The sequence below is a fragment of the Aotus nancymaae genome, unplaced genomic scaffold (genome assembly GCF_030222135.1).
Source record: "Aotus nancymaae isolate 86718 unplaced genomic scaffold, 86718_ANA_hifiasm-v0.15.2.pri h1tg000030l, whole genome shotgun sequence".
In the NCBI taxonomy this organism is placed as follows: domain Eukaryota; kingdom Metazoa; phylum Chordata; class Mammalia; order Primates; family Aotidae; genus Aotus; species Aotus nancymaae.
This window is the reverse complement of record NW_026988443.1, coordinates 2,547,042-2,831,460: the sequence shown is the minus strand read 5'-3', so window position 1 is coordinate 2,831,460 and position 284,419 is coordinate 2,547,042. Positions and strand designations below refer to the sequence as shown.

Genomic DNA, 284,419 nt, shown 5'->3' with positions numbered 1-284,419 from the left:
CCATTGGTCCATGGGTGGGCCTAAAGGAGGCACCACAAATTCCCACTCCAGTCCACAAAACTGGCAGCCCAGCCCCCAGCCTGCAGGCCCTCCCTGGCCTGAAAGTGGGGCCTCACCAGGGACCTGCCCTTTTCCACCAAAGGAATCTGTCTGCTTCTTTCTGCCATTTATGGTGCCCAGGCTATAGGTGCCAAAGAGGGTCTGCAGGCCAGCACCAAGCTGCCCTCATCCACACCTTGGCTTCCCTTCTATGCTCATTGATGCCCAGAGTCCAGAGGGGGCTGAGGTGGCAAGGGGCTAGCATGTTGGCAGTGCCCTGAGCATTGCACACCTGGCTGGGCTGTGACCAAACCTGGGCTCAGCCCTGACTTTGCTCCAAGATCGGAATGGGCACCAACAGCAGGGAGTAGCCAAGCAGCAGGAGCAGGAACTTCTGAGCCTGTGAGGGCAGGGAGTGGCCTTCTTGCACCCCCAAGAGCGTAGAGATGCCTGAGTCTGCAGTCACAGTTTGGGCAGCTGCAGCTGTGCCAGAGGTGCAGGCTCCTGCCTGCTCTTGGCCCCCGAAGAGCACAGGGAGAGCTGTGTCCACACCCACAACTTGGGCAGCTGCAGCTGCACTTTTGAGGGTGGGACTCCTGCCTGCTCTGTGGAGCAGGAGACCCAGCTCTGTAGCCACAACTTGGGCGGCTGCAGCTGCACCCAGGACAGTGGGACTCCCCCGTCCTCCTGGGCCCTGAGAGTACAAAGATGCCCCAGTCTTCAGGTGTGGCTTGGGTGACTGCAGTGGTACCTGGGGAGCTTCCACCCCGACTCAGATGGTGTGGGGCTCCCTCTTGTTCCTGGCTCCTGCTGACCCCACAGAGCATGCAGTCCGGCTGTACCTGCCTACTGATAGCAGCAGCCACTCCAGTGGCCCACTGCTGCCATGACTAGATTAGAGCTTTCTTATTAGGGTACCACAGACTGGTTACAGATTTGCCATGGTAATGAGTCTTCTTCCTAAAAGTGTTGGTGGGGCCTGGACTAGCCATACCTCCCTGGCCAATAGCCTCTGGCTGCCAGGAGTTTTGTCAAGTTACCTCAATGTGTGTATAGAAATATTATTTCTTGATAATATTTGATCATGATAATATTTGACCATGCTGTCAAAATGATTAAGAACCTCTTTCCTAGAGACATACTAAAAATTCATTGCAGTACCGTTGCATTAAAAAACTGTTACAGTAGAATTTTAATTTATAAATGTAGAAATAAAGAGGGAAATAGAAAATAACCTTTAGGCAAAAACTAATGATAATCACCGTAAACAAGATCCACTGATAAATGCTGAAATTAGTGGATGAAATTATGTGGAGAAACAGGATTTATACATAGTTCCAAAGCATTTCCCTCAAGATATTTATTAACTACCAAGGGAAAGATTATAACATTATGAAGCAGGAGTCACTGTAACTAAGTGATCACGGTTGTTACCACCAGTAAGAAGCTACATTGACATCATAAATCCTGTGCTATGCTGCTTTAAGAAAGTCACAACATTATTTCTATGATATTCTTACCAAAAATGCATAACCTCTATCCAGTCATGGGCAAGTATGAGACCAATTGAAATTGAGGGATGTGACAAAATAACAGAAAAATTATTGAGATTATAAAAAAACGAGGAATAAGTGAAGAAGAAATAAGCTAAGGAGAAATGACAGGGAACTGCAAGGAGGACTAGAAGTGTTTCACTTTGGCTACTAAGGAGGGAGTATTTGAAGTAAATTAAGGTTGTGCAAAGCTTTTTTGTTCCTGAGCAGCTACTGACTGCAGGTAGGGCTCAGTTACACTAAAAAGTATGTGAAATCATAAACACTTTAAGCATTTGACTGAATACAAGACACAGGGGAGAAAACCTTTTAATCAGCACTTAGCTTTTTTGTTCCTGAGCAGCTACTGACTGCAGGTAGGGCTCAGTTACACTAAAAAGTATGTGAAATCATAAACACTTTAAGCATTTGACTGAATACAAGACACAGGGGAGAAAACCTTTTAATCAGCACTTATCTTCATTAAGACAAATTAACTGACAAATATCTTTTTGAAACTCAGCGAGAGAGATCCTGAAATGTTTCTAGTGATAAAGGAACAGTAAATGGAAATCATTTGTATAGTACCCATTATTACTAATTTAACATGTATAACAAAAACTCCCTTTAAACTTAGTATTTGTGTTTGGTCTGAATTGTTTTATTTTAGTGAACATTCAGTGGTCATTTATAAATTCAGTATCTCCTTATCTAATTTCTCAATAATAAATTTCTTGTTAACAAATTATATTACCGTATATATTTTTAAAGCCCAACCCTCAGAATTGAGGAGTTACTGTAACGTTTGGTTAATACTAATTTATTAGACTGATTGTTTTTAGTCACATATGGAGAGAGAGTTAAATAATTGTTTGCTTTTGGAGTTTTGGTTAGCCAACTAAAACTGTAGTTTATACAATACAAGTCCCTCTCAATGCCTAACTTGTCTCTTAGCACACATACTTTAAATTTGAGAAAGTCCATTAAGATTTTGATTTTTCCTACAGTATTACTCTAATTCAATCTCAACTGTTATTGTTGTATTTGTATTTAACACTGTTTTGAAAGTATTTCAGATATTTGTGTTATTGCTTTAATGATACTCTTATCCTGAAAATACCACAGACGACATTTGGATTTGACTGTTCTAGCTCTTTCAAATTAGAAATATTTCTGTACATACTTTTTGCAGAAATGGATATCAAAGGTACATGCTGTCAAAGCGAGGTAACAGACATTGGTATGAAGATGGTACAATGGACTAACAACATGGAGTACATAAACCAGAGTGAGGATTGAAATTAATACACAAAATACCCTGACCTTGGAAATGGTTGTGATCTTTATTTTTATATTCTAGCAATGTTGTACTTCCTCAAGAGCCCAGTTCTTACTAAATCATAGTATTATTTGTGTGGGAACTATAAGAAATTTACATTTCTGAGTTCAGAGAAGTTATATAGGTCCACAGTTTCTTATGTGAAGAAACATTTGGAAACAAGTATGTTTTAGATTTCAAAACTTGCTGGATTAAAAAAAAGTAATACTGTTTTGATACCTTTTATTATATAATAGCCCCAGCATGGCTTAGGGCAGAATCTGCACATTAACATTTTTACAGTAAGACATATACATATTCACACAAAGCAAGAAACATAAGGCAGCTAATCTCATCTCAGTTCTGGGTTTTGCTGACAAATGAGTTAAAAATCAATTGGTTTTCAGAACTTGTGGCATTTAAGAATTGCAAATAAAAGATGGTAGACCTGTGTGTAATTAGAGGTGAGAAAAAAAAAACACATGAAACAAAAATTAAGGTCTGTGGTCTTGGCTCTAAGTACAGTGAGAGGAGAAATTAGAGACTTCGCCAAGAAAAGTTTTTAATAGGGGCTGAAGGAAGATTCATGGAAAAGTGTTTCATCTGGAAATGAGCGAGACTAATAGCCAACCAGTCCAATTAGAACCCAGGTCCCTGTGGGAGGATTGTGTAGTAAATAGAGGCCTGTGGGGACAGGGTGGGAAGACTGTAGAGGGTTTGAATGTCAAATATGACAATTGTAATACTGTTTCGGAATTCAAGAAACCTTTTTGATCAAAGAAGCAATGTAAAAAATAGCAGACTTTGGAGAATGAATGTGGGGCTAAAAGGAAACACGGTGTCGAAAGACAAAATTGCAACAATTCAAAAGCTAATTGACTTTTATTAGTGACTCATGAATTGGTAATGTTTCTTCCAAAGATCTAGCAAAAGGCTCTCCAAACAGTTATGCTCAAGAGGTTGACTTCATAGGCAGAAAAGGGTTGAAGAAAGCAGAAACAGGGAACAAAAAGCTGATGGGTTGTTTCAAAGTTACTTTCCTTACAGGGTTAAAACAGAGAGGACTTCTTTATGCCAACTCAAATAACTGGGCCCCTTCTGATTGGTTGCTGTGAATCTCCTGTTTTTTGTTTTGTTTTGTTTTGTTTTGTTTGAGAAAACTGGCCCCTTTCAACATTTCACTTGACTATGTGGCACCTAGCATAAGTGACTCCATTCTGGTTTGGTCTGGTCTCTTATGCCTACTGCAGGAGCTCAGTCCAAATCAATGTCCTCTTACAAATTTTATTGAACAGTAATGAAAGTTGAGTTCAAGATTTCTAGACTGAGAGCCTGCAAAATGAGTGGTCTAATGGGGAGAAAAAAAAAAAAACCAGAGTTGAAAAGTGCTTCCAGGTGGAAGGGTTTAGAACATGTTGTTTAATGGTAAATTCAAATGGAAATATTTCATAATTGAGTGTAAAAGCTACAGGTTATAGATATTCAGGATTAGAATGGAAAAATCACTGAATTATAAGCAAGCATTGTAAACATACATGGAAAATCTCTCTCTCTTTTTTTGTTTTTTTAAATTGAGACGGGGCCTTGCTCTGTCACCCAGGCTGGAGTGCAGTAGCACAATCACAGCTCACTGTCCTCAGCCTCCCAGCCTCAAGCAATCATCCCATCTCAGCCTATCAAACAGCTGGGACCACAGACATATGCCACCATGCCCAGCTAATTTTTAAATTTTTTTGTATACACAGGGCCTTGCTATGTTGCCTAGGCTGGTCTTGAACTTCTGGGCTCAAGCGAACCACCTGCCTCAGCCTCCCAAAGTGCTAGGATTATAGGCATCCAGCCACAAAGCTTTAAACCTGGAGACCTGGCAAACTATAAAGTATTTTCTGTATGTGTTATAAAATCTAATTAACTTTTAAGACCATGGAATAGGTAATATCATGAAAGTGAGCAGGTTTTTTACACAGGAAGGTTTCCCTTACGGTGTATAGGCAAGGTAGCCCAAGTCAGGTAAACTGAGGGACCCTGACCAATATTCAAAATAAAAACAAGTTTACTGTGGGATGTACTGTCCTGCTTTTGGGTGAAGAGGTCCTAGAATAGGTGCATGTTTTGGAGAAGTCTAGAAATAACACACTCTCTTTTATTTCTATGAGGCCTCAACAGCTGGTTGCTCTTTCCTATGCTGAAATGAGGGAGGTGTTCTCTGCCCTGAGGGCAAATGTCTCTGCTGGGGAGGAGATTGTAGACATCCTGGATTCAGGTGCCCCAGTCATTCATCATTCATGAGATAACCTGGGTAGGCTCATCCCTGGTCAACTTTTTATCACTGTGTTTGTTGACTCTGAGCTTAGAGATTTCTTGGAGGCCCTAGAAAACAAGGAAGCACCATTTTGAGAAGCTGTGGTTTTCTCTGCTTTGATTCTCCACCAGTTCCCTCCCACGTGCTTTCTCTCTTCCTGTAGTTTTTGAAAATTTCTGGTCTACTGACAGAATCTCACCTTGGCTTTCTGTGTTATTGTTTCATTCTTAAAAGTATATACATTGTATTAATTATGTGTGTGTAGGGTGAAGGTGAGACGTGTATTGCCACTTCAGAGGGATTTTGTGTTGAAGGGTAGGCAGATGCATGTATTCAGTTTGCCATATTGAACCTAACATGATGACTACATTTAAAACCCTGTAATCAGAACCTGTAGCCCACAGAAGAAATTGACCTTATTAAAATAAAGGAACTTGTATTAAATAAGAATTCACCATAGTCTTTGCCTTTGTATACTTTTGAAAGTATACATTTTGTCACGTCTGAAATCTTTGCATGGAAGCTCTGACTCCTGGCCCTTTGGTTGTAGCTCACTTCCAACTGTGAGCTTTGAGTTTGTAACAGTATACCTATTGCTATACAAAAGGCAGAAGGAAGATTGGATTTCAGCGCTTACGGTTGACCCAACATGGAACTGGCACTTTACAGAACAGAGATTTAGACTTATTTAACATTTCATGTGGACGTTTTAGATTACACATATTATATCTAGTATAAAAACTATGCTTTATACTTTTCTTAGTGCTCAAGATGTATAATCCTTATAAACAATAATAGATACATTGTTGAAGAATGATAATCGGAGCATTGAGAGGATTTAACTTTTATTTCTATACTGTATAATATTAGGCTCTCACCTTAAGTGAGTTTTATATTAGAAAAAATAAGTATAATAGTATTCATAGTAATGTAATAATCACACAAATTTCAACATGTTAAAAAATGTGTTGGGAGGCAAGTATGTATTTGGATTTCAAATGGTATCTAATTATTCTCTTTAGTATCTAAATGTCTTATTATTGAATATGTCCTTATGTTTCATTTCTTTTATTTTAGGTCTCTTTTATTCAAAACCTTGTATTTTGTGTGGAAAGAGTTTACCGTGTGCCTGACTTTGGTGTCTGGGAAAGAGGAAGCAAATATAATAATGGCAGCACAGAGCTACATTCCAGGTAATTTGCTGATTTCTGAGGGTTTTTTTTTTTTAACTAAATGTATGGAATTTGAATATGAAGAAATACCAAAGCATTAGATTGGAACTGTGATTTGTATGTTAATTTGAGCAATATTTTTCCTATCTATGATGCAGATGAAAGTCACTTAAAATTAACACAAAAGAGCCCACTCTCAGTGCCCATAAACAGATGCAAGAAAGGAGTAGGTGTCTTTCCCAACCTCCCAAGGTATCAGTACGTGCATATCAACCTTCATCATTAATCCACAGCTTGGCCTTTCTGCTCAACCAAGTCATTTTCTTTTTCCTCTTTGAAATTACCTTATTTGAAATGTCAAGTACATTAAAATTTTCAAACACCGGTTGTATATGCACTGAATATAAAATTTCCTACCATGTTATAGAGCTGATTTTTATCCTGACTACAGATTCTTAGAATGTTCATGTACTTAACATTCCATTGTGATCTGTAAAGTCTGTGATCGGCATCTTGAGCTGTGGTTTAGTGCATTAGAATAAGCAACAATAGCTAATAACTGATGTTAGTAGTTTATGACTTTCTTTTACTCCTTAGGGTTAAGGAAATAACTTTAGTGACTGATTGCACCTTTCCTAAATCCTAATTTTTTTTTTAATTGCATTTTAGGTTTTGTGAAAAACATGCAAGGTTGTTGCATAGGTGCATACGTGGCAGTGTGATTTGCTGCCTTCCTCCCCTTCACCTATATGTGGCATTTCTCCCCATGCTATCTCTCCCTAACTCCCCACCCCCTGCTGTCCCCCCCACTACCCCCCAACAGACCCCAGTGTATAGTGCTCCCCTCCCTGTGTCCATGTGTTCCCATTGTTCAATACCCGTCTATGAGTGAGAACATGCGATGTTTGATTTTGTGTTCTTGTGTCAGTTTGCTGAGAATGATGGTTTCCAGGTTTGTCCATGTCCCTACAAAGGACGCGAACTCATCATTTTTGATGGTGCATAATATTCCATGGTGTATATGTACCACATTTTTCCTGTCCAGTCTATCATCGATGGGCATTTGGGTTGGTTCCAGGTCTTTGCTATTGTAAACTGTGCTGCAATGAACATTCGTGTGCATGTGTCCTTATAGTAGAATGATTTATAATCCTTTGGATATATACCCAGTGATAGAATTGCTGGGTCAAATGGAATTTCTATTTCTAGGTCCTTGAGGAATCTAGGGTCAAATGGAATTTCTATTTCTAGGTCCTTTTCTAATTGTTCATTGTTAATATATAGAAATGCAACTAATTTTTATGTGTTAATTTTGTATTAGGCAACTTTGCTCAATTAGTTTATTAGTTCTAACAATTAAAAAAATTTTTTAACAATGTATTCTATTTAACCCTCTATATTCAAAATATTTTAATGTGTAATCAAATAAAAATTATTAGTAATTTTTAATTTTGATTTTAGCAATTAGAATCTTTTCTCTTGTTTTTCTTAATCTAGATAAAGGCGTGTCAATTTTACTGACATTTTTCAAGAATCAACTTTTGGTTTTATTGATTTTCTCCGTTGTTTTTCTATTCTCTATTTTTATTTATATCTGCTCTAATCCTTATTATTTCCTTCCTTTTGCTAGCTTTGGGTTTAGTTTGTTCTTTTTTTTTTTCTAGTTCCTTAAGGTTTAAAATCAGATAGTTGATTTTAGATCTTTCTTTTTAACATTAATATTTATAGCTTTAAATTTCACCCTTAGCCCTGCTTTTGCTACATTTCATAAGTTTTGATAGCTGGTGTTGTCATTTTCTGTTGTATCAAGGTATTTTCTCTTTTTTTGTGTCAAGATATTTTAAAATTTCCCTTTAATTTTCTCTGTAGCTCATTTATTGTTTAAGAGTGTGTTAATTTCCACATATTTATGAATTTTCCAGTTTTCCTTTTGCTATTGATTTGTTTCGTTTCATTGTGATCAGTAAGGATACTTGGAATGACTTAAATCTTTTAAAATGTATTAGGAATTCTTTTTTTTTTTGCCCAACATGTGGTTTATCCTGGACAATGTTCCACGTACACTTGAGAAAAATGTATATTCTGCTGTTGTTGATGGAGTGTTGTGTATATGTCTGTTAGGTCCAATTGGTTTGTAGTGTTGTTCATGTCCTTTATTCCTTATTGATCTGTCAGTTCTTCAATCCGATCCATTATTTATGTGGAATCCATTATATATATACACACACACACACACAAACACACACACATGCTTGTGCATGCACACACGCGCGCAAACACACACACACACACACACATATATATAACACATCAGATGGGGTTATATGCCAATGATGTAAAAGGTTTTAGAGAGGCACATCTTATATGTGAGCATGAAAACCCACTAATCATAATTATGAACTACAACAGCAGAATATACGTTTTAATGGTAAGCTTTGATTCCTTTTGGTATATATTCTATAACTATTTTCTTCATTGTTATCAGGGGGATTACATAAAATATTCTAAATATAAAACGATCTACTTTGAATTGATACCAACTTAATCTTGATTGCATATAAAAACTAATCTTCACAGCTCTGTTCCACATTTTAATGTTATGTATGTTATAAATTATCCCTTTATATATTGTATACCCATAAAATAGATTTATAACTATTTTTATGCATTTGTATCTTCAATACTGTGGCAAATATGAAGTTGCTGATTCTTAGGTGGATTCTTAAATTATTCATTTTAAACTACAAATTTTCTTCTAAGTACCGTTTTAGCTGTAATTCCCCAGATATTAATGTTTTGGTTTCATTTTCATTAAGTTTTAAAGGTTTTTATTTTGTTTTGTTTTGTTTTTTAGAGATGAGGTCTTGGCTATGTTGCCCAGGCTGAAGTGCAGAGGCTATTGACAAGCACAATCATAGTGTACTGCAGCCTCTAACTCCTGACCTCAAGCAATTCTTCCACGTTGGCCTCCCAGGTAACTGGGAATATAGGCACATGCCACTGTGCCAGCTCTCATTTTCACAAAGTTTGAAATATTTACTCATTAATATCGAAATTTCTTTCTTTACTCATGTGTTATTTAGAAATGTATTTAAAAATTTGTAAGTATTTGAGGGTTCCCAGATATTTTATTGTTATTGATTTCTAATTTAATTCCATTGCAGTCAGAGAACTTATTCTGCATAATTTCAGTTCTTTAACATTTATTGGGACTTGTTTTATGACCTATAATATATTCTGTTGTTGAAATGTCCACATGCCCTGAAAGGGAATGCGTATTCCACAATTATTCAGTGGGACAGTCTATAAATGTCAATTATGTTCAGTTGATTGAATGTTTTAAGTGTTTTGTGGTCTCACTGATTTACTGTCTACTTATTCTATCAGTTATTGAGACAAGAGTGTTGAAATATCCAGCTATAATTATGAATTATTTTATTTGGTTTTAAAATTAGTAAAGTTTGCTTTATTTGATATTAACGTACCCATTCCAGCTTTAATAGTGTTTTTTTTGACACAGGGTCTCACTCTGTCACCCAGGCTGAAGTGCAGTAGTGCAAACATGGTTCACTGCACTTCCACCTCCTGGGCATAAGTAATTTTCTCACCTCAGCCTCCTGAGTAGCTGGGACAACAGGCACACACTAGTGTGCCTGGCTAATTTTTAAAAATTTTTTTATAGCGATGAGGTGTCACCATGTTGTTTAGGCTGGCCTCAAACTCCTAGGCTCAAGCGATCCTCCCTGTCTTGGCCTCCCAAAGTGTTGGGATTACAGGTGTGAGCCACCACACCTGACCTCCAGCTTTAGTATCTTTAATGTTTACATCATATCTCTTTTTCTATATTTTTATACTTATTTGTGTTTTTAAATTTAAAATGTGTTTTTTGAATTCAGTATATAGTTGGGTCATGTTTTAAAAAAATCTAATTTAGTATCTACCTTTTAATTAAAATATTTAGATCATTTACATTTGATATCATAAATGAAAAAGTCAAGTTTAAGCCTGCCATCTTGATATTTGTTTTTAATTTTTAAAATTTTTAAAATTTTTTTTTTATCTCTTAAATCTACCTCATTGTCATTTTTTTTTTTTTTTTTTACGTCATCTGCTCTTTACTCTTTATACATCTCCATTTTTTAGCCTCTGGTATGGTTTAGATATTGTCCCCTCTAAATCTCATGTGGAATTTTCATCCCTAGTGTTGGACTTTGGGGCTGGTGGGAGATGTTTTGATCGTGGGGGTGAACACTTCATGCTTTGGTGCTATCTTTGCTATAGTGAGTGAGTTCTTACAAGATATGGTTGCTTAAAAGTGTGTGGCAACTCCCTCCACCCCAACTCTCTCTCGTTCCTGCTCTGGCCATGTAATATGCCTGCTCCTGTTTCACCTTCCACCATGAGTAAAAGCTTCCTGAGGCCTCACCAGAAACTGAGCAGATGCCCAATCCCATGCTTCCTGTACAGCCTAGAGAACAATGAGCCAATGAAATCTCTTTTCTTTATAAATTACCCAGTCTTAGGTGTTTCTTTATAGTAACGCAAGAATAGCTAACACAGCCTTCTTTCAAATTGAGTGTTTTTCGATTCCATTTTATCTGCTAATGTCTTATTAACTAAATATCTTTTAAACAGTTTTCTTATAGTTACTTTAGGGCTTAAAATACACATCAGTAGCCAGACACAGTTGCTCACACCTGTAATCCCAGCTCTTTGAGAGGCTGAGATGAGTGGATTACTTGAGGCCAGGAGTTTGAGACCAGCCTGGCCAAAATAGTGAAACCCTGTCTCTACTAAAAATAAAAAAAATTAGCTGGTCATGGTGGTTTGCACCTGTGGTCCCAGCTACTTGGAGGCTGAGGTAGGAATATTGCTTGAATCCAAGAGGCGAAGGCTACAGTGAGCTGAGATCATGCCACTGTGCTCCAGCCTGGGCAGCAGAGTGAGACATTGTCTCAAAACAAAAAAAAAAAGGAAAAATGAAACATAAGATAAAATATACATCAACATCACAGACTGCCTTCAAATATTATATCATTTACTGAACAATATAAGAGTCTTACAATAATATACTTCAGTCTCTCCTCATAGTTTGTGCACATATTTTATGTCTTTATGTTATGAATTCTCAAATATATTTGTTATAATTTTTGCTTCCATCAATTATCTTTAATAAAACTTAAAAGTGAAAAGAAAGTATTTTATATTTACCGTCTCTCACACTTTTATTCTTTTGTTTATATGCAAGCTTTCATTTCAATAATTTTCCATTGCCTGAAGCACTTTTTAAAAATATTTTTTGTAGTGTAGATATGCTAGTGATGAATTATCTTAGATTTTGCTTTTCTGAAAATGTTTTTATCTGCCTTCATTTTTTTTTAGATGGGATCTTGCTCTGTCACCCAGGCTGGAGTGTAGTGGTGCAATCTCGGCTCACTACAACCTCCACCTCCTGAGTTCAAGTGATTCTCCTGCCTCAGCCTCCCAAGTAGCTGGGATTACAGATGCCTGCCACCCCACCCAGCTAAGTTTTGTATTTTTTAGTAGAGACAGGGTTTCACCATGTTGGCCAGGCTAGTCTTCACTGCCTGATCTCAAGTGATCGGTCTACCTTGGCCTCCCAAAGTACTGGGATTACAGGTGTGGATCACTGTGTTGGGCCTGCTTTCATTTTTGAGATATACTTTTACTGTGTATAGAATCCTAAGATGACAGTTATTTTTTTCTCTTAGCATTTTAAAGATGTTATCTCATTTCTGGATTTCTGATGAAGGTCTGAAATTATTTTTATCTTTGTTTCTCTGTACACAATGAGTCTATTATTTTCCTCTGACTTTCAGGAATTTGATTAAGATGTGTCTTGATGTGCTTTGCTTTATATTTATTTTGTTTGAAGTTTGTTGAATGTTTTGGCTCTTTTTCTGATTTCCACCAAATTTGTAAAAAAAAAGGTGGCATTGTTTCTTTCAGAGTTTTCTTGTGCTTCTTTTCCTCTTTCTTTGGGGCTCCAATTATGTGTACATTAAACTGTTTGATTTTGTTCCATACGATATTAAGACTGTTCATTTTTATATTTTTGTTTTGTGCCTTATTTTGGTTAGTTACTACTGTTACTTCTTCAATTACATATTTTCATCTGCAACATCTGTTGCGTTTTTCATTTCTGATATTTCTATTTAATAACAATAACTTCCACTTTTCTCCTCGTTGTTTGTGCTTTTAACTAGTTAAGCATTTTGAACATACTTACAAAAGCTTTCTTAATGCCTTTGTTTGTTAATTACATAAGTTCTGTCATTTTTAGGTCTGTTTCCATGGATTAATTTTTTCTTGTTTTATTTTTTAAATTAAAAAGTATTATTGGCCGGGCGCGGTGGCTCAAGCCTGTAATCCCAGCACTTTGGGAGGCCGAGGCGGGTGGATCACTAGGTCAAGAGATCGAGACCATCCTGGTCAACATGGTGAAACCCCGTCTCTACTAAAAATACAAAAATTAGCTGGGCATGGTGGCGCGTGCCTGTAATCCCAGCTACTCAGGAGGCTGAGGCAGGAGAATTGCCTGAACCCGGGAGGCAGAGGTTGCGGTGAGCCGAGATCGCGCCATTGCACTCCAGCCTGGGTAACGAGAGCGAAACTCCGTCTCAAAAAAAAAAAAAAAAAAAAAAGTATTATTTATTGATTTTTGAGTTAGTGTCCTGCTGTTTTACCCAGGCTGGAGTGCAGTGGCATGATCTTGGCTTACTGCAGCCTCAGCCTCCTGGGCTCAAGCAATCTTCCCACCTCAGCTTCCCAGGTAGCCAGGACTATAGGCATGTACCATGATGAGACAAGCCTGACAAACCTCAATTTGTAAATTTTGTATCATTAAGTACTACATTTTGCTATGATCTTTTAAAGACTGTTGAACTTTGTTCTGGCAGGAAGTTAAGTGACTTGGAGATTGGTTTAATTATTTTGAGGCTTATTTTAAAATATTTCTTTCAAAGTGTTGGTGCTTCTTTATCTACCTGGCTTTATTCTAGTATTGATTTAGCACTGTTAATAATACCTAATCATTTTTGGTCCTCTATTAAAGACCATGTGAATTCAGTGAGGTCTCTCTACTCTTGCTGGTGAGAACTTGAATAATTCTAGGCCCAGGATGAGCTATGGGCATTACCTGGCTTATGTATCTTTAGTAATTATTCTTTCCTTAGGGTTTGTCCTTTCCTCGTCTCTATGGAGTCTCATCATATGCAGTTTGATATCTGGTCAAAGACTCAGAGGAATCCTCATGCACATGTTTGGAGCTTGTTTTATGATAGCTCCATGATAAAATAACTCATTCCTCCTCCTTCACATTCCACATCACAAATTTTGGCTCCCTTAACCTCATTAAAATCCAACCTGTATCTCCTCGATTCAACAATACCTATAGTGTTTTACTTGGGATTCCCTTCCGTGTGCCACCAGAAATCAACCCTAGACAGAAAGCAGGAGTGATCATGGACTTCACCTCATTTTTCACTTTATTAATTTCCCTTCTCTCAGGAACCACAGTCTTATTTTATTTTATGTTTTACTTTTTGGAGACAGAGCCTTGCTCTGTTGCCCAGGCTGGAGTGCAGTGGTACCATCTTGGCTTACTACAACCTCTGCCCCCCTGGGCTCAAGCGATTCTCATGCCTCATCTGCTTGAGTAGCTGGGACTACAGGCATGCGCCAAGGCTAGTCTCAAACTCCTGGGCTCAAGTGATCTGCTCTTCTCAACTTCCCAAAGTAATCCCAAAGATTACAGTCCTGAGCCACCGCACCCAGCCAGTACAGTCTTTTGTTGTGAATTGTCTAATCTCTGAAAACAGATTTTTCGGATATTTTGTACAGTTTCCTAATTGTTTATGGTGGGAAAGTAAGTCTAGACATTGTTATTCCCTCATCGCTGGAAGTGCATATGGGGCTGGTACTATTTTTCTACTATTCTCCCTCAGGTTAAGTCCTGTATTACTCCCTTTCTGATTAGACAGCCACCGCCTTTAACTCACCAATGCATCTGCCTAGTGGGTCTATGTTTATTATTTTCTTGTTTCTCCCTTGTTTCATGTTTCATCCTGCTACTCCCATGCTTAAAAACATTCACTAGCTCCTGGAATGAGCATATGTTGTTTTTCCTGCTCTTCTGTTTTTTCCTTAGGGAACCATTCTTTCCCCATTCCATTCCAATGGAAATGTCAGTTTCTATCCTTTGCCCCAAGACTACCCATTCTATGCTAGCTAGTCAATCTTGGTACCTCCTTTCACAGCTATAGCGATCATTCCAGGAATAGATAGTGTCACTCATAGTCTTCAATAGCACTAATATACAGATACAGACAGATGCATGCTCTCTGGCTTGGCATGTTAAGCTGAGAGAATGTGAATCTGGGTCAATTAAAGGTCATTTCCCTCTGCCTGATGGAGAAAGATTGACTGCTGTGGGAGAGAATGAAATCAACCCATTGAGTAAAGAAGGGCAAATGGATAGAGATAGAAGAATAAAAAATAAGAATAAAAATATTGGGAAATCCCTAGATCCACCTGTGCACAGAGCTAACAAATCCTTACCTTTCCCTGTTCTTTGAACCAATTAATTCCCATTTTGCATAGTCTAGTTTGAGCTGAGATTTTCTTATTTATATTTGAAAGAATTGGTTTAAGACAGTCTCCTCTGTTTTTGTAATAAAGTGTAGCTCCAGGGAAGCTACTCACCGACCCCAGAAGCCTTCCCTGCTTTTGGCACTTTGTGCTGACATTCCTATCAGGCGTGCCATGCTACACTTATCACAATGTGAGTCAGCACATGTCTTGGTACTGTGGAAAGAACTCAAGCTCAGAGCCAGAAATACCTGGGTGAAAGACTTTCTGCTGCCTATTAGCTGTGTGAGCTGACAGGTTACTGCACATACTCTATTTCCTTCCCAATAAAGAGGGGAGGAATAGGGGAGGAAGTAGGGCAGCCGACAGTACCAGTGAGAATTAGGTTTAATCACATAGAAGTAGAAACCTAAGAACTCTTTGATAACATCGAAGTTTGTTTCTTCATCCTGTAAATTAAACTGGAGGTAACTGATCCAGGCTTCACGAAGCCATCAGGCAAGCCACTCCTTCTAACTTTTTCCTTCACCATCCTAACATGTGACTTCCATTATCAAAGTCCTTCCCTCTTTGCTGAAGTCATCTGGGCCTATGATGCAGAAGGGATGTGTTTCACCTCAGTTAGCAGAATCTGCTTAAACAAGAAATTGAATGCTTTCTGAATTTTCAATAAATGGGAAGAGATGCAATAAAAGACAATGTGATAGCAGCAACCGTGATGATAGCATTAGGAGAAATACCTAATGTAGATGATGGGGCGATGGATGCAGCAAACCACCACCGTGGCATGTGTATACCTGTGTAACAAACGTGCACGAACTGCACATGTGCCCCAGAACTTAAAGTATAATAAATGAATAAATAAAATAAATTAAAAAATGAAAATTCTCCCACAATCTTTGGGAAATTTTTGGCATGGAACTTAAGGGGACTTCGGCTGACAGAAGGAATGCTTTTACAATATGTGGATGAAATCCTTGTTGCAAGACCTTCAGAGCTTTCCTTGAAAATGCTGCAAAGCACCGATTTTCCTAGTGGAAACAGGCCAGATATGCCAAAAGACAGTAAAATATGTAGGGTCTGAACTGAGCAAGAGGCACAGAAACCTTCCCCCAGGCCACCTAGAGGCAATCGCCTGGATAGCTGTCCCCATCTCCTGTAAACAACTGCAACGGTTTCTAGGAATGGTGGGATTCTGTTGAATTAGGATTCTGAATTTTGGACTTATGGTAAAACCCCTTTATGAGGCTCTAAAAGGAAAAAAATCGGAGCCCCTGATCTGGACTTCAGCATGCCAAAATTCTTTTAATAAAGTCAAAGAGGCCAGGTGCGGTGGCTCATGCCTGTAATCCCAGCACTTTGGGAGGCCAAGGCTGTTGGATCACCTGAGATCAGGAGTTCGAGACCAGCCTGGCCAACATGGCAAAACCCTGTCTCTACTAAAAAATACAAAAATTATCTAGGCATGGTGGTGGACGCCTATAATCCCAGCTCTTGGGAGGCTGAGGCTGGAGAAATGAGGAAGCAGAGTTTACAGTGATCTGAGATTGCACCACTGCACTCCAGCCTGGGTGACAAGAACGAAACTCCATCTCAAAATAAGTAACAAAATAAATAAAGCCAAAGAAAAGTTAAAGACTGCCTCTGTGCTGGGCCTTCCAGATTTATGAAAGCCCTTTGATTTATTTTTGCACAAAAAACAAGGCATGGGCTTGAGAGTCCTAACTCAAAACTTGGGAACGGACTGAAAACTGACTGCCTATTTCTCTAAACAGTTTTACCGGGTGGCCAGGGGTTGGTCCCCCTGCCTCCGAGCAGTGGCTGCAACTTGCAACCTTTTCCAGGAGGCTGCAAAGCTAACTCTAGGTCAGCTCATCACTGTCCACACACTACATCACATCTTCCCTCTCTTAGAGCAAAAAGGTGGGTATTGGCTCACCTCTGAGAAGTTGGGAAAACACCAAGTCATCCATCCACCTTGACAATGCAGAGGTGAAGTCAAAGGCGTTCTTGGTTCTTAACCCTGTTACCTTAATATCTCCAGAGAAGGAGCCAGACCCCATACACAATTGTCTTCCAGCTATTGAGCTGATCTTTCCCAGGCAAGCAGACCTGGCAGATCAGCCCCTGCTGCTCTCCAAACTAGGACTGTTCACAAATGGAAGCAGCTTCATGGACCATGGGCATCATCATGCTGGATTTGAGGTCATACCTTACAAGGAATTAAGGAAGCCAAAGCCTTATTGCTAGGCACTTCAGCTCAGTAGGCCGAGGTGCCCTTATGCATTTGCCCTCCAATTGTGTAAAAAAGAGTATGAATATTTATATAGACTCTGAATATGTTTTCTTGGTGTCACACGACCATGGAGCCATGTAGAGAGAGGTCTTTTGACTAGCAAAAATAAAGAAATCAAATATGTTTCACATATTTTGGCCTTATTAGAATCTTTACAAGGCCGGGCATGGTGGCTCACGCCTATAATCCCAGCACTTTGGGAGGCCGAGGCGGGTGGATCGCCTGAGGTCAGGAGTTCAAGACCAGCCTGGCCAACATGGTGAATCCTTGTCTCTACTAAAAAATACAAAAATTAGCCAGGCGTGGTGGCACGTGTCTGTAGTCCCAGCTACTCAGGAGGCTGAGGCAGGAAAATTGCTTGAACCCAGGAGGCAGAGGTTGCAGTTAGCTGAGATCGCACCACTGCACTCTAGCCTAGGTGACAGAGAAAGATTCCATCTCAAATTTTATAAAAAGAATCTGTAAATCCCCCTTCCAATAGTGGCTATCATCCATTGTCCCAGCCATTCAAAAAGGAGACTCCCGAATAGTCAAAGGAAATCAACCTGCCAACCTGCCAGCCAAGAAAGCCACAGAAATATTGGACTTGGAGGCTTTCTTAACCCCACTAATACCTCGTGTCGATCTGACCAAGTTCCAACCTTGCCAAAGGGGATTTAAAGTGAGCCAAGGAATGGGGATTCACATCCCCAGCCCTGGCCCATCCAGCTGGAAATGTAATCCGGAATACATCATATTGGCTCCCAGTGCCCTCCTTAAAGATATAGTGAGCCAGTTCCATCCAAGCATCTATTACGGAAGAGATGCAACCCTTTAGTGCCTGCACGAGTACTTGATTGGCCGAGACATGCAACGGGTCATCCAAAATGTGATCCGTCAGTGCATGCTTCGTGCACTAAAACTGGACCCTGCCCCTGTTCAAGGGTACAACGTCAAGGGGACTCTTCATGCAGGAACTGGCAAGTTAATTTCACCATAATGCCACGGGCACCTGGAGGCTACCGGGCATCTTTTTGTACAAAAACCATCTTTTTGGATTTTTGTAGACACATTTACAGGATGGGTAGAGGCACACCCTATCCAAACAGAAAGGGCAGCCCAAGTGACCCACACCTTACTAAAGAGATAATTCCCCGGTATGAACTCCCTTTGATGACTCACAGTAACAATGCTGTGGTGTTCGTCTCTCACGTAGTGTCTTCAAGTGTCTCAAGTCCTAGACACTGAATGGAAACTTCATGCAGCACAGCCACAGCCCACTGGAAAGACTAAAACACTGAATCAAACTATTTAAAGAACAACTAGACCAGGTGTGGTGGCTCACGCTTGTAATACCAGAACTTTGGGAGGCCAAGGCGGGCAGATTATTTGAGGCTAGGAGTTTGAGACCAGCCTGGACAACATGGCAAAACCCCATCTCTACTAAAAATACAAAAAAAGTAACTAGGCGTGGAGGTGTGTCCACCTCCCGGGTTGAAGCAATTCTCTGGCCTCAGCCTCCTGAGAGGCTAGGATTACAGGAACCTACCACCACACCCAGCTACTTTTAGTAGAGATGGATTTCACCATGTTGGCCAGGCTGATCTCAAACTCCTGACCTCAGGTGACCCAGCCACCTTGACCTCTCAAAGTGCTGGGATTACAGGCATGAGCCACCTTGCCCAGCCATAATTCCTTCTAAGGCAGCCTTTGATCCCTAGCCCACCAAAGAAAACCTACAGTCAACAGCATCTCAAAACTTAAAAGCCTTTTTATTACTTATCTATTAATCCTAATGGATTTGATTATTCCGTTTGAAAAGTATGTTATCAGAATAAATAAATTGTTATGTGTCTATATATTTGGAAAACCAGCTGGTATCCAGAGTCAGACCAACAGTCTCAGCAACTCGTAGATTCTGTAGCCATAGTATTGAGAAATTTCCATATCTTTTTCCCTTTAGATGAAGAACTGCAGTTTCCCCAAAGGGGTGTTTTTGGCAGCATTCTCACGCTCTTGCTGAGCCTTCCTCTTCATGGCCTCATGCTCTGGCCTCTGCTCTTTTGTGATGGGCGTTGACACTACTGGCCCAGAGATGTCAGGTGCCCTCCATGGCCTGGGTGGTAAGCTGAAGTCTTGGATTAGAAATTGATTTTGAGGCTTGGCCAGTGACTGGAGATTGGTCACAGCAGTGGAAACAGGCTCCCGCTGGAAAGAAGAGCAAGATGATGTTTTGTAGGGTACTGGCCTAGAAGCAGCAGACTGAGAGGCAGTAGGAGGCTGGTTAGGATTGGCTGAACCGCGTTGGGTTGCATTGGTCGAAATGGGCTGAGCTGGTCTGGCAGGACCTGTCACAGATGTCTTGGTAGGAGCCGGTTGGGACAGACTGACTGCAGTCGACTGAGCTGACTTAGTAGAACCAGGTGGAGCAGGGCAAGCCACAGCAGGCCTACGTGAGGCCGGAGGGTGTGGCCGCCGAGAAACACGTCGAACTTGAGGTTTGTCCAGGGTCAGAAAGGGCAACGGTATCAACTTGACCTTCCCAGGTGGTGGCAACTCATACTGGGATGGAGATGGACACTCTTTTTCAGCACTATCATCCAGTTTCTGGGCCTTGACTTGAGTTTTCTCCGGGCCTTTCCCCTCACGTCGGGTATCCAGCCATGGTTTGAGAGCTGAGAATGGCCGAGGGTTCTGGGTGTTGCTTGAGCTTCCCAGAGTCCGGGAGGAAGAGAATCCAGTTTTCTTGTTGGTCTTTTTCCCCACGGCATGGAAAACTTGCGTGGACTCTACCACGTGCACGTCCAGGGAGCTTCGTGGCTTTTTGAAGGTGTCTCGGCTAAGCTCATATTGATCTTTCTTGCGCTTCATATTGGGAATGGCTTGCTTCTCTTCTACCTTGACTTTGGTCCCTGACTCCTCACTGTGTTCAGATCTTTTGGAGCTGTTCTCTCTGCTCCTTTTGGTCTTCTCCTGCCCGTGCCTCTTAGTTGTGCTGCTCCTGCTGGATGCGTGAGGTTTGTTGTGAGGTCTGTGACGTTTGTTGCTAGAATGCTTGCTCTTGTTCACAGAAGCGCCGTCACTGGTGGTAGCACCACGAACAGTCACTTCTCCCTGTAATAGGCTCTCTGTGTCCTTTGGCTGGATTTTGTCCTTGGGAGCACCCTGGATAGGCTCGGCAGCTTTATGCTTGTTCTTCCTGACTTGATGAGAGTGACCCTTTCTGACGCTTGACTTTTCCTGCACCTGATTTACCTTGATGGCATTGGGATCTTTGGCTTTCTTTGCAGAGGGTTGGTCAAGCTCTTGTAAGGAACTGAAGCTGGAGGGGAGGGGAGTATCCTCCACCAATGTAGTGATGTCTGCAGGATCACTGCTAGACTCCATCCCATTTTCGAGTATCCCTTGGCCCTCAAGACTCAGGCTGTTCTTTCTCAGATTGGTGTTTTCGGAACCAGGCTGCTCCTCTTGGCCAAGGGGATCAATGCAGGACAGAAGCTGGTGGCTATCAGGGATTTCTAAAGGAAGCAGTGGAGGCTCTTGATTTTCTCTTGGGAACTGGTAGGCATCTAGAGGCTTTGAAAGCTTGGTTTTAATCTCATCCAAATTCTTATTCTCGGTTTTGTCCTGGCTTGGAGCCGGAGACAGTGTCAAGAGATTAGTTGGACTCTGGACTGGAGCTGTCGTTGAAATGTCGCCAAGGTCAGGTGTTGCATTACTCTCAAGTATCTGGGTATTTCTGCTACCGCAGGACTTGGAGAATTCTGAAGTTCGTGCCAGACAAAATGTCTGGCTTGGAGATTGCAATCCCAGGGAAGTATCCATCCCCAGGGAAGTTTTCATCACTACAAAGGAATCAAGGAAGAAGTCAATCCCTGGTAAGTGAGATGCTCCCCCTACACACCAATGCAGCAATTGGATAGCTTTGTAACATGGGCAAGGCATTTCTACTAGCTCTTCTTCATGACCATGGACAAGACCCTGCATTAGGGGATAGACAGTGACTGTTCTCTTACTGGTTATCATTTGATGTGATTGTTTCTTGGCTTTCTTTGGATTTCATAGGGTTGTTGTAAGCCAAATAAAAAGCGAAAGTGATTTTTAAATAGATGTTTTATAAAGCCTCATATTCTCATATAGGGTCCTTTCCATTCTCTCCTCTCTGCTGAGGGAATAAGAACACCCTTTACACCATATACTAGGGGAGAGAGTGGAGCCCTTCCTCATGAAATATATAAGCAAGCCCAGATTCTGAGTCTGTTTGTTTTGGAGAGGACCTGTAAGCACAAGGTCTTAAATCCTATTGTAAGTTAAGGAAAATCAAAATGTCCCTGCGAAAATAAGAGTTCTGAAGTGCCTTCCAGAGACACTAAAGTAATAGATTAGGGAAGGAAGTTACAGAGTGCTGGTGCAGGGGAACTGATCAGCCAGGCCACTAAAAAGTGTGGCATCTCTTGGGACTCTCTTCTGTGTGGCATAGATGGCCATTGTAGTGTTCAACTTTCCCACTGAAAAGGTGTTCTTAGATAGACTCTGAAAATGGAGAGCAATGCCCAAGAATAGTGGTTGAAGTCTCAGGACTTAAATTCTGCCTATCCATGGACTTACCGCTCAGCTATCGATTTGATCCTCCCTTTCAATACTGTGTTTATTCCTCTCCTTTCTTGCTGTTTGTACTCACCTTCATTGTAGGGATTATAGGCAGACACCACTGCACCTGGCTAGCTTTCTGTATTTTTAATGGAGACCGGGTTTCACCGTGTTTGCCAGGCTTGTCTCTAACTCTTGACGTCAAGTGTTCTGCCCGCCTCGGCCTCCCACAATACTAGGATTGCCACATGAGCCACTGTGCTCGGCCTGGAAGCATCATTCCTAAAACACATTTCTAAAATATTGATATTAAATGCTGCCAAGTGTCATCTCTGTTCAAAAACGCAAAAGAAATAAAACAACTGAATGTGACTTCTGATAAGCTGCTTTTTCTAGGGATACTTTATTCTAGCCTGTTTCCTTCCTAGTTTCTTGATCTAAGCATTTGCTAAAACCAACTTCATCTTGCCCTATTCAGAGTAGATTTTGCTCTGTTGTCTTTCTGCTTTTCTTCTAAAATTTAAAGTGTAGTTTTTGCTCTTTAAATCATTGTGTCATTCTCCAGGGCATATCCCAAGGGTAAGTGTAGGGGACCCGGTCTTTCTTCTTTCATTTAAAATGCCAAATTCCTTACCCTAGGATATCTTGCCTCCTTATAACCCAGTAGTCTTCATTTTCTCTTTCCATCTAGTTCAGATAGGAATCTCCAAAACGTGAATATTACTTTTGTTTGTTTGAGACAGGGTCTCACCTTGTCACCCAGGCTGAAGTCCAGTGGTGCGTACATGGCTCACTGCAGCCTCAACCTCCTGGGCTTAAACAGTCTACTGATCCTCCCACCTCAGCCTCCTGAGTAGCTGGCATGCCCGCACACCTGGCTGATTTTTTAAAAAGTTTGTAGAAATGAGGTCTTGTCTTGTCGCCCAGACTGGTCTGGAACTCCTAGGCTCAAGTGTTTCTCCCATCTCGGCCTCCCAAAGCACTGAGATTACAGGCGGGAGCAACAGTGCCCAGCTGAATATTAAAACATCACTACACATCACTAAATATCAAAGAGTGAAGTTGAAATATTAGTTAGGGAGATGTCCTCCCAAAGGGCTGAGATTACAGGTGTGAGCCACCATGGCTGGCTGAGTATTTAAAACATCACTAAATTTAAAATAGTGAAGTTGAAATATTAGTGGAGGGAGAGTATAACACATGAAGCACCTCAGAATATGTTGCTAGTTTTCTATGCCACTTAGGTTTTCTCTCTGTTTCTGTTGAAAGAAACACGCTCAAAAAGTGTCTGCTTTCATTTTCTCTACGTGTGCCCTTTAAGACTCAGCATTAGAAAAGAAAGGGGCCGGCCGGGCGCGGTGGCTCAAGCCTGTAATCCCAGCACTTTGGGAGGCCGAGGCGGGTGGATCACTAGGTCAAGAGATCGAGACCATCCTGGTCAACAGAGTGAAACCCCGTCTCTACTAATACAAAAAATTAGCTGGGCTTGGTGGCGCGTGCCTGTAATCCCAGCTACTCAGGAGGCTGAGGCAGGAGAATTGCCTGAACCCGGGAGTCGGAGGTTGCGGTGAGCCGAGATCGCGCCATTGCACTCCAGCCTGGGTAACGAGCGAAACTCCATCTCAAAAAAAAAAAAAAAAAGAGAAAAGAAAGGGGCCAGAAGGAATAATCAATCTATTATCCTAATGTAACAGATGAGGAAACAGATTTTGTGAGAGAAGAAAAGAGTCCTCTAAAGTCACACAGCTTGTAAATGTCAAAGGCAAAACTGAAATGAGGTCTCTAGATTTCTAGTGCAGGGAAGGAATGAGTGAGGGAAGGAATAACCATTTCTAGTGAGGGAAGGAATAACCTTCCCTGTTATTCCAAGCTGTTTGGGACTATACGGTAAAGAAATCTAAAGTTAGGGGGAAAGAAGTCAAATGAAAAACTGTCAAGAAAGTTTCTCTCTTTACCTGACATGGTCAGAGAAGAAGAAACATCAACTGTAGATACAAGGGATGAAGAGACGATCCTAGTGGATGTCTGCGTGACTGAAGCCAAGGAGTTTGTGTGTCCAGTATGAAGGCTACCGGTCACACTGCTCACTGGCCACTTGTGATCATACATATCTACCCCAAGATTCTACCAGGTGGCAGTAGGCTTGGTGACAGAATGATGTCACAAAGCAGGCAGTTGAAAGGTGTGCAATAGCCAATAGGGAGGCCAGGTTCCCAAGAAGATGGGATTGGCTGGCAGAGGTGGTAGGAAAGCTGAAACAGTAGTAAGGGGTTGAGTTCCAGGGAGGTGAAATCCTGCAAGATCATCTCAGTGTTTCTTACACATGTTCACTAATATCATTGACTAATATTTATATTTTATGTGTTATATTTCATATTATGTAATCGTCCTATACATTTATAGTTGTATACTACACACACCATATCCTTGTACAGAAAGGAAAGGAACATCTGAGCAATTACAGTTGTTCTAAAAGCATTTCAGTGAATCTGATTAATGAATTACTGCTGCTTTTAAGAGCCAAAGGAAGAGATTAAAGGGCCCTCTTTTGTACCTTGGGTGAAGAACAAAGTTCATTGACTGCTCCTTGTAGGAAATGATGTGGTCCAAAGCTCCTCTCTTTTAATTTCTTCTCCTTGAATCCTACCTTCCTTCAAATTACCGTATTTTTCAACTCCAAAGTTTCTATTTTTAAATTTTTATTATTTATTTTTGTTTATATTCTTTATTTGTCAAGACATCATTCTCATACTTTCTTGTAATTCTTTAGACATAATTTCTTTTAGTTTTTTTAATTTTAGTAAAATACGTATAACAGAAAAAGTGCTATTTTTTACCCCTTTTATGCGTACAGTTCAGTAATGTTAAGCACATTCACATTGTTGTACAGGCAATCTGCAGAACCTTTTCATTTTGTTAAAGTGAAGCTGTATACTTATTACACAGCAGTTCCTCATTTCTTTCTCCCTTCCTCAGTCCCTGGCAGTTACCATTCTCTTTTCTGTTTCTATGAGTGACTACTCTATATACCTCATCTATGTGGATCATACAGTATTTATTTTTTTATAATGGACTGACTTCACATAGTGTTCTCAAAGTCAATCCTTGCTGTGGCATTACATGGATTATAAATATTTTAAAGCATATTTATAGTAGCCAATTTGATATTAATAATATTCATATTTGTAATATAAATATAAAAATTTATATTATGAATATTTTAAAAGCATATTTCTAATAGCCGATTTGAAATCTCTGTCTAATAAATCCAACATGTCTTCCTTAGGGATGGTTTCCATTGACTTGTCTTTTTCTTTTTTGACACAGCATCTTGCTCTGTTACCCAGGCTGGAGTGCAGTGGCGCACTCATGGCTCATGGCAGCCTCGACCTTACCCAGGGTCAAGTGATCCACCCACTTCAGCCTCCCGAGTAGCTGGGACTACAGGCACATACCACCAAGCCTGCCTAATTTGTTTGCAGAGGCAGAGTTTTGCCTCGTTGCCCAGGCTGGACTCAGACTCCTGAGCTCAAGCAATTTGCTTGCCTTGGCCTCCTAGAGTGCTGGGCTTATAGGCATGAGCCATTGAACCCAGCTGCTGTCTCTTTCTTTTACTGTGTTTACACCATACTTTTGTATGTCTCATATTTTTTTTGTTGAAACTGAATATTTAGGATATTATATTTATATTAAATATAATCCAATATATAATTGAATAGTATACCCTTAAGGGGTTTTTGTACTGTTGTTGTTGCTATTTGTTTAGTGACTTTCTGGTTTCATCCCGTAAAGTCTGTGTTATTTGTTAATGTGTGGCCACTGAAGTTGCTCAGTTTGTTTAGCGGTCAGCTAGTGACCAGAGATTTCCTTAAGTACTTGGACAGTAGCTCTCCCACTCTTTGCCCAAGGGGTTCTTATGTAAGTATTGAAGTGGGCCTTTCACACTTGGGCAGATGGTTTGCAGTTGTACGTTAGCCTTCACTTCCTGCTATTGCAGAGCCTGTGTCTGCTAAACATGAGCTTCTGGGCCTTCTTGGGTCTGTCCTGGACATACTTAGAACCTGCACATTCACATGAAATTTTGGATTCCCAGGTGTATGTGAAGGCTTTTCAAAGCCCCTGTGAATATCTCATTTCCCAGTTTTTCCATTTAAGTTTTTGGTCAGCCTCTCGTTAGTCCCAACTAGTATCATTGCCTAGGCAGCTGCAGTGCTAAACAATTGCCACTGGTTGTTTCTGGCAGATGTCCTAAGGATAAAACTGTTCTCACAGAGTGTTCTCTGAGTTAAGTTAATTAAGGATACGGAGGTCTTCCAAGGAATTGCCAGACAGGGACAGTCCTCTGGGGATGGGCTTTTGAAGGATAGTAATCCTTTTCTACCCCCTACAAGGTTGCTAGGCTACCGGTTTTCACAGCTACTGGCTTATGAGGCTGTTGGTTTTCAAGCTACCATGAACTTGAGAGAAAGGGATGAGTGTAAAGCACGTTAAAATATCACAAAGCTTGTTCCGTTTACTGTGATTCAGCTGTTTTTCTCGACTAAGCACTCCTGAAATTGTTAGAAGTTAATATGTAGCATTCCGAAAAAGTTGATTTTGACAATTTTTGCTAGTGCTCTCATTGCTTCTCTGGAGGAGCATGTTTTCAGTTTCTTACTTTATCATTCTATAATAGACGTGCTTCCTCCCATATTTAGTTTTGATTCTGTGACTGAATGATTTCACTGCATGCTTCTGATCCTTGTATTTTGGTTTATCACTTGTTCAGTTGGAATATATCTTCAGGTTACTTGATTTGAAGATTTGTGTATGAGTTGTATTTTGAATTCCTTTTATATTTGAGAAGGCTTCTTAGTTGTCTGCGCCAGTAGCCTCAATATGTTTTGTTCATATGTGTCATCAGTAAAAAATTTTGAAAATATATTCCCATATATATTTAAATATAACATATAGTAATATATATGTAAATAAAATTAGAATGTATTAGGCTCCTAATACATTCCTAACAAAGTATCACAGACTGGGTAGCTTTAAAGACAAAACAGAAATTTATTTTCTCATGGTTTTGGAGGCTAGAAGTCCAAGATCAAGGTGTCTATAGATCTGGTTTCTCCTAAGGCCTTTCTCCTTGGCTTACAGACAACGGACTTGTGGCTGTGTCCTCGCGAGATGATCTGTGTGCATGCATTCCTGGCGGCAGGGGGAATCTCTTTCTTCCTCTTGTAAGGGTACCAGTTGTATTAGATTAGGGGCCCACTCTTAACTTCATTTAACCTTAATTACCTTATTAAACACCCTGTCTCCAAATGCAGTCTTCACCCTGACTGCATTTGAGACAGAGTTGGGGAGTTAGGGATTCTGTCAATTTTGAGGGGGCACAATTTAGTCCATAACAAAGGTATATACAATAGATACATAATATATATGTACCAGTGTGCTAATATCATGTACTTTATGTAAAACACAATCGATTTTAAAAGATAATTATATTTTCGGTGAAAGCACTGTGTTCTAATTAGATAATTGTTTTTACTTCATAATATGTCAATCGCAACTTATTATAGAAACAAAAGTGTCAACTTCGTTATTTTCCTGTGGTTCATACCTTTGCCTATACCCTTTTCAATGATATTTTGCAGGAATCTTTTTAAGCCACTCCTCCCATTTGTAATGTTAGGCACTGTGAGCCCAGAAAATTGGAGACAGGTCTTAGTTAAATTAAAAAGTTTATTTTGCCAAGTTGAGGGTGCGCACCAATGACACAGCCTCAGGAGGTCCTGATTACATGTGCCCAAGGTGGTCAGAGCACAGTTTGATTTTATATATTTTAGGGAAACCTGAGACATCCATCACCATATGTAAGGCGAACATTGGTTTGGTTTGGAAAGGTGGGACAACTGGCTGGAGAGGGCTTCCAGGTCACAGGTAGATAAGAGACAAAGGGTTGCATTCCTTTGAGTTTCTGATTAGCCTCTCCAAAGGAGGCAATCAGATAATGCATTTGCCACAGTGAGCAAAGGGGTGAGTTTGAATAGAATGGGAGACAGGTTTGCCCTAAGTAGTTCCCAGCTTGACTTTTTCCTTTAGTCTAGTGATTTTGGGGACCCAAGATGTTTTCCTTTGGCAGCACACATGGACTGCAATGTGCTGTAATTACAGTTAAGGCAGATAAGTGAGGGCACCACAGGCGGCCTTTGACATTATGGAACTTGTACTCTTCTCTCAGAATATCTCACATAAATGATATGCATACCAAGTGAAGACATCAATTCCATTTTACATATTAAATATTTACAAGCTAATTTTTTCTGGTATTTGTAAATCAAAAAGATAAATACAAATACTAATATTTTCTACTTCCACTTTGGTGGGGTCATTTTCCACTTTTATAACCATTGGTCTAAATAGATAAACAAATGTCTTCACAAATGGGGTAGTAGGTTCACAACTGTTCATTTTGTTATTATGCATCATATCTTATATATGTTACATATGTTAGATGTATTCAAGATTGTAAAATATTTTAAACTAGTGATAATTTTGCTTGAAAATTCTATAGGTGTTATTCTAACGACATCGTCATTTCTGTTGCACAGGAGGAGGAATCTAAAGCTTTTCAATCCATAGTGTCAGGGCCTTCTAGAATATTTTTATTCCTTTAATTATTCCCTATTGTAATTTACTGAGACCTCTTCTTTGGTTATATCAACTAGCTATGAATTGCATCTCTTAATTTCTCCCGTATTTATCCCCTACGTGGCTCTAAAGCCCTTTTTCTTTTGTGTCCCGAACACTTTTCTCAAGTTTGTCTTTATCACTGGTTTAATTTCTGTAGTTGAGGATATAGAGGAAAAGCAAACTCAGTTTCTTCTGCTGCACTCTTATAACACAGAACACTTCTGACCAAATGCGTGGGGTTTTTCTCCACACGCCAAGCAAACAGTTCTTCAGTAGCAGACAACAGCTGGGTGTCCTCTAATTCAATTCTGACACTGTCTACATGGAGGCAGCGTCAGATCCTACAGGTTGAGCACTCAGTCCCACAAGACTGCCTCCCACTTCAGATGCCAGTCGTGAGTTGGCTTCCAGAACGTGTGACCAACCAGTTATAAATTGGAGTTCCCACAAGCCCCTTCTCAGGTTTGCTTATTGCGAGAGCAGCTCTCAGAGCTCAGGGAAACAGTATTTTAAAGAATACAAACAAACAGCACAGGAGCTTCCATCCCAGTGGAGTTGGGGTCCACCAGCCTCCTTGCACCTGGATGTGCTCATATTCACCTTCCTGGAAGCCTCCTGACCTTAGTCCTTTCAGGTTTTTAATGGAGGCCTCATCACATAGGCATGATTGATTAAATCACTGGCCATTGATGATCAACTCAACTCTTAGCCCCTCTCCCCTCCCCAGGGGTTGGGGTGAGGGACTGACAAGTCCTCAGCCCTCTAATAATGCCTTGGTCTTCCCTGTGTCCAGCCCCCATCCTGAAACTACAGAGGGAGTGCCGGCCACCAGACAGTCACTAGCGTATAAAACGATACTTAACCACTTTGTTGATTCCAAGGATTTTAGGAGTTGCCTGCTAGGAAATAAACAGATGAAAGTTAAATGTATATTTCACAGTATCATAATAGTATTAATTGTGTGTGGCTTTCAGAGCTGATTTTAGTTATGTTATTTTATCTTTGTTTTCTGGTGTGGAAAATTTCAACCACAGCAAAAGCAGAGAAGATAGTATAGTGAAGTATAATGAATCCTATGGAGTCATCACCCAGCTTTAATGTCTTCTTTCATCTATTTCTTCCCATTCTCCCACACCCAGCCTCTGATTATTTTGAAGCAGATTCCAGACATCATCATCTTTTCATTAATATTTCAGTGTCTGTCTACAAAAAATAGACACTTTTTAAAAAGCATCATCATACTATATCATACCTAAAGAGGACAGTTACCTAGTCATATATAGTGAACTCTGTTGTAGTCTATTCCTGGATTGCCTCCAGACATCTGTAGTTCTTCTCTTCAGAAATTATTTATTTATTTTTGAGACAGAGTCTTGCTCTGTCACCCAGGCTGGAGTGCAGTGGCCCAGTCTTGGCTCACTGCAACCTCTGCCTCCCGGGTTCAAGTGATTTTCCTGCCTGAGCCTCCCGAGTAGCTGGGACTACAGGTGCACGCCACTACGCCTGGCTAATTTTTGTATTTTTGATAGAGATGGGGTTTCACCATATTGGCCAGGCTGGTATCAAACTTCTGACCTTGTGATTCACCCACCTTGGCCTCCCAAAGTGCTGGGATTACAAGTGTGACAGAAATTATTATTGAAGAACGATTCTCAGTGTACATTCCTCCCACTGTTCATCCCACCGTGACTTCACATTCCTAGGAATGTGTCGTATCACAGCTATTTCCATTTCCAGTCATACCTCATAGGTAGGAATTATAGTCCTAGGATTGATACAGAAAATCTTTTAGTTGGGGAGAGTAAAGGAGAAACAGCCTGAATTATTTTTGAAAGAAGCTCTGGATGTGGGCAGTAGAATCCCTGCTCTGAAGGTAGGATAAGAAGCAGAGGTTTGATAGCTACAAAGCTCTTAATTGTAATTTTCATCCTTCCATGGACTCAGCAGTTTGCCTTGGAGCTTCGTCTGAGTAGTGATTACCAGAAATTATTTTCTGCAAGAATATTGATCAGTATTTCCGATGCTGTTTAAATTCTGAATGTCTTTTTATGCTTTGGTAAACCAGAAAGTATCTGAGACAGGTCTCAATCAATTTAGAAGTTTAGTTTGCCAGGGTTCTCCACAGATGATTTTGAGGGCTTCAGTATTTCACGGGGAATGGGCAGATATTGGGGAAAGAGGTAGAAATTTTAAATGGTCTGGGTAGATAAAAGACAAAAGGTATGGGTAAATAAGAAACGGTTGCATTCTTTTGAGTCTTTGATCAGCCATTCACATGTGAGAGGGGGACAGAGGAATAGTCACGGATTCATCTAGCTTAGTGAATCTGTATTTCTGTGTAAGATAAAATAAACATAGTGCACAGGAAGCCATCAGATATGCATTTGTGTCTTGTGAGCAGAGGGATGAGTTTGAGTTCTGTCCTTTGTCCAGTACATGTAAAGATAAAGCTATTAATTTACATTGCTGGGGTAAAATTCAACAGAACTGTTACAGGGTAAAGATCTTGGGGCCCACAAGGAATTTCTAAGTGGGGGAATTGTGAGGGAGGTATGTAGCTTTTTTTGTCTTTGTAGCTATCTTATTTGGGAACAAAATGGGAGGCAGGTTTCCGAGACACAGTTCCCAGCTTGTCTTTTCCCTTTGGCTTAGTGAGTTGGGGGCCCTGAGATTTACTTTCATTTCACATTTTACTAAGGAAAAGAGAAAGGCAGGCAAATTGGGCACAAATTTAGCCTAAATCTGCCTCCTTACATAATAATATCTTACGTTTGGCCTAAAGGTTTCCTCTTACAAAGTAAACTGCCGCCTAACTAGATGTGTAAATAGAGTATTCTTACACTAGTCACAGATTTTCATCAAGTCACAGGAAGTCAGCTGTTCAAACTGTGCTTAAATAAAGCAAACACCAAGCTGTAACCAGTCCCACTGTTTCTGTACATCACTCTCTCTTTTCTGTATGTCACTTTCCTTTTTCTGTCCCTAAATATTATCAGACCATGTGCCAGGGTATCTCTGAACCTATTCTGGTTCTGGGAGCTGCCCAATTTGAGACTCGTTCTTTGCTCAATTAAACTGTTAAATTTAATTTATCTAGAGTTTTTATTTTAATAGACATCACTGATTTTCTCTCCTTATACTCTAGGTATTTTGTAATACAGGTTTTAAAACCTCCTTTGTAATTCAGAAATGTTTCTTTATTAATTTTCCTACTTTTTAAAAGCTCCAATGTCTTAAAATTTTAAGAAAAAAATTACTTGTTCAGCTCTGACAGCCATTTCTAAAACACATCCAACATATATGAACTACCTTTGATTAGACCCATTTAGGATAGACTTTTTTCCTTAGCTAGTGTTAAAAAATTATTCATGACACTTGTTAAAGGTAGCAAGGATTACTTTACTGGGAAACTAGGTATAAGAAACACTGCAATGGGCTTTTGCAGTGGTAGGGAGAATGAGTGGGGAGTCAGTAGAGGGAACATTTTTAAGAGGAAACATTGGGGTTATGAGGGAATCTCACTAGAAGGACACAACAAAACTCTTGCTGAAGAGAGGCCGGGGTGAAAAGATACTGGGTTGGGAGTGAGAACAGATTCAAAGGGTGTGGGACATTTTCACTAACCTGACTAAGCAGGATTCGTGCTCAAATTGGGTTCTACAAAGACAGAGGAAAGGCTCACGGCCTAGTTGAGCAGAAGACTCGAAAGAGCCTGACTCAAGTTTGGGTCAAAAGGGGAGCGTCTTTGTCATTAGATAATAGTTTTAACTAAGATTACCACATTTTCCATGTATAGAGAGTTTGTTTGTTTGAGATGGTATTTTGCTCTGTCACGCAAGCTGGAGTGCGGTGGCGTGATCTCAGCTCACTGCAACCTCCACCTCCAAGATTCAAGCAATTCTCATGCCCCAGCCTCCCGAGTAGCTGGAACTACAGGTGTGTGCCACCACACCTGGCTAATTTTTATTTATTTTTTGGTAGAGATGAAGTTTCACCATGTTGGCTAGGCTGGTCTCAAATGCCTCACCTCAAGTGATCTGCCCACCTCAGCCTCCCAAAGTGATGGGATTACAGGCGTGAGCCACCACATCTGACCTGTAAACAGTTTTCAGATAATTTTTAGACAATAAGACCACTGTTAACCAATTTGATACTGAACATAATTAGTTTTCTTTAATTACTTGAAAGTACTTGTTTTTTAGTGACATTAAACATTGTTAAGTCTGGTGAAAATGTGAAATTAGAGCTTTCTGGGAATTGTATTCTGGGAGTTTCCAGTAACAATTAATGTTTAACAAAATTCAAAATTTTGTATGAGGCCTAGAATTAAGACTAACTTGGGGTTGGGTATGGTAATCTGAGCACTTTCAGAAGCCAAGGTGGGTGGATTGCTTGAGATGGGGAGTTTGAGACCAGCCTGACCAACATGGTGAAACCCCATCTCTACTAAAAATACAAAAATTAGCCAGGCGTGGTGGTGCGCACCTGTAATCCCAGCTACTCAGGAGGCAAAGATTGCAGTGAGCTGAGATCATGCCACTTGCACTCCAACTTGTGTGACAAAATGATACTTTCTCAAAAAAAAAAACTAGGGCTAGTTTTGAAAATAAATAAAACTTCAGAAAGAATCAGAAGGTAGGAAAAACTGCTTATGTAGTTAAATTGTGATTGGTGACTATATTAGTCATTTTATTGCCTTTTTGAATATGTATGGCAACCCTGTTTATATTAATTGGGCCTAAGTGAAAGTGTTAATATGTTTAAGGTTTGGAACATGTAGAAGCTATTGGTGCCTTACTAAAGTCCTACACAGGCCCCTTAGCAATAAGTGCCTGTGACTCGAAGCTCTTTAACGTATAGTTGCACATTTTAAGACTCCAAGTTGACTGGTAAATTATCTGATGTATCTAATTCAAATATTTCTAAGAGCTGTTGTTGGGTGCAGTGGCTCATGCTTGTAATCCCAGCACTTTGGGAGGCCAAGGCAGGTGGATCGCTTGAGGCCAGGAGTTCAAGACCACCCTTGCCAGCATGATGAAACCCCATCTCTACTAAAAATACAAAAGTGAGCCGGGCATGGTGGTGCACACCTGTAGTCCCAGCTACTCGAGGCTGAGGCAGGAGAATCACTGGAACCCAGGAGGCAGAGGCTGCAGTGACGGCATTCTAGTGAGACTCTGTTCTTTTTTTTTTTTTTTTTTTTTTAAAAGAGCTATTGATGTTTTGCTTATTATAAGTGGCAGTGTTTTTGCATTAAGCCATTTTTAAATAGTGATGCTTTTTTTTTTTTTGCTCTATCAGAATATAGTACCATAGTAATTTTTATTGTAATTTAACTCATAGTAAAGTTTACTCTTATTTGGAATTCTCCTTTTGGTTAAATAATTTATACCAGACTTTCTGAAACTGTTTGAGAAGGATTATATGGGTTATTATTTTACTGGTTATCTGAGAATTTCAAAAGACTTTACACATTTACTTTATATTCCCATAGCAGTTTAGATAGGGTGTGTTCCCAAGATGGAAACTGGTTCTGCAGGACTGGAGACTTAGGATGGCCACACAGTGAATCATTAATAAACAGATTTTCGAATAAAGCTTGAAAGTAATTTCTTGATAATCAACACAATGCAAGAGAAAAAAAAGTAATTTCTGTTGCTTTGTGCTATTACATTTTCAGAAATGTTGACGCTGAACATATTTTTTAAAATTATGTAGAATGTAGAGAATACCAAGTATAATGCTTAGATGTTAGTGTTATCTGTTTTTTAAACTAACTATTCTGAGCAGAAATATCAACCTTGCCAGTACATCATGTGTGTTTTCACTTATATGCAGCCTTCTGTTGGAACTACTAAATTTTTAAAAATGTTTTTTGTTCTCCCCTAGGTGTTGGATCCTGAACAAAACCATAACTTCACCGATCATTATCTAAATGTGGCCTTTGACCTTTCTCAAGTTCTTTTTATAGCTACCGCCAACACCACTGCCACCATTCCAGCTGCCTTGTTGGACAGAATGGAGATCATTCAGGTTCCAGGTACTTGAATCTTCAGTGAAATCATTATTTGATATATCTTGCCTTTCTGACCATAACCCTTTAAAATTAGTCATGCTGTGGAGCGTTGACTAAGGAAGTTCCTTTGCCAACATACAATCTGCAGAAGTTCTGAGGAATGTATATAAATCAGCTTTTGTGTAGCTTCAGAATCTGGAAGAGCAAAATAACGAACGTTGACAACAACAATTTCACAATTAATTTAGCATTAAAGAATGATAATTTTATGACAAATAAGACATTCTTCTTTAAAGTAATGTCTAAAATTACAGGCCGGGTGTGGTGGCTCACGCTTGTAATCCCCGAGGCGGGCAGATCACTTGAGGTCAGGAGTTCGAGACCAGCCTGGCCAACGTGGGGAAACCCATCTCTACTAAAAATACAAAAATTAGCCAGTCATGGTGGTGTGCACCTGTAGTCCCAGCTACTCAGGAGGCTGAGGCAGGAGAATCCCTTTTACCTGGGAGGCAGAGGTTGCAGTGAGCTGAGATCACATCACTGCTCTCCAGCCTGGGTGACGGAGCAAGACTCAAAAAAAAAAAAGAATAACTGAACTTTCTCATAAAATCTGGCTTCACTTTTATATTAAAATACATAACTTTTAAATTCCTCTTGAATCTATCAAATAGTTACATTTTTTTAATGTCTTCTTCAGTTACTGGAATGTGTGAAATGTATTCCTTCAGTTACTAAAACTAGATTTTAAACTACAGCATTTTCACTTTATTTTAATTGTGCAGAATTGTTTTCCCTGGAAGAGATCAAATATCAGTGGGGGTTTTTTTTAATGTAGAGTAAAATCTAAATGTCTTTATTTATTTATTTATTTATTTAGAGACAGAGTCTAGCTCTGTTGCCCAGGCTGGAGTACCGTGGTACGATCTTGGCTGACTGCAACTTTTGCCTCCCAGGTTCAAGGGATTCTCGTGTGTCAGCCTCCCAAGTAGCTGAGATTACAGGCGCCTGTGACCACACCCAGATAATTTTCGTACTTTTAGTAGAAACAAGATTTCACCATGTTGGCCAGACTGGTCTTGAACTCATGGCCTCAAGTGATCTGCCTGCCTTGGCCTCCAAAAGTGCTAGGATTATAGACGTGCGCCATGGTGTCCAGCCTAAATACCTTTTCTTATTTCCACATGTCCAGCCTAAATGTCTTTTTTAATTTTTTTGAGATGGAGTCTCACTCTGTCACCCAGGCTGGAGTGCAGTAGCACAGTCTTGGCTCACTGCAACCTCTGTGCCTTCTGAGTTCAGCTGATTCTCGTGCCTTAGCCTCCTGAGTAGCTGGGACTCACTTGGTGCACACCATCACACCTGGCTAATTTTTGCATTTTTAGTGGAGACGGGGTTTCGCCATGTTGGCCAGGCTGGTCTCAAACTCCTGACCTTAGGTGATTCATCTGCTTTGCCCTCCCAAAGTGCTAGGATTACAGGCATGAGCCACCACACCCAGCCCTAAATCTCTTTAAGATTCTAAATGTAATCTAAATGAATTTTTCATGTTAATCTCAAATACATTTTTACAGCTAAGTGAATTATAGTTGGATTTCTTAATTATCTGCTAGCATTTCAGGTTCCTATATTTAGTTTTGAAATATGGTAGAGTAAAAAGTTAATTGTGAATACTTAAAGTCTAAAGTAAATAGGTAATGAGACTAAATTCCCTGGAAACTCCAAGTTATCGCAGAAAATCCATTAGATATACTAAAGTAAAGTGAAAGAATCAGGACAGCTGCTGCAGAGGAGAACATATAATGCCACCTTCTTCCGCTGGTAGATTTAGCTGTCCAGTCTTCTAGCTTTCCTGGTGTTTACTACCCTCCTCTTTCCATTCAAAAGGTGCCTTATCAATTCATATTTTTTATTTTTGCTTGTTAAATGGAAAGGGACATTAGATGGAATTTTGTCTTATAGGATTTAAAGACAAAGAAAATCTATACTTATTCAGGCTATTATATAAGAACATAAAGTCTTTTCAGTATACTATATATATATAAATACATATATATACACGTATACAAATACATATGCACACACGTATATATACCATCATGTGGAGGGAAAAACCTTTTATAGGGACATCTTAGGTTTTCTCTTTTTGCTACAATTTATTTTATAGTCATAGTTCTGGAAACAGTATCTTTAGAACCCATCCCTTGGAACTCAATGCTTATTTAATTGAGGGGCGTGTGTGTGTGTGTGTGTGTGTGTGTGTGTGTGTGTGTGTTTCAAGTATAGATCAAATTATGCTAAAAAGATGCATTTATTTTTCTATTTGAAATCTCAGAGGGTTTGAGGACAAAGAGATAATTGTCTCTTAAGGTTTGAGGTTTTTTCCTCTTCTTTGGGAGATGTATCATTTAATCAGAAGACTTTCAAACACTGTGCCTAGTAAATACTTGTTTTGTTTGTGAAAAAGTTGGAAATGTTAAAAATTATTGATTTAGATTAAATTTCTTTTTCTTCCTTTTTTTTTTTTTTTTTTTTGAGACTGAGGCTCTGTTGCCCTGACAGAGGCTGGAGTGCAGTGGCATGATCTCAGCTCAGTGCAACCTCCACCTCCCCACTGAAGCTATTCTTGTGCCTCAGCCTCCAGAGTAACTAGGACTATAGGTGTGCACAACCACATCCAGCTAATTTTTTGTATTTTTAGTAGAGACAGGGTTTTGCCATGTTGCCCAGACTGGTCTCAAATTCCTAAGCTCAAGTGATCCACCCGCCTCAGCCTCCCAAAGTGCTAGGATTACAGGCGTGAGCCAACGTGCCTGGCCAAATAAATTTATTTATTATTATTATAGTCTCATTTGAAATAATACTTAAATTTGTTCTAAACTGAGATCTATTTAATCTACATTTGAGTCATTCAAAAAGCATAGCATTGGCCAGGCTCAGTTGCTCATGCCTGTAATCTCAGCACTTTTGGGAGTCTGAGGCTGGTGGATCACTTGAGGCCAGGAGTTTGAGACCAGCCTGGCCAACATGGCAAAACCCTGTCTTACTGAAAGTACAAAAATCAGCCAGGCATGGTTGTGTATGCCTGTCATCCCAGCTACTTGGGAGGCTGAGGCAGGAGAATCGCTTGAACCCACCAGGTGTAAGTTGCAGTGAGCTGAGATTTCGCCACTGCACTCCAGCCTGGGTGACAGAGCAAGACTGTCTCAAAAAAAAAACCATGGCATGATGGGAGCCATGTGAATAATTACGAAACAAGATCTCTTCTTTTCGAGGGTGTACATAGGAGGAGAAGAAAAAGATTGCCCATAGGCACTTGATCCCAAAGCAGCTGGAACAACATGGGCTGACTCCTCAACAGATTCAGATCCCTCAGGTCACCACTCTTGACATCATCACCAAGTTAGTTAGCCATCCTGAGGCTTCATTAACTCCAGGCACATTTTGGGTATTTAGTGAGTTACCAAACCTAGGACAGAGAGTATCAATATTTGAGTTTTTCATCTTTTGAGGTATTTCACTATCTCCTGAAAAGGAGATTATATTACTGGCATCCCATAGCATCTATTTCTCTTCAACAACTTCCAGCAGGCATCATATAACTATTGATTTACACCGTTCTCTATACTAGGCAGAAGTTTACAGAGAAACCATTTGGAATAGGTACAGCTAAAGCTGTAACAATTTATAGGAATTTTATGCTTTGCCACAATAGCAGTATAAGGGGTTAATTTGATAATTTAAAAACCAAAATACATGGCAAATATAGAGATACTTTTTATGCCCAGGATCTTGGATGTTGTTGAATTATCTTAAGAGGTGATATGCTACTTTCAGATATCTGATATAAGTTACTCTGTTTTCTTTTCTTCTCTTTGTCTGAGAGATTTTTAAAGTCCTTGGAATTTTGATCTTCAGAACTAACAGTGGAACAATAGAGAAGGTACCTTCCCAAGTTTAGTACCAAATGCTTAAGCCTATAGCAAGCAGTGAGTAACTTATCTGAATAGAGCATTGCTTAGTCTAATTTATAGATTCCCTGTTTGAATGGAAAATATACTCAGTTGAGAATTTATATCCACCACAGCCTCTTACAGTTTTCCTGGCTCGATATTACAGATCCATTGCATCATCCAGCAAGTGGTGTCAGGCTGCCAGGCTCTCCTCATGCGGTCCTTTTCTAGTACCTACTGTTTTTAAGAGATGTGAAGTATCCCTCTATTTTGAACTTTACTTAGAGTTTGGCCATACTGCCTTTTGATCTATGCCTTCTCATGGATCTACTTGGATTTATATACAAAACAGTAAGACTACGTCTTACCTGAGGGTTCCTTTTCTTAGTTTGTTTTGTGATTTGCTGTGTGGATAATACCAGGAGAAATAAATTAGGTGATTTATATGCCTGAGTCTTCCAACAATGTCATTATTCCAGATAACACCCATGATGCCTTTGGGTAACATTCAATAAGTCATTTAACCTTTTTGATAGCTGCCCCGTCTGTAAAATATGAGGGATGGAGAAAAATCCAGAGCTTATCTGAATAATAATGATTCTGAAGAGGGATCATTATTTGCATTTCCCAATTGTTGCCTGGAGAGCTATTTCTTTTTTATATATACTTGTTAACTTAGAATATCAGATCTTAAAAGCTATGGACATGAGGAAATCTCTGAGCAGTTTTGTTAGTTTTGATATTGTTTTTAAAAACAACACAAATATCTACTACTCCATTTACCAAACTTAGGATATAGAGTATCAGTATTTGAGTTTTTCATCTTTTGAGATATGTCACACTCATAGACCCTAATGTTCTAGTCTTTCTTATCTCCAACTATAACTCACCTACTTGAATACTTCCAGTCCCAGTATCCGTAATGCTAGATAATAACTACATCTTTGTGAGTAATTCTAATTGTTATAAAGATATTCTTTTTTTTTTTTTTAAGACAGGTTTTCACACTGTTGCTCAGGCTGGAGTGCAGTGGCATGATCTTGGCTTACTGAAACCTCCGCCTCCCAGGCTCAAGCAGTCTTCCCACCTCAGCCCCTGAGTAGCTGGGACCACAGGCACGAGCTGGGCGTGGTGGCGTGCGTCTGTAATCCCAGCTACTCAGGAGGCTGAGGCACGAGAATCGCTTGAACCAGGGAGGTGGAATTTGCAGTGAGCCAAGATCGTGTCACTGCACTCCAACCTGCTCTGTCTCCAATGGTGACAGAGCAAGACTCCATCTCAAAAAAAAAAGTTTAATTTTTTTAGTAGAGATGGGGTCTCACCATTTGGCCAGGCTGGTCTGGAACTCCTGAGCTCAAGTGATAATTGTTACAAAGCTATCTTTCTGTTCACTTTCTATAATTTTCTTCTTTTCTGCCTTTATAGGAACACCTGGAATCTAAGTGTAATTCCTTCTTGTACAGCCCTTCTGACATTAAAATAAAATATTGTTAGTTCTTCACACTAAATGTTGTCTTCTTCAAGCTAACCATTCCTATCCTCTGTACCATTCCTGATGATGTAGTTTCAAGAATTCTTACCTTCCTGATTAGTCTTCTTCTGAAAGAATCCTGTATGTCAATGTGCCTTTTAAAGTTAAACACTCAGAATTGAACACAGTGTTTCAGATAGAGTCTAAACAGTTCCTGGTATAGGAAGACCATGCTTTTCTTATTCTGACTATGTTGTTTTATGACTCTATCTCTAGATTCTTAGCTTTTTGAAGATGATTCTCTTCCCTTTTTCATTGAATTTCACTAAGCTTGGCACATCCCATTTTGTATTTATACAGTTGAATTTTTTAAAGCTGAAATGTAGAAGTTTTTGAGATGCCTCCCTGTTTTCTTCCTATTGAAATTATATGTAGTTGCATAATATAAACTTTATATCTTTCTATACCTTTGACTGAAATGAGTTTTAGAGTGTTTAGCTTAGAGTTTTTTATCTGTCTTTTTCTCAGAACTTTTAGAATCTGCTTTCCTAAAGTCTACAGTGTATGTCTGACTTAATCAAATGTATGGCTCAGTCAGATCCAATTCTTCAGATGAAACTGCATTCTCCACCTGATCCTGTCTGTCCAGATCCATTCAAAGCTGAGTGGCCAAAAATGGTTATACTATATAATGGCCTGTGGAATGACTTAATGGAGTTTGATTCGAATGTGCATGTTTTTAAAGCATCTCTGCTTAACCACACGTAGAGTCTTTTTCACAGAGTCACAGTGCTTTCATCAGTTAGCCACCTTCTTCCTTCAGAAATCTTCACAATGAAAATACACTGAAGAAAGGTGATTGGCAAAGTGCCTAGTGAAAACCAGATTTCTGTCTTCGAGTTCTTTTTGTCTTAGTTTCGCAAAGAGCACAATTTCTCTTATTCTTTCAGCAATATTTCAAGTACAATAAATTGATCTAGAATTTCCTAAATTGACAAATTTTGTTTAAGAAGACTCTTCAACAAATTACCAAGGAGTAAATGGTTGTTCATATGCTGCCAAATTTACTTTGGTAATGTAAATTGAACTTAGAACTAGGGTTCATTTTTAAGCATAGGGTTATAATTCAAGATAATCTGTATAAAGGAAATAGTAGCTGAAAATCCATCTAAGTATTGAAGAAATAACAATAATGAGGAGTTTTAACTGTGGAGAAGTTAGTACTCAAGAAAGGGTAATGAACATTTAAATATATGCTGTTTCTTTAGCAAAAATGTTAATAACATTACTTCTGTCTATTTTTTTTAGGTGGTGTATGGCCAAAAATAAAATATATTTCTTTGATGACAGGTATACCAGAGAGGCAGGGGTTCGTTCTCTGGACAGAAAACTTGGGGCCATTTGCCGAGCTGTGGCCGTGAAGGTGGCAGAAGGACAGTCTAAGGAGGCCAAGTTGGAACGTTCTGATGTGGCTGAGAGAGAAGGTTGGTGACCTTGTTCTGGCGTTCTCAAGCTTAGTGGCTAGGAGTGAGTGACAGAAGAAGGTTGGATATGGAGGGGAAGGCATTGGGTAGTCCTTGGAGCAGTGGCACACATTACTCCACTGTTAAATGCATCTAGTAAGTAATACTTTAATATTTCAATATATTTCATCAAGAGGATTATCTTTTACAAATAGCACATAGTTTTAACTGGAATAATAATAAGAATGCTTTGAGGATACAGTAAGTATATTAGGTTTCTCTAGAGGGACAAAACTAATAGGATAGATGTGTATATGAAGAGGAGTTTAAGAAGTATTGACTCACACGATCATATGGTGAAGTCCCACAATAGGCCACCTGCGGGCTGAGGAGCAAGGAAGCCAGTCCGAGTCCCAAAACCTCAAAAATAGGGAAGCCGACAGTGTAACCTTCAGTCTGTGGCTAAAGCCCCAAGGGCCTCTGGAAAGCCACTGGTGTATGTTCAAGAGTCCAAAAGTTGAAGAACTTGGAGTGTAATATTCGAGGGCAAAAAGCATCTAGCACGGGAGAAAGCTGAAGGCCAGAAGACTCAAGTCTCATCCTTCCACCTTCTTTAGTCTGTTTTACTCAGTCATGCTGGAAGCTGAGTAGATGGTACCCACCCATATTGAGGGTAGGTCTTCCTCTCCCAGTCCACTGACTCAATTGTTAAACTCCTTTGACAGTATCCTCACAGTCACACACCAGAACAATACTTTGCATCCTTCAATCCAATCAGGTTGACACTCAATATTCACCATCACAGTAACTTTCTCTAGATGTATAATGATGGTGTACATTATGTATGGGTTCTGGTATTATTTCTTTCTGACCCAGACAGTTAAGTTTTTAAACAATTTATAACACAAAAAAGTTTTTACAACATTAGAAAATCCATGCTGTTCAAGTACTGCAAGGGGAGATCTTTGTACTCTGGAATAGCACGATGTGTAATAATTTTTTCACACATTTTCTTTTATAGGTAAACAATTAAATAATTTAAATTATTTCTTCTTAAAAAATTATTGTGGACGTGGTGACATAAGGAGGGTTCTATTACTGGAATTAATCAAATGTGGACATTCCTTTCGTGTACCCACTTAAAATGTTTTAACTGGCTGGGCACAGTGGCTCACACCTTTAATCCCAGCACTTTGGGAGATTGAGGCGGGCAGGTGACGAGGTCAGGGGTTTGAGGCCAGCCTAGCCAACATGGTGAAACCCCGTCTCTACTAAAAATATAAAAAATTAGCTGGGCATGGTGTCGCGTGCCTGTAATCGCAGCTACACAGGAGGCTGAGGCAGGAGAATCGCTTGAACCCAGCAGGCGGAGGTTGCAGTGAGCTGAGATCGCGCCATTGCACTCCAGCCTGGGTAACAAGAGCGAAACTCCATCGCAAAACAAACAAACAAACAAACAAACAAACAAACAAAAAACATTATCCAGGTGTGGTGGTGGACACTTTTAGTCCCAGCTACTCCGGAGGCTGAGGCAGGAGAATCACTTGAGCCCAAAAGTCAGAGGTTGCAGTGAGCAAAGATTATGCCACTGCATTCCAGCCTGGGCGACAGAGCAAAACTCTATCTCAAAAAAATAAGTAAGTACATAAATTCTAGTCAGCCATCTTGGCAAAAAAGAGAGCGAGAGAGAAAAAAATCAGTACATAAAATAAAATGTTTTAATTTCTTGCCCCAAAACTATATGGGGTCTCAGTTCATCTACCATGCTGTTACATAGTTTGCCAAAACTTGCTTTAACAAACAGGAGTAGTAGGAAATTGACAATTTCTTTCATAGTAAAAGAGATGTATTAGATTTTTCTACCATTTCCATAGCTCTTTCCAGAAAGGATTTGGATGACTATGATTAAAGAACTGTAATTTATGGTGGGCCCAGTTGAACAGACGCACCCAAACATCTTTCCTGTTTTTCCTTCAGTTGCTGAACACTGTGCATTTTACAGCAGTAGCATCAGAGTCAGCTTTCACAGAATCCTCGTGTGGCCAGTACAGTGCTTCACCCCTGCTCCCCCGTACCTGGAACCTCACTGGTTCATTTTCTCCAGAGAGCGAAGCTCGTATCTTCTGTTGGGTTGGAGAGGGGCAGTGTTTTTATTACGTGGAGGAGGAGTAGCGGTAGTGAGTTCTAATTGTTTTTTTATCCAGACATTAAAACTTTTGCTTTATTTTTACTTTTATTATTTTTATTTTATTTTATCTTTTGAGATGGAGTCTTGTTCTGTCATCCTGGCTGGGATACAATGGCGCAATCTCGGCTCACTGCAACCTCCACTTCCCAGGTTCAAGCAATTCTCGTGCCTCAGCCTCCCCAGTAGCTGGGACTGTAGACATACGCCACCACGCCCGGTTAATGTTTATATTTTTAGTAGAGACAGGGTTTCACCTTGTTGACCTCAGGTGATCCACTCTCCTCAGCCTCCCAAAGTGCTGGGATTACAGGTGTAAACCAATGCACCTGGCTTTATTTTTATTTTTACTCTGCCTTAGGAGAATCCGGAAAACTTTTGCCTTTTGTCCCACTCTTCACCCGTGCTTTCGGGGCTACCTTGAATTCCTTAGCTTTTGTAGACTTTTATGGCTTAACATCAACTGATTGTTCTCTACCTCTAGCCCCACAGACGTTGAGGTTTCTGCTTTCTCTGGCCTGTTAAGTGTTTGTTACTTTTTGTCCATATACTTTTTGTTTTCCAAAATTTTGTCAGCATCTCTTATCAGCTGTTGTCTTCTTTCTCATTGTTTTTGTTCTTGTGGGTTTATATATATTTTACTTCTTGTCATTTTAATACAATTTGTCATTTAATACAGGAATTATAGAGATAAACATATGTTCAGACTACCATTTATAGAAATTTGAATTTTAAAAAAATGTTCTAGGTGAGGGAGTACCTATCAAGGGTGGAAATCACTGGTGTAGATGACAATGACAGTCAAGAACTGAGGTCTATAAAAGTTAAGACCTAGATCTAGATGCTCCTGAATTTCCCTTTTATTCTTACACTTCCTTTGTGCTGTGGTCTCAAGCAGCTGAGCCTATGTCTTTTTGTCCTTGTCTGTGATATAACAGAAGGTAGAGGATGAAGTGAGTTTATTAGATAAAACATTTTGAAAATTGCCTTTAAGATTTAGACGATGTATTTTAGAACTTAGAATAATACACTCAGAGGAATTCAGTGTCAAGCGAAACTTTTGCATAATTATACATTGCTTAATGTTTATACATATATCCATTAGAATATTTCTAACAATATCTTTGATTATACTAGCTATTTTTAAATAGCCCACAAATACTCAAGGAATTGTTCAGTTTATGAACTGTTTGAGAACTATGGTTTTTCATGGAATATTTATTTGTGTGGTTTTTTAAATATGTAATCACAGAACATCTTCTAAATGATAATATAATTAAGCAGATTTGCTTAGTTAAGATATTAGCAAGAGCATTCCAGATGAATAATTAGAATAAATGCTTGTCTCTTGGAGATGACTCTGGGTGTAGTCTTTACTAGAGGCACAGGTATGGACTCTAGTTGGCTCTTACCTCACGAGATACCCTTAAGTAAGCAACAACCATTCTCTAGACCTTAGTAGAATAATTATTAGGTGTCCTGAATTGGTGTTTATGACCTCAACCAAACCAAAAAATAATTTCTACAAAAGAGTCTGTGTTAAGTTTTCATAGCGCAAAGTTCAAATGGAGCTTAGTAATGAAAAGTTTCTCATTAAGAAATAAATTTAAAATTAGAGTATAAAACAAAACAGTTGTTTTAGAAATTTCAAGTAATACAGTGTGGGAGTTATTTTTAATGTTAAAAATAAAGCTTTCCTAATTCAAGCACGAGAGACAGAATAATAATAATAATAATAAGGTTGAACTTGGAGTTACTGCCAAGAAGAAAAGTAAGTTTGGGCCACAAGCTTCAAAAGAGGCAGAAACCTCCAGTGTATCGAACTTTCTGCAATAGGCCCAGAAATACTGGTCTGTGAACAGTTGTCTTTGTATTTGTGGAGTCTTAACTGGCAGTTAAAGAGACTAAATAATAGCCGGGAGTTGAAAAAGCAGGTGAGATTTAGAGTTGATCAACCTGTGTTAGATGAGGAACATTTATGGTTTCAGTCACTTACCTATAAAGTATGAGAATTGTTTCCTTAAAAGAATGCTCCCTCTGTTTTTCTGCATGTTATTAGTATTTTCTGAATTGCCCTTTTCCTTTCTAGGGTATTTGTTAGGTTGAGGAATTAGTTTTATTCTGCTTTTTGCCTACCTTTTGCCAAGAAAGACACAAATGTTCCATGTATTTAATTTTTCATACTTGGGTGTTTCTAAACAGGCTAAATGTTCATGTGTTTAAGTAGCCATGTATCATATATGTTCAATTTATATCTAGCAAGATTTTTTCTTGAAAATTATCTTAAGCAAAGAAGGATTCATATTATAATCAGTCCTTATAAAGTTTCTCATAATACATAGCATTCTCAATTACTTTATTCTTAAAGAATATAGTATTTATTAGAGGAAGTTACATCAAACAGAAATAACCTTGGTACATATTAGTTTCTGATTATTCTCATAGAAGTCACCTGAAAAATTGGTTTAAAAGAAGAGAAAATTAATACAAATTTAAGAGTTATTCATGAAACATGTAGATGTTGTTATTTCATTTTGTTGTGCTGTAAAGGAGTACTTGAAGCTGGGTAATTTATAAAAAAAGAGGTTTTTGGCTCAGAGTTCTGCAGGCTGTATGAGAGGCACAGTGCCAGCACCTGCTTCTGGTGAGGGCTTAAGAAGTTTACAATCATGATGGAAGACAAAGGGGAGAGCAGGCATGTCACATGGCGAGAGAGGGATCAAGAGAGAAAGGAAAAAGAGCCAGGCACCTTTTAACAACCAGCTGTCACATGAACTCATTACCTTGGGGAAGGCACCAAACCATTTATCAGGGATCTGCCCCTGTGACCCATAACACTTCCCTCTAACATTGGGATACAAAGCTATATTAATCAAAAAAGCATGGTACTGGTATAAAAATAGACACATAGATCAATAGGACAGAATGCAGAAACTGGAAATAAAAATCTACAGCCAACCGATCTTTGACAAAGTAGACCAAAATGTACACTGGGAAAGGAAAACCGATTCAATAAATAGTGCTGAGAAAATTGAATAGCCATATGCAGAAAGAATGAAACTGAACCACTCTCTCTTATTTTATAAAAACCAACTCAAGAGACCAGGTGGGGTCGCTCACACGTGTAATCCCAGCACTTTGGGAGGCCGAGGTGGGCAGATCACTTGAGGTCAGGAGTTTGAGACCAGCCTGGCCAATATGGTGAAACCCCTTCTCTACTAAAAATATGGAAATTATCTGGATGTGGTGGCGCATGCCTGTAATAGGAAAATCACTTGAACCCAGGAGGTGGAAGTTGCAGTGAGCTGCGATCACCCTATGGCACTCCAGCCTGGGCATTGCACTGAGACTCTGTCTCAAAAAAAAAAAAAAATCAACTCAAGAGAGATTGAAGATTTAAATGTAAAATCTAAAACTAAAACACACTAGAAGAAAATCTAGAAAAATATTCTTCTGAACATTGCCCTAGACAAAGAATTCGTGACTAAGACCTCAAAAACAAATGCAACAAAACCAAAAGTAGACAAATAAGACTTAATTAAACTAAAAAACTTTTGAACAGCAAAAGAAATAATCAACAGAGTAAACAGACAACTTGCAGAATGAGCAAAAATGTTTGCAGATTACATATCCAGGAGACCAGTATCCAGAATCTACAAGGAACTGAAACAATTCAACAACAACAGCAAAATACAAAAAATAACCCCATTAAAAAGTAGACAAAGTACATGAAAGACATTTTTCAAAAGAAGACATACAAATGGTCAGGAAGCATATGAGAAAAATGCTCAACATCACTAATCATCAGAGAAATGAAAAATCCACAACGAGATATCATATTACACCAGTCAAAACGGCTTTTTTTAGAAAGTCAGAAAAATAACAGATGTTGGTGAGGATTTGCAGAAAAGAGGGTGCTTATATAGTTTTGGGAGAAGTGTAAAGTAGTACTACCTCTAAAGAAAACAGTATGGAGTGTGTGCCTGTAAACATAGAGTGTGAAATAGTTAATAGACGTAAGCATGAGCTACCATGCCCAGCCTCAAAAAATTTAATTTCCCTCTTCTTTTTTTTGCCCCCTGAGATGGAGCCTTGCTTGGTCACTTGGGCTGGAATGCAGTGGCATGATCTTGGTCCACTGCAACCTCTGCCTCCCGGGTTTAAGCGATTCTCCTGCCTCAGCCTCCGAGTAACTGGGATTACAGTCCACCACTGCACCTGGCTAAATTTTGTATTTTTAGTAGAGATGGGGTTTTACCATGTTGGCCAGGCTGGTATCACACTCCTGACCTCAGGTGATCCGTTCACCTTGGCCTCGCAAAGTGCTGGGATTACAGGAGTGAGCTACTGCGCCTGGCCTAATTTCCCTCTCAATTTTGTCATTGACCCAAAAGTTGTCCAGGAGCATGTTTAATTTACATGTATTTGTATATTTTTGAGAGTTCCTCTTCAAATTGATTTTTAGTTTTATTCTGTTGTGTGAAGATACTTGATATGATTTTGATATTTTTTTTAATTTATTGAGACTTGTTTTATGGCCTAATGTTTGGTCTGTCTTGGAGAATGTCCCATGTGCTAATGAGAAGAATGTATCTTTTGTGGTTGTTGGGTAGAATGTTCTGTAAATGTCTGTTAGGTCCATTTTGTTTTAGGTTCGGTGTTTCATTGTTGACTTTCTGTCTTTCTCCGTGATCTATTAGTGCTCTCAGTGGGGTGTTGAAGTCCCACGTTATTATTGTATTGCTATCTGTCTCTTTTCTTAGGTCTAGTAGCGTTTGTTTTATTAATCCAGTGCTCCAGTTTTGGGTGCCTGTATATTATATACCTAGGATTGTTATATCTTCTTGTTCAGTTGATAGCTGTGTCATTATATACTGACCTTTTTTAAAAAAAACTATTGTTGATTTAAAGTCTGTTTTATCTAATATAAGTATAGCTACTCCTGCTTGCTTTTGTTTACTTTTACATGGAAAATTCCACCCCTCACCACTTTACCTTCAGTCTATGTGTCTTTAACAGTAAGGCAGATTTCTTGTAAGCGGCATATCATTGTTGTTGTTGTTTGGTCCATTGCACCAATTTATATCTTTGAAGTGATGCCTTCAAGCTTCATACTGATGCATGAGGTTTGTTGCAGTCATAATGTTAATTGCTATCTAATTGCTTTGTAGATTCTTTATTTATTGAGCAAGAGTCTTGCTCTGACACCCAGGCTGGAGTGCAGCAGCACAATCTTGGCCCACTTCAACCTCCACCTCTCAAGTTCAAGCGATTCCCATGCCTCAGGCTCCCGAGTAGCTGGGATTACAGGTACATCCCACCACACCTAGCTAATTTTTGTATATTTAGTAGGACAGGATTTTGCCATGTTGGCCAGGCTGGTCTCGAACTCCTGACCTCAGGTGATCTGCCTGCCTCGGCCTTCCAAAGTGCTGGCATTAGAAGTATGAGCTACAACTGGCCAGCTTTGTAGATTCTTTGTTTTTTGTTCCCACTTTGTGATTTTCTGGAGTTCTGTCATGTTGCACTTTGATTAATTTCTTTTCCTTTTTTGTATAATTGTTTTATAAAACTTGTGAGTTTCATGTGTTTTTATGAAAGAATATCAACCTTTTGTTCCCATATTTAGAACTTCCTTAAGCATTTCTCATAGGACCACTCTAGTGGTGATGAATTCATCCCTCATTTGGTGATGAATTCCCAAAAATCGTCTGGGAAACACTATTTTTCCTTCATTTGTGAAGCTTACACTAGCAGGATACAAAATTAGAGTTTGACCATTTTCTTTAAGCACTTTGAAAATAGAATCTCAGTCTCTTCTGGCTTCTAAAGTTTCTGCTGAGAATTCCACTGTTAGTTTGATGTCGTTTCTTTCCTGTGTAAGTGACTAGACACTTTTATTGTATTTAGGGATTTTTCCTTCACATTGACCTTAGACAGCCTGATGACTAGATGCTATGGTGAGATTCTTCTTGCAATGAATTTGGCTGGAGTTTGTTGAGCCTTTTGTGTCTGGATGTCTAGATCACTTGCTAGACTAGGGAAGGTTTCCTGAATTATTTTCTCAAATAGGTTTTCTGAATTTTTTGCTTTTTTTCTCCCCTGGGAATACCTATGATTCGTAGTTTCCAAGGTCTTACGTAATGTCTTTCTTCTCAAAAGCTCTTCTCCTTTTTTAAAATTCTTTTTACTTTTTGTCTGACTGGATTAATTCAAAAGACCTAACTTAAAATTCTGAGGTACTTTCTTCTGCCTGGTCTAGTCTGTTGTTGTTTTCAAATGAATTTTATAATTCCTTCAATGAACTTTTTTTTCCAGAAATTCTGTTTGGTTTTCTTTTTAAAATGTCTGTCTCTTTGGTAAATATCTCATTTATATCCTGAATTGACTTTCTGACTTATTTGTATTAGTGTTCAGATTTTTCTTGTATCTGGTTGAACTTCTTTTCTTTTCTTTTCTTTTCTTCTTGAGACAAGAGTTTCCCTACTGTTACCCAGGCTGGAGTGCAATGGTGCAATCGCGGCTTACCGCAGCCTGACCTCCTAGGTTCAAGCAACTCTCCTACCTCAGCCTCCCAAGTAGCTGGGACTACAGGCGCGCACCACCATGCCCAGCTAATTTTTGTATTTTTAGTAGAGACAGGGTTTCACCATGTTGACCAGAATGGTCTCGACCTCTTGACCTCGTGATCTACCCATCTCGGCCTCCCAAAGTGCTGGGATTATAGGCATGAGCCAACCGCGCCCAGCTGAACTTTTTTCTTTTACTTTTAATTTCATTTTATCTTATTTTGAAACAGGGTCTTGCTCTGTTGCCTTGTCTGGAGTGCAGTGATGCAATCATAGCTTACTGTAAGCTCAAGCAGTCCCCCTGCCTGACTGTCCTACGTAGTTACAAATTCAGGCACATACCACCACACCTAGCTTATTTTTTTATTTTTTATAGAGGTGGAGGGTCTTACTATGTTGCCCAGGCTAGTCTTGAACTCCTGGCCTTAAGTGATCCTCTTCCTTCCTATCTTGGCTTCCTAAAGTATTGGGATTACTAGCACATGCCACTGTGCCCTACCCCGACAGCTTTTTTTTTTTTTTTTTTTTTTTTTTTGAGACAGAGTTTTACCTTGTCACCCAGGCTGGAGTGCAATGGCATGATCTCGGCTCACCGCAACCTCCGCCTCCTGGGTTCAGGCAATTCTGCTGCCTCAGCCTCCTGAGTAGCTGGCATTACAGGCATGTGCCACCATGCCCAGCTAGTTTTTTGTATTTTTAGTAGAGACGGGGATTCACCATGTTGACCTCATGATCCACCCACTTCGGCCTCCCAAAGTGCTGGGATTACAGGCGTGAGCCACCACACCCAGCCCTGAATTCTTTACCTGGCATTTTGAAGATTTTTTTTTAGTTAGGATCCATTGCCAGAGAATTGCTGTGTTTCTTTGGGGGTGTCATAGCACTTTTTTTTTTTTTTTTTTTTTTTTTTTTTTTCTTATTTCCAGTATTGCTGTGCTGATTCACTTGCATCTGGGATAACAGTTGCTTCTTCTTCTTTTTTAAGTTTACTTTTGTTGGGGCAGGACTTTTTTTTTCCCCTTAAGAATGTATCTATTTTAGGCCGGGCGCGGTGGCTCAAGCCTGTAATCCCAGCACTTTGGGAGGCTGAGGCGGGTGGATCACGAGGTCAAGAGATCGAGACCATCCTGGTCAACATGGTGAAACCCCGTCTCTACTAATACAAAAAATTAGCTGGGCACGGTGGCGCGTGCCTGTAATCCCAGCTACTCAGGAGGCTGAGGCAGGAGAATTGCCTGAACCCAGGAGGTGGAGATTGCGGTGAGCCGAGATCGCGCCATTGCGCTCCAGCCTGGGTATCAAGAGCGAAACTCCGTCTCAAAAAAAAAAAAAAAAAAAAAAAAAAGAATGTATCTATTTTAACAGCAACTGGAAAAAAAAAATGTATCTATGATGTGTGTTCAGTAGGGTCATTTGGCTTTGCTTCAAGGTGCATTCAGTGACATGGACATTGTATGTTAGCCTTGGTTATAAATACTCTTAGTATGGTGGCTTTCTCAAATGCCAGTGATAGTAGTAATGTCCTGGGTGGGTGAGTGGGCTCAAGGCTTCCTGCCTAGCTGGGGTGGGTGATGGTGGCAGCAGAGGTCATGTAAATCTTGTTTCCTTCCAAGGCACTATGCAGTTGTATCAATAGATATTGTGATGGGTGGTGCAGGTTGATTTCTCCGCTAGGAGGTGCCACTTGCAGATGAGCGTCAGCTTCAGTAGTGGCAGTAGGGTGATTGACCTTTGTAATTCAAGAATTATTCAGGTATCTCAGGTGCCAAGGTGGGCCGTGAAGCTCTCAGGGGTCCTGGTCTTGTGCTCTGCTTCCAGGGTAGGTTGCGGAGTAAAACCAGGTGGGCTGCACCAGCCAACCTCATGTTTGAGCCCCCTGAATGGGTACTTTGAGCCTGGGATAAAATTTCCAGTGGCTGCCTCAAACATTGTTTCAAGAATTACTTTATCTTAGATAATCTTGGTATCTGGTCTTCCAGCTTTGTTGTTCTTTAGAATTGGGTTGGCTCTTGTAGGTCCTTCAAATATCCATGTAGAATTTAAAGTCAGTTTGTCATTTTCTACCAATAAGTAGGTAAATAAATAAAACTCCTGGGGCATTTTTATTATGATCGCATTGAATCTCTAAATAAAGTTGGGGAGAACTGGCAATTTGATATTATTAGGTCTTCTCGTTCATGACTAGCTTCATTTATTTAAGTCTTCTTAAAAACATTTTTTTTTCCAGCTTTTATTTTAAGTTCCAGGGTACATGTGCAGGATGTGCAGGTTTGTTACATAGGTAAACGTGCCATGGTGGTTTTCTACACAGATCAACGCATCACCCAGGTATTAAGCCCAGGATCCATTAGCTATTCTTCCTGATGCCCTCCCTCCCCTCACTCCCACCCCCAACAGGCCCCAGTGTGTATTATAATTTGCCCCCACGTGTCCATGTGTTGTCATCGTTCAGGTCCCACTTATAAGTGAGAACATGCAGTGTTTGGTTTTCTGATCCTGCGTTAGTTTGCTGAGGATAACGGCTTCTAGTTCCATCTGTGCCCCTGCAGAAGACATGATCTTGTTCCTTTTTATGGCTGCATAGTATTCCATAGTGTACATGTACTACATTTTCTTTATCCAGCCTATCATTGATGGGCATTTGGGTTGATTTCATGTCTTTGCTATTGTGACTAGTGCTGCAATGAATATATATATAAATCATTCTTTTCCTTTGGATATATGCCCAGTAAGGGGTTGCTGGATCAAATGGTATTTCTTCTTCTAGATCTTTGAGGAATCACCACACTGTCTTCCACAATGGTTGAACTAATTAAACTCCCACCAACAGTGTAAAAGCATTCCTTTTTCTCCACAACCTCACGAGCATCTGTTGTTTCTTGACTTTTTAATAATAATTGTCATTCTGACTGGCATGAGATGGTATCACATTGTGGTTTCGATTTGCATTTCTCTAATGATCAGTGATGTTGAGCTCTTTGTCATACGTTTGTTGGTGACATAATGTCTTCTTTTGAGAAGTGCCTGTTCATGTCCCTTGCCCACTTTTCAATGGGGTTGTTTTTTCTTGTAAAAAAAATTCCTTGTAGCCTCTAGATATTAGACCTTTATCAGATGGATAGATTGCAAAATGTTTTCATTCTGATGATAGTTTATTTTGCTGTGCAGAAGCTCTTTAGTTTAATTAGATTCCATTTATCAAGATTTGCTTTTATTTCTATTGTTTTTGTCATTTTCTTCGTGAAATCTTTGCCCATGCCTATGTCCTGAATGGTATTGCCTAGATTTTCTTCTAGAGTTTTTATAGTTTTGGGTTTTACATTTAAGTCTTTAATTCATCTGGAGTTATTAAATAATTTTTGTATAAAATGTAAGGAAGGGGTCCAGTTTCTGTTTTCTGCATATGGCTAGCCAGTTCTGCCAGCACTATTTATTAAATAGAGAATCCTTTCCTCATTGGTTACTGGTACAAAAACAGACACATAGACCAATGGAACAGAATGCAGAACTCAGAAATAAGACCACACATCTACAAGCATCTGATCTTCTTAAGTTTTTTAAGAGCTTTGACCGTTTTCAGTGGCACACTTTTACATACCTTTTCTTTAGATATGTTCCTAGGTATTTGATCTTTGTATGTATATTATTGTAAATGATGTTCTTAGAATTTTGTTTCTAATTTTTTGTTGTTAGTATATGACAATACAATATTGACCTCCTGTTCAACAAACCTGCCACATTCACTTATTAATTATAATTGTTTATGGAATCTTTTGGATTTTCTGCATCCACTGTCTGTAATCACAGATGCAGATGTCAGTTTTTACTTCTTCCTTTCCAATCGTTATACCTTTTATTTCATTTCTTCCCTAATATGCTGTCTAGGACCTCCTGGAAAATGCTGAATAGAAATAATGATAATAGACAAAGTAAGCAGGATAAAAGCCTGTGAAGAGATTACCAACTGACACAGTCTTTGTTTCGTAGCTTTAGGTCACCCATCATCTCCTAATATAAAATTGCAATTCAGTAGGATTCTCAGAAACTGTAAGGTCTGTTCTCGCCGAGTGTAAGATGAAGAAACTGAGGCCAGCACAAAAATAATCCAGTGCGAAGGAATTTATTCAGGCTCCCGGGTGAGGTTCTGCGGTCCGACAGGAGGGGCCAGAGAAGTCACGCGGACTCCTCTTAGACGTGGGGTTTTATAGGGAGTGAAGGAGTTTGATTGGTTGTGCCCAAGGTGAGTGGGGCAAAATGGCGGGGAGTGGGGCCCAGATGGAACAAAATGCCAGGGAGTGGGGCCCAGATAGGACAAAATGGTAGGCAGGGAGTGGGGCCCAGATAGGACAAAATGGTAGGCAGGAAGTGGGGCCCAGATAGGACAAAATGGCGGGGAGTGGGGCCTGGATTGGACAAAATGCTATCAGGTAGGTCCTGGTGGGGCTTTTTTTCCCCGGGCTTCCGGTGGGGGTGTGTCCGAGCTCCTGGCAAGGGAAGGAGGTGTGTGAGAGCTCCCAGCGAGGGGAGGCGGTGTGTCCGAGCTCCCTGTGAGGGAGGGAGTTGTGTGCGCAAGCTCCCGCGAGGGAAGGGGGTGCGTCTGAGCTCCCCGCGAGGGAGGGGGAAGCGTCCGAGCTCCCCGTGAGGGAGGGGGGTGTGTCCGAGCTCCCCGCGAGGGAGGGGGTTGTGTCTGAGCTCTCCGCGAGGGAGGGGGAAGCGTCTGAGCTCCCGGCGAGGGAAGGGGGGGTGTACGCGAGCTCCTGGCGACGCAACCAGCCTCACATTCCGACCTTTTGATGATAGATAGAGGGCGCCGCTCTTTCTGACTACTTCCTGCTGAATAGGGGCGGAGTAAGGGGGACTGGTCAGTTGGCTTGTGCCTCGGCTGAGAATCGGATGAAGGGATGAAGCAGCATTTGGGTGACAGCCACTCGTCCAATTTCTCACACACGAGCTTGTAGGAACCTGGGCCAGTGACGTGATTTGTCACTGGAGGGAGGCCAGAGAGGCGGCTGACGCTTCAATGGCCACACAGAGCTTGTCTTCCAGTTGGGCGGCTATAGTCACACTGTACCCTAGGGCACCGCTCCCGAGTCCAGCTGCTGCTAGAGAGGATGCTAGAGAGAGACCAACAACTATTGGGAGGAAGACAGACTGCTCGTTTGTTTCGGGGAGCAGAGGGAAGCGTAAGGAGAGATAGGAGCTCATCTTGATCGTATACCTCCAACCCTGAGACTAGAGTAATGGGCACACAGGGGGAGGGGAGAGAGGCACTTATAACCTTGGTTAGGGTCCCATTACACCAAAAGTATTCTCTTGGAGGTGAAAATGTGAGGTCTGGGGTAGAGAGAGGAAGATTAGACAGGCAGGCCCTCCCGAGGTGTAACAAATGTATCTATTTGTTCAGGACAGGAATGGGCTGGAGAGGGGGAATGGGATGGAAGAGGAAACAAAGTAGCCGAGTTGAGTAGAGAAGTGGGATGAAGGCTGACTGAAGGATTTTTAAAGAGAAAGTAAGACTCAGAGTGTAGAGGAATGGCAAAGAAGGACTGAGACCTGGGAAGGTATGCTAGGCCCTGAGTAGGAAGGTAATACAAAGTAGGTAGCCCCCATGTTCACTAAGAAGGAAATGGACTTACCTGCTACCTGCAGCGTTACCCTGGGCTTGGCAAGGGTGATGGGGGTCCTCGAGTCCGGGCTGCATCGGTCATTCAGAAAGCCAAGAGATTCAGGTGAAGGGACTGCCTCCTGCAGACTGGCCTGCTCCCCACATAGAGGTGCGGGGAGTGGGCCTGTGGTCCGGGACAGGCAATCAACCTTCCAGTGTCCAGTCTGCTTGCAGTTTAGGCAAGCTCCAGGAGGTGGACTAGGACAGGGGCACTCCCGGGCCCAATGTTCTTCTCGACCACATCTGAAACAGGCCCTGGACCGGGCCCTTGGAGCCTTTTGGAAGGGTTTTGATGGACCTCCCCCACCGGATGTTCAGTGGGCTGCCAGCCTCGGGGCTGCTACAAGAGCTCGGGCTGCTGTAAAAACCCGGTCCCGCTCATTTGGGGTGAGGGTGGATAGATTGGAGAGGGAGAAGGGAACGTGCACTCGGACAATGCTCTTTACTCCGTCCGCCTCGCAGAGGGGGCAAAGGAGGGAGTTTTCATCATTAGGAGCACAGCCCGAGCAGGTGTGTGCACTAACAGGAGAGGCCGGGTTGGAATTAGGAGGTGGAGGAGCTGAAGGGGGTTGAGGTCTATCATAAGGTGGAGGATTATTGGGTTGGGCCAGTGGAGAGGAGAGTTCCTCAGACGCATCGGGGTCAGAAAAGGAAGAGAAGGAGGGTGGAGGGGCTAAGGGTGAAGAGGAGGTTTCTTTGGCTGGGAGCACCTGGGCGGTGGTGCAAGAGGAACAGAGGGTGGGTGGGGAATGAAGATACCAGAAAGCCTGCACGGTTACAATGATTATCATCATTGACTTTGCAAGCCCTAAGCATGCTTTATGCTAGTTATTTTAAGTGCAGCTCCTTCCTCAACCAAAACAGGAAGCTGTCCCTGCAAGAGAATCCAGTGTTTTTGATCCTTTCAGCTTTTTTTAAACTATTCTTCTCCAAATCTGAAGCATATCCATTCTCTTGTCTACTGACATGAGTGCATTTATGTTAACAGAAAATACTAAATTTAATGGTTTTAGAAAGTGACCTCTAAGGCTGGACACGGTGGCTAATGCTTGTAATCCAGCACTTTGGGAGGCCAAGGCAGGCAGATCACTTGAGGCCAGGAGTTTGAGACCAGCCTGAGCAGCATAGTGAAACCCCATCTCTATTAAACATAGAAAAAGTTAGCTTGACATGGTGGTGGGCACCTGTAATCCCAGCTACTTGGGAGGGTGAGGCAGGAGAATCGCTTGAATCGAAGAGGTGGAGGTTTCAGTGAGCCAAGATCGAGCCACTGCTCTCTAGCCTGGATGACAGAGCAAGACTCTCTCTCTCAAAAAACAAAAGTAACCACTGTGCTTTGTGTAACTTTTTGCTAAATTCCTGTTTTTGTCTTCTTGGAACAGTCTTCTACTTGTTACAGGATCTGTCTATCTTTTGGATTTTATATTAGTTTTCTACTGCTTTGTAAACAAATTACCCTGAAATTTTGCTGATTAAAACATGTAACAAGCATTATAATCTCACAGTTTCTGTGGGTCAGGAATCTAGGAGCAGCTTAACTGAGTAGTTCTGACTTGAGACCTTTCATGAAGATTACAGTCAAACTGCCAGCCAGCTGAAGGCTCAACTCCTGAGGAATCTGTTCCCAGGCTCACTGACATGGCTGTTAGCTGACCTCAATTTCTTGCTGACTTGGCCAGAGCCTTCAGTTTCTTACCACATGTATCTCTCCATAGGCCGAGGCCGTGGCAGCTGGCTTCTCCCACAGAGAATGATGTGTGAGAAAAGCAGGAGAGTAAGAACCAGACAAAACTGCAGTCTTTTATAATCATCACTATTGCCATATTCTGTTGGTCACACAGCCCAACCCTGATACGATATGGGAGGGCACTGACTCCATGGGGGTAGGATATCTGGGTGCCATCTTGAAGTCTAGCTGGCACAGATTATTTTTTGTGTGTGTGTGCCTATAAGAATTTTTCTGAGCCAGCATTGAAGTTTATGCTGTAGAATATCCATCAAACTTGAGCTGATTTCTTATTAAAATACCCAGTTTGCACAGATAGAGTTTAGAAGTTTGGATTCAGTTTTGCATTTTCAGTATTTAAAGTCTTGCTTCATCCTGTTCATTCTTATCTTTCCTTTGATTGTATTAGTACCTTGGGACAAATAAAAATTTGTCATTTCCCAGGAACTAAGGTTACTGTTGAGGAAGATGGGTTTCAGAGACAAGAGTTTGGTCCTCAGGGCACTGGCTCATTGGTACTAAGCTTCAGTGGTTTGTAGTGTTGTTAGGGCTAATTAGATTTTCAGATAAACCAAGATTATTTTTTCAAAAATAAGTCTAGAGAGTAAGACTTTCTGTGCCAAATCCTTTGTATTTGGTAGAGATACTAGGCAGTATGCTATGTCCAAACTTCTAAAATCAGGTGGTGGTCTAATGTTGAGGTGAAAATATCATGTTGGTATATATTGCCAATATCATGAAGCTATGCTAAATATTATTTTGTAAGTCTGACATTTATACTGATTTACTGATTTATCCCTCATCAATATTGGCCTGGTTTCAAAGAGATTTGTTTGCCTGTACAGACTGGGAGGAAGTGTCAATTAAGTCAAAAAACTAATTATAATAGGGACCAAACATTTGTTATTTAAATTCTATTTGGAGACAGGAAAATAAAATATGACATAATTATAAAGTCATAATTCTGTTAAATGAATCATATATGAAAATGCAGTGACCTTTGAATGTGAATATATATATATATATATATATATATATATATATATATAAACAGTCTGACTCTGTCACTGGGGCTGGAGTGCAGTAGCCTGATTTCAACTTGCTGCAACCTCCACCTCACAGGCTTAAGCTTTCCTCCCACCTCAGTCCCTTGAGTAGCTGGGACTGCAGGTTTTGCCATTTTGCCCAGGCTGGTCTCAAATTCCTGAGCTCAAGCAGTCCACTTGCCTCAGCTTCCTGAAATGCTGGAATTACAGGCTTGAGCCACCACACTTGGCCTGCAATGTCCTTTGGTTGTCATTGTTATACATTATCAAAACAAGCTTAACTTCAAACTATACTATAAAGCTACAGTAATCAAAACAGGTACCAAAACAGAGATGTAGACCAATGGAACAGAACAGAGGCCTCGAAAGTAATGCCACACACCTATAACCATCTGATCTTTGACAAACCTGACAAAAACAAGCAATGGGGAAAGGATTCCCTGTTGAATAAATGGTATTGGGAAAACTGGCTAACCATGTGCAGAAAGCTGAAACTGGACCCATTCCTTACACCTTATACAAATTTAACTACAGATGGCTTAAAGATTTAAAAATAAGACCTAATACCATAAAAACCCTAGAAGAAAACATAGGCAGTACCATTCAGGACATAGACATAGGCAAAGACTTCATGACTAAAACACCAAAGCAATGGCAACAAAAGCCAAAATAGACAAATGGGATCTACTTAAACTTAAGAGCTTCTACACAGCAAAAGAAACAATTATCTTAGTGAACTGGCAACCAATAGAATGGGAAAAATTTTTGCAAGCTACCCATCTGACAAAGGGCTAATATCCAGAATCTACAAAAACTAAAACAAATTTACAAGAGAAAAAAAAAACACCAAATAACCCCATCAAAAAGTGGGTGAAGGATATAAACAGGCACTTTGCAAAAGAAGACATTTATGTGGGCAACAAACATATGAAAAAATGCTCATCATCACTGGTCATTAAAGAAATGCAGCTGGGCGCAGTGGCTCATGCCTGTAATCCCATCACTTTGGGAGGCTGAGGCGGGCAGATCACCTGAGGTCAGAAGTTTGAGACCAGCCTGACCAATATGGTGAAACCCTGTCTTTAAAAATAAAGAAAGAAAGAAAAATAAATAAAAAATAAAAAAAAGAAATGCAAATCAAAACCACATTGAGATACCATCTCACACTAGTTAGAATAGCGATCACTAAAAAATCCAAAGACAACAGATGCTGGAGAGGATGTGGAGAAATAGGAACACTTAGGTTGGAGTGTAAATTAGTGCAACCATTGTGGAAGACATTGTGGTGATTCCTCAAGGATCTAGAAATAGAAACACCGGTTGACCTAGCAATCCCCTTATTGGGTATGTACCCAAAGGATTATAAATTGTTCTATTATAAAGACACATGCACACGTATGTTCATTGAGGCACTGTTTACAATAGCACAGACTTGGAACCAACCCAGATGCCCATCAAGGATAGACTGGGTAAAGAAAATGTTGCACATATACACCATGGAATACTGTGCAGCCATAAAAACGGATGAGTTCATGTCCTTTGCAGTGACATGGATGAATCTGGAAACCATCATTCTCAGCAGACTGACACAAGAACAGGAAACCAAATACCTCATGTTCTTACTCATAAGTGGGTGTTGAACAATGAGAATACATGGACACAGAGAGGGAAACATCACACATTGGGGTATGTTGGGGGGTGGGGGGCTAGGAGAGCAATAGCAGGGTGTGGCGGGATTGGGGAGGGTTAACATTAGGAGAAATACCTAATGTAGGTGACAGGGGGTTGGAGGCAGCAAACCACCATGGCAGATGTATACCTATGTAACAATCCTGCAAGATCTGCACATGTACCCCAGAACTCAAAGTATAATTTTTTTAAAAAAGAGCCTAAGTTATAAGAGTATTAAAGCAATACTTAGGGTTTAAAAAAAAACCATTACAAATGGTCTCTGCATTTTAACTACTCATCTAAATAATTGTCCAGAAATACTTTTGGAATCTCTAATACAGGAAATGAGGTTTATAATACATAAAACCCACTGAAAACAGGGGTGCAAACTCCCTTGTCTGGTACTAAGGATAGGATTCTATGTTTTGGTCACTTGTTTATACCAGTTTATGCAATCAGTGAGTCAGCTAGCGTTTACTGAATACAGTCATGTGCGTTACTTAATGATGGGGATATGTTCTGAAATGCACCCCTGGGAAATTTTGTTATTGTGGAAACATGGTAGAGTGTACTCACACAAACCTAGTTGGTATAGCTTTCTACGTACCTAGGCTATATGGTATATAGGCTGTTACTCCTAGGCTGTAAACTTATACAGCATGTTACTGTACTGAATATTGTAGGCAGTTGTAACACAGTGGTAAATATTTGTGTATCTAAACAACAAATAAACAATAAAACAAACAAAATAAAACAAATAGCAAATAAAATAAAAGCTGGTACTTATCTATAAGGTACTTTCCATGAATGGAGCTTGCAGGACTGGAAGTAGCTCTTGGGTGAGTCAGTGAGTGAATGGTAATGAATGTGAAGGCCTAGGACATTATTTTATACTACTGTAGACTTATTAAACATGGTACACTTAGCCTATCCTATATATATATTTTAATTTTTTTCTTTTTTTGAGACAGGCTGTGTTACTCAGTCTGGTCTTGAACTCCTGGACTCAAGTGATCCTTCTGTCTCAGCCTCCTGAATAGCTGGGATTACAGGTGTGTGCCATCACACCCAGCTTTTCAAAACTTTTCAAATCTTGTATAATAACACTCAGCTTAAAACACAAATACACTGTATAGCTATACAAAAAAATATTTTTAACCTAGTTTAGCCTAGTGCTCCATTATTGAAGCTAAGCTTATGGGAGTTATTTATATCTTACTGCTCAAGGTCATCTTCAAGGTCTGATTTTACACAAAATTCCTAAGTTCTGCCATAAATGGATTAATATTTTTGTTGTATATAAGCATTTTTTTTTTAATTTTTTACTTTTTAAACTTCTTTGTTAAAAACAAAGACACAAACACACATTGGCACAGTCCTGCACTGGGTCAGGATCTTCAGTATCACTGCCTTCCACCTCCACTTCTTGGCCCACTGGAAGGTCTTCAGGGGCAGTAACATGCATGGAAAACAGTGACTTCTTCTGCCTACTGAAGGACCTGCCTGAGGCTGTTTTACAGTTCACTTCTTTTTAACAGAAGGGAGTACACTCTGAAATGATGATAAAAAGCAGAGTATAGTCCACACATGATAGTGTGTGCCTGTAGTCCCAGCTACTTGGGAGGCTGAGGCAGGAGGATTGCTTGAACCCACCAGTTTAAAACCAGCCTTGGCAACATAGTGAGACCCCACCTCTAAAAACATATATAAAAATAAAAATTTTAAAAAATACAGTAAATACATAAACCAGTAACATAGTCACTCACTATTACCATGAGGTATTATGTACTATACATAATTGTACATGCTGTGCGTTTATACAGCTGGCAGCACAGTAGGTTTATGTACACCAGGATCACCACAAACATTTGGGTAATGCACTGCATTGCCCTAAGGGGGCTATGACATCACTAGGCAATAGGAATCTTTGAGCTCCATTGTCTTCTGGGACTTTTATCACGTATGTGCTCTTTGACCAAAACGCTATTATGCAGTGCATGACTATACCTACTATATGCCAAGTTCTAAATTGGATTCTGGGAAGCTGACTAAAGAGAACTCTTAACAATGTGTAGTCTGTTGGAGGAGGTAGATAGAGAAACAATTTTTTAAGAGAAATAAATGCTGATTTTTAACCTCTGTGGAGGCACTGAATTGATCAGTGAAAGCTCTGTTTTATTTATTAAAGATATGATAGCTTATAAAAATTACTTGTAGTAAATGGACACGAAAAGGTCATTTGCTTACATCTCTAAATTTATTTTAATAGAAAAATAGTTGGAAAAAATTTTTGCAGATATTCTTTGTTTGTTTTTCATGAATAGATAATTGCCACTAAAACTGAAAAATGGCCAGGTGCATTGGCTCACGCCTGTAATCCGAGCACTTTGGGAGGCCGAGGCGGGTGGATTACTTGAGCTCAGGAGTTCAAGATTAGCCTGGCCAACATGACAAAACCCCATCTCTACGAAAAATACAAAAAAATTAGCTGGGTGTAGTGGCTCACATGCCTGTTGTCCCAGCTACTCAGGAGGCTGAGGCATGAGACTTACATGAACCCGGGAGGTAGAGGTTGCAGTGAGCTGAGATCATACCGCCGCACTCTAGCCTGGGTGACAGAGTGAGACTCTGTCTAAAAAAAAAAACAACTTGAAAAATAACTCACAGTCATAACTTCCATCTGTATCTCAGTGGTTATGATGTAGAGATGTTCCGTAGGTAAACTGGAAAGAAAATGTATTTTTTTAATGGTTGTTTTGCCACCCCCAAAATCAGAAAATACCAACAGAAAGAAAATAAAGAATTTATTGCTGGCATGAAAGTTCTTCTGGACCTACAGATTTCTCCATTACAGCTAGTTCCTTTTCAAAAATAAAGATTGAAAATACACAGACCCAAATGCCTTGGCAGACCTGGTCAGTAACTTGAATCTCAGTTGCTTTTAGCACATTTCCTCTGGCTGGGAAGATGTGTTTTTGGAAAAGATTCACCTCAAATGACAGCACAAATTATACAGTTGGAAATACTCAGGTTTTTCTGATTTTTTTAAAAGAGACTTTGTTTTCTCTTTTCTGCCTTCCATGAGAAGGTCCTTAGATGCATTATATCCTTGTCAGTTTAGCCTTGTGACAGATACTTCTGCTATTTTGTGCAATAAGAAAGCCACTCGAAATCTCAGCATTTCATGTCACTTTTTAAAGTAAGCTCTGTTAAAACAAGCAACTTGGTTGTTTGTATAAATGCAACCATATGTGTCTTTCTCTCCATGCTTAAACAAGGTCTGAAATCATGTGTGCCAGAGTTGACATGTAAACATCTCTTCCTCAAACGTGACCTCTCTGCCAGCTAGTTGTTTATATCCCCAGTGACACACTTCTTGCCCCTGACACGAGTCCAACCATCTCCACATTCCATTTTGCTCCTACTCCACAATTCAGGAAGCCAGTGTGATGGAATTCAACTTACAAGAAAAAATTTTAATCATTCAGAAATAATTGTTACATAATTCATTTTCGCTGATTAAAAATATTTGTTTACTTGACAAAATTAGCATTAAAAACAGTAATTATTTGGCAAATTAAAGTAATAAGTATTTTGATGATTTGTCATTTTTCACAGATGTTGATAAAATTTAAGAATTACATAGCCAAAATTTGGTCTAATTCAACAAACCACAGTTGACTATTTTGATAAGGCCCTCTGATGAATGGTATGGGAAAAGTGGAGTTCATCCAGTCTGACTTTCATTTTCTATAAGGAAACTGGGGCTCCATTTGTTCTTTTTTTAATTGCTACATAATAATTATACATATTTATGGGGTATAGTGTGATATTTCAGTACATACATACTTTTGTGTAAAAATCAAATTGTGTAAAAATCAAATTCTGTTTAGCTTGTCACCTCATACACTGATCATTTCTTTGTGGTAAGTATATTTAAAATTCTCTATTCTAGCTATTTTGAAATATACAATATTGTTAACCCTAGTCACTGTGCAACAGAACAGTGGTGCCCAACCTTTTTGGCACCAGGAGCCAATTTCATGGGAGACAGTTTTTCCATGGGCCTGTGTGGGGGATGGTTTCAGGATAAAACTGTTCCACCTTGGATCATCAGCATTAGATTCTCATAGGAACACCCAGCCTACATCCCTCACATGCACAGTTCACAGTTCACAATAGGGTTTGCGCTCCTATGAGAATCTCTTGCTGCTGCTGATCTGACAGGAGGTGGAGCTCAGGCAGTAATGCTCACTCACCCGCTGCTCACGTCCTGCTATGGGCCCAGTTCCTAACAGGCCATCACAGCCTAGTGGTTGGGGACTCCTGCCGTAGAATACCAAAACTTATTGCTCCTATTTATCTGCAGTTTTCTATCCATTGACCCATCTCTCCCTATCCACCCTTCATGTCTCCCCTTGCCAGCTTCTTGTAACCGTTATTCTACTCTGCTTTTGTAAGATCAACTTCTTTAGATTCCACATATAAATGAGATCATGCAGTGTTTGTCCTTTGGTGCCTGGCTAATTTCACTTAATGTAATATCCTCCAGGTTCAACCACGTTGCCACGTGTGACAGGGTTTCATTGTTTTTGTGGCTGAATAATATTCCATTGTGTGTGTGTGTGTGTATATATATATATATATGTCACATTACCTTTATCCGTTTATCTATTGATGGACACTTAGGTTGATTCCATATATTCGCTATTGTGAATAGTGCTGCAATAAACATGGAAATGCAGATATCCCTTTGGCATATCATTTCCCTTGGATAAATGCCTATTTGTGGGATTGCTGGATCATATGATAGTTCTACTTTTAAATTTTGAGAAACCTCCATACTGTTTTCAATCATGGCTGTACTAACTTACGTTCCAGCCACTAGCGTGTAAGAGCTCTCCTTTCGCCACATCCACACCAACTACAGGTGGCTTTTCTAGACTGGACTTTAGGTAGGAACAAAAAGTCTCTCTGACTGAGAGTCAGGAGTTCTAATACTGTCTGTGAACGCTGTGGACTTAGGCAATTTGTTTAGGCTTGTTTAAACTGGGTCTCAATTTCCTTAGATATAAAATGGAGGGTTAGACCGGATCTTTGAGCTTCTATCCAGCGTTTAGAGTTCTATTTATTGTGGTTCTATCCTGATTCTTACTGAATTCTGCTAAGCACAGAATGCAGCCTGTACATTCTCAACAAGCTGTTTCCCAAAGTCATGCTGTTAGTATGACAGAAACAGTAGTAGTCCTTTCTTAGAGAATGTTTCTGGACTCCATTTTATTGCTGGCTGCAATTAACAAGCTCTTGTATGTCCCATCCTTCCCTCCTCCATCCCTACCCCACAGGCATTTAAAAACCTGCTGTCTGCGAAAATGAATACTTCTTTGATAATCTAGAAGAAGGGGTTCCTGTTACCACAAAATTTAGCTTTTGAACTTACGGGACTGGGCTTGAAAACATAGTACTATATATGCTTCAGATGAAGCAGGGTCTAGAGAACAAGGAGTGATCACTAAAATTCTGTCTGGAATAAAGGTGATGATAGATATCCCAGGGCCCTCTATGGTTAGATAGCGTCCATTTCCACCGCATTCTGAGGATTTGTGGGTGTTGTGCTTTTTATGTTTCTGGCCTCCCTCCTACTTGCCATTGATTGGATCACCCGCCAAGAGATACCAAGAGCTACCATTTTGCTTCAAGATGTCTTCAAACAGCGAGGAACTTTTTAACAGAGAGCTACTCAACTTTCCTGAGTTATTACAACTCCTTTATCCGTCCTCCTTACTTCCCTTTTCAATATTCCCTTTCCTCCCTCTTCCCACAGCGATTCTTCGGTTTGTTGGGTCTGTTTTCATTGAAATCATGCTCCCGTGGCAGAGGGAAGAGATGAGTGGAGAAGAACAGTTGACTATGTCCGAGTGACAGCTGCTTAGGAAAAGCCTGGTCCTTCTCCAGACGAGTCTGTCCCTATAGGACTTCCCTCCATAATAGCTATGCTGCCATCAGCTCTAGCGTATGGCTTAGTCCCCTTTGGGGTTACGCCACATTTCACTCTCACTTTTCCCATAGCCATCACCACCGTCTACACCGTGAGTGCATTCGTGGTTCTGCCCCCATGCTATGTGCATCTCTGCTGCTTCAGTGCTGGGAAACTCCATGCTTATGCCCCAACTATCTTGACGATGTCCCAGATCAGACATAGATAATACTTATTAAAGGTATTAATAGGCCGATAAGACATATTAAAGAAGAACTGGGAGATACCTCTGAGTAGACTAAATCAACTCAAAAACACTGGCCCCTTCCATTTTCAGACCGATTTTATTTCTTTTAAGTAGAGAAGTAGTTGAAGTGGGATGAAGTAGAGCTACCTTATTCTACTCATTTTATATTTCCATGTCCTTTCGTTCAAACTCTATTTAATAGCACTTTATTACTTTTTTTCTTTTTGAGATGGAATCTGACACTGCCACCCAAGCTGGAGTGCATTGGTGTGATCGCAGCTTATTGCAACTTCTACCTCCCAGCTTCAAGTGATTCTCCTGCCTCAGTGTCTCAAGTAGCTGGGATTACAGGCACCCACCAACATGTCCAGCTAATTTTTCTGTTTTCAGTAGAGGTGGGGTTTCACCATGTTGGCCAGGCTGGTCTCGAACTCCTGACCTCAGGTGGTCTGCCTGCCATAGCCTCCCAAAGTGCTGGGATTACAGGCATAAGCCACCACACCGGGCTGTACTTTATTACTTTCAAGAATATGCTTCAAAATAATTTGTAAAGATTTTAATAGGTAGCATTTATATGAAATAGAATAGTAATATGTAATATAGCATAGAGCAGAGTCTTGAGTCTTGATATCTTTTTTTTCTTATATATATTTAACTTATGTGATTTCCAACAGTTGTGTAATTGTGGTCAGAGCCTTGTCTGTGGGATGCTGGGTAGAATTAGATTGTAGAGAGCACTTTGTCTTCTTGTAATAGATGGGTTTGGGGTGAGAATATGTGAAGTCATAGAAATCTGTATAGGAAAAGTTACTCCAAAAAGGGAGCCATCAGGATCTGGGAGAATTTGCTAAAGGAAAACTAAAAAAAAAAAAAGTTCTGGCACGATGGCTTACACCTGTAACTCCAGCACTTAGAGAGGCCAAGGCAGGAGGATTCCCTGAGCCCAGGAGTTCAAGACCAACCTGGCCAGCATGGTGAAAACTCATCTCTACTAAAAATAAAAAAATTGGCCAGGTGTGGTGGTACACACCTGTAATCCCAGCTACTTGGAAGGCTGAGGCATGAGAATCTCATGAACCCAAGAGGCAGAGGCTGCAGTGAGCTGAGATCACGCCACTAGGCTCCAGTCTGGGCAACAACACCAGACTCTCAAAAACAAAAAAAGTGGGAGGAGGGGAGCAGGAGCCAATATATAACTTAGTATCTCTCATCTGTATATACTAAGGCTTTTTTGATGATTATTAAATTCTCTCAGCAACTCTCTGAGGGTACTGTAATTCTGGTTTTGCTGATTAGAAAACCAGATAAAAAGAGGTAAAATCACTTTGTTCACATAGGTGGGAATTCAGAGTCAGGACTGGAGACAATGATTTGCTATTTAATATCTCATGTGATGTTAATCTCATAACTCAGGGCATAACTCTTTTACTGTTTTGGACTATGTCATTTCATATATGATAAAGTCACTGTAGTTCCCCCTCACCTGCAGCTTCACTTTCTGCAGTTTTAGTTACCTGTGATCAACCATCATCCAAAAATATTAAATGGAAATTTATAGAAATAATTCATAAGTTTTAAATTGTGCACTATTCCGGGCAGTGTGAGGAAATGTCAAGCCATCCCGCTCTGTGTGGCCTGGGATGGGAAGCCTCCCTGTGTCCAGCATTTCCACGGTATATGACTCTCACCCCCTTAGCCACTCAGCAGCCATCTCGTTTACCAGATCAACTGTCTTGGTATCAGGGTGTTTGTGTTCAAGTAACCCTAACTTTACTTAATAATGGACCCAAAGCCAAAAGCGGTAATGCTGGCATTCTGGGTCTGTTTTATTAGTATTGTTGTAAATCTCTTCCTTTGCTTAATTTATAAAGTGAACATCATAAGTACGTATCTATAGGGAAAAATAGTATAATAAAAAAATTGAACATCATAAGTACATATCTAACAGTTCTGAACTATCCTGCATTTCAGGCATCCACCACGGGTCTAGAAATGTATCCCCTGTGGAGAAGGGGAGACTACTGCATATGTAAAAATCATGCTGCATGAAATGTTATATCCTCTTGCCCCAGTGTAACCTTGTTTTGGAAGAATTTTCTCACATTACTTGAAAACACTTAGGAAACCATTTTTAGTGACTATAGTATTTTACCAGATAGATGTGTCATGGTTTACTTAACCATGCTCCTAATGTTGGGTGCTTACATTGTATTAAGTTTTGCTCTTATGTGTAGTGCTGCGATGGGTAACTCTGCACAAATTTTTGCCTATACTTTTGTGTATTTCCCTAAGGGTAGATTGCTGCAAAAAAAAGAAAAAAAATCACTGAGTTTGAGACTGTAAATATTTGGAAAGCTTTCAGTCTGTTTCCATGTTGCTTTCCTGAAAGATTGAACGAGTTTATACTTCTGTAAGCAACAGTGTTTGAGAAGATATCTTTACTTTCTTTAACACTGACCTTTGTCATTTCTTAAACTTTACTAGTTATTTTGGTAACCAGCTTGTTTTTATAATTTGAATTTCTTTGCTTCTCAGCGAAGTCATAGTTTCTTTCGTATGAGTATTAAGCATTTGTTAAGAACCACTGTTTTAGTCCAAAAGAAAGGTATATAAGAAGAAAACTGCACAATTTCATAGGAAGGACTTGGGGTCAGGGACCCTGATACATTGGAAGGTTGAACTTTGTGTTGTCGGTTTTTTCCCCTTGCCTTCAAAAGTCCATATTGCTTGAATGTTGCAATCTTGGGCAAGGTTAGCAATTAATCCTAGGGACTCTGCCACTGCCTTCCTGGTGCTGGGAGAGAACATGGTACAAGGGCTGAGTGCTTGAATGCTTGCACATAGGACCCAGAAGGTGCAGATATAACCGGGGGTTTGTTCCTTGAGTGGTGTCTTTGTGAGATGATATTTTACTTGTTGTCTGTTTGTTTTAATGAGGAATCAAAGTGGGTATTCTAGGAAGATCCAGTGTTTCCCTACTCTCACTTTGCATTACACACAATCCAGGGGGTAAGTCGGAATCCAGTGCTATCTTGACTCTCCCATTTGGCTGGCACCATTTTTTTGACAGGAGCCTTAGTTTTCTGGCATATATTCTAATGATGGAACATTTTGAAGTGCAGATTATTTTTCAGTTTATTGATTTTTTTAATAACACAACTGCTGTACCTAAATTGCCATCTATCATATTATAAGGTCTAGTTACATTAGAAATAGCTCTCCTAGCCCCACTCCCCCAGTGCTCAAAACACTGAACCCAGTACTACACTTGGAAAAGGATTGGATGTCCTAAAGCATTGGTTACCTAATTGTGGATTGACTTTCACCCACTGAGCTTTACTTCCTCCTGTGATCGTGAAATACAGGCCGGCAACGGTAATTAGATCTCAGAAAAGCTTGTCACAAAGCACCACAGACTGGAGAAACTTGTAAGCTCCTTTTGCACTGGCTGAAGTTTTCGAGTACCGCTGCCTGGCATCTGTATAGTAACCTGAGACAGGTAGTGCTTTTCTTCTGTGCATTAATTTTAATTAAGCAATGACACCTGCTTTTTCCACTCTGAGATCTGCATGTAGCTAAACTGATAGGTTGAGTGCTTTCCCACCTTTGATCATTGATACTACTTAGAATACACTAGAAAAAGAGCAGCAAGCAGAAAATTGCCCATTTCCACAAGCTGCTGACTAACCCGGAATTGCTAGATTTTGTGAAGCAAATGAATGCTGTGAAAGAAGTCAGAAAGTGCATTGGAACCAAATCATTTTCTGAGTACAAAAAAAAAAAGTCAGAAAGATCAGGGAAGACATCCTAAGACATGGTCAGGCTGAACCTTTTTAAGACCAAGTGATGTCACAGAGGTACAATTATGAGAATATATGTAACTCAAGACTTACATATATGATACAATACCGCATTGTTCTTTGCAGTCTACAAAGGATTTTCTTTTTAATTCTTACAACTATTCTGCAGAGAGAGGTAGTGAGAGGTTTAACGCTTTGCTCAACATAATTTGCTGTTACATAGCCATCCATTGGCAGAAAATCTGAACTGTTGTGTTTTCTCTCCTGTGTCATTGATGATTTCAGTCCCGAAGAGGAGCCCATGAGAGCCCAGCGGGAGAATAGAGTGGGAGATTCCCTCACCCAGAAGTTCGCAGAAGTATCACTGAGTGACACTCAGGATGTCTCTAGTTATCGTTAGCATTTAAAGTTAGGTTCATCCCTATGAGGTCAGAGAAAATATAAAAGTAAAATAAGGGTCTACTAGTATTAAACATATTCAGTAATCACTTTTGAAAGGAAAAGAGTTAGTGGAAAAAGTGGAAGAACCATAGCAAAACTAAAATAAATATATATAGATATATTGCCAGGCACAGTGGCTCATGCCTGTAATCCCAGCACTTTGGGAGGCTGAGGCAGCCGGACCACTTGAGGTCAGGAGTTCAAGACCAGCCTGGCCAACATGGTGAAACCCCTTCTCTACTAGAAATAGAAACATTAGGCCAGGCACGGTGGTTCAAGCCTGTAATCCCAATACTTTGGGAGACTGAAGTGGGCAGATCACCTGAGGTCAGGCGTTCGAGACCAGCCTGGCCAACATGGTGAAATCCCATCTCTACTAAAAATACAAAAATTAGCCTGGCACAGTGGCACATGCCTGTAGTCCCAGCTACTCAGGAGGCTGAGGCAGGAGAATCACTTGAACCCAGGCGGCGGAGGTTGCAGTGAGCCAAGATTGTGCCACTGCACTCCAGCCTGGGTGACAGAGCGAGACTCCATCTTAAAAAAAAAAATACAAACATTAGCCAGGCGTAGTGTCGTGTGCCTGTAATCCCAGCTACTCGGGAGGCTGAAGCAGGAGAATCACTCGAACCCAGGAGGCAGAGGTTGCAGTGAGCAGAGATTGCACCACTGCACTGCAGCCTGGACAACAGAGGAAGACTCTGTCTCATAAAATATAGATAGATAGACAGACATTGTTAGATAACTGCGTAATTATTGTATGCATGTGTTGATAAACAAAGCAATCACTTTCAGAAGGAATAGTATGTTTAAAAAGATAATGAAAGATTTTAAAACATTTATGAGACAAGAAGCTAGAATAATTATGGCAAATTAAAAGAAAAAGCTAGGAATGAGATCGAATAGAGCCACGTATTTCCTGCATTTTTAAAACTTGTACTCGCTATTTTAGGTTTCTAGCCACAAATTATGTAATGTTTCTTTACTTGAACTGGCATTACAAAGACTGATACAGAAGGTGGTTCGATAAGTCAATTGGGTCCTGCTCCTTGTATGTCTAGGCCCAACCAAAATGAGTCAATATTTGGACAAGATATCAGCCATCCAGGTCTTATAGGCAGGTAAAGGAGATGGTCCATTATTACAGGGATTTCAAACCAAGCTTTATATTCTCTTATCCTGGCAGTGCCAGTTATATTTATTTATTGGAAAATGATAACCTTAGAGTTAAGCTATATGCTTACAAGAGGCACTGCTTATATGGGTTTTGTCACGTCCAGGTTTACGTTGTCCAGTAGAAAACAGGACACCTTACTGGGTGCAGCAACTCATGCCTGTAATTCCAGCACTTTGGGAGGCCAAGTGGGGAGGATCACTTGAGCCTAGGAGGTTGAGGCTTCAGTGAGCTATGTTCATACCACTGCGTTAGACCCTGTCTGGAAAAAAAAAAAAAAAAAGAGAGAGGGAGAGAGAAAGACAGAAAGGAAGGAAAGACAGAGACAGAGAAAAAGAAAGAAAATGAGAGAAAGAGAAAGACAGGAAGAGGGATAGAGGTAGGGAGGGAGGAAGAGAAAACAGGATACCTGATTAGACTCCACTGAAGAGGAAATTGAAAAGTTTGTCAGCCAGGCACACTGGCTCATGCCTGCAATCCCAGCACTTTGGGAGGCCCAGGTGGCGGATCACGAGGTCCGGAGTTCAAGACCAGCCTGGCCAACATGGTAAAAAAAACCCTGTCTCTACTAAAAATACAAAAATTAACCAGGCATGGTGGTGCGCGCCTGTAGTTCCAGCTACTCAGGAGGCTAAGGCAGAAGAATCGCTTGAACCCGGAGGGCAGAGGTTGCAGTGAGGTGAGATCAGGCCAGTGCACTCCAGCCTGGGCCACAGAGTGAGATTCTGTCTAAAAAATAAAAAAAAAAAGAAAAGTTTGTCACAAGCCCTGAGTTAGGCAGATCTAACAGAGAATTGTTAGATCAGAGAATGCAAAGTAACCTACTACATTTAACTCTTCAGTCTTTGGCCTCTATAGGCCAATAAGTCAAATAGTGCTGGGAATTGTTCTTGACTTAAGAATATAATGGTCAAAAAGGACAGGCAAAGTTGTTTCCCCTCTGAACTTACACTTTAATGGGGGAGATAGACAATAAGCAAGTAAAAGTAATTGAACAAGGCAATTGCAAATACCACCCTCAGTGAGCTCTTGAAAGACAAATTCTTTCACCTACATTCCACAGATACGTAGACGAATGTTTATGCCTTGATAAATGCATAAAGGTGACTGACTTTTGAGGTCCACTGGGCATTTGTTTGATATTTATTGCTAGTGAATTTTCAAACCTCCAGATCTCTTAGAACTTCTAAATACGCTTTTTTTTTCTTTTAGTTTGCAGAGAACACATCTTAGAAGATGAAAAACCTGAATCTATCAGTGACACTGCTGACTTGGCCCTACCTCCTGAAATGCCGATTTTGATTGATTTCCAAGCTCTGAAAGACATCCTTGGACCCCCGATGTATGAAATGGAGGTGATCAGTTTTTTTTTTATTTTTGCTCCAGTAAATGAAAGGAACACTTAATTGAGGCCCCAGTGCCATGGGGCCTGGGCAGGAGGCTGCCCTTTGGGGAAGGAAAAGCCTTATTTGACCTTTTTGGGGTACAGGTTGTTGGTGTGGTTGTACTTGCGGCAGTTGACAGCACGGGGGCGCAGGCGAGCACAGCACTTGCAGCCGATCATCTTGTCGAAGTTGTATTTCTGGGCCAGCTGGCGGAGGGAAGGCTCCATGATGCCACCTCGCAGGCATAGCATCAGGTGCAGGGTGGACTGTTTCTGAATGTTGCAGTCTAAGAGAGTGTGGCCATCCTCCAGCTGCTTGCTGTCAAATATCAGACACTGCTGGTCAGGTAGGATGCCTTACTTGTCTCGGATATTGGCTTTGACATTTTCAGTGACGTCACTGGGCTCGACCTCAAGGGCAGTGGTCTTGCCTGTGAGGGTCTTCACAAAGATCCACATCTCTGCATCTGCGGCTTGGCCATTCTCGCTGCATTCTCATTTTTTTGTTGGTACCCACTGGTTTACTCAGGTGGTTGCTTAACAGAGTAATAGAATTGGGTGTTTCCAGAGGCTGAATTTTGCCTTAAGATGGAAATTTTTTTTCTGTATGGTATTCCGTTTTAGTGCTCAATGTGATAATATGACTGTTGCTGGGAGCCAGAGATCCCAGCCATATCCTCTTTTAGAACCCCAGTCTCATTTTATTCTCCACCATTCAGTTCCATTTTAAGAACAATGCCTCTGACTCTTCTCCTTAGAAAAATTCCATATTCCTATGTGGACTTTAATGAGGGATTTCTTTGAGCTATCAAGGGCTTGAGGGAAGAGGTGGGGAATCAACCTGATACAGGTCTAAAAACATGAGCATAGCTTAGCTTCAGACTGTGCTGGTGCAGACCCAGATGACATCTTTCAGGAACCTGTTGTTCCATTGTTAATAGTTCCTTTAGGGTTAAGCCCACATGCAGGTCTAGCCCTATTTTCATCTTTGTCTCCTAACTATACCTCATAGCAGAAGGCCTGGGCACCAAGACTGAGTTGAGGCAGCTGATAGAAATGGGTGGCATTATGAAATAATTTATAGGGCGCTTAGATGAGCTTTCATAGGTTGGTTACTATAAAAATGTTTGTATTATACTACTGCATTTAGCTTTATCATCACTTCCTTATCAGAATATTTTCAGAAAATAAATCTGATAAATTATGCAGAAGATAATCTCTTTATCTAACATTTGAAATCATTACCAGCAGATACAGTTTTCCTCAAGTTCTTACAACCCAGGAGTCGAGAAATAGCCCCCAAGCCCATCTTGTTTATCCATTTAAACTCTAAGCTGGTCATTAAAGCTAATGAGCCTCTCTACAGAGCTCTCAGTTACAAGAATAGAACTTGTTTACTCTTGACAGTAAATCTGGACTTGAACAATAGAATCAGAAGCATTGTTTTGATTATTTGAATTCTTAAGATATCATGGATTTGAATTTTGAAGTGTTGAAAGAACTTGAGCAGAACATTGTTGGTTGAGAAAGTGAACAAAACCTGGTTTCTTTTTCTGGGAGAATCCAGTGACTGTGAGTGAAGACGCAAATCCGTTTGACTCCTGCATGGCCGATGGCTTTTTTCTTTAGACTTTCCAGAAACGTACATTCCAACAGTTATTTGAGGATTTAAACTAGAGCAACAAATAAAGACGAAAGCTTAATGCATGTCTTTGTTGTATATACCCCTCTCTCCAAGCCATTTCTGCTGATGTTAAGTTTGGAAGCATCGCTGACATTCCTGGAACATTTGCAAAGAAAGAGTGAAGAGAACAGAAAGGAGAAATTTTGTCAACACTGCTTACCAGCTCTCTTTGTTAGTATAGGAGAGCCTTATTTTCCTTGTAGCATGTGAGCTTTATATAAGAACACTTTTACCAACATGAGTCTGCAGAAAGACTCCAGTGGCCATTTTGTCTTTTATAAATAGCATCTTTGAATGGAAGATGTGGTGTCTGAGTGTTGGGAACATTTTGTTCTTTTTTTTTAATACTTGAAAGTGAGAACTGACCCTGTAGCCTGGAATTTGTCTCTACCTATAGTGGTCTGATGACCACCAGCCCCAAATTACTTCACTACACAGCCTACCTCTGCTTTTGCAGCTATAAAATTAAGATTTATGCAACATTTCTTTCTTGTCCATGAGGGCCATCACTGTGTTGGGAGTCTTCCCTTTTACATACAGGGGAAAATTTTTCAGAGATTAAATGAATAGTACAAATTCACATAAGGTGCAGTTGGTAGAGCTGAGATTCAGACTCAGATCAGCTTATTCTAAGTCCACTACCCTTTCTACTGTTCTACAGTAACCTGTCAGGCCAAGATAATCCCTGCCCTTGGCTGCTAAAAGAGAATGGCAGTTGTTGAGTATTGGAGTTTTTTAAAAAGGCATCTGCTCTACATCAGATGCTCATTTATATTCTTACCAACTCTCGTGCTCTGTTTTGGAATGGGAGAGGCTGGTCTCAACTTCCTGACCACTCCCATTTTTTTTATCTGTTAGGTATCAGGCACTGTGCAAGGCCCTCCACAAGTGATCATTTAATCCTCACTCATGGTTGTCTTTCCAATAACAGTTGAGAGAGAAGACACAACTTATGCCAGAAATGAGATTTGATTCTAGACCTGACCTACTCCAAACCTAGTGCTCTGTTTATTAGTGTAGAAAAACAGCACAGGCAACCCGAGCAGGGCCTCTGTCCTTTGCAGAAAGCTCGTAAGTGGCCAGTCTTACTTCTTTACTTCTTTGTGCTTTCCTAGGCAAAGAATCTGAAGAGAGAGGTTAAACTGGGAATATGGGAATACATGTCGAGATGTTCCCAAAATGTTATAAGATACCTTTCGTTTGTTTGTTTTTTACTTTTTATTTTTTGAGATGGGGTCTCACTCTGTCACCTAGGTTGGAATGCAGTGGCATGATCATAGCTTACTGCAACCTCCACCTACTGGGCTCAAGCTGTTCTCCCACCTCAGCCTCCTGAGTAGCTGGGACCACAGGCATATGCTACCATACCTAGCTAATTTTTCTGTATTTTTTGTAGAGTTAGGGTTTCACCATGTTGCCCCAGGCTGGTTTCAAACTCCTGAGCTCAAGTCATCCACCTGCCTCAGCCTCCCCCAGAGTGCTAGAATTACAGGCGTGAGCCACCACACCCAGCCGATACCTTTTTTTGTCTAAATGTCTGTATTTTCCCTCAAGGTAAAAGTCTAGTGTCTGTGGCTTCTTCCAGAAAGAGTTTCACGTATTTAATAAATACCTATTAAGGACCTAACATGTGCTACCGGCAACATAGTAGTAAACAGGCAAGGTATGACGTCTGCCTTCATAGATCCCACTTTAATGCAGGAAACAATAGACAGGTAAACAGATAATCACAAATGGAAGTTAATGCTATAGAGAAAACAAACAGGGTGGTACTGAGGTAGACAGTAACTACTCTAGCTGTGTCTGAGGTCTGCTTTAGAGGTAGAAGTAGACATGCTGATGGGTAACATTTAGGGAATGAAGGAAACAGTTATCAAAAGGGACTTACAGGTAGTTCTAGCCAGAGTCACAGGGTATGTGTGTAGTAGTGCCGTTTACTGAGATAGGGAAGGCTAGGGGAGGGAAATGGGGAGGGAGTGTTGCAAAGAAAACTGAGAGCTCTTTGAACACCTTACGGTTGAAATATCTAGGCTTGGCACAGTGGCTCATGCCTGTAATCCCAACACTTTGGGAGGCTGAGGCAGGTGGACTGCTTGAGTCCAGTTCAAGACCAGCCTGGGTGACACAGCAAAATCCCTTCTCTACAAAAAATACAAAAATTAGCTGGGCATGGTGGCTCATGCCTGTAATCACAACTACATGGGAGGCTGAGGTGGGAGGATCACTTGAGCCTGGGAGATGGAGGTTGCAGTGAACTGAGATCACGCCACCATACTTCAGCCTGCAGTCAGCCAAGATCACACCACCGCACTCCAGCCTGGGAGACAGAACAAGACCGTGTCTCAAAAAAAGAAAAAAGTTGGCCGGGCGCGGTGGCTCACGCCTGTAATCCCAGCACTTTGGGAGGCCGAGGCGGGTGGATCACGAGGTCAAGAGATCGAGACCATCCTGGCCAACATGGTGAAACCCCATCTCTACTAAAAATACAAAAAATTAGCTGGGCACGGTGGCGCGTGCCTGTAATCCCAGCTACTCGGGAGGCTGAGGCAGGAGAATTGCCTGAATCCAGGAGGCGGAGGTTGCAGTGAGCCGAGATCACGCCATTGCACTCTAGCCTGGGTAACAAGAGCGAAACTCCGTCTCAAAAAAATAAATAAATAAATAAATAAATAAATAAATAAATAAAAAAGAAAAAAGTTTGAAATATCTGCAATGCATAGGAGTAGAGACATTTAGACATTCAGATCTATTGCCCAAGGAGAGACCCAAGATGGAAACATAGACGATAGAGTTGTCAGAAAATAGAGGATATTTAGAGCCCCCAAAATTGAGGCTTTGATATCACCTAAGAAAAAAGGATACATAATAGAGAGCAGGTAGTCTAAAAGCAAGCCCTGAAGAACAACATTATTTAGGGATCATATAAGGAGAAGAGGAGCTGACAAAGAAGCCAGAAAAAACGAAAAGGGACTGGGAAGGAACAAGCCATCAGGGAAGAGGAAAACAAGGATGCCGTGCTGCCATAGAGACAGAGGAGAATATTTCAAGAAAGAGGGGACATCAAAATGTGTTTACTATTTGAGAGATAAAAGAAGATAAAGGTCAGAAATAATGTGTATTGGATTAGATGGCATGAAGGTTGTTGGTGACCTTGAAAGAGATTTCACAAGGAAGGAGTGGTAGATATTGGAGTATGTTGGAGTGGATGGTAGATATTGGAGTATGCTGAAGAGAGAATGGGGGGCAAGGAAGTAGAATTAGTGTGTAGGCAGCTCTTTACAAGTTTGTGAACAATTGCAGAGAAATGAGGCAGCTAGAAGAGAATATGGCTGTCAAAGGGAGAATGTTTTCAAAGTAGTCGCTGCTGCTAAGAGTAATCCAGTAGAGAGTACAGGACTGATATTGAAGGACAGAGCAGTGGTACAATAGAAACGAAGTCTCCAGGAAAGTGAGGGGGGTGGGATCCAAAGCACGAGGGAGGAAATGCCTTGTGATGAGAGAAGGGATACTTTTTTCAGGGTATTATGAAGAAAGGGACAAGAATATTGAGTTATTTATAAGGAAAATATTATAATGATGGGGCAAAGGTTTGTGAACTCCACAAGAGAGGGGTGAAACTGGGGCAGAGCTGCTGTGTGATGGGAACGTGCTAGAGTTCATGGCTTGAGAACAGGCAAGTAGAAGGATGAGAAATGATGGTCAGGGGTTTCAGAGGTAGTATGATTTCTGTTGGTGATAAGTACCCGGAAGAGGGTGGCTGAGTTCAGGAGGCATTTAAAGAACTGAGAAGCCAGATTCTACATGAGCATCATGTCTTCACTGAGGACACCCAGGGTGATAGCAGGGGCTGGGGCAGAGAGGAAGAGCAGAGTCTAGAGTCTTCCTGAATGTTGGAGACAATGAGAACAGAGTCAGGATGGCAAAGCCAGCCAAATTTTGTACATATTTAATAACCTTGTACCACCACTTACTTTTACTTTCATCCAAGATAAATCTACAACAATTATTATGTCAAAAAATGTTACTGACCTAGCAAACTGGCAATTGGGAAGAAAGGCAGGAAGGCACACTTTTATTAATGAATAAGATCTCTTTAGAATTCTCTAAACAGGTTGAAAAATGGTGTATTAGTTCATTCTCGCATTCCTGTAAGGAATACCTGAGACCATGCACGGTGGCTCACGCCTGTAATCCCAGCACTTTGAGAGGCCAAGGTGGATGGATTGCTTGAACCCAGGAGTTCAAGACCAGCCTGGGCAGCAAAGCGAGACCTGGTCTCTACAGAAAATCACACAGGAGGCTGAGGTGAGAGGATCACCTGAGCCCAGAAGGTTGATGCTGCAGTGAGCTATGATCACACCATTGTACTCCAGCCCGGGTGACTGAGTGAAAACTCTGTCTCAAAAAAAAAAAAAAAAAAAAAAATGAACTACCTGAGACTGGCTAATTTATAAAGAAAAGAGGTTTAATTAGCTCACAGTTCTGCAGGCTCTGCAGGAAGCATAGCTCCAGCATCAGCTTCTGTGGATGCCTCAGGAAACTTACAGGCATGGCAGAAAGTGAAGGGGTAGCAGGCATATCACGTGGCCAGAGCAGGAGCAAGAGTGCCGGAGGGGAGGTGCCACACACTTTTCAACAAGCGCCTCCCACTAGAACTCACTATTGCGAGGACAGTACCAAGGGGATGGTGCTAAACCATTCATGAGAAATTTGCCCCCATGATCCAGCACCCCCCACCAGGCCCCACCTCCAACACTGGAGATTATAGTTCAACATAAGATTTGGTGGGTACAGAGATCCAAACCATATCAGATGGGTTCCAGGAACTTAGTCTAGATTTCATTTAGGAACAGTATCACAGAGATACTGAGAGAGTATCAAAACATACAAAGTTTCAAAACACATAAAGTTTCCTACAGAAACAAGATTAAGTGCATGTTGTAAAAATAGAATAAAGATTACTACAATACAAAAAGGTGGGAGGAGCAGGAGTGGGTGCCGGTGTCCCCAGGAAGCCTAGGTGTGGCTCACACTGCTTGTGCTATCACGGTGAGACTCAGAACTGCCCCAGATCCGAGGAGGGGCCACGCGAGTAGGTGGGCTTGAGCACCTGCTCAGTCCCTGGCTGTGCCCTTTTACTCTCTCACTGGGAGACAGAGTCCCAAGTGTTCTGCTTCAGGGGCCTGCATGGAAAGAGTAGGTCACTACAGGAAATCAGGCTGTTTGTAGGGAAAGGAATGGACATTAGGCACCCACAAAGGGACAGATGACCAGTGTACCTGGTTGGGACGGGATTCTGTCATTTGATTACTCTTGACTCTTTCATGTTTTCAGGTAGTCCCCCACCTCATGCAAAAGCCTCAGTGTTAGCTTCTGACCGTGGAGTGTGAAAAGCCTTTGTCTAAAGGTTATTTCCCTGAGAAAATAATAAAAGGAAGAAGAGGATAGACATGAAAACATTTTAAAGCCTCCTGAATAGAATGCATCCAGAGGCAAATTCCAGGAGATTCTATCATCATACTTGCCTTTCGAGCAAACAAAATCAGTTGCTAGAACTGAGAAAGAGTATAAACACCAACTAAATGCCTCCAACAATCATGGTAGTAAATTACTTCTCTGTCCCTCCGTATAAACCTGCTGTGCCACCTGTTGAAGGCAGTACTGATGCGTATTCAGTCTGGTCCAAGGCCCTGGCAGGAATCCATTGTGCCAAGAAAAGGCCCTACTAGAAGGATCAGAGAGCAGCTGGTTCTCAGCAATGCAAGTGTCAGGCCAGGCTGGGGCTGCTTAATGCTGCTTAGGAGATGACAGTGGTGGACCCCAGCACCTCTCCAAGGGATGTAGAATCCTCTCTTTCCTTGTTTGAATGCTACTGAAACAAATCTACAACTAGAAAAATATTGGTGAATTCAAGGCTTGGGATCTCAGTACTAAGACTTTAAAAGAGCTTGCCAGATGGATGGCTTCTGTGGTGACAGCCAAGGCAGGAGCATTCAGAGTGCTCTGTGAGCTATAAAAGAAACCAGTCGATGGTGAGAACAGCTCTACAGAGCAATCTGCACACCACGGCAATTTGATAGCTCAGGTTCTGTGTCTCTCGTAGCACAGAAAAAGGAAATTTTACCTTTAATATCCACTGAATCATGTCTTTGTGGATTTCTAGGTAGGGAGCATTTTGTAGTGTTTCCAGCATAGCTAGTATGCTAGGAGAGTTTTTTGGTGCTTCACCAGGTTCTATGGAGGAAGTGGAAAACGTGTCTAACTATGTTCTCTTTGGGCTCTGAGGATCCTCTACAGTAAGAATCTGATCTAGTCACAAACCCCATTTCTTTTTCTTTTTCTTTTTTTAAAAAGGGAAGAAAGAGAGAATGAAAAGAAAAGAATGAAGGAGAGGAAGAAAAAGGAAGAGAAAGAGGGAGAGAGAACGGGAGTATTGCTTTATTGCCCAGGCTAGAATGCAGTCTAGAAATGGGTATTGAAAACCTCTTTTATGCTAATAATCGTGCTTAACAATGGAGACAAGAAGGAATAAGGGAAGAAAATAACAAACAAGCAGCCAACCAATATTTCATTTAAACCTATGAAATGCTATGCAATTACTGAGGGGTGATTTACTTCCAATTATGTAGTCACTTTTGGAATAGGTGTGATGTGGTATTGATAAGAATGTATGTTTTGTGTATTTGATCTATAAACGTTTATTAAGTTTACTTGTTCCGGGTCTGAGTTCAAGTCCTGGATATCCTCGTTAATTTTCTGTCTCGTTGATCTGTCTAATATTGACAATGTGATGTTACAGTCTCCTACTATTATTGTGTGGGAGTCTAAGTCTCTTTATAAGTCATTAAGGACTTGTCTTATATATCTGGGTGCTCCTGTATTGGGTGCGTATATATTTAGGATCGTTAGCTCTTCTTATTGCGTTGATCCTTTTACCATTATCCCTGTTTATTTATTTATTAATTTTTGCTCTTCGTTTGGTTGGTAAATCTTCCTCCATCCCTTTGTTTTGAGTCTTTGTATCATTGCATGTGAGATGGGTCTGGATGCAGCATACCGATGGGTTTTGGCTTTTTATCCAGTTTGAATAATAATATATATGAGTTTAGTATTGCCATTTGATGCTAGCTGGCTGTTTTGCCCATTAGTTGATGTAAATTCTTCATGACGTTGATGCTCTTTACTTTTTGATATATTTTTGGAAAGGCTGATACTGGTTGTTCCTTTATATGCGTAGTGCTTCTTTCAGAAGCTCTTGTAAAGCAGGCCTGGTGGTGGTGAAATCTCTAAGTACTTGCTTGTTGGCAAAAGATTTTATTTTTCCTTCACTTGTAAAGCTCAGTTTGGCTGGATGTGAAATTCTGGGTTGAAAGTTCTTTTCTTTAAGGATGTTGAATATTGGCCCCTACTCTTTTCTAGCTTGTAGGGTTTCTGCTGACAGATCTGCTGTTAAGTCTGATAGGCTTCCCTTTGTGGGTAACCTGACCTTTCTCTCTGGCTGCCCTTAGTATGTCCTCCTTCATTTCAACCCTAATGAATCTGAAAATCATATGCTTTCGGGTTGGTCTTCTTGAGGAATATCTCTGTGGTGTTCTCTGTATTACCTGGAGTTGAATATTGTCCTGCCTTACTAGATTAGGAAAGTTTTCCTGAATAGTATCCTGAAGAGTATTTTCCAACTTGGATTCATTCTCTTCATCACATTCAGGTACACCTATCAAACGTAGATTAGGTCTTTTCACATAGTCCCATATTTCTTGGAGACTTTGCTCATTCCTTTTTATCCTTTTTTCTCTAATCTTGTCTTCTCATTTTATTTCATTAAGTTGGTCTTCGACCTCTCATATCCTTTCTTCTGCTTGATCAATTTGACTGTTAAAACTTGTGCATACTTCGTGAAGTTCTCGTATTTTGTCAGCTCCATTCATTCACTTATATTCCTCTCTAAACTGTCTATTCTCGTTAGCATTTCATCAAACCTTTTTTCAAAGTTCTTAGTTTCTTTGCATTGGGTTACAACAAGATCTTTTAATTCACAGAAGTTTCTTACCATCCACCTTTTGAAGCATATTTCTGTTAATGGAACGCACTCATTCTCCATCAGGCCTTGTTCTGTTGCTGATGAGGAACTGTGATCCCCTGTAGAGAGGGAGGAGTTCTGATTTTGAGTATCCTCTGCCTTTTTAGGCTGGTTTCTACCCTTCATTATCAATTTATCCATCTGTCGTCTTTGTAATTACCGACTTTTTAATTAGGTCTCTGAGTGGACATCCAACTTGTTGATTCCTAGCGCCGAAATCTGAGCAATCCACTGCGCCGGCCAAAACAGTGGTGTTAAGATTGATGGTGCTTTTCTGCCCGGGAATCTCCGGTCTGGCTCGCTTCTTGAGTCCATTCTTCAATCAGCTGAATAGGCGACTGCCTTCCCAGAGCTCCAAACGCCGGCCAAAAGGGGACCCAGTCCCGCTTACTCTGCACTGAGAAACGCCACGCTTAGGCGCCGGCAAAACCGCCGCGCCGGCAGCAAGAGTCGCACTGGTGACCCGTGGGGCTCCTCCGCTGGGAATCTCCTGGTCTGTGAGCAACAAAAGTTCGGAGCAACAAAAATTCGTCTGAAAGTGTGGCGTCCTCTCGTTCTCTGCTCTTTCACTGGCAGCTACAATCCCGAGCTGCTAGTAATCAGCCATCTTGGATCTCTCTCCTAAGTGATTTTAAGTTAAAAGCAATTAAGACATTTAAAACCTCTGTACATTTTGTAGGCATAGTATTAGTTCAATTTAAACTCTTCAGTCTGGAACAATCCTTTTACAGCAGAAACATTGTATTTGCTTTACAAGAAAACCCTTTTTGGCTAGGTGTGGTGGCTCACACCTGTAATCCCAGCACTTTAGGAGGCTGAGGCAGGGGGATCACCTGAGGTCAGGAGTTCAAGACCAGCCTGGCCAACATGGTGAAATCCCCTCTCTACTAAAAATACAACAATTAGCTGGGTGTGGTGGCGGGCACCTGTAATCCCAGCTACTCAGACGCTAAGGCAGGAGAATTGCTGGAACCCAGGAGGCGGAGGCTGCAGGGCACAGATATCGCACTGCTGCACTCCAGCCTCCGCGACAGAGCGAGACTCTGTCTCAAAATAAACAAACAAACAAACATCAGTTAGAATCAAAAGTTAAAAACCCTTCAAGAATATACAATTCAAATGAGGTCATCCTTCCAAACATGCTGTGTAAGTCAGGCGAAGGCTTGAGTGCGCCTCTCTTCGCATATATACGACGCGCAAGTCTTACCAGGAGGCTCCGCGAGAGGGCAGCGCGAAGCGACGGCGTTTGGACCCGAGGGCTGACCGTAGCGCGGAGCCGGAAGCAGAGGCTCGTAGGCGGCTCTGAGGTTTGGAGGCAGCGGGGTAGGTCGGAGGCAGCAGGGTAGGTCGTAGACAGCTGTCTGTCCGGCTCCTTTTGACAGCCCCTGTGCGAAAGGCTGCCACTATGTCTTCAGTGAGCCCCGTCCAGATCCCCAGCCGCCTCCCGCTGCTGCTGACCCACGAGGGCGTCCTGCTGCCCGGTTCCACCATGCGTACCAGCGTGGACTCGGCCCGCAACCTGGAGGTGGTGCGGAGCCAGTTGCTGAAGGGCATGTCGCTGCAGAGCACCATCCTGGGCGTCATCCCCACCACGCCTGACCCCGCCAGCGACGCACAGGACCTGCCGCCGCTGCACAGGTAGGCCAGGCAGCCCCCGCGGCGGCGGCCGCAGAAGCGGGCGGCGCGGCCTCCTGCGGGCACCCGGGCCCAGTCCGCGGCCGGCCTTGAGCGCGAGGTTCGGTTTGGGGCGGACTTCGCCGCTCGGTTACGCTCTTTCGTATGTTATCAGTTACTTCAATCCAACCTTTATAGTAGCAAACACAACCAATACAAACAGGTTGGTTGTATACAGGAATTCAGTTAAACCAGTGGGAGAAGAGTTACAGGACTGCCAGACAGCCCCCTGGCTGTGGGCGGCAGCGGTGTGTTTTACTACAGGAATGGAGAGTGGCCGGTGCTCCTACAAATCACTAATGAGAGTTGGTTTAGTGCTTCTGTTCTCTTAAACTGTGTCTGTTTTTTTCTTTTTTTTAAATCTTAAAAACACACAACTTCATTTTAAAGTGAAAAACCAAGATCCTGTTTTTTTCTTTCTCTTTTAAGGATTCTAATATGCATCTCAAACAATCTTGCTGATTAATGTAGTTCATTTGGTTGTTTCAGCCATAGTGTAGTGTTAATACTGATAAGAATTTTTTTTTAAAACTTGGCAATTTAAGCCCTGGCTTTCACTGCCTGTTTTTGGCTTGTGTGTTTCTAAGAGAGATCCTCTTAATATATTTTAGATGCTGTGAGCCTGGAGGAGCGGTTCAAGATGACTATACCACTGCTTGTCAGACAAATTGAAGGACTGAAATTATTACTTCAGAAAACCAGAAAAGCCAAGCAAGATGATGATAAGAGGGTGAATATTTATTTGAATCCATTTCAGGCTTGAAAAAAAAATAAGGAGAATTAAAAAAGGAACAAAAAAAAAGTTTATTGTCACCTAACTAGAGTTACTGATAACATTTAGGTGTTTCCTTCTCATCCTTTTCCTTCTCTGGAGTTTTTTATAAAGCATTTTTCTCATTTTGTTTTGGTTATCATCCCAAAGGATAAGTTACTGAGCCATTTCCCTTTTTGTGTTGTTTTCAACGTTTTGCATATTGTAAACACAAATAACTATGATGGGTGTCTTTGAATATAACAGTGTTTTACTGCATGTAGTATTAAGAAAGTAATGCAAAATTGTTTCCTAAAAGGACTATATGTCGTGCCAAAATTTGGCTGTTTTCAGCTTATAAAAATTTCCATTTTCCTTTAGTCATATCTTGATCTTTTCTTGTTTTCTAAGCTTAAGCCCTCTAGCCTCTAGTGGCTTGATAAATATTCACTTTCCTTTCATTTTAACTTCAGTTGATTTTTTAAAAAGTATTTAATTGGCTGGGCATGGTGGCTCATGCCTGTAATCTTAGCACTTTGGGAAGTTGAGGCGGGTGGATCATGAGGTTAGGAGATCAAGACAATCCTGGCTAACACGGTGAAACCCCGTCTCTACTAAATTACAAAAAATTAGCCAGGTATGGTGGTGCATACCTGTAGTCCCAGCTACTCGGGAGGCTGAGGCAGGGGAATCGCTTGAACCCGGGAGGCCGAGATCAGGTCACAGCACTCCAGCATAGTGACGGAGTGAGGCTCCGTCTGAAAACAAAAAAAGTAATTATTTAACCCATATGTTATTTATTTTGAAGACAGCAATTGTATTTTTACCTCAAATAGCTTTTGTTTGACTCCACACCACTATTAAATAATCTTTCCCATCCCCATTATCATCCATTACATTTATATGTATGATGGGATCTGTTTGACGTCTGCCTTGATCTGCTGATTTTACTATTTTTATATCTGGACAGAGTTAAGATTGGGAAGATATATTTAATGTGGACAGGATGTAAAAATGGCAGTTCTCTGAAGGCTGTTGGAGATGCAGAACTCTGACTTAATTGAAGTGCTGAGAATTATGTTAGCAATTTGATGTTCATCAGCACAGAAGTGTTTTGTCATCAAATAGAATACATTGTAGAGAAAGCAGAGCAGAAGGCAAGAACTCCTCCCTGGTGAGACTAGAGAAGGGGCAGTACAGTAGGCTGAGGAGAGAGATAGGAGTAGTGGTCATCATGCTGGCGTTTAGTACTCCAGGACACCATGCTGTTTAAAACATACAGAAAGCTGGATTCTTTCTGGCTTGAGATCAGATCAGGGACTCAATTACTCATTTTGTGCAGAAAGACAAATCCAGTGGGAGTTGCAGAAAACTGCAACTTACTCTGAATAAAGGTTGCCATCACTTAAAATGAAAGTTGTTCACAAGTGCTCCAGAAAATGATCAAACAAAAGACAGTTATTTAAAAAGTAAGAATCAGAGGATAGTATTTGGAGTTAGCCTAAAGCTGTCTCCTTTTCATTCCCCTTAGAGTTGAAAAGCACCGTTTTAGCAGTCGAGGGAAAAATGCATAAAAAAGTGCTTTTGTCTTAACAGTGAAATTACTGATATGCTTATAAAAATCTCACTTTAGAAAATATATAATATATTCAGTTTTTTATTCTTTATAATTTTTTGTCTGCTAATGACTTAGAAGAAAAGCATATATTAATAGTTATGTTTTTATAAAATTAAATTGTTATTTACTGCTTTATGTTTTGAACATTTTTATGTTTGAATGTATTAAATAGATAAATTTTCCAGGTTAAAAAATAAGTTCTGGGCTTAGTGTGGTGGCTCAGTGAGGTCTGTAATCCCAGCACTTTGGGAGGCCAAGGAAGGAGAATCACTTGAGGCCAGGTGTTCAAGACCAGGCTGGGCAACATAGTGAGACCTCATCTGTACAAAAAAATTAAAAAAATTAGCCAGCATGCTGATATATGTCTGTAGTCCCAGCTACTTGGGAAGCTGAGGTGGATGGATCCTTTGAGCCAGGGGGGTTGAGGCTGAAGTGAGCAGTGTTTGTGCCGTTGCACTTCAGCCCGGGTGACAACGCTTGACCCTGTCTCAAAAAGTAAAATGTTCTGGAGGCTTTTAAATTAAATGCTAGTATATTATTTTGGTCCAGTAATGGTTGCTTATTCATGAATCTCAAGGAGCACATAAGGTAGTTTTAACATATGATAGAGAGATCATAGAGGAGAGCACAAAGGTCATTTAACTTTGCACAGAATATGTTTTTTCGATTTGAAAGAACAATTTTGTCAGGATGGGAACAGATGCCAAGGGCTCACTGAAGTAATGGATGAGGTAGTGGATGTGGTGGTTATAGCCACTTGTTAGAGAAGCAGAACCTCACAAGAAGGGAAGTAAATACTGCGGTAGTTAACTGGAAGGAACTAGAGGTAAGAAAAAATATTTTAAAAGCAGGAAAGCTTTGAAGACAAAATAGAGCCAGTGCTGGAAATGTTGAACATGCTAGGAAGAAATTTTGTAATGTAGGAGAGAGAATGGAATGTTTTTCATTCACCAGGTGATAAGAAGTAATAATATATCAAGAAAATAGTGGCTGCAATAGTAGCTCAAAGAAAGATAGTTCCTAGATGTTTTCATTATTTCTAGTATCCAGTTCCTTGAAATTTGTTTTCTGATACAAATATTATTATAAGCATATACCAAAGAATCATGTCTACCTTATGTTGGTCTACTTTTGCAATTCTGCTGCCTGTATATATACAACTGCCTTTTGATTATTATTCTGAACTTCGCTTCCTAAGCATATAGACTGTAGTCATAAAAGTGTTTATTCAGCACCAATCATAGTTTTCTATGTACCTGGGTACTTCATTTCCAATTTATTTTGACATATGGTTTACTCTTCTGCCTTCTACGTTAGGTTATAGCAATACGCCCTATTAGGAGAATTACACATATCCCAGGTACTTTAGAAGATGAAGATGAAGATGAAGATAATGATGACATTGTCACAGTAGAGAAAAAAAACGAACATCTAGTATGCCAGAGCAGGCCCATAAAGTCTGTGTCAAAGAGATAAAGAGGTAAATTATAAAAGACATTTGTTCATTATTGTTTTCATTTTGCTTATTAATGTTGAAAATTGTTGCTCATGGAAACTTGATTCTGCACTTTGGATCACAAAATGAAAGCCGAATCATTTGTTTTATATTCTCTGATGTTTCTCCTTTGTCTTATGCTTAGCATATTTATAGACAGCCCTACTCATTTGATGTTGTCGTTGCCAACTCTCATCTTTCATGGCTTTCCTGATTCTCAGCTTATATCTTTGATCTGTGGAGTACTTTCCCCTTTCTTTATCCTTCAACCAGAATCTAATTTTTAAAACATTCTTAGTACTCCTGATTAACACCACTTTCATTACTCTTTTCTCAAATACTGAGAATACATGATACAAGTCTTCCACTTGCAGTGTGCTGTCAAGCTATATCACTCTTGGAGCTGCCTTTTTGTTGTCTGAAAGAGTGGACCATGCTTCTTTTCTTACACGTAATGTTTGTTCAGTTAGCATTGTAGTCTTCATATGTGACTTTTTTTCTCAAGATTATAATCTACAGAAAAGATTTTCTCTTTGTACAAGACAAAGTACAGGGAAACCTTGATAACAGAATAGGATATATAGGTTGATTACATTTTCTGGATATCCCCAGCATTAAACTGAAAGCCGTTTTTCCTTAGCATACTTTTAGCTTCAGAACTTTTATTGCATTTTCTTTTATTAGTGAATTGTAGTGAGCCTGCTTGAATGCTTAGTGACTTAACATTTGACTTTCTGAGGCTCACAGTTAAAAACATTGGTAATTGTAGTTGATGGGTATTTTATATTGCCTCTGACATTAGTTAATATGTGTAGAACATTTATTATGTGCAGAACACTTTGCTAAGCACTGCATATATTATGGAAGTAGCATTTGTTATTAAATATATGTTAGCTTGCTTTTATGAGCAGACCTCATTCATCTCTGATACAAAAAAATAAAATTATCGTATTACGCATAGTTAGGCACTTATATCTTACTGCGATAAGTAAACCAGTAGATATGTGTCACTTGACTCTCCTTGTGAGCTTAAAAGGGACCCACTAGTGAGGCCGTATTTCCAGGCTGGAATTAGATACACTGTTTTCTCCTGCAGTTTGCAGGTGTCTGTCTTATTTTGTTTTGTAAGTACATTAAGTACTTAGAAAATAGGAGAATGCATTGTAGAGAAAGCAGAGCAGGAGGGAAGAACTCCTCCCTGGTGGGACTAGAGAAGAGGCATTAGAGTAGGCCAGTAAGAGATATAGGAGTAGTGATCATTACATTACAAAACAAAATGAACATTTCATTAACTGGATACTTTAAAACTTTTTCAGATTTAAGTAAACATGAATGATATATCTAACCAAGAAAGAGAGATATGTTTGATTTTTCTGTTACAGAATATTTCTGTGTTCTTGAACATGTTTGCTATGTATTTCTTTCTTCGCAGACTCAAAAAAAATGCCTCAGTCAATGCCAGAATATGCTCTGACTAGAAATTATTTGGAACTTATGGTAGAACTTCCTTGGAACAAAAGTACAACTGGTAAGCCACAAAATAACACCATTTTTGCAGTGAAATTGTCACTCAGGAAGCACTGATTGTCTTACTGTTAAATTATTTTCATTTCTAATTTTTTGAAACCATTTTATTGAAGTGTGATTGGCATACAAAAAGCTGTATGTATTTAATGAATACATCCATCTCAGTGAGTTTCAGAATCAGTATGCACCCACGAAACCATCACTATCTTCATAGCCATAAACATATCCATCACCTCCATAGTTTCCTCCTACCTCTTTTGTGATGATGATGATGATGATGATGATTGGCTTTTTTCTTTTGGTGCTGATAAGAACATTGAATATAAGGTCTAATGTTAAATTAGACTGTAGCAAATTTTAAATACACATTAGAGTATTGTTAGCGATAGGTGCTTTGCTTTATAGTAGATCTCTTGAACTTATTTATCTGGCATAAATGAAACTTTGTTCCCTTAAACCATCACCTCCCATTTCCTTCTCCTCTCATTCCCTGGCAACTACTAATCTACTCTGTATTTCTATGAGTTTGACTATTTTAGATTCCACATGTATGAAATAGGTGAAATCATACAGTACTTGTCTTTCTGTGTCTGGCTTATGTCAGTTAGCATAATACCCTGTAGGTCCATCCATGTTACCACAGATGGCAAGATTTCCTGCTATTTTAAGGCTGCATAATATTCCATTGTATGTCTATAGCATATTTTCTTAATTCACTTCTGTGTCAATAGACTTTTCAGTTTTTTCTGTATCTTGGCTATTGTAAGTAATATTGCAGTGAATATGAAAGTGCAGATATCTCTTTGAGATCCTGCTTTCAGTTCCTTTGGCTATTTACCCAGAGGTGGAATTGCTGAATCATATGGAAGTTCTATTTTAACTTGTTTAGTAACTTTGATACTTTTTTAGTAACTTTTTTAGTAACTTTTCGTAATGGTCGTACCAATTTACATTCTGAACAACAGTGTGCAAAGGTGCCCTTTTCTCCCATATCCTCACCTTCACTGGTGATTTTTTTTTTTTTAGTAATGGCCATCCTAACAGGCATAAAGTGCTTTCTCATTGTGGTTTTGATTTGCATTTCCCTGATGATTAGTCATGATAAGCACCTATTTGATTTTTTGCTATTAAGTTGCATGAGTTCCTTATATATTTTGGATATTAACCCTTTATGAGAGATACAGTTTGCAGATGTTTTCTCCCATTACATAGGTTGACTTCTCATTTTGCTGATTTTTTTTCTGTTTAAAAGCTTTTTAGTTTGATATAATCTCACTTGTTTATTTTTTGCTTGTGTTGCCTTAATTTTGGTGTCATATCGAAAAATATCATGCCCAGACCAATGAGGAACTTTTAAAATATACTTTCTTCTAGGAGTTTTAAGGTTTCAGGTCTTCCATTAAAGTATTTAATCCATTTCAAATTAATGTTTGTGCAGTGGTGTAATAGAAGGGTTCAAGTGCGTTCTTCCGCATGTGGGTATCCAGTTTTCCCAACACCATTTTTTTGAAGAGACTGCCCTTTACCTATTGTATATTCTTGGTGCCCTTGTTGAAAATTGGTCGACTTTCTAGGTAACCTTACAGGGTTTATTTCTGGGCTCTTTATTCTGTTCCATTGGTCCATGTGTCTGTTTTTGTGCCAGAATCATAGTCTCTGATGAGTGTAGCTTTGTAATATGACTTGAATTCAGAAAGTCTGATGCCTCCAGCTTTGTTCTTGCTCAAGATTGATTTGGCTGTTCAGGGTCTTTTGTAATTTCTTATTCATTTTAGGATTTTTTATCTATTTTTGTGAAAAATACCATTAGAATTTTAATAGGGGTTGCATGGAACTTGTAGATTGCTTTGAGTGGTATAGACATTTTAACAATATTCTTGTAGTCTATGAAAATGTAGTATCTTTCCATTTATATGTGTCTGACTTCTTTTCTCAGTGTTTTATAATATTTAGTGTATAGACCTTTCACCTCTTTGGTTAAATTTGTACCTAAGTATATCATTCTTTCTGAGACTATTGTAAATGAGATTGTTTCCTTAATTTCTCTTTAGTTATTTAGTTATTTATTTTGAGATGGAGTTTCACGCTTGTCACCTAGGCTGGAGTGCAGTGGCATGATCTCAGCACACTGCAACCTCCACCTCCCAGGTTCAAGCAGTTCTCCTGCCTTAGCCTCCCAAGTAGTCTTGATTACAGGCACCCACCATGATGCCTGGCTAAGTTTTTGTATTTTTCGTAGAGACATGGTTTCACCATGTTGGCCAGGCTGGTCTTGAACTCCTGACTTTAAGTGATCCACCTGCCTCGGCCTCCCAAAGTGCTGGGATTACAGGCGTGAGCCACCACGCCCAGCCCTTAATTTCTCTTTAGAGAAAGATTTTTTTTGTGGGATTTTGTTTGAACCTTAATGAAGTGTAATTGACATACAGTAAACTTCACAAATGTAATATGTGCATTTTGATGAGTTTTGACTTACGTATACATCACCTAAGATGATAATGAGCATAACCATCACCTCCAAAAGTTACCTCATGCTCTTTGATAATCCCTTCCTTCTTCCCCACCTATTTCCTCCTTGCTTCCCAACCACCAAGCAACCACTAAAGATTAATCTGTATTTTCTAAAATTTCCTATAAATGGAATCATAGAGAATGAGCTCTTTGTTCTGGCTTCTTTAATTCAGCATGATTGTTTTGAGGTTCATCCATGTTGCTATATATAACAGTAATTTGTTTCTTTTTATTGCTGGAGTTGTATTCTGTTGTATGGCTATACCATCATTTGTTTATCAGTTCACCTATTGATGGACATTTGGGTTGTTTCCAGTTTTTTGGCTATTAAAAATAAAGTTGGCTGGGCACAGTGGCTCACGCCTGCAATCCTAGCACTTTGAGAGGCCAAGGTGGGTAGATCATTTGAGCCCAGGAGTTTGAGACCAGCATGGGTAACACAGGGACACCCTGACTCTATTTAAAATAAATAAAATAAAATAATAAATCAGATAAACTAAAATATTTAATACAAGAAAATATCAAAAAGTCAAGCTGTGAACTGCGGTAGTAAATGTATTTTTTAATTTATTTAATGTTGGCATGTCATGACAAAATACTGCTTTCTAGTTGAAATATTTCTTGGTAGTCTGAGATGCCATGTGTGTCAGCATTAGAGATGTATAGCAGCAATGTATCCATGATGAAAATAATTCCATTATTTAGCATTTGAACAAAGAACTGGAGATGAGTAAATGATGGTATAAAAGGAGTCATGTTAAGCCCCTAAACCATTACCGTATAGGATTATGTCTAGATAATTGTGAGAGTGGCTATAAAACCATGAAAATGCCGTTAATACATTTTTATAATTTTTTGAGACGGAGTCTTGCTCTGTCGCCCAGACTGGAGTGTAGTGGTGTGATCTTGCGTCACTGCAGCCTCCACCTCCTGGGTTCAAGCAGTTCTCCTGCCTCAGCCTCCCAAGTAGCTGGGATTACGGATGCTTGTGACCACATCTGACTAATTTTGGTATTTTTACTAGAGACAGGGATTCACCACGTTGACCTGGCTGGTCTTGAACTCTTGGCCTCATATGATCTGCCTGCCTTGGCCTCCAGAAGTGCTGGGATTACAGACCTAAGCCAGTGTTTCCAGCCTAACTGTCTTTGTTTGTTTGTTTGTTTGTTTGTTTTTTGAGACAGCGTCTCGCCCTTTTACCCAGGCTGGAGTGCAGTGTGTGATCTTGGCTCACTGCAACCTCTGCCTCCTGGGTTCAAGCGATTCTCCTGCCTCAGTCTCCTGAGTAACTTGGGATTACGGGTGCCTGGCACCATGCCCAGCTAATTTTTATATTTTTAGTAGAGATGGGGTTTCACCATGTTGGCCAGGCTGGTCTTTTAACTCCTGACCTCAAGTGATCCTCCCATGTTGGCCTCCCAAAGTGCTGGGATTATAGGTGTGAGCCACTGAGCCTGGCCCCCCATTCGTAATTTTTGAAAGAGAAGTTTACCTACCAAGTAGAGGTCTCAGCTAGTAATCAAAAGCAGAAAGTAAAGCAGAGAGGAAAGAGTTGTAGGAAATAGTTTGCAGATTTTCCCATCTTAAATAAGAGGAGTCAGTAGATACCATTTCAGTTTTCAAATTATAAATAGAGGAATTTATATTGAAATTTAAAAATGTTTTACATGTCACCACGTGTTATTCAAGACAGGAAGAATGCTTTCTGAATCACTAAAAAGAATAATTAGAAAAATATATCCTGTATAGAAAAGATAGAACGTAATTTATATAACATGGAAGTTGTTTCCTTAAAAGATCGCAAGAGCTTTTAAAATTGTCTTTACTTGGCCTATTTCTTGAAAGAAATTTCTTCACAGTTTTCAGTGTTTTCTAAATTACCTTGACTTTTATTCTTACCTTACCGAATGTGTTAATCATGAATGGATAATGCATTATAACAAGTACCTTTTTACGTACAAGGTGATGTTTTGATGGAAACTTTCTCTTCTTGAACACGATGATATTGATAACCTAACATTGAGCCATCTTTGCATAACTAAATTTAAAATCCCACTGAGACTTAGTAGATTATTCTTTATAGATTTGATTTACTAGCATTTTAATATTTACAACTATAGGAATTAGTGTGAGGTTTTCTTTTATGTTTACTGTGGTAGGTTTTAGTGTCAGGGCTAGCATTGTGAAATAATTGAGAAACTTTCTCTCACTTATTCCTGTATTCGTTGGTTGGGTTCTGGGGCCAGGAAATGGGGAAGAAATTTTAGTTCTTCCCTTTCTATGTCACTCACCTAGAACTCTGACTAAAATCAGTAGTACTACAATTAAATTATATAGTTGACTGCTTAGCTAGGTTTTTGGGGGAACTAGCTTGGGAACCAAATTACCATCTCAGGCTATTTCTGTTGAGAGATCTGCTGTGAGTCTGATGGGCTTCCCTTTGTGGGTAACCCGACCTTTTTCTCTGGCTGCCCTTAGCATTTTGTCCTTCATTTCAACCCTGGTGAATCTGACAATTATGTGCCTTGGGGTTGCTCTTCTTGAGGAATATCTTTGTGGTGTTCTCTGTATTTCCTGGACTTGGATATTGGCCTGCCTTGCTAGGTTGGGGAAGTTTTCCTGGATAATATCCTGAAGAGTATTTTCCAGCTTGGATTCATTCTCTTTGTCACATTCAGGTACACCTATCAAACGTAAATTAGGTCTTTTCACATAGTCCCGTATTTCCTGGAGACTTTGCTCATTCCTTTTTATCCTTTTTTCTCCAATCTTGTCTTCTCGTTTCATTTCACTGAGCTGGTCTTCGACTTCTGATATCCTTTCTTCTGCTCGATCAATTCGACTGTTTAAACTTGTGCATACTTTGCAAAGTTCTCGTGTTGTGTTTTTCAGCTCCATCAATTCACTTATATTTCTCTCTAAATTGTCCATTCTCGTTAACATTTCGTCAAACCTTTTTTTAAGGTTCTTAGATTCTTTGCATTGGGTTAGAACAAGTTCTTTTAATTCACAGAAGTTTCTTATCACCCACCTTTTGAAACCTGCTTCTGTTATTGGAACACACTCATTCTCCATTAAGCCTCCTTCTGTTACTGATGAGGAATTGCGATCCCCTGTAGAGGGAGAGGCATTCTTTTTTTGAGTATTCTCTGCATTTTTAGGCTGCTTTCTTCCCTTCATTATATATTTATCCCTCTGTCATCTTTGTAATTACCAACTTTCTAACTAGGTCTCTGAGCAGACGTCACTTGTTGATTCCCAGCGCTGAAATCTGAGCAATCCACTGCGCCGGCCAAAACAGCGGTGTTAAGATTGATGGTGCTTTTCTGCCCGGGAATCTCCGGACTCTGCACCAAGAACTGCCGCGCTAAGGCGCCAGCAAAACCGCCGCGCCAGCCACAAGAGTCGACCTGGCGACCCGTGGGGCTCGTCCGCTGGGAATGTCTTGGTCCGTGAGCAACAAATATTCGTCTGAAAGTGTGGCGTCCTCTCGTTCTCTGAGCTCTCACTGGGAGCTACAAGCCCGAGCTGCTAGTGATCAGCCATCTTAGATCTCTCTCCCGTCCAAAATAACGCTTGGGAAACATTAAAATTAAGCTAAATTGTAAAAAAATAAAAGCAGAAAATAAAATAAAACCTAGTACTAAATGAAAGAAGCCAGATACCAAATGTCACATATTGTATGGTTCCATTTATATGGAATGTCCAGAAAAGATAAATCCAGAGATTGGTGGTTGCCTGGGAGGAGGGAATGAGGAGTAACTGCTAATGGGTAAATGGGTTTTTTTTTTTTTTTTTTTTTTTTTGCAGGAGATGATGAAAATGTAATGGCTCAGATAGTTGCAACGATTGTACAACCTTGTCACATACTAAATGCCCCTCAATTGTACAATTTTGTTTTTTTTTTTGAGACGGAGTTTCGCTCTTGTTACCCAGGCTGGAGTGTGATGGTGCGATCTCGGCTCAATGCAACCTCCACCTCCTGGGTTCAGGCAATTCTCCTGCCTCAGCCTCCTGAGTAGCTGGGATTACAGGGAGGCGCCACCATGCCCAGCTCATTTTTTTTTTGTATTTTTAGTAGAGACGGGGTTTCATCATGTTGACCAGGATGGTCTCGATCTCTTGAGCTCAAGTGGTTCGCCCGCCTCAGCCTCCCAAACAGCTGGGATTACAGATCACTCCCGGCTGAATTGTATGATTTTGAACAGTGAATTTTATGTTATGTAAATTATATATGAGAAACTAATTTTTAAAAAGTAAATTACTGATTTCCTCATGGAGACCATCCACTGCCCTCATCTTCCCTTCCCCCACCGTTCCTATCCCGCCCTCCCCCTACCGCCCTCAACCCTTTCTGCCTATCGCTGTGCCTCCAGGCGGGGTCCCCTCCCGCGAAGCAGCACCTCTGCACAGTTGGGCGCCTGCGTCTTGCGGCTTTTGGAGGGCGACTCAGGGCACAGGCGCGCCCACCTCTCATCCTGTGAAAATGGACGCTCCAAGCCGTTTTTTCTCCGGTACTTCAGTTAATGGTGATGGCCGAGAAGGTTGCACGTGCTGGAACGGATGGAGGAGGACCTGGCGGGCCTCTTAATTTATAAATCCCTCGAGAAGCTTGAGTTCATCTGCCTCTAACCTCCAGATGCCTTGATCTCAAAGCCAGGTTGACTGCCTGCGGGTGCTTGAAAACGCTGGGGACTTCTGAGACCCACAGGCCTTACCCCTTTGCATGCAGTGTGACCCAAGCCCATTGCTGAACCTCACTAGGAAGGTGGCACAGTGTTACTGGTCTTGTGTGTTGTTGTGAAGGTGAACTGAAGTAGTGCATCTCACTGACCTGTGCATGGGTGTTGAGTCAATGGTGATCTGTACTCCAGGGTCTTTTCTGGGTCAGCCTCAAGCTCCTGCAGTTCGCTTGGTTAGGCCCCAGGTTATCAGCTACACCTAGAACTGTGAGCCCTTGCCGTTCCCCTGGTGGTAGATTCCCCCGTTTTGTACTGACGTTTCCCACCTGTGGTCATGTATGTATAAGGTAACCCAAACCTGTTGGAGATGAGTCCTGAATCTTATTTTCTAAAACACCTATCTGATAGGCCATGAGACATAAGGCCATCATCCATGGGAGATTTTGTACATTTCTTTTGGTCCACCCAGCCTTATCTTCTGCCATCTTCAACTTGTATCCAAATTTTATTCTTTTAGTCCTAACCTCAGATTCTGCATCTTATTTCTGCCATTTCCCCCATTTCTGATTGTTTGTATAAGCCCATGAAATCTCTCCCCTTTTGACCTTCTTAGTCTAGGACCATGTTCCTTCCTCTTTCCTCAATTCTGCTGATATTCTCTCATTCAAATTTTAGTTCCTGCATTTTTTTTTTTTTTTTCAGCTGGAGTTTTGCTGCATTGTTCAGGCTGGAGGACAGTGGTGGGATCTCAGCTTACTGCACCTCCACCTCCCGGGTTGAAGCAATTCTCTGGCCTCAGCCTCCTGAGAAGCTAGGATTACAGGAACCCACCACCACACGCAGCTACTTTTAGTAGAGATGGATTTCACCATGTTGGCCAGGCCGGTCTCGAACTCCTGACCTCAGATGATCCACCCACCTTGGCCTCTCAAAGTGCTGGGATTACAGGCATGAGCCACCTTGCCCAGCCATAATTCCTTCTAAGGCAGCCTTTGATCCCTACCCCACCAAAGAAAACCCACAGTCAACAGCATCTCAAAACTTGCGAGCCTCTTTATTACTTATCTGTTAATCCTAATGGATTTGTTTATTCAGTTTGAAAAGTGTGTTATCGGAATCAATAAATTGTTATGTATCTATATATTTGGAAAACCAGCTGGTATCCAGAGTCAAGCCAACAGTCTCAGCACCTCTTAGATTCTGTAGCCATAGTATTGAGAAATTTACATATCTTTTTCCCTTTAGATGAAGAACCGCGGTTTCCCCAAAGAGGTGTATTTGGCAGCATTCTCACGCTCTTGCTGAGCTTCCTCTTCATGGCCTTACGCTCTGGCCTCTGCTGTTTTGTGATGGGCGTTGACACTGCTGGCCCAGAGATGTCGGGTGTACTCCGTGGCCTGGGTTGTAAATTGAAGTCTTGGATTAGAAATTGATTTTGAGGCTTGGCCAGTGACTGGAGATTGGTCGTAGTAGAGGAAACAGGCTCCCGCTGGAAAGAAGAGCAAGATGATATTTTGTAGGGTGCTGGCCTAGAAGCAGCAGACTGAGAGGCAGTAGGAGGCTGGTTAGGATTGGCTAAACCGCGTTGGGTTGCATTGGTCGAAATGGGCTGAGCTGGTCTGGCAGGACCTGTCACAGATGTGTTGGTAGGAGCCGGTTGGGACAGACTGACTGCAGTCGACTGAGCTGACTTAGTAGAACCGGGTGGAGCAGGGCAAGCCACAGCAGGCCTACGTGAGGCCGGAGGGTGTGGCCGCCGAGAAACACGTCGAACTTGAGGTTTGTCCAGGGTCAGAAAGGGCAACGGTATCAACTTGACCTTCCCAGGTGGTGGCAACTCATACTGGGATGGAGATGGACACTCTTTTTCAGCACTATCATCCAGTTTCTGGGCCTTGACTTGAGTTTTCTCCGGACCTTTCCCCTCACGTCGGGTATCCAGCCATGGTTTGAGAGCTGAGAATGGCCGAGGGTTCTGGGTGTTGCTTGAGCTTCCCAGAGTCCAGGAGGAAGAGAATCCAGTTTTCTTGTTGGTCTTTTTCCCCACGGCATGGAAAACTTGCGTGGACTCTACCACGTGCACGTCCAGGGAGCTTCGTGGCTTTTTGAAGGTGTCTCGGCTAAGCTCAGGTTGATCTTTCTTGCGCTTCATATTGGGAATGGCTTGCTTCTCTTCTACCTTGACTTTGGTCCCTGACTCCTCACTGTGTTCAGATTTTTTGGAGCTGTTCTCTCTGCTCCTTTTGGTCTTCTCCTGCCCATGCCTCTTAGTTGTGCTGCTCCTGCTGGATGCGTGAGGTTTGTTGTGAGGTTTGTGACGTTTGTTGCTAGAATGCTTCCTCTTGTTCACAGAAGCGCCGTCACTGGCGGTAGCACCACGAACAGTCACTTCTCCCTGTAATAGGCTCTCTGTGTCCTTTGGCTGGATTTTGGCCTTGGGAGCACCCTGGATAGGCTCGGCAGCTTTATGCTTGTTCTTCCTGACTTGATGAGAGTGACCCTTTCTGATGCTTGACTTTTCCTGCACCTGATTTACCTCGATGGCACTGGGATCTTTGGCTTTCTTTGCAGAGGGTTGGTCAAGATCTTGTAAGGAACTGAAGCTGGAGGGGAGGTGAGTATCCTCCACCAATGTAGTGATGTCTGCAGGATCACTGCTAGACTCCATCCCATTTTCAAGTATCCCTTGGCCCTCAAGACTCAGGCTGTTCTTTCTCATATTGGTGTTTTCGGAACCAGTCTGCTCCTCTTGGCCAAGAGCATGAATGCAGGACAGAAGCTGGTGACTATCAGGGATTTCTAAAGGAAGCAGTGGAGGCTCTTGATTTTCTGTTGGGAACTGGTAGGCATCTAGAGGCTTTGAAAGCTTGGTTTTAATCTCATCCAAATTCTTATTCTCGGTTTTATCCTGGCTTGGAGCTGGAGACAGTGTCAAGAGATTAGTTGGACTCTGGACTGGAGCTGTCATTGACATGTCCCCAAGGTCAGGTGATGGATTACTCTCAAGTATCTGGGTATTTCTGCTACTGCAGGACTTGGAGAATTCTGAAGTTCTTGCCAGACAAAATGTCTGGCTTGGAGATTGCAATCCCAGGGAAGTATCCATCCCCAGGGAAGTTTTCATCACTACAAAGGAATCAAGGAAGAAGTCAATCCCTGGTAAGTGAGATGCTCCCCCTACACACCGATGCAGCAATTGGATAGCTTTGTAACATGGGCAAGGCATTTCTACTAGCTCTTCTTTATGAACATGGACAAGACCCTGCATTAGGGGATAGACAGTGACTGTTCTCTTACTGGTTATCATTTGATGTGATTGTTTCTTGGCTTTCTTTGGATTTCATAGGGTTGTTGTAAGCCAAATAAAAAGCGAAAGTGATTTTTAAATAGGAGATGTTTTATAAAGCCTCATATTCTCATACAGGGTCCTTTCCATTCTCTCCACTCTCCTGAGGGAATAAGAACACCCTTTACACCATATACTAGGGGAGAGAGTGGAGCCCTTCCTTGTGCAATATATAAGGAAGCCCAGATTCTGAGCCTGTTTGTTTTGGAGAGGATCTGTAAGCACAAGGTCTTAAATCTTATTGTAAGTTAAGGAAAATCAAAATGTCACTGTGAAAATAAGAGTTCTGAAGTGCTTTCCAGAGACACTAAAGTAATAGATTAGGGAAGGAAGTTACAGAGTGCTGGTGCAGGGGAACTGATCAGCCAGGCCACTAAAAAGTGTGGTATCTCTTGGGACTCTCTTCTACGTGGCATAGATGGCCATTGTAGTGTTCAACTTTCCCACTGAAAAGGTGTTCTTAGATAGACTCTGAAAATGGAGAGCAATGCCCAAGAATAGTGGTTGAAGTCTCAGGACTTAAATTCTGCCTATCCATGGACTTACCACTCAGCTATCGATTTGACCCTCCCTTTCAATACTGTGTTTATTCGTCTCCTTTCTTGCTGTTTGTACTCACCTTGATTGTAGGGATTATAGGCAGACACCACTGCACCTGGCTAACTTTTTGTATTTTTAATAGAGACCGAGTTTCACCATGTTTGCCAGGCTTGTCTCTAACTCTTGACGTCAAGTTTTCTGCCCGCCTCGGCCTCCCACAATACTAGGATTGCCATATGAGCCACTGTGCTCGGCCTGGAAGCATCATTCCTAAAACACATTTCTAAAATGTCGATATTAAATGCTGCCAAGTGTCATCTCTGTTCAAAAAGGCAAAAGAAAAAAAACAACTGAATGTGACTTCTGATAAGCTGCTTTTTCTAGGGATACTTTATTCTAGCCTGTTTCCTTCCTAGTTTCTTGATCTAAGCATTTGCTAAAACCAACTTCATTTTGCCCTATTCAGAGTAGATTTTGCTCTGTTGTCTTTCTGCTTTTCTTCTAAAATTTAAAGTGTAGTTTTTGCTCTTTAAATCATTGTGTCATTCTCCAGGGCATATCCCAAGGGTAAGTGTAGGGGACCCGGTCTTATTTCATTTAAAATGCCAAATTCCTTACCCTAGAATATCTGCCTCCTTATAACCCAGTAGTCTTCATTTTCTCTTTCCGTCTAGTTCAGATAGGAATCTCCGAAACGTGAATATTACTTTTGTTTGTTTGAGACAGGGTCTCACCTTGTCACCCAGGCTGAAGTCCAGTGGTGCGAACATGGCTCACTGCAGTCTCAACCTCCTGGGCTTAAACAGTTCACTGATCCTCCCACCTCAGCCTCCTGAGTAGCTGGCATGCCCACACACCTGGCTGATTTTTAAAAAAGTTTGTAGAAATGAGGTCTTGTCATGTCACCCAGACTGGTCTGGAACTCCTAGGCTCAAGTGTTTCTCCCATCTCGGCCTCCCAAAGCACTGAGATTACAGGCGGGAGCAACCGTGCCCAGCTGAATATTAAAAACATCACTACACATCACTAAATATCAAAGAGTGAAGTTGAAATATTAGTTAGGGAGATGTCCTCCCAAAGGGCTGAGATTACAGGTGTGAGCCACCATGGCTGGCTGAGTATTTAAAACATCACTAAATTTAAAATAGTGAAGTTGAAATATTAGTGGAGGTAGACTGTTACACATGAAACACCTCAGAATATGTTGCTGGTTTTCTGCGCCACTTAGGTTTTCCCTCTGTTTCTGTTGAAAGAAACACGCTCAAAAAGTGTCTGCTTTCATTTTCTCTACGTGTGCCCTTTAAGACTCAGCATTAGAAAAGAAAGGGGCCAGAAGGAATAACCAATCTATTATCCTAATGTAACAGATGAGGAAACAGATTTTGTGAGAGAAGAAAAGAGTCCTCTAAAGTCACACAGCTAGTAAATGTCAAAGGCAAAAGTGAAATGAGGTCTCTAGATTTCTAGTGCAGGGAAGGAATGAGTGAGGGAAGGAATAACCATTTCTAGTGAGGGAAGGAATAACCTTCCCTGTTATTCCAAGCTGTTTGGGACTATACGGGTAAAGAAATCAAAAGTTAGGAGGAAAGAAGTCAAATGAAAAAGTGTCAAGAAAGTTTCTCTCTTTACCTGACATGGTCAGAGAAGAAGAAACATCAACTATAGATACAAGGGATGAATAGACGATCCTAGCGGATGTCTGCGTGACTGAAGCCAAGGAGTGCGTGTGTTCAGTATAAAGGCTACTGGTCACACTGCTCACCGGCCACTTGTGATGATACATATCTACCCCAAGATTCTACCAGGTGGCAGTAGGCTTGGTGAGAGAATGATGTCACAAAGCAGGCAGTTGAAAGGTGTGCAATAGCCAATAGGGAGGCCAGGTTCCTAAGAAGATGGGATTGGCTGGCAGAGGTGGTAGGAAAGCTGAAACAGTACTAAGGGGCTGAGTTCCAGGGAGGTGAAATCCTGCAAGATCATCTCAGTGTTTCTTATACATGTTCACTAATATCATTGACTAATATTTATATTTTATATGTCATATTTCATATTATGTAATACTCCTATACATTTATAGTTGTATAGTACACACACAACATCCTTGTACAGAAAGGAAAGGGACATCTGAGCAATTACAGATGTTCTAAAAGCATTTCAGTGAATCTGATTAATGAATTACTGCTGCTTTTAAGAGCCAAAGGAAGAGATTAAAGAGCCCTCTTTTGTACCTTCGCTGAAGAACAAAGTTTGTTGACTGCCCCTTGTAGGAAATGATGTGGTCCAAAGCTCCTCTCTTTTAATTTCTTCTCCTTGAATCTTACCTTCCTTGGGCTGGACCAGGCTGGGCCAGGTTGGACTTGGATCTCTCTTCTGCTCTTTTTTTTCCCCCTTCATTTTAGGCATTATTTCTGTGCCAAGCCTTGATCTTGCATTTTTACACCCATGGATATGACTTCCTTTGAACTTTCAGAGCAGGAGTCTTCTTTTCAGTGTCCTGACACTTGGAAAAGGGACTCTGCTCATGAGAAGCAAAGACCAGAGAGGTAGAAGACAAGGCTGACTGCAGACCTTCCCTCTTCTAGCTTTAGGTCACAATTCTTTTGCCCATCGTTTGCTACCTCTGGCTCCTTGGGCCACACAGACATCCTGCCATCCTGCTCTTTTATACGTGAGAGGCATTCACGGTACTTTTTTTCTTCTCACTTAAGAGGATCCAGTGTGGCCGTTACTTATAGCCTCCTCTCCCTTGTAAACAGCCACTATGGAATCTTGGGCCTTTAGAATTCCCTGTCGGCCATGCTTGGGTGCAAAGGCCAGACAAAATGAAGAGTTGAATTTAGTGGAGAATAGGAAAGAGGCCAGGTGAGGGTACAGGAACAAAGAGATTTGTGTGGACTTTTTGGTTTCTGTGAGAAACAATTACACACCCTTATTTTGTATTAACAGAACAGACAATTCAATATTTTTTATGTAGTTAGATAGTCCAGAAACTTCCACGACTTTTGTACACTGAAGAAAATAATCATAACATATCTTTTCCATTTCGTTTTATGTCATATTGCCTCATTTATATCATTCATTAGTATGTTTATAGAATGTAGATTGCTTTTATTTTATTATTTTTATTTTATTTATTTTTTTTTTTTTGAGACAGCGTTTCATGCTTGTCGCCCGGGTGGAGTGCAGTGGCATCATCTTGGCTAACTGGAAGCTCCACCTCCTGGGTTCAAGTGATTCTCTTGCCTCAACCTCTTGAGTAGGTGGGAGTATAGGTGCAGGCCACCATGCCTGACTAATTTTTATATTTTGACTAAAGGCAGGGCATCGCCACGTTGGCCAGACTGGTCTCAAACTCCTAACCTCATGTGATCTGGCCCCCTCAGCTTCCCAAAGTGCTGGGATTATAGGTGTTGGCCACTGTACCCAGCCCGTAGATTGCTTTTCAATGCCCTGGTTTTACTACATGCTTTTTCCTTGTCATTTTTAAAGAATACAACATTGGAAGACAAACTGCACGTTTTTCTTGTACTGGTTGTTTATTTTGAAACATCATGAACTATCTTGCCCTCATAGCTTTTGTGGAGGAAATCAAAGTGGGGTGTGTGAAAAAGGCACTGTGGTGAGTTGTGCTTGTGCTCCAGCAAGGAAAGCGATGGCTGCAGTCAGCCCAAGTTGACGTGGATTGCCCTGGTTTTTATTTTCCTAGTTAGTGCTTCTCTCACTAATTTCTCTTATAACTGTGATAAAATGAGTTAGGTCTAGGTTGCTGGTGATTTCTGTGTGGAATTAACTGGTTTAGGGGAGGAAATCTATAAATATAATTACTTTTCTTGGTAGTAAGCGTTTAGAGATACCTGAATTGATCTTTTTTTTTTTTTATTCCCCTTGAGATGGAGTCTCACTCTATCGCCCAGGCTAGAGGGCAGTGGTGCAATCTTGGCTCACTGCAATCTCGGCCTCCAGGGTTCAAGCAATTCTCCTGCCTCAGACTCCGGAGTAGCTAGGATTACAAGTGAATGCAACCAGCTAATATTTGTACTTTTAGTAGAGGTGGGGTTTCACCATGCTTGCCAGGCTGGTCTGGAACTCCTGGCCTCAGGTGATCCGCCCACCTTGCCTCTCAAAGTGCTGGGATTACAGGCGTGAGCCAACATGTCTGGTCCTGAATAGATCTACTGAGGGACTTTTCTAGTGTGAGTGAGAAGGTACAGAGTGCCAAGAGCCCACAAGAGGATAAACTCAAGATGGGACCTCTGAAAATAAGTATTGCATTTATAGACCTATTTTCTCATCTCTTCCAATAATGCTTCTAGTATTATGAGATAGGAATTTTTTCCATGATCGTATGTGGGTGGGTGATGCTTATCTGAGAAGAAATTCAGAAAGGGCTGGCAGCATAGAGATAGGCTTAAACTATACAAGGTTTTGAAGTTTTATTTTCTCCTTGCAGCTTAGTTTCGTAGCTCAGATAGCCTGCTTCCATGCTTGTATGTAATGTGAGACTAGTACACACTAAGTATCTGCAAGCCAGACTAGTGTCTGTTTTCTCTCTGTTCCAGTGGAAGTCAAGGGAATCCATAGCTACTACAGATTATACTGGTGGTATAAGGTGGGAGGAGTATAGTAAGATTATTTCTGATAGCAATAAAATGTTTACTTATTAAAATATTCAGTTCTAACATTCAATTCTAGTTAGGCAAATGCCTATTATAGGTTGACCTTTCTTAGTCCCCAGCCTCTATAATGATACTCTGTCCGTAGTTCCAGCCACTTAACAATCGCCTTCAGTCTTAATATCATCTTAACCTCTAAACTAAATCTTAAATGTAGGATGACGATCCTAAAAAGCTTGAGCACAATGCTCTGGAACTTAGCATTAAGTCCTACCATGACCTAAAGCCTCAGTTTTTATAGTTAGGGCTTTGTCTTGTTTCAGAGACCTAGTCCCTGCATTTTGCACCCATCAGGATGACTGGTACTTGGTGTAAGGTAACCAGTCCTTCTACCCGTTAGGCCTTTCCTACTCTCTGCATAGTCTCTTTCTGGTCTTATTGAAGACTGGCATCCCTCAAACTACAATATGGTATCCAGGGCCCTAGCAGATACTGGTAGACTTGTCAGCATCAACTGCTTAGCTGTTTGGTGCTCTAATTATGCCTTGCTCCTGTGATTTCCATCCCAGAGTACTATACACTTGTGAAGGCATTCTTCTACCTCATGTTGGACTCAGTCCTATCTAAAGACCTACTCTTTGTCAGTTCCCATTCTTTGTAAAAACCCTATTGTGCCTAGGTCTGGGTTTTGTTGTGTCAATTGTAACTGAGTTTGTTCTCACCCCAGTGTTGTGTCTTTTAGCAAACTGAAAGTGAAGGAGGTCGGAAACCACATCCCTGAAAGGTAACATGTCTTGGGCCCTCGGCAAGGCCTTTCCAGCTCGTGGCTTCTGGGTGTGGGCTTCATCTTTTGTGGTCCCTGCGTCTCACTTTTGCTGTCACAGGCTTGTCTTGTCTGCCCCTTGCTTTGAGGCTTTGACCCTCTTCGTCACCGCTGTAGCTGAAAGGGGCAATGTGTGTGATGTCCTTTGATTTCTCCTTAGTTCTGGCCAGTGCTCTTAGGTAAAATATGGAAGGTTTGCTTTAAGGCGGGACTGTTACTTTTGGGGACACTCCTTAATTCCCAAAATAGAACCTCCTCAATTCCTTGTTACTTGACACGGGAAGTGTAATGATTTGAGTTAGGAACCCAGCAGTAGTAGCGCCTGTGATCTCACATGGAAAGTTGGTTTGTATTGTTTTCCGAAATCACAAAGAGCATATGTTGTTAGGTCCTAACAGGCCTCATTGGAGAGATGTTCCTTTATACGTACAAATGATTAAGTTTGAGACTTTGCACGTATGTGCAGTGAACTGCACTCAAAAGGTCCAGCACCTTAATTACACAGAACAGATGTTCCAAAACATCTGCTGAATTAGTCATTGCCATCAAGTAGAAGCGTTCCATAAATGCAAGCACTATCCAACATTAGATATTTATTGGAATCATCATGGTTTTTATCATTGTTCACCAGTTTACTGGTTCTGTGGCCTTAGGTAACTTGTTCATCCTCTCTGAAGCTGTAGAATAATAATAGAACCAACCTCATAGGATTGTCGTCTCATAGGATTCCGTGAGTTTGTACATATAAAGCATGTAGGCATTGGGTAGTGGTTAACACTTGTAAGCTGTACAACTGGTGTTAGTTTCCGTTAGGCCTTGAGATCCACTGTCCTCCTGCACTTGATGGACAGCTAAAGGATCTCCCTGTTTGTCTCAGGAAAATCAGCGTAAACACCCCTAACTTACTGTTAGCCATACATGGCTCCAAGTACATTACTTACATTGGCTTGGCCAGTCCTCTAACATCCCTCTTGTGTGGCAGGTTCTGTTATTGTCCCCATTGTCACAAAGGAGGAAACGGAGGTAAGGAAAGGTAACTTGTACAAGGTCATGTGATTGCTAGGTGCTGGAGCCTGAATTGGGACACAGTGTCTAGCTGCAGAGTCCAGGTCTTCAACCCTGGCACTCACCTGCCTCACTACGGAGCCATGCACTAAGGCCTAGCTTGGTTCCTTTCTGTATATTCTGAGCACCTGCTGTATGCAAAGCCCAGTTTCCTCAAACATTTTCATAGAAGCATAAAACAAAACGGTCCATTTGAGAGTGTAGATGGAAGTAGTTTCTGAGATAAGGATTTACAGGTAGTTGCTTAAATATATTTTAATTAAACTAAATTTATTTATTTATTTTTGAGTTTCCCTTTTGTTGCCCAGGCTGGAATGCAATAGCGGGATCTCAGCTCACTGCAACCTCTGCCTCCTGGATTCAAGTGATTCTCTTGCCTCAGCCTCCCAAGTAGCTGGGACTACAGGTGTGTGCCACCTCACTTGGCTAACTTTTGTATTTTTAGTAGAGACAGGGTTTTACTGTGTTGGCCCGGCTGGTCTCAAAACTCCTGACCTCAGGTGATCTGCCTGCCTTGGCCTCCCAAAGTGCTGGGATTACAGGCATGAGCCACAGCCCCCAGCCAACATTTTATTTTTACAATTTTTTTTTAAGACAGGGTTTCACCACATTGGTCAGGCTGGTCTCGATCTCCTGACCTCGGGTAATCCCCCTGCCTCGGCCTCCTAAAGTGCTGGAATTACAGGCATGAGCCACCACACCAAGCCTTGTAACTTTATTTAATTCTCACTGGTATAGCATTCCAATATCTGAATATACCAGAATGTTTTTCTCCAGGATCAACAGTTGTTTCTTATTTTTCAGTTTTACAAAAAAATACTTCAGTATACATCTTTCTACATGTATCTTTGTACACATGTTTGAGAGTTTTTTCAGGTGGAGTTTTAGGAGTCAGATCATTGGTTCATAATTGTTCAAAAATCTTCCATGCTACTGGATCAGTCAAATTTTTCTCCAAAGTAGTTGTACCAATGTACAATCCTCCTGATAGTTAATGAGAGTTCCTTTTACCTTGGATCATCATCAACACTTGGAGTGGTACAACTTTTAAATGTCTGCTAATCTATTGGTATAAAATAATATGTTATTGTGATTTAAATTTACATTTTCCTGGTGAATAATAAAATTGGACATCTTTCCATGTGCTTACTGAACCCTTTCTTTCTTCTGACTGTCCAGTACTTAGAATTCTGTGACCAGATCATTTTGTTGGAAAATGGGAAAATCTGTGAAAATGGAACTCACAGTGAGTTAATACAGAAAAAGGGGCAATACGCCCAACTTATCCAGAAGATGCTCAAGGAAGCCGCATGGGTGAGTCCCGCCCCGCCACCCTCACTCCCCACGGTGGACGTGCCTGCACTCAGGGCCTGTGCTCTCTCCCCAGAACATGTTGCAGGACACAGCAAAGATAGCAGAGAAGCCACAGGTGGAAAGTCAGGCTCTGGCCACCTCCCAGGAAGAGTCTGTCAATGGAAATGCTGGTAATGGTGCAGTGGGAGACAGGGCGGGAATGTCTGCATACCTGCCTGGGTCCTCCCGAGGTCCCAGTGTTTCGTCTTCCACCCCAGACTGGGCCATGTCCTTCAGTGTCTGAGGCCCTAAGCATTCACATACACAGGTTCTGGATCCAAGTAGTTGAGGGCCATGCGGTGTAGACTGGTGGGCGCAGCCTGCCGAGTAGCTGGGATTACAGGCACGTGTCACCATGTCTGGCCAATTTTTGTGTTTTTAGTGGAGACAGGGTTTCACATGTTGGCCAGGTTGCTTTCGAATTCATGATCTCAAGTAATCCACCCGTCTTGGCCTCCCAAAGTGCTGGGATTATAGGCGTGAGCCACCACTCCTGGCTCAGGAAGAAAACCTGCTCCAAAAATTTCCATCCTGGTGTAATTTCCCTTAGGATTAAAATTCCAGCAAAAGAGCACTCTTGCAAATATTGGGGTGTTGTTATTAGAAGGGAGAATACTAGGCAGCAACAGCAGACGGTCACTGTTGTTCTGGTTGTTGCTATGATTATCATCAGAAACATCTATGGGCATCTCCAGGTACTGGTTTTCAGGCCAAGCTCAAGGCCAAGAGTCTACCTGGGCTGGTGTGAGGGCTGTTTTCTGAGGCATTGTCTCAGAACCATATGGTTGCAGGGCATCTTAGCAACCCTCTCAGCTTTCCATCTTTTTAGATGAGGAAGCAGAGAGGCTAAGTGATTTGCCTGAGATTGCCCCGTGTCATGGTGACGGTTCTGGGACTCAGGTTTTCTGGTCCCAGGTGGTTTTCTTCATTCTTCCCTGCATTTCTCTCAGCCCATCACACACGTGAGACCCCACAGTCCTTCCAGAGTTTATGGAATGGCTAGGAATGGATCCCTTTCCAGGCTCTGGAGCCCAGGTCAAAGGTCTCTTTCAGCAGAGTCTTCCATGAAAAACCTTAGATATAGATGGGGTCCTGAAGCTGGAAGGTGAAGAAGCTGGCACAGGATCGAAGCCTGGGACAGAAGGAAGGAGATCATGTGATTGGCAGGTGTAATTTTCTCTTCTTCTACCCTGACCCAGTGCTGGAGCATCAGCTCACAAAGGAGGAGGAGATGAAAGAAGGCTCCTTGAGTTGGAGGGTCTACCACCATTACATCCAGGCAGCTGGAGGTACGGTCCCCATGCCAGCCCAGGGCTCTCTCTTGGAGTAGCCCTAACCTCCAAACTGGGTCAGATTGGAGCATGTGAGGTCATGTGAAGTAGACAGGTCTGGAGGAGCCATGGCGTTTATTGGCCTAACTTGCATAAGCCAAACTCTACTGTTACAGCAACTCTACCACCAAAGTTAAGGTTGGAAGTTATATTTTCATGTACATACTTTATTTCTGTGTTTTTCTATTTTTTCTAAAAGAATAGAATAGAGATGGGGTCTTGCTATGTTGACCAGGCTGGTCTTGAACTTGTATCCTCAAGCAGTCCTCCCATCTCGGCTTCCCAAATGCTGGGATTACGGGCATGAGCCACCACAGCCTGCCTCATTATTTTAGTGTTTTTCAAACTCTAGGCTCTGCTTCCCTAATGTGTTTTACAATCAGCTGAGTTTATCATGAGCAGCACTGAAAGACATGAGATAGAATTGGATAGAAAATAGCAGCCACATTGCATAAGGTCACAGTGATGAGACTGTTATTTTGGTGTGACTTAAAATTTCTTAATGTTTATTTCTTAAGGCGGGCAGAAGGCAATTAGAAGTTCAAAGCTACTGCCTTATTACGTGGTAGTCAGTATATGGTGCTGTACTTATCAAGTAATATAAGAGATTTTTGAGAGTAATTTTGACTCCATGAAACTCATTACTCGTTGTTGACATTGGAAGCTGACCCTTGTGTAAGATGTGTCTCCTGTCTGCATGCCTGGGGGAGGAAGAGGTAGGCTGCGTACACAGGACACCATCCCCATCCCATCCACCGTGGGTATCCTGTAAGGAATAACCCAGGTCCCGCCCAGAGCAGGGAACAACAAATGCTTCTGAAATGCATGAATGGATCTGTGTTTTTACAAAGAGCCGACTATGTTCCAGGCACTGTGCCAAGCTCTGGAGGGGAGAGGGTATAAAGTCATCTAAGAACCAACCCTGGAATCTAGCTGGAGAATTAAGACATTACTTCCATCAGATGGTGAGAGAGATCTCTGTGGCCAGGGAATCTCAAATCTTATCAAAGAAGACATAGCCCTTGAAGACGGGGTAGAATTTGGGGAAAGACTGTGGGCCGGGACATGTGAGTACGAATAGGTGAGAGGAGTGCTAGAGCAGGAGGCAGTGCTGGGAGATGGAGTGCACCCTGCCTTATCCCACCCTTGACTGCTGCGAAGCCCAGCTCTGCCACTCACCAACCCTGCGACTTTGGGCAACTAGTTCCCCTCTCAGATTCACTTTCCTCATTGTTTTAGCCTATTTATGCTGCTGTAACAAAATATATTAGACTGGGTAGTTTATAAAGAACAGAAATTTATTTCTCACTGTTCCAGAGGCTGCAAAGTCCAAGATCAAGGTGCCTGTCAATTCAGTGTCTGGTAAGGGCTCGGTGTCTACTTCCAAGATGGCGCCTTGAACACTGCGTCCTCCAACCCTAGAGGGGATAACTGTTGGATCCTCACATGGTGGAAGGGACCCAAAACCAGGGAGGCAGCTCTCCGAAGCCTCTTTAAGGGCATTAATCCCACTCATGAGGGCTCATCCTCATGGTCATCACCTCCTAGAGGCCTCACTTTCTAAAACCATTGTCTTGGAAATTTGGTTTCAACATATGAATTTTGGAGGGATACATACATTCGAACACTAGCACTGGTGAAAATTGGGACAGGAATTACTAATTCAGAAATAATGCATATATTTAATACTATTCCTGGCATTTAGAACATAATAGTACATAGTACATAGCACATAAAAGGTAGCTGTTATTATTATTTATAAAACTCAACCTGCAGGACCTGCATAAGGTGAACTAACTTCTCTAGATTACTGCCCTGTGCCAGGCACGGGCTGAGTGCTTGACACATATTATCTCATGTCATCTTCGGTGTGGCTCTGTAGCTGGTAAGGTTATCACTGTTTCATAAAGAAGTGGCACGTTGCTGACATTTGGTGCCTTGTCCAAGGTCACACAGTTTGGAAGTGGTGGAACCAGGAGTTGAACCCAAGACTCTCTGATTTTGCAGCCCAGCTCTTCCCATTCCTCCAAGGTGTCCATGGTAAATGGGGCTCAGGGGTTTCCAAACATTCAGTGATGGTCAAGCAGCTGAGTCAGCAGTTGCCTTGCACCTGTTTGTGGCAACTGTACATCACCACTGTCTCCCTTCCAGGTTACATGGTCTCTTTCATAGTTTTCTTCTTGTTGGTGATGATCGTCTTCCTCATTACCTTCAGCTTCTGGTGGCTGAGCTATTGGTTGGAGCAGGGCTCAGGGGTGAGTGCCATGAGGTGGGTGGGCTGTGTTTCTGTGGGCTTGAGTGACGTCGGGTGACTTCTTGCTCCCTGGGTACTACAAGAGCCAGAGCATGGCTTGGGACCCACGTGGTAAGCCAAGAACTGAGTCAACAGACAGTGTTCTAGAGAGAACCGTGGGGAACCAGGACTTCAGGATTCCCCTGGCACAGGCCTCCTGGCTTTGTAGAATGGGTGGTCACCTGTGCAGTCTTACTAGAAAACCAAGAGATTTATATCCCCAGACAATGCCCCAAGAATCTTTCCATTCCACTGTAGTAATTGTCTCCTTTAGCTCCAGGCTGGCCTCCACGCTACAGTTTATTTAAAAGATACTTCTGGTCTTATGAGCTGGGAGCCACCACAGGCCACACTCGATGTCAGGTTATTTCACTAATCTGCCCACCCACATTCAGAGGCAGGTACCACTGTCTCCATTTTCCCAAGGGGATCCTGTGTCTAGAGAGGATGAAGAACCTGCCCTAGGACAGGACGGGGCCAGGACTTGAACTTGGTGCTCTGAATCAAAGCCATGCTTTGCCCACAAAGCTCCACGTGGTTAACTTCTGGGGTGTGTACCAGGAGATCTGGGTCAGGAAAGCAGAAGCCACTCAAAGTATTTAGAGCTTCCGAGGATTTAATCTAGGGATTCAGAGGCTCACACAACCATTGGAGGGGAAGTGGCCGTCGGTGATCTCAGCTGAACTGAAGTGGGTAATTCTCAGGACGCCTTCCAGCCTCTGGAAAAACTCCACACCCCACTCTCCTGCCCAGAGTTGCCACTGAGCATGTTGGCTTCTCCTTTTCTGCCTTTCTGTTTCCCTGTGGGTGTCTCTCCTTGGCAGAATCGAACCTGAAACCATGCTGGCAGGGGTTCCGGGAAATCTAGTTCCCAAGCTTCCCACTACATCACAGCAGAGCAGGTGGAAGGCCTGGCTGCTGCAGGGTCCACGGGGCAGACTCGGAGGGCCTAACGCAGGGCAGGGCTACGGGAACAGAGGGCAGAGTGGCCAAGGGGCTGAGAAAGGAGGTTTGGGCAAACAGCTTCACCTTCTACCAGCCACAGGGTCTCACGTGGCCCCAGGGAGAAGGCTTTTCCTGCCACTGAATATCCCCCTGGAGACCTGCACTCTGACCCCCTGTTCTTTCTTGAAGACCAACAGCAGCCGAGAGAGCAATGGAACCACGGCAGACCCGGGCGACCTGTTGGACAATCCTCAGCTGTCCTTCTACCAGCTGATATACGGGCTCAGCACCCTGCTTCTCATCTGCGTGGGGGTCTGCTCCTCAGGGATTTTCACCAAGGTCACGAGGAAGGCATCCAGCACCCTGCACAACAAGCTCTTCAACAAGGTATGGGCCTGGCGCTGGGCGAGGCCAAAGGCAGAGCTCCGAACTTTCCCAGCTTCATTTTTTCAATGTTTTTTTATTTTTTGGAGCTCTGTAGCCCAGGCTGGAGTGCAGTGGCTCAGTTTCCACTCACAGCAACCTTTGCCTCCCAGGCTTAAACGATCCTCCTCCCTCAGCCTCCCAAGTTGCTGGGAATACAGGCACATGCCACTAGGCCTAATTTTTGTATTTTTTGTAGAGACTGGGTTTCACCATGTTGCGCGAGCTGGTCTCAGACTCCTGGGTTCAAGTGATCCATCCATCTTGGCCCCCCAAAGTGCTGGGATTAGATGCATGAGCCACCGCACCCAGCTGATTTTTTTTTAATTAGTAGACTTTAGTTTAATTATTTATTTATCTGTAGAGATGGGGGTCTTGCTATGTTGCCCAGGCTGGTCTCAAACTCCTAGACTAAAGCAGTCCTCCTACCTTGGCCTCCTAAGTAGCTGGGATTATAGGTGTGAGCCACTGTGCCCAGCCAGCTTTATTTTTTGAGGACTTTTGGTTTACAGAAAAACTGAGATTAAAGAAAGTACAGAGAGTTCTCATATACCTGTCTATCACCCAGGCTGGAGTACAGCGGTGTGATGACAGCTTACTGCAGCCTTGACCTCCTGGGCTGAAGTAGTCCTCCCACCTTAGCCTCCCAAGTAGCTAGGACCACAGGCGCACACCACTGTGCCTGGTTAATTTTTATATTTTTTGTAGAGATGGGTCTTGCCATATTGCCCAGGCTGGTCTTGAACTCCTGGGCTCAAACCATCTGCCAGTCTCAGCTTCCTAGAGTGCTGGGATTACAGTTGTGAACCACTGCACCTGGCCCACGCATTTCTGCTCTTCTTAACATCTTGCATTAATGTGGGACGTTTGTTACAATTGATGAGTCAGTATTGATACATTATTATTATTAATTATTATTGAATGTCTATGGTTTACATTATGATGTATTCCTTGTGCTGTGCATTCTATGGGTTTTGATAAATGTATAATGACATGTATCCATGGTACAGAATAGTTCCCCTGCCCTAAGAAAAAACCCTGTGCCCCACTCTTCATCCCTTCCTCCCTCCCCTCAAACTCCTGGGAACCACTGATCTTTTTTACTCCCTTCATAGCTCTGCCTTTTCCAAGATGTTGTAGTTGTAGCTGAGTGAAGCGGGTCGCTAGGTGGGGAGGGAGTGAGGAAGGTGCAGCGGAGCTTTCCCACTGCTGGAAGTGTGATTCTATAGAGCTTAGTGTCCCTTGCTGGCGGGTCGGGAACACATCAATGCTGGCCTCCACTGGGTGAGCACGATCACATATAGAGTTGCTTGTGATTGCCCCGAGTTCTCTTTGAAGTGGATATTACCCTCATTTTACATATGAGGAAACTGTAATCTCACATGTGTTAAAGTTGAAATATGTGTTTGGTTTGAATACTGAATTGTCAGCTGGGCATGGTGGCTTATGCCCGGAATTCCAGCATTTTGGGAAACCTGAGGTGAGTGGATCGCTTGAGCTCAGGAGTTCAGGACCAGCCTGGGCAATGTGGCAAAATCTCTTTTCAACTAAAAAAACAAAAATTAGCCAGACATGAGGGCTTGCGCCTGTAGTCCCAGCTACGTGGGGGACTGAGTTGGGAGGATTGCTTGAGCCATGGCGGCGGAGGTTGCAGTGATCCAAGATCGTACCACTGCACTCCAACCTGGGAGACAGTGAGACCCTATCTCATAAAAAAAAGAAAAAGAAGACCAAATTGTCTGTGGTATCACACTACTTCTTGGAAATGTCATTTTTCTTTCTCACTTATTAAGTGTTACTACATGCCAGGTTCTGTAGTGGGCATGGGGCTTACCTTAGGGAATTCACAGTGCAGGCAGAGTTTGGGCCATCAGGGTGTATAGTCTAATGGGGAAGGCAAACAAGAAAACAGGCCATTGTCATAGATATGTGAAGTTTATCACGGGCTGGGGCACACAGGGCCATGAGAACCTAAGAGGCACCTTGTCTTAGCTTGAAGGCAATTGAAGGAAGTGGGGAGCGTTCAGAAAGACTTCGCTTCTTGAAGGAGGAATCAGATTTAGCCAGCTCAAGACCAGGAGGCTGAAGGTGAACAAAAGCAGAGCGCTTCTGGGAGACGAATGGAGTTGTGGAAGACTGGATCTCAGAGGTGGCAGTTGGTGTTCTGATTCGGAGACTCAGGAGGTGAGGAGTCGCCCATGGTTCCTTGTAGACCGAATGCAAATTGTGTTGCCATTAAGTGTTTTAACTTTGGGAGGTGAGACAAAGCTTTTCTCCACCTCTCAGATAAAGCTTGGCAGAACCGGAAAGCAGGAGGGGAAATTGTACCTGAGCCCTGATGCTTTCCCACCTGGCCTCTGGGGGTGGTCCTCAGCCCTCCAGGTGGTCTCTGAGTTTCTTCTGACAGCACCCTCCAAGATTCTAGAAATATCCAGTGCCCGTGCCTCCAAATGATGTTTTGTATTGCAATTTTGAGAAAAGTTTAAGTCTCTTTCCATGAGAACGTGTTTTGTATTTAAAATATTTTCCTTTTTCCAGTCCTTTCGTAGCTTTTTAAACTTTAAATTTGTCTTTGTAGTTTTAAAGAATCACAAGTAAAGGTCAAATCTGAAAAAAATTCACTCATCTCCAAGCACAACAGAAAACAACGAAGCAAAACAAACAAAGAAGGACAGCCCCAGATCATTTTGATACTTAGAAGACAATCAGAAACCCTTTTCCCTTTGTCACCACCATTGGTCCCTCATCCAGAGTGATGCCGGGCTTCCCCAAAGGCAGCTTCCTCACCCACAGTGGAGCTGAGGGCTGCTCCTGTGTCTCCTCCATGTCCCCTGTGCCCTGCACCCACAAGGCGTGCCAGAGTCCTTGAGGGGTGACCCTTTTGCCTTGAGTGATTCCTCTGATTGATCGTGACAGTTTTGATTGCTTTAGCTTGAATATTTAACAAAACATTCTCGATATAAAATTAAAGGCATTTTAGAGGCAGAAAAAGCAAGGAGGCTCTAAACCTACCCCTCCAACCCTCACTTCCCCACCCGCTAGAAAGCACACATGCATGTGAACTACACTTCCTCAGCAGTATCCAGGCATTTGTGGTGAGAGCAGCTACAGGGAACACTTCCTCGCTCCAATAATTACATTTAGTAGTAGTCAAAATGTGTTTCCCTCCTCTTTCTGTGAGTTTGGCTTTAATAGATACCATTGGCTTCTATTCATTTCTACTTCTTGCATTATAGCTTGAGAAGTACATGGGAAAGGTGGGTGGCCATTCGGTCAGTGCCGTGAACCTTTTTTTGCCTTCTGTGAAGAGTCACTGTGCAGGCTTGGGGAAGCCTCAGAAGGCCTGATTGGATCTTGGTTTTGATCTTAACCACTTGGGTAACCTTGAGTAAGTCACAAGGCCACTTCCTCTTCTATGATCTTCAGTTTTCTCATCTGCAAAACAAGGACACCAAACTAAATGCTTTTTTGCTAGAGCCCTTGTGGTTTGAAATGTTGTTTGATCTCCACAGGGCCTCATGTCCGCTGGCTGTTAGAGATCAGCTTGGAGGCACCACCTTCAAGAAGGGGGCAGTTATAGCTAAGTTTGACCCAAGGGTCCAGATCGTGTGCAGTCACAGTGGGATTGCTGCTCGTAATCTCTGGCAGTTCTGAGAAAAATGGTCCCATCTATAGACAATAATAAGAGCTGGTATTGGTAGAATGCATACTGGGGGTGAAGCAGGGCAGCCAAACCCTAGACTGGGGCTTAGTCCATGAGGGTTCTTGGCTTTTCCCAGGGAAGAATTCAAGGGCAAGCCAGTGGTAGGGTAGAAGAAAACAGCTGTACTGAAGTGTCAGTGTTGGTGTTCTGGCAGTGTTGCCAGTGTTGCAGCTCTGTGACTCCCTGCAGAGCACGGCTATCCCGTAGGCAGTGTGCCTAGAGCAGCAGCTCAGGGCAGCTTTGCAGTCATATTTATACCCTTTTTTTTTTTTTATTTTTATTTTGGCAGAGTCCCGCTCTGTCACCTAGGCTGGAGTGCAGTGGCACAATCTGGGCTCACTGCAACCTCCACCTCCTGGGTTCAAGCTGTTCTCCTGCCTCAGCCTCCCAAGTAGCTGGGATTATAGGCACGTGCTAATTACAGTGCCCAGCTAATTGTTTTTGTATTTTTGGTAGAGATGGAGTTTCATCAGGTCAGCCAAGATGGTCTCCATCTCCTGACCTTGTGATCCGCCCGCCTCGGCCTCCCGAAGTGCGGGGATTACAGGCGTGAGCCACTGTGCCTGGTCTATTTATACCCACTTTTAATTACATGTAGATTAAGGGACAGTTTATACAGAAGTTTGTAGGAAAAGGGTGGTAATTTCCAAGTCATCATTGATGACCCAGAAAGGGGTGGTAAGTCTTGGGTGTTGCCATGGCAACGATAAACTGACATGACATACTGGTGGCGTACCATATGGAAAATGACTTCCACCCCATCCCTGTTTTAGCTAGTCCTCAATTTGGTCTGGTGTTCAAGCCCCTACCTCAGGGGCAGGCACCACTCTGAGCACTTTCAATGTATTCTCTGTCTCTCTCTCTAATAGCATTACAGGATATAATTCATATACCATACATTCACCATTTTAAATTATATACCTCAGTGTTTAACATATTTGAAGAGTTGTGCAGTCCTCATCACACTGTATGAGGCATCGTTTCCATCCCCATTTCACTAACGAGGAGCTTGAGACTCAGAGGAGCTCAGTACCTGCCTGAGGTCAGACAGCAGTAGGTGGAGGAGTCAGGTAGCAGTGGAGCCCAGCAGATGGACTGCAGAGCCCATCCATGCTTTTAAACCATTGCTCTACACTGCCTGCCCTGGAGACCCCTGGGATTGCATCCTGTGGGTTTTCAGAGTCAAGGGTAACAGACATCTTCATTCAATCTCAAGGAGGGCCTGCAGCTCCTCTCATGGTCCACGTTGATTTTGTCCCTGCAGGTTTTCCACTGCCCTATGAGTTTCTTTGACACCACCCCAACAGGCTGGCTCTTGAACTGCTTCGCAGGGATGAGCTGGACCAGCTCTTGCCCATCATGGCAGAGGAGTTCCTGCTCCTGTTCTTGATAGTGACCACCCTCCTGTTGATTGTCAGTACGTTGTCTCCGTATATCCTGTTGATGGGAGCCATAATCATCGTTACTTGCCTCATTTATTATATGTGAGTAGATTCTTTTTGCTTGTGACTTGGGGAGTGAGGCTGGGACCAACCCAGACTAGATGGTCCCAGAGATGGACAGCCCAGGTCCCTCACCTCCACTGTCCATGCAGGATGTTCAAGAAGGCCATCGGTGTGTTCAAGAGACTGGAGAACTACAGCCGGTCCCCTTTATTCTGCCACATCCTCACTTCTGTGCAAGGCCTGAGCTCCATCCATGTCTATGGAAAAACTGAAGACTTCATCAGCCAGTGAGTCCTTCTGCTGCCATTTGAGAATGCTGGAACCGCAGAGGTGGTGGGGAGTGGGGAGGGAATAGAACATGTGAAAATGGCATCATCTTCAAAAGCATCCGAGAACACATTGTTCTACGTACTTATTTTTCTGAGCCTCCAGAGCCTGCTGAGCCATTATATCATTTATAAGAATGCAAAATGTAAATGATAGGAAAAATGTTTGTAAACTTTAAAGACCTTGGATATATTGTCTACATAGGTACATATATGTAAACATACGTTCAATGATAAGGTATACTATCACGCAAACACATCTTGCATTATGTTATTTCTTTAACTTCCAAAGAAGTAACTAACTAACAAAATGATGAGGAACGATAGCTTTCTAAATAATAGAACTTCGTTCACTACTCACGCCATAGATTTGCCTCCTAAATGTTTGTTGAAACAAACAAGCAAACAAGTCCTAAGGTTGTTGTTGAGGTTTCATGGTGTAGTATGAATTTATCTGTTTTTAGACATCAATCAGATATGGTCTTCACCTACAAGAAGTTGAGAATCTGGTGGGAAAGGGAGAAACAGGCACATGTTTTTGCAATTATACGTGATTGAAGAAGATGGATGGCATAACAGAGGGTCCTATAAACTGCCTGAGAGTCCAGAGGGGAAGGAGGTGGCCTGGGGGGATCAGAGAAGGGTTTCGAGAGGAGGTGGCGTCTGATCTGGCCTTGAAGCCCGTGTAAGACTTGGGTACACATTTGGGAGATGGTATGTGCTCAGTTAGCTGGGATATTGGATGAACTGTGGCACCTACTCCCTCAGTGGCATTACAGACCACTCGAGGTCTGTGCAGACTCTAGGACTGAGGCGATCTTGGAGCGGTGCATTCGTTCAGCCCACACTGAGAACCCTGCCTCAAGGTATATACCAAGACAAGGGGACAGAGAGAGACTGGAGGGATTGGAGCTGTCGTTGGGGAAGGTCTCAGAGAAAAGGACTGTGGGCATATATCTAAATGAAGTGTGGGTTGAGCTATGGAAATATGTGAGTAGGAACTCTCCAAGCAGAGGGGACAGTAAATGCAAAGACCATGAGATGGGGGGCGTAGGTTTGAAGGTTAGCAAGGTGGCTTGAAGAAGGGCCACAGAGTGACTAGGGTCTGTCATGTTAAATCTGGGAAGGCCTCAAGGTGGGGGTGACTCAATCAGTATAGAAAGGTAAGGTGGACAGAATTTGGAATGTCTTATGCAAAGGTTCAAAGGGTATAGACAGAGTGAATCAGAAGGGCCACAGTGCTGGCGCGATAGCCCACTCAGATGCTAAGAGGGTTTTAGTTGACATGGAAATGAACATTTAATTTCAATAATCGAAGGTTTATTTCAATGTACTTCAGAAAAAATGCAACTAACACATCAAACCCGCTATTTATGTAATTTAAGGTTGTGATTAAAGTTTCTTTTAACGTACATTCTCAAAGTAAGTAAAATAAGAATTTTAATCAAATAACAGTATAGGTTGGGATTGATACGGAAAACTGTGATGTGGTATGTGAAATGTGGAAATTGGTAAGTCTCTATTGGTTGGAAGTGGCAGAGAAACTAATTCAAACTAGCTTAAAATATGACTTATATATGGCAAAATAGTAACAATTAGGTAGTGGGTATACAGATGTTAATGGGATCACTTTTTAATTTCTTGGTACTTTAAAAAAGTTTCATTAGAGGGTATACAGATGTGCATTAAATCAAGCTTTTAATCTCTTGGTACTTACAACAATTTTCCTAACAAAAGGCTGGGGAGGAGGACTTGGCTTCAAGTGAGGCTTAATCTAGAGACTCAGCTAATGTTCCCCTAGTGTCTTGGTTTCACAGCTCTGACTTCCACGGTGTTATTTTACCTTCAAGCTCTCAGAGACCCTCTGGCGACTCCAGGCTCCCCTCTTAGTAGAAGAAGTAGAAGAATGGTAGTTTCAGATCTCCCATCATCTTGCTGAAAGGGACCACTCACCGCACTCACTCACACGTCCTGGCATTTATTCACTCTCTGTAGTCAATTTAGGGTAACTCACCCATCCCTGAATGAGTCACAAAGGTTGGACAAAGAGCGTGTGCTAAGGATGGGCTTTACCAGCAGAGCCTACTCCTCAGTCTGGGTTGGGAGTCAGGGCAACTCCACGCAAATTCATGGTTGAGAAAGGGGTAGGAAGGAGCTTCCCAGAGAAAAATCAGGGCCTGCTGCTGGGTGTAGGGAACTGGATGCTGCAGGAAACAGCCGGCATCTACCCTAGGGAGACCCTGGGTCAGACGAACACGTGGTTCTCAGTCTGTGCTTTCCTTCTCAGGTTTAAGAGGCTGACCGATAATCAGAATCTAACCACCTGCTGTTGTTTCTGTCTTCCACGCGATGGCTGGCGTTGAGGCTGGAGATCATGACCAACCTTGTGACCTTGGCTGTCGCCTTGTTCACGGCTTTTGGCGTTTCCTCCAGCCCCTACCCCTTTAAAGCCATGGCTATCAGCCTCGTGCTGCAGGTGAGGGGGTGACTCTGTGTGGGGCCTCTCTGGGCTTTGCTCTTCCTTTACCTGGGGCGCCTGGGCAGACTCAGGGGGTCCTCAGGTATTCGATGACACCTTACGTTCTGGCCTCGATCAGGATAGCAATGTTTAGGTACAAAGAGAGCAACCAGGAAACCAAGAGGCCAGGGTTCTTGTTCCAGCTCTGCTAACATGCATCTGTTTGGACAACTCCTTCCTCTGTCTGGGTCTCAGTTTCCCCATCTGCATGGTATGAGCACTGGACTCTGTCGCCTGTGGGCTCCCCTTCACTCCCAGTGTCTTTTGATTCTATTAAATACCTTTGAATACAGACTTCCCAATTCAGAGCTGACCACGAGGAGACAGCAAAGTAGCCAATTGCAGAAGGCGAGCATACACATGCACTCCAGCACATAGATGCACTTCTACACATGTGTGCACTCCAGCACACACATGCACTCCTGTACATGCACACGCATGCCTGTATGGGCAGAGCCTTCTGCAGACACATGGGCCATTCAGACAGCTATGCGATCCTCACCCTCAGATGCCTGGGAGCTTCCACTGAGCTGGTGCTATGCCAGGCACTGGCTGTGCTGTCTTCCAGGCATTCAGTGCTCACCACACGGTATGAGATGAGCAAAGTGGTTAAGAACATGTGGTTTGGAATATCTAGGTTCAAACAGGCTTTGCCCATTATTAGCTGTGTGGCTTTGGGTAAATTGGTTAACCTCTCTGTGCCTGGGATTCCTCATCTGTAAAAGGGAGATAATAAAAGCTTCAAAATTATAGACTTGTGAGACTTATGTGTAAATGTGAGACTTAATGCTTGTAAAAAGCTAGAATAGTGCCTGGCCTGGAATAAATGCTCAATAACTATTAGCTACTATCGTTCCTGTCTTACAAATAGAAAACTTAGGGTTTAGAGAGTTGAAGTAAGTTGGCCATGTTCATGTTCCCACAGCCAATAAGAGACAGGTGTGTGCACGGGCTCACATTCTCTCTCTGTCTGACACACACACATGCACCGGTGCAGCGTGACCCTCAAACCTCCTGCAGTCTGAGGGAGAGGCGCCACCCCAGTGTCTTAGGGAATTCGGAATCACTGAGGCCCAGAAATCCCTCTTGCTGCTGCAGCAGGACACGGACCAGGGGGCAACGCTCAAGGTGAAGGTTGCCCAGTGCTGGTGCTGCCCTAAGCACAGTCCTTGTAGGGCGCGAGGCAGAGGCTCGTCTCTCCCAGGGTGCACCGTTCACAGCAGGCACTTGCTCCACAGGAGACTCTAATGGGAATCTGTGCCTGGGGCACTGACTGCTTCAAAATGGCCCTTGAGGGTCATTCTTTCTTTTCAAGGGCTGCTGTCCTATTTGAGCATCTTATATTCGTCCTGGTAATAACTTCCCAGTTCCCAGTCCCTCAGCACTTTCCAAGCCACCTTCCACACTCTCACCAGAGTAATGTTTAATTATAGTTTTCATCATGTCACTGCCTTGTTCAGAAGCCTTCAGAAGCTCTGTCTCCTGTCTACCACACCTCAGCTGTGGGATCCTGACCTCGATGGGCTCTCTCTGCTTCAGTCAAGCCAGAACCTCACTGACTTCTGCATGCACTTTTGAGAAAATTACATTTGAGCGTTGGGAGGCAGGAATCACACATCACATTGCTTTGCAGCCCTAAGAGGCTTCTCAGTAAATGCCAGAGATACATCTGGCTGCAAGCCAACGAACCAACTCAAAATGACCTCAACCATCTGGAAACTTATTCTCTCACGTAACCAGAAGGCTGGGGTAGGGCTATGCTTAGTTGGCTTATTTAGTGGCCTAGCACAAACCCTTGATCGTTCTGTCTTTCTGTGCTGGCATCCACAGCCTGGCTGTGTCTGGAAATCTATCTGTACTGATGGTCACAAAGGGACTGCTGCAGCCCCAAGCGACACATCCTCACACAACAGCAGTCGAAGGTTGGAGAGGAGATAATTTTTTCCCTGTGTTCCTTTTTAAGAGCTAAGAGAAGTTTTGAAGAGTGTACCCATCTGATGCCTCCTCATCCTGCAATGGCCAGAATGGCATCATGGGCCCACACCTAACCCAATCTCTAGCAAGAGGAGTAGCATTATTGTGATTGGTTTGGATCAACCTAATCATTTCCCTGAAGCATAAGGCCACCAGACACCTGAACATGATGCTGGCAAGGCAGCCTGCAGGGTGTGATCCACTGGGGGCTGGGAGGAAAAGCAGTCTTCCAACCCACCCTGGCCTCCTTTCCAGACTAAGCACCGTTTCATCATGGCGCCCACCTTCTCTGACTTACAGAGGGCTTCCCCTCCTTCCACACCCTTTGTTTCAGCCATAGACAAAGGGCTTCTGGGTGCCTGGATGTATTCTGCTAATGTGCTGCTTTCAGGGCTTGCTTATATAGGCTGTTCCGTTTGGAACACACTTCTCTACCCATGTTTAGCCTGCTACATCTTTCTTCACCTGAAAAATGTCACTCCAGTGCTGATTTTTCCTGGAATCCTTCCCTGTGCCCTCATCTAGGGCCCCTCCTGTGCATCCCAGTGGCATTCTAGGCTTCTCCGTCGTGGAATGCGCCCCTTTGCACTTTATTCTCTGTTGCCTTGTCTGGCTTCCCATCTATCTGGGAGCTCCTCAAGGGCAGGCCTGTGTCTGCTGCCCTTTGGGACATGGAGCCTGGTCCAGCACCTGGCACAGAGCCATCTACCAGAGTTTGTCGAGTGAATGTTTGATGAATGTGTTACCCAGCACCCCCGCATGTCCTGTTTGCCTGTTTCTTGGACCATCATAATGGAGGATATAGACTGGGGCTCCAACCCCTGCTCTGCCTCCAGCTTCTAGATGATTCTGTGGATGTCATTTCTTCTTTTGGAGCCTCAGTTTCCTTATCTTTGGTGCCTCCAATTTCCAAGAGTCCCTAACTCCTTTAGCCTGGGTTTCCCCGAAGGCATGACCTGAGACAGGAACTCGGGTGCAGGCGACTTCTTTGGGAGGTGCTCCCTGGAACCAGAATTGAGGGAGCAGGCCAGTAAGACAGGGGAGGAGGAAATCATCAGGGGAGTGTGACACTGGGGTCCCTGTTCTATGTCACTAGGGCTCAACTGTCTTGGGATCTCCTGATCAGCGTATGCGGTATTCCCAGGACCATGCTCTCAAAGGCTGAGAGATGGGAGCATTTATCTCTGCCAGCTCTTGTTCCCCATCAGTCAAAGCTCATTCTCAGTAGCCTTATGTCTCCTGGGTTTCTGGGATGCCCTCGTGCAGGGCTGGGTGGCTGCCGTGATGTTGGCAGAGGTCTTCAGCAGAAAGACACACAGAGGGGGAACAGCGTCTGGGGAGGTTCTCCCCCAGAACTGCCCATCACAGCGGCAGCTAAACTCAGAAGTGGGCTAAGAGGGCACCAGGGCCTCTGCTCCATTCTTTGTAGGAAAGTTATCTTGGTTTCAGGGGTCACTCGGGGCAATGGTAATCAGTGGTTTTCAGCAGCATTGAGAGCCTGAGCACACCCCAGCAGCCTCTTGAGCCCCAGACACTTCTCCTTCCTTCCAGATGGCATCCAACTTCCAGGCCACTTCCCGGATTGCCTCGGAGACAGAGGCACACTTCATGGCAGCAGAGAGGAATGCTACGGTACATGAAGGTGGTGGACTTCAGGGCTGGGTCTGGCATGGGGAGGTCTGCAAGTTGGGGCATGACTTCTGTGATGTCTGCAAGCCCCACCAGCCCCAGAGCCCTGAGACTGTCCCAGGAAGCTCCAGGCTCCTGGCCCTTCCTCCCTGTCTTCCCTGGACTTTTGTTGACCATTTCGCTGAAGCTCTTCCACAGCTGTCTGCTCACTTTGTCCAAATCCCTCACGGCATTCCTGGGGTGAAAAGGAGATAATCTGTTCCTCTTAGAAATGAGAGGTTTGCCCAGTACAATAATAATGACAATAATCATTGTTCCTATTATTGCTTCTGTTTATGTTGTGGTGGTTAAGAGTGCAGTTTCTGTAGCCAGATTTCCTGGGTTCAAGCTAAGCTTTGTCATTTGAGTCATCGGAATAACTGGGAAACTTATTCAAACTCTCTTTTCCCCATCTCTGCAATGAGAAAGATGATAGTATCACTTCATCGGATCATCACAAAGTTGAAATGATACAACACATAAAGCACTTAGCACACCGCGCAGCCCACAGTGAGGCTGCATCGTGTTCTTTATTATTGGGATTGAGTCCTTTCTGCGGGATAGGCATGGTGCTAAGCCCTTTGTCTAGACTATCTCATGGGATCATGGAACAATTTTATTAGGTTGATTGAATGAGTATCCACATTTTTCATATGAGGAAACCAAGGTTGGGCCAGGCAGAGCATTTGCTTAAGATCACACAGGCTGGGGCTGGCAGCGCCGTCTGCAAAGCAGGTCTCCTGCGTCGTTACAGGAGTGGAATTCATGCTTTGTAATGCCCTGATTTCCTGCCCAGGGATGCTGCCATGACATGGCACCAGCCTGGAGAGCTGTGGCTTGCAGCCGGTGGGGTAGACCCAACTTCTTCTCCCGTGTTTTTTCCAACACACCCAGCTGTATTCCATGCAGAGTGGGCTCGGTGTTAGGCAGATCTGGGTTGAGTTCCAGCCTGAAACTGTGTGGTCTTCAGTAAGTTGTTAAACTTATCTTGAATAAGTTGTTGATCTTAAGCAAGTTGTTGGAGCCTCTATCTTCTCACCTGGGAAATACCTCTAAAAAGGCCTGTCTCATAGGATGAGGATAGAGATTAAGTCTGCACAAGGGCTCTGAGCTATGAAACCCCCCCTAAGGGGCAAGTCTCTGCTGCCTTTACTGTCATTATCTTAGATTCTGCTTCTTTAGAGTCACACGGAAAATCAGGAAGAGTGCTCTATGTTAATAACAAGGGAATTAGCTATGCAGCTTTCTCACTCTTCTGGGGAGAATTTTATGTGTTTTAGGGGATGGGAGTGGGGAATGTTTCTCTGATTACACAGCAGGGGGGCTCGACCTTGGCCCAGGGCAGGCTGGGGTAGGTCACACCCCCTACAGTGGGAAGCTGGCAGGTCCGCAGGGGATGGGCCAAGATGGATGACTATTGATTTCTTTTTCTTTCTTCAAAAACAAGATGTGTGTCTCGGAGGCTCCTTTCCACATGGAAGGCACAAGTTGTCCTCCGGGGTGGCCACAGCAAGGGGAAATCACATTCCAGGATTATCATATGAAATACAGAGACAACACACCCATCGTGCTTAATGGCATCAACCTGACCATCCACAGCGGTGAAGTGGTGGGCATCGTAGGAAGGACGGGCTCTGGTGAGCTGAGCTTCCCAGGGGAGCATCCCCGACACCCCCTTTGCCCTTTGGGCACTAGACCTATTTGGGAGCATGTGTTTGCTCAGCAAAACCCAAGGTTCCTGTGGTCACGAGATTCCAATGGAGGAGAGAGATGTTAAATAGACCAGCAAATAAAGATGTGGATATGACAGCTGCAGGCTGCAGTGGCTGCCAGGAAGGAAATAAACGGGGTGGTATTACGCAGAGTAACGGGACTAATGCTACGGGGCTGTGGATGCCTGGGCTCTGGTGTTTAAGTTGAGGCATGAGGGGTCTGGGCAGGAGCACTTTTGGAGGGGCAGTGCAGGGCCCTGCCAGGGTCAAGAGCAGGAAAAAAGTCAAATCCGACTCCCCTTTCCTCCCTCTCCATCCGTTTCCTGCACCACTCTCATCAGCCTCTGTCTCGTCCTTCCTCTCCCACTTTCCTTTCTCCTCCTCAGTTTCTCTCCCTGTCTTCCTCTCCTGTCACTTTTGGGAGATCTGGCCCAAGTCCCCCTCCCTCTGCCTCTTTGCACTGTTCAGAAGATACTGTTCAGACTTGGTTCTTGTCACCTATCCCCCACCCCTGGGCACCCCAGAGCTGCCTCCTCCAGCAGCCCCCTGGATGATGAGAGCCTTCCTGGTCTCCGTCTCCTCGGCACTCCTGCACTGTTCACACCGTTGCAGCATGAAGAGCTTCCGGATATGTCCTTTTGTGTGTTGTTCCCTTGCTATTTTCCACCTGCCTGCTGATTGGTGGAAACCCTGAGAGGGCTGGGATCTGGCAGAGAGAAGCTGTTAGTAGATTCTGACCCTACTGACGATATTCATTCAGTAGGTATTTACTGAGCACCTACTATGTGCCTGGGAAGCTAAAGGTAACAGGACACAGAGCTTCTACCCTCATAGAACTTAACTTTGAGAACAGGGTTGAAACCTCCAATGCTTTGGGACCTGGCAAGTGACATAGCTGAGTACCATGGGTCTCGGTATGATGTACGGGGAGTGGGGAGGGCGGGTGGTGACCGCAGAATGCCTCTGTTTCAACCAAGTGCTACGCTGAGTTCTAGCTGAGCTGGGGGGATGATATGGGTCCAGTGTTGCCGGTTCTACTGAGTTTCAAGAGAAACATGCAATTTGAATTGTTATATCTAGAATTTTTTTAATTGCTGGCAAGGAATTTAAAAATAACCTTAATGTTGGGTGTATGAAACAAAACACGTCTGTGGGCTGGCTTTGATCCAGAGGTCCCACGTGTGTCCTCTGGCATAGGCTGTATGAAGCTGCTCATGGCTCTGGGTACCACCCGGAGCAGAGACGCCAGCCCTGTTCTACCCTCTCAGGGCCCACAGTGATGAAGAATGGGCCATGGAGGGCAGCGGGCCAGGTGCGATCTCCACGTGTGACCTGTGCCTCCACTAGTGCAGATGCAGGAAACTGAGGCCCTGCTTGGTTCTCGCCCCGCAGGGAAGTCCTCCTTGGGAGTGGCTCTTTTCCACCTCGTGGAGCCCATGGCAGGCCGAATTCTCATTGATGGCGTGGACATTTGCAGCATTGGCCTGGAGGACTTGCGGTCCAAGCTCTCCGTGATCCCTCAAGAACCGGTGCTGTTCTCAGGAACCATCAGGTGAGTGCTGGGCCAGCAGCCAGCTTGTGGAAGTGGGGGTCACAAGACCGGGATTCCAGCACCGGGCTGCCTACAGTGAGCTGGTGACCAATGCCCTGATTTCCAGGCCTCCTTGGCCTGCTGGGCCTCTCATGCCTACCTGGCTTACCTCACTGAAGTACTGTTGAGGATTAAATGAGGCCCTAATATACACAAGAGCACTTTGTAAACCATAATGTTCTACACAAAAACAAGACTTATTTTTATATTTTCAAAACTTGATGGCCATGGTGGTGCACACCTGTATTCCCAGCTATTTGGGAGGCTGAGGCAGGAAGATCACTTGAGCCCAGGAGCTCGGCAGTAGTACACTATGATTGTGTCTGTGAATAGCCACTGCACTCCAACCTGGGCAGCACAGCAAGACCCTGACTCTATTCAAAAAACAAACAGAAAACAGAAACAAACCCCTGATGGGATTGGTCAAATTTCACTACACCATTAAGCATTTTCACTCAGGCTAGTGTCATATTTCTTGTCCAGATATGATTTATTCTCCTCTCAGTGCACTGGGCAAAGCCCCTGGGGGTGTTTTTAGGAAGTGCGTCTTCAATGGTACACATTCTGGACAGGGGTGAAGTGAGGAAGAGTCCAGGCAGCCCAGTGAGTGAAGCAGACAGAACCAGATCTTCCAGCCTCTTCACTACACTTCCTGTGTCATCAGTAGTCAACTCAGGGACGAAGCTTTATCCAGATTAGGCTTCTGCTGACAGTGCCCTTTATCTGGAAGGGAACATAAAGGCGTGGGGACTGAGGAAGACGGATGCATAAAAAGCAGGCTAGGTCCCCCATGTTGTGTGATATTGAAGGAGAATTCTTAGAGTCAGGAGGGTCTTAACTGAGCCCCAGAGCTTCATTCATTTCATGAATTCCTTCATTCATCCTTCCGCCCATTTAACTTGCCTTTTCTGAGCCTCTGCCTGTTCTGGACACTCGGCTAGGGACTGGAGCCAGTTTAATGAATGTACATTTCCCCTGTTCCCCCACCAGGAGCTCACAGTGTGGGTGGGGAAGGTGGTTTTGTAGAGGGGTAAGACCCAATAAGTCACAGTATGAAGAGGTAATTGCTAGATCAGAGATAATGAACAAAGTGCTAAAGGAGCTATCAGTGAGATGAGTCACTGCCTGAGTGAATCCAGAAAGGCTTCCCAGAGGAAGGGACATTTGATCAGGGTCTTGAAAGCTAAGTAGGAGCTTCCCTTGCAGAAATAGGAGAGAAAACTCTTTCCAAGGAGAGGGAACAATATGTGTGCAAACACAGGGTTTCAAAGTGACTGGGTTGTGAGGTGGGCATGGTAGTTCATACCTGTAATCCCAGCACTTTGGGAGGCCAAGGCAGGCGGATCACTTGAGGCCAGGAGTTTGAGAACAGCCTGGCCAACAGGACAAAATCCCGTCTGTACTAACAATACAAAAATTAGCCGAGCTTTGTGGCTCATGCCTATAGTCCCAGCTACTAGGGCTGCTGAGGCATGAGAATCGTTTGAGCCCGGGAGGCCGAGTTTGCAGTGAGCCGAGATTGCACCACTGTACTCCGGAATGGGCGACTGCAGGAAACGCTGTCTCAAAACAAACAAACAAGCAAGCAAACAAACAAAAAAAGGTTATGTTAGGGGAATGATAAGACATTTAGTGCTAGATTTCTATGTTACAGTAGAATGTGGCCAAATCTACTGTGTGTTGGTATAACTAGTAGAAATATGAACTTAATGTTTATTGATCACTTACGTGTGCCAACCAAATGCTTTAACACACTGTGTAATTTAACTGTCCCAGCAAACCTGTGAGGCTCTCTCATTCCCATTTTACAGATGAAGTCACAGAACATAGAGAGAAAGAGGACTTGTTGAAGGACACACAAAGAAATGGTGAAGATGACCTATAACCCTAGGTGGGCTAAACCCATAACTTGCGATATTCCCCCCACCTCTTCCTACAGGAAGAAATGTGGACTTGAAATCCTACCTTAAGGCTCTATACCTTTAAGCCTCCGACTACGTCTGAGTGTCTTTGATTCTAGCCTGGCTCTCATTCTGGCTCATGGTTTGACCTTGAACAAGCCATTTAAAACTGATAAGAAAGGGGTATACCCACTCATGGAGGAGAACACGTCAGATAGCACATCCGTGAATGTGCTCTGGAGATGCCAAGTGTCGTGCAAATAAGACCTGCCTCTTCCTTAGTACACTTTAGCCCTACACACAGGATGTGTGTGGCTGACGCAACTGGGGAAGGGTAAAGCAGAGGTTGACAGCTTTCACTCAGGGCTGCATGCTGCAAAGCAGAGAAGTGTCTATAGTGCTGCCTGTTCCAAATGCAGGTGTAAAGCTTACTGGGTGTAAAGTCCAGATAGATCCCCTCTCTTATATCAGTTACCTGGGTGTTAGAATTCTTCTCACTGCAAGAAACAGAAAAGCCAGCCCCCGACAATGAGCTACCACTTCACACCTCCTAGAATGGCAGTAACAATAAGAAAAAGAAAAGTATTGACAAGGATCTGGAAAAATTGAAGCTCGCATGCATTGCCAGTGGGGACGTAAAATTGTGCATGGAAAGCAATTTGACATTTCTTCAAAAAGGTAAACAGAAATTAGCTGGGCATGGTGGTCTGTGCCTGTGATTCCAGCCACTCAGGAGACAGGTGGGAGGCTTGCTTGAACCCAAGTGGTCAAGGCTGTAGTGAGCTGTGTTTGTACCACTGTACTCGGGCCTGGGCAACAGAGTGAGACCCTGTCTCAAAAAAAAAAAAAAAAAACCTAGAATTACCATGTAATCCAGGAATTTCACTTCTAGTTATATATCCCAAAGGTTGAAAGCAGAGACTTCAACCGATACGTGTCCATGAGTGTTTAGAGCGGCCCTACTCACAGTAACCAATAGGCGGAAACAAGCCATATGTCCATAAACAGATGAATGGAAAAACAAAATGTGGTATATACATACAATGGAATATTATGCAGCTCTAAAAAGGAGGGAAACGATACATGCTACAACATGGATGGACGCTAAGTGAAAGAAGCCAGACAGAAGGACAAGTCCTGCAATTCCACTTAGATGAGGTGCTGGATTAGGCAAATCCACGTAGATGGAAAGTAGAATAGAAGTTACCAGGGGCTGGTGGGGAGGGGAAAGAAGAGACCGTTTAATGGATATAGAGTTTTTGTTGGGGATAATGAAAACGTTTTGTTTTGTTTTGTTTTGAGATGGAGTCTCACTTTGTCACCCAGGCTGGAGTGCAGTGGCACCATCTTGGCTCACTGCAACCTCTGCTTCCTGGGTTTAAGTGATTCTCCTGTCTCAGCCTCCTATCACCATACCTAGCTAATTTTTGTAGTTTTAGTAGAGACGGGTTTTCACTATGTTGGCCAGGCTGATCTCAAACTCCTGACCTCACGTGTTCCACCCACCTCTGCCTCCCAAAGTGCTGGAATTACAGGCATGAGCCACCGTGCCTGGCAGGATGATGAGAAATGTTTGGATATAAATGATGGTAATGTGACATCACTAATATACTTAATGCTGCTGAATCGTACACTTTTAAGTGATTAAAATGATAAATATTATGTACATTCTATCACAAAATAAAAACCCAAATGGCTTAAGCAAAAGTAGCCTTTAATGACTCATGCATGATATTGGGGAGGCCAAGGCTGAATTCCAGGGCCTGGTTTTCCCCTAGCATTGCCTTGCTTTATTTTTAACTCCACATGAGGGCCCTGGGGGGCTCCATGTATCCCACTCCTGTGGCAGGATGGTTGCAATCTCTCTATAAGTCTCTTCTCCCATAGTAGCAGATACACTCTGATTGGTTATTTTCCCACCCTGAGCTAAGCACTGTGGCCAGGGATCCCTGTATGTCGATTGACTTATCCTTGATTCCTTCACTCCATCTGGAGTGGATGGTGGAGCCCGCCCTGGAACACATGGGCAGGGGGACTGGAGAGGAGGTGCCCCCTAAACAAACCGTGAGGCTGCTGACTGCAGAAGGAACAAGTGCTGGGGAGGTGCAGGAAATCGCCACTCACAATGGTTCCAAGCATTTCTCTAAACCCCATAATCCAGTTCTAACATTCTTGGTCATTCCTGGGCATATAAATGAGTGTTCAAAGGCGAGGTGAGGTCGTCAAACACTTGTCTTTCTCTCATATGGCAGATTCAACCTCGATCCCTTTGACTGTCACACCGACCAGCAGATCTGGGATGCCTTGGAGAGGACGTTCCTGATCAACACTGTAAGTAGCTCCAAGGCCCGAGTCTTGGTCTCAGTCTGCATCGCCCATGGGGGGCTGCTCCTTTGGGGCTCCCCTCACGTGGTGTTCCAGCTGCTGTTGCTTCGGGTCATGGAGGCATCATCTCATGGAGATGAGATGACTTGGCATTCCTAAGTCAAGGCTGATGGCACTCAGACACCAACCGTGTGCCAGACACTGTTCTGGGCTCAGGGGCACAGCAAAGGCAAGGCAGATGAGGTCCTTGTCCTCCTGGTACTTACCTTCAATGGGAGGCAAAGGCAACAGGTAAGTGCAGGAGACACTTTCAATTACTGGTGAGGGCTGTATAGGTAGCAGTGAGACCCATAGAAACGTCGGTGTGGGAGCAGCTCCTTTCAATTGGGTGGCCAGGCAAGGTCTCTTTAAACAGGTGACAGCTGAGCTGAGACCAAGTACTGAGGGGCAGCCGGTGACAGATCTTTTGAGAGGACATTCCGGGCACAGGAGCTAGCGTATGCAAAGGCCCAGAGATGAGAGTGAGCCAGGCACAGTTAAGGAGCAAGAAGACAGAAGCTGGAGCGTAGAGAGAGGAGGGCCCCTCGAGTGTAGCCAGAACAGTGGGACACTGACGAGGTCAGGTTGGGTCTCCTCCATGGTGGCTTCCAGGTTACGTTGTCTCTTCTTCCCATATCACAGATCTCAAAGTTCCCCAAAAAGCTGCATACGGATGTGGTGGAAAACGGTGGAAACTTCTCTGTGGGGCAGAGGCAGCTGCTCTGCATCCCTCGGGCTCTGCTTCGCAACTCCAAGGTGAGGCCGCCACTACTGCATGGCCAGGGGAAGCCACAGACGAGGGAAGCCACACGGCTCCTCCCACCACTTACAGAGGGACACTGGGCTCTGGGCTGTATGTTTTGTCAACAACAACAAAATCCAAAGGGCCTACTCATTTCACTGAGTGCCGTTTCACACGCGTTTGTGGTGTGGGTGAGGCATGGTAGGTGAGATTCACAGCCTGGGCTGCCTGATAGCCGGATTCCTCACACCTGAGCTGAAATGGTGGTCAACTCAACCAGATGATGATTCTCTTTTCCCAGAAAAAGACAACACATTAGACACTTGTTGATTTTTTAACTGCCTGCTGCACACTCTTTTAAAAGCTTAGATGCAGGAAATCCCTTTTATCTTTATTGGTATTGGGAATTGGATGACAGATGGGGATCCAGGGCAAAATTGCATATGTTAAAGTATATATTACTTTAAGTTCTGGGATACATGTGCAGAATGTGCAGGTTTGTTACACAGGTATACATGTGCCATGGTGGTTTGCTGCACCTGTCAACCCATCATCTAAGTTTCAAGACCCACATGCATTAGATATTTGTCCTAACGCTCTCTCTCCCTCCCCTAGCCTCCCACTGCCCGACAGGCCCCATTGTGTGATGTTCCCCTCCCTGTGTCCATGTGTTCTCATTGTTCAACTCCCACTTGTGAGTGAGAACATGCAGCATTTGGTTTTCTGTTCCTGTGTTAGTTTGCTGAGAATGATGGCTTCCAGCTTCTTCCATGTCCCTGAGAAGGACACAAACTCATTCTTTTTTATGGCTGCAAAATTGCATATTTAAAAAAGTTTGGTGGAACAGTGTTTCTAGAAGTTTTCTAGATATTTTGTCCATAATTTCAGGTGTTTGAGTACGTGGAATAGCCTGGGGCAAAACTTCTCCTATGTAGGTGAGGCAAGACACACGTGCACACACATACTTATGCATGCATGCATACACCCCTCCTCCGTACTCTCACATGTACACACACACACACACATACACACACCCATCATGGGTAATGAATGATAAATCCAAGAACTATTGGTGCCAACTGTCAGAACTGTGGGAAAAGAGCTCAGTGGGACCCAAAGCATGGGGAAAGTTTCAGAGGAGTTAGGACTTTCCCCCTCTTCTTAGGAGATATGAACAACAGAATTGGTAACGTGCATGGACTGCTTTCTTCACTTCACACTTCCTTATTTCAATTACGTAGCCATTTGGTGCTGCAATGCCTTCCTCTGTATTGCTTCCCAAATTTGAGTCACTACTTTATGATTTTTGTCATCTGTGGGTACCACCTACCCTGTGATTTACTAATGATGCTCCCTTTTCAAAAACAACCTCATCCCGAGCAGCACCATTTGTGAAATCACACTTTCGGTGCAAGGTACAGTTTCCACATGCGTATTGTTAATGAAATAAATACAAAAATGTTAAACTAAATAGAGTGTTTATCCACATGCTGGAGAAACTGTCTCCTGTGCCTCCCAGGTGTGTGCCTGCCCCCTGCTTGGAGAACACTGCTCTACTTAAGGTCAGTGTGAAAGTTGTTCATGAAACAAGAAGTTGCCACCGGGCCATTTTCATTTCCGAGAACTTAATTCTCTGGCCACTAAAATGGAGTCAGCTCCTGGCTGAGACCTATCGTTTTTTAAATAACCTAATAGATACCGAGCAATCAGAGTGGGCTTTGCTCTGTACACAATTCTCCCATTTTCCAGCTAAGGAAATGGAGACCTGGAGAGGAAGGGCCCTGTAAATTATCGGTAGAACCAGGGCTAGACCCAGGTCTCTGGGGCCCAAAGTGGATGCCTTCACCCGTTTTGTATTCATCAGATCATCCTCATCGATGAAGCCACAGCTTCCATTGACATGGAGACTGACACCCTGATCCAGCGCACAATCCGCGAAGCCTTCCAGGGCTGCACTGTGCTAGTCATTGCCCACCGTGTCACCACCATGCTGAACTGTGACCGCATCCTGGTCATGGGGAATGGGAAGGTGAGGGCTGCGTCCCTGGGCTGGTGGGAGGATGGGTGCTCAGGCTGCCACCCCGGATGCCTTTGAGTCCTCCAAGCACACAGGCTCAGCTGTATCCCGATCCTCCTCTCGCCTTTCTCCACCCTCCAGGTGGTGTAGTTTGATCGGCCGGAGGTCCTGCAGAACAAGCCTGGGTCGTTTTTTGCAGCCCTCCTTGCCACAGCCACTGCTCACTGAGATCAGGAGACATGGAGACTTCATGGAGGCTGGTGGCTGAGCTCAGAGTTTCACCTACGTGCCGCTTTGAGGCCTGTAGTCTGTGACCTTGTCATCTGGAGACGAGAACGTCCCCTGAAGCAGGCTGAATGTGGGGGGTTGGTGGATGAAAACTCTGGAACAGACTACTCGATGGGGGTCAAAACGTTAGAACCCCAGCACCGTTGAGACACGGGATCCAGTGATCACGTGGGTCTTCTTTTAACTTATATGTTGAATAATTTTATAATAAGGTAAAAGCTTATAGTTTGCTGTTCTGTGTTAGAAGTGTTTCAAATGCTGTATTGACTTTGTAAAAAAATAAAACCAAGGGAAAAATCACTCTTCTTTCTATCTATCTATCTATCTTTCTCTTTCTTTTATTTTCCGTTTTTTTTTTTTTTTTTTTTTTTTTTTTTTAAGAGACAGGGTCTTGCTGTGTTGCCCAGGCTGGAGTGCAATGGTGCGATCTTGGCTCACTGCTCCACCTCCCAGCTTCAAGCAATTCTCCTGCCTCAGGGTCCTGAGTAGCTGGGATTACAGGCATGTACCACCAAGCCCAGCTAATTTTTCTATATTTAGTAGAGATGGAGTTTCACCATATTGGCCAGGCTGGTCTCAAACTCCTGACTTCAGGTGATCCACCCACCTCGACCTCCTAAAGTGCTAGGGTTACAGGCATGAGCCACCGCTCCTGGCCATCTTCATTCTACTTTCTGTGTTAGTTAGTACTTGTTCCGTTGCAAGGAACAGAGACTCCCTCAAACTGACTTCTGCAAATAAAACAGTTTTTTGTTCTTGTAACAGAAAGGTACAGAAGAAGTCTGGGGCTAGGTGCCAGAATGAAAGGATGCCTGTCTTCTTGCCTCAGTGATTCCATGGTGAAATCTCACTGGGCCAGCGTAGGTCGTGTGCTAGGCTGTTGGCATACTGTGATTTGCCAGGCCTGAGCCACATGCCCATACTTGGGCCTGGGGATGGGATCTGCTGCCCTGAATTACGTGGACTGAGAATAGAAGAGGTGGTTTTGCCAAAGTAAAATTGAGATGCTTTTACTACCTGAAGGAAGAATGGATGTGGATGCTGGCCAGGCCCCCAGACAGCAGCTGTCTACTATGATTGTTTACTGAGGAGCAGCATAACTTAGAACATAGGCCAACTGAAAATAATTTGTTTTCTCTCTTTCTTGTTCTCACTCCCCCACCCTTCACATGTGGTTGTAGATATATAAATGGAAAAGGCAGTCATTGTCAACTTACTTCTGGGGAGACCTGGGTGTTGGGGGAAATATGTTTGAAAGTATTTTCCTTTTTATTCCAGATTAGGAAGTCTGATTTTCCAGAAATCCCATAAGAAATCAATTTAGTAAACGCGTGTTTCTCTTGCTTGCATTCTGTGGGTGCTGGGTATGAAATGTTGTCCCTGCCCTAAGGGAATTTGGAATCTCATGAGGGTCAGTAAACAGTAAAACTAAACAAGTAAACAGGCGGTTCCAGAATGCGGTGGCCTGAGGCTAGAGGCAGGAACAGGGTGCAGAGGGAGAGGCAGCCTCCGGGGGCTTCCTGGAGGCAGCGTGGGCACAGTTTGCTGAGACCTGAGCACTGAGCAAACATTTACTCTGTCGAAGGGGACTGGGGCAAGAAAGAATGTTCGAGGCAGAGAGAACAGCAAACAAATCCCTGCGGGAATGAACTACCACAGGGGCTGATGCAATCCCTGGACCCAACAGAGGGAAATCTTCTGCTTCCTAGAAGCAGCAAGTGGCACCTGCTGCTTCTAGGGCGTTTCTCTTTCTTTGAAGATCCTTTCCTCTGTTATTCCTTTCCCCACTGGTCCTGGCTTTTTTTCCTTTTTGGGCCCTGAAGCGTCCCTGGGAACCCCATGCACTACCAACCTGTCACAGCTCAGCAGCGTCACAGGGCTGCTCATTTGCAATGGAGGGTGACTCTCCTTCCCCTGCCTGCCCCTTCCCAGAGTTGCTGTGGGACACTGCCCGCCTCACAGGTGAGGGAGCGCTCCACACACTGGGATGTCCCCGTCACACTCCACGCAAGGTCCCTCCCCAGGCCAGATGCAGGTGCCACCTTTTCCTTGAGTGGCCCACAGATGGTAGCCTCATCCCAAAAATGCAGGGTAGGTCCCACCGGGCTTCAGAGCTGGCGGGATCCACGGAGAGAATTTGCCAGAAAAGTGTTGAATCCTGGAGTCAGAGGACAGGAAATAGAGCCCATTTCCACTCAGTGTGCAGGGCTCCATCTCATCTGCACCCGTCCCCACCTCCAGCAGCAAAAAATGAGAACCATTGGCTCTGAACAGCAATAAAGCAGAATTTTTTGAAAAATACCATTAGTTTTTTAAACAATGTTAAATATATATTTTTTGAGACAGAGTTTCTCTCTTGTTGCCTAGGCTGGAGTGCAGTGGAACGATCTTGGCTCATTACAACCTCCACCTCCCCAGTTCAAGTGATTCTCCTGCCTCAACCTCCTGAGTAGCTGGGATTACAGGTGCCGCCACCACACCAGGCTAATTTTTGAATTTTTAGTAGAGATGGGGTTTCACCATGTTGGCCAGGCTGGTCTCGAACTCCTGGCCTCAGGTGGTCTGTCTGCCTCAGCCTCCCAAAGTGCTGGGATTACAGGTGTGAGCCACCACGCCCAGCCAGAACCTCACTTTGATATAGAGACCCCGCAGAACCTCAAAGCTGGGAAAATTCCATTTCCCATCGAGCGCCAATTTCCCCTTGCCACAGAGCACCACGGCAGGTATTCGGGCACACAGACTCCCGATTTACGCATGTATAGTTATTTACAAGGGATGTGCTGGGTGGACATATGTTGGAGCTCCGACAACGGTAACCCGATATATGGCACCTTGGCAGGCTGAGTACTTTGAACTGATGGAGTTTGGATGACCTAAGCAGCCTCAGAAGCAAGTTCTCCCTGACCTCCTCCTGCCTTCCTGCACCCCTTGTGCCCCTCTTTCTCCCCTGAGGTGAGTCATAGAAAACAGAAGTCTCCCTCCCCAAGGTGGGTCATAGAAACGCTTCCCCCAAAGCCACCTATGAAACCTATAAATATCACTCAAACCTTCCCCTAACCTTCTGTGCAGGAGCTGGCCGTAAAGAAATTCTCTGACCAATCTTGTCTGAGACTAGGTCCTAAGACCCTCATTCCAGAGGGGTCGTGCCCATACCTAGAAGGAAGGAATGCTGCACAGAGAGGCCAAGGAGAATCTGGACAGACAGGCCCTGTTGGGCCCCCACCACCACCTCGGTCCATTCCCAGTTCATCAGACCTTTCTGTCCAATTGCATTTCTGCACTGCTGTCCACTCTTACTGAGTTTAAGCATAAAAATGGGCAGTTGTCCCTGAGCCTTTTGGTGTTCATTTCTGAAGACTCACACGTCATGTTAAACTTCGATGAAATAAAATTGTTATGCTTTCGTTTTGTTAGTCTGTCTTTTGTTACAGGAGTGTCAGCCGTGACCCTTATGACTGGCGAGGAAAAGTCTCGCACTTTTTCTTCCTACACATGTATATCACTGTATACAATTTGTATACACCATTTTGTACACAATATAGATTTTTTTAAAAGACTGGTCTCACTCTTATCAATCAGGCCTGAATGCAGTGGCATGATCACAGCTCACTACAGGCTTGACTTCCTAGACTCAGGTAATACTCCCACCTCAGCCTCCCAAGTAGCTAGGACCACAGACACATGCTACTGAGCCCGACTAATTTTGCATTTTCAGTAGCGATGGGGGTTGCCATGTTGCCTAGGCTTGTCTCCAATGCCTGGGCCCAAGTGATCCACTTGCCTCGGCCTCCCAGTGTTGGGATTATAGGCCTGAGCCACTGTACCCAGCCAAAATGGAATTTTTAAAGGAAGAGGAAAACTATGGAAAGGATTTCTAATTTTTGCTTTCTGTATTCCAATGAATTCTCTTGCCTCATCCCCAGGCATGTGTATACCCAGGCTGGGCCTCAGTTCCCTGACCGTGGGTGAGTCCACGCTCTGCCTGGAACAGGAGCTTGTCTGGCCTTTTCTAAGGACTTCCTTGGATACAGACCAGTCCCTCTCCATCATTTTCCACTCTGTTTCCCACTAGGTCAGCCAATACTGTCTGTCTGGGTGGAAATCCGTCTCTGCCCGGCCTTTCATGGAGACAGAGGAAAACTGATCAGCATTCTTCCCCCATGAACTTGTAGCACTCGACTCTGTTTGGAAGATTGCGGAAGCGAGTCTTTGCTGTGTTTGTGAGACCCCCGGGGTTTTTGGGAAGATTAAGTGATAAAGAGGATAAAGAATTTTGTGATACACAAGGGGCTCCAGAAATGTCAAGTTGTATTATTAGCAGTGAGTTGCATTCATGAAGGGAGGAATGGAGGAAAATTAAATGGGACACTTTGGACACGCGTAAGGAAACTGCTGTCGGTCTAGCTCATTCCTCAGGCCGAGGAGCCTTCCTGGGAGGACCCGTTTTCCTACACAGCTGCTCACAGCCCCTCTCCATTTCCACTTCCCTTCAGGTGGGAAGGGAACTCAGGTCCGGCCAAGGCGGTGAATTTCCATCTCCAGGAAGCGGCGGAGCAGGAAAGCAGCCAGCAGGGGGCGGCATTGCGCAGGACAGGAGCAGACAGAGGCCAATTGCTCTTAAAATCCACGTGCGTGAGGCGGGGAGGGTCCTGTAAGGTGTCTAACGCTTAAAACGGAATCACATTTGTTTATTTCTGCATTTAGAGAGTTTGCTCCCTCCCAGCCGGCTCGCTGAGCGCTGTGGAACCTTTTGGCTCGGCTCACCTGAGATCAGGCACGTGTTCTGTGCGAGGCGCAGAAGGGACCCCAAGAATCAAACCTGCGCTCGGGGTGTGCAGGGCTCCAAGTGTGACTCACGGGGAACTTCGCTATGCAAGGGCCAGCTGCTAGTGCTGGTCTCAGACCCCGTTTCATTCAATTCAAGACAAAGTGAGCTCAACTTGCCCTTTCCTTTTCCGTTAAATGAAAGGGGGATGAAAGAATGAGATTTTCTGTTTAGAAGATTGGGTTCCCCTCTCTCCCCTCTCCTGATCCCAAAGTTGCTTCCCCATTGCAGGAACACAGCTGGGAAATTCGATGCATTCTCCCAGGCAGGAGCCTGGAGTGAGACTCAGGAGACCTAGGTGCTGGTCTCAGTCATGGACTGGCTTCTGTTCCTTGGGCTTCTCATCTGTAGAATGGAGGTCGGAGCGAGGATTTTCTCCTTCTCTTCTACAAGGATGTGCTGTGACAGCCAGGGAAAGGCTGGCCATGCGAGTTGTGCTCCGACTGTCACCGAAGAGCCAGACCAGGCCACAGTTCATCCTGGGAGGGGGCAGAGCCCTTTAATGTGGGCACAGGGCATGTTCTCTCGCGAGAGTTCCCTCTCAGTTGTGGTGGGAGCAGCAGTTGAATGAGGCAGTTGGAGAGGAAGACTCCAGGCGAGTGGGACAAGAGAAGCTGAACCTGAGGTCTTCGGGGAGAAGGAGGCCAAGGTGTCGTGGCCAGCAGGTGCCAGGCTCTGAACCCCATGACTGCTGACCTTCCTCCCCTCCTTCTCATCCTCAGCCCAGGTAAAGCTTCACTTCAGCCCAGAAAAAGCTTCTCCCTGTAGCAATTACTGGCCACCATTTAGTCCCAAGGGCTCTTGTCTCTCATCCTTAGGACAGACTGTGGAGGTGACACCACTGAAAGGGGCTGCCTGAGCAGGAGGCAGCAGGGACGAGGCTTCCAGAGGATAGAGAGCCCCTCTTCCATTTTTGGGATTATAAAAGATTTTCTGTTATCGTAAAAGATAAAGCAGAAATGCCAAGACACGATCTCAAAATCTATGATATACAAAAGCCTACATTGAATAAATTAAGTCGTTTCCCACACGTGTGCAAACACATATACAGGGTACATTCACAATTTATGCCATTTATACCCCCTAGAAAGACCTGGAATTCGTGAAGCATTACTGTGGTTCTCATATGAGGTTTTCATCTTTCTTTAATATATCTATATTTTTTGCTTTTAAATATGAGTTTCCTGGGAGTGTAGATTCGAGTCGCCCTGAACCCAGGTTCCCCATCCTTCTTTGATCATGTCAGAATGTGTCTGTAACTGGATGGATGGCCTCGTTTGGAGATGCCATCACAGGCCACTGTTTTAGGCCCTCTAGGGATGAGGGGACTTGAGCAAAAGCACCCCCACTTCCCTTCCTGCACCCCCAGCTTGGTGCTGTCCCCATGCACATGCTTCCCTCTGCCACCTCTCTGCCTCCCCCTCCCTCCTGAGCCCAGTCCCTCATCACTCACAGGGCCTTCTGGTCTGGCTGCTGCAGATGCCAGGTACCTGGGGGCAGACAGGAGAGGTGCGGTGCAGGCAGGGCCTGGGAGAGCTCCCCAGTATCTCCTCTGTGCTGGATGCTGGCCAGGCCCTGGAGGAAGGGGCTGTGGGAGCTGGGGAGACCATCGGCTATTGATAACTTTGGTGGCTTTCAATTAAGAATGGATTTATTAAGAAAGAAGTAGGGCCATAGTCTCTTACCTGGGACAAATTTTATGACTAAATAAATGTGTGCCCGCTTTTGGTTGATGGAGGGATTCCCATGATGAGCACCAAGGAAGACTGAGAGTCCGATTTTCAAACACAAAGTTGTTAATTCTCTGGGCTAGATGGGGGCAGAAATGGAGTATAACAGAGCAAAGTGGGCAGGTGTGGAAAATGTTTCTTCTGGAGATGACTTCCTGACATCTTTTGTTCTCTCTCCTGTGGCAGAGACAAGGATAGAGAAAAGGCCTCAGGAAACACCATAAGGAAACAGCAACGCAATAATAAACGTTACGTGACCCTGAATCCCAGAATCAGAGACGGTAAGGAGTGGTGGGGATTGTGGCCAACTGAAGCATGTGTGCCCTGCCCAGGGGCGACCGCCACTGCTAAAAGTGAGCATATTATAATCACAGTAGCATACAGAGCTCCTGACTTTTTGATAAAAGCCAGAAGCCAGTGTTATTTTTTTAAATGTAGTAGCTCCTCATTTTTAAATGTTTTCCACAAGTCGGAAAAAAAATGTTTAAACTCTGCAGGCTGTATAAGATGGACCTGCAAGTTGTGCGTGGTCCACGGGTTGTGTCCTGTGCTCTGAACAGAGCCCTTCCTGCTTCTGCCTGTCCAGTCTGTTGAGGTTAGGTTAGGAACCCCCTGCCTGCTAGCAGAGGGGTGCACCAGCAACGTTTTGGCATCTGCCAACACTCAGATGCTCTGTGTGGAAAATACAGTGCCAAGAACAGAGCCCCGATGGCTGCGGGGACCCTGGCCCGGTCGGCATCGCCTCCTCCCAGTTCTCATCAGCTGTGCACCCCTCAGACCCCGTCCCATTAGCGCCAGCAAGCAGATTTCTCACCCCAGGCAGCTCCTCACTCCTGGCAGAGGATGGCATGACAGACGGGGATAGAGACGTTAGCCAAAGCAGGCTTCCCGATTAAAAAAAAATCTCATTTTCCCCCCAGGGCTGCCAAATTTAGCAAAGTGCCATTCCAGCTGCAGTGCTTCCAAGCCGCCTCAGATCATCGTAACTTCACATTCCCCGGGGAACACTCAAGGAAATGACCTTCTCGCACCTATTTCCTATGCAGTCTGATCACTCAAACTTGGCCAGGGAGGCCTGGCCTCCAGTGTTTGGCATCTGAGACTCAGGACCCCTTAAGATAAGCTGATGACATCTTGCTCCCAGGATCCCTCACCATGAGAAAAGGGAGCCACAAATAGGAGTTAGAGGTAAGGGTTCTCCACTGACAGTGAGCTCCACCCTCTCAAAGGGGATGGGAAAGATCAGCAACTGGGTGGCCGGGAGTGAGTTGTAGCAAATGACAACGACCTTCCAACATCAGAGAGCACATGAAGAGGACATCAGCAGAGGCTGCGTGGCTCCTGAGAGCAGACAGGTGTTGCGGCAAAATTGCATTTAGTTCCACAGAAGGAAAAGAAATCATCCCCTCGAGGGCTATTTGTTTAGAAAATGCTTACCTTTTTATTTTGTAACGATTTCAAGCTTACAGAAAAGTAACAAGAATAATGCTAAGAGATCCCAACTACCCTTCCCTGAGATTTGCAGTGACATTTTTGCCACATTTACTTTGACATTAACATCAAAATCAGGAAATTTATCTCTGATAAAATATTACTGCAGAATCTGTAGTCCGTATTTAAATGTCTCCAATGTTTCAGTACCGTTCCTTTAAAAATTTCATTTACTTATTTTTGTTTTTTTAGAGCAGAAGTGAAAATTTATCAAAAATTTTAGAGCAGGAATGAAAGAAAATAAAGTACACTTGGAAGAGGGTCAGGCAGGTAACTTGAAAGGTCGAGTGCACGGTTTGACCTTTGACTTGGGCCAACAATGTTCTTTACAGCAAATTTATTTTCTCCCAGCCCAGCATCCAGTCCAGGCTTGTGCGTTGCCTCTAGCTGTCACGTTTCTTCTGTGTCCTTTAATCTGGGATGTTTCCTCACCTTTCTGTCTTTTGTGCTGTTGATGTATTTGAAGCACTTTTTCTGTAGAAAGCTCCTTTGGGTTGGTCTGGTATTTTCTCAAGACTAGATGCAGGGTATGCATTTCCTGCAGGAATGCTGCATGCCGGCCGTCTTGAGAAGTGACTGGGGTCTGTCACCAAAGAGTGTTGAGGCACGATCTGGAGGGCCAGAGAAAAGCTCTCCGTGAGAGGCTGGTTTGCCATGTCTTGGATTCTGTGATTCTCCCCCAAATAATTTCAGTTGGGTTTCAGAGCTTGCTGTGAGCTCTTCCTTCTTCATCAGGTAATCTGCTTTCCTACCTCTGCTTTGCTCAGGTTACCAAGGGCAGGGCAGTGGCCCAGCGGCCACTGGGAGGCCACGGGTGGTTGATCAGGGACCGCAGCTTGACTGTCCGCTGTGCCCAGCAGTTGCAGAATGGATGGACATGCGGTAGGAAGACCGTGCCCACAGGCTATGCTCGGGTCCAGGCTTCTCTGCTTCTCTTCCTGCATCCGATCCAGACCGGGGCTGGGTTGTGTTCACGCAGGGAGCCAAGGACCCAAGCAAGAATGAGAGGCCAATTTTTAAACTTCTCAGCCCCAGCATCTCTGCAGTGGACAGCCTCCTTCTGTCTCCTGAAGCAAATGCAGAGAAGCCAGCAGGGGGCTTTTCTGAGTGGAGGGTAGAGAAAACTCTGAAGGGCTTTTTGGTAAACACACTGATGGAAGTCTTGTGGAAAAGGATCCAGGAAAGTTTTGAATCTGAAGCCCTTCACAGTCATGCCCAGTTTTGTCTCGACTCTTAGCCAAGACCAGTGCATAGAGCATCACTCTGCAGGCACCACACACAAAGCCAGACTCAGCCAAAAACCTCTGTTTGGGCTTTCCCTGAAACCTTCTAGCCTCACCTCTCCGAAAAGTCCTCCCTACCCCCTTCCTCCTCCCAGACCGTACTGACATCTACCCTCTCAGAACTTCTGTAGCACGGGCCTGCGTTACTCAGTGACACTGAGCACAGACAGCCTATTTTCAGACTTTATATTCTTAAAATTATGACCAGATATTACAGCAACGTGGGAATATCCCCAAGTAACTTCCAGATCTTGTTTTCCCACCCCTAGAGGTAACCATCATCTTGAATTTGCTGGAGAGTGTCCCCATTCATTTTGTAAAAATAAGCTTTATTTTTTAAGGATGGTTTCCGTTTACAAAAAAATTGCAAAGATAGCACAGAGTTCTCCAGTACCCCACATCCAGCTACCCTTGCTATTAACATCTCATGTCAGTATGGTATATGTGTTATAATTAATGCACAATATTGATACATTGTTAACTAATATATATGCTTTATTAGATTTCCTTCATTTTATCTAACATCCTTCTTCTGTTCCAGAATCTCATTCGAGATGCTCCTTCACAGGTAGCTGTCAGGTCTCGTTAGGCACCTCTTGGCTGTGTCACTGTCTCAGGCGCTCCCAGTCTTTGATGACCTTGACAGTTTTGAGGAGTATCCGCCAGGTTTTTTGTAGACTGTCCCTCAAGTGGGATTCGTCTGATGTTTTTGTCATGATTAGACCGGGGTTATGGGGTTTTGGGAGGAGGATCTCAGAGGTAAAGTGCCCTTCTTGTCACATCCGATGAAGGGTACAAGTTATCAACGGGACTTATCACTGCTGATATTGACCTTGATTACCTGGCTGAGGCGATGTGTGCCAGGCTTCTCTACTGTAAAGTTGCTGGTTTTTTTTCCTTTTCCATATGGTACTGTACTCTTGGAAGCATCGTATTCTAGTTGATTAAGTTGTTTCTCACAGGGCTGTGGCTTGACAACTCTGATACTGCTATACATGTACACTTAATTGAACAGTTATGTAAACACATGGTGGATGGTGAGAGCCAGGCTTCTCACTTTTAAAGTTGAAGCTTACAGATAAGCCAGGGGAAGAGGCTGGAATTATGATAATTATGGTAATGGATTCAAGTTGGAGAGCCAGCGTGAACTCACTGTTAGCTTAAAATAGATACAGACGGTTACATATAGAACTATTTATAGATATGTGTTTGTGCCCTAGTTAATATGCATACATATATTTCCTTGCTTTGTCAGCTGAGAGGGCCTAGACGCAACAACACCCCAATAACAGATTTACCTAATGCCCAGATCTTGGTTCTAATACGATTCTCTAATAGAAGGAATTTCAAGTACTTGGAGAAATGAAATTTTACTACCAATACAGTCATTAGTAAATAAAATATATTATCTATTACAAGTACATGAATTGTGTATTGTATATTTTGTAAGTGTGTGAGCTTACAAATGGTATCAGAGCGTATGTATTTTTCTGCAGTTTTTTCTTGCTCTCAATTTATCATATGAGATATACACATAGTTTGATATGTAGACTTAGTTTATTCATTTTTACTATTTAATAGTAATATGCCATACTCATACTATACAGTTTGTTCATCTATTTGCCTATTCATGGATGTTTAAGATATTGTAAACAGAGCCACTGTAAGTATTCCTGCAGAGGGGTCACAGAATTTTGTATGAGATTCCATCCTCTGTGGATCGTTTCCTTGTGTTTTCCTAGATTGAACTTCAGTGTTGACACCAGTATGAGAGGAGAGAGGCTAGCAGAGGCAGGGGGAAATTTGGAGGAGAATGGAAGACAGCCTGCAAAGTTAGTGGCCACTCTGTATCTGACCTCTTGAACACACAGGATTTCTCCAGGGCTTATATATAATTAAGAAGGATAATTGCTGCCTATGTTAGGAAGACAATCTTCAACTGTGGGGATCGCTCCAGCGTTGAGACCACTCGGTGTCCCCGCCATAATGGAGCTTGAGCCCGGACATGTTTCTCACCCCCTGGAGGCAGTCGAGACCAGTGAAAGAGAGATTTAATAGAAGTTTGAGTTTGCAGAAGCCTATTTCTGGTCCACTGACCTAAAAGGCTGGGTGAAGGCTGTGTGGTTTTACTAGGCATTGTTTCTTGAAGTACCTGCTCTGGGCTAGTTTTATGACTTTGTTTACCCTCTATTGATGGGTCCCATGCTTGTTCCTGTGACTGCTATTTGCAAAGTTAATGGGTCTATCGCCTCTCTGATGACTTGCATAGATCATTAACATTTTAACTATAGGTTTCCTCACCCTGATAATGAGACCCACCTCCGTGACTTGATTGTACCTATTATGTGACTTGATTGTACCCATTGTGTGTTTTCCGCTGCCTAAGCTTGTAGCCGGATGGCTCTCTCTTCCCTTTATTAAGATAATGGCATCTGTTCTGATAATTGAGATGGGACTAAGAATGCTTATGTAAATGAGGTGGGGCAAAGAATGTTCCTGTAAAATGAGGTAGAAAAAGATATATATACTAATTCTGTGTACAATAAAGTCGCTGGTTTTAGGGCCAGCCCTCCAGACTCCAGCTGTCCTGTCTTTTCTTTTCTTCCGCGCACTCTCTCTTCCAGGTATTGGGACCCTCTTGCAGGTCGAGAGACCCCGGCAGACGTGCCGCTCTCACCGGCCCCCGACATTCAACTTGACCAGATAACGTCAAATTGCTTTACGAATTAGTTGTACAATTCATATTCCCACCAGGAGGGCTTAAGAGCTGCAGTGCTCCATACATATGCCAAGACTTGTCATTTTTAGACTTTTAAATAATGCCTATTTGAAGAATGAGGAATGGCTATTACTGTGATTGTTAGTTTTCATTCATATTTTTCTGATGCTCAGAGATTTGGCATATTTTGGTGTTTATTTGGATCATTTGTCAGTTGCCTTTTGCTGGTTTCTCTAATTGTTCTTCTGTTATTAATATATTGAGAATTCTTAATAAATTCTGCATACTAGTTCTTTACAGCTAAGTGGGTCATGTCTGTACCAGTGTGTTGTTTCCCTTACAAATTATGTCTTCTGATTAAGGGACATCTAGAATTTCAATGTACTAGAATTTATCAAGATTTTGGTTTAAGACTTGTTTTTTTTAATTTGCTTTAAGAAATTCTTTCCTATCATAAGATCATAAATATATATCTCTGTATGTACTTTCTACTGTTAACATGGTATTCCTTTTCACCCTGTTACTTTCAGCTTATTTGTGTCTTTGTATTTGAAATACACATCTGGTACCCAGCATATCATTGGATCTTGTTTTTATATTCAGTCTGACAATCTTTGTTTTTTAATTGAAATCTTTGGTTCATTTATATTTAATGTAATTATTGATATGGTGGGTTTAAGTCTATCGACTTGCTGTTAGTATTTGTCTTCTATTTATTCCTTTTGTTTTTTATTCTTCAGCTCCTTTTTGCCTATCTTTTTTGGGAGGAGGGGGTTAATCTACTATTAATGTTTTATTTTATTTCCTTGGCTGACTTCTTAGCTTTAACCCTTTTAAAAAAGTTTTCTAGGGCTAACACAATGTTATAATTTATACTTCATTATATTTATATCATCCCATACTTTATTTGAAAATAATTATATTTTGCTGTGTGTTACTCTGTGCTTATTTTTTACTTTCTGGAGGGGAGGATCTGCATCTTAGATGTCTCCCATACTTATTATTATTCATTAATTCAACAAATACGTATTAAACATCTACTATGTATCAGGGACTGTGATAGGTATTGGAAATACAGCTGTGAACAAGACAAACATGAAGCCCACAGTTTATTTGGGGAAATGAGAAAGTATGCGGGAAAGTTTTCCTAGAAAAGGAAATGTGAGCAGAAATTGGTCAAGTGAAGAAAGGGATACTAGATGGTTCCAGGTTGTGGCAGCAGTGAATACAAGGACTAAAAAGCAGGAGGAATAAACAGCTTGTCCAGGGAGTAGTAAGATATTCCACATGGGATATCTTACAGGACCTTGTTCAAGAACTTGGAGGCAGATAGTTATTTGAGAGGTGATTATTTATAAACAGATAGCTTATTTGAGAAGTGCCCGTGTGGCCTCAGTGTGACTGCTATGAGCAGAGGGGCCTGATTCTACTAGGCAACATAGCAAATTCCTGAAAACTTAACATTTTGGCTCTCACCAGCTGGCCCCAGCACATCACTGCTCAAAGGGCTAATGAACATAATGAACACAATTCATAGTTTCTGAGTGCGGCTGTGATTGTTACTGTAGATACAAGTTCAAGCCAGAGAGAGCTGGGGCAATGACCCCAATGCTGGGAACACTGAGTGTCTTGTTTGTCTGCAGGTTGGCACCCAACCCGGTAGATAATGTGGGGCTGCTCTCCTTCACCACATTTTCCTGGTTCATGCCGGTGGTGAAGAAAACCTACTGGCAAAAGCTGATTGTGGACACTCTGCCCCTATTGTCAACATATGACTCATCTGACCACAATGTCCAAAGGTACCAGGATTTGCTTGGGTCACTGTATTAGTACAGTTTCATACTGCGATGAAGAAATACCCGAGACTGGAAAATTTATAAAGAAAAAGAGGTTTAATGGATTCACAGTTCCATGTGACTGGGGAGGCCTCATAATCATGGTGGAAGGTAAAGGAGGAGTAAAGGCACGTCTTCCATGGTGGAAGCAAGAGCGCATGTGCAGGGGAACTGCCCTTTATGAAACCATCAGATCTCATGAAGCTTACTACCACGAGAGCAGCACAGGAAAACCTGCCCCCATGATTCAATTACCTCCCATGGGGTCCCTCCCATGACAGGGGGGATTATGGGAGCTATAATTCAAGATGAGATTTGGGTGGGGAGATGGCCAAACCCTATCAGTAACCTCAGCAGAGAAGCCCACCCTAGGGAAGCATCCTGTAAACTCTTGTGTGCTCCCTAGTCGTGTGCTCCACAATTTCCCCAATGTAAAATATGACACCCATGGGTGCTGGTAACTCTTCTCTGAGACTCAGGCTGGACTGCATGAACTTCTTGGCTCGGGTTATGGGGAGGTGGGAATTAGCTGGCATTAGTGAGGAGAGGGGACTCATTGGAGGCCTATGGCCTGAGGCTCAGGACCCTTCTGGCTGGGCTGCAGCTGGTTTGCAGGGGTAATGCATCAGGACAGAGGGGCTGAAATCTCACTTTACTCTGTGCCGGTCAGACTCCACCTGACCAGCATGCAGCTTTAGACATCAGGTGTTGTTTTATTTTAAAAAATCATTATTGGACTTTTATATTACAAAATATATTTAGGTTGATCCTAATCAAACTGCCAATATTTGACAATTTTAACTTTTAAAAATGTAAGTGTTATTTGTCCAACCTAATTCACATTCATTATAAAAATGTGGAAGCAGCGGAAGTTTAAGTAGAAGCATCTCTCCCACGCTGCTGCTCTACTCCCTGGAGGTCAGCACTGTGAAAATGTCAGCGTGGCTCCGTCCAGAATTTTCTTCTCTGGTTAAACACACTCTGGGCTACCATCGTCTTCTTCAGATCAATACCTCTTCTTACTCCCCACTCACAGGTCGTGTTTTATTTTAATGTAAACAAAAATGAAGCATACTACATAACTGTCGATCACATTTCTCTTTTCAGTTAAGAGTTTATAAAGACTTTTCTGTGTTAGGACAAAGACATCAAGTTCATTTTTTCCAGCAGCTGCATTGAACTCTGTGGTTCTGATTACCCATAAAATAGAAAGAATGGAGATGTCCTGGGAGCGTTAGTCATGGCCTCCTAATTGCTTCTAGAATTGTGCTTCTCCTCATCTGTGCCCCGAAGAAATCTCAGCTAGTGGTAAACTCTAAAATCTACCGCCTGAAGAAAGTTGCCAGGGAGCACTGAGGGAAAGGGTCTGGAGTAGCGTCTGTGGCATGCCGGCTCTCCTCCATCTTCTCTGGCTGGTATTCTCCATCTGTTTTTTTTTTTTTTGAGATGGAGTTTCGCTCTTGTTACCCAGGCTGGAGTGCAATGGCGTGATCTCGGCTCACCGCAACCTCTGCCTCCTGGGTTCAGGCAATTCTCCTGCCTCAGCCTCCTGAGTAGCTGGGATTACAGGCACGCGCCACCATGCCCAGGTAATTTTTTGTATTTTTAGTAGAGACGGGGTTTCACCAGATTGACCAGGATGGTCTCGATCTCTTGACCTCGTGATCCACCCGCCTTGGCCTCCCAAAATGCTGGGATTACAGGCGTGAGCCACCGCGCCTGGCTCTCCATCTGTTCTTAATGTTTCCTCCCATCTACCCAGTATCCACTATCCTTGTCTCTCCCATGTTGCGTTATGCTCCTAGCTGACCCCCTCCACTTCAAAGGCTTAAAGACCAAACACACGCTGACTCCCCCAGTAACATGTCCATGTCGGTCTTCAGGCCACGCCCCCCTTCCAGACTCTGAAACTGCATGCCCAGCATCCGATGGGACAACTGCACCTAGATGCCTCATGAGCATCTCCTGTCTAAAGCTGGCCCTATTCTTGATCCAGGGCCCCAACCTGACACTACTCCTCTGCTCTTCTGCTTTTTCTCATCTCCGTCTCTGTAAACTCCATTCACACAGTTGGCCAAGCCAGAAAACTGAGGTCCATTCTCGAACCTCCTTCACCTTTCCTGCCTTATCTCATTCATCAGTAAGCCCTGTTGTCACTCTCTGTCCACTTTTCTTTAATTCCACTGCCACCTCTCACCTGGAGGCTGACAGTCTCCTGCTGTGGTCTCACGCCATCATCCATCACTTTCATAGCAGCCAATTGATCTTTTAGATGTGCGAAATGATCTTGTCACATCGGTTTAAAACGCTGTAATGGCTTCCTTTGCCCTTGGAATGAAGGAAGGCCTTTGAGGTTTTCCCTAGGTCTCGTGAAGTCCCCCAGGGTCCCAAGAGTTTCTGCCTTGCTTTCCACTGTCCCGACAGCCCCTCCCCTTTGCGCACCGCACTCCTGTCTCTCTGGCTTTCTTCCAGATCTTTGAAATGAACAATGTCCTCTCTGTGCTGAGAAGATTTTTCTCTTGACCTCTCTGTTGCTTCTGTCTTCTTATAAGAGCTTATACTGTGGCAGAGATGGGTGATAGGCAGAGGAAAAGAAGGGCTGGCAAGGACCCAGATGCCACACTCATACCAGCTTGTGTCTGGGCATTGCCCTCTGCCCTTCCCAAGTCCCACCTGTTCAGGAAAAGCAGAAAGCAGAGCCAGTGCTGGAAGGCACCACTGCCAGGGAGGAGGGCTGTTCTGAGCACCCTTGCAAGACCGTGCCCAACAGAGCAGCTTCAAACAGCACATGGAGGTGCCAATCCCTTTTATGCTTCCTGTTTTTTCGTCACAGATTTCGAGTCCTTTGGGATGAAAGGATAGGTACTGAGAAGGCCTCTCTGGCCATAGGGTCTGGAAATTCCAGAGGACTCGCTTGTTGATGAACATCATGGCCAACATCACGTGCATCATCACGGAAACCATAGGGCCAGCGAGCAGGGCGGCCCTTCTTCTGCTTTGCCTGCTAGGTCCCCAGCCTGGCACAGAATGTCATTAGTTACTTTCTCTACGAGCTGGTGGGTTTAGTGCTTTGTCATTATCTTTGTGCTCCTTGGGGGTGAATTTTCATAAAGCTAATCCTTGTCAAGCACAGCAGCAGCCACCGAAATTAATTAAAAAGTTTGCCTCCTGAAGTCAGCTTGCTGCCATGATCTGAGGCCTCCTATGCCAGCCTCAGCCCTCGGTGGCCCTCTCCTCTCCCCGTCGCACTATTTCACAGCCAGTTTTCATTCACAAAATCCTCCAGCTGACTGAGAGAACATCTGGGAAAGTCTGGGTTGTCAGTGGCCTGTGTATAGCCCTTCTTGCCACCAAGTTTACCAAAGGCTCCGTTCGGCTTTTGTCTAGGCCATCAACTACCGCACGGCCGTCTGGTTGGAGGTGGTGCTCTCCACCTTGGTTTTCGAAAACCTGGTGTCCCTCAAGACATTGACACACATCTCTGTTGGTGAGGTAACCTGGCCTAGAAAAGGAGTCCTGAGTGGTTTGAGCGCATGTGAGATCTGGGTCCTGGATAGAGCACCTGCCTTCCCTTTGTTTGACTATGACCTGTCCATCGTGTCCCATCTCCTGGCTAAGTGAGGTGTTGGAGACACAAAACACCAGAGGAGTTCAGAGAGAGGAGGGCTCCGTTCAGGCTGGAGAATTTGGAGAGGCTTCCTAGTTCCAGCTGGAACAGGGCTCAGTGGGACTTCATCCAATTGCTTCGATGGTCACTGGGAACAGTGGAGCAGTCCTGAGCACACTATAGGCATTTAACAAAATGGACAGACTGATGGCTCCAATAATTCCAACTGTTAGCATAGGGGGTGCCAAAGCCACAGTGAAGACTGTGCCTGTTGGACTTCAGAGTTGACGTTTTCTTAAGTTCTTAATCCTTGGCAGTAAAATTCTTACCACTTATCAAACACACACACACACACACACACACACACACACACACACTCTCTCTCTCTCTCTCTCTCTCTCTCTCTCTCTAATCAAGGGAACCCCAGGTGGTGTGGGGTAAGATAAAAGACTTGCTTCCTTCTTACAGTTGCTCTTTTAGCAAGCTCAAAGCATTTAATTATGATTAGATTCAGTCGCATATAGCAAACCCAAAATAAAGTGGATTAAACAAAAGCAATTAATTTCACTCTATGTAAAAGGAATCTAGAAGGGAACAAATGCAGGGTTGGCCAGGAGATTCCAGATCTTTCTGCCTTTCTTCATCACTGTCTTTGTACATGGCTCTCATAATGGTTCAAAAGGACATGCTACAGACCCAGCCATCCCAGCCATGCTTCAGACAGGTGGTAGGAGGAAGAACAGAAGGGGTGCCTTTCAGGTGGAATTGGCTGCCTTTAAGAATTCATCACTGTAGTAGGACTGGCAAGAGACAAACCTCTCGAACACCGGACTGAGAAAGGAAGTGGCTTTTTATTTGGCCGGGAGCTGCTGGAGGCTAATGCCTTGACCACCGAGCTCCCGGAGAAGCAGCTTCTTTCCCTTCTTAGGGGCTGACACCTCTAAAGCGGGAGCAGGGGTGAAACTCCATTATGCTACTAGATGTTAACATTGCGATTTAAGTCTTTCTGCATTGAGATTCTCAGCCTTAAAAGACTGGCCTCTCCAAAATCGTACCAGAACCCATAAAACTCATCATATTGGTCTCCAGTGACCCCTTCCTGCCTTAGAGCCTAGAACCCCTCGGCCAGTCCGAAAGTCTTCAGTTGAAGAAATGTTTGACTGACTCTTCCAAACCTGAACCCATGTACTTTTCTTTCCAGGTGCTCAATATACTGTCAAGCAATCGCTATTCCTCATTTGAAGCTGCCTTGTTTTGTCTCTTGTCAGCCACCATCCTGATGCTAATGGCCTTTTGTGCAGTATGCCTTTTTCATTCCGGGGCCCACAGCTCTCACTGCAATATCCATGTATGTCCTATGCATAGTTATTCAGGTAACGACAGGCTTTTATGCTGCTAACTGCTTTATATTTGCATTTCACACACTTTCACTGAATTGGGTAAAAGGCTGCGTTTCTGGCGCATGGACCTGAAGCTTGTGCCCCATTTTGTACTCACAGATTTACTTCCTCTGGCACAGAGAAGTTTTGTTTTTGTTTTTGTTTAGTGACAGAGTCTTGCTCTGTCACCCAGGCTGGAGTGCAGTAGTGCAATCATAGCTCACTGCAACCTCAGTGTCCTGGGGCCAAGCAATCTTCCTGCCTCAGTCCTCCCAACTAGCTGAGACTACGGATGCATGCCACTGTACCTGGCTAATTTAAAAAATATATTGTAGAGATGGGGTCTGTCTGACTATGTTGCCCAGGCTGGTCTTGAACTCCTGGGCTCAACCTATCCTCCTGCCTCAGCCGCCTGAGTAGCTGGGATTACAGGTACAAAACACCGCACCTGGCCACAGTAAAGTTTTTTAAAAAACTTGAATTTGAATGCTCCGGGAAGTGGAATGCTTCTTCAATTTGTCAAAGCCTGCAGCACTCCCTTGAGTCCTGGCAATTCATGCCTTTATATCACCTGCCTGACCCCCCTCAGACAGCGTCAGCAGCCACAACTCAAGGGAGGGAAAGATTTGGCTGAGAATCTCAAGCCAACTTCCTTTAGAACTTTTCCTGGCACTTACACTCCTATCTCTGGATTTTTAGGCCAGCTGCAACTCAGCAGTTCTCTCTCTGAAAACAGTGTTTGTACCTTGATTTCAGATGTTTATGGCCAAGCTCAATTCAGCTTTCCAAAGGTCAGCAATTTTGGTGACACAAGCGAGTTCAGACAATGAATGAGTTTCTGACCAGCATCAAGCTCATCAAAATGTATACCTGAGAGAAATCTTTTACCAACACTATACTATCCAAGGTAGGACAGGAGTAGCTGCTTAAAAAACCACTTATCTTGTAGAATATGCTCTTCTAAGGGGTTCTTAAGGTTCCCAGGGCCAGGTGTTCCAGAAGGAGGCTGAGGGGACCCTCTGAGCTGCTCTGCAGGTCAAAGGATTTTTTGAAGGATTATGGAGATTTAATAACAGAGCCAGGCATCTGTTCTGGTGAACCCAAGGGTGAGTGACATATGGTTTCTCTTTCCTGGGACATGTGGATCCTGGTCCTGGCGAGTTACCGTTAATAAAAATAATCCACTAAAACAGCAAGCAGGTAAAAAACTGTCTCCAGCTATTTCTTTGACTTAGAAGACTTGTATACACACATGCTCACACACACCCAGGGTTACACAGACCTCTTTACCTGCAGCAACATCCTTGTGTTTGAATGGTCCACTGACTCAACATTTCTTGGGCAGATACGAGAAGATGCATATGTAGTTTTGTTTTTTAAAGCTGATATAGAACCTATTTTGATCAAATATAAATGCAAATTTAATTGCAGGGACATTAACATAATTGCTGACATAGACTCAGGTGGGTCACCAGTTAATGATCTGAACCACTGTCACAGTTGACTCTCTGGATGTACAATTACACTTCTGCACCAGCATGGAATTGGGCCAAAGCTGTGTATCTGCGCTCTAGGGAGTGGTTGTAGAGAACCTGCTTCTGAGCTGGCCAAAGGAAGTGCCCCAGGTTAGGACCCTAGCAGCACTAGAAGACCCAGAAACACATCCTCACATTCCTAAGTTCACTTCAGTGCAATTTAATTTGATTTGATTAAAGTTGATTCCATTTGATTTAATTCAACTTAACTCAATTTAACTCGTCAATTGAGTTCAATAACTATATATCAAGTTCCTACTGTGTGCAAGGCCATGGGAGCTACACAGATGAAATGGAAAAGGGTTTCTGCTTTTACGAATAAGGGAGGATGAGATAACTTAGCTCAAAAATAGCCACGAGTTTGTTGGCTCTACCTTCAGAGTATATCCGGAAGCCATCTGCTTCTCTCCATTCCACTCCCACCCAGTCCAAGCCAATATCCTCTCCCTCCTGGACTACGGCAAGGCCTCTAGGCACTCCTCCTGCCTTCCCCCTCTCTCCTGAAATCCACTGTGCACTCAGCAGTCACAGTGACCTTTAAAAAATGTCAATCAGATCCTCTTCCTCCTCTGCTGGAAAATAGTGGCTTCTTATCACACTTAGATTCTTCAAAGGTAGGTCTTTGGAAGGGAATCCAAATTCTTCCATATGACCTATTAGGTCCAACACGATCTGGCCCCCGGTGCCCTCTCTGACATCATCACATTTACCCTAAGCTTCAGTAACTCAGCTCTAGCGGTGTGTTTTTAGTCTGTTCCTAGAGCCACACGCCACGCTCATTCAGGCCTCGGGATCCCTGCACTCGCTGTTCCCCTTGCCTGGAGTGCACTCCTGCTGGATGTCTGTGGTGGCTTTGTCTCAACTTTAGGTCTCTTCTCAACATCCAGAGAGGACTTCTGGACCTCAGTACCAAGCAGATCCATGCCCTACCTCTCAATCACTTCACCCTGCTCATGTCTTTCAGATCACCCAACGCAATTTGCAGTTATTTAATTGTTTATTCATTTCTTTATTGTCTGTCTCCCCCACCGGAAGAGGGCCAGACCCTTTTCACTCCTCTATTCTCCAGCCACAGGCATATAGTAGACATCAGGTTCAAATATCTTGAGTGAGTGAACACATGAATTCATGTTATTCTATGGGGGAAGGTGGGAAAGTGCCACAAGAGAAACAGAGACGCTCCGCAGGGGAGCACACTAGGTTGGGGGAGATTGGGAAAAGCTTCCTGGCAGAGGTGGCTTTCAGGTAGGCCAAAGGGACAGGAAGGGTCGGGATGCACAGAGAACTGGGGAAACCCCCTCAGGGAGGAGCAGAGGCCTGGAGGTGGAGATAAGAGGGTGCTCTTAGGGACAAGGGGGTGCTGGATGTTCTTTTGGGGAAGGGCACCTGGATAGCAGAGCTTGGATCCCAGGAGAAGTGGGCTCCAATTCTGTCCCGATCACTGAAAAGGCAAGTTACTAAACCTGCAAGGACAGTTTGCTCTCCTGTCAAAAAGGCATAAAGTAACAGCCTCTCTCTCATCACACAGTGGTGAGGACGATCTAATGAGAAAGCACCTGTGAAGTGTTGAGCAGAGCACCTGGCATTTAGTGATCACTCCGTTAGAACATCTATGGCTATCCTGTGCAGATGTGAAAGGGCTTTTGCAGAGGAGGCTGGAATTGGGGTTGAGGACAAGAAACAGCAGGTGAAGGAGGCTCGAATGTAATTTGTGAGCATTGCAGAGAGGTGGGCATATTCTGGACTTAGGAAAGGGAGCATGCTCTTGAGATTTTGTGGCTATTCTTGGGACTCCAGGCAGGTGCCTTCAGGCCAGCATATGTGTTTTCTTTCTCCCCTACATATAGTTTTTAAAAATGTTATTTCAATTAGTTCCCAATATTTAAAATTAGGGAGATGTCTCACAAAAATATGGACCTCATGGGAGGATTGCTTGAACCCAAATATTCAAGACCAGCTTGGGTAACATAGGGCGATCCCACCTCTGCAAAAACATTTTTTAAAAATTATCTGGGTGTGGTGGTGTGTGCCTGTGGTCTTAGGTACTCAGGATGCTGAGGTGGGAGGATTGTTTGAGCCCGGGAGTTCGAGGCTGCAGTGAGCTATGTTATATTATTGCACTCTGGCCTGGGGGATGAAGCAATACCCTGTCTCAAAAATCAATACATAAATAAAACTCTGGACCTCAGACTTTGAAATGGTTGATGGTCTGGTTGTTACTGGACCAAACTGGGGTCTGCTCATCTGGCACAGTAAGGCCAAATATCCACAGAGGTTTTGTCGCAGGAGAAAGGAGGGCATTTATTTGCCGCGTGCCAATCAAGGAGAATCAGGCAGCTCATGCTTCAGACCTAGCCTCCCCGGTGACTTGCAAGCAAGAGTTTTTAAAGGCAGGGGTACATTTCAGAAAAGCAAAGTTAGAGGCAAAAGTGTAACTCAGTATGTGGAGGTTATATGTTGGTTTGGCCTAAAAGGGTGGGATATCCTGAAGCAGGCAGCCTATAAATCAGGGTTAGATTTAAAGATTTTCCGCTTTGCACCTGGTTAAGGAAGGGAAGCTTTGTCTAAAGATTTGGAGTTAGCAGAAAAGAGTGTTGGATCCGGCCTGTGGGCGTGATCTCGTTCAGGTTCCTCAGGAAGAAATTTAGAACCAAAACTGCAGTGAGAGCTCTGTCCTCAGCTCCCCCTTGTCTGAAGTCTGTGTGCCAGCGAATCCATTGGCTGGGGGTCCGGGTTTCTGAAATACAACTCAGGGACATATGTTGAGACATAATCTTTAGTTTCTATAAGGGAACCAAACATTCTTGTGACTCTAAGTTGGCTGTTGTTTCAGGCTATTACCTTCTTGCTTATCAAGTTGCTCATTTACTTCTCAGGGTTAGCTGAGTGCCTGGAATTTCCCTTGAAGGAACTCAAGATTTTCCTTTGTTTCCGTGCTTGCAATTGGTGGGGAGCAGGCTCCTAGGAGAGGTCCCTGATGTATTTCATGGTAGCGCCAGCCTCCCCTGCCCTGAGAAGGGGCTGCCCCTTTGATTCTCCTCTCCATTCTGCTGTGCTCCAGAGCCCCGCTCTGGTCTTCCCTCCCCTCTGGCCCCACGCCTGTCATTGATGGTACTTGCCTGGCCCCTGTAGGCATCTAAGTTTATGACTCCTGACACAGAGTGTCAGGACTGGAAGGGGCGTTGGACACCATCCAGTTACAGCAGGTGACAGGTACCGAGTTCCGAGTACCTGCTGGGTTTGTGCCCAGGGCTTTCTGTGGTTCCTCTCATCCTCTCATTTAAACTTCACAACAGGACTCGTGAGCACTCGTTTGAAAGAGGACGGGGTAGCGCTAATACATTTCATAATGCTAGTATTTGACAGGCAAAATGAGACCACCTTGGACCGTTTTCTATTTTGCAGATATAAAAAGAAGGGAAAGAAAAATTACTGGAAAAAGCTGGATTTGTTCAAAGCGGAAACTGTGCCCTGGCTCCCTTCATGTCCTCCATAGCCATCGTGCTGACATTCTCCTGCCACATCCTCCAGAGATGCAAGCTCATCGCACCCGTGGTAAGAGCTGGCTCAGGATCAGGCCTCTTTTGCACCCTGACCCCTGCAAGTCCCAGGTGTGAAGCCCCTCCCTACCTTCTCTCAGTACAGGTGTTAGGAACATCCAATCATGGCAGGCCACAGGATGTGACTTCAACTCCAAGCTTTTTTTTTTTCTGAGACAGGGTCTCATTCTGTCACCCAGGCTGGAGTGCAATGGTGCAGTGTCAACTCACTGCAACCTCTGCCTCTCGGTTCAAGTAGTTCTCCTGCCTCAGCCTCCCAAGTGGCTGGGATTACAGGTGCACGCCACGACACCTGGCTAATTTTTTGTATCTTTAGTAGAGACAGGGGTTTCACCATGTTGGCCAGGCTTGTCTCGAACTCCCAACCTCAGATGATCCTCCTGCCTCAGCCTCCCGAAGTGCTGGGAGTACAGGCATGAACCACTGCACCCAGCCACCTCCAGCTTTTAAAAACAAGTCTGTGGGTTGACAAGGGGCCCAGGAGAGCCTGGCAGCAATTCTTCCCATGTCCATGGCTGGGCAGGGTTCATAGTTAATGTTGGAATGCAATTTTAAGTGTGGGAAAAAAAAAAAAAAAGAAATAGAAACCAAACAAGCAGTTGGCTGCTTTATTTATTTACACTACAAGAAGGAGAGTTTAGAAAATTTTCTCAGAGGGAGGAGGTGTAGGTATTAGGAGAGGCGGTGCTGTTGGGCTCAGAGTCTGGGTTTAGGAACCCGGTCTGCCTTGTTTAAATCCAGACTCTGCTCTTTACTAGCTACGACTTATAGCAAATCATTAAGCCTCTCTGGCCTCAGTTTTGTTATCTGTAAATGGGACGATGATAATCAGCGCTATTGTGAGGACTGAATCAGTTATTTCATATAACGCACGTAGAACCGTCTTAGGCTCTTAGGTGCTATACAAGTGTTAGCTGTCCTTATTAGCCTGATTCTCATCTGGGCCAGGCAAACGAGGATTGAAAGCCTTAGAGGGAAAATTGGGATGAATGTGAGATGTTCAAGTTCTTTACAAAGAGCTTCAACATCTAAAGATAAAGAAATGCTGAGCTAGAGGGAAAATGATTCCTGGCTTAAATAAAGAAAAAAAAACACAGCTAAGTATTAAACCAGGTAGTTGGAGAAAAGTCAACAAAGGCAAGAAAACAAATGAGAGAGAGAGAGAGAAGGAAATAAGCCAGTATGGGTAAGTTTGTAGAGGAAGAATTGCACCTAAAATCAGGGACCTCACCGGGGGAGGAAGGAGGTGAAGTTTGCAAAGCCAGAATGGTCTTGCTGAGCCATCCTTTATGGGGCCCGTGACTGCCCTGTGTTTAATCCCATGACTGCCCTGTGTTTCTTGGTGAGTTGCTTTTATTTTCTCTGGTTCTTCAGCAGGCAATCTCTCACGCACAGTTTACTCTCACTTGCCCTAGGGCCTTCAGCCCAGCTGTGAGCCCAAAGCCAGATTGAATGGTAAGGATTCACCAAGGCTCTATGCAACACTGCCCTATTATTGTGGCTTTCTCTGATCCCAGACCAAAAAAAAAACAAAACAAAACCTATTTTCTTTTTTCTCCAGCAACATATCAAGCAAATGAATTTGAAACCAAATTGAGCACGTGTAGTTCACATTTTCTAACATGATGTTTTAGGTGAATCTAGGCCAAAAGCAAATTTCCTGAATGCAAAGCTCTGGGTCCTTTGGAGGCAGAATTGATGGCAGTCACTTCCTCTGCTAGGTCATGTCGGGAGTAGGTCAGCCCCAGGGTACTCAGTCACATCAGGCAGCCCATGTGCTTTGTCAGCCAGGCCTGGGCTTCCTGAGTTTCCTTTGAGGATGTATTTAGGACCAGATGTGATGGAAGCGTCCTTCATCATCCTCTTAATGAAGGGACTAGGATTAGTTGAAGCTGGGGCCCCGTCCATGGGGCCCACTTAACAGCAGGCAGGATCACTTAGGATTTGATGAAGAAAGTTGTATTACTAATTTCTTAAATGGGTGGCTAGGGAGAGGCTGCTAATTACAAGTTGGACAGACGAGAAGATGAAACTGGAGAGCACCAACTGAAGGGAGAAGACTTGTTTTCATTGAGCTATAGAATATTAACCACTCACTAGGCAGGGTGCAGCAAGGAAGGCCCCAGTGAACAGAGGTGAATTTTTGGGGGGTGGTTTGGGGGAAACTGCAGTTGACCAAAGGCTCTCAAATCTGGCCTTGTGTAATGCATGGGGAGGCAGAGCATGGAGGCCAGGCCCTGGGAGCAGGAGAGCCGGGGTCACCCTCCAGCTTCCCCCAGGGGCAAGCAGGTCCCTCCGGGAACTTTCACCTCCATTCCTGAGACTATGGTGTGGTGTGTAGCATGGACATGGATGCTTAGCTCCAAAGGGTCAGATGCCTCCAAAGAACTGAGAGCAGGGGGTGCCTTAGGACAATCTGCATGGGCTTCAAGTGAATAGTCTAGGTTCGAATGAGGATGCAGTGTGGATGGAGATTGCCGAGTATATTCAGTTAGTGGCCTGCCTCAGACCTTTTCCCTTCTGAATCAATAGAGACAAGGGGATATGCTTGCCGCCATTTTGGTGAAAATCCAAAAGCAAAATAGATTAAGATGCTGCTGCTCCCAACCAGCCAACTCATGGTTTCTGAACCATGAAATGAAAGCCTTGTTCCTCTGTGCATTCTGACAATGCCACCATTTCTAATCTCAGCAAGTTTAATCCCCATGTGCATAATGATTTAGAGCCAAGGTGACTTCTCCTTCTAAACCCTCATACTTCTCTTCTGTTCTTCAGGCATTTAGTGTGATTGCCATGTTTAATATATTAAAGTTTGCCATTGAAATTTTGCCCTCCTCAGTAAAAGCAATGGCTGAAGCCAATGTCTCTCTAAGGAGAATGAAGGTAACTAACCCTGGGTGAGTAAGGAAGAGAGATCTCATTTTAGGGTGGGAAAATGCTCAGATATGTAGAGGCTGTACCAACATACTGGAGAGCTGGGTCACTAGTTGAGTTGACGCTGGGAGACGGGCATCCATTCAAAGTTAGATAAATAAACGTGTATGAAGGATAGAGCAGGCAGAGTTTTACGGGTTGTCTGACTTTGTAGGAATGATGAGATAGAGTCTCTGTACCTGAAGAAGATGTTCCTGACTCTCTATTCCCTAAACAATCTATATATCCTAAGTGTTCCACAAGTGAATTTGGGTTTGTACTGAGTCATCCCCACTTTACCTAGTTTGTCGTTTGATGGGCATGGTGATGGAAGTGATGAAGAGGATGGTGGGGCCCCCAATTTATACACTTATTTAGTTTCTTCATTCATTTATTCACTCATCAAAGATGTACTTTGTGCCTCCTATATACAAGACATGGAAAATGCAAATATAAGGAAGAGAGAGCCTTTATCCTGAAGAGCCTACGTTCCAGTGTGGGACCGGGCACTCCAAGGATTTCTATACATGATAAGGATATAAGTGACATTCAAGAAGGGCAAATAAAGTGTTTTGAAAGTTCAGCTGAGGAGAGGAAAGGGAATAAGGGCATTTGAGTCAACACAAAACTTGTTCAAGCATCTATGAATTGATTGAATGATCTTATTCACCCAAGCCAGAAATCCGCAAGTCAGTGTAAGCATCCTTGGTTCATGCACTCCTCTTTTCCCTTACCATACACATCCAACCAGTCAAGAACCCTGTTAAGTCAACTCCTGATTATGATATTCTCTCCATTGTAAGGGGGCGCCATTGTAAGGTTGGATTGGAAGGTGCGCTGTTGAGTTATCACTTTTTGAACAAAACATAAGAATCAACACCATCCCATTAATTGCATGTATTATGATATCAGAAAAAAATAAAGGTGCTTCTTAAACTAGATGAAGGATGGCATTTCTTGACTTCTCAACCTTCACTCTGTCCCTCCTGCCATTGCCTTCAATCGAGGCCTCCATTACCTCTCATCTGATTAGTGCAGTGATTTATGAACGAACCCTTCTTTTTCTAACATGCTACTCAAGTCCGTATAGTACTCAACCCTAAGAGAGCTGTTAAAATATTGGTCTGATTACCAATACTCATTCTCACCTGCTCAAAATCCTTGAACCCTTGTCTCCTCCAGGTTCTCCATCCATGGGTTCTCAGTTTTGTGTCCACCTGTCTTCCTATCCCCTTAATCCTGAATTGCTTGTTTCATGACGCCACCCCAGCAAACCATGCCTTTGCATGCTCCTTGCTTTTGCCCATGCTGGGCCCTCAGGTAGAACACTCTCACCTTCTTTCCCTTCTCTCATCTCTGCCTGTACAACACCTGTACAGACTCAGCTCAAGCACCAACTGCATGGACCTCGAGGATGAGAAGCCAGTGTCCCTTCTCTGCAGTCACAGTCCTCATCACATTTTACAGAAATGATCTGTGCATGTTCTCATCTCCCTCCAGACTATAATCTCTTCAAAGACAGGAACTGTGCCATATTTACATTTGCACTTCTGCTGTTCAGCCCAAAGTCTGGCACATGGTCAGGGCTTAGCAAATGCTTTGTTGAACTGGGCTGGGTGGGCTAGGAAGAGGACACAGCAGAGATTGAACACATGACCTTGGTTTCATAAGCATTTAGTGCTAAGCAGTGAAGTCCACTGCCCCAAGACTGGCAAGACTGACTGTCTTGAGCACGAGGGCGAAATGTAGCTGGGATCAGCATTCTCCAATGTGGGTGACCCACATAGGCCTTGTGGTTAAAAGGCAACTGTCCCAGATAGCATGAGCTAGTGGACTATTTCTACTGCAGCTTCTCCTGGGGGAATAATTTCAGAACCTCTTTCCTGGATGTGCTGGGTTAGAATGGTCAAAATTATGACTTGGGGTTAGTAGAAGATATATTGGGATGATTCTTGCAAATGCATGACATCTGCTCAGTTAATTTTATCTCGTTAATCTTAGAAAATTCTCATAGATAAAAGCCCTCCATCTTACATCACCCAACCAGAAGACCGAGATATTGTGTTGCTTGTAGCAAATGCCACCTTGACATGGGAACATGAAGCCAGCAGGAAAAGTGACCCAAAGAAAGTGCAGAACCTGAAAAGACATTTATTAAGAAACAGCGGTCGGAGGCATTCAGTGAGTGGACTCCATCAGCCAAAGGAGCCACTGGCCCAGAGGAGCAAAGTGGCATCCCCAAATTGGTTCTGCACACGTAAGCTTTGTGGTGAGAAGGTGGCTGTGTTGCACAGGTGTGGCCTCCAGCCCTCCTCCTTGCATTGCATAGCTGTGGCCTTCTCCAGGTCTGATTCAGTTCAGTTGGAGCTGGAGGTGGTGATGGGATCTCTAACCAGAGTCCCTGTATTATTCCCCACATTTTAAAACTATGTATATGAACGTCGGAGGCCCCCTCTCCAAGCGTGGAGAAGATGGTGGTTATATTCATTCTGATTTGCAGGGCTTCCCTTGGAGTCAGTTGCAATTTTGAATGAACAGTCCACTCCAGGTGACTAGGCTTGAGCTGACTAGCTTTCATAACTCTTTTTATATTTGTTCTTTTTTCATGAGTGTGAGACAGGGTCTTACTCTGTTTCCCAGGCTGGAGTGCAGTAATGCAGTCAAAGCTCACTGCAGCCTCAAACTCCTGGGCTCAAGCGACCTCCTACCTCAGCCTCCCAAGTAGCTGGGACTACAAGTATGCATCACCACACCCACATAATTTTATTTAATTTACCGGGGGAAAGTGAGATAATTTTTAAGTTAAATTTTATTTTATTTTTTTGTAGAGATTTCAGAACCTCTTTCTTGCTGATTCCCAGGCTGGGCTTGAACTCCTGGCCTCAAGTGATTCTCCTGTCTTGGCCTCCTGGGTCAAGCACTGGGATTATGGGCATGAACCACTGCTCCTGGCCTAGATAGGTTCTTAATTTCACATTGGAATATTATGATAGATAATGATGACTGAAAATTTTGAACACTACTATTTACCAGGTACATAATAAACTCACGTTACCACCCAATAACCAGGCATCACAACTGCCCCCACTTGATGATTGAGAAGCCTGAGGCACAAGAGTGTTAAATAGCTTGTCCAAGGTCACTAGCTAGCAGTGGCAGAGGAGGGTTTCACACCCAGGGCACCTGGTTTCAGAGTCTGGGCTCTTAACCACAGGGAAATACTCCTCTGGTAAAAAGCAAACTGGAGATCAACAAGCAATCCGGCCAAGATCTAAAGGTCTAAGCCAGCCAAGCCAGCCAGTGTCTGTTGGCTGTTCCCTCCCTCAAGATTGAGGGAGGGAGATTTTAGGGAACACTGTGGATTTAGGGAATGTTTGGCCTCCTCCTGCATCTCCTGCGTGCATCTGCTTCTTGCTCTGGGAACTCAGCAGTGCGCTCCCAGGGTAGCAGTGTTGATTTAGCTGCAGAGGGCCCAACATTAATCTTGTGCCTAGTATTTTAATCTCTCACCTTGTTGACTCACTCTTTCCCCGTGCGAGCATTGTAGAAGGAAAGGTTCTCATTTATTATGCAATGTCAAGCTCAATAACCAGTGTGAGAATGGTACTCTTGTAGCTGACGAGGCTGACTGCCACGTATTCATTGGAAACAATTATTGGTTGGCTGAGTACAATTGAGCTCAGATTTCAGTTAAGTCCCACTGAATGCTGCCTACTTTGCCTTCTTGTCACTCTCCCCGCAGAACGCCAGACTTCCCTCACCCTGCCTTCCCATTTGCCTCCGAGAGGCCTCCATGAACCCCCCCGGTGCCCTAAGGACACTGCCGTCTAGCCACAAAATGGTTTTACTGACGTGCTTTTCAGTATGTCGGTGACTCCAGAATTCGTGCCTCAAGGATGCAGTCAATGCTTTGTGGAATAAATTGAAGTCACAGTGGGGCAATACAGTGTGGCGCTGATGAAGTGTATTGCCTCTGGAACCTGGGGAATCCTAGTTCCAGGCCCAGCCACTTACTAGCTGCTTGACTTCAGACATCTTGCTGAAGCGCCCTGAGCCTGTTTCTTTACCTGTGCCATGCATTTCATAGAAGTACCCATTTCACAAGGTGGTTGTGAGAACTCAGACACCACATAAAAATGCTAAGCCCACAGTTAGTGTCAACTGATGTTAGGTACGATTGTTGCCTTTTTCTTTAATAATTATTTCCAGCCGAAGTGCTGCCCTCAAATGTTCGACATTCAGCACATCCAAATTTTTCCAAGTTTAGCTCCTGAATTCCGTTAGACTGGATCCTCCATGGGGTCAGGGTTTTTTGTTCACAGTTATGTCCTTATCTCCAAGCCCAACGCCTGGCTCGGAGGTTGCTGGCAATGTTTGTCGGGTGAAGCGTCAGAGGATACAGGCCTCATGGATTTTCTGCTAAAGACAAGGATGAATCTAGAAGGCTTCTTCCTTGCCCCCAAGAAGTAGACAGGACTCAAAGGGCAACCAAGTACCTAGTGAGACTAGATCACATCTGTGGTCTCTTTGTCCCCAAGTCTCCATAATGCCCCAGTTTCTTGAAGCCCTTTTAGGGGAATTAAATAGAATCAACTTCATTTACATGCATATGGGCTCCACAAAGGCAGGGAGGCATCTGCGTGGATCACTACTTTATCCCAAGCTTCCTGGGATTCAGCAAAGACCTTGTCTAAGGAATTATTGATGACGGGCAGCAACTCTCATGTGTTGCGAGTGGCAGAGAGGGGATGGCCCTTTCTGGTCTAGCTTGGGGTGGGGAAAAAAGCCATATTTGGCCCCATGTTGGGCATCTTTGCCCTAACGGATTACAGGGAGCAGGCCTACATGAGAATGTTCTTAGATGCTCCAACTGCAGTACTGCAATATCTGCTTGAACACAAGAGTGGTCCTGCTCCCACCTCAGTCTCCACGCGGGCTGTTCGCCTGCAGTGATTCTCCCCAGATATCCCCATGGCACCCTTCCTCACCTCCTTCAGGTCTTACCCAAATGTCACCTGTGGCAGATGCTGCTCCTGCCCATGTGCCCTGGACCTCTAAGTGTTTCCTGGCCATCTTCCAACTGCCTCATCTGCATCTGTGCCCGAGGGCTATGCATACCTCCATAAAGATCTTCACAGACTAGAGAGCAGGCCTCAATGACTGCCGGGCCCTCAGTACCCCAACTCTTTCTGCCATTGGGCGGGACAAAGCCACACTCAGTTCCCCAGAGCTTCCTCCAGTTTCCCTGCAGGGGTGAGTTCCATTTGCCTCCCGGGTAGGATATTCTGTTAGGGAGCTAACCCAATAGGCTGCCCTTTTTGGGCCACCTTCCCTTTCCTGTATCACTTTTCCTCTTCCCTCCTGGAATTTCCCGCACCTTCCAAATGTGCGTGTGACTTTCATTCAAATCCTTGATTCAAGGTCTGTTTCTGGGACAGCTCAAGCTAAGACATCCACCTTTCCAGTATGGCTTTCCTGGCACCCCCGAACCCCCAGTCCACTCCTTGTCTCTTCTCTGCTTTCGTGTTCTCCATTGTGAGCATAGATGTGCCTGCCCTTCATTTCACTTACTTGTCTTGCTTCCTGTCCCTCCCCCCGTGACTACAAGGTAAGCTCCATGAGGGCAGACTCAGGCCTTTGCCTGTTGTGTTCATTGCTGTTCTTGCTGGTGGTTGGAACAGTGCCTGGCACATAGCAAGCTCTAATAATGATTTGTTGGTTGAATTAATAAATCCGCAGCTTAGAATGTTAGAATAGTGTAACTTCTCAGTAATTCCAGATTGCGTTGTTACGGTGGAGGATTCCACACAAAAATTTTTTTTTTGAACAGCTTCTAGATCTCCACACTTCAAAAGCTACCCTAGACGCCCTGGGTTGTACAGCCTTTCGTGCCCCATTAGATTTGCTTTCCTGGAGTCTGGACACAGAATAGTCTTCATCTTCAGGGCCTGTGTCTCCCAGACCAGCACAAGGCTGCTTCACATCAGTGATCTTACATGACTTCTAGAAGCCCTCTGGGTGCTTGGCTATGCCACACAAGGGAAAGCACTTAATTAAGACTTAACATTCCTGCATCCTCCCAGGCTGTGTGTATGTGGGCAGGGGTGGGGTGGCTGCAGCTGCCATGCCCCAGAGCCTGCAGTGACCGCTTGGTCTCCACCTGGCCTGACCAGCACAGTTTGGTCTAAGAAGTGGGAGAGAATGACCGTGTCCCATCTGTTTCTCCGGCAAGGGAAGATCTTGGGAATATGTGGGAATGTGGGAAGTGGAAAGAGCCCTCTCCTTGCAGCTGTCCTAGGACAGGTAAGCTGTGTGGTAAGTGCTGCGAAGATAGGACATTAACATGACAATGAAATGGCTCCCTTCCGGCCAGGCGTGGTGCCATCAGAACAGTGGACCCAGCGGATGGGCTAGGCTGCCCTGGACACTGTGGGTGTGGTTCACGTTCATTTCTGGGAGGTTAATGCACTCAGCAGCTCCAGGGCCCTCGGCCAGATGAGGCTGAGTTTTTCACACAGTCTTGAATTTGCCCTCTGAGGAAGTGTGTTGAATGGTGATTGCCTCCTTGCCTAAAGCTCTATCATGGTCAAAGGAAAGATGGGTCCTTAAACCCATGGTTTTCTCCATGACTTGGGCTGCCCTGATTTAGAAATGCCAGCAAGGCAGCTTGGTGAGGAAGGACTTTGGCATCTGGAACTCACGGTGACTATAGATATATTTTATGTGTGAACTAAAGCAGCTTGTGCCCCCAGCTTCTGCAAACCTTGGGGTAAAAGAGAGAGGAGACTTGGGTCCTTGCACCTTCTGTACTCCTTCTAGTTGGGTGACCCCAGGGAAAATGGCCAAGCCATTTGTGGTTTTCGCAAACCTCTATGTCACCATGGTTTTTAAGTCACATCCCACATGAATGAGTTTTGTGGGGAAAAAATGCTAAGTCCTCTTTCTCTCCCTCTGCTGTTGCTAAAGGGAAGTTTGAGCAGCTGGGATTGCCTCTTTTCAGGAAGAGGTCGGGGTACTTCTGAAGAAGTGGGGATAACAGAATACGGTGGTGGGGGGATGTGTCTTACAAGTTTTAATACGAGTGACTTCTTCTGGCCTCAGTTGACTCATCTATAGAAAGAATGACAACTCCTTCCCTTCATGGAGGCAGAGGTGGGGGTTGAATCGGGTGAGTTCTTGAGGTTCCTCCACATTCTGAGAGTGTGTGCCTCCGTGATGAGTCAGTGGGAGCCACAGAGGTGACTCAGCTCAATTCTCCACTTAATGATGTGAATACTCTTGATAGCATCCTACTGCATAAGGGATGGTCCAACTTCTGCTCAGATAGCTCCAGTGATGGGAAACTCATCATGTCACAGCCAGGTCCCTCTTTGGAGAGTTTTGATGTATATTGGAGTGAAATTTGCCTCCTTTTAACTTCTGTCCTTGGGAAATTTTGAGATAACATTGAATCTAACTCCCATGCAACAGTGGTAGGATCAGGCCCCTCACTGCGGCCACTGGGGAAGCAGGGGGGCACTCTGGACTGCCTGGGTTCCCCAGCCATTTCTGCCACATGCTCACTGTTTAGCTTTGGGCAGGTAACTTAACCTCTCTGAGCCTCAAACAACCTCTTGGTTTCCTTGTCTGTAAAATGGGGCTAAGGAGAGTGGATTGAATGAGATTATGTAAGAAACAGTTGGCTATAGGAAACTTTTCAAGGCCAGTCATGGTGATAAACTTTGAGCATACACTTAATTCAGTGCACGGAATATACCCTACACATTAAAAATACTACGATGACTATTGTTATCATGATGGCCTTTTCTCCAAATTGAATTCTCTGTCCCTTGTGCAATTCCTGAGGTGAAATGGCGTCACATCCTTTGGCTGCCTTGGCGACTCTCCTTCTCTGCCCCTGGACCCACTGCCACTGCCCCGTGAGTGTCAGTCCTGAGCACGGTGGCCTGCCCCACGTGTCCCCTCTGTTGATAGCTTTGAACGTTGCATCCCCACGAATGTCTACCGTTGTCTATTGGATGCCCACCATGAGGAGTCATCTTAAATGAATGTATGTACTCAGGGTCGCAAACTGGAGCCCATGCACAGTTTTAAGTGGATTGCTGAATGTTTTAAAGTCCAGAGATTTCATATGCAACTGGATCTTTGACTCCTCTTGACAAATTAGCAACTCCTGCCCCATCAGGCCTGCATCCTTGCATGCCACCAATGATGCAACTGAGTCAAGGCGGCTTCCTGAAGATGGGGCTAGCACCAAGAGCCGTGCAGGCTGTGCCCTGCTCCCGGGAGCTAGCTGAGCAGGTTGGATCCAGCCAATGCACCTGGAGGAAGGGGAGCCTCTTGTGAAGAGTCTGCTCATAGGACATCCTGTTGTAGTTGGGCCCAGGTGCCATGTGCGCTGGGAGCAGCCCTGCAGTCCAAGCTCTCCGGTTTGCAGCAGGGCTCACCACTGCCTCTTTTTAAGCATTCCCTGCTTGGCCCTGTGCAGGTGTTTGACTCTGAGAGTCTCCATCTGCATGGTTGGGCTTTCTGGTGCATGGACAGGACGTTCTGTTGATGCTTTTGCATCTTTGTAAGTGATGCTCATGAAATCAGTGGGTGGCCAGGTGCAATGAGCACTCGGGAAAAGTCCTCAAGGCTTGGCTCCTGAAGCTTCTCTGGTCCTGTTGCTTCATATGCACCTGCGCAAAGGGGTGCTGGCAGTCAATGGAACTTTGGCCTATGTTCCATAGCAGGCGTGGATCTTTCATGGAAATGTGAGAAAAAAACACTATTTGGAGAAAAGTTTGATTGCAAAAGGTAATATTAACTTTTAAAGCAAGAGACACATTTGCGTTTGGTACACACTCTCCTACAGATGCCGATGCCGTTGGTAATGACTGCTAAGTGGGTTCTGAGTTTAATGAGTTCTGATTAAACATTCATCAGATCCACAAAGACGCTGACTGTCTTCTTCCTGAGCCAAGCATTCAGGACAGGCAACTTCTGCAGACCTGCGACTGCACACTGGGAACAGGACAGAATTGGCACTTCATTCCCAGGGCAGAGGAGCATATGTTCCGAGGTTCTCTGCAACAGGACATATGTGGCCTGACTAGAGAAACAGGAATCCAGCCATTTTGCTTTAGGCTGAGTACCCAAAACTGCTTGAAATCATGAGCAAGTATGTAATGAATCAGCCCTGACATTATTAATCGACATCAGAGCTCTCGGGATATATTATCACCGTTAGTGTCCTCAGAATGATCTAATCAAATAAAAGCAAAGCTCAACTTATAATTACTCGATATTTTAAACGTTATTTTATTTTTAAATGGACATAATTTCATCTGTCTCTGGGGTGCACTTTTATGTTTCGATATATGATGCTGGGGGAGAGGGGAGTGTGGGGAAAAAAGAGATGTTGACCAGAGTACAAAGTTTCAATTAGACAGGAGGAATAGGCGCTAGTGATCTATTGTACACAATGGTGACAGTAATACATTTTAATGCATTATATATCTCAAAAGTACTAAATGAGTATATTGTAAATGTTTTCAACACGAAAATTGCAGGTATTATTTGTAATAACCGCAGTACGTAATGTACAGAGAGCAATTTGGGAAGAAATATGTTCTCTAAGAACATTTAACAACTGATTAATTCCATAATCACCTTGGACATTTCTAGACCGATTCTCTCCCTAATTCTGAAATGTGTGATTTTTCCAAGTTTTAATTTTAACTTAGATTCAGGGGGTGCAGGTTTGTTACGGGGACACATTGTGTGACGCTGAGGCTTGGGTTTCTACTGCTCCTGCTCACCGTCTAGTGGACATAGTACCCAAGGGGAAGTGTTCATCCCTGCACCCTCTCGCCCTCCCTCCTTTTGGAATCCCCAGTGCCTATCGTTGCCGTCTTTATGTCTATGCATACCTGAGATTTAGCTCCCACTATAAATGAGAACAAGTGAGATTTGGTTTCCTGTCTCTGTGTGGATTTACTTAGGATAATGAAGTCCAGCTGCATCCATGCTGCTACATGATCTCGTTCTTTTTTATGGCTGCATAGTATTCCATGGTGTAAGTATATCACGTTTTCTTTATCCAATTCACCATTGATTGGACCATCATCTTTAAGCTCTGGAAAGGGAAAGGAATGGCTTCCTATGGTTCTTTGCTTAGTTTGGTGTATTGCTATGTACATACCCTCATTTAAGTCCCATAACTACCCATTTAGGGAGATCCTGGCATTATATCCCCATTTTATAGATAAAGAAAAAGGCCCAGAGAGGCGAATTGACCCTCCCAAGGTATTAAGTGCTATTAAATGTCGAATTGAGTCTTGGACTTAGACTTTGAGCTCCAGATCAACATCAGTTGCCTGGAGCTGAAGCTGCCTGACAGCTGGGTCACTCAGAAACCTTCCCAGGCATCACAGTGCTGAATTAAGAGAATTGGAGTTGGTGTTAGGAATCTGGCTGTAAGCTCTCCAGCAGTAGTTTGGCCTTTCCCATCTTACCCACCAACTCTGTCCCTGCTGGCTGGCATGGCCAGCGTGTATGTTCCCAGGAAGAGGCCTGTCAGTTACCCTTTCTTCCCTGGCCATGTCATCCTGTGGCCAGGAGGCTCAGGTGTGGCAGGGAGGTGATCAGTGCAGGAGTCAGTGATCAGTGCAGCCAAATTACTCTGCTCAGCATCTCTTGGCCTGTGCCACCCACCTGGAATGCCTTCTTTTTCTGTGGAAGTGGACTGGACAGAGGGTTGCCCTATTCATCAAAATGACGTTCAGAGGGCAAATATGTGCCAAATGCCTGCAGCATGCAGGAAAACATGGGGACAGAGATGGCTCGGGTGCATGTTTGCCCTTAAGATACCCAAGCCTGGAAGGAGCTATAAGAAATGAACAGAAATGACAGTGTACCAGGGAGGGATGTGCCAGGTGGCAGGAGACTGTGCTCGGATTGTTCCAAGGTGGCAGAGATCACAAGAGGATGGTGGATCAGGGAAGAGAGGGTGGCACTTGAATTGGGCTTTGAAGGATGGCTCTAGCATCCTTCATATGTGGCATGGTTAGCAGAGATTCTGCTCCTGGGGCAGAAACTGTGGCTCTCAGGGCCATAGGAAGCAGGAGGGTGGGAGGAAATTGAAGGTGGGAGGGGCTGAGGGGAGGAAGATGTGCTGAACAGTCTGAGTCTCATAGTCGCAGATTGGCAAATGTAGTAATAGTAATAGCCCCTACTGTCCCCTGTCCACAGAGAAATGATAGTTGCAGATTGGCAAATGTAATAATAGTAATAATAGCCCCCCCGTCCATAGACTGGGGAATGGAGCCTCAACTTCCCCAGGGAGCAGAGGCAGCGGAATAGCGTGGCCCACGCCGTCTACTCTGACCATCAGCTCTACCTACTGGACGACCCCTTGTAGGCTGTGGATGCCCATTTGGGGAAGCCTGTCTTTGAGGAGCACATTAAGAAGATGGTCGGGGGAAGACAATCGTCCTGGTGACCCACCAGCTGCAGGTGATGGGACATACAGGATCCAGGAGGTCACGGGATGGGTGTGGCTGGTGTCTGATGCTCACAGAGCCTCCTTTTCTGCCTAAATCTGCCTGCCTTCAGCTGGGAATGTGGGGAGAGAGCCAGGGATGCAAGAGACACTCATGCTTCCCCAGCCTTCCTGGCTCCCAGGAGCCCCGCCTGCTCCACTCTGTGTATGACCTCAGTGGGGCCAAGACCTCTCCTGAACCAGAGGGTAGAGTCTCTAGAAGAAATTAAGTCCTGCCTGTGGGTGGACTGGGGCACACTTCCCCCAATTCTGGGCACTTGGTAAGATGGGGAGCCAGGGAAGACAATGAAGGCCCCACCCTTCCTCCAGCAATTCTGGGCAGGCCTGAGGCCAGGGGCATCTTGTCTGGGGGTTTCAGGTAGACCCCTTGGATGAGGGGCCCAGATGCCCGAGGCATCACATCCCAGGGGAAAGGGGCTGGAAGTCAGGACTTTGGGACTAAGGCTGAGGCTTTGGAGAAGATCTCTCTGCTCAGGGCCACTCTCTCAGGCTGAGGAGCATGAATCTTACTGAAGAAAGTGACTGGGCTTGACCTGAGTGAATTTGAGAATTTGGCAGGGTGGGAACAGTCCTCATCACATTGGTCCTACATAAGGGGTCCTGAATGCCTGGTAGGAATCCAAGAACATCCTCCTCCCAGGGCAGGTTTCCCTGCTTCCAGACCATCTCCCTCTCCCCTCTTTGTAGGGAGTCCCCAGAGATGTGCGGGGGAAGGGGTGCAGTGCACGTGTGTGTACATGTGTGTTCATGTGTGCATGTGGGTGCCTCCTTGCCCGATGAGCGAGTCCTCAGGACTGACTTATATTGAGAGGCCTACTGGGGCAGGAGAGCAAGAGTCCCGTCTTCTTTATTCTCCTGCTACCTGCAGAGAATATGTTACATAAGGGCCTGGTCTGGAGGCAGGAGGCTGGTCTCATTGCCTTGCAAGGGTAAGTCAAGCAGGGGTGGAGAAGGAGGGGCAACAGCAGCAAATAAGGTTGCCATAGCTACAGGATGCTGCAGCCAGCATCTTAGGACCATCCAGTAGTGGCCAGGAGGACCAGCTTGAAGACCTCATAAAACCAGGCTTTCCCATTGCTGTGATGCTGCCCCTAGCTTGAGCCCAACCTTTGCCCAGGGCTACAGTTCTGGCTCTGGAATAAGCTCCAGGCATCCGAATTTTGCACATGAAGATTGTCTGGATTTCCTCTGAGTGGGCCTGAGCACCTCCAGAAAGCATCACACTGGACTGGTGTGGACAAGACCTCCTGGTTCTTCTTCTGGCCTAGTTCTCCTTCTGAGGAGTTAGGATGGAGGACGAGGTTGGATTTCTTCAAGACCCCTTGAAGTGACTAAAAATGGGCTCTGGCCCAGCCCAGACGCTAAACATGGCAGCCCCTGCTCTGCACCGGGAATGTCCCTGGAGATACCCTGCAGCGGGAAGGGCTGTCCTTTGAGGGCTGTGGGGACCTAGAGGGGGATGCCTTGTCCCTACAGATGTGGGTCACAGCTGTCCCTCCAGGAGTCCTCATGAGGGGTCATAACCTCCATCCTGGTCCAGTCTTTGAAACTGACTGACCAGTAGTATGACCTCAGGCAGAAGCCATCGTCACACCAGGCCCACCTCCTCAGAGTCCACCTTCCCCCGTCATTTTATCTCACTTTTTGCATGTTGGAAGAGGCAGGCAGCCACTAGGTGGCACCGGATCTTGGTCCCACTGTCCCTTGTCAGGGAGGATGGGACTCAGAGCCCCAGACCTGGGCCCCGGGGCTTTTCTAGAGCCCATCCCCTCTGCTCTTACTCCCAGGCCCATAGGCAATCTGGGTGCTTCTGAGTGGTTGGGGTGGAGGATCGCTTTTCTAAGGAAACAAGTGAAAAGAGCCTGGGAGCGGCCACTGAAATCCAACCCAAGGGCAGATTCAGTGACGGTTTGCAGAACAGAGCTGCTCAAATCTGCCTTATACCTCTGGAGTGCACTGGGGGCTTGCTGGCCAGAGGGGACCTCCCTGGGGGCTCCTGGAGCTGGAGTGTGTGCTGTGGCACAGGCAGAAAAGGCTGTCAGACTGGAACAGGCTTATGGTGCCTCAGTTTCCCCATCTGAAAAATGAGCTGATAAGACAGGGAGCTGGGCAGTCAGTGGGAGGGAGGAATGAGGACTGGAGCTGTCCAAGCTGTTAGGACTGTTATCATTCCGCCTTTGGGTACCCTCCCCACTCACTGAATCAAGTGTACGATGACCAAACATAGCTATTTCAAGCTTATAATCAAGACCAGCAGAGGTCGATTTGACCTTGGATGAACGTGCAGTATTGGGGAAGACCTCTGGCCTGTACTGCAAAGGCTTCTTTAGGTCAAACCATTTTCAATCTCAGCATCTTGCCTACCTCTAGGAGGGGGCTTCCTTGATCCTGTGGTGAGGGCTCTGTGTCTCATTCCAAAATGAAAGGAAACCCCTCTTAGCAGAACTCTTTGATCTCAAGAATGATATGGAAATGAAGGGAATTCAAATTAAAAAAAAAAAAAACAGAAGTGCTTTGGGCAAAATGTGGGATGCCAGCATTAAACGTAGCTGTGTTTTTATCTCATCGATAAAGCTGTTGTAAACATCTCAGGCCAGGGAATGCGGTCAGTTGTCTGGGGAGGGCACCGTGGTCTGCTTCTCTGGGCTAAACGGGGATGATGAGGGAGCCTTGTTATGCTAGAACAGGGGAAGACCTTCCTGAAGATCATATTTCCCCTCCCTACTAAGTCCTGGCTGCAGTGACTGTCAATTTTATTTTCCAATCTTCATGATCAGTTTTCTATTAACTTTTTTTTTTTTTGAGATGGAGTCTTGCTCCGTCTCCCAGGCTGGAGTGCAGTGGCACCTTCTCAGCTCACTGCAACCTCTGCCTCTTGGGTTCAAGTGGTTCTCCTGCCTCAGCCTCCTGAGTAACTGGATTATAGGTGCGTGCCACCACACCCGGCTAAGTTTTGTATTTTTAGTAGAGATGGGGTTTCACCATGGTGACCAGGCAGGTCGCGAACGTCTGACCTCAGGTGATCCACCTTCCTCGGCCTCCCAAAGTGCTGGGATGACAAGCATGAGTCACTGCACCCAGCCATGGTCAGATTTCTTAGGAAGGCAGCTCATTTAAGGAGCAGTGGCAAAGGAAGATGCAGTGTGCTTCGCTGTGACAGCCAAAGGCTGGTTGGCTTTTTTCGTACTCATGAGACCTGTGGGTACTCGATGAGTGGTTCTCTGTTAGGGGCCAGTCTGCCCCCAGGAGGCACTTGGCAGTGTCTGGAGACATCATTGCTTGTCGCACCTCCGGGAGGGGGTGCTACCCGCATCTGGTGGGTAGAGGTCAGGAAGGTTGGTAAATGTCCTACAGTGCACGGGACAGCCTCCACAAACAGAGAATTATCTGGCCCCTAACATCAACGGTGCTAACTAAGGTTAGAGAAGTGTGGCATGGGCTCTCCTTCTCTTACCCAGGCAGAAGTTGATTCTCGATCACTTACCTCTGCAGTTCTTAGAGTCCTGCGATGAAGTTACTTTGTTAGAAGATAGAGATATTTGTGAAATGGGAAGCGACAAGGAGTTAATGGAGGAGAGAGGGCTTTATGCAGAACTGATTCACAACCTGTGAGGATTGCAGTTCAAGGTAATTCACACCTGGGCAGGTGTGGGAGGGACTGGGGAGGAATCCCTTGGGATTTCCTGCCTCGGAGAGGTCCTGTCGCTTAGCTTTCAGAAGGAATTTCATTTTGTCTCCAGGATCCTGAACACCTTTATAATGCAGCAACGGTGGAAGCCTTCAAGGAGAATCCTGGCGAGAGAGAGGAAGATGCTGGTATGATCGGTTAGAATCCCATCCCTCTTATTGTCCTTGGCTTGAATGGACACTGAGTGGTCTTTTTTTTTTTTTCACCCTAGTTTTGGCTCTATGAAACGAGAAATATGAAGGAAAAGAATCTGAAACAGGCTCAGAATTTGTAGACAGAAAAGATATTTACCACTCATTCCCTCAGTCACATACACTTAAGGATGTATTGGGCATCTCCTGTTTGGGATACATACGGTGTAGACACTGTGCGTGTCATTTTGGGCAGCTAGAATTGGATGGTCTAGGGTAATGTGTGCCTTGGGGTTCCGCTGCCTACGTCCACATTTTGGCTTCCCCACTTACTAGTTTTGTGAGCTTGAGTGAGACTCTTGGCCACTCTGAACCTTAGCTTCCTAACCCATAAAATGAGGAAATAGTACCAACCACGGTGTCTTGTAAAGATTAAATGAGAATATATACATAACGTGCTTAACACGGTGCCTGACACACAGTGATACTCAATAGTTATGAGCTTGAGAGATCGAGGTAATGCACAGGGATTACTTAGAGGCAAAGGCAGACCCGAGAGCTGTTTCCCACTCTTTATGGGGAGCATTGAGAACAGATTATGAAGCCGCGAAGGGATCGAGGTGGGACAAGGTTATTCATTCTTTCAACAGATGAAGGCTAAGCATTGACTGTGTGCCTGGAACTAAGCTGGGCTAGGGAGAGCAGGAAGAGAGACCCATGTTCTCAGGATCTTGTGGTCTGGTGGGGGCTCAGGCAGATGGGTAACTATGGAGAACCAGTAAGAGTAATGGGGAATTTAGGTGAGAGAATCACGTCAGGGAGGGCTTCACAGCGGAACGGCCTTTGGACTGGTCCTTCAAGGATGTATAGGAGTTTGCTGGGGACACTGCGGTGAGAAGGTGGGAAAGGGTGGAGGGCTTGAAGTTGAGGGCAGGAAGAGATTCCAGGGAGGTGGAGGTGGGGAGGTGAGATGTGGAAGATGAGCCTGGTGGGGGCCAGCTGGTCAGGCCACCTCTTCTCCTCCTTAGATACCCTGCCTTCATTCACTCCACATCCCCACAGCACCCACTCTGTCCCCTGACCTGTGCTGGACACAGAGAGGATGGGGGTCAATAGTCCTCAAAGTACACACGGCAAAGTGGCCAAGTTAGAGTTCTGTTCCTCAATAACACATACTAAAAAAAAAAAAAAAAAAAAAAAAAAAGCTTAGCACATTTTGTTACATTTAAGATGCCATCCATTTTTTAATGCCACCACCATTTTACCTACCACTTGGAAAGAAAAAATAATCTCTCCTAATTAAATGACATGACATACTAGAAAATGGAAGGCACATCCAGATTCCAGAGCTGATACAATGTGGGGGAAAGAAGTGAGCCTTCGAATCAATGAGATCTGGCATCCTCATGGTGCTTGTGACGAATGTATTCACATTTGGAAAGACAACAAATTTTTACAGTTCCAGAGGCTTCCAGGGCTCAAGTACCCAGATATCTCTTCTGTGCATTTTGGAGAAACCCCCAGGCTGCCTGGGATTTGGGGTTCGGTGGAAAGAGTAATCCCTGCTCCTCACTTCCTCATCACTCACCCTTCTCTGGAGAGGAAAGTGTAATTGTGAAATTCCACGCTGGAGAGAGACCTGGTCCTCAACGATAAACAACTGGGCTATCAAAGGCTGTGAAAGCTGGAGGAGGGGAGGTATTCGCGAACCGGTTAAAGACAACACTGCCCACCTGCCTGGCGTCGCAGCGTCTTCTAGGGCACAGCCGAGGCAAACAGAGCATCAGCAGCACACTGCCCTGGCCTGCGGGCTGCAAGGGGACATGACCAGCTCCTTTTGTGCTCCTGGATGCCGTTCATTAAGATCTGCCCACATGCTGAGGCATCTCCCTCATTTTGCAGTTTCAGAGGGAGACACAATGAGCTGATGTCAGGCTGAACATTTTCAAAGGAGCTCCAGGTTCCCAGGCAGCAAGTATAATGGTGGCTCTATTCAGCGAGGTGCCTTTGAGGTGTGAAAACGTTTCCTGGTGGGCCAGGGTGCACAGAGTCCGTATGCGGGGTGCCCCCTCTTCTAACTCTATTTATCTCTGTTTATAAAAGCCAAGTGCGGTATATGATTCTGCTTTGGAGCTGATATTTTCATGTTTCTCTGTGGAGAAGCAGAAGAGACCCACATTCACTACTGGCTGCTGGGAGCTGCTTTAGCCAGCATCTCTTTCCTCCAAAATTGTGTTTCCATGAGAACTTGACAGTCACTTTCCCTTCCCCTTGGGGAATGGAAAGGACCTGGGACAGACATTGGGGGAATCAGGTATCCATGCAGCAGCCGACCTAGGGGGATATGCTGGTTTTCTTCTGCATGGCATGGGCTCTGAGAACACTGGACCTGCCTTTTTCTTGCTTACTCTGTAGCAGATGACACGGGTGCCCTTACCTCTTCAGCACGCCAAGCCCTCTCCCAAATCCCACCTCTGCATTCCTTTGCCTGGGGGCTCTTTCTAGGAGATACCAGCTGCATGTCAAGCTGGAAGTGCTGGGGAATTAACACCCCTACCCAGGGAGCGGCCCTCACCCCATGGCCAATAGGAATCGGTATAGAAAGATCCCAGATCCCTCTCATCACGTGGAAAAGCCCTGAGTGTGGTCTACTCTGCTTCTGAGATTTCTCCACATGGGACGAAGCCCCACAGTGGTCACTGGCTTGGTGACATGCCTTTTATTGTTACCTTCCCTTTTTTACTCCCTTTGGCTCCCAAATAAACCACATGTATTCATAGGCTCTTCTTGGGTGCTGCTTCTAGGGGAAATATACCAAGACAACCCTTGCATCCCCAGGGCTGAGCAGGTGCTTAATAAATATTTCTCAAGAGACCAGAAGCTTACTTCACAGGGCGGTACTGAGGACCAAGTAGCAGAAAATGAGCAAAAGTGTGTTGGAAATTTGAGAGCGTGGGACAAGTGGAAGGACACGTCACAGTCCTTTTAGTGGTGCTGTGGAGTCCGAGAGGGGCTGTGCCTGCCTCGCTGGGCCCCCGCCTCGGCAGCGAGTGCCATGGCACTTGTGTTCGTCTCCACAGTTCCTGTGCGCCAGCTCATCCAGACTGAATCCCCCTAGGAAGGAACTGTGTCACCTGGAAAATATATCACAAATACATTAAGGCTTCTGGAGGTTCGATATAAAACAACGGCTATCTTGATTTAATTTGCATTTTAAAAATCCTGTCTTAAACTGTTGGGTTCACATTTTATGATTTCTTTAACAATTACCCTCTTTACGCTAGGGCCATCTATCAATGCTTTTATTTTTTCCCCTCCTAAAAACTAACGTCTGATAACACAGCCTTTTAAATGGAATCATTCTTTACCTCCATTAAAGGTGCCAGACTCTTTCATTGGAGTGGAGTGAGCAGCAGCATGCACCATACCCTTTGCACTCCAGTCGCTCCATACGTCAGTGGCCAGTCCATTGCCAGCCTTCCATACTAGGTGCTCATCTCAGTGTGCAAAGCATGCCTGTAGCTTCATTCCCTGTCTCTCTCCAGCGAGACTGGGTTTTCTTTTTCCTTTTTTTTTTTTGGGATGAAGTCTTGCTCTGTCGCCCAGGCTGGAGTGCAATGGTGTGATCTCGGCTCACTGCAACCTTCGCCTCCCAGGTTCAAGTGATTCTCCTGCCTCAGCCTCCTGAGTAGCTGGGATTACAGGCACCCGCCACCATGCCTGACTAATTTTTGTATTTTTAGTAGAGACAAGGTTTCACCAGGTTGGCCAGGCTGATCTCGAACTCTTGACCTCAGGTGATCCGCCTGCCTTGGCTTCCCAAAATGCTGGGATTACAGACGGGAGCTACCGTGCCCAGCCTTCCTTGGTTTCTTTTTAAAGACTAGTGAGTTACTTCTATTAAAGTGCACGTTGGTGGTTTTTCCAGTACATTCACTGTTTGGACCCATTTTCCAACCAGGTAGAACAGCTGTCCCCATGGTTCAGTGCCTCAACACCCAGATGTGCCACACCAGCCTAACAGGTGGTTTCCAGGTGTGGGGGTCCTCTTCCTGCAGGCTTTGAATTTCCCATCAGGGCTGGGTCCTGAGGAAGGTCAGCCTCTGCCACGCGCTCACATCTGCATCCTCTTGGGCCTCTCCCCTCCTCTTGCAGGGTACCTCCCTTCTCTCGTCACTGTGTTCCTCTTCCTCATGATCAGCAGCTCTGCGTTCAGTAACTTGTGACAAGGGCTCACAGGTGAGTTTCCCTTTGGCATTGGAAGATGCCAAGTCTGTGTCTTGGAGTAAAACACTGCTCCCAGAGCATCTGACTGCCTCCACCACCATGCCGTGAGCCCACATGCACCCCTCTGCCCTTTTCAACAAGTGGAGGTCAGATGCTTGTACCACAGGACTCAAATCCCTGGAATCCTCTTGATTTTGCAAGACAGGGAGGGTGTCTATACTTTTAGGTATCAGTTTTGGATTTTAAAGGGCTGCCTAAAGAAGATGTGTGCCCCAGCATGTCTGGAATCAGGGACATACAAGATTGGTTCACTTTCACAGCCTCTGAAGTTTCCTCCGGAAAGCTTAACACAGATTTGTGTCCTCCTAAAGAGAAACCGGCATCTTGTTACAGACACTGCCTGGTGCCAGAAGGTCCCACGTGGCTCTTCTCCCCAAAGTCCTCTCTGCATGAACAGGATGGGCAAGCATTAGATTGAGGCCCAGCAATTGCCATGTAGCCATGGGGGTCCCTTCTCTTCAGAGCCCTTCCTGGGAAGAACTGATGTGTTTGCTCTCTCTCAAGCTTTCTGGAGCTCTCCCAGCTTTTGGTCAATGGTCTCAAAGCTTTCCTGGAGCCCTGGGGAATGCTGTGGGGGTGCCGGCCCATCCTCCATGATTACATTTGGTACAGCTCCATTGCTATGACAACCAAAAAGAGGTGGCACTGGGGGAGATGGGGGCAGGGGAGAGGCTGCTGGGCACAGCTTTCTGAAGCTGGTCCCAGGGGGAGAGGCCAATGGGTGGCCTGCTCTGTGCAGAAATAGAGATCTATCTCTGGAATAGACATTCTCCCAGATCCTACCTCACCCACCAAGAGCCCTGTCCTTGGAGATGCCGAGTTTTAGGGTCAAGATGCAGCCTCCTCCCAGGCTTGGTGCTACCCCAGGAGTCCCACTGCTGTTGGCTGATTAAGCACACTGCCATGGTGGCTGAACCGTGTGTTTGGCCCTGGTGCCCCGGCACAATCAAAGGCACAGGAATGCCTCCTCTTCAAGCTGGGCTTTCTGTCCCTCAGCTCCCCAGAGATACTTTTGCTTTTAAGGATGTTTATCCATCAGCCACCTCTGGATTACATTTCCATTATGACTGTAATCGGCAAAATGGCATTTAGAAGAAAGATGCTTGTTTGCTCCCCAAGGGCAGTCTTGACTTTTAGCACACAGAGCAGAGAAAAATGAAACTGCCAATTTCTCAGGTCGAGGAGATGCCCTGTCCTCAGAAATGCTGGCAAAATTGTGTGTTCTCACTGGGCAGGATGAGGCCACAGATGCTTTGAATCCTCTGAGAGCCACTTGTATTCACTGGGTATCCTCCTCCCCAGCAAAGGTCCCAGGGCAGTGTACCCTCTAAGTTACCCCTTGGGAGAAAGAAAGGGAAGGAACTGTGGAGCTGGCCTGTCATACACAGAAGCACCCCGAGTCTTCCCAAAGGCCTGGTTGCTGCTGCTACACAGCTCAGTACGCTGAAGGTCCGTTCCTTTGTCCGCTCTGCGCTGCCTGAGGGTTACTCCTCCAGCCTCATGGGATTATGATTCCCTGTTTGCCTCTCTGATCTTCCCCGCCCAGCATTGCTCCTGGTCTCTGGAGGTGCAGTGAGCTTCGGGGATGTCTGCCCGGTGCCCACCTGGTTTCTGTGCTTTGTTTTTCCCACGGACTGTGCTGAGCTCACAAGACAGGTGCTCCTTGGGGTCATGAGTGCCAACAGGAGGAACACACAAAGCTCAGAGACCCCGGAAGGGAACAGACTCAATTGTACTCACCTGACTCATTCGAAACAGTCATGTGCTTCTTTTTAGTTTCTTCTCTCTGGAAAGATTCTCTGGAAAATTCCTGTTCTCCTGACAGTTTATTAATTCTTGGTGCTTCTCTTGCTTTTCTCCAAAGGTGACCTGTGGGCCCCAGGACAACAGGACCATGTGTGAGGTTGGCACAGTGCTGGTGGGCATCGGGCGGCATGTGTACCAGTGGGTGTACGCTGCAAGCATGGTGTCCGTGCTGGTGTTTGGTGACACCAAAGGCTTTACCTTCACCAAGGTCACACTGATGGCATTCTTCTCACTGTATGACATGTTGTTTGATAAGGTATGGCACAAGCATTGTAAGTGCACCCTGTTACTTAGTCAACAAGGTTTACGGAGCACCTGCTGTGCACCAGGCACGGTGCTGGGGTCTGGGGACAGCCACAGCTCTCATAGATCTTGCAGTCTAGACTGGGAAGGGTGTCCCAAATAGCGAATTACCAACTGAAGGTAGGTTCCAGGAAGCTGTGGGGCTGGATCAGCAGCCCTGAGCCTGGGCTGGGAGTGGAGGCGGGGAGGCCATGATGCGGCAGAGATGTGCAGGCCAAGAAAGCAACTCCTGCTCCAAAGAGCGCTGAGTGTGACACGGGCCCCAAGAGATCCTTCCAGCCCCCTCCGCATTTCACTACCATGGGCTCAGAGGGCCATGGCTAGAGCATATGGGTGGGCCCACTCTTTGGAGGTAAAGAGACAAAGTGGAACTTGGCTTTTTATTGCATGGGGCACAAAATTCCTTCCTCTGACAAAGGCATCAGCCTCTCCCGTCTCAGGCTGCATCCCGGATTTGGAGGGGAGGACTGACCTATAGGGGTTCTCTCGGGATCTTTGCACAGAGACTGACTCTCCCCCACATTCACGCTTATTCATGGTGGCTGCAAGAATGGGGTGCATCCTCCCTTTCCCAAGGTCACCTGACACACTGTGTTGTGCCCTGGAAAAAAGGTCGGGCCCTGTGCTCACAATTCCAGCAACAGCAAAGTGGCAGGGTTTGCTAAGCATGCACCTGGACTTCAGCTGGCTCTCTGTGGTTCTCCACAGATCTTAAAGAGCCCAGTGAGCTTCTTTGACATGACTCCTACTGGCAGGGTAATGAACCGTTTTTCCAAGGATACGGACGAGCTGGATGTGAGGCTGCCGTTTCATGCAGAGGACTTTCTACAGCAGTTTTCTATGGTGGTGTTTATTCTCATAATGTTGGCTGCTGTGTTACCTAATTTCCTTATAGTTGTGGTGATTTCATTGCTAGAGGCTTCTTCATTCTCTTACAGTAGGCCTATGTGCTATTTAGAGGAGAAAACAACACACACACGCACTCTATGCTCAGTGACTGGGTATCAGGCGATATTGATATTAAGCATTGAGTGCTTGCTATCTTCACTGATGGTCTATGTTGGAAACAGGTTTATAGCTTTGGGAAAATCCACACTGAGACAATGAATTACTCAGCAAGGCTAATTTTACTTCCTTCAGGAAGGGTGCAACCCGCTGGCAGTCTTGCCCCGAGAGCACACCTGAACAAGGGAGACAGGGACATTTATAACTTTCATAACCTGATGCAATCATCCTACTGCTGTGTTCAGTTTCCATTGGTCAGAACGGGATCTCACATTCTATGCTTGACCCGATTGGCTAAGAAGAACAAAGAAAAAGAGGAAGTAACTTGAGGAATGCTTAGAGCAGCGATACCATTTTCAAATAAGGAAGGGGAATAAGCTTTGACCTAAGACTTGCCTGGGCTTGTCTAGGCATGTCAGGGCAAATATCTAGGTTAAAGTGTAAGAACTAAGAACACAGGATGCACTTATTTCTTTATTATGACTAACAGCCACCTTAAGTTTATTAGCAAAAGCCTTTTATTTTTTTTTTTGAGATGGAGTCTCACTCTGTCGCCCAGGCTGGAATGCAATGGAAACCTTGGCTCACTGCAACCTCTATCAACCAGGTTCAAGCAATTCTCCTGCCTCAGCCTCCCAAGCTGCTGGGACTACAGGCACCCGCCACCATGCCCTGCTAATTTTTGTATTTTTAGTTGAGACAGGGGTTCACCATATTGGCCAGGTTGGTCTTGAACTCCCGACCTTGTGATCTACCTGCCTTGGCCTCCCAAAGTGCTGGGATTACAGGCATGAGCTACTGCACCTGGCCAGCAAAAGCTTTAAGTAAATTAACCTTTGAAGAAACTATTATTTATTTGTAATGAACTAAGAGGGAAGTCTGAAGAGGAACCTTTTATTTATTCTCATTTTCTATGATTCCTCCCTTTTTCTATTTATAATTCATCTTCAAACTTATTTGACATGTCTTGACTCAGTTGTTCTGTTTGTTCTTCTAAAAGAGGTAATCTATCTGAACAGGGTGGAGGAGGGGTTGGGATATTTTAGTAAGAGTTGTGTCTGCTACCCTCTGCGTGAGTCCTTGGATGCATGGTATGACACAAGACACAACATCTAACGAGAATAAGTATATTTATTGCTAGAGAGGTAAGAATTGAAGTTATGGTTTCTTTCCATTGACCAAACAACCTTTGAGACAATTTGAAATAGGGTTATTGATGCCAGAATTTTTAGCTAGCTCATTTGATAAAGCAGTAGGTCCTTGGAGGGCTTTTGTTGTGCTCCCATTGGGAGCAGTGTCGTTTGGAATGAAGGTACAACACTAGGTTTTAATAATAACACAAACACCACCTTTCTCCACTAATATTATATTTAGGGCTATTCTATTTTCTTAGGCCACTTGGCTAGTGGATCCTAATTGTTCAGCTATTCCTTTGACAGTGTCTTTAGTATAGTTAACAAATCGCTGTCGGTTGTAATAAATGTAGTTTATCTAATCTACTTTTTTTATTGATTGTTACCTACCAAAACAACATTGACTTAAATCTTGCAGCTCTCTGATCTTGGGCTTTAAATTCATTTGGAATTCCTCTTGGACTTCAATTGCATCTAAGTACACATGAGAATCAAAAGACCTATAAGGAACTTCTCCTATTTGCTGATGCTGTAATTTCTCTTTCTCTGGTTGATGAAATGCCAGGGTAAAAGGGATAGCCAGTTGGACTAGAGTGCAAATGTTGCTCCAATTATTTGGCAGAGTATCCAGTAAAGGTCCTCCACAATACCACCATACATCCATTCAGGGATGAGTAAGGGCGGACTGATGAGCCAGCTCTCAGAAGTGCCTGATTTCACTGCATTCTGTTAAGTTTCCAAGGAACAATAAGTTCTCCTCCTGTCATGAGAGACATGGGGCGAACTTCATCTTGTGAAATGGAGGCCGTATGGCTCTCGGGGGCTGAACCACAGGGTGTTGAACCTCAGGAAATAGCAGTGGAAGAACTTGGCACAATTCGTTATTCCAGGCATTGGAATCCTGAGAAAGAGCTACTATGCATTCCATGTCTGCTTGATTTGGGGACCATCCAGGTGGAAAGGGGACAACCTGGGCCTCTGGCCTACCGTGCACACAAGCATAACAGTTGCATTTATTTAAGGTGTGAACGGAGTATTTAATCCATTCTATCCAGGCATTTGCATCCTTATATCCTGTTTCAATAGCTATGGTTTGCCTTAGGTCCTCTACTTCCACCATTGAGACTCTGGTTTTGTCATTGTGTCTAGGAGGAGTGATTGATAAAGAGGTTGAAGGAGCAATAAAGTGCATTTCAAAAATTTCTTTAGGATTCTTTCTTGAAATGTCATCTCCTATACCATAAATATGACTTAATGAAGAAGAAGAGTTTTCAGATGTTGCAATAACAATAGTAGCTGTATAGGATTACAATGGTTATATTGACAGCTAGAAGCAGTAATTCCTTTGACGAAGTGGATATGTAGTTTTAAGGACGGACAAAGACCTGTGGAAGCAGTCTGTCTTAACCCTTTATTGTTCCATATGACATTAGGCTAAGCAGAACATAGATATTCTGTTTTTGAGGGTCAAGAGTCTGATTCATACCAATCACAAATACAGCTACTATTCCTTGGATTACTAGTATCCTTAGAGGAACGCATTATATCTTCTTAATATGAGGAAGTCTAAGAGGGACAGAGACATCATTCCGAAGCAGCAAGCGTCCTTGGTTATGCAAATCTCCACGAGGCATAACTAAACAGACATCAAAGCAACAACGTGAGGTGAGCCAGAGCTAATCACATTAATTATAAGATGGGGAGGTTAAAGGAGGAAAAGAAAAAGAAAGGAAAGATAGACAGACTAAGCTTTTCTTAGCTTTAACTTGGTATGGTCTGACCCCGGAACAATAGCCCATGATTCTAATGGTGATGGCACTTTCTTGACTTGGTTGTGATCTGTCTATCTCTTTTCTGTTGTATGAACGGCAGTCTTGGTGGCTAGCAGCACGAGGTAGGGTGGTCTCCAGGCTGGTACTGGTGTACTGGAAATTCTTGGAGTGGTGCCTGTGCTAAGAGACTTTCTATAATCTTTGTTAAAGAGCAGGTTAGTGATTTAAGAAAAACCTGTTGTGCTTTTATTTTAATGTCCAGTTTACAGAAAATCTGGATAATATCTCTTTAACTTTAGCTGATATGTTTACACACCGAATTTCCTTTATAATTAAGATTTTAAAACGTGCTTAAACTTTCAAAACAAAAATTATAGAACATTTCTTGCATAAATTCCTTTTTATAACATATTTCACAACTATCGCAGACAATCTTACAATCTTAACTTTCTAACTTTGTTTTATAACTTTCCTTATTAAAGGTGTATTCTTTTTTGAGACAGAGTTTCCCTCTTGTTACCCAGGCTGGAGTGTGATGGTGTGATCTCGGCTCACTGCAACATCCACCTCCCAGGTTCAAGCGATTCTCCTGCCTCAGCTTCCCCAGTAGCTGGGATTACAGTCATGAACCACCTCCACACCCAGCTAATTTTTGTATTTTTAGTAGAGATGGGGTTTCACCATGTTGGCTAGGCTGGTCTCGAATTCCTGACCTCAGGTAATCCACCTGCCTTGGCTTCCCAAAGTGCTGGATTATAGGCATGAGCCACCATGCCTGGTGTAAGCCACATTCTTATATTTAGAACTTTCTTAATATTTCTTTCTCTTCTTCCTAATTTCTCTCCTTTGTGTCTCCTTCTCTCTTTGCCTCCTTGTCTCTCTCTCTGCCTTTCTCTCTTTCTCTCTGACTCCTCTTTGACTTTGTCTCTCTCTCTCTCTCTTACTCTCTCTCTCTCTGTTTCTCTCTCTCTTGCTTTCCAAGTCTACTGTTTCTTCCCTTGAAAAGAGAATATTTAGAATGGACATTAACTCTGTCTAAGTATATAACTGGGGACCTAAAAATTGATCGATCTGTTCTGCTACCCAATCTGGATCATCTAATAATGGCTTAAGTTCTCTCTCTAGACTCCGGACCTTAGAAGCAGTTAGGGGAGCATTCACAAAACCAACCACGCCTCCTCCTTGAGGCATCTTCTTTGGAGGAAAAGAAAAAAGCTTTGAAACTGCAGCTGATTCCTTGGAAGAAGAGGGAAAGGGAAAACTCTGAATATCTCTTTGGCATTGCTCTATTTCCTGCCAGAGCCCTTTCTTCAAGGAAGAACACGCAGGCTGGCAATGATCAGGCCTTTGACATGCTAGCTCCCAAGAACCTGGTTCTATGGGGGAGTAGGGAATTCCAGGTTGGGTTCTGAGGCAGCAACCTGCTCAGGGAAGAGAAGGCAGTGCCACGGGGATGGTGGGAGCAGGAGTTGGAGCTGGAAATGAGGGAAGATGATCTAAAGGGTCCCAGTTACACGTGGACTGCTCATGGGTAAAAGCTCCACCCTTTTTAGGTGAGACTGCTTCTGACTTTATTCTACTCTCTGATTGTTTTCTTCTTCCTCTTAATGAGTAGAGGAGAACTGGCCCCTGCCACCAACAGAGAGCATAGTCAATTTTTTTTTTTCTTTCTCTCTCTCTCTCTTTTTTTCTTAAGAGTTGACAGACCTAATCCCCATCCAACCCAAATTTTGGTCAGACAACTGTGGGCTTGAGGATCAGTCCTTTAGTTCAAATAAAACAGCAATACTTTATCATTTGTCATGGAAGACTCAACCCCCACAAGCTGGGAATCTCTTGCCTATTCTGTTTTTACGGAAGACTCACCCCCCCAAGCTTGGGATCTCTTGCCTGTTCTGTTTATGGAAGACTCACCCCCCAAGCTGGGAATCTCTCGCCGTCACTGCCCTGGGAAGTTGACCTGTTTCCCCGCTTCCCCCTTCTGAGGGTCCCTTACACCCTTCTCATGCATGCCATCCTCCTTGGCCACTCCCCAGCAGTAGGACTTGTTGCCATTCATGTAACTGGGGTGCGGGGGAGTGGAGCAGGGGAGTGGGGGCGTCCCAAAGATGCTCCCAGTTTCCCAATCTGAGGTCCTTGGCCTCTCTTACCCCAAAGAATGGGAAAAGGGGCCCCGGAGGTGCTTAGAATAAACATCATGGACCCGAAGAGTTTTGCAGAGAGCGATTTATTAGGCAGAGAGAGAGAGAAAGAGAGCTCTCACACTGTTGTGGGAGGGGAATCTGGAAAGGATATCCATGTAGGTAAGGAGCAGCAGAGTTTTAACCCTGGAGTTATTCCCTCCCCATTCATGTTCTTGTCCAATGAGAGGAGTTCTTTCAAACTTCTTCTGGAGTGATTGATCTTTGACTCTGATACTGGATTGGCTGCTTGGTCCACAACAGAGCCCCCTCCTCCCAGAGCTTTCAGCAGGCTTTTTGGACAAAGAAGTCCACCTGAATTTCTCTACCCAGCCCAAACGCAGGAAACCTAGACAAAGAACTTTACATTCCTGGATGGAGGGGTGGAGCCAGGAAACTCCTGCCTTTGAAACCCTGCCCCTTTTGGACCCGGAAAGAATCCCTCATTCACAAACAACACCACATTCACACACACACACACTCTACCCTCGAGAAGTTAACCATCAAGGAAGTACTTCATCGTCCCCTTGCAACGTTTCCTACCTTGGCTTGTGCATGAGGTTGCCCGGCCAAGGCCTCTGGTCGCCATGGTTTGGAATCTATTTCGTCTGTATTGCTGCATTGCTAAGAATCCAGGTTTATTTCTTGCACTGGGTAAGTCCTGGCTCTCTCCCCTGGGGCCACTGCAAATAGGTCAGAGGAGTGCCTCCCCACAAGAGAGTACCAAGGACTGCCCCAGAGGGGAAACAGAATCATGGACGAGCCCCCAAGTTTGTTGGAAATGGGTTTATAACATCGGGAAAAATCCACACCGAGACAATGGATTACTCAGCAAGGCTGAGTAATTGATTTTTTTGTACTTAGTAAATGCCAGATGCTATGCTAAGTGCTTTGCATACATCTGGCATTTTAGCTTCAGTGCAACCCTGAGAGGTGGAAATTATTGGGAAATTAAAGCACTTGTCCCAGGCCAAGAAACTGGTAACCATGATTGCCACCTCTCTGCTGATATGTTCCTAACCATGAGGCTCTACTGTTGTTAAGAGTTTATTTTTGGATGCTTCAGTTCTGTTCAAGTCTGCTGATGGTGTCTGTGGACAGTGGCGAATGCAGATGCGGAGATGCGCTGGGGCAGGAGAACTGGCCTCTGTGCAGGGACAGGGCAGGTATGACCCTGGGAGCTGACACTGTGCCCTAGGGAGCTGGGAGAGCTGGACTCTTGCTGCTATCTCTCACTGTCCCTGTGGTGGCCCCGAGGAAGTGAAATTGCTACCACCAGCAGAAGGTCTGCAGGTTCTTGGCACCTATGAGCAAAGAATTGGACAAAACTCACAAACAAAACAAGGAAAGAAGGAAGCAACAAAAGCAGAGATTGGTTAAAAATGAAAATACGCTCTACAAAGTGGGAGCAGGCCTGAGCATAGGGGCTTAACAGCTCAGTTACAGAATTTTCTGGGACTTCAATACCTTGTAGCGGTTTCCCATTGGCTACTTTGTGTACGCCCTATGCAAATGAAGTAGTGGCCCATGATCAGTCGGATTGGTGGCAAAAAATGACCAATCAGAGGCTGAAGTGAAGTCACAAAGTTACTACTATACAAATGAAGACTTGGCCTGCCACCAGCTTGTTTGGTTGTGGGAGGGGACCAGTCAGAGGTACTTTCAGTTTCTCATCTGTCACCCAGAAAAAGGCAAGAGCAGGTTTGCAAAGGGAGTAGCTTCTGATCCTTTTGTTACTTAGGCAGGAAAAGTTAGGGGTTTCATTTTGATTTAGTTCCAGGAAGTCAGTGTGAATTGACCTTAGGTTCCCTGCCTCCAGACCCTATTCTTCTGCCTCAAAATGAAATCGTCTGAGTCACCAAACTCAAGGGTTTACTGTGGTGACCAAATACAAATAATTTCTGAGAGTCATTTACAGGATAAAAGCAAGTCCTGGATGTCATTCTTACAATGGATTCTTTGGGCTCTTGTTCCTTTCTGTCATTCCTGTGTTTGATTGTTGTTCCTGTCTGTCCTCCTGTTTATGCAGTTGATTTATTTAGTAAAAGCTCTTTCTCAGCTCTATACCCACCCTTCTAGCTATAAAGACAAGACAGATCAGACCTCATCCTGCCTGAATTATCCAAGTGTTTCCAGCCAACCCACTTTTGCTCTGCACTAATGAGGCTTCCCTCCTTGCTGCCCTGGGTTCATTTTAGCTGAGAGTCTGGAGGTTTGATTGTCTTCTCTCTTGGGGGCCAGCCAGCTGCTATGCATACCCGAGGTCCCTGGTCTCCTGCTCACCAGGGCTCCTGGAGCTTCCACGTGAAGAGGAGCTATGTCCCATGGGGGTTTGGTTTTAAAGTCAGCTATGATGATGTTCATTCAAAATTACCTTTGAAAATGCCTTTAGAAGGCCACATGTTGGCAATTGGCACACTGGGTTTTCTTCCAGAGTTAGAACAGATCACTTTTTCTCTGGCTGGGCACCAAAAAGTGGTTGGCTGATATTTAGGGGCTGTGCTGTATGAGAGAAATTTTGGTCTTTGAAGAGTAGAATCATGCCTTGTACAGTGAGACTTTCCTGGTACAAGAAACACTTAGCATTATGGCAAAATGAAGGCGCAGCTGACTCATGGTTCTCACGCCCCAGCCACTCCCACACCTGGGATGGGCACTGCTGCAGAATGGCAGTCCCACTCCTCATCCCCAGTTAGACGGCACCACTTCTGACTTAAGCACTGTGCTGAGTCCCTAGTTGGCGCTGTATGTGCGAGGGCAAGCCTGATGAGACCTCACTCTGCGGCCCACTTGGCCCCTCTCAATTTTCTTCCAGCATTTTCCACCTCAAGAAGGTGGAGAAAGTCAGCTGGTCACCCTGGTTCTCCCACGTCTCCTCCTCCGTGGAGGGCCTGGGCATCATTCACGCCTATGGCAAGAAGGAGAACTATATCACCAAGTGAGTCCCATGCGTGGCCCTGCCCCAGGCCCCCACGCTTCATGCCTGACTCCTATGGGGAGGGCACAGAAGGAGGGAAGTCTGGGCAGCTGGGGACTGACTGAAGACAAAGAGCTGGAAGAATCAGGAGTCCTTGAAGACACTTGGCCTCATGGCCTCTCTTCCAGCACTGGGGCCCCAGCAGATGTGAATGAGAGGAGCTTGTTCAATGACAACCTCATTTGTTCTATTTTTTACTCTAAGAGTAAAAATGATTTTACTCTTAGAGTAAAAATTTATTCGATTCAGGAAGATAGGGCAAAGCAGGAAAAAGGAGAAAAAAATCACTTACAGCACCCTCCAACCCAAATCTATTAATTTTTTCATTATATTTCCTTCCAGTTTTTTCTATTCATGGAGTCTTCTTTTTCTTCTTAACTATTTATAATCATTTCTCACATTTATTTAAACGTTTAAAATAGCTTGTTTTATGTTATTACTGTTCCTTATCGTTTCTAAAGGCCACCTTTCATTTCACTTAGCATTTTCTTCTTTTTAAAATATGCAGACTATGTTAGTAAATCTCTCTGGCACCTTCCAGCTTCAAACTTCTAAAATACGACATAAGATGTATAAATCAGGCTGGGCACAGTCTCATGCCTGTAATCCCAGCACTTTGGGAGGCCAAGGTGGGTGGATCATGTGAGTTCAGGAGTCGGAGACCAGCCTGGCCAACGTGGTGAAACCCTGTCTCTACTAAAAATACAAAAATTAGTTGGGCATGGTGGTGGACACCTGTAATGCCAGCTACTCAGGAGGCTGAGGCAAGAGAATCTCTTGAACCCAGGAAGTGGAGGTTATAGTGAGCTGAGACTGTGCCCCTGCACTCCAACCTGGGTGACAGAGTGAAACTTCATCTCCGAAAAATATATATACGCACATACATATACACATATATATACATTTATGTGTATATATATATACACCCACACATATACATATATATATTAATTACAGTAGGCTCACTGTGGTAACAATAACTCCAAATCTTACGGAGTTCATACCATAAATTTTTATTTTTCCCCATGTCACAATTTAGTGAGGGTCCATGGAGCAAGGGTAGGGGATTCTACTCCACACTCAGGCAGAGTCTATTTCCATCTAGGGCTCTTCCATCCTAAGGGCCCTGGGGTATTCTCTCAGATCCTCTGTGTTGAGACTAGGGGAAAGGTCAGGAAGGAGGACCCATGGGGAATTTTATGTCCAAACCTAGAAAAGCATCCCAAGATTTCTGCACATTCATTGGCCAGATTGGAGTCGCATGGGCTCCCCTAACTGCAAGGGAGGCTGGGAAATATAGTCCGGCTGTGTCCACAGGAGGAAGAGAAAATGGAGTTTGATGAATCCATAGCAGCCTTTTCCACATAGATTTTCTATCTTTTCCTTCCTTAAAAAGCTAACACACCCTTCAGAGAGAAAGAATTAGATGCAGTTCTAAAGGGTGCATATAATGTGTTCTAAGTTTGGAATTGCATTAAATTTATTTATGTATTTTATGGTTTTTTATTTTTTGTGAGTTTCACTCTATCACCAGGCTGGAGTGCAATGGCGTGATTTCGACTCACTGCAACTTCCATCTCCTGGGTTCAAGTGATTCTCTTGCCTTAGCCTCCTGAGTAGCTGGGGCTACATATCCAGCTGATTTTTTATTTGTAGTAGAGACAGGGTTTCACCATGTTGGCCAGGTTCTCTCAAACTCCTGATCTCAAGTGATCCACCCACCTTGGCCTCCCAAAGTGCTGTGATTACAGGCATGAGCCACTGCACCTGGCCCGGAATTGCATTAAATTTAGAATTGCATCTAATTCCTTCTCACACATTCCCTCCATTTCAACACCCAGGATCTCAGAGTGGACTTGACATCACACTTTGTCTTTAGTTCAGTCAGCACCTAATCCTGACCCTAGTTTGACCTGAACATCGTTTGTCAAGAGTCCTGCCTCACACATAGACCCTTCCGATGTCCTGGCCATGAGTAAAATCCATGGAGCCATTAGTCTATTCACCCACGACAAACACAGATGCAAGCCTTGTCTTCCCACAGCTTCTCCTCCAAGATTTCTGAGAGGATCCTCTAGGGAGCCAAGAATGATTGATGGAGGTTCCCTTCTTTTACTATTTTCTTTCCACAGGGCTTGGGTTTCTGACATGTATTGCTTTTGCCACCAGACAAAAACGCTGCAGCTTAAAAAATGTAAAAAGGTTAGAAGGCAAATTCCAGTTTTATTCCAATAGTGATTTTGTTTCTGTGCAATCTAATCAACCACACAGATAAGACCACAGGTGACTTCCAGGTCACAGAGGCCATCAGTTGAATTTGTATGCTGTATAGCAATCAGGTAGAAACAGCACTGTGTTTGGAAGAATATTTTGACTAAGCTCTGGGGAAAATAAGTTAGAGTTGAAACACAGAGGAGGAGAGGGTGGCAGAGTCCAGGGAGGCTGATCAGAGGGGCTTTCAGGCAGAATTTTGGTAGGACTTACAGGACAGCATGGAGCAGCAGTGCCTGAGGACATTCTTGACGATGCCAGGGGAGGAATTGTACCTCCTTAGGGCTTTAAGCATGAGAAGGTTTTCATTTTTCCCCCAATAGTTTCTATCAGCTGTTCTCATGAAGCCCTTCCCTACTAGATCAGGGAAGCCATAGTGGCAATTGAATTTGATGTCTCTTTTGGTTAATGGTCAGCTCAGTGCAGTGAAAATTTCAATCTTGAATGCATTCAAGACACGGATCTCTTTCCCCCAGAGGCTTGGTGTGGCAAGGCTATGCTCTGTGTGTGTGTGTGTGTGTCAGGGGTGGGGCAGGCTTGCACTTGAGAAGCACCTGCTCTGTGCTTTTAAACACCCTCTTCCTTTTCTCCAGGCCTTGCTCTCTGATGGCCATGCAGGGGAACTGCGGAGGGGACAGCAGGAAGAACATGTCCTCACATGACTTGTTGGCACCACTGGGCCATCCTCCTCTTTCTGCTGCGCTTTCCTGCTGCTGTAGTGCACTGTGCAGGTTTGGGACGGCAGCTTGGAGGCCCCAGCAGGGCCAGATCCCCAGCAGTTCTGCTGGCATTGCTGCATTGGTAAGAGTGTCTGGTCTTCCTCTGAGTTCTGTCTGGCAGCCCTCACACCGCACTCCTCTGATGTGGAGGCCCTTTTGCTTCATGCCAGGGACCATCAAATTATGACTACAGCCTCCAATGTCATCTTCCCTCTGCTCTCTCAGCCCTAGGAACTATGGAGCTGATGGGATCTGCCTTCCATACGTCACGACTATGCCAGGTACAATTTCTCCCCTGGCATCATCGTGAACATCCTCAGGCACTGCTGCTCCATGCTGTCCTGAAAGTCCTCCCAAAATTCTGCCTGAAAGCCCCTCTGATCAGCCTCCGTGGACTCTGCTGCCCTCTCCTTCTCTCTGTTTCAACTCTAACTTATTTTCCCCAGAGCTTAGTCAAAATATTCTTCCAAATACAGCTCTGTTTCTATCACGTAGCTATACAGCATACAAATTCAACCGCCATTCATACATACATGGGGAATGAGGAACTCCAGGGGTGCATCTTGCCCTTGTCCCCTGGATGTGTCATCTCTCTGTCACTCTTCTCTTGCTCCTTCACCTGTCTCCAAGCCCTTTGGCTCCATGGATGTGCAGCAGGGATGCAAGGTGTTAGCTTCCTCCCCTTGAAGTGACTCCCAGCTTTATAAGCAACTGTCTTCAATCTTCTTTCTCTGATTCAGGGAGGGAAATCTGTCATGAACCCTCCCTTCCCTCCTCTATGGTCACAAACATTGACTTGCTTAAAGGTGACCTCCTTCACAACCCACCTCACCCTTTCTATAGATCGAGGGGGCCAATTGTCAATTCCACAAGGCCTTTGAAGTGTGGCTGACTCCACGACACGGATCCTCTGGAGTTAGAATGTGAAGCACTCAGCACCTTTTCTTCTCAGCTGTGGGTTCTAGCTACCAGTTCTGGGAAAGATAGAAAGAGTCACTTAGCGCCCTACTCTATTGCCACATGAGATTTCCCAAAAGATGTGCAAATCAAAGATGTCTAACATGGCAGATTTTACGAGCATGAATATATGTTCATTTTTGTAAGAGTCTGCTATGTGAGAGTACATTCCCCTAGATTAGAAAGTCCCTGGCCTTATTTCTCCAGTCACCCTAATCCTAAGTCTACAGAAACACAACCTGATCTGCTTTTTCTGATTTTCTTGACTTTAGGTTTGAGAGGCTAGATCACGAGAACTTCTGTCACCTCTTCTACTTTAACTGTGCTCACCGGTGGTTCGTGCTGAGAATGGATGTCCTCATGAACATCCTCACCTTCACTGTGGTGTTGATTGTGACCCTAAATTTCTCCTCCCTCACTGCTTCATCCAAAGGCCTGTTATTGTTATACCTCATCCAGGTAACCTGGTGCAAGGTTGGGCTTAGTCTGGAGGCTCCAGCCTAGAATGTATTAGTGAGGGCGCTTTTGGTTGGACAGAACAAAAACCCCAACTTGAATGAGTTCAGACGAGAAAGGGAGCTTAGTGGCTCACATCATTAAAATGTAGGATGGTTGTGTGGACTTCAGGCATGGTGGGATCATGGCTCTGGACTTTGCCCACGCCTTGTGATGACTTTCCTCTCAGGTGACTGGCAGCTTCTGGGGTCTACAGCAGAGAGAAAGCAGAAGGAAAGCATTTCCTGCTCTAGCCACAGAGGCAGAAGCCTGGAGTTTTCCTCTTATTGGATAAATGTAGGCATCCCAGAGCTAATTAGTGGTTTGGTGGGATACAGATCATTGGTTAGGCAAAGAATGGAGTTACACCCGTTTCCAACTTTAAGTCACATAGCTGCTCCACTGGGAGGGAGTGAAATGAACGCTGCAGAGATCGTCATAATGTCGATGACAAATAATTACTGACTTCTCTTCTTGGTTGCTTTTTTTCTTGAATGACAATAACAGGTGAACATATGGCATTGATTATGATTGGCTTCAGGCCCTGTCTTTTAACTAAATTAATCCATTTCCTCCCCACAACAACCCTCTAGTACTGCCATAATCCCCATTTTGCAGATGAAGAAACTGAACCCCAGAAAGACTTGGCCCAACCATACTGCTGTGATGTGTGAGGGCCAGGATTTGAACACAGGCTACCTGGACCTCATGTTTGTCTGAATCTTGTTATCTCTGGAAACTTATTTAATATAGTCATTATTCTTAGTGCTCTGAAATTCTGGGATAATGCATCTGAATGTGGATCTTTATTCCTATGTTCTGTTTGATGCTGAGGGTTCTTTTAGATTAAAGTCAAATTTCTTATCAGCTTGGAAAATTTTCTTCTTTTTCTCCTTCATTTTGACAATGTCCTCCTATTCTTTGTTTTTCCTTACTGTATTCATGTCAGGTGAAAATGGAATGTCTTGTACCAATTCTCTATGTTTCTTTTTCTTTTCTCTCAAAGTTTCCATGTTCTTGCCCTTTTATCTTTATTGTGGGAATTTTTGTTGCCTTTGCCATTCAGCCATTCTTTCGAATTTTAAATTTGGCAATCATACATTCATATATTTAATTTCCATAAGCTCTTTTTCTCTGAGTGTTTAAAAGAATCACTTTTTACATGGATGCAATGTATTTTTGAATCTCTCTGAGGATATTAATATTAATTAGTGTATTAGTCTGTTTTTACACTAATGGTAAAGACACTCGAGACTGGGTGATTTATAAAAAAAAAAAGAGGTTTAATGGACTCACAGTTCCACGTGGGTGGGGAGGCCTCACAATTATGGTGGAAGGTGAAAGTCACACCTTACATGGTGGCCGACAAGAGAGCCTGAGGGCCAAGAGAAAGGGCAAACCCCTTATAAAACCATCAGCTCTCGTGAGACTTCTTCACCACCATGAGAACAGTATGGGGGAAACCGCCCCTGTGATTCAGTTGTCTCCCATCCCACCAGGTCCCTCCCATAACATGTGGGAATTATGGGAGCTACAATTCACGATGAGATTGGGGTGGGGACACAGCCAAGCCATATCAATTAGAGTCTTTTTTTCCCCTCCTAAACTCTCCTTCCTTCTTTGACTTGCATCTGTTTCTTCCAGAGGCAGGTTTTTTTTGTTTCTCTCATTCTTGCTTTTTCATGCCATTGGTTTTGTTCATCTGCCTCCTGACCCACTTGTATTTAACCCTGGGCAACTGGGTTGGGTTTTCAGAGTTTCCTCTGCCTTTGTTTCCCCTTGCTAGGTGTCTTCTGATGGGAAATTTTATAACTACAGGTTTAGGTGGGTGGTGGAGCTTTTCCATAGGCTGGCTTCACATCAAGAAAGCAGCCAGCGACCTGACCTTTAGGTACCCAAAGACTTAAAGGAGTTCTTATGCCCCATTTATCCCCAGACAGTTAATCAATTTCTTTAGAGAAAATCATGTGTATGTGTGTGTGTGTGTGTGTACACGTGTGCTCCCATACCTAGGGATAAAGTGTCCAACTACCTCTGGTTAGGAGAAAGAAGAGGGGAAGGGGAGTGAGTGAACCAGACAGGAGTGGTTGTCCATACACAGCCTATCAACCAGCCTCTTTGTGGGCCACCTTCTCACACCTGGAGCCTCTGTGCGTTCTGCTCTTTAAGCTCTAGCATGCTCTGCTTCCATTTTGTCAAAAGGCTTCATCCTCTTTCCATCTTGCAGAAATTTGTAGCTCATTCACCTCTATCTCTTCTCAATCTCCTTGGTGTTAAAGGTCTATTCTTTATGGAAAATTTCTCTGATATCATGTAAATGGTATTTTGGCAAGAAGGAGAAACAAAAATGTGTTCTCAGCACTCTCTCTTAAGTGGGGAAAAATGAATTTTCCTTGGGTAACCAGTTTCCTGTATTGATAGATGTTTTCATTTGTTTTTGCCTAGTAAAATATCAAACAGATGATGTTGAACAGTTTCCCTTAATTGGTCCAAGTAAAACAGCTTTCCCCAACTAAGGTCATGCTTTTGGGTGATATTGCCAGCTTTCCATGAAATTGTTTTCAAACATTCCTGTAAGGTCGTGCACAGCATTGAGATCTATGGAACACTTGTTCTCCAGCTGGCTCTGTGGCTTCATGAGCATTAGCCCCCTTTGGCGAACATGGAATCAAAATGACAGTCTCAGTTCCACTTGAGACTAGAGAAGCCTCCCTAGATCGATGAGAAATTGGCATGAAATCCCACAGAGCAGAAAGCAAATGCAAAGTGACATCATATCGTATCACGAAGGAGAATAAGCACTTCCTGGTGCCAGCACTGCGCCACTGTGGGCATTATAAACCTGGGAGGGCTGCCATGGCCTTGGGGGCTGATACTCTTGCATTTAGTGTAAGATGTATATGCCCTTCTCAAGGGCAGGGTTCATTCATTCACTAGCCAGATATCCACTGAGCACCCACCAAGAGCGAGGAACTGTGCTAGTGGCTGTGGATTCAGCGGTCAACAGTCCGGACAAGTCCTGCCCTCATTCTAATGGGCAGCTGGAATAAATGAGGGGCAAGTAGATAGATGAGAAGCTCAAAAGGTGTTTAAGTGTTAGGAAGATGACTAGTGGGGGAATATGGCTATCGGAAGGGGAAGCAACATTTCATGCAACAGCCAGCAGAGGCCTCTGCTGGGAGGTGGCTTCCAAGCTGAGACCTGAAGGATAAAGAATCGGCCAAGGAAGACTGGAAGAAAGAGGGCCTCAGGGAAGGGCTCAGTGGTAGGCAAGATCCTGGCGTGTTTGAAGTTCTGAGAAGCCCACATGGCTTGAACAAGGTGGCATGAGGTGCCAGCAGAGTAGAATACGTATAGCTTTGTAAGACGGGGGCAAGGGTATTGCCTGCATTCCAAGACTGGGTTTCTCAACCCTGGCCCTGCGGGCTTTGGGGCTGTTCTGTGCATGGTAGGATGTTCAGCAGTCTCCTTGGCTCTGCCCATGAGATGCTGGTATCACGCTTCTCCCGCCGGGTTGCGACAACCCAAACTGTCTGTAGACACTGCCAAATGTCCTCTGTGGGGCATAAGCATCCAGCCATTGCTCTAAATAAGTGGGAAACTGCTGAACTGTGTTAGGCAAGGAGGCCTTCTGAGGAACTCTCAGAGGGTCTGCACACACACCGCTGTCCATGTCACCCACCTGCTTGCGCCCCCACCTCTTTGAGGCTAAGTCCACTTGCTTCTGACTGGAGCATTCTTATCCCGAGTTTGCCTGGTGGACTTCTTATCATAAATGCCTCAGCTCACAGCCCCGGCTCCTCTTTCACATCATCCTGCTTTCGGGACATTCTTGTCTCTCCCGCGGTGGCTTTGTGCACCATCCCTCCCAGTCCACTATAATGGAAGCTGTGTGAGTGCAGGATTCTTGTCTATAACCTTCAATCCTGGAAACCGGCGCCCTGACCAGTACCTGGCTCAGGGCTACTGCTCAATCAATGAAGTTCCCTAATGAATGAGATGGCCCTGCCTCTAGCCCACTTGGTGACAGATGCTGTGGCTGTCCCACCCTTCCAGGGCAGACCAGTCCTAGCCCAGGGCAGGCTGGAGGTTCCAGGTGTTTTCACACCAGGAGCAGGGGCAGCAATGACTGAGGGAGTCAGTGGTTATGTGGCCTGGCTTCCTTGCCCAGGCATAGGACCATTCTGAGGTGTGCTCCATCCAGTGTCCCAGAGCTCCCAGGCTGGCCGGACTCTCAGTTGCCTACAGTGGTAACGTCTCTTGAACGCACCTGGTATGGGATGCCTCTCTTCCCCTGCTCACTCCTCCAACCCCTCCTGGTATGATCTGGGTTCACCGCCTGTGTTCATTTGCAAAGGCTGCTGTGACAAATTACAAGCTTGCAGGCTTCAAATAAGAGAAAGGCATTCTCTCTCTCTCTCTTTTTTAAATATATATTTTATTGCACTTTTGGTTCTGGGGTACATGTGAAGAACATGCAGGATTGTTGCATAGGTACATACATGGCAATGTGGCTTGCTGCTTCCATACCCATCACCTACATCTGGCATTTCTCCCCAGATTATCCCTCCCCAACTCCCTACACCCCACTGTCCCTCCCCTAGTACCCCCCAACTGACCCCAGTGTGTGATGCTCCCCTCCCTGTGTCCATGTGTTCTCATTGTTCAACACCCGCCTATGAGTGAGAACATGTGGTGTTTGATTTTCTGTTCTTGTGTCAGTTTGCTGAGAATGATGGTTTCCAGGTTCATCCATGTCCCTACAAAGGACATGAACTCATCATTTTTTATGGCTGCATAGTATTCCATGGTGTATATGTGCCACTTTTTCCCTGTCCAGTCTATCATCGATGGGCATTTAGGTTGGTTCCAGGTCTTTGCTATTGTAAACAGTGCAGCAATGAACATAAGTGTGCATGTGTCTTTATAGTAGAACCATTTCTAATCCTTCGGATATATACCCAGTAATGGGATTGCTGGGTCAAATGGAATTTCTATTTCTAGGTCCTTGAGAATCACCACACTGTCTTCCTCAATGGTTGAACTAATTTACACTCCCACCAACAGTGTAAAATTGTTCCTATTTTTCCACATCCTCTCCAGCATCTGTTGTCTCCAGATTTCTTAATGATCATCATTCTAACTGGCGTGAGATGGTATCTCAATGTAGTTTTGATTTGCATTTCCCTAATGACCAGTGATCATGAGCATTTTTTCATACGTTGTCCTCATATATGTCTTCTTTTGTAAAGTGTCTCTTCATATCCTTCACCCATTTTTGAATGAGTTTGTTTTTTTCTTGTAAATCTGTTTTAGTTCTTTGTAGATTCTGGGTATTAGCCCTTTGTCGGATGGGTAGATTGCAAAATTCTTTTCCCATTCTATTGGTTGCTTGTTCACTCTAATGATTATCTCTTTTGCTGTACAGAAGCTCTGGAGTTTAATTAGGTCCCATTTGTCTATTTTGGCTTTTGTTGCCAATGCTTTTGGTGTTTTAATCGTGAAGTCCTTGCCTACGCCTATGTCCTGAATTGTTTTGCCTAGATTTTCTTCTAGGTTTTTTATGGTTTTAGGTCTTACGTTTAAGTTTTTAATCTATCTGAAGTTAATTTTAGTGTAAGGTGTCAGGAAGGGGTCCAGTTTCTGCTTTCTGCACATGGATAGCCAGTTATCCCAACACCATTTATTAAACAGGGAAGCCTTTCCCTATTGCTTGTTTTTGTGAGGTTTGTCAATGATCAGATGGTTGTATATGTGTGGTGTTGCCTCTGAGGCCTCTGTTCTATTCCATTGGTCTATATCTCTGTTTTGATACCAGTACCATGCTGTTTTGATTGCTGTAGCCCCGTAGCATAGTTTGAAGTCAGGTAGCATGATGCCTCCAGCTTTGTTGTTTTTGCTTAGAATTGTCTTGGCTATGCAGGCTCTCTTTTTGTTCCATATGAAATTTAAGGTGGTTTTTTCCAGTTCTGTGAAGAGGGTCATAGGTAGCTTGATGGGGATAGCAGTGAATCTATAAATTACTTTGGGTAGTATGGCCATTTTCACAATATTGATTCTTCTGTAAGCATGGAATGTTTTTCCATCTGTTTGTGTCCTCTCTTATTTCCTTGAGCAGTGGTTTGTAGTTCTCCTTGAAGAGGTCCTTTATGTCCTTTGTTAGTTGTATTCCTAGGTATTTTATTCTCTTTGTAGCAATTGTGAATGGCAGTTCGTTCTTGATTTGGCTCTCTTTAAGTCTATATATTGGTATATAGAATGCTTGTAATTTTTGCACATTGATTTTGTGTCCTGAGACTTTGCTGAAGTTGCTTATCAGTTTCCGGAGATTTTGGTCTGAGATTATAGGGTCTTCTAAATATGCAATCATGTTGTCTGCAAATAGAGACAATTTGACTTCCTCCTTTTCTAATTGAATATCTTTTATTTTTTTATTTTTTCTTGCCTGATTGCTCTGGCTAGAACTTCCAATACTATATTGAATAGGAGTGGTGAGAGAGGGCATCCTTGTCTAGTGCCAGATTTCAAAGGGAATGCTTCCACTTTTTGCCCTTTCAGTATGATATTGGCTGTGGGTTTGTTGTAAATAGCTTTTATTATTTTGAGATACGTTCCATCAATGCCTAGTTTATTGAGAGTTTTTAGAGTAAATGGCTGTTGAATTTTGTCAGAGGCCTTCTCTGCATCTATTGAGATAATCATGTGGTTTTTGTCTTTGCTTCTGTTTATGTGCTGAATTACATTTATAGACTTGTGTATGTTGAACTAGCTTTGCATCCCCGGGATGAAGCCTACTTGATCATGCTGGATAAGATTTTGATGTGCTGTTGCAATTGGTTTGCCAGTATTTTATTGAAGATTTTTGCATTTATGTTCATCATGGATATTGGCCTGTAGTTTTCTTGTTGAGTCTCTGCCGGGTTTTGGTATCAGGATGATGTTGGTCTCATAAAATGATTTGGGGAGTGTTCCCTCTTTTTGGATTGTTTGGAATAGTTTCAGAAGGAGTGGTACCAGCTCCTCTTTGTATGTCTGGTAGAATTTGGCTGTGAACCCATCTGGACCTGGGCTTTTTTTGGTTGTAGGCTATTAATTGCTGCCTTAACTTCAGCCCTTGTTATTGGTCTATTCAGAGTTTCGACTTCTTCCTGGTTTAGGCTTGGGAGGATGCAAGTGTCCAGGAATTTATCCATTTCTTCCAGGTTTACTTGTTTATTTGTGTAGAGTTGTTTGTAGTAATCTCTCATGGTAGTTTGTGTTTCTGTGGAATCTGTGGTGATATCCCCTTTATTGTTTTTATTGCATCTATTTGATTCTTCTCTCTCTCTCTTTTTTTTTTTAATCTGGCTAGTGGTCTATTTTGTTGATCTTTTCAAAAAAACAGCTCCTGGATTTATTAATTTTTTGAAGGTTTTTTTGTGTCTCTATCTCCTTCAGTTCTGCTCTGATCTTAATTATTTCCTGTGTTCTGCTAGCTTTTGAGTTTTTTTGATCTTGCTCTTCTAGCTCTTTCAATTTTGATGTTAGGATGTCAATTTTAGATCTTTCCTTGCTTCTCATATGGGCATTTATTACTATAAATTTCCTTCTAGACACTGCTTTAAATGTGTCCCAGAGATCCTGGTACGTTGTATCTTCTTTCTCATTGGTTTCAAAGAACATCTTTATTTCTGCCTTCATTTCATTGTTCATCCGGTCAACATTCAAGAGCCAGCAGTTCAGTTTCCATGAAGCTGTGCGGTTCTGAGTTAGTTTCTTAATCCTGAGTTCTAATTTGATTGCACTGTGGTCTGAGAGACTGTTTGTTATGATTTCCGTTCTTTTGCATTTGTTGAGGAGTGATTTACTTCCAATTATGTGGTCAATTTTAAAGTAGGTGTGATGTGGTGCTGAGAAGAATGTATATTCTGTGTACTTGGGGTGGAGAGTTCTGTAAATGTCTATTAGGTTTGCTTGGTCCAGATCTGAGTTCATGTCCTGGACATCCTTGTTAATTTTCTGTCTCATTGATCTGTGTAATATTGACAGTGGAATGTTAAAGTCTCCCACTATTATTGTGTGGCAGCCTAAGTCTCTCTGTAAGTCATTAAGAACTTGCTTTATGTATCTGGGTGCTCCTGTATTGTGTGTGTATATAGGATTGTTAGCTCTTCTTGTTGCATTGATCCCTTTACCATTATGTAATGCCTTTCTTTGTCTCTTTTGATCTTTGTTGGTTTAAAGTCTATTTTATCAAAGACTAGGATTGCAACTCCTGCTTTTTTTTTGCTCTCCATTTGTTTGGTAAATCTTCCTCCATCTCTTTATTTTGAGCCTATGTGTGTCCTTGCATGTGAGATGGTTTCCTGGATACAGCATGGGTTTTGACGTTTTATCCAATTTGCCAGTCTGTGTCTTTTGTTTGGGGCATTTAGCCCATTTACATTTAAGGTTAATATTTTTATGTGTGAATTTGACTCTGACATTTTGATGCTAGCTGGTTGTTTTACCCATTCGTTGATGCAGTTTCTTCATTGTGTTGATGCTCTTTACCATTTGGTACATTTTTGGAGTGGCTGGTATTGGTTGTTCCTTTCTATGTTTAGTGCTTCTTTCAGGAGCTCTTGTAAGGCAAGCCTGGTGGTGATGAAATCTCTGAGCAATTGCTTGTTCATAAAGGATTTTATTTCTCCTTTGTTTATGAAGCTTAGTTTGGCTGGATATGAAATTCTAGGTTGAAAGTCTTTTCTTTAAGGATGTTGAATATCGGCCCCCACTCTCTTCTGGCTTGTAGGGTTTCTGCTGAGAAATCAGCTGTGAGTCTGATGGGCTTCCCTTTGTGGGTAACTCGACCTTTCTCTCTGACTGCCTTTAGCATTTTCTCCTTCATTTCAATGCTGGTGAATCTGATGACTATGTGCCTTGGGGTTGCTCTTCTTGAGGAATATCTTTGTGGTGTTCTCTGTATTTCCTGGACTTGAATATTGGCCTGCCTTGCTAGGTTGGGGAAGTTCTCCTGGATAATATCCTGAAGAGTGTTTTCCGGCTTAGATTCATTCTCTCCATCACATTCAGGTACACCTATCAAATGTAGATTAGGTCTTTTCACATAATTCCATATTTCTTGGAGGCTTTGTTCATTTCTTTTTACTCTTTTTTCTCTAATCTTGCCTTCTCATTTTATTTCATTGAGTTGATCTTCGGCCTCTGATATCCTTTCTTTTTCTTGGTCAATTCGGCTATTGAAACTTGTATATGCTTCATGAAGTTCTCGTGTTGTGTTTCAGCTCCATCAAGTCATTTCTATTCTTCTCTAAGCTGCTTATTCTCATTAGCATTTCATCAAACCTTTTTCCAAGGCTCTTAGTTTCTTTGCATTGGATTAGAACATGTTCTTTTAGCTCAGAGAAGTTTGTTATTACCCACTTTCTGAAGCCTGTTTCTGTCAATTCATCAGACCCATTCTCCATCCAGCCTTGTTCTCTTGCTGATGAGGAGTTGTAATCCCTTGGGGTAGGAAAGGCTTTCTGGTTTTGGGTGTTTTCATCCTTTTTTTGCTGGTTTCTTCCCATCTTTGTGGATTTATCTACCTGTGGACTTTGTAGTTGGCGACTTTTGGATGGGGTCTCTGAGTGGACATCCTTTTTGTTGATGATGAAGTTATTTCTTTCTGTTTTTTAGTTTTCCTTCTAACAGGCCCCTCTAATGTAGGACTGCTGGAGGTCCGCTCCAGACCCTGCTTGCCTGGGGATCACCAGCAGTGGCCTCTGCGGTCTTGCTGGGAACTGCACTCCAGAGCTGTTCCTATTCAGCCATCTTGGATCATCTCTCAAGGAAGGTATTCTTTCACTGTTCTGGGGTTCGACGCCTGGACTCAATGTGCTGGCAGGGCCAGCTTCCCTCCAGAGGCTCTCAAGAGAATCTGTTTCTTCTCTCTCCCAGCTTCTGTGGCTGCTGGCCATCCCTGGCATCTCTTATCTGTGGCTGCAGCACTCCAGTCTCCACCTCTGCCTTCACGTCCCCTTATCCTCTGTGTCTTCTCCTTTGCCTCTTATAAGGACACTTATCATTGGACTTAGGACCCACCCAGATGATCCAGGATGATCTCAAGGTCCTTATTAACATCTGCAAACATCCTCTCTCCAAATGAGAGAGCATTAGCAGGTTCCAAGGATTTGCATATGGACACATCTTTTAGGGGTCGGGGACACCATTCAACCTGCCCTAAGATACTCCTTGCAGTCAAATCTCAGGGTTGGCTTCTGTGAGAACCAGACCTAAGGTGGGTGACCTTAGCAAGCCACATGCTCTTGTCTGAGCCTTGACTTTCTCATTACTGTAGCAAGAAGACAAGCTTGATGGTTTTCTGGTCTCTTATGGTGATGTGGTTTTCAGCTGCTTTTTGAGCAAGGGGCCGGGGGAGGGCTGCTCTGAGATGCAAGACCCTGCCAGGTGGCAGTGAGGGGCCAATACCAAGCAGTTCTGCAGCTTCCAGGGAGAATTCCCACCACTCAAAGAGGTGTGTGATCAAGTGGTTCTGTGGGGAGATGGTTTTCACCATCTGGAGTGTCAGGGAAAAATGTAATTACCATTTGTTTCTAAATACTAAGGGAGTGTTTAAAGGCAAAACACCCCAACAGGAATAGCTGTACTTCTGGGTGCTTGGCTAGGAAGGCAGGCCTCCTGTATGTGCCTGCCCTGTGTGAGGCAGGGGAGGGGTCATTCACCACGGCTGCCTCCTGAATGGGGAGCAGCAGAACCCGAAGGAGGAAGGGGCTCTAACTGCAGCTACTCACTCCTTTTCAACAGCTGAATGGACTGCTCCAAGTGTGTGTGCGAATAGGAACAGAGACCCTAGACAAATTCACCTCTGTGGAGCTGCACAGGGAATACATTTCGGTAAGAAATTAATGCATCAAAGAGGAGGGACAAGTTAATTTTGGCAGGACTTGGGCAAATATTGGATCTTTTTAGATGTGAAAGGGGTCTTTTTAAAAAAACCAAAATTGGGCCAGGCATAGTGGATCATGCCTGTAATCCCAGCACTTTGAGAGGCTGGCTCAGGCAGATCACCTGAAGTCAAGAGTTTGAGACCAGCCTGGCCAACATGGTGAAACCCTGTCTCTACTAAAAATACAAAAATTAGCCAGGCATGGTGGCAAGCGCTGGTAATCTCAGCTACTCTGTAGGCTGAGGCAGGAGAATCTCTGGAACCCTGGAGGTGGAGGTTGCAGTGAGCTGAGATGGCACCACTGCACTCCAGCCTGGATGACAAGAGTAAAACTCCATGTCAAAAAACAAAAACAAAACCCAAAATCAGAAGTGTCATCCCCCTTCTTAAAAATGTATTAAAACTTTATAATACATTCTAAAGTCCTTCATGTTGAATGTAAGGTTCTTTTTAACAAGGTTTCCTTAAGGGCTGTTTTGATACACAGAAACATACAACTCAGTGGTTTACTTTGGGTTCTAAAAATCAATATTTGGCCAGGTGCAGTGGCTCACGCCTATAATCTCAACACTTTTGGAGACTGAGATGGGAGGATTGCTTGAAGCCAGGAGTTTGAGACCAGCCTGTGCAGTATAGCGAGACCCTGTCTCTATTAAAAAAAAAAAAGAAGTTAAAATTTGCCATTTGTGGTGGCGTGCATCTATAGTCCTAGCTACTCAGGAGGCTGAGGAGGGAGGGAGGATCACTTGAGCCCAGGAGTTCGAGGCTGCAGTGAGCTATGATGATGCCATTGCGCTCCAGCCTGTGCAACAGAGCTAGATCCTGACTTTAAAATTTTTTTAAGTTAAAAATTATTATTTGATTAAAGCCATAAGTTAAAAAAACAGAAGCCCAGTCTAACTCTTCTTTAAAAGCTTTGATATCCAACTTACAAGTCTTGCCATTCTTCTTTGAAAAGAAGTGTAGCCAATTCCAGCAGTGACATTTAGGTGCCTTTGAAGAGTGTTTGGCTCTATTTACAAACCTAATTGAACACTTTAAAACATTTTAAACTGCATTTTAAAATTTAATACAGTCGATTTCTTTTTTAAGTACCTCAATGATCTAACAACAAACCTTCCTGAGTTTGTATAAATTTAATAAATTAAACTTATAAATATAGTAAGCTTTAAGTTCTCATGACGTACCAATGCCATAAACATAAACTTCTAACTTAAAATCATGTTTAAATCAATTATTCAATTATACATTTTAAATTGGGATCACAAGCCCAAATTCTATTAATATTGAGAATACTTGAAATACCAAGCGTGCAGATTTCTTAAACTAAAAATATTACTGTTACAGTTTCATTTTTCTTAAATATTTTTATTCTTATTTCTAAATCTTCTAGGGGTTAAAAATACTCAGTTCTTAACAATACAATTATTTTCTCAGTTGAACAAGGTTGCTTCTTGAGTAGAGATTTGGGCTGGTGAGCCACCCCGATGGGGCACGCGGGATCCCTATTTCCAGCTGTTTACATGGACATAAGAGGAGAGGCTGGTCTTATAATGAAGCCAAGCTGCCCTACTCCTTAATTAGACCTTGCATTTCTTGGACTCTTAGGAGACAAATGTTTTTTTCATGTGTCTCTAAAGACTTCTGAACTTGACATCTTGCATTCTTATCATCTTTCTACTTCTAGCATGCTGATGATTCTTGCAGATCTTGAAATTATATCTGATTGAGTTCTGCAAATCTCAAGACTCTGTCTGGCCTTGTCACATAGCTTCAAATCTACACTTCTGACATTTTCCCAGGCCCACAGGCCCAGTATGAGCTCTCCCTTCTGTATTCCTCTAAGTAATCCACCCCTCTATTCACTAACCTCCAGCCACATGACTTTTCTTTCCATTCCTCAAATTGTCCAAGCTCTTTCTGGCCCCAGGGCCTTTGCACTAGCTGTACCCCCAACCTGGAGGGCTCTGGACTTCATCCTCTCATAGGTGGCATCGTTCCAGGATCCAGTGTCCTCCAGCCCTCAGGTCCAATGTCACATGGGTGCCTTCTTCAAACCTCAAGTACTTTTACTCCACCTTTCCCCCTTGCCCAGCACATAAATCACATTCTGTATCCTATTGCAATACTCTGTTTTATTGTCTTTACTTCTAATGTTTTTTCTTATTATCTGACATCCCCAGTGGAATGTGACTTCCTTGAATTAAGGACCATTATTGGTCTATTTCATCACCACAAATAACAGTACCTGAAATCTTGTGAATCAACAAATGAATTAGTTATATAAATCAATAAAAAAATGGCTCTTCACTGGTCACTGGTTATTCTCCTTTTCAGACCTGTGTTCCTGAATGTACTTATCTCCTCAAAGTGGAGACCTGTCCCAAGGACTGGCCCAGTGAGGGCAGATTACATTTAAAGACTATCAGATGAGATGCAGAGACAACACCCCCTTGTTCTTGACAGCCTGAACTTGAACATATAAAGTGGGCAGACAGTCGGGATTGTTGGAAGAACAGGTTCCAGTGAGGACAAACTCTGCTTTTATTTCTTTCAGGTTGTTTTCTTTGGATTTCCACTGGATGTCCTAGTGAAGCCACACCAGAGAGTGATGTGTATGTGTATCAGATTGGCTGTTATTTCCCTCAAATCTCTTTACTGTAAATTAGGATTTCAGGTTGAATGGGTGTGTAGAGATGGAAGCAAACACATCAGTTTTTGAATTAATTAAATGACAATCATTCTAGTACAACAGGGCCCCAGAGATAAGTTGTGTGCTAAGAGCCCCTGCAAGGATGGGCAGGTTAAATGTTGGGGCAGCCCATCCCTCCACCCCAACCCTGGTGAGGACGCTTTCTGTCTACACCATCATCCTTATGGAGACATTTGCCTCGCATTAAAAATCCCACTAATTAAATGCTTGGATATGATGGAAGCACAAACTGATGTTTGATTTGTTGTTCTTGCTTTTATGGTTCCCGGGGAAGTCATCGTTAGGAATGGCCTTGTTTCGTCTGGTGGAGCCAGCCTGTGGCACAGTCTTCATTGATGAGGTGGGTATCTGTACTGTCAGCATGGAGGACCTCAGAACCAAGCTGACTGTGACCCCACAGGATTCTGTCGTGTTTTTAGGCACCGCAAGGTAGCTGTTTTTGATCATTGTGCATTCCTATTTTTGGAGAGTGAAATCAGACTGACCAAGAACTTTGCGATGTCCCCAGGGCATGCCTGGCCCGGAGCTGTTCTATCTGAGGGAAGCATCCCAGAGGGCTCACAAGCACTGCTGGTTTCTGTTTCTGCATCCACCCTTGGGAGGAGTCAGGGCCCAGGGCTCTGAGCATTGCTTGTGTTTTATAAACACATTATTAATGAACAAGATGCTTCTTTGCTCATTCATACACTGAGCAGATATCCCGGTGGCTCTGGACAGAGAGTTTATGCCCGTGTCCCAGCATCCCATCAGGTTTAGCAATGGGCACTCTGAAAAGTGTCCCATTTTGCACGATAAAATAAATAGTTACCCCATGTATATGACTATCCATTGTGAAATGCATTCATTTATTTCCACAACTAAGTGAACAAAAGCTATTTCAAGCACAAGAACAGTAGGGCTGCAACTTCTGTGGGGCTCCAGATCTGATATCAAGGCACAAGGGAAAAGCCAGTTTTTCTGTTAGCCAGTGCAGTGGGGGGTAACGAGAGGGACGTTTCTCCCGTAGAGCACCAGATGAAGTAGGAGAACTGTATTTACTGTATTCAGAGTTCATTGTTTGAAAAATGCATTCTGCCTCTTGAAACAGTAGATTTACATTCTATATTTGAGCTGCTCAGCCCCCTGTGAGGCCCTGGGAGTTGCCGATGCATGGAGTGGCAGATCTGGGTTGCTAACTCTCCCTCTCTCTCTGCCAAGAATTGATATCAGTTCAAACCCACTCTGCTACTCAGGGCTGCTGAGAGGCCCAGGTGTGTCTTTCTGAGCACACTGCTCAGTGCTGCCTCTCGGCGGGGTTCCACCTGTCGTTGCCTGCTTTCGTGGTCTCTGCTCTATTGCAGAGTTGTGGGCCCCTGGTCTTGTGGCCTGAGGTCCGTATTTTATGGACTATTGTCCTGGGCTGAGCACTATTCTTAGAGCACGCGTTATCACATGCCACCTCCTACCCTCCTCCACGTGCTGCAGAAAACCTGCTCCCCATCCATCCTCTCGTCCTTGGAAATCTGGCTCCCTCTCCTCTCCTCTGCTTCATTGCAGGTCCAGCTTGGATCCCTTTGAGAGTCACACCAAGATGCTCTGGCAGGTTCTGGAGAGATTGTTCATCAAAGACACAGCAGGTCTCTGGGGCTGTTGAGGAGTTTGTTTCCCAGCACCACTGCCCTAGATTCCTGGCCTAGGTTTAAATTTGACAAGCACTGAGGCCAGCACTTGGCTGGGTTTATGTGTGGATACCATAGAAGTCAGTAGAACATAATCCTTAGTTACTCTTTCCTATTAAAAACAACAATAGGGCTCTACAATGATCCAGTCAAGAGGGCTACACGTATTATCTCACTTAATCCTTCTACAGTGCTCTGAGGTTGGTACTCACTCTCACCCCTAATTTTAGAGATGAAGAAATTAGAGCTCAGAGAAGTAATGTTCCCAGGCTAGTGAGGAGCAGGATGGAGACTTGAGCTCAAGCCTGTCTGATCCTAAAGCAGATGGAAGGCCCTGCTCTTTTGCCGATGGCCTCCTTTGCTTATCAGAGCAGACAAGCCACAGAAAACGGGAGGGTGTGGAATATTCTGGGAAGGGCAAGTATGGCTGGTTGGAGAGGACTGAACCACCTGCGAGAGGGGACCCTGTCCTAGGAGAGCTACAGCCCCAGCTGGGGTCAGCAGGTGAGCATGGCCACCTCTGCAGCCCAAAGGGATGCTTTTCCAGGACTTGGTCCCAATGTGAGCATCTTCCAAGGCTACCTTGGCTTGTCACTCTGGATAAGTCAGACCCCATCTTACCCTTCCTTAATGTCCAGAAACTTTCCATCCCATCTCTATTTTGTCCACGGAAATAGCAATCCAGGAAGCCATTTCCACTTGTTTTTGTGCTCTCTGGAACTGCATGTGCATCATTTGTTCTTTTGGTGAATTGTCTATGGGGTTCTATGAGTCATACCGTGATTTTAAATTATTAATGTCCGCCTACTCCCTGGTCTTTCCCTGGTGCCTGTTTGCAATATTGAAATGATTGTTGTTTTGCGCTTTCTTTGCCACAGTAAAATAAAGCAAGCAGATGAATGCAAGAGGAGGGGGCAATCAATACAGGCAGCGAAGGACAATTTTAAAGATAATCAGTACAAATGCGGCATTTTCTGTGTTTTGTAGATAATGAAACGCCCAGAAAAATGACAGGCAGAAGTCGCAGAAAATGGAGAAAATTTCTCAGTAGGGGAATGTCGGCTGCTTTGTGTGGCCTGAGCTCTTCTTCGTAATTCAAAGGTAAGAAAACACGGGAAATGGATTGGTCAAATTTTGGATATTTCCTGCAGCGCCACTCAATCCAGGAAGTAGTGTCGTGTGTTTGCCTTTCAGCAAAGAGAGAGCAATTGAGCCATTTAAAAACCGATCACTTTTTCTTAAGACAAATTGTGAGAGGTAAAAATTGAAAAGTAACAGCCATTTACAGCAAGAGCACCTTCCTCTCCCGGGCTTCCCCTGGGGACGTCTCGCTTAGGTTTTCACTCTGCTCGCCTAAGTGGTTTGAGTTTGAAAAATGTGTCTCTCTCTTATCTTTCTCTCATTGTCTCTGAACAATACTGAATCTGGATACACTGTCCACAGGATGCTCAAGAGGGCCAGCAGAATGCTAGGATATGGGAACTGTAGAATTTACACGTATTTTTCTTTGTGACTTAGCCACCTTTACTTACTGATTTCGGGGAAGGGATTGCTGTTGCTCTAGTAATTCCATTCTCTGAAGCCTCATCAAAGGTGTGACACATTGTGTGTATTCTCTAGACGTGCTAATGTCAGGGGAGAGGGACTGGCAGGGATCCAATGCCTGCCATGGCACTGCACACTGCTAAGTGGTTAAAATGTTGTCTCCATTTCCAGCTGATCAATAAGGCATAGCCCCCTTTCACCTCCGAGGGAGCAGAGCCTTGGGGAAGTTAAGTAACTTAGCTGGTGAAGCAGAGTGAGGGTTAAGTTCAAATGCTCTGATTTGCTAAATCAAATCTGCCCTAAAGATGTTAATGTCCTGATTTTTGGAACCTGTGAATATGTTCCTCTGAGCCTTTTAATATATTAACACTTCGCAAAAGGGGCTCTGCAGTTGTGAGTAAGGATCGTGAGATTGGGAGATGATTCTAGATCTGGGTGGACCTAGCGTATTCACATGGGTCTTTCCCAGGAGGAAGCAGAAGAGTCAAAGATGGAGAAGGAGCTGTGATCCCAGGAGGGGCTGTGGGCCAAGCAATGCAAGTGGCTCAGAAATTGGAGAGGGCAAGGAAATAGCAAGAATGCAGCCCTGACAATACCTTGATATTAGGATTTCTGACTTCTGGAACTAGAAGATAAATTTAGGTTGCGTCTCTAAGTTTGTGATCATTTGGTATGGCAGCAATGTAGGGAATGAATGTAAGTGCTGTTGTACTTCATGCCAACTCAGGTTAGCACAGTAGGTAAAGCCTGTGCAGTGTCTCCCTACAGTTTGTAGGGTTAGAATAAACCACTTAAAAAGAAGAGTAAAGGATATACACCCTTTTCCCTCTAGCAAGTTCCTCTGGGAAGATGGAAGTGATGTGACTTCTTTTCACTCTTCCCTTTCTCATTTTTTTGAGATGGATGTTTAGCTAATTACTTTTCATTTTGTGGTCTTCTTTTTTTTAAAAGTAAATAAAGCCAAGGCTATAAATTTCCCTCTCAGTGTGCCTTTGGCTTAGTGTGACGTTTACAATGTTCCCGCCTCGACAGATCATTCTCCTTGATGAAGAAGCCACCACCTCTATGGACTCCAAGACTGACACCCTGGTTCAGAACACCATCAAAGATGCCTTCAAAGCCTGCAGGGTGCTGACCATCACCCACTGCCTCAACTCGGTTCTCAACTGCGATCACATCCTGGAAAATGGGAAGGTACAGGAAGGCCTTTTGGCTTCACCTCCCCAGAAAGTTCAGTGGTTTGAGCTTTACAGTGGGTATTTTCCGACGATTTCAGTTCTTCTTCTCTTACTATTAGGTGATTGAGTTTGACAAGCCTAAAATCCTTACAGAGAAGCCAGATTTTGCATTTGCAACGTTACTAGCAGCAGAGGATATGGCAGGGGTCCTGGCGGCAGATTCTAGAGGAGGAAGAGGCTCTGTGAGATGAATAGGAGGGGTCTTCAGGAGGAGGGGCTGTTCCCTCTGAAGCCCTGGTCTCCAGCCCCTCCCACCCATGGAGTGAGGTGGGGCCAAAGTTGTCCCCACTGCCCTACTCAGCCCGTGCCACCTCACCTGACTTGGTGGGCTCGGGGTTGGTTCTGGGTGGTGAACCGAGGCAGGCAAAGCTAATGTATTAACAAACTGCCCTTAACCTCCCTGAACCCCAAAGGTCCCTCATATGTTTTCACCAAAACCACCCGAGTGCCTGAGAATGAAAATACTGTAACTTTCAATTAGAAGCCAGTCACAATAAACAGAATGGGAAAATGCCTTAAGATGGAGTTTGTAAGGTTTTTTTTGCCTATTATCAGAAGGAAAAAGAACAGAATTTTCTTCCCGTTTAACCCCACTCACTTCCACCTTGACTGGGTGACAAGCAGTTAACTACACGGATCTGTAGTGTGAAAGACTGATTACAATGTTTGGCCAAAAAAAAAAAAATTTAATCATATTATATGTTTCAATTGATCTATTAGAATAACCAGGAAAACAAAATGCTGGAGTTTCTCTATAAATGACATTTTTATATCTTCTTTATTGGTCATTGAAACGCAGTAGGAAATTACCCTGAAGTGTCGCCTTGCAATGATTTCACTGAAGATATTCTGATTTCGGTACTATTTCCTCTCCTAGGCCCTCGTTGCCTTCTCCCTTGACTCAGTAATGAACCCTCACAGTTGCTTACCAAATAAAAGGCTTTTCCTCTAACCTCAAGGCTGGTTCTGATGGAAGCAGTAAAGATGTATTCCTAGCAGCCCCAGGAGTGAGTGCTGCTAATTCATGATGACATTTGAGAAAAAATATATAGACTATCTGGCAAGCTCTTGTGCAGCAGTCAGCAAGGGGCATGCCGGCAGTTCTGGCTGTTTCTCATTCGTCAGGACCGAAGGCCTCATGCGGTTCCCTGGACCTGCTTTTGAGGCCCCAGGCTAAGCTCTAAATACAGCTCAGGGCAGTGTGGTCAGCAAAGCTTCCAGATGACGCCCTCCACCCCACTCCCTTTCTGAGTGTTGGTCACGTACTTGCCCCCCAGACGTGGAGGAAGCAGTACCTGGCACCTGGGAGCACTCGGGAAACACCTGTGGCAGCTGTGACCGACAGCCTCTAATGAACTCACTCAAACACAGCCGTGGACCCTGTCGGACACCCGCCTCCCAGGTGTGTGTGCTCGTTAAGAGCTTAATCTGGATTTCTGGCCAACAAGCCCACAGCCAGCAATTCAAGGGCTGGGTATGTGAGGTTCACCTCCAACCGGTTATTCTCCAGCCCTCTTCTGGCCAGGCCTGGGCAGGTGCCTACCAACCAGTGGGGAAGTGAGCACACCTGACCTCAGGTAGAGCTTACAGGCTGCCAAGTGTGTGAAGGCCCTGGCCCAGCAGCTTGGCAGTGATGGATCCTGTCCTCAGCAGACGGTGCACTAAGACACGTGGCTGAGAAGGATGTGAGCCAGGGATTCCTTCCGTGGGCAGCCCCAGGCCACGTGTGGCTCTCTCTGTGAAGGGACACAGTGTATCTTTGCCTGATCTCAGCTTTCCCCCATGGCATGTGACTCTGATCTAAGATCGTTAAACCCATATCCACAGGGTCCTGAACAGCTGCTCCCAGCTGGGTGTAGGCATCACCTTTATGGACATCCAATAACTTCCCCAATATGGCAGGCAGACTTGACAGTCTGTGCTGGCTGTGGGAATCCATACCAGTTGTGCAATACCAGTTGTCAGGGAGGGATGCTTTATTTTCTACCAACTCGACACCAGCCCCAGACAACCAGTCTGTGATTTCAAGAGGTGATGTTTTCATGAGGACAGGGGATAGGCTACAGTGATCCCTGCTGCTCCTTCAGATGCCTTGAGAGATGAATCACCTCCTACGACTCCTGTTCACCCACACTTTCTTTGGTTTACTCTGGCAAAAGAAGAACACTGACATTGATCCTGATATCTACTGAGAACTTGCAGTGTGCCAGGCCCTGTGACAAGCGTTTTTTTCCATGAATTATTTCACTGAATCCTCACCTCACCCCGTCAGATGGGAATGGAGGCTCACTGAGGTTTGTGACTTATCTACAGATGCCCAGGAAAGAAGAGACGGAGATAGGACTTGAACCCTAACCAATCTGACTCCACAGGCCCTGCTCCCAACCCCTTCACAACAGAGCTCCTCCTGTCCTTTCCCCTTGGCCTGTTGCAGGGACAGTGATGGTCGTCAGCATGACCCATGGGGGAGAGTGACTTCTGAGGGTGTGGCTGTTTGCATGTACAAGACATGACACCATCTCAGCAAACCCCTCTCCCACCCCAACCCCTTGCTGTCACTGGCATGTCAGCTAAGGGAAGACTATGTGGAATAATAGTAGCCCTTTAGCTAGATTCCTCGAAGCACAGATTTAGGTCATTAAATCCTCACCATATCCCTATGGAGTAGGTACCTGCTATGATCTGAACATTTGTGTCCCCCCAAAATCCACATGTGGAAACATAAGCCTCAATGTGATAGCATTGTGGTAGGGCCTTTAGGAGGTGATTAATTAAGTGATGAGGGTGGAGCCCTCATGAATAGGATTGCTCTCATAAAAGAGGCTTGGGATGGGCCGGGCGCAGTGGCTCACGCCTGTAATCCCAGCACTTTGGGAGGCCGAGGTGGGTGGATCACGAGGTCAAGAGATCGAGACCATCCCGGTCAACATGGTGAAACCCTGTCTCTACTAAAAATACAAAAAATTAGCTGGGCATGGTGGCGCATACCTGTAATCCCAGCTACTCAGGAGGCTGAGGCAGGAGAATTGCCTGAACCCAGGAGGCGGAGGTTGCGGTGAGCCGAGATTGCGCCATTGCACTCCAGCCTGGGTAACAAGAGCGAAACTCCGTCTCAAAAGAGAGAGGAAAAAAAGAGGCTTGGGAAGCTTGTTCACCCCTTCTTCCATGTGAGGAGACATAGGAGGCATCATCTATGGGAATTGGGCTCTCACTCAACACCAAATCGTTGGTACCTTTGAGGGAACGTGTTCTCTTTTTCCTGGTCCACAAGGGGGCGTAGTTTTAAGGGCAAGAACTTCCTAGCACCATGCCCTCCTCCCTCTCTCTCCATCCGGGAGATTTAACGGTTTATGTTTGAATTTCGTGGACGCGGGAAGAAACTAAGAGTCAATCACTCCAGCGGAAGTTCTAAGGAACTCCGTTCATTGGCCTGGGGTCTTAGAGAAGGTGGGGGTTCCTCCCAGGTTAAAAGTCCCCTTCTTCCACACCCCTTCGGACTCCATGTTTGGATCCCCTTCCACGAACACTCCCTTCGTGGAAGCCTGTCTTCCCCTCCTAAACTCCGTCTCTCTCTATTCCCTTCCACTCAGTGTGGAAGCTGCCTTTCTCTCCTGGAGTCCATCTTTCTGGATTCTCTCACTCAGTGTGAGAGTTAGCTGTTTCTTTCTCTCTCCTCCTCCTGTTTCTCTCTCTCTCTCTAAATAAATCACTTTCTACAAACTTTCTACAAACACTTTTGAGTCCGGCATTTACTGTGCACTGCGCCGTCGTCCCCTCTCTCATTCTTGAGAGGGCAGGAGACCAAGAACCTGGAGAAACGTTCTCTCAGGGGAGCTAAGGGCACCCTGAATCCCTGAACCCCAATATTACACCTTGACCATGGACTTCCCAGCCTCCAAACTATGAGTAATAAATTTCTGTTGTGTATAAATTACCAAGTCTGAGGTATTTTGTTACATCAACCTGAATAGGCTGACACAGTAAGAGTGTTATCCTTGTATTTACTGACGAGGAAGCTGAGGCATTGAGAAAATAACTTGACCAACGTTAGCCACTCATGAGATTTAAATCCAGGCAGGTTGACTCTAAAAAGTGTGCTCCTCCAGGAGTATGAGACCAGCCTGGGCAGCACAGTGAGACCTTATCACTACAGAAATAAATAAAATATGTGCTGTTAAATTCCATGCAGCACTGCTGGAAAGGCCATCCCAGTGAGAAAGAGCAGTGCCTGGGTTGTAAAGCCTGAGGACTGGTCAGGGTGGACTCAGTTATGCTGCAGTAACAAAAGCCCCCAGACCTCACTGGCTTATTTCTTGCTCACGTGATACGTCCATCACAGGTGTGCTTATCCTCTTTACTCTGCGACCCAGCAGAACAGAGCAGGCTCTGCCAGGAACATCACTTTTTGTGGTAGGGGTAGTCAGACATGGCAACCAGAAGTGATACATGCTGCTTTCACCCACATTTCATGAGCAAAATGAATCGCCTGGCCACTCCTGGGTTCTACAGTGTGGGTAGTGCTGGTGGTATATGCCCTACTCCACAGGGAGGGCCACCACAAGGCACAAGGACCAAGCGTATTACCATAGGAGTTGTGTAAGCTTCCTCTTTGGAGGGGCAGCAAATATTTTGAACAATACTACAACCTATTATAACCTGGGTTGGGGTCTTGGTTCTGCCACTGGGTGACTGTGTGATATGGAGAAAGTAGCTTGCCTTCTCTGAGCCTCCATGCCATCTGTAAAATTTGGATAAAGTGCTAAGGTGTTGTTCAGTCTTGACTTTCAATATAGGAGAAACAAAAAAGGAGACATGAAAACCATTTCTATTGCTTTAACAGTGGAATTTAGGCATTCAAAGGGGATTAGAGTGCCTTCTAAATATAATTAAATGTGTTTGTTTGTTTCTTTTGAGATGTCACCCAGGCTAGAGTGCAATGGCACAATCTCAGCTCTCTGCAATCTCTGCCTCCCAGGTTCAAGAGATTCTTCTGCCTCAGCCTCCCAAGTAGCTGGGATTACAGGTGCCTGCCACCATGCCTGGCTAATTTTTTTATTTTTAGTAGAGACAGGGTTTCACTGTGTTGGCCAGGTTGGTCTCAAACTCCTGACCTCAAGTGATCTGCCTGCCTCAGCCTCCAAAAGTGCTGGGATTACAGGTGTGAGCCACTGCTCCTGGCCTTGAAATTTCTTTTTTAATTTATTATTATTATTATACTTTAAGTTCTGGGGTACACATGCAGAACGTGCAGGTTTGTTACATAGATATACATGTGCCATGGTGGTTTGCTGCATCCATCACCCTGTCATCTACATTAGGTATTTCTCCTAATGCTATCCCTCCTCTAGTCCCCCAACCCCTGCTATCCCTCTCCTAGCCCTCCACCCCATGACAGGCCCCAGTGTGTGATATTCCCTTCCCTGTGTCCATGTGTTCTCATTGTACAACACCCACTTATGAGTGAGAACATGTGGTGTTTGGTTTTCTGTTCTTGTGTCAGTTTGCTGAGAATGATGGTTTCCAGCTTCATCCATGTCCCTGCAAAGGACATGAACTCATCCTTTTTTATGGCTGCATCATAGTATTCCATGGTGTATATGTTCTGCATATTCTTTATCCAGTCTATCATTGATGGGCATTTGGGTTGGTTCCAAGTCTTTGCTATTGTGAACAGTGCCACAATGAACATATGTGTGCATGTGTCTTTATAATAGAATGCTTTATAATCCTTGGGAAAATACCCAGAAATGGGATTGCTGGGTCAAATTGAATTTCTATTTCTAGATCCTTGAGAAATCGTCACACTGTCTTCCACAATGGTTGAACTAATTTACACTCCCACCAACAGTGTAAAAGCATTCTTTTTTCTACACATCCTCTCCAGCATCTGTTGTGTCCTGATTTTTTAATGATCACCATTCTAACTGGCATGAGATGGTATCTCAATGTGGTTTTGATTTGCATTTCTTTAATGACCAGTGATGACGAGTTTTTTTTCATATATTTGTGGGTTGCATAAATGTCTTCTTTTGAGAAGTGTCTGTTCATGTCTTTCATCCACTTTTGGATGGGGTGGTTTTTTTTTTTTCTTGTAAGTTTGTTTAAGTTCCTTGTAGATGCTGGATATTAGCCGTTTGTCAGATGGGTAGACTGCAAAAATTTTTTCCCATTCTGCTGGTTGCCAGTTCACTCTAATGATAGTTTCTTTTGCTGTGCAGAAGCTCTTTAGTTTAATTGGATCCCATTTGTCAACTTTGGTATTTGTTGCCATTACTTTTGATGTTTTAGTCATGAAGTCCTTGCCCATGCTTGTGTCCTGAATGGTGTTGTCTAGGTTTTCTTCTAGGGTTTTTACTGTATTAGGTTTTATGTTTAAATCTTTAATCCATCTGGAGTTAATTTTTGTATAAGGTGTAAGGAAAGGATCCAGTTTCAGCTTTCTGCAGATGGCTAGCCAGTTTTCCCAACACCATTTATTAAATAGGGAATCCTTTCCCCATTGTTTGTTTTTGTCAGGATTATCAAAGATCAGATGGTTGTAGATGTGTGGTGTTATTTCTGAGGCCTCTGTTCTGTTCTATATCTGTTTTAGTACCAGTGCCATGCTGTTTTAATTACTGTAGCCTTGTAGTATAGTTTGAAGTCAAGTAGCATGATGCCTCCAGCTTTGTTTTGTTGTTGTTTGTTTTGTTTTGTTTTTGCTTAGGATTTTCTTGGCTATATAGGCTCTTTTCTGATTCCATATGAAATTTAAGGTGTTTTTTCCAATTCTGTGAAGAGAGTCACTAGTAGCTTGATGGGGATAGCATTGAATCTATAAATTACTTTGGGCAATATGGCAATTTTCATGATATTGATTCTTCCTAACCATGAGCATGGAATGTTTTTCCATCTGTTTGTGTCCTCTTTTATTTCCTTAAGCAGTGGTTTGTAGTTCTCCTTGAAGAGGTCCTTTACATCCTTTGTTAGTTATATTCCTAGTTTTTTTATACTCTTTTAGCAATTGTTAATGGCAGTTCACTCACGATTCAAATCCCTGTTTGCCTATTACTGGTGTATAGGAATGCTTGTGATTTTTGCACATTGATTTTGTGTCCTAAGACTTTGCTGAAGTTGCTTATCAGCTTAAGGAGATTTGAGGCTGAGATGATGGGGTCTTCTAAATATACAATTATGTTGTCTGCAAATAGAGACAATTTGACTTCCTCTTTTCCTGATTGAATACCATTTATTTCTTTTTCTTGCCTGATTGCCCTGGCCAGAACTTCCAATACTATGTTGAATAGGAGTGGTGAAAGAGAGCATCCTTGTGTTGTGCCAGTTTTCAAAGGGAATGCTTCCAGTTTTTGCCTATTCAGTATGACATCGGCTGTGGGTTTGTCATAAATAGCTCTTGCTATTTTGAGATATGTTCCACTGACACCTAGTATATTGAGAATTTTTAGCACAAAGGGCTATTGAATTTTGTTGAAGGCCTTCTCTGCATCTATTCAGAAAATCATGTGTTTTTTGTCTTTGGTTCTGTTTATGTGATGGGTTATGTTTATTGATTTGCATATGTTGAACCAGCCTTGCATCCCAGGGATGAAGCCAACTTGATCATGATGGATAAGCTTTTTGATGTGCTGTTGGATTCAGTTTGTCAGTATTTTATTGAGGATTTTCACATCAATGTTCATTGTGGATATTGGCCTGAAATTTTCTTTTTTAGTTGTGTCTCTGCCAGGTTTTGGTATCAGGATGATGTTGGTCTCATAAAATGAATTAGGGAGGATTCCCTCTTTTTGTATTGTTTGGCATAGTTTCAGAAGGAATGGTACCAGCTCCTCTTTGTACCTCTGGTAGAATTTGGCTGTGAACTCATCTAGTACTGGACTTTTTTTGGTTGATAGGCTATTAATTGCTGCCTCAACTTCAGCCCTTGTTATTGGTCTATTCGGGACTAAACTTCTTCCTGGTTTAGTCTTGGGAAGGTGTAAATGTCCAGGAATTTATCTATTTCTTCTAGATTTACTAGTTTATTTCCATAGAGGTGTTTGTAGTAATCTCTGATGGTAGTTTGTATTTCTTTATTGCATCTATTGGATTCTTCTCTCTTTTATTCTTTATTTATTAGTCTGGCTAGCGGTCTATCTATTTTGTTGATCTTTTCAAAAAACTAGCTCCTGCATTCATTGATTTTTTAAAGGGTTTTTTTGGTGTGTCTCTATCTCCTTTAGTTCTGCTCTGATCTTAATTATTTCTTGTCTTCTGCTAGCTTTTGAATTTGTTTGATCTTGCTCCTCCAGTTCTTTTAATTGTGATGTTAGAGTGTCAATTTTAGACCTTTCCTCATTTCTCTTGTGAGCATTTAATGCTATAAATTTCCCCTAGACACTGCTTTAAATGTGTTCCAGAGATTCTGGTACATGTCTTCGTTCTCATTGATTTTGAGGAACATCTTTATTTCCTCTTTCATTTCATTATTTATCCAGTAGCCATTCAGGAGAAGGTTGTTCAGTTTTCATGTAGTTGTGTGGTTTTGAGTGAGTTTCTTAATCCTGAGTTCAAATGTGATTGCACTGTTGTCTGAAAGACTGTTTGTTATGATTTCCACTCTTTTGCATTTGCTGAGGAGTGTTTTATTTCCAATTGTGTGGGCAATTTTAGAATAAGTGTGATGTGGTGCTGAGAATAATGTATATTCTCTGGATTTGGGGTATAGAATTCTGTAGGTGTCTATTAGGTCTGCTTGGTCCAGATCTGAGTTCAAATCTTGGATATCCTTGTTAATTTTCTGTTTTGTTGACCTGTTTAATATTGTCAGTGGGGTGTTAATGTCTCCCACTATTATTTGCTGGAGGAGAGTCTTAAGTCTCTTTGTAGGTCATTAAGAACTTGCTTTATGTATCTGGGTGCTCCTATATTGGGTCCATATATATTTAGGATAATTAGCTGTTCTTGTTGCATTGATCCCTTTACCATTATTTAATGCACTTCTTTGTCTCTTTTGATCTTTGTTGGTTTAAAGTCTGTTTTATCAAAGACGAGAATTGCAACTCCTGCTTTTGTTTTGCTCTCCATTTGCTTGGTAAATCTTCCTCTATCCCTTTATTTTGAGCCTATGTGTGTCTTTGCACATGAGATGGGTTTCCTGAATATAGCACACCAATGAGTCTTGACTCTTTATCCAATTTGCCAGCCTGTGTCTTTTGATTGGGGCATTTAGCCCATTTACATTTAAGGTTAATATTGTTATGTGTGAATTTGATCCTTCCATTTTAAATGTTAGCTGGTTGTTTTGCCTGTTAGTTGATGCGGTTTCTTCATTGTGTTGATGGTCTTTACCATTTGGTATGTTTTTGGAGTGGCTGGTACTGGTTGTTTCTTTCCATGTTTAGTGCTTCTTTCAAGAGCTCTTGTAAGGCAGGCCTGGTGGTGATGAAATCTCTCAGCTGTTGCTTGCCCATAAAGGATTTTATTTTTCCTTCACTTATGAAGCTTAGTTTGGCTGGATATAAAATTCTGGGTTGAACATTCTTTTCTTTAAGAATGTTGAATATTGGCTCCCACTCTCTTCTGGCTTGTAGGGTTTCTGTAGAGAGATCTGTGAGTCTGATGGGCTTTCCTTTGGGAGTAACCTGACCTTTCTCTCTGGCTGCCTTTAGCATTTTTTGCTTCATTTCAATCTTGGTGAATCTGATGATTATGTGTCTTGGGGTTGCTCTTCTCAAGGAATATCTTTGTGGTGTTCTCTTTGTGGTATTTCCTGAATTTGAATATTGGCCTGCCTTGCTAGGTTGTGGAAGTTCTCATGGATAATATCCTGAAGAGTGTTTTCCAACTTGGTTTCATTCTCCTCATTACTTTCATGTACACGGATCAAATGTAAACTTGGTCTTTTCACATAATCCCATATTTCCTGGAGGATCTGTTCATTTCTTTTCACTCTTTTTTCTCTAATCTTGCCTTCTTTATTTCATTGAGTTGATCTTCAATCTCTGATATCCTTTCCTCTGCTTGATTGATTCAGCTATTGAAACTTGTGTATGCTTCATGAAGTTCTCATGCTGTGTTTTTCAGCTCCATCAAGTCATTTATGTTCTTTTCTATGCTGGTTATTCTAGTTAGCATTTTGTCTAACCTTTTTTCAAGGTTCTTAGCTTCCTCACATTGGCTTAGAACATGCTCCTTTATCTCACAGAAGTTTGTTATTATCCACCTTCTGGAGTCTGCTTCTGTCAATTTGTGAAACTAATTCTCCATCCAGTTTTGTTCCCTTGCTTATGAGGAGTTGTGATCCCTTAGATGAGAAAAGGCATCCTGGTTTTTGGAGAATTCAGCCTTTTTGTGCTGGTTTCTTTCCATCTTCATGGATTTACCTACCTTTGATCTTTGAAGTTGGTAACCTTTGGATGGGATCTCTGAGTGGATACCCTTTCTGTTGATGTTGAAACTATTTCTTTCTGTTTGTTAGTTTTCCTTCTATCAGTCAGGTCCCTCTGCTGCAGGTCTGCTGGAGTTTTGCTGGAGGTTGACTCCAGGTCCTGTTTGCCTGAGAATCACCAGTGGGGATGCAGAACACCAAATATTGCTGCCAGTTTCTTCCTCTGGTAGCTTCATCCCAGAAGGGTACCCATCAGATGCCAGCCAAAGCTCTCCTGTATGAGGTGTCTGTCAGTTCCTTCTGGGAGGTGTCTCCCTGTCAGGATACACAGGGGTCAGGGAACTACTTGAGGAGGCAGTCTGTCCCTTATCAGAGCTCAAGCACTGTGCTGAGAGATCTGTTACTCACTTCAGATGTGCTGAGCAAGGACATTTAAGTCTACTGAAGCTGAACCCACAACTGCCCCTTTCCCAGGTGCTCTGTCCCAGGAAGGTGGGAGTTTTATTTATAAGTCCCTGATGAGCTGCTGCCTTTTTTCAGAAGTGCCCTACCCAGCAAGAAGGGAGTCTAGTGACAGTCTGCCTGCAGAGGCCTTACTGAGCTGCTGTGGGTTGTGCTCAGTTGCTGTGTAAACTTCCCAGGCTACTTTGTTTACACAGGAGAGGTTAAAACCACCTACCTGAACCTCAGCAATGGCAGACGTCCCTCTTCCCACTGAACTTGAACATCCCAGGTAGAGCTCAGACTGTTGTGCTGGCTGCGAGAATTTCAAGCCAGTGGATCTTAGCTTGCTGGTCTTCATGGAGGTGATCTGAACCAGATCACTTGGTTCCCTGGCTTCAGCCCCCTTTTTAAGGGGAATGAGTGGTTCTGTCTCTCTGGTGTTCCAGGCACCACTGGGGTATGAGAAGAAAAAAAAAACTGCTGTGGGTAAAACAGCTGCCTAGTTTTGTGCCGGGAACCTGGGGCACTGGTGTTGTAGAAACTGGAGGGAATCTCCTGGTCTGTGGGTCATGAAGACCAAGGGAAAATCACAGTGTCTGAGCCAGAATGCCAGAGTATTAGGAAAAGTCCCTAATGACTTCCCTTGGCTAGGAGAGGGAGTTCTCCAGTCCCTTGCACTTCCCAGGTGAGATGATGCCCCACCCTGCTTTGGCTCACTCTCCTTGAGCTGCACCCACTGTCTAACCAGTCCCGATGAGATGAACCTGGTACCTCAGTTGAAAATACAGAGATCTCCCGACTTCTGCATCACTCTCGCTGGGAACTGTGCACTAGAGCTGTTTCTACTCGGCTGCCTTGGCGGAAACCTCCAAAATGTTTATTCTCATTTATTTTGGTGCCCCAGCTTTGCTGTGCTCTGATATCATCTGCCTATTGGGTCATCATATGCTCAATGTTATGAATTAGAACCTTTTGAATAGTCTCTGTTAGATACCAACAGAGAATGGAATAAGCCACTTACAAGCATTGTGGTTATAAATTAGTAAGAAATTGTCTGTTATTTATTTCATTGGCACTTGTATCCTGGAGCTAATTTTGAGGCTACCTGGTCTAGAAAAAGTGTGGACAAATTAGTCCATAGGCCAAATCCAGCTGGCCACCTGTTTTTATAAATAAAATTTCATTGGAATGCAACCATGCTCATTTGTTAATGCATTACCTATGACAGCTTTCACATTCCAACAGCAGAGTGGAGTGTTATGACCAAATATATATCTTCAAAGCCCAGAATGTTTACTATCTTGATCCTTTACAGAAAAAGGTTGCTGGCTCCTGATTTGGGGCATTGGCATGAGATATGATTCACATGAGGGGAAGTCTGTTGGTTGTCGGGGTGGGGTCTGGAAGGCATGCCCTCCCATTGCCTGGTCTGTCAGCAGCTTCATGTGAGCATGAAGGAAGTGGACAGATGGACAGAGCACAGGGACTTGCTTACTGCACTGAGCTGCTGATTTACCAATCCCACAGTCACCCTACCTCTTGTCTTTAAAAAAAAATGTAGATTCGGGGGTATGCATGCAGGTTTGTTACGTGGGTATATTGTGTGATGCTGATATTTGGGCTTCTGTTGTGTCCATTACCCAAGTAGTGAAAACAGTACCCAATAGACAGTTTTTCAACTGCCTATTTCAACAATAATAGGCAGTTGTTCCCTCCCCACATTTGGAGACCCCACTGTCTGTTGTTCCCATCTTTATGTCTATGTGCAAGCAATGTTTAGCTCCCACTTACAAGAACAGGTGATATTTGCTTTTGTTTCTGTGTTAATTCACTTAGAATGATGGCCTCCAGCTGCATCCATGTTGCTATAAAGGCCATGATCTTATTCTTTTGTATAGTTCCTTCCTCTTTTCCTGTTATAGAGAATATGCTTTCCTTATTGTTTAATCCAGTTTTAGTTGGTCTTGCTGTTACTTGAAGCCTAAAGCATTGTAAACAACACAGAAGAATCCTACTCTCCTCCTCCCTGGGAAGATGCTGATCCTCACCTGAGGAAAAAGAACTCCAGTCCCTGCCCTGTGAGTTACACCATCTCCCTCCCACTCAGATGTGGCCCAAGTGAGCATCAGTTCACATTCAAGCAAGGAGGAGTGTCCGATTCTCATCTGTCCCCAAAGCTTCAAGAAAATTATAAATATTCCCCTCGCCTTCCCTCCCTACTGCCTGAGATCAGAAAGACTCAGAGAGAACTCACAGATTTTATTTTTGCTGTTCAAGTGAACAGATCTGAAATTGCCCCAGAATTGTTGGCAAAAATATGAAATGTTCTTTGCTAAGAGCTGGAATCACTTTGGCCAGTACAGCATGATTTAAAATGAATTGGAAAATGCAGGAGGTCAGTTTGGGGTCAGATGGACGATCAAAGAAATCACTTTTCTTTTGGCCCTGTGTAGAAGGTCACCTCCGGGTGAGGCCAAATCAAGCATTAAAGTCTTCAAATAAATGTCGATTTCCATGGAGAGGCCCTGCCTAACTTCATGATGTGCACGTTCCTGGCTTCAGCTGAAACCTTTCCCTCTGCTGGGACAAGCATTCAAAGGCCAGACTAAGTCAGTTTTTATTGTTTTAGTACAAACCTGCCTCCTTCACCTGGCAAGAGCCACACCCAAAGAAGCCTCAGCTTGGTTTGTAGCAATTGTTCTGCATTGCTCTAAATAATTTTTTGTATTATGGGAAAATGTGAATCACATAATATTTGCCATTTTAACAATTTTAAGTGTATAGTTCAGTGGTATTAAGTACATTCACATTGATGTACAGCCATAGCCATCACCATCATCCAGATATTTTTCATTTTTCCAAACTGAGACTCTGTGCCCACTAAAGTCTCCATTCCCTTGTCCTCCTAAAACCCTGCAGCCACCATTCTATTATATAATATTTGTCCTTTTTTGTCTGGCTTACTTCAATTAAGGTTCATTCATGTTGCAGCATGTATCAGAATTTTATTCCTTTTTAAGGCATCCTAGTAACTGTGAAGTGGTATCTCATTGTGGTTTTGATTTGCATTTCCCTAATGAGTAGTGGTATGCATCTTTTCATGCGCTTATTGGCTTTACATTTTTTAAAAAGAAAAGTTGTGGTAGTCCATCTTGCAATTCCTTTTTAAATATAGCTTAAAACAAAACAAAAAACAAACAAACAACAAAAAAAACCAGAGTCTTGCTCTGTCACCCAGGCTGGAGTGCAGAGGCATAATATGGGCCCACTGCAACCTCTGCCTGGAAGGTTCAAGCTATTCTCCTGACTTAGCCTCCCAAGTAGCTGGGATTACAGGTGCTCACCACCATGCTTGGCTAATTTTTGTATTTTTAATAGAGACAGCGTTTCACCATGTTGTCCAGGCTGGTCTTGAACTCCTGACATGAAGTGATTTACCCTGCTAAGCCTCCCAAAGTGCTGTGATTACAGGCTTGAGCCACCATGCCTGGCTTGAGCCGCCACATATTCTCACTGTGCCAATGTGGACAGGGGCTCAGAGACTATAATTATTAGCTATGGGCTAAGAAACTGACATACATCACATCATTAAAGCTTTAAAACAGCTCATGAGGTAGGAATGACTTTTCTTATTTGCCCAGGGAGATTGTGTCTCTTCCCAAGTTTACCCAGATGGCAGGGTGAGGAAATTGAACTTTTACCCCAGAGCTGGCTTTCCCAGTCCAATCTCTTCACTTCACACTTTAGGAAATGAAGGCCCAGAAAACCTAAAACTGGTTCAAGTTCATTCAAAAAGTGGTAGGGGGAGGATTGGGCTTCTGAATTCCAACAGAGTGCTATGTCCATGAAGCCACCTTGTATCAGACTGTTCTCCAGAGGGAAGCAAAAATCATAGCTCTTTCCTCCAGGCAGTTTATCATATTATTGGGGAAATGACTTAAAAATACCAAAGAACACACAATAAAATACCAGAGGATGAAGTGTGAATTCATCATTCATTTATTTGTTCACTCATTCAGTATTTCACCTAATCATTCACTCTTTTGATCTTTTCTTCTACTGAAAAAGGGAGGGGTGAATGAAGTTTGGAAGACATGAGAACAATTCTGAACATGACCAACCGTCCTTGTAGGGCAAGTATGAGCCATGTAGTTGATGAGGACTGGGGATGGTGTTGTTTCCAGTTGAGGAAAGCATTCAAACAAAGATCTGGGAATGAGGGTGAGCCTGGCTGATGAGACAGCCACCCACTGCCTAACTAGGGTTGAGGACTGCTTAGAAAATGTTCAGGTACTTCACTGTCTGCATCTTCAAACAGTTGGTGAATAACAAAGGCTTGGATACAACTAGTGAAGGGAGAACAGTTTGTTTTAGAAACAATTAGGGCAGGTGCTAGGGAAAAGCCCATTTGCAATAAAGGGAGTTTGGCCAAGGAAAAGTGGGGCCCCAGACAATCCCCCTGCAGCAGAGCCAACTATGTTAAGGGGAGAGAAGTGGGGTTGGTTCTACCACATCACCCTCCCAGGACAGGATGGGTGTCCTGAGGCCAAACACTGCCAGTGACACACAAGGGTCATGTTTGCCAGTCTGTAATGATGCACACTACCCTTGCAGGGGAAGCTCTCCTCCGGGCATGCGGTGGAAAAGACGGGAGAGCCAAGTCCTCTCCAGCGCATCCATTTAAATTATTTGCTTCTTTGCTTCTGCAATTGGTAAATCAGAGTTCATCTACATAGCAGGATCGTTTAGGAAATGACGAGGCCACTCTGTACAGAGAGCACATTTGGCTTGGCAACCAAAAGGGTTCTTTGGGAAGTGGTCATAATGGTGCTGCAACACTAATCAAATTCCTCAGTTTTCTCTGATGTGGGGATTTTAGAGCCAAAAGGCCTCACTCTAAGCAAAGGCCGCATGTTAATATCTGGACTGACAACTGGAGGATGGGGAAGTGTGACATAGAGAATAGAGAAAAAAGCCTGAGGTCTGGGCTTCTAGTAAACACCACCAGTCAATACTCTGCCCAGATCCCTGGCTGCATTTCGGGGTGCTTTTGCTACCTGTAGTCGGTTCCTTTAACTCTTCTTCCTGAGACTTCCTTGGGCTGCTAGAGTCAGAGTGTCCACACCCAAGGAAGGGTCGAGGGGGCTAGAAGTTTACTTTACTCCCAGTGAGCTCTGAGCTGATAGGCCCAGCTCCCTCATTTTGGGAAGATCCTAAATTGTAACTTACACTTCAAGTTCCCCCGTGGATTCCAGCTAATCTCCACCAGACTTTGCCTGAAATCACACCTTTCCTGGATTTTTTGTCTTCCTTGTGTTACTTAGAAACTTTTTCTGAGAATATATCCTTGATGGTGTGGTTTGGCTATGTCTCCATCCAAATCTCATCTTGAGTTGTAACTCCCACAATTCCCAGCTGTTGTGGGAAGAATCTGATGGCAGGTGATTGAATTATGGGGGCAGGTCTTTCCTGTACTGTTTTAGTAATAGTGAATGAGTCTCATGAGATCTGATGGTTTTAAAAATGGGAGTTCCTCGGCACAAGCTCTCTCTCTTTGACTGCTACCATCCACACAACATGTGACTTGCTCTGTCTTGCCTTCCACCATGACTGTGAGGCCTCCCCAACTATGTGGAACTGTAAGTTCATTAAATCTTTTCTTCTTCCCAGTCTCGAGTATTCCTTTATCAGCAGCATGAAATGGACTAATACACTTTATAAGTCAGAAGGATATAAATGCTTGTCCCAGAGTCAATTTTTAGGAAATCTGACCTACCCCAGCAGGGGTGGCGGGGTCAGTTAAAGAAATCTGAGCTCAAACCCGAACCCATCATTTGCAAGTTCTCAGCTCCTTTTTGGGGATGATCACCCACTCTATTCTTAGTCTGGAACCTGCCTGGGTAGTTCAGATGATACCTGCTGTCCCCAGGCATGGGCCTGGGATATAGACCAGGCAAATCAGAGGGTCACACATCAGGGGTGATGTAAGAGCTTGGGCTGGACACAAACCCAAGATTTTAGCTAGAACTCTGGGGTAAAAAAGTGAGCTCTTCTTGGATGGTCAGTACCCCAAATGGCATTTTTGACATCATGAGGAGAATTCTGCCTGAGAATGAAACCAACACAGAAGAAAGCAGGACAGGGGGGTAGAGAAGAAGCTACTGTGTGCTCAGGCATCCCTCGCCACCCATGAGACAACACAGTCCCTAGGGGGAGATTCACTGCTGACTCCTGGTGGCTCCAGAACTTCTGAAGCCCCAGAACACCAACGTGTCCCCACTGTGCTAAACCCGTGTTGTGTTGTACTCTGAATGGAGTGAAGAACCTTCACCAGAAGGTCCAGCCCTACCCATGGGGCCAGGCTGGGAACTAGTTGCAGTTTCACTAAGGATGTTTCCTGAGAAAACATAAAGCCATTTTTGTTTGAGCTGAAACACTATCTAGCTTGTTAGAAGTGACCTTCTTAGAAGTGGCTGTCTCCAGGTGGTGGATGGTGTCAGAATGGAATTGAGTTTCAGGACACCCAGCTGGTGTCCGTTGCTGCAGAATTAATTGCTTGCCTGGTGTGTGGGGAAAACCACCACATATTTGGTCACAGAAGTCTATGTGTCGATTGTTGTATTGTGACAGCAGATGATGTATGGATTTAGGCTTTCCACACTTAGTGCCCTTATAAAAGGAGCCCAAGGGGGTGAATCACCTGAGGTGAGGAGTTTAAGACCAGCCTGGCCAACATGGTGAAACCCCATCTCTACTAAAAATACAAAAATAAAATAAAAAATTAGCCGGGTGTGGCAGTGGGTGCCTATAATCCCAGCTACTCAGGAGACTGAGGCAGGAAAATCGCTTGAAACCCAGTGTCAGAGGCTGCAGGGTTGCAGAGAGCTGAGATCGCGCCACTTCACTCCAGCCTGGGCAAAAGAACAAAACTCTATTTCAAAAAAAGAAAAAAAAGCCCCAGGGAGCTTGTCTGCCCCTTCTGCCATGTGAGGGTATGTAGAAGGCACCATCTATGAGGAGTGGACTCTCAGCAGGCACCAAATCTGCTGGTGTCTTGCTGTTGGACTTCCCAGCCTCCAGAACTATGGAATTACTCTGTATTATATTTCATTGTTATAACAGCCAGGGTGGATTACAAGAGGCATAGAAGCAGGTTAAGTAACTCACATTTTTAAAGGACCATACAATTTTTTCAGTGTATTTACAACTTTAATCTTCTTTTATAATCACAGTAGCTTCTTAAATTGGGATTATCATTGATGTGGAATTTTTTTAAAAAACTTAAAGCATAAAAAGTTGAAATAAGTTGCCCAGGGTTGAGAAGTGGTACTGTAGTCAGTGTTCATTCATAAAACCATAGGAACTCAGAGTGGGAAGGAACTTTGAAACTGTGCAGTTCTGACTGCTCAGGTCACTGGAGGAGTGACAGAGTCTCAAAGGCAAGAATGGTTTGCCTAAGAACAACTCAAGCAAATGAAGTCTGGAGCCTTAATCTTCCCCGTTCTTTCATTCTACCACGATCCTCAGAAAGTGTGTGACTCTCCCTTTCTCTCTCTCTCTCTCACAGACACACAGGCACACACACACACACACATCAGGGACTGCTCATCTCTATCTTACCTGCAACTCCCCACCCCAGGATGGCCTCCCTCTAAATTCAGACAGAGCTGCGGGGCTGTGCTAGCCTGGTCACCTCTAATGAGCTAGACAGTGTTTCAGCTCAAACCAAAATAGCTTTATTTTCCCTCAGGTAGGGTCCTCAGTTGGTAGCATTTCAGGTTTCCCTGAAATTCTGCAAGAAGAAAAGCCAAGGAGGGAGGCAAGTACACGATCAAGAGACTAGCATCCCCAAGCAATGGCCAGGGCGCTTCTGCCCTCCAGGGCTGCTGAGAGGCCTCCTGGCTCCTCTTGCCCCTCATACATTGGGAAGATCTGCAAGGGGAAAACAGAGGAGTTGGGGGTGGAGTGCTTGATCAATCTGACAGCCAGCAGGCCCTGTGCATTCTCATGAGTGCAGGGAAGACATGGTGCGTGCCTGGAAGGATACTGCAGCCAAGGGGAGTTCATAAGAGGAGATGAGAAAGAGAAACCCATGTGGATGAAAACTCTCACCTGCACTGGAGGAGTAAGGAGAAGGCCAATCTGCAGAGACCATGCAAGCTCCCACTGCTCAGCCAAACCTCTCCTCTCCCAATTCTGATAAGCTAACATGTGTGGACTGATGCATATCCCCAGAATCAAAGTCTACAGCACATGTAGAAGTAAGGGAGGCAAAGGCATTGACATGCATTGTACTAATAGATCCAGGCAGAAAACAAATTGAAACAGCTTTCATAAATGAGTCCAAGCTAGGAACAGAAAGACCATGCCTAGGACACTAGTGTGTAGGAGAGGTGTCAGGAAGGGGTGAGAAGACATTGAAAAATGATTACCAAAAGTTGTTTGTATGAATCCCCTGGTGACAGCAACTCCAGAGATGAGCTATCTGATTAAACCAAAACATGAAAACATGGCAGTAATTCAAGGAACTGGCATCACAGAAGAGAATGAGAATGAAGGAAAATCTGAAATATCAAGAGTGAAGAGCACAGCACTATGTGATTGTGTTTTGCATCTGGGAGCAAAGTGAAGCTCCTGGGGGCAGAGTTCACTAGGAAAAGACCTAGGACACTGATAGGTGCCATGTCAGGGAAACATTGCCCTATACTGTCTCCTGATGGTGACAGTACTCAGACTAGGAAAAGAAGACCAGGATCAGTCAATCTAGCAGTGATTATCATTTCCAAGGAAAATGAACCTAACACGAGGGTCTCCTAAGGCCTCAGGCTTCACAATGTGCTGTGAATGAACTGGAACCAGGGCAATGGAATCTCAGGCCTGGCAGTAAGTGTTGGTGGGTCTCCTTCAATGGTGCCTCTATTCCTCATCTGGTGAAGAAAGCTGGAGGAAATGATATTCCTATCTGTAGCAGAGTCAGTGGTCTCACTAAACATTCTACCTACTTCTCCCCTCACCATTCCTAGCCCCTTGGCTGTTAGAGAAGGGATTTTTGCAGTTCCCTCGCAATCTTGGTTAACAGGCTGAAATGGAAGTGACACATGTCAGCAAGGATGGATGTATGGAAGAGCAAGTACAAAACCCTATAGACGTCTCTTTCCTTGCTTTAGCCACGGATGACATTTCAAGTGGAAGAGCCTCCATCCATCATTCTGAGCTCCTGAGTCAGTGTGTGAAGAATCCTCCCTTCTCCTCCCCGCTCCTACCACTAGCTTATCTGAATAGAACAGCTGGTATGAGCAAGAAGTCAATTTCTCGCATGTTAGATGAATGATAAATTATTGTTGGGTTGAGATTTTGTTACAGCAGCAGAGCCTAGCACACTCTGACTAATATGCTACCTAGCCAACACCTGTGAAAGCATTATGACATCAGTAAGCTGTCTTAAGATTCAATTATTTAAATTAAAGAAGTGTTTATTGAGTAGCTACTGTTGGAACTCAGAAAACAATATCCCAAAATGAAGGCCTCAGAAGGAGTCTCAGAAGCAGAAGTTTTTCTCTGACCTTCTGCCACCCTGTCTCTCTGTCCCACTCTCTCTTAAGGGTAGCCACAGAAACTAGAATCCTTTTTGCCAAGGTGGATCATAGAAACCAGAACCCTATTCCCCAAAGCCAGCCATAAAACCTAAAAATATTGTTCTAATATTCCCCTCTCTTTTCAGTGCAGAAACTGGCCATAAAGAAATTCTCTGACCTATGTTGTTTGACAATAGGGTATAAGACCCTGCATTCCAGAGAGAGCCCTTCCCCACACTCAGGAAGAAGAAATACTGCTCAGAGAGGCCAAAAAGAATCCAGACAGACATGCCTTGCTGGGCTTCCTCAAGCAGTCTATTAGCATTAGACCAGACCCTTTTTGTCCAGACTTTGTTGAACCTAACCATAAAAATGGACAACTTCTCCTGTATCTTTGGGTCTTCATTCTGAAGGATCGTTTTGTACACATTGAACACATTTCTATATCTTTCCTCTAATCAATCTGCCTTTTATGAGTTGAGTTTTCAGTGAATCTTCAAGGGTGCTGGGAAAACTTCCCCTTGGCCCTAACAGTACAAAGCTCCAGGCATTGTGCTAGGCCCTGGGGTGTTGGGAACCAGCCTGACCCTGTACGTGGGTGCCCCGAGTCCCAGCGGTGACAAGAGAGTGAGAAAATAAATAAGACAAGAGTAGAAGTTCACAGCATGGGTCCAGGGGGCCAACACACTCTCACACGGGGTGAACCCCATTGGCACTGAGCTCCGGGCTCCACACCCTTTTATTAGGTGCATTATCTTGATGATCTTGCAGGCTGTGGGGAGGGGAGGTAAGAAGAAAGATGGAGGGGAGGAGCATGTGTCTTGCAGTATTCAATAGCAAATGTGGTTCTTCTAGGAAATGCTAACTAAGGACACTGAATTTTACCACCCATTGTCTATCCAGGTGCATCAGCAAAGAGGCACAGGAGATAAGGTGCCATAAGGTCTGACACAGAATGCATCAAGGGGCTTTTATCTCCCAAGCATTGGAGCATCGCAGACACAGAGCAATCAGAATTACTTCGTATTCTGAGAACAAAGGCAGAGCCTGTGGCATTCCAGTCATCTCTGCTCTGCAAGACTTTCCTGTCCTGCAAGCTCCCATCTGCAAAGACCCTCCCAAGTCTTGTGAACAGAGATTGCATTCCTTCCCAGAGTTCTTGCACAAGCCCTCTTTACGAGACCCTCATGCAAACCCTATGTTGGGAAGAGATCATGGGACCAAAGCAGTCTTTGCTGCCTTGCAACCACACCGCAGCATTCTGCGCTTATAAAGCGCTCTCGGATGGTCTTTACTACAGGCCTCCCGTTACCGCTTGATCTCTGCTTTTATTTTACTGCACCATAGTTCGGAGTTTTCTTAATTCAATATTTGATCCATGGCACAAATCTCAATGTATAAAAAGCAAAGCGAGCTTGTAATCATCTAACTGTGAGTAACACAGGTCTACCCCTGGCCATCTTGGCCTACACTGGGGCTGCTGAGATGAACAAGATCCAGGGTCTGCCCATCTGGGAGGCAGGGTCATGCGTCCGTGGTAATGATGCAGTGGAAGATGTTTATTGTACTGGGTGTTTTATTGTACTCTATTCCCCTCCTCCATCCCCACTTCATACATATCCCAGACTCAACCAGGTCGGTGGTCCACCTCCCTGCCTCTGCAATGCCCCAGTGCCCTACAGAACAGTGTTTTGTAACTCTCCACTGGCTCATCTGTCTTCCCTATCATGTTGGAGCCTCTTGATGTCAGAGAATCACTGTAGTCCCAATGCCTGCCAGAGGTCTCAGCTCATAGTAGTTACAAAAAAAAAAAGTAAAGAAAAACTGGAAAAGTGAGCAGTCCAGTCAGAAACAACTCAAGATTTCATCACAGACCTAGGGAAACCTGGGTTCTGTCTGGCTTCAGCTTCTGGGTGAGATGAGGAGGAAGGGGACAGAGTGAAGAGGCTACGTGGGCAGGAGTCCAGGGGCCTCAAGAAAGTGCAGCCCAGCTGGGGAAAAATTAGCTGAGCCAGGAAGGACCTCTAAAAGCAAAAGGAGAAACAGAAATTCAGTGTGGTAAGGTCATGGAGGTCCCATGAGTTATCGACTTTGTTAAATCATTAGTGAATTGGCTGTTGATCAGAAAATAACCTCTCTCTTCCATATGATTTCTAATTTATTCAAGAGCTTTCTGGAATTTCTTTTAACACATTTAAGCATCTCAATGGTAAATTCCAAGTGTCACAGTTCTTATTAACATTTCCTCCAGGCCGAGACCTATAGCTGATCTTGCGTCTGAGAATCAACAAATACTCAACGAACCCTTGTTGTATAACAGAGGCAGTGCTAGGAGCAGGGAGGGATGCAAGGATAAGGCATAGCTCAGTCTACCAGGGAAACAGACATACACTGCACTGTCTCATGGCCCTGCAAGGTGGGAGTGGGATGCAGAATAAGCCCAGTTAACATCCGGCATTGGAGTGGTCCAGGAACTGGAGCCAGGCTGGGCTGATGCTCACCCGGGAGGCTTCGGATAGGGGAGAGGCAGAAGGGAGGAAAAGATTTTTCTCAAGGAGAGCAAGAATCAATACCATGAAAGTCAATTTCTGTATTCCAGTTCAAAGAGAAATTTTGTAGCCAGAAATGGGAGAACGAATGAAAAGTCAGAAGTCAACACAAAAGACTGAAGTAGACAGTGAGGAGCAAGGGTAGAAGTAAAGAGAAGATCCAAGACAGTCCCCCCATTTTTATTGGTCTTTAGCTGCACCTATTGTGAGTGGGTGGATTTGCTTAAAGGCTCAGGGTCTGGACGTACATCTCAGTGGTACTTTAAGCCATGACTCACAAGACCCAGTCCTGAGATGGGTTTGAGAGTCAAGAGAGTCTGGTCCAGCAACGAAGAATAATTTCAAAGCAAGCACTTCTGTCCTTGACTTATATTTTTGAAACACCAAGAAGGACACATACAGACCTCAGCCATTCTATTTTTTAAAGACAGGGTTTTTCTCAGTTGCTCAGGCTGGAGTGCAGTGGCATGATCATAGCTCACTGAAGCCTCAAATTCCTGGGTTCAAGCAATCCTCCCACCTCAGCCTCCCCAGTAGCGGGGACTACAGGCACACCACCACACCTGGCTAATTAAAAAAAAAATATTTTGTAGAGATGAGGTCCCACTATGTTGCCGAGGCTGGTCTCAAGGCAACATAGTGGGACCTCAAGGTCCTCCCGCCTTGGCCTCCCAAAACACTTGGATTATAGACATGAGTCACCATGCCCTGCCAACGTCAGCCATTCTGAACACTCCTGTTTTCTCTCAACTATTTTGTTTTTGTGCCACTGTAGTGCTGAACTTATTTGTTTTTCCCAGCTACCTGAAAAACTTTATTTTCCAAGCCCTACTTCCCAAACCTCTTGCATTTTCCTCCCTCCTCCTTTCTCCAGATTCTGAGTCTAAAGAGCTGGTCTGCCAAGCAGTGCCCTTCTCAGGGGGTAGAGGGCAGGCCCAGTCAGGATGCTTATTCATGGGTAGGAGATAAGGAAGGTCTGGGAACAGTTATCTCTCAAACATTTTATTCCATCATGTATAGGACAGACCACCAAATACCTAACATGTAGCCAATGCCCAGAGGAAACCCAGCACCTGTGTGTGCAGACAGCATTCCCTGAGTCTGCTATGAACCCTCACAGAGTCAGGGTTGGGGGGTGCTCCAGAAAGAACATTCCATGTCCTTCTAGGGTCAATATAAAGTCTCCTGGTCCATGCAGAAATTTAGAGGACATCTTCCTGGATCTCTGTGACTATCAGACTCCTAATGTAGGTTTGACCCAATGTTCCATGGTTGGTTTCCCTCCTTGGTGCTTCAACATCCTTAATCGACTTTATTAAATGCCTGTGCTTTGATGGTCGGTCACACCTTAGATTTCCCAGCTACCAAATGATCCTATTTTATATCACTGCAGGCACCGAGTCGCTTGAATACTTCTCAGTCCTGGAATCAATCCTGTTTGAGCCAAGTTGTTGAGAAAAAGTCCCCAGCCATTTTCCATTCACCTCAAATGTTGAATTTCCTAACATAATTGCCCAGTCCTGGAGTGTCTCTGCCTCTCAGTCTTGTAGCTTGAGGAAATTGGTACCATTTCCTTACCGGTAGAAGCAGAGCAGGAGAGTTAATTCTTGCACAGGCAGCTACAGTATTATCTTTTTGTGAAGCGTGAATACACTAGGAATTAGCCTAATCCTCACACTGCACTTGAAATGTGAGAACCAGAATTCAAATCTGTAGCAACAGATGAAGCTGTTCAATGCCCACATCGGCCACTGCCCCGCAGACCGTCTCTGAGAGGACTCCACCCCTGGGGAGTCCCAACTCCAGGTGCTTCTGGGTGGCCAGATACTCCCACTCAACGTCTTTCTTGTTTCGCAGCCTGATCATCCGTGCTATCATGCTGTCCTTGACTTCTTCACTCTTAGGAACTCCATGACAGGTCTGCATCCAGCCCAGTGGCCAGAACGGAGCTTCCCTAAGCATGTCCCACAGAACCCTAGTCCCTCCAGATGAACTGTGAGAAAAGGGTTTCTCGGTCAAATGAATCTGAGAAAGGGCTTGGGCTATAGCCATTGCTTGGAAATTTACAAGTTGACTGTGTCCTAGTTTGGGTTCCCCACAAGCATTTACCGAGACAAAGATTACTGTTCCCTGGAAGGCATGGGAACGAGATCAGGAAGGAAAGCAGCAGATAAAGGGTGTTTTGTGGAACCAGTTCCCACTGTGAATGGAAGCTTCGTGCTGCACGGGAACTTTGACAGCCGTCAGAACAAGGGCCTCAGTGTCGTCTCACCCAAAGGGCAGTGTGGCAGGCTGGAGTATTGGAGTATTTACACACTGTTATCAGTCTGTTTTCATGCTGCTGATAAAGACATACCTGAGACTGGGCAGTTTATTTAAAAAAAAAAAAAAAAGAGATTTAATGGACTTATAGTTCCATGTGGCTGGGGAGGCCTCATGATCCTGGTGGAAGGCAAAAGCCACGTCTTACATGGCAGCAGGCAAGAGAGAGAAGTTGTGAAGGGGAACTCGCCTTTATAAAACCATCAGATCTTGTAAGACTTATGCACAGTCATGAGAACACCATGGGAAAGACCCACCCCCATGATTCAATTACCTCCCACTGGGTCCCTCCCACAACATGTGGGAATTATGGGAGCTACAATTCAAGATGAGATTTGGGTGGGGACCCAGTGCCAAACCATATCACACACCAACTCCAGCCTGTCTCTGGTTGAGGTTCTGCTCCCAGGCAGTGTTGATTTCTTCACACTTCTCGTTGCCTGGACAGGCAAAGTGGGCTCCAAGGACCAGACAGAGCCCTCTGGCAAAGCACTGCAGGTGCTGACAGTGGCAGCGGGGCTGGTGGGAGCCAAAGTGGGAAGAGCCAGGGATGTGGGTGGACACTTAGCTTGACCACCAAAGCTTATTAACCCAGCATTTTCAAAGCTTATTTGACCACAAAACATTCTTTGTTCTTTTTCAAAGAACATCAATTCATACACTGTGACAAAGTTTGGATAAACCTGGTTCAGTTACTTAGCAGACAAACATGTAAAACCAAAAACTGAACTTGGTGCTTATGTTATAAGCAGAATAGAAGATAAAGAAGATACCTGAAAGATGGAGGACAGTTGGCCTAGTGCGGTGGCTCATGCCTGTAATTCCGGCACTTTGGGAGGCTGAGACAGGTGGATTATGAGGGCAAGCGATTAAGACCATCCTGGCCAACCTGGTTAAACCCCATCTCTACTAAAAATACAAAAAATTAACTGGGCGTGGTAGCACGTGCCTGTAATCCCAGCTACTCGGGAGGCTGAGGTAGGAGAATCAATCGAACCGGGAGGCAGAGGTTGTAGTGAGCCAAGATTGCACTACTGCACTCTAGCTTGGTGACAGAGCAAGACTCTGTCTCAAAAAAAAAAAAGAAAAAAGAAAAAAAATAGAAAGATGGAGGAAAGTCTGTGGGGCATTGCCAGGCAGGGGAGCAGACCAGGCCTCCTCTTCCTGGAAGCCAATGACAGATTTGGCTCAGTGAAAGGAAGAAAATCTGTAATGAGTGGGGCAGCCACTGACGGGATGAGGGCCTTGAGCTTTCCAGCGGTGGAGGTGTTCTAGCAGCATCTGAGATTCTTTATGTGTGCTTAGGAAGGGATTGGGGAGGGGACGTTTGATAGAAGCCTACACATTCTGGCTCTGAGATTGTGTGGCTTTAAGGTCTTCGTTTTGATTCTTCCTCCAGAGTTGAAGGGCAGGAGAGGGGAAAATTCAGCGTTATTTCTCTTGCAATCACCATGCTTACTTGGCATTTCCAGAACTCGCTGTCTCTCAGCTCCCCTTGGACAGCCTCTGTTGTAATTTAGTTTCTGCTTGAAGGCCCCAGCTTCTGAACTTTGGCCAAAAGATGAAAGATTCCCTTCAGCTCACAAACTAAATATTTCATTTACCCACCAGTAGGACTGGGTCCCCCACTATGCATTTGCCCATTGGTTGAAGGGAAACTTGTTTTTTCAGAACTGAAGTGGGAAGAGGGTGAGGGAGAGGAGAGGCCCACGGTCCTGAAGTCTTTACCTGATGTGGCAGAGGCCATTCTCTTCCTTCCTTCCTCTACTACAACATGAAAAGTCCCACAAGAAACACAGTCTGTGCTGAAATTCCCCAACTGTCTCAAGCCTCCAAATTGCCAAGGAGGCTTGCAATTCCTCCGGCTTTTAACCCAGAATGTTGTGCTTTTCTGTTGATAAGAAATAATAGTTGTGCTTTGTTCAAAGAGTCAGAAAAATGAATTAGTCCCTGTGGTAGTGAAGATTTGGCTTAAATTAATCTTCCAAAGATGTGCAGAGAACATGAAAAAAAATCCCAGATTAATAATGAAAAGAACTGAAGCAGTTGTCAGGGAAAAAAAATGAAAGAAAACAAGTCACTGCAATCCCCACAATCTCAGGAGCGTTCCTTTCCTGCTCATTCCAGACCCTGGCAGAACAGCCCTGGGTCTGCAGCGTGGCTCCAGGACCCTTCTGCCTTCCGACGCTTCCCAGATGAGAAGTGCCCTTTTGAATTTTAGTTCAGCCAAAGAGACAATTCTGTGGCTTCAGGGGAGATTAAGAAGTGGGTAGAGAGCTGTGCTTGTCAGCTACCTATCTTCCTTCAGATCTATTTCCTGCATTCAATCTCTCGCTCTCTTTTTTAGAGTTAGGGTCTTGTTCTGTCACCCAGGCTGGAGTGCAGTGGCGCAGTCGTAGCTTACTGCAGCCTCAAACTCCTGCACTCAAGCAGTTCTCCTGACTCCGCCTCCTAAAGCGTTGGGATTACAGGCATGAGCCACCTACCTGGCCTCATTCCCTGTTCACTATCTCACTTGGTGTCATAGGAAACCATATCTCCCAGGTTCCCTTGCTCCTTGGGACCAAGTGGTGTAATAGGGAATCATACCTTCTCTGTACTGACTGTGTTCTCTCTGGCTGTGAATGTGTCCCCTCCACAACCTCTCCTTCCACCAGACAGTCCCTCCCTCCATTGCCCCAGGTTCTTTCCAGCAGCCCCTGCCATGGTTTTAGCTCCCCTCTGGAGGCCTGGCTCCTGGACTATAATCCACTCCTGCCATTGTCCTTGCAGTCGGTGGTAATGGTGACATCATGCTCTTGCTAATTTCTGGCTCTCCTCACTATCCTCTGCTTGGTTTCTTGGCTCTTGAATTACCAGTGTCACCAGTTTCCCATATTAAACTGCTGCTATTTGGGAGTCCTGAAATGGTTTCTGCTTTTCTGACTAAAACCCAATGAATAGAGCATTGGGATGTGGACAAAAAAATCCCTATTACCCTCCATTGGCCAATGAAAAGAAAAGCTGATTCCCTTAAACAAGTATGCTAAACAGAAACCAGGCTGTGGGAAACCAGGATACAGGTCCACACCATGACCTGCAATAGTCACAGGAATCCTCAATGGCATGGTTCCCACAAACGCAATCTCTCTCCTGCCTGATGAGATTATTACTATTACTTGGTATTATTATCCAGTTTTACAAATATGGAAACTGTAGCCCCAAGAGAAAAAAGATCTTGAATTGCCAAAGATCTTGAATTGCCAAACGTCAGTGTGGGATTTGGGCACAGGCAGTTCAACTCCAGAGCTTTGCTCTTGAATACTGCACTACTCTGCCTCTTTGACATATTCTCAGTGTGGCCTGAAAAATAAGCATCACCCAAGGCCCTCTGTTTCCAATCTGCTCAGGCCTATCCTAGTTTCGCTCTTGTTACCCAGACTGGAGTGCAATGGCGCGATCTCGGCTAACCACAACCTCCGCCTCCTGGGTTCAGGCAATTCTCCTGACTCAGCCTCCTGGGTAGCTGGGATTACAGGCATGCACCACCATGCCCAGCTAATTTTTTGTATTAGTAGAGATGGGATTTCACCATGTTGACCAGGATGGTCTCGATCTCTTTACCTCGTGATCCACCCGCCTCGGCCTCCCAAAGTGCTGGGATTACAGGCTTAAGCCACCGTGCCCGGCAAATTTTTCCATCTTAAATCTCATTTGACTTCTGTATTAGTCCATTCTCACTTTGCTATAAAGAACTACCTGAGACTGGGTAATTTATAAAGAAAGGAGGTTTTATTGACTCACAGTTCCACAGGTTGTACAGGAAGCATGGCTGGGGAGGCCTCAGGAAACCTACAATCATGGTGAAAGGGGAAACAAGCATGTCTTCATACGGCAGCAGGAGAGAGAGAGAGAGAGAGAGAGCGAGCGAGCAAAGAGGGAGGTGCTACACACTTTCAACCAACCAGATCTCATGAGAGCTCACTCACTAGCATAGGAACAGCAAGGGGGAAGTCTGTCCCCATGATTCAATTACCTCCCTCCAGGCCCCTCCTCCAACACGTGGGGATTACAATTTGACATGAGATCTGGGTGGAGACACAGAGCTAAGCCATATTACCTTCTAGCCAAGATAATTCCAAATCAGACCTGCTATAAAATGAAACAGCCCCAGGTCCTAAGTGTTTGGGTTATACCTGTGGAGACCCTTTACAGATAAAGATGCTCTCACCAATCCTCTCCCTCTTTCACCATTTATATGAATACTCCAATGGCATTTGCAAGACTGAGTGAGGTTAGGGGGGACCCCACTCACTGAGAGGATGAAGCCATGACTCTTGACTCATTAGCAAATGAGTAAATGTCTCTGAACAGCTAGCAACAACTATTGATGCAAAATCCTTTCCTTCCAAAAACGTTTTAGGCTATAGACTAAAAGCCTGTGTCCCTACCCATTCCCCGGGAGCAAGGCCTCCTTAAGAAAATAACTTAGTTGTGTCCAAAAGCTTCTAACAATGACAAATTAACTAAGCTTTTTATAAACGGTGGCCTTGGGAATGAGGAGGAACTAGGTTATTCCCAGCGAGTCTGCTCCACTGATGCAGGAAGCCTGTTGTCTTGTCCCATACAGAGTGACTGGAAAGGCACAAAGCACCTATTAGGGAAGAAAAGAATTTGCAAAAATCGAACTTGGGCTGATCTGATTTCTTACTGGGGAACTGTTGTCTGGTGCTGAGACTAGAAATGCCAACATTTGTTTCAGATTTTTATCATTATCACCATCATTACTGTCAACATCGACATTACTGTCTTCTGCCCTAAACAATATTTATTAAGTCTACTGGGTTTGCCACCTTGTTCTGGTAGCCACATACATTTGGGTAGTTAATTAGGAAATTTGGGTCCACATCTGGACTCAGATCAATCAAACATCTATCAAGCATTTTCTGGGTATCTGTAATGTGATAAATCACTGGCTCCAAGTCTGGCTGCACATTAGAATCATCTGGAAAGATTTAAAATATACCAATGCCTGGCTTCATTTCAGAATGATTAAATCTACATCTCTGGTCGTGGGACCAGGCATTTGTACTTTTTAAAAAGCTCCACTGGAGACTCTAATGTGCACCCAGTGTTGAGAAGAGCTGTCATAAGAGATGTGCTAGGAACTATGGAGGGATTTAAAAAAGAATCCCATCCCCTGACCTCTAGGCACTTACCGCCTACCTAGGGAAGTAAGATGTGGTTAAATAACAATGCACTGTATGTGTTAAATAACGCAATATGACAACAATTCAAGACTCAATTGAAATAAGACAATGATCTTTCAAAGCAGCAGATAACAGAGAGAGAGAGAGAGAGAGAGAGATCACCGGATGAGTGGGAGAAACAAAAGAAGTTCAGAAAGTGGGGAGATGAGAGTAGGCAGGAGCATTCAGGAGTGCATTATGGAAGAACTGGAAACTGAGAGCAGACCCAGAAGACAGTCAGAGAGCAGCTGGATCACTTCAAGCAGAAACAGTTTCAGTTGTTCTAAAAGAGCAAACTGAACTTGCTGTTTTCTGGAAGCAGCGGATAGATGAAGAATGTATTAAATGGTGCATTAGGAAGAGAGAAGATAAAAAAGATGGGTTGTGGATATGCTTACTTTCCTGACTGTAGTCAGCATTTTGCTATGTATTTGTATATTAAACCACCATGTTGTATACCTTAAATATGGATAATTATGTTTAAAAAGATCGGTTGTGGGCTGGGTTGAAAATGTCCCTGACTGCCAGCTATGCTGCTTGGCTTCTGTCTTGTAGGAGAAGCTGTTGGTTTCTGAGTAGAGGTGGAAGAAGAGGCAGAAATTTTTGTTTCTTCACTGGGGGTTTGTATTTACAGTCAGCCCTCGGTATATGTGGGAGACGGGTTCCAGAACCTCCACATATTCCAAAATCCATACATACTCAAGTCCCTGCAGTTGGTCCTAGAAAACCTGAGTCTCCAAAAAGTGCCCCCACCTCCATAGTGGGTTTTGCATCCTGTGAATACTGTGTTTTCTATCCGCATTTGGTTGAAAAAAAATCTGCTTATAAATGAATGGTGCAGTTCAATCCCATGTTGTTCAAGGGTCAACCATATAACGTAATGAAATATAGTATGGACTGGACTGGAAGGGAAGGGCCTGGGAAAAGAGGAGGCATCTAGAAGAGTGTCCGTTACCTTAGGAATGAGAACCTTGAATAAAACAGTGGCTGTGTAGAAAGGGAAAGATACAAGACATGTTCTAGAAGATGAGCTTGTGGCCTGGGTGACTGAGTGGCTGATGCTGCTATTAACCAAACAAGGAAGGACAGCCAGCCTGGTATAGGGGAGGATCGAGGCTCGGGAAAGGTGGCCTGAACTTAAACCATGGCTCAGTCACCTGCTGATCCAATTAGCTTAGGCTCTGAGATTCAGTTTCCTCATCCGTACAATGGAACTAATAATATTTGCCTTGCATGCTAATTAGGAAAATTTGAAATAATATGATGCCCACTACAGGACCTTGCACAGAGTAATAATAGTTCAGTTGGTATTATTATTAATTTATTTATTTGTGCACTCATTTTATTTTTAGACAGGGTGTCACTCTGTCACCCAGGTGGGACTGCAGTGGTGCTATTTCGGCTCACTGCAGCCTCTACCTCTCAGGCTCAAGTGATTCTCCCACATCAGCTTATTGAGTAGCTAGGACTACAGGTGTGTGCCACCACACCTGGCTAACTTTTGTATATTTTTTTTGGTAGGGACGGGTTCTCACTATGTTACCCAGGCTGGTCTCGAACTCCTGGGCTCAAGAGATCCACCCATCTCAGCCTCCCAAAATGCTGGGATTACAGGTATGAGTCACAGTGCCTCACCGGTATTATTTTTAGTATGAAACACAGGAGAAGACATTTGAAGGGACAGAGGTTAGGTAAGAAGTTGAGTTTTAAAAGGTAAAAGATTTATATCATCTGAAGAGAAACCAGAGTATTGGGTTGAGTTTTAGACATGTTATACTTCCTGGATATCTTAGTCAAAATGTCTGGTAGGCCAGAGGAATATGGGCTCAGGATTAAAGTTAGAGTCTGAAATAAAGATGGCAGGATTAGGCACAGTGGCTCACATCTGTAAAAACCCAGCTACTCAGGAGGCTGAGGTGGGAGGATTGCTTGAGCCCAGGAGTTTGAGACCAGCTTGGGCAACATAGTGGGACCCCCCAGCTCTAAATTTAAAATAAAATAGAGGGCCAGCTATGGTGGCTCATGCCTGTAATCCCAGCACATTGGGAGGCTGAGGCAGGCTGATCGCTGAAGCTTAGGAGTTTGAGACCAGCCTTGGCAAGATGGTGAAACCCCATCTCTACTAAAAATGCAAAAAAAAAAAAAAAATTGCTGGGCATGGTTGCACAGGACTGTGGTCTCAGCCACTCGGGAGACTGAGGTGGGACGATCACTTGAGCCTGATAGGCAGAGGTTGCAGTGAGCCAAGATCGTATCACTGCAATCCAGCCTGAGTGACAGAGTGAGATTCCATCTAAAAAAAAAAAAAGATTATAAAAGTGGACTCTAAAGATCCTGTTTTATTATTTCAAAAATAAAATAAAAAATATGTCTATTATCTACATAGAGGTGACAGCAGAAACTCAGGGAGGTGGGTGATATTGCCCAGGAAAAACACATAGAGAAAGGAGAAAAGGAGTTCAAGAATGGGTTTGGGTTTGGTATCATTCAGGAGTCTGGTTATAAGTGACAGAACCCCAAATCAACGGGCTTAAGCCCCCCCTCAAAAGGAGGGAGAAATGTTCATTGACTTAAAATAACCAAAGGTACAGACGAAGGTATACATTGTTTCCAACATGATTACCTGGTTGAATCCGGGGAGGGGCTCAAAAGATGTCACGAATGCTATGAGGACTCTCCACTCTTCCTTCCTGGGATGGCTTAATTCTCAGGCATGTTCTCCCTGTGTTGCTGCAAAAAAGCCCCTGAGCTTCATTCTCTCAGTTTAGATATCTCAGCAGAGGTCAAGTAGGGTGGCTCATGCCTGTAATTCCAGCACTATGGGTGGCTGACGGGGGTGGATCACTTGAGACCAGGAGTTTGAGACCAGCCTGGCCAACATGGTGAAACCCCATCTCTACTAAAAATACAAAAATTGGCTGGGCGTGGTGGTGCATGCCTGTAATCCCAGCTACTCGGAAGGTTGAGGCAGGAGAATCGCTTGAACCCAGAAGACGGAGGTTGCAGTGAGCTGAGATCGTGCCACTGCCCAGCAGTCTGGGTGCCAGAGCGACTCAGTCTCAAGAAAAAAAAAAAAGAAAAAGAAAAAAGAAAGAAAAGAAATCTCAGTAGAAATAGAACATGTCTTTCCCAGCAGGCCAAAGCCCTCCTTCCTATAACTTTTTTTTTTTTGTAAATAAAGTTTTATTGGAATACAGCCATGCACATTTGTTTATGTACTGTCTGTGGCTGCTTTAGAGCTGCAGCCACAGAGCTGTGGTTACCATAGAGACCATATGGCCTGTAAAGCCTGAAATATTTACTATTTGGTCCTTCACAGAAAAATGTTGCCAGCCCTGGCACTAGAATCTAAGGCCGTAAGAGCAGAAACTTTTGTCTGTTAAATTCACGGTTGTATCCCCAGTGCTGGAAGAATGCCTGGTGGATGGTAGGCACTCAGTAGATACTTGTAGGATGAACAAAGGGGAAGTGAACACTGGTTTGGTATAAGGACTGATCCTAAACTAGAAAGGACATCAACATTTCCAGGGGATTGGCTGGAGGGGCTTGAGGAAGAGCCGAGGAGGAGAGGAGACTCCGGCAGAAGCCACATCTCAGGAGCTCAGATTGGGTCCTGATCCCCACAGGACACATGGAAAGGAATCTGGATGTCAAGAGGACTCCAGTGAGCTCCCCAAAAGCTTTTGCTGTTTCAGTGGACTCAGGCTGCTGAAAGGTGAGGGGGTGGAAACAGCTAACATATGCCCCGTTTTGGGACTTGGGTGAAGCAAACATTCAGTAACCCCCATCAGATGGAAGGGGGACAGTCTTTTTTCACATTCAGGATTTTAGGAGGGGTAAGGGCAGGCCATGATTGGAGGAGTCTCTGCTATTAAAATGCTTGCGTCCCTTGGGATCTGGGCTTGAGTTAACCCATGAGTGCCCCGACTGCTCCTCCTGACACCTGTCCCTCAAACAGCTGAGAGGCACACAGTACAGAGGCCAATATCACAAATAAAAACACACACAATAAACAATAAAGCATCTCCGGTGTCTGCACCGACTAACTCACATTCCCTGCAGGAACCAGAGCTTTGGGCTTTTCCCAGCGGGGTTAACATCTTCTGAGTCTTTGTAATAAGCCCTGGGGGAATTGCCCTGTATGCTCTACCATAATTTAAAACAGAAAGTATAAGGGCCGTTTCCACCCCCCCCACCCACCACCCCCCAGCTTTTTTCCCTTGCATTTAACTCAAAGTCTCTTCTGCTAACTTCATCAGAGTATATTAATTGATGTCAAAATCACCCAACTCATTTCAGTTGTATTTGAATCCATTTAAACATTTGCCGAGTCAATTAAAGGCAGGATCAAGAGTTAAACAGTTCTATTCTTGAGAGTCAATTCCCTCCCAGAGGAATTCTTAATGTGCTATTTTTTTCTGTGTGAGTCTGAAGTGAGTTCAGGTTGGTGAGAGAAGCACCCAGCAGTCTCAGCACTCACTAGATACCCACAAATCCATTTTCCCCTCCCTTCCCAGCCCTTCCAAGATAGGCCTGGTGTTCCACTAGCCTTTGGTTCAGGGAAGGGGGATCGTGGAGGGACTGGACCTGCGGGGGAAAGCAGTCCTGGCATAAATCCATTGCCTGTGCTTAGAATCCAAGGACTCCCTCTGGTTGTCGTTTCAAATAAGCTTTTGCATTTAGGTTTTCTTTGAGAAAAGTTGTTTCAGCTGACATCCAAGAGTGGTATTTGAGGTTTTGTTAAGTCATTCCCTGGGAAGAGAGAAGATATTCAGCTGCTTCATAAAGGGCTCTCTCTGAAGGGTGCCATCATGATGTTCTCACCTTGGCTGGTGGCAACTGCTCCTGCGGGTGTGACAGGAGCAGAGATGCGAACCCTTGAGTGGGGCGTCCCACCCCTCACTCTTTGACGGCTGATTCTTCTGGACAAAAATCGAGTAAGAGCTGGACCCTGGCTTCACAGGCACCCTGGACCGGAGGACGTGGGAGTGGGCAGAGCTCCTCCCGCTCCTACCAACCCTACTGTGCGCTCCCCACCCCACGGACCCATTGATTGGCATGTCTCGCCTCACCCCACACAGTGTCAGCATATGCATACGCTTGTGTGCACTCGCGTGTGCTGAAAAATCAAGAGGCTAACCTCAGGCTCTAAGAAATAAAAATCAGATCCATGAAAGTGAGCGGGGAGGGCGGAGATGGGGGATGCTTTAGGCTCCGGTGAAGGGCTGGAGACACTTTCGGAACAGTCCTGCGTGTTCCCGCTTGCTGCCGCTAGGGGCTGCTGTGGTTAGGCAGGAGTACCAAGAGCAGGGCTGTTTACAAAGAGGGAAAACGAAAAGATACAAAGCAGTGATTATTTCAGTTCATGAATAATTGTGTGATTTCAGAGGATTTGGGGAGTGCGCTTGGCCCCTACCCTCATTTTGCAAACATGTGACTTCTTTCTTACACGGTGGCCCTGCCAGGATGGCTCCATCAGAAAGTCCCCACCGTGAGATCTGCAGACCTGCCGTTGACAGGTGCAGGCTGCTAGGGCTGGCGCAGGCTGGGCTGGGCTCTCTGCTGTGTCTCCTACACAGTTCCTAGGGAGAACGAGCGCTTGTCTCTGGAGAAAACTTCCGAGGATACAGATGGGTGGGGGCATTCTTAGTTCCAAGTCTCCGGTGACAAACGTGGAAGAGAACAAACTAGATTGGGGAGGCAAGGTATGATAGCACCTTTCTCAGATTCTGTAATTCTCCATGAGACTAAGACCCAGATAAAGAACTATCAGTGCTTCAATTTAATTCATCTCAGCACTTATTGAGCACCTACTATACGCAGAACATCTTACTCTACTTACACAGTATCTATATATACTCTTTTAAGAGCTGGGTTAGAAATGTGGAAGGAGGGGTAGGGAAAGGGCAGAGAGGCTTTTAGAATCAGGGTCCACAGGAGCTGGAAACCTAAGAAAGGCCTGTAAATTGCATCTACTTAATTTACCAAGAAATAGAAAATGAATGGATGAAACAGTGAATTAGGGCCGGGCGCGGTGGCCCACGTCTGTAATCCCAGGACTTTGGGAGGCCGAGGCGGGTGGATCACGAAGTCAAGAGATCGAGACCATCCTAGTCAACATGGTGAAACCCCATCTCTACTAAAAAATACAAAAAATTAGCTGGGCACGGTAGTGCGTGCTTGTAATCCCAACTACTCAGGAGGCTGAGGCAGGAGAATTGCCTGAACCCAGGAGGCGGAGGTTGCGGTGAGCCGAGATCGCGCCATTGCACTCCAGCCTAGGTAACAAGAGCGAAACTCCGTCTCAAAAAAAAAAAAAAAAAAGAAAAGAAAGAAAAGAAACAGTGAATTAAAGGGTAAGGTAGGGTGCATGCTTTACTTCCTGTGGGTAAAAAGCAAGAAAGCTAGAAAAATGAATCCCTGCTGAAGAGTGATTTCCTCCATGTTGCTAAAAGGTCATGGTGGCATTGTTACTCTCATTATTTTTGTCATTCTTATCTTGAACATTTTTGCTGGTGTGAGCAATCGACCATGAAGGCCATGCATCATTGCTTATCAGTTTAGCACTTTTCAATCTGAAAAAAAAAAACCAAAACAAAACCCTATTCCTCCTTGACTGGAAATAGGCCTGAAATCAACAGCATTAGTCTTCAAGCTGCACCATTTTGGCGTGGACTATGGCACCCGTGGTTTGGCACTTTAGGCTCCAGGAGAGGATGTGCACTTTTTGCCAGGGCAGAATCCAGGCAGGACTTCCGAATTCACTGTCTGTAGCCTTCCCCCGGGAGTAGACAATGCTGGAAGAAAAACCAACAATTTGGAACCATCACCACTAGATTCTCCTCATGTGGCCAGGCAGCCCTGATCTGGGCAGGCTTTGGTGTTTTGTCCCCCAAAGATGGTAGGGGATTTCAGAACGCAGAGTCAAAGTCAGGACCTGACTGTCAAGCGATAGGAGACTAGTCTGGGACATGCTTATTTGTCTCTGAAGCCCACCCATATGAGGAGACTTCTTTTTCTCTCTTTACCCTCCATAGTTCTCTAATGATGGTGCAGTAAGCATTAGACAAAATGGGTGGAATGAGTCTGGTTCATTATCTGACACATAGTAGGTGCTCAACAAATATGATTCCCTACTCCTCTTCTCTCTTCCCTGTGGACTTGCATTTCCCTAACCAGAAGCTGTCAATTCAGTGAGCTCAAGACTGCAGCCCCATATAGTCAGCTCAAGGGACTGAAGGGCAAATTCCTTGGGCTCTCCAGGGCCAGATGGGGGAGCAGCCTCAAGGGCAATGTGAAAATCTAGAAGAAAAGCTGATAAACAGAGAAATAAACTGAATGAAGAGGCTGTGGGAGTATGAAAAGACTTCATTTTGCTGAGAGTAACAGCACAGGGCTTTAAGTATTTTATGGGTTCTGCATGAGTTATGTATTTTCTGCCTATAAAGCATTTGACAGGTTTTAAATACATCAAACTGAGCAGATTTGTTGTGAAATGCAGTACACATAGGCTGAGTATTTTGGTACAATCATAGCCACCAGGAATGCTTTTTCTTCTTGTGTGAAAATACAAAGAGAAATACCTCCCCTTCTTTTGATCAGTTCTCAGCACAGAGATCTCTGGATTTACATAAATATAAAGATGAATTTGTATGTCTGTGAAGGAGTTCAGGAAATGCCACCTCCAAATCTGATGCTTTGGTATTTCTGGTTACTTTGAACTGAAGGCACTTGGGGAACAGAAGATTTGGGATTTCTCTGAGCTCCCCTGATCTGCCTAAAGACTGATCCTCCAGAAGGAAATCAACTGTCATGAATCTTCTCCCTAGGAATCTTAGCAACCAGTGGAGATGAACTTGGGCCACAGGAGATAAGACTGGGGGTTGATACCATAGCCAGACTCTCACCTGCCCTTCTGAAGGCTGCTCTGAGACAACTTTTACTACCTGAGAGACCTCTTAGCTGCATAAAAACAAAACCTTTTTTCAACACACATTTCTTACCTTCACCCTCCCATGGCTTTTCTCTGCCAACCCTGAGAAACCCCAAACCCCTATTCCTTTCTATAGCTCAGGATATTATATAAGCTTCAATCATCTGGCCCTTCTTCAAGTCACATATGTCTGTGGGACTCCTTGCATCATATGTAAATGAATATAGTTTTTCTCCTGGGAATCTGTCTTATGTCAATTTAATTAGCAGCCCAGCCAAGGAACCTAGAATGGTGAAGGAAGCCATTTTTTACTCTCCTACATCTGGAAATCACACCCTACCAGATTTCTCAACTTTGACTTTTTTATGGAAGGCTCAGCATATGGAGACTGTTAGAAATGGAAGCAGCCTGAAGTGATTATTGACGTGAAAGGGTGGTTGGTGAACAGCAGCATCCGCACTGCCTGCAAGCCCATCGGCAATGCAGAATCTCACTTCACCCAGACCTACTGAATCAGAATCTGCCTTTCAACCAGATCTCCAGATAATTCAAGAGCATCATCAAGAATGAGAAGGGCTCGTCCTTCAGCTCTGACCGATCCTTCTCACTTCCCCCGAAAGACAGCCAGCTCTCTGAAACTTTCCTTCTCATCGGCTGTCACAGAGCTTTCTGAAGCAGCGTGTATTGTCAGCCCTCTCTTCTCCAAGCAAAGCAATTAACGCATTCACTCAACAAATGTGTGTGGGGTGCATGTTCTGTGTTAAGTGTCCATGGGGAGGAAAGACACATGTGTGAGGACGCCCACACTATGGCCCATTCTCTCCCTTCTCCTGACTTCAGGTGTCTTCAGCCAGTTCTTGGAATGACATGGCTTCCAGACCCCTTTGTCACTGCCCTTCAGCTCATCCATGTTGTCAAAATAACACTTAATGTGATTTCATTCAAAAACATATTTGACTGCATTTTTTTGAATGGATATTTGAATAATAAGTCCCCCTTAAAATCTGGCACTTAAACAGGACCCTGTTTCCAAGGTTGCCTGAAAAAAATGAGTAATTGAGGGACTTTTACTTCTGTGGTCTGGATAGAATTGCCTGGGAGTCTCGAGTGTGAACACCACCTCTATCTCTAAGTAGCTGTGTGTATGGTGAGTGGGAGGCATCTCCATCATGAAATGAGGCCCTCAGAGCACATCACTGTGGTCCTTTGTGTTCCACATTTTATTCCTGATGCTGAAAGGAAGGAACAAGAAACGCTGCTGCCTTCCGCCCCTCGGCCCCTCTGTCCTTCCTTTTCACCACAGTTACTGAGCACCCCGTGTCAGGCACATCCCTCGGCCCTGGAGATGCAGCAGTGATATGAGCAAGCGCAGTCTCTGCCCTCACGCAGCTTCCATTCTAAAAAGAAAAGACTGAAAACAGAGGAATCCATAAACGAGCACCCTGACCTGCAGCATTCTGGCCCACTCAGTTGGAAACCAGCTTTGCAAAAATTCTAACAGTAAGAAAATTATGGCAGTGAAAAAGATATGATTTAACCCACCCTCCATCTTGCCTTTTCCTTAATTATTGCTGGGCTTTTGGGCTGAGCTAACTTTGGGAGACATTTAGGTTACAGTTTAAATAATAATGGCCCTTCCCCAAAACTTGACTCCCTTTGTAAAGCTGAGGAAAGGCCATAAGGCCATGAGGGTGGAGGGGAGCCTGATTCTGCTGAGGTGCAGACATAGATTGCCAGCTATTCCTGCAGATAACACCACTATTGTAGGTTGGCCTTTTGAGGTGGTTTTTCAAGTTGTTTCAATGTCTGACACCTATGGCTCCAACCAGACCCACTGACCCCACTCCTGTGGCCCCACCCAGAAGCAATTCAGCATGCAGGAGGACAGTTTCAATTCCCACCCCCCACCCCATATGATTTAATCTCTGACCCAACCAATCAGCAGCAAGCACTCATTACCTGGCCACCCACCCTCACCTCTTCTGCCAAACTGCCTTTGAAAAACCCCTAACTAGGAGCCTTCAGGGGGATCGATTTGAGTAATAACTCCATCTCCCATGTGGTGTAACCGGCCTCGAGTCAATTAAACTCTTTCTTTACTGCAATGCCATGGTCTTAACTGTGCAGTGAGCAGGAACAACCTGTTGGGCAGTTATAAGACTGAGTGTTATTGGAAAGGGAATGAACCAGAGGGAGGTGAAATCACCTTTGCAGAATTATGACTGAGACAGTGAAAGAGATCTAACTTAACTGACTCCATCTTGCTTCTAACTGTCCTTGTTCATTCCTGGGCATAGGCTGAACTAACTTTGGGAGAAACTTAGCTTATAGTTTATAGAGTAAACAAAGACGGCAACAGCCCTTTTTGAAAGCAGGCCTCCTTCTTGCCTGGGGACTAGATTGCCTTTGTAGGACTAATATTAGCCACAAGATTAGAAATTATGGTTTAGGAGTCATACAACTGGAGGCTACAAGATTCTGACCCTCTCTACACTGCTCCTGACATCAGTGCTTGAGATATTTTGCAGACCCTGTACTTGATGGATCAGCTGGCCCCACTCAGATCAGGTAAACTGGCTCATCTGATCTATGGCTCCCACCCGGGAACTGACTCAGCACAAGAAGACAGCTTCGACTCCCTATGATTTCATTGCAGATCAATCAGCACTCCGGGCTCACTGGCTTTCCCCCACCTACACATTATCCTTAAAAACTCTGCTCCCCCAGTGGTTGGGGAGGCTGTGGGAAGACGAAAATTTCCTCTTTAAAGTTTCCTTTCTTGTTAAAGAATAAATTGTAAGTATGCTAGTAACTCTTTGTTAAGCCCTATCCTATGTAGCAGTTAGGCATGCCATGCTTACAGGCACGTAGTACACCCTGTGTCCTTGTACTTCAACCAAACTGTGCTGGACGTGCTCACAGGCATGTCCCAGCTCTCCGTTGCTTTTACCTGTCTAGAAAAGTTTTAAGTTGTTAGCCAATCGGGTTTTAGTTTAAATTGTGAGGTCTGGCTCCAGCCAAAGGAGATCAGACACAGTAGTAAGGACAACCCCAAATGTGTAAGGAATAAATATGTCTGTTTTCCTTGGTTCATTGTACTCTCACGGCAAGATAGCTAGTGAGGGTACCCTTCCTGCATTCCCCAAAGTTGCATTGCTGAAAGACCCATTGTCTCAGTGCCATCTTTTCTTTGTGGTGCCAAGCATCTTTTTCCAACAGAGACTTATTCGAGTAATAGTAAAACTCCAGTCTCAGGCACAGCCTGCTCTGTGTAAATTACTCTTTCTCTATTGCAATTCCCCTGTCTTATGAATTGGCTCTGACTAGGCAGTGAGCAAAGTGAACCTCTTGGGCAGTTACCAGAGGGCAGGAGGTGAGACAGGAAAACAGGGTCTGGAGGCAGGAAGCATAAGGCCAATTCACACTTCAGCTATGACAGGAAATATCCTCTCTGTAGGACATACACCAAGTAAATGACTTTGTAACTTTACTTCATCCTCTTCATTTACATAGGGCATACCCTAAGTCGAGGGTAAACTCCCCAAAATTTTGTAATAGAGCCTTTGAGCCTCTATGCTGAGGCCTACTCCCACACTGTGGAGTGTACTTTCATTTTCAATAAATCCCTTCATTCCTTTCTTGCTTTGTTAATGCGTTTTGTGCAATTCTTTGTTCAGGATGCCAAGAACCCGGATACCCTCCACCAGTGACAGAGGTAAGGACTTGCTTCTTCACTTGCTGTGGCCCTACCCATTGTGCGTTCTCATCTCTGTTTTGCAAGCAGCCTTCTTAAGAAGGTGGGAATGAATAAAGTAAAATAAAAGCCTTTTGGTTTCTGCGAGACTCTTTCACTTACCACCAACTTCCACAATGAGCAACTGTGTTCTCTTTCTTCTGCTGTAAGAGTGCTAGCAGCGGTGAATCCATACAGATCTGCAGCAACTCAGTTCTTGCCTCCTCAGAAGAAGGAATTTGTCCGAGGGGCATAAGGCAGAGTAAGAGACTGAGGCAAGTTTTAGAGCAGACATGAAAGTTTATTTAAAAAGCTTTAGAGCAGGAATGAAAAGAAGTAAAGTACACTTGGAAGAGGGCCGGGCGGGTAACTTGAGAGATCAAATGCGTAGTTTGACCTTTGACTTGCAGTTTTATACGTTGGCATGCTTTAGGGGTCTTGCATCTCTTGTCCTCTGATTCTTCCCTTGAGCGGGCTGTCCACGTGCACAGTGGCCTGCCAGCACGTGGGAGGAGCCACGTGTGCGTGTGTTTACTGAAGTTGTGTGCATGCTCACTTGAGGTAACCTTTCCTTACCTGGTGAGTGTTCCTAGAGGAAGGTCGCATACCAGGTAATCTCCATTTGCCTCTTAGTGCACATGCTTGAGTCCAGTCGCCCGACTCCTGAGATTTTATCAGGAAGCTGCTGATCACCAGCTTCAGGTGTTTTCTATCTACTGGGAGACTGCTTTTCCCTGATGGTGGCTGTGACCAATGATTATTTTAGAGAGACAGTTTAATAACCACCAGACCATCACCTGATGGTTGCCTGACATTGCTGGTGGAGGGGTCCCTTCCTGCCCTGCTTATGTCTGCCTAACTGCCTACTCAAATAAAAGAAGCCAAAAAAGGAGAGAAAGATGCATGCTGATGGGCAGCCCCAGGATTGGGCGTTCTGCCCCCATGCAGAGTCCAAGGGTGAAGGCTTCAGGCGTAACTCTCAGACATTTCCCAGGCAGGCACTTCCAAGCATCTCTTTGCCACAATAGCAGTGAGAATTGGAGGGTAACCTTTCTACAGGGAGCCTGCCACTCTGCTGGTGCAGGGAAGTTTTTTGCAGGAGGAAGTGACATCTTGAATGAGCTCTGTGGTAGAGATGCATCTCTGGAATGTTCCTATACAAAGCCTGTGTCCCTAGACAACCCCAGCTTAATGCAGCCTTTAGACCAGGGTCGTCCAGGCTTGGCCTGTCTTAGTCTGTTCCTGCTGCCATAGAAAAATACCAGAGATGGAGTAATTTACAAATAATAAAAGTTTATTTCTTCATCCGTCTCCAAAAGCTAGGAAGTCTGAGGCCAACGTGCCAGCAGATTCAGTGCTCTCTCTCTGCTTCATTGTTGCTGTGTCTTCCAGAGAGGATGAATCCTGTGTCCTCACTTGTGGCAGGATGACCAGCCAGCTCTCTGAAGCCTCTTTAGAAAGACATTAATCCCGTTGACAAGGATGGAGCCCTCATGCCTAATCATCTCCTGCCATCACTTTAGGATTTAAGTTCCAACATGAATTTTGGATGGATGCATACGTTAAAATCTTAGCAGCCACCAATCCACCATCCTGGAGACTCCAAAAGCGTCTCACGTTTCACTGATGACTGCTGTGCACCTGCCAGATTCAGGATCTTCTCACCTGTAGCTGCATAGCGCAGGGAGGAAGGGAGGATCTATTCCTCTCTGCCCCCTTCCTAATTCCTTGGCTGTCCATTAGGGCCCCAGTGAAGTATGGGACTGGAGCTTTGGAAAGATTATGAGTCTGCCAAACCTCTTTGCATCAGTTAGGGTTCTGGCTGTTTGCGACAGAAAGCAACTTTAGCCTCTTTATATAAATGAAGATGTAACAGGCAGGAGCTGTTCTACCACAAAAGAGGATGCCATGGCCCTACAACCTCCACCACTGTCATGATGAATGACCTTTAGCCATTTACATTTTTGCTTTTACCATTTCCTCAACATTCAAAGTCTGTGGGGAAGACACCTCTCCCAACTGTCCTTGGATGGATTTGGCGTCCTTTGTCTCTGCAGTAAAAGTGAACTTCTAAAATTATTCTACACCAAGATTACCCGCAGTGGGGAGGGAAAGGAGATAATTCCCCAATGGGAAAGTGGTGGGCTATTAGGGAAAGGGATGGATGCCAGGCAACCAAAGATGATGGGGGTCCGCTACCTAGCTGGCCCCAGCCTCCACCTTGCAAAAGGCAATCAAAAGAAGCACACGGTGGAAGGTGTCTAAACTCTCCTAGTTTTATCTTGTTTGCCTTTTTTTCTTTTGAATGTAGTAGAGGCAGCATCACATAGAAAAATCTCCCTGGATTAGCAGGTACCACCAGCCCTGCATCTCCCAGCTTGGTGCCCTCTTCTGTGAAATGGGGTGAGTCCCATCAACCCCGTTTCACAGAAGAGGGCTGAGTTTTCTCATTCAGCCTCTCAGAGTTGCTGAGAGGCTGAATGAGGAAACAGGTGTGGACGTTCTTGAAGAGCAGAGCACGTTCTGCAGTTGAGAGATACGAAGCTTGCTCTGAATGGGCCAGCTGTGCCTGATCACCAGCTTTTCATTTCCTTTCACCCTCACTGCCTTTTTATTTGCTTCGACTCTGATTTATTTGGTTAGTTTCACCCTGCTTTATTCTGCAGAGGGTTTGGCTTTCAGGTGGCAGGATTTCCGTGTTAGTTCCCTGGCAGGCCGGTTTGTCTCACTTCCTGGCCTCTGGGATTTCATGGGGGCTTTTGTCCTCTTCCTTTGCATTCTACATGCAGCTGCTCCAAGAGCTGGGGCAAATGTGGGGGTGACCCTCTGGTGGGCAGCCTTCCTCAGCACCCACAAAGGACCAGTCCAGGGGACCTTTTCCTCCTGCAGAGTCACTGCCCGCTCTAACACATGGTCCTACTTTCCCTCCTCTTTCCTCTCCTTCCCTTCCTCCTCCTGCTTCCCCTCCCCTTCCTCCTGTTCCTTTTCCTTCTCCTCTTCTTCCTTCTCTTTCTCCCCTCCTTCTCCCTCCTCCCCCTCCTCCTCCTTCCCCTCTCCCTTCTCCCTTTTCTCTCTTCCCCTGCTCCCCCTCCTCTTCTTCCTTTCCCTTCCTCTCCCCTCTCTCCTCCTCCTTCCCCTCCTCTTCCCTCTCTCTCCCCCTCCTCCCCCTCCTTTTCCTCCTCCTAAATGCAGCTACATTTGGACCCCTGCAACCCAGCAGGCTGAATAAGATGCTGGCAACACCTCTGTCCTCTCTGGTCCCAGGGGTTGGATGTTATGTACCTTCCTAATCTATTGCACTCCAATACCATATCCAGATGCCACAGTAGCAGAGATTTTCCACGGGAGAATCCACCATGCCCAGCTCATTATCATTTTAAGCTAAGAGGGATCTTTTAGCAATTAATACCTCTGGTGGTTTAGAAAATTTTACTTGAAATTCATAAATATTTTCGGTTTAATGACGATTTTTTTCTTCCTAAATTCAAGTAAAATTAAATTTATTTTTAAAAGTAGTATGCATCACCTACTTCAGAGAAATGTATTTTAGTTGATTCGTCTGCCCTCCTGTCTGTATATATGCAAAAGAAAAAGAGGTGTTTGGAGTGATATTCTTGCAACTTTTAAAATAGTCACTTTTTTTTTTAACGATACCTATTTCTGGGGGTGAGATTCAGGGTAACTCTTTTACTTTCTTCCTTATAGATTTGGCATTGCTTAAAATCTTCATAATAAAAATGATTAAAAATATAATCATTACTCTCAAAAAAAGCATTCATCCTACAGAAGAGAACTCTGGGTTAATTGGAAAATCTGCTATATGAATGAATAATTTAACATGGATTCTAGGTAACACACATGATTATTCATGTTTATGTAGACTATTTGATTATATCTAGAAGTCTGGCTGATATAACTCAGATGTGTATTTTTTAAGTTTAAAGACTTCCGTTTTGGGAGTTCCTTCGTATGTTAATGGATGGCAGTGTCACTGTTACAGTATGACATTTGGGGATGGATCCCTGATCTACGCTGGGGAGAGAGCTGGGGATAGAGCTGGGGATAAAGCTGGGGAAGATGGGGAAGAATGAACTCTCTGTGTTAAAAGCAAATGAATGTATTATGATCGGTACTGCTGGAGTGCCACGTAAAGGGAACAGGCAATGAATTAATGATGTGACAGAGCAGCCGCATGGAAAGGTTCCTGTCAGAGTGACAGCAAGCCTAGCATTGTGACTTAAGGCCCTGTTTTTATGCCTCGACCACCTCCAGTTTGGGCTTGATGTAGTGACAGCCCCATGCTTTAAGACTCTCGCTTGTTCAAGTTATTTTTCCCCAGGTGGCAATTTCTCTGCTCTCAATTCAGGGAGAGTGAGCCAAGAGCAAGTGGGTTTTGGGAAAAGGCTAGGCCTGTGGAAGTCAGAGTGGTAATACACTGCTTTTCCTAATTCCCAGCCCCTACTAAGAAAAAACACTGGAGAAAATGGATAATGTGGTACCCTCTATAAAAGCAGGCGGTTTTAAATTTTAATTGATCTGGAAAAATTACATTTCTACAAATTTATGCCATCATTCTGCCCCAAGCCCAGACATTGCTGCTACCAAAGCACTGATGTTTAACCAGGGACTTTAAATTTAAGCTGTAAAGCAGGGAACGAATGACCCACATTCCCTGTCCCTTTCTACTAAAACCATGGGAAACTTTTGAAATTGCTTGCCAGAAAAAAGTCAGGGAATGCATGTATATATAATTACCCGTGGAGAAATATAGGGCATTATTTTGTGTGTATTTTAATATAGATTATACTGTATATAAGCATATAAATGCATGTAAAAAGGTCTGTAAATCCTGACTCATAACAATGGTGGCCTTAGGCAAAAGTAGGGGACCATGTTAGGCCTAGGGAGAAAAGGGACCTTAGCAAAGAGACATTTGTGATGTTCTCACCTCTATTCTTTATCTCTCCCTCCTTTCCTTCCTTTTGTTATTCTTTTTAAAAGACATGTAGTCATACTCTACCTCCACAACTAAAAATTATTTTTAAAGATTTCGGAATAATACTCTGCAGAAAAATCTAATTGAGTCCAGTTATACATTTAATGATTCCTAGTCAAATTGCTTCTTTGGTTGTTTTAAAAACTGATTTCTGCAGAGTAGGTATGTTCTGTGATGCAGCTGATCTCATATCGTCACTGGGATGAATGTAAATGTCAGAGAGATCGTGTTTTGATCTGATATTTTTACCTGAATAAATGTTACCTGCAGCTGAAAAGAGCAAAGATTCTGTTCATGAGTGGCACATAGTAATCACTCAAAAAATGCTGAATGCATGAAATGGAGGGATGGATGGATGGATGGATGGATGATGGCTGGTTGTTGGATGGATGGATGGATGGATCGTAAATGGATGATGAATGATTGAATGGTGAATGAGTGGATGGTGGATAAATGGATGTATGGCGGATCAACGGATGGATGATGAATGAACAGATGAATGTATGGTGGATCAATGGATGGATGATGGATAGATGATGAATGGATGGATGGATGGTGAACAGATGGATGGATGGTGAATGGATGTATGGATGGCAGATCAATGAATGAATGGTGGGTCAATGGATGAATGATGGAATCAATGGATAGATGTATGTATGGATGGATGGTGAATGGATGAATGGATGGTTTATCAATGGATGGATAGTGGAATCAATTAATGGATGGTGAATGGATGGATGGATGAGTGAGTGGATGAATGGATCTATGGTAAATGGATCAGTGGTGAATGGATAGATAGATGGTGGGTCAATGGATGGATGGATGATAAATGGATGGATGAAGGATCAATGGATGGACGGTGAATGGATAGATGAATGGTAGATCAATGGATGAATGATGGAATTGATGGATGGATGGATGGTGGGTCAATGGATGGATAGTGGATGAATGGATGAATTAATCTGGTGTGAGAGACAATCACTGTTAGATTAAGGATTACCTTGGGCACAAGTTATATAATTTTTTTTTTTTAAAGAAAGTTAAAGCTCATTCTCACTTACCTTTGGCCAATAGGTGGATTTGATAAAAGCAATATTTTTTTGCCTTATGAAAATCAGCCCAATGAGGAGTTGAACAAGATGGTCTTAGTCTAACACAAGCTGAAGCTGAGATTTTGTAGGGGTGCAACAAGGCAGCAACAAACTGTTTTCTTCTTTCTCAACAAAATAAGGGGAAAACATACAGATAAACACTGAAATCATTTAGAATTGTAGTGGGATGATTACACAAGGCACAGGGAGAACAATGGTGCCCACAGGGGCAGCAAAGCAGTCAGGAAAACTGAATCTGCTGCATAAATACAGGTTGTTATTCCGAAAGGGACAGCTAAAGAAGACAGACAGTCACCGGCAGCCAAGTTTGCTCTCCACCTCAAACACGATAATGGAACCAATAATCCCATAAAAAGAGGCAAGAGACTCATCTTCTCACATGCACTCAGTGAAAAGAGAATGGAAAAAGCCATTTTTGCTTGACCGGTGTGATGTCTTTCCTCAACGACCACCTCCTGCTCCCTTTCCTCCCACTTCCCAGCTCAGGGTCACTGCCCTCTCCTCTCCACAGTGGCTGTTTATATTTTGGCAGCTTCAGATGTGGAGAAAAATGAAGACTGAATGTGTAATTTAAAACTTTCCTCCTGTGTTTGCACCACCAACCCACCCTGTCCCAACGGACTCTCCTCATCCCACCTAAAGGGGGACCCAGTCCTGAGCCCTGGCTAACTGTTCACCTGCCGGTCTGGTGTCACGAAATCTGTGCACCTGTTCATTTGCTTTAGGAACAATCATTATCTTGCCCTTTATTTTTCTGAGTTTTATATTTCTTCAGAGTTGCTATTCAGCTTGCAGTAATTACTCCAGTGGCAAAGCTGTGCCATCCCCTATCTTTTAGGAAATTGTTCGGTTTTTCTTATTTCATGACTCCATGATTTTCCAGAGGTTACTTTGCAAACACAATCTCTTCTTTGAGTTCTAGAAAGCTTTCAGCAAGCCTCTTGCCACAAATCATCTCCTGCCTTATGCAGGAAAGAATCTTTCAGGCCACAGTGGGAGAAGCTTTGAGTTGTGTGGAGCCTGAGGCTTTCCAGGAACTACTGGGCATTAGCACTAAGGGAATGTTGGAAATTAATGGACACAAGAGGGAAATGGGTTTACCTATTTCATACAACCATCTAAAGAGGGCAGGCTGAGGCTCTGGGTGGAAAGAAGGAAGGAGGAAGAAATGAAGCCCCTCTTGCTCCCTCCCTGCTCCTTCCCCACAGAAAAGCTGGCAGTGATTGACTTTCTATGTGTCATAGACGCATCTCTGCTTAAAACACATGCTGTCAAATGTGTTTTTCTGTGCCTTGAAAAATTCTGTCAAATGCCATAAGCCATTCTGTCAAGAAAACTCTGTTTTTAATGGCTAGATCCTTTGCCTTGGCTGTTTCGTCTTCAAAGCATTAACCTCCTTCACTGGCTGTTGGCCAAGTGAAGGAGGAAATGAATGCTCTGGTTGGTCTTCCCAATGACTGACTGTGCTATTCGGTGATACGCTAAGCTGCAGGTCTCAAACTCAGATGCCTGTGAGGGCCAGGCAGGTGACATAAATGAGCAAAGCAGGCCTGATGGGAACTTTGGCAAAATGAACTGTCCCTGTCCCACCTACAGGGGGAACCCAGTCCTTAGCTCTGGCTGACAGTTGACCTGAAGGTCTGGTGTCACCAGATCTGTACACCTGTTCATTCGCTTCGGGAACAGTCATTATCTTGCCCTGTATTTTTCTCTATTTCTTCGTGTTGCTGTTCAGCTTGCAGTAATTACTCCAGCGCCAAAGCCGTACCATCCTCCATCTTTTAGGAAATTATTTGGTTTTCCTTATTTCATGACTTTAAAATGTGATTTGCCAGAGGCTACTTTATCTCCCCCTTGGCAATAACTTACTTGAGGACAGGCACTTAACCCAGCCTGAACCAATCCTAATACTTCATCCTCCTGGCCATAGTGATTGATCCAGGCCCTGGGCGTGTGACCCATTCAGTATTCTTTCCTGTACTTTCTCTTTTTTCTTTGTTAATTGGAGCTTGGGAGCAGGAGCCTCATTTTCACTGTAAGGCTAGGAGGGTGTCAGCTAAGGAGTAATTGGTGGCCCTGACTTCAGCCTTCAGGAAGAAGCCAGCCTCAGGGTTCTGGGGGGCCCAAAGAGATCACAGATAAAGTCCTCAGGCACTAAAGTTTCCAGCTTCAATTGTTTCAGAGAGACTTCTCTTTCTTTTCGAGGTTTGGAAACAAACCGCACCTTTCTGCCTATTTTGAATTGAGCTTCTGTTATTTGTAACTCAAAAAACCCTGACAGATGTGAACTCCGGAGCCAGACTACGACTTGGGTTCAGTCTGCATCTGACACTGACCACTGCGCAATCCTCAGAAGTTCATTAGCCTTTCTGTCTCATCGTCCTTATCTGTACAGTGGGAATAACAATAGAACCTACCTGATGTAGTTCGGATATTTGTCTCCACCCAAATCTCCTGTTGAAATGTAATCCCCAATGTTGGAGGTGGAGCCTGGTGGGAGGTGTTTGGACTATGAGGGCAGATTCCTCATGAAAGGCTTGGGCCATCCCTCAGTAATAAGTGAGCTCTGCTCTGAGTTCACACGTGCTCTGGTGGTTTGAAAGGGTGTGGCATGGCCAGGTGAGGTGTGCACGCCTGCAATCCCAGCTACTCAGGAGACTGAGACAGAAAAATTGTTTGAACCCAGGAGGTGAAGGTTACAGTGAGCCGAGATCGCATCATTGCACTCCAGCCTGGGCAACAGAGTGAGACTCTGTCTCAAAAAAAAAAAAAAAAAGAAGAGGCCTAGCACAGTAGCTCACGCCTGTAATCCCAGCACTTCCTTCGGGAGTTGGGGGAAGATGGATTGCCTGCTGTCAGGAGTTTGAGACCAGCCTGGCCAACATGGTAAAACCTGGTCTCTATTAAAAATATAAAAAATTAGTTGGGCATGGTGGTGGGCACCTGTAATCCCAGCTACTCAGGAGGCTGAGGCAGGAGAGTTGCTTGAACCCAGGACATGGAGGTTGCAGTCGGCCGGGATCATGCCATTGCACTCTAGCCTGGGCGACAGAGCAAGACTCCATCTCAAAAAAAAAAAAAAAAAAAGGAAAAGAAAGTGTCTGGCACCTCTTGCCACTCTCTCTCTTGCTCCGCTTGGCAATGTGACATGCCTGCTCCCCTTTCACCTTCTGCCATGATTGTAAGTTTCCTGAGGCCTCTCCAGAAGCTGAGCAGATGACAGCACCATGCTTCCTATGAAGCCTGCAGAACCAGCAGCCAATTAAACCTCTTTTCTTCACAAATTACGTAGGCTCAGGTATTTCTTTTTAGCAATGCAAGTACTACCTAATATACTACCTTATAGGAATGCTGTGAGGGTTGAGTTGGTACATATAAAGCACACAAAACATGTATTGTCATCAAAGTGTTGAGCAAATGACAAGAAATGATTACACACCCCAGAACCAGGGACCCAATCTGTCTGTGACTGAAGAGCCACTTCTGCTCAAAGTCAGTCTGAAACCTAAAAGGTAATTCCTCTTCTATCAGCGTTTCACCTTCAGAGAGGAATAGTAACTCCACATCAGAAAGATGTTTCTCTTTTCCTTTCCAAGAGAGAAAGAAAAAAGAACTTCATAAAATCAAATTCATGTTTCATCAAGAAATTAAAAGACAAAACTAGACAGGCAGTCCAGAACGAGGTAGAATTCATCAACATTCTGAGAGGGATGGAAAGTTGAAGAGATAGTAGAGTCATTATAATACATTTAAACACCCACCACAAAGAGAAATTACTAATGGGTGAATGTGGGTATAATTTAGTGCTTGCGTTTTTGAGAAAAATCAAGCAATGACAGGTCTGTAATTTTGACTTCAGTAGAGGAGGTAATGGAAATACCGTTCAGGCTTGGAGAAGCAGAGTGCTGTGAAAGTTATTATTTAATTAGAGATTGTAAGCACAGATTCAAATGAGGGAAGAACTTTCATTTTGTTTGCAGTAGGTTCGTTGGCACCTCAAAGAAATGAAGAGGCAGCTGGGAAGTGAGCTAACAACTTCTCCAAGAGGAGCTACCTGAAATCCAGTTCAGCGTGAGAACCTAGGGCCCTGTGCCCAAGGAAGTCTTCCCTGCAAGCTACCTTTATCATCTAGCGCCTTTGGTGCTGGTCTCAGCAGAAACAGTGATATCTTCAAAAATAGGAAAGAAAAGGACAAAATTGAGCAGTTATTTTTATGTTTTAGGAACCAAACTGAAAAAGGAGGAGATTAAATGAATGTCGAGGCGATTGTAGTTTAGATAGGACTATCACCATCTATTATTAAAGCATCAGGTTGAGGCTTTGGAGCCAGGAAGTGATGTTGCCCCTCCTGGGGGTCTGCAGGAAGAGATGTCATGAGCATCGAGCAGACAATGCCAGAAACGTTGGGGAGATGGTCCATTTAGGATGGAATTTATGGCTATTTTGCCCACTGCCTCCACAACACAACACATCACTGTGAGTTATATTAACATTTATAACTTAAACATGGGTTTTGGCTACCACAGAAGGTTTTGGCACTAAATCCCTTTAGAGAGAAATGAGGATTTCATGCAAAATTCGTGATTTCTGGGAAGCCCTCTTCATTAAAATGGTGGAAAAAAACAAGTTAGAAGGCTAGGAAGTGGCTATTTGACATCACTATTTTTCCAAGAGTGGGCTTTTAAAAAAGGCTTTAAAAATGTTATTTCCAGGCCAGAATTCTTCTCTCAGAGGATTAGAAAAAGGGTGGCTCACCAGCCCCAAATTTTATTTCATTCACTCCTAGTTGAAAAGAGAAAGTAAATCATACACCTGTGCATTCCATGGGTCAGTCTAATCGGCACCATGACAACGTGATCTGTCCACAAACCCTGAGGTCCCGTGCCCAAAAGTATTTTTAGGTTGTCCCAAAGGACAACAATCTTTTTCCTCTTTTATTGTTATTTTTAACTGATACATAATAATTGTACATATTTATGGGGTAGAATGTAACATTTCAGTACATGTATACCTTGTGTAATAATCAGATAGAGGTAATTAGTATCTCTGTCGCTTCAAACATTAAACTTTTTTGTTTTTCGAACATTCAAAATCTGGTCTTCTAGTTATCTGAAAGAAAACAATAAATTGTTGTTGATTATAGTCACATTACAATGCTATAGAACACTAGAGCTTATTTCTCCTATCTAGCTGTCACTTTGTATCTGTTAACCAATGTTTACACCTCTGGTAACCAGTATTCTACTCTCTACTTTTATGAGATCAACTTTTTTGGCTTTCTCTAGGAGTGAGAATATGCAGTATTTGTCTTTCCTGGTTTGTTTCACTTATCATACTATCCTCCAGGTTCACCTACGTTGCCATGAATGAGAGAATTTCATTATTTTTACAGCTGAATAGTGTTCCATTGTGTATATACACTACATTATCCACACACACCTGTTGATGGGCACTTAGGTCGATTCCATATCTTGGCCACTGTGAACGGTGCTGTAACAAACATGGGAGTGCAGGGAACTGCTTGACATACTGATTCCCTTCCCGTTGAATATACACCTAGCAGTGGGACTGCTGGATCATATGGTAGTTCTATTTTTAGTTTTTGAGAACTCTCCATATCATTTTCCATAATGGCTGTGCTAACTGATTTACATTCCCACCAACACTGTATGACAGCTCCTTTTTGTCTGTATCCTCAGCAGCATTTGTTATGTATTTATTTATTTATTTGTCTTTTTGAGAACAGCCATTCTAGCTGGGGTGAGATGATGTCTGATTATGGTTTTAGTTTGCATTTACCTGATGATTAGTGATGTTAAGCATTTTTTAAATACACCCATTGGCCATTTGTACGTCTTCTTTTGAGAGATGTCTATTCAGCTTATTTGCCCATTTTTAAATCATATTATTTGTTTGTTTTTTTCTGATATGAGTTAAATTCTGGATTTTAATTCCTTGTCAGATGAATCATTTGTGAGTATCATCTCCCATTCTATTGTCATCTTTTCACACTGTTGATTGGTTTTTGTTTGCTGTGAAGAAGCTTTTTTAGTTTAATATAATCCCACTTATCTATTTTTCCTTTTGTTGCCTGTGCTTTTGAGGTATTTTTCATAAGATCTTTGCCCAGACCAATGTCCTAGAGCATTTCACTTGTGTTTTCTTCTAGTTGGTTTATAGTTTCAAGTCTTATATTTAAGTTCTTAGTCAATTTTGATTTGCTTTTTGCATATAGTGAGAGAAAGGGGTCTAGTTTCATTATTTTGCATCTAGATGACCAATTTTACAGGTACCATTTGCTGAAGAGACTACCCTTTCCCCAGTGAATGTTATTGGCACCTTTGTTGAAAATCAATTGGCTGTAAACACATGGATTTATTTCTGGGTTGTCTATTCTGCCTCATTGATCTATGTGTCTGTTTTTATACCAATACCATACTGTTTTGGTTACCATAGCTTTGTAGTGAATTTTGAAATCAGGTAGTGTGATGCCTCCAGCTTTGTTCTTTTTGCTCAGGATTGCTTTGGCTGTTTGGGGTCTTTTGCGGTTCCATATGAATTTTAGGATTGTGCTTGTTATTTCTGTAAAGAATATTACTAGTATTTTGAAAGGGATTGCATTGAATCTGTAGATTGCTTTTGGTAGTACCATTATTTTCACAATATTTATTCTTGGAATTTAAAAACATAGAATGTAATTCTTTTTCTTTTTTGCCAAGGACACCAATCTTAATTCAGAGAATAGTTGTGTCTCTTTTTAGTGTCTGAATGGTCATACCTTTGCATAGTTGTCCATTTAATTTCCAGGTTATGCCCACAAGAGGTGGTTTGGTGCAGAGAACCAGAATTATTTCAATCAGACAACGTGGATTCTTGTTCCAACTCTGGCTCTGATTCTGGTGACCTTAGGCAAGTCATTCTACTTCTCTAAGCCAGTTTCCTTTCCTGTAAACTTAAGGGAAATAAAGAGTGGTTGGCCTGTAATGTTTTTTTCAGCATTACAGTTCTATAAACTAATTCCTTTCTATGGTAGAAAGAGAAGTTATAGTGTGAATCATATGGAAGTATGTTTGGAAGAAAGCACATTTAATAACGAATGAAATGTGGACTAAGAAGACCAGAGAGAGCCACACTGGCACCAGGACTGCTGAAGACCAGGCAGCAGAGGTGGAACGTGGTTCTGGGGATCTTGGAGGCAGGGAAAGGAGTCTTGAAAAGCAAAGTGGCCAGAAAAAAAATCAAGAAAATAGGAGTAGAGTCAATGCAGACGGCACATGAATTCCACACCAAGCTCAGTCCTGAGGTTTGTTTCTCAAAGCCAAGTTTTAGATTTACCTCCTCGAAGTTTTTCCAGACAAATCCCACCTAACACTGTTCTAGACAGGTCGAGTTTTTCTCAGAAACGATCAGTGGCTCCTCATGGCCTGGAGAAGAGTCTAAAATTTACACCTAGTTTCCAAAATTTGTTTGCTACCTATCTTTCCAGGCCCCTCTCTGATCTGCCTTTGTCAAAGGCTGAAGACTTTATCATTCCCAGACTGCTCCTGAATCTTCTCTTCTGTTTATTCTTTCTGTAAAGCCCTTCAGCTTTCCCTCTGCTGGGGGAAACATTGCCATTTATCAAGACTATTAGACCTCATAGGATTTTCAGAAGCCTGTGACAATGTTTGCGACCTGCAGTGAAGGAGGTAGGAATAATCAACTCCAAAATATGAAAATTTCAGAATCCAAATAATAATATTTAAAAAACAAAATCATAAACATATTTCTGACAACAAAATGTTATAGTTAACATGGGCACTGGATGTATTTTAATATGATTACTATGTCTTGAGGTGGGATCTTCAAAGGAAATAGCACACGGGGCCTACAGATGTCTCAGATGAGAAGGCCCTTGCTGAGTCTTAGAGTTGGAGGGCTGTCTCTCTTTCCATATTGTTTCTTTGCTTTGGGGCTATATCTATCACACCACTAATCTTAACTCTGCCTTGTATCAAAGTGGCCAGTGTCCACTGTTGTCTTCTCTGCTAGGCCAGAAGTGTCTTGAGGGCCAGAATCCTACTGTTTAGGGATCATAATTAGTAGCCCATTGGCCAATAGACAGGTGTTTCAAATAATGAGATTTCACCAGATGCCCAGGTTTCTGACTTCTTATAAAAGTTCAAATGATCTGGCTCTACCAGTCCATTCAGACTTTCGCACCAGCTAACAGGTGACTGGACTTCAGTAGGCAGGGCACGCAGCCTCCCGTTTGCCCAGCTTTCCTGTGCCCACCTGTCATTGGTGTCATTGGTACCGGGATCCTTCTGTCTTACACTTTTGGTGTAGACCCTCTTGCTTTTCATACCTTGCACAGTGTTTTGCAGAGTGCAGGCACTTAACATGTATTTGTTGAGCAAATAGGGTTTAGAGCTTGATATCCCTTGAATTCATTGTCAGAATCAGACTTCAAGTTGCACAAAGCAAACTTAGCTATTTACTGATAACATGACTCTATTTTCCCTTTTCAGCTGACTGAGAGAGGGTACCTAATGACAAGCTATGTGGAGCCTAATTGGATCATTTTACTGAAAATGATCACAAGAGTAGCAAATTATATCTGAATGATGGATCTCCAGCATTACCAATATTTTTTGTCAAATTTGCAGGCAAATTATTGTCTTAACTCCAAAATGATGTATCCGAAGATTTGTTAATGTGAGAGCATCAGATGCGATGGAAATCTGTCATGAAACACAAACTGAAAGCAAGATGAATGTGTATTGAGTGCTTCCATTTTTCTTTTATCAAACAAAATTAGCCTTCCCCCATAAACTGATTAAAAAATACCCTTTACAAGATGAGAAATTCGGCTGAAAGGAGTGCTAGAGCAGCCTACATGTTGTTGAACAGAGATTTGAGAGCCATTATTTCAGAAAAACTGACATTTCAAATTTGCCCCTGAGATCCAAGCTACAGAGGTCAGGTTTGAGAAACATGTTCAAAAACATGCTATGCCATAGTCTTAGCTGTGAAATTTAAAGTGACATTTTCAGTGAAATGGCTAGTCTATCTCAATGTGAGTGAGTATCTCAACTTTCCAACCAGATTCTAAGCAGCTTGTGAATAGGAGCTGTCTTTCACCATTCGGTCTGTTCACTTTCCTGCCATAGTGCCTTGTGCATAACTGGTGTCTAAATACTTATAGTTACTTGGTTGATAAACACACCCAACTAATTTGCCCTTAAATGCAACAAACCTCTGTGCAACCCTCTTGGGAGAGAGGGTTTGCTGCATTTAAGGATAAATTAGAAAAGCAGCAAGCTCTGAAATATGGGAAGGCCACAGAAAAATGAGTAGATTTATAAGGAGAGCCTTTCTCGTTAATAATTCATGCAGGGAGAAAGTTACAATTGGAAAAAACCTGCTCCCACGGCTATGAGTACATTTCTATAGTCATGTATTGGAAATACTGCCAGCTTGGTAATGAGAAATGAAATTTATACATGGACTGATTGCATCAAATCAAATGTAGTTGTTCCATTTAGAGATAAGGTTTGACCTGTGGAAACCTCAACTCCAGGAAATAATGAACTAGGATGTAACAGGTATCTGCTATCTCATTACTTCAAGAATCAAGAACATACCAAGCATTGTCTTTTACGCATGATACATCTTTCCTCTCCTTGACCAAATAGTCACTGAAACCAATAGTCATTGAGGCCCAGATCAGCGAAGGAACATGGTAGATTAAATTATTTTTGATAAATGTTTCCTCCCACCTACATCATTCAATCAATCTTTATGAGAGAAGTGAACATCCCCACTCCTTGACTTTGGTCTGGACCATATAACTGGTTTTGGCCGATGATATTAGTAGATTCTTGAGGTGTGTTTGAGTTATGGTATTACCCACTTGCACTCTGGCCATAGCATGAGAAGAACATGCCCTGGGTGGGCAATGACCCTTCAGTCTGAGGCCTGGGCTGAGACAAGTGAAGCAGGAGCACCCTAGCAATGTACACACATGTGAGTGGGCATATATTTGGGGGCAATTTGTTACACAGCAGCAACTGACTGATACAGTTCCCTGCCCAAGGTCAAACAGCTAGTGGTAGAGTTGTTATGAGTTTACCAGGTGACTTTAAGTTTCTTAGCATTTCAATTCTCCATCTTACAGACGGAGGAGACACACATGGAAAGGGGAAATATTGTCCTTGGGGATTCAGCCAGTGATTGGATAGAGACAGAGGCAGCTATGGGTATTGATTTTAGAATTCTTTAACTGGACTTCTGTCACACAGCCATGCTCAGAAAGAGAGCCCACCTACACTGTTTTGAAAAATTATGTCACCAAAGATCTACACGAGCAAACTAATTACAGACTCCAAAGCTCTCTTTCTCTCTCTCTCTCTCTGCCTAACCTTCCTCTCCATGTATCTCTGCCCTCGCCCTCTCTGCCTCCCTTTCCCTGTCCCTCATTTTAGATACGCAGGCAGTGTGGTACAATTGACCAAACACTGGATAAAGTGTCGAGAACACAGTTCTGATGCTGGCTCTGCCACCATCTCTCTGAAACTTTGGCTAAGTTACTTCACCTCTCTGAGCTTCATTTTTCTCGTAAGTAAAGCAGAGTTGGTAATAACCTGCCCCACAGAGGCATGAAGGGATTTATGAAAGAACAGTCCTCGAGTCTTCATGATGGTGTCTGGCTCAAGCACTGCCTCTGGGGAGAAGCAGATATCTCTTCCTTTCACAGCCTCCTGTAGCAGAACGAGTTACATATTCTCTCCCTTTCCCAGGTAAAAATGTACAGAGCCAGCAGATCCTAGCATCTTCCTGTCAAGAAAACTGGTATGTAAAGGCTGTGGAGGAGGCTGAAGAGTCTCTGCTTTGTCCTCCAAGAACTCACGATCTTCCTAGGCAAAAGATTCCCAGTAGGAAATGCTCCTTTATTCAGCAGGTATTTATTGAGCATCTACTATGTGCCAGGCTCAGTGCTTGTTCTGGGACTTCTATAGCAAATGAAGTGGAAGGTTGTGGAGACACTTTGTCTGCAGCAGAGCTGTCCAATAGAAATATAATGTGAGTCACACATGTCATTTTAAGTTTTCGAGTAGCTACCTTTAAAAAGTAAAAACTAACAGGTGAAATTAATTTTAAGGATATATTTTATTGAACCCGATACATCCAAAATATTATCATTTTAACATTAAAATAATAATCAAGTCATCAAGATTTTTATATTCCTTTTTCCTAGTAACTCTTTGAAATCAGGCGTGTACTTTGCACTCACAGCACATCTCAATTTGACTGGCCACAGTGCAAGTGCTTTGCAGCCACATGGGGCCAGCGGCTACTACGTTGGACAGTGTAGGTCTAGAAAAAGGTGAGCCATGGGAGTCAAGGTGCACATGCCTGCAGAGAGGAATGACAAGGGTGGGAAGGGCGGCTGACACCAGAGAGGCACCGGGGTGACTGGAGGGGCCGGATCTCGAAGATGGGAGCTTGAAAGAGATGGTGGAAGCACCAGCAGGTGAACCCCACTGCAGTTCTAGGAGTCAGCTCAGCTAGGCTGATGAAGTGTATGAGGAGGAGCAGAGCCAGGTGGACCAGAGGTGCTGGCAGGAGGCTGGCATGAGGAATTCTCACTCTAGAATGGCACAAATTATCCCAGCTATAGAAGCATTCTGAAGGGAGAAAAAACAGCTGTGGGTTTCGTGAACTCAATACAGCCTCTAAACATTGATTGCTTATTTATTCATGTACAAATATTTATTGAACAGCTACTATGTGCCAGGGACTATGAATACAGTGGTGGATGGGATGGTCCAAGTCCCTTTGCCATGGAAATCCCATTATCAGATCATGGTAAATGTGTGATGCGGCAGAGGAGAAATGGTGAATGACAGGCTTGGGCGGGCAGTGCACGGAGTTTAGATTGGGTGGTGAGCCAGGCTCTATCTATTTGCCCCTGCGGACCCACTCTTTTTTTTTTTTCCTGCCCTGCCCTGTGTCCTAAAGCACTGGCCTATGTGAAATACACATCAGAGATTAAGGAGCCATGAGGACCACATGCCGCATGGTATCCTACACTGGATCCTGGAAAAAGAAAAGAAAATCCAAAAAACAGTCTGCATCAACGTTGATTTCTTAGTTTTGATCATTGTATTGTGGTTATGCAAGACATTGATGTGAAGGGAGGTTGGTTGCAAAAACTGCTATTTTTGCAACTCGTAAGTCAAATTATTTCAAAATAAAAAGTTTTTTAAGTGCATGAAAATACATGTAACAGCAAGAACTTTGCACTTAAGCATATCCATAGGACAATATGACTAAAAGGAAAATTTTAATAGCATCGTTATTATACTAGAGGATATGGTGTTTAAAATCCACCTGCCCCAGCAAGGTTGCTTTGCTGCAGAAATCAAACTAAGTCCATGCTCAGAGCTCCCCTTTCTACCAACATGCCTTTCAACACAGAGGCAGAGGGATGAATCCACCCACATGCATCTTCTGCACTATATTCTCAGTGAGTTTCAAGAGCTCAAGTTTGGCCTGTCTGTGCCTCAGTGGTTGCATCTGTAAAGTGGGAGACTGGACTGTGGGATCTTCAAGGCCCTCTGGATCTGAGATACTCAAGGCAGAGGGCAGATTTACTGGATGATAATGATATCCTAAAGCCACTGGAGCCCCGTGGAAACCTTGTTCTGTTTCTTGCATCGGAGGATAGTTCTGGTGAGAGGCAATACTAACAACAGCTCTGAGGATGCCGAACACTTCACGAACTCTCGCTGTGTGCTGGGCACTCCTCTAAGGACCTGCCAGTTTTAACTCACTGAATCCTCACCAAAATCATCATCATTATCCTCCTCATTTTATAGATGAGAAGCTGAGGCCCGGAAAGGTGAAGGGAGTTGCCTGGGGTTCCATGGCCCATGAGTGGTACCTCTAGCCCTTGACCTCTGTGTTATGCAAGGGACACGGGTTGTCCTGTGCCTGAAGGAGCAGGATGGGGCCAGAACAAGATGATGGAGTCCAGGCGAGGGTTTCCTTCTCAGACGTGGGCGTGGGCAGAACCTGCCTCCTATCACAAAATGGGCACAGGGCATGCCAGCTGGTGTCTGCCTCCTCTGTATCCAGGTTCCAGCGGCCTGAGTCCCAGCACTCTGAGGAAGGAGCATTTTAGCAACTTGCTCCCTCCAGAAGCAATTCCCTTCCAGCTATCAGTCGCGAGGAATCGGGGGAATATCTGTCTCTCATGTGGATTATCCCCTGCCCACTCCTCATCTTCTCCCAGCCTGGCTCTTTATGGATGGTGTGTGCTCACGTGTGCACACAGTTCATTTATTTTGTTTCCTCTATTGGTTTTACAAAAATTACAAACTGATAAATACACATTGTAAAAATAATTCAAACAGCATACAAATGTATAATGGAGAAAATGAAAATGTCACCCCCCTCCTTCCCCCGTGCCTCTGTGCCCTTTCTCGAATCTCTCTCTCAGGGGTAGTCACTGCAAGCAGGCATCTTCTGAGAATACGGCACCAAGAGTTTTTTTTAACACCAAATACAGGCCCGTTGAGAATAGACACTGTCTGTGTTGTTCGCTGTTGCATTCTCGGAAGAGGGCCTGGCATTAGTAGGTGGCCAATCATGTTTATTGATGTTGAATGAATAAATAAATGATTTCTTATAAAATCTACTTTTTCCATGAGACAAAATAAACATTGTACGGTCCTGCTGCATATCGGAGCTTAGACCTAAGCTTCATTCTTTTTGGGGACTGCCAAGCATTTCATAATCCAGACGTACCTTCATGTGTTCAACACTCTCCTTCATTATACATGCTTAATTAATGCATTCTGTGGTGTTTTTATTCCAAATGCAATGCAAGGAGCCCTCTTTTACATGTGTCTCAGAATGCACAAGTGAGTACCTTAGTGCGGGGGAATTTCTGAGTCAGAGGGTACATACAGTTTACATTTTGTCCTGGAGATGTTAAAGGACCTTGTGAGAGCTGGACAGAGGACATGGGGAGCGGCAGGGTTTTCGAGACCACGACCTGCCCCCCGCCCCCCCGACAGAACTGAATGAACATCTTTCTGCTCAGGCTTGGGTTGGGGCTTACAGGGAGAGCAAGTTTCTCCTTCAGGAGAAACAAAACCCACCTTGGCAGCCTGCAGGGGGCTAAGGGTCAAGATGAGGGTCTTTCTGCCTGTACGTTTGGAATTCCTTCCTGTAACTCTCACTCCAAGGATTTGTGATTTTCAGAATATCTTCATTTGCATTAGCTTTTCTGGATCTTCAATCCCCTGAGTCAGGCTGAAAAGATAATGTCTTCTCCTTTTTAGAGATGTTAATGACAGCCCAAGGTCACACACTTGTCACACTCATAAAGAGGAGTAATAGCAGCTACGCTCAGTGAGTGTGGGAAGACAATCAGAATTGAACCTAGAGAGAATTTTTAAGGGTGAAAATATCCTTAGGGTGTGTAAAGGTGTCTTGTCTTAGGAGGAAAAGAGTAAAACTTACCAAGTGTCAAATCTGCAATAAGTTCTTTTGGCCCCCAAATGAGGGTCTCCAGACACCTGAAGGTAGTGCATGGCTGGAGAAGAGATATCAGGACAGAGAAACGAGGCTGCAGAGACACCAATAAGAATGAGTGTCCTTTGAGTCATAGCTTGGGGCTTAGGACAGTTCAAGTATTGCCTCATCTAAAAAGACCGCTGATGGTTTGAAATTTATTCAGTTTTGTTCGGGTTGGTTGTTCTCAATTCAGTTCTGTCCATTCATTTACTTGTACTGGTTGGAGGGTTTAATAACAAGATCAGCATCCACAACAATAAAAATACCTCCTGAAACGACACCATTTTTGACTGATGGCTTTTTGGAAAACCCTTTTCTCATTCCCCATTCAAGAGGACTCATCAATCAACCCTAGGGTTTTACAGAAGCACCCTGCAAAGAGGCCCCCGCTCTTGTGCTGACCTGATGGTTGGTGAGTCCAGAGCCATGCAGCCCTCTGGCCACCGTGCAGAGGAAAGCTCCCCAAAGATGAGGACTACGTGGTGGAAAGCAGGTTGGGAGATGGAGGGAGCCTCTGAATCCAACTGTTCCTGAAGCCACACTCTTCCTGGACTTTCCAGCTAAGAAGGTCAATGCATCCCCTCTTTATGTTTAATCTTGCTTGGTCTCCATCATTGAAAGATTCCTCATTAAGAAACTGGATTTTCTTTAACAATGAAATAGATGAGAGGAGGATTTTTGAAACTAATTGAGGACGCCTTTAAAAAGGAAAGACAGAGACAGGAGGATCACTTGAGGCCAGAAGTTTGAGACTAGCCCGGACAACATAGCAAGACCCTGTCTCTACAAAAAAAAAGTTTTTAATTATCCAGGTGTGGTGGCACACTCGTCTAGTCCCAGTTACTTGTGAGAAAAGGATGAATGTGCTCATTTATTCACGTGTTATATATGAACCTTGGGTTGATTTCTGCTTCAGTAAAATGTGGGGTTAGGAGATGCTCTCCAGTCTTCTATCAGAAATAAAACATACACCTATTCTGAGGGAATTTAAGTGGAATTTTGTATATGTGTAGCGTAGGTTCCCACGACAGGCTAGACGCTGTTGGTCTTGTTGGGACAGGGTAGGTCTGTGCATAGACAGCGGCCTGGTCTGTCATGTGCCTCTAGGCCACCTTCCTCTTTGGCTGCATCTCTGATCTGTGCTTCCCTGTGCATGCGTGCATGACACGCATTCACTCACCCATTCACTTGTTGGTGCTCATTCAACAACACATTTGTGAGTGTGGGCCATGCTCCAGGTCTCCCTTTTCGGATCTGGGAGTCCAGTGTAGGAAGTCTGAGAATTCAAGTTGCACTCTGTTCTGGTTATGTGAGTGTGAGTTTGATTAGATACGTGCCAGGGACATACCCAGGTGATCAGATGAGGGCTGTGTTGGCCACGTAGGAGTCAAGGAAAACACCTGGTCCAGGCCATCACCACATTTTCCCTGGATTGTTACACACCCCAATCTTTCCCTTTCTAATCAATCCTCTGTGCTCCTGCATTACCTTTCTGAGATGCAACTCTGAGTATCATTTATCCACATACCTTGTAAATTGCCACATTGCCTCCAGGACAACACAGGCCTGCTAGCCTCTCCCTTCGTGTTCCATACTCTGTGAGCACACTGTGTACTATGGCTTGAATGTACTCCCTCCAAAATTCAGGTATTGAAACATAATTGCCAATGTACAGATATTAAGAGGTAGAACCCTTAAGAGGTGATTAGGTCATGAGGGTCTCCTCATGAATGAGATTAAGCCCCCGATGAAAGAGGCTTCATGTCTCCCTGGCTGTCTGCCATGTGAGGACACAGCACTTCTCCCCTCTGGAGCACACAGCAAGAAGGCCCTCACCAGATGTCAAATGCTGGAAACTTGATCTTGGACTTCCCAGCCTCTAGAACTGTTAGAAATAAACTTCTGGGTTTTTTTTTCCTCTGTTGTTTATTTAAAATGAAAAAAGGATGTTACACAGGGACACCAAATGTTAAGCATAAATAGAATAATAATTGTGTTTTTTTTCTGGTAATTTTTAATGGGAGTGTAATTTACATGTAGTAACATTTGCAGATCTTAAGCATACTGTTCAATGTATACACAGCTCTTTCAAGACAGAAGAGTCCCGTCACCTCAGGGAGATCCTTTGCACCCCTTCCTAGTTGACCCCCACTATCTCCCACCTTAGTGATAACCACTGTTGTGATTTCTTTTACCATAGACTAGTTTTGCCTCTTCTAGAACTTGAAACCAATGACATTACGCCCTGCTTTGTGTCTGCCTTCTTTCACTCATCATAATATTCTGAATCTCATCCACATGCATACAAATAACAACGAATGTTTGGGAATACTCCTGGTGCACCAGGCACCATGCCATGTTCAAGTTACATATCTTTGTAATAATCTCATGGTGTGTTTCTAATATCCTTATTTTGCAGCTGAGGAAATGGAGACCTAGAGAAGCTAAGTCACTTGCTCTGAGTGGCATGGCCAATAAGTTCATTGTCATGATTTGAGCTCAAGTGCCTGGCTCTAGAGCCTGAGGCCAGAAGAAACTTATGCTTCTGTCTCCTGCACTGGGCAGGTCAAACACCGAGGCAGGTGAGACGTCATTAAACACCTCTCCCAGGTCCGTCCTCAGCCTCCACGCACTGCTTCTTATTCTGTTTTTGCTCCCCTTGTATCTGGGTTGACATCTCATCTTCTATTCCCCTCTTGAGGGTGAATAGAATATCCTCCACTCCATGAGCTCTCGGGAGAAAAAAATAGAGCCCATGAGGGTGCCACGCCTGCCCCGTGAGTTACGGCTCCATCTCTGCTCTCTGAGTGATGACTGTGTGGAAAGCCTGGCCCATAAATACGGTTACATTCCTGGGCCTGTCTACAGAAAGATTATCTACAGGTATAAAAACGGTAGGGTGAAGTTAAAAAAATACAACTGCCACCCAGAAAACCCAAATTAAACAAAAGCCTTTCCCATCTTAGGTGACACCTGATTTAAAATGGAATGCTCTGGAAGGGTGCGATGCTGTTAGTTGTGTCTTACAGAGGAATCCCAGAGCTACGCCCAGCTGCACATGTGGCTGAGCCTATCAGATCCAGTCGACCTTGGCCTTGAGGTCACCAGGTGGCTGGCCTTATACAGCCTGATGAGGAATGGGGATGACCGCATCTGTTTAGAGTCTTCCAGGCTTCCTTCTATACGCCCTCCGGACCTTCAGCCCAAACTCCTTGAGCTCATGGCCAGGAGAGGATCATGTGGGCTCTCCAGGAAGCGGGTAGGGATAGGGAGAGAGCAGGCAGCTGTGGACAAATGAGATGGGAGGGTAACAGGGTAGGACAACAGCTCCTGTTTTGGCCTTGAAGGACATAGCGCATTTCCCCGCTGTGCCATCTCTCTCTCTCTCTCTCTCTCTCTCTGTCTCTCTCTCTCTTTCTTTCTTTTCACAGAGTCTTGGTCTCTCGCCAGGCTGGAGCACAGTGTCACAATCTCGGTTCACTGCAACCTCCACCTACCGGGTTCAAGCGATTCTCCTGCCTCAGCCTCCCGAGTAGCTGGGACTATAGGTGCACATCACCACACCCAGCTAATTTTGGTATTTTTAGTAGAGACAGGGTTTCACCATGTTGGCCAGGATGGTCTTGATCTCTTGACCTCATGATCCGCCAGCCTCAGCCTTCCAAAGTGCTGGGATTACAGGCATGAGCCACCTCGCCCATCCACCTTCTGTATTCTTTAAAGGCAACACAACCACAATAGCAACAGTAATAGTGATGAAAATGACCATGCAGTGGCCGCTCTCTGTATGTCAAGTACATGCTCAGTGCCTGATAGGCATTACTTCACTGCACGTTCAAAGCAGTCTTTGGGGGCTATGCACTACACACATTATTCTCATCCGGCTAGTAAAGGCCGGATTAGAGAAGTGAAGAACTTGGCTCACTACAATGAGTGTTAATGTTGGAGCTTGGACCACGGGGTCCGACCACAGAATCCAGGTTCTTCCCTCCTGGGGGAAGAACCTCTCACTGTTTTAGGGAGTAACTGGTGGTCTTTAACAGTGTGGTTTGAATCTAGACTTGTGACTCATGAAATCATTTTAGTGGGTCATGAGCATCTTAAAAATAGTCTACCCTCGACTGTCTCAGAAAATATCAAAGCGTGTCGTTCACATGAAGGACAAGTATTATTTCAGAACACTTTTATTTAGTTTGACATATACACGTGTGTGTGTACCTATTGACAACGTAAAATGTATCTCCAAGTTTAGTCACAACCAAAAAACAGTTTGAAAGTCTCTAGCCTACAGGGTCCCTCTGGGGAAAAATCCCTAGCTGTTTTGAGCTGAGGGTCTGCCAACTCTCTTCCTTGACTTTCCTAATAATAATGATGTCGATGGCAATGAGGTCTCATGGCTATGATGGATGTAAAATGGTTTAGCGCATTGTAAAATGTTGCCTCTAAGTAAGTTCTTGGTTGATTTTTGCTTTTGCTGGGTTGTTTTGTTCACATATCTAGGGCTGGGGTGGAAGGAGTAAGTCATTCTGGGACCATCATGGCAGGCTCCAGTGGAGTTTCCCATCTCACGGCTGCAGACTGCTAGCCCTCAGGGTACCATTTCCTCCAATTAGAAGCTCAATGCCCAGAGGTCAGCAGCTAAGGCGACAGGGATGGAAAAGCTTTCAGTCCTTTGGGAAGTGTTTCCAGGAGGATTTAGCCCTGTCAGCCTTTCCCCAGACATCCGAGGGCTAACCAAGGCCCTAAACTCACCCGTGCCACCAGCTGGATCTCAGCTTCTCCTGGAGAGCAGCACAGGCGCCTGCAGGCTCTGCCCCACCCCAGGCCTGTGCTCTCCTGCCCTTTCACACGCCAAAGAAGAGCTTGGGACTTGATTTCCAGCACAATCTGGAACTGCACCATCGGTGTCAAGAATAACAACCACCCCCTGGGTCTGCAAGGAGCCTTTTTTCTAAGTTCGAAGTAACTTCCTAGATGTCGGACTCATTTCTTCCAAGGGCACTGTGGAAGGTGTGGTTCTCCCTGCCAGTCTTGATCTTGGGGTGGGCTGAAAGGATGC

The 284,419-nt window shown here is 43.9% G+C and overlaps 3 protein-coding genes, 1 long non-coding RNA gene, 1 other non-coding gene and 1 pseudogene across 29 annotated transcripts; 3 read left to right on the top strand and 3 right to left on the bottom strand.

Moving 5' to 3' along the window:
- The first annotated feature begins 6,244 nt into the window (after positions 1-6,244).
- On the top strand, positions 6,245-34,493 carry LOC110567488 (uncharacterized). The gene is made up of 3 exons (XR_010344826.1): positions 6,245-6,384; positions 9,218-9,337; positions 34,406-34,493. It is a non-coding gene; the product is annotated as an uncharacterized LOC110567488 (long non-coding RNA).
- LOC135277328 (small nucleolar RNA U13) lies at positions 8,672-8,775 on the bottom strand. Its single transcript, XR_010344943.1, has one exon. It is a non-coding gene; the product is annotated as a small nucleolar RNA U13 (small nucleolar RNA).
- Positions 19,208-21,109, bottom strand: LOC135277223 (uncharacterized protein C2orf78-like). The gene has a single exon (XM_064383002.1). It carries the CDS (start codon positions 21,089-21,091, stop codon positions 19,208-19,210), a length of 1,884 nt encoding a protein of 627 aa, XP_064239072.1. The 5' UTR covers positions 21,092-21,109.
- Positions 34,494-48,776: 14,283 nt separating the features above from the next.
- Positions 48,777-141,233, top strand: LOC110568866 (ATP-binding cassette sub-family C member 11-like). Of its 25 annotated transcripts, XR_010344811.1 has the most exons (18): positions 48,777-48,911; positions 73,130-73,272; positions 73,407-73,648; positions 84,448-84,703; positions 85,351-85,469; positions 88,426-88,588; positions 90,036-90,131; positions 108,019-108,116; positions 108,890-109,194; positions 110,263-110,352; positions 112,546-112,649; positions 113,822-114,019; positions 128,794-128,953; positions 133,146-133,224; positions 133,900-134,013; positions 135,864-136,028; positions 136,158-136,472; positions 138,672-139,707. XR_010344811.1 is itself a non-coding variant. In XM_064383013.1 (11 exons), the coding sequence occupies exons 2-11, from the start codon at positions 119,118-119,120 to the stop codon at positions 136,164-136,166; spliced, it is 1,173 nt and encodes a 390-aa protein (XP_064239083.1). In that variant the 5' UTR covers positions 116,071-116,239; positions 119,023-119,117; the 3' UTR covers positions 136,167-136,604. The 25 variants fall into 25 exon arrangements, 2 of the variants coding, with proteins under 2 accessions (XP_064239083.1, XP_064239084.1); XR_010344810.1 differs by lacking the exon at positions 73,407-73,648; XR_010344809.1 differs by lacking the exon at positions 73,407-73,648 and having other exon boundaries at positions 83,241-84,703.
- Positions 73,383-73,800, bottom strand: LOC135277229 (ubiquitin-like; annotated as a pseudogene).
- Positions 141,234-143,366: 2,133 nt separating the features above from the next.
- ABCC12 (ATP binding cassette subfamily C member 12) lies at positions 143,367-217,109 on the top strand. Its single transcript, XM_064382927.1, is given in 42 exon segments — positions 143,367-143,381; positions 143,549-143,728; positions 145,118-145,314; positions 149,996-150,151; positions 153,021-153,067; positions 153,070-153,158; positions 153,447-153,570; positions 153,573-153,679; positions 154,996-155,093; positions 155,095-155,167; positions 155,930-155,982; positions 155,984-156,080; positions 160,120-160,263; positions 163,044-163,151; positions 165,183-165,333; positions 165,336-165,438; positions 169,382-169,484; positions 171,857-171,947; positions 171,950-171,980; positions 174,507-174,637; positions 174,640-174,680; positions 178,219-178,353; positions 178,467-178,551; positions 178,626-178,691; positions 181,620-181,672; positions 181,675-181,717; positions 182,701-182,788; positions 184,135-184,147; positions 184,697-184,894; positions 185,650-185,844; positions 185,847-185,878; positions 193,847-193,973; positions 198,250-198,414; positions 209,239-209,328; positions 211,718-211,778; positions 211,781-211,831; positions 211,834-211,902; positions 212,360-212,522; positions 213,630-213,705; positions 214,739-214,852; positions 216,329-216,490; positions 216,594-217,109. Coding segments are annotated over 42 exon segments (4,257 nt in total). The 3' UTR covers positions 216,726-217,109.
- Positions 217,110-284,419: the final 67,310 nt, after the last annotated feature.

What these genes read in the sequence shown, in the direction of transcription:
- LOC135277223 (XM_064383002.1), bottom strand. Translation starts at nt 21,091, where the DNA reads ATGAAAACTTCCCTGGGGATGGATACTTCCCTGGGATTGCAATCTCCA.
- LOC110568866 (XM_064383013.1), top strand. Translation starts at nt 119,118, where the DNA reads ATGGCAGAGGAGTTCCTGCTCCTGTTCTTGATAGTGACCACCCTCCTG. An exon ending in CTATCAGCCTCGTGCTGCAG is followed by an intron (nt 122,006 to 125,572) that starts GTGAGGGGGTGA and finishes CCTTCCTTCCAG; the next exon opens with ATGGCATCCAACTTCCAGGC. An exon ending in GGACGTTCCTGATCAACACT is followed by an intron (nt 133,225 to 133,899) that starts GTAAGTAGCTCC and finishes CCCATATCACAG; the next exon opens with ATCTCAAAGTTCCCCAAAAA.